Source organism: Bos mutus, chromosome 13 (assembly GCF_027580195.1).
Source record: "Bos mutus isolate GX-2022 chromosome 13, NWIPB_WYAK_1.1, whole genome shotgun sequence".
NCBI classification, from domain to species: Eukaryota; Metazoa; Chordata; class Mammalia; order Artiodactyla; family Bovidae; genus Bos; species Bos mutus.
Window position 1 is genome coordinate 76,179,995 of NC_091629.1, and position 288,358 is coordinate 76,468,352.

The 288,358-nt window shown below is 41.5% G+C and overlaps 2 pseudogenes; both read right to left on the minus strand.

Moving 5' to 3' along the window:
* Window positions 1–34,566: 34,566 nt before the first annotated feature.
* LOC106700582 (large ribosomal subunit protein eL33 pseudogene) lies at window positions 34,567–37,216 on the minus strand (annotated as a pseudogene).
* A 164,599-nt stretch (window positions 37,217–201,815) lies between these two features.
* LOC138990617 (small nucleolar RNA SNORA70) lies at window positions 201,816–201,960 on the minus strand (annotated as a pseudogene).
* Between the last annotated feature and the right edge of the window lie 86,398 nt (window positions 201,961–288,358).

Consider the following 288,358-nt stretch of genomic DNA (forward strand, 5'->3'; position numbering starts at 1 on the left):
TTATTTTCTTTAATGTCTGATGAAGATGCTACTGAGTGTGATAGTTGTTTGGGAAATAATTGTTGAATGAATGACTGAATACCTATGGAAACAAAAGTTATATTTTTTCTGTTTATTTATTTATTTTTGGCTGTACCGTGTAGCTTTCAGGATCTTAGTTCCTTAACCAAGGATGGAACCTGGGCCCTGGCAGTGAAAGTGCCAAGTGCTAACCACTGACCACCAGGGAATTCCCAAAAGTCATGTCTTAATCAGTATAAAATGGAAAGAGAAAACCAAAACAACAGCAACAAACAAGGTGAAATACAGAACCTCAGAGTAGGGTACCAAAAGTGAGTAAGAAGATAGAAAAGGCTTTTAAAGACACTGGTTTTAGAAAATCTAATTAAAATCCTTACTCAAGGGAAGAGAGAAGATCCAACATCCTTGAGAATTTAATACATGATGAAGCAGAGACTGCAAAGGATAGAATTGAGATTTTTTTTTCCTCAGAGTTTAAAGAAAAAAGATAAAGAGATGAAAACAATGTGGTAGAAAATCTTATGTAAAGAGTTAAAAAATAAAAATCTAGCTTCAGAGTTATAAACATATCTGGTGGGATGAAACAAAAGAAAATCAGAAATAAATACAGTAAAGACGAAGTTTAAATGAGAAGAAGTCAATAAATTACCCAAGGATGATGGTTTAAAACTTCACATTCCAAGAAAAACAGTAAAAAAAAAAAAAAAGAAAAAAAAAAAACCCCCAAATAGACACCTGCTAGCTGCATTTTTGAGTGATTAGAACATAAAAATTAAAAACAAAAAATCCAATAAAACAAGGTGAGACACAGAAATTACCTCAAAAGAAAGGAAATGAGTGCCAGTAAAAATGATGGAGAATCTAGAAAGACAAGGTTGGTAAACCAGTAATTTCATGCACAGATTAAGTCACTATTTGTAGGAAGGCACAAGAAAAAAGATAGTAAGCATGCAAGACTTCAGAAATTATATCAATCCTGTATCCTTTCTGAATAATATTAATAATAAACTACCAAAAGCTTACAATACTGCTGAATGAAAAATGATTCAAATTAAAGTGTCATGTTTTACTGTTCAAATATACACTTGCTATGTAAATTTAGCAGTCATAAAATGGTATGCATAAAGTAACAGTTCACTCAATGTATAAATTAAAAACTCTAAGATGAAATGGGCAGAATTACAACTAATGGATAAGACTTTAAACAAGGTGCTTTAGATTTTGTTAAATGAAGAATACAGAAGCAGATGAAGAGGTAAATAACTGCATAAAGAATTTAAATGATATAAAAATAAAATGTGCAAGGAAGGGCTGAAAAATATAATCTGTAAACAAACATAAAAAATGCACCTCTTTTCCAACTTGCTTTGAAACAGTTACAAAAATTGATCATGTATTAAACAACATCAACAACACTTTGCAACTTGTAATTAACAAAAATTATGTTTGTCACATTTTCTAGCACAGATGTTTTACAACTAGAAATTGCCAGTAAAATTTTAAACAGGATAAAAATAAATCAGCCTTTTGAAAAGTTGGGATTTTGTCATAACTTTAGTTGAGCCTTATATATGAGTGTGAGTTTTTACCTTAAATTATGTGGCCTGAAGCTTAAGATTCAGTTCAGTTCAGTCACTTAGTCATGTCCGACTCTTTGCAACCTCATGAACCCCAGCACCCCAGGCCTCCTTGTCCATCACCAACTCCCAGAGTCCACCCAAACCCATGTCTATTGAGTCGGTGATGCCATCCAGCCATCTCATCCTCTGTTGTCCCCTTCTCCTGCCTTCAATCTTTCCCAGCATCAGGGTCTTTTCAAATGAGTCAGCTCTTCGCATCAGGTGGCCAAAGTATTGGAGTTTATGGAGTTATTTCTCCATTGATCTCCAGTAGCATATTGGGCACCTACCGACCTGGGGAGTCCTATCTTTTTGCCTTTCCATACTGTTCATGGGGTTCTCAAGGCAAAGATACTGAAGTGGTTTGCCATTCCCTCCTCCAGTGGACCACATTCTGTCAGACCTCTCCACCATGACCTGTCTGTCTTGGGTGGCCCCATACAGTATGGCTTAGTTTCACTGAGTTAGGAAAGGCTGTGGTCCATGTGATCAGATTGGCTAGTTGTCTGTGATTATAGTTTCAGTCTGTCTGCCCTCTGATCCCCTCTCTCAGTGACTACCGTCTTACTTGGGTTTCACTTACCTTGGACGTGAGGTCTCTCTTCCCAGCTGCTCCAGCAAAGCGCAGCCACTGCTCCTTACCTCAGACGCAGGGTAGTTTGTCTGCCAGCCGCCCCTGACCTCCAGCCCAGGCTAGCTCCTCTCAGCCACGCTCGTGCGCCGTCGCAGCCGCCAAACCTTAAGACCAGATTAGATCAGATCAGTCGCTCAGTCGTGTCTGACGCTTTGCGACCCCATGAATCGCAGCACACCAGGCCTCCCTGTCCATCGCCAACTCCCGGAGTTCACTCAGACTCATGTCCATCGAGTCAGTGATGCCATCCAGCCATCTCATCCTCTGTCGTCCCCGTCTCCTCCTGCCCCTAATCCCTCCCAGCATCAGAGTCTTTTCCAATGAGTCAACTCTTCGCATGAGGTGGCCAAAGTACTGGAGTTTCAGCTTTAGCATCATTTCTTCCAAAGAAATCCCAGGCCTGATCTCCTTCAGAATGGACTGGTTGCATCTCCTTGCAGTCCAAGGGACTCTCAAGAGTCTTCTCCAACACCACAGTTCAAAAGCATCAATTCTTTGGCACTCAGCCTTCTTCACAGTCCAACTCTCACATCCGTACATGACCACAGGAAAAACCATAGCCTTGACTAGACAAACCTTTGTTGGCAAAGTAATGTCTCTGCTTTTGAATATGCTATCTAGGTTGGTCATAACTGTCCTTCCAAGGAGTAAGCATCTTTTAATTTCATGGCTGCAGTCACCATCTGTAGTGATTTTGAAGCCCAGAAAAATAAAGTCTGACACTGTTTCCACTGTTTCCCCATCTATTTCCCATGAAGTGGTGGGACCGGATGCCATGATCTTTGTTTTCTGAATGTTGAGCTTTAAGCCAACTTTTTCACTCTCCACTTTCATTTTCATCAAGAGGTTTTTGAGTTCCTCTTCACTTTCTGCCATAAGGGTGGTGTCATCTGCATATCACTTGAGTACAAATAGAGAATAGATAGTGAAGTGAAAGTTGCTCAGTTGTGTCTGACTCTTTGTGACCCCATAGACTGTATTCTCCAGGCAAGAATACTGGAATGGGTAGCCTTTCCCTTCTCCAGGGGATCTTCCCAACCCAGGGATCAAACCCAGGATTTCCTCAATGCAGGTGGATTCTTTACCCACTGAGCCACAAGGGAAGCCCAGGGAATAGATACATGTATGCATAATTTGATCCAGACCACTTGGACATTCCATTGCCTTAAAAAATGATCCACTCCTTAGGGCAGTTTGTTTGTCCTCCATCAAAGACCACAGTCTAAGGGTGATTATTACAAGTTCTACAGTGATGTTCACTTCTGAACAACACCTATGGTTTTGTTGGTTAGCATAATTGATATCAAAAATGAATTTTCTTTAGTAAGTCTAGCATCAATTGTTTGCTTAATGATCACAATGGATTTTAGAAATGAGTGCATTGTGGGGAAATTGGTTGTTCAGGATTTGGCTTGCTTAGAAAGAACTGAGAGCAATTCAGACCCATATACACAGAAAGTGAAAGTGTTAGTTACTTAGTTGTGTCTGACTTTTTGTGACACCATGGACCATAGCCCACCAGTCTTCTCTGTCCATGGGATTTTCCAGGCAAGAATTTTGGAGTGGATCGCCATTCCTTCTCCTGGGGATCTCCCTCAACCAAGTAATGAACCCAGGTCTTATACATAGCAGGCATGTTCTTTACCATCTGAGCCATCAGGCAAGCCCAAATACAAGCAGAAAATATAGAATCCAGGGTCTCCTGGAGTCCTCTCATTCAGGAATGGTACCCTAGGCTTGGTTTGTAAAAAGATTCATCTTCAGTAGATAACAAAGAGAATTCTTAGTTGTCTGAGTCCATTATGGGCTTAGCAACAACTTGCTGAATCAAGGCAAATTGCAAGTGGTCACACAGGAGATGTCAAAAGGGAACATTGACATTTTAGGAATCAATGAACTCAAATGGATTGGAATGGGTGAATGTAACTCAGATGACCATTATATCTACTACTGTGGGCAAGGATCATTAGAAGAAATGGAGTAGCCGTGGCAGTTAACAAAAGAGTACAAAATGCAGTACTTGGTTGCAATCTCAAAAACAACAGAATGATCTCTGTTCATTTCCAAGGCAAACCATTCAATACCACAATAATCCAAGTCTATGCCCCGACCAATAATGCTGATGAAACTAAAGATGAACAGTTCTACAAGATGCAGACCTAGAAGAACTTCTAGAACTAATGCCCAAAATAGATGTCATTTTCATTATAGGGGAATGGAACACAAAAGTAGGAAATCAAGAGATACCTGGAGTAACAGGCAAATTTGGCCTTGGAGTACAAAGCAAAGCCGATCAAAGGCTAACGGAGATTTTGCCAAGAAAATGAACTAGTCGTAGCAAGCATCCTCTTCCAAAAACACAGGAGAAGACTCTACACATGGACTTCACCAGATGGTCAATACCAAAATCAGATTGATTATATTCTTTGCAGCCAAAAATCAAGAAGCTCTATACCATCAGCAAAAACAAGACTGGGAGCTGACTGTGGCTCAGATCATGAACTGCTTATTGCAAAATTCAGACTTAAATTGAAGAAAGTTTTCCCTACTGCCACTAGACCATTCAGGTATGACCTAAAGCAAATTCCTTATGATTATACAGTGGAAGTGAGAAATATTTTAGGGGATTAGATCTGACAGAGTGCCTGACCTATGGACAGAAGTTCCTGACCCTGTACAGGAGGCAATGATCAAGATCATTCCCAGGAAAAAGAAATGCAAAAAGGTAAAATGGTTGTTTGAGAAGGGCTTACAAATAGCTGAGAAAAGAAGAGCAGCTAAAGGCAAAGGAGAAAAGGAAACATATACACATTTGAATGCAGAGTTCCAAAGAATAGCAAGGAGAGATAAGAAGGCATTCCTCAGTGAATAGAAATAGAGGAAATAGAAATAGAGGAAAACAATAGAATGGGAAAGACTAGAGAGTGCCTCAAGAAAGTTAGAGATATCAAGGGAATGTTTCATGCAAAGACGGGCACAATAAAGGACAGAAATGGTACGGAACTAACAGAAGCAGAAGATATTAAGTAGAGGCAGCAAGAATACACAGAAGAACTATACAAAAAAGTTCTTCATGATCCAGATAACCACGATGGTGTGATCACTCACCTAAAGTCAGACATCCTGGAATGCGAAGCCAAATGGGTCTTAGGAAGCATCACTATAAACAGAGCTAGCGGAGGTGATGGAATTCCATTCAACCTGTTTCAAATCCTGTGAAAGGGCTACGCTCAATATGTCAGCAAATTTGGAAAACTCAGCAGTGAACACAGGACTAGCAAAGGTCTGATTGCATTCCAATCCCAAAGAAAGGTAATGCTGAAAAATGTTCAGATTACTGCACAATGCACTCATATCACATGCTAGCAAAGTAATGCTGAAAATTCTCCAAGCCAGGCTTCAACAGTACATGAACTGTGAACTTCCAGATGTTCAAGCTGGCTTTAGAAAAGGCAGAGGAACCAGAGATCAAATTGCAAACAGAGAATGGCATTGAAACATGTATAACATCATATATGAAATGAGTCGCCAGTCCAGGTTCGATGCACGATTCTGGATGCTTGGGGCTGGTGCACTGGGACAACCCAGAGGGATGGTATGGGGAGGGAGGAGGGAGGAGGGTTCAGGATGGGGAACACATGTATACCTGTGGTGGATTCATATTGATATATGGCAAAACCAATACAATATTGTAAAGTTAAAAAATAAAATAAAATAAATTTTTAAAAATCATTAAAAAAGCAAGAGAATTTCAGAAAAAAACACATCTACTTCTGCTTTATTGACTATGCCAAAGCCTCTGACTATATGGTCACAACAAACTGTGGAAAACTCTTAAAGAGATGAGAATACCAGACCTTACCTGCTTCCTGAGAAATCTGTATGCAGGTCAAGAAGCAACAGTTAGAACCGGACATGGAACAACAGACTGGTTCCAAATTGGGAAAGGAGCACATCAAGGCTGTATATTTAATTTTTAACCTGTTTATTTAACTTATATGCAGAGTACACCATGAGACATGCTGGGCTGGATGAAGCACAAGCTGGAATCAAGATTGCTGGGAGAAATATCAATAACCTCATATATGCAGAAGACACCACCCTTAAGGCAGAAAGCAAAGAACTAAAAAGCCTTTGATGAAAGTAAAAGAGGAGAGTGAAAAAGTTGGCTTAAAACTCAACATTCAGAAAACTAAGATCATGGCCCATCACTTCATGGCAAATGGATGGGGAAACAGTGGAAACAATGACAGACCTTATTTTCTTGGGCTCCAAAATCACTGCAAATGGTGGCTGTATCTATGAAATTAAAAGATGCTTGTTCCTTTGAAGAAAAGCTATGACCAACCTAGACAGCATATTAAAAAGGAGAGACATTACTTTGCCAACAAAGTTCTGTCTAGTCAAGTCTATGCTTTTTCCAGTAATTAGGTATGAATGTGAGAGTTGAACCATAAAGAAAGCTGAGCGCCAAAGAATTGATGCTTTTGAACTGTGGTGTTGGAGAAGACTTTTGAGAGTCCCTTGGACTGCAAGGAGGTCAAACCAGTCAATACTAAAGGAAATCAGTCCTGAATATTCACCTGAAGGACTAATGCTGAAGCTGAAACTCCAATACTTTGGCCACCTGATGTGAAGAATTGGCTCATTGGAAAAGACCCTAATGCTGGGAAAGATTGAAGGTGGAAGGAGAAGGGGATGCCTGAGGATGAGATGGCTGGATGCCCTCACCAACTTGATGGACACGAGTTTGAGCAAGCTCTGGAAGTTGGTGATGGACAGGGAGGCCTGGCATGCTGAAGTCCATGGGGTCGCGAGGAATTGAACATGACCACGCAAATGAACTGAACTGACAACTTGCTGCCTTTGTGTTAGTTAGGTATTTTATGGAAATTACTATTACATCACCAGAAAGTAGACACATAGCTTTTATTGAGCCCAGAGCAGAGTTGTGTGGAGTCTTAAGTCTGCCTGGTAATCAATGTCTGTAGGTGAAGCAGAGCTAACTAGCTCTGAGACTTGGCTTCATTGCAAACTTTTAGCAGATTCTCCATTATAGTGGCTGCTGAAAGTCTCCCTAATGAATAAACTGGCTGAGTTTGACCTCATCAGTTTACACCAGTCTCTAATAGGGCACAGCCTTGTTTCAAATATGCCAAATTAATGGTATATGTTGATATAATATAGGAACTTATAAGTATAGTAGCACAATTTTTCACCTCACTGATTTAGAGTAAAATATTAGCAACAGTAATCAATATACTGCTAGCTATTAATACATAAAATGTGGCTATTAGAGTTAAAAAACTCATTTTCCAATTTTATCTCATAAGTTAAATATAAACTAAATAGCCACATATGGCTTGAGGCCACCATATTGGACATCATAGATAAAGGACACTTATATTAACACTGAAAATTCTATGGGGGTGACACCAGAGTCAAGAATGTGAGAGCATGACTCTCCTGACATATTGGTTCTCTTGATTCCCTTCATCTGCTTGTTTAGTGGCTCATTTGTGTCTGACTCTTTGCCAGGCTTGCCTGTCCATCACCAACTCCCAGAGTTTACTCCAACTCATGTCCATCAAGTCAGTGATGCCATCCAACCACCTCATCCTCTTTCATCCGCTTCTCCTGCCTTCAGTCTTTCCCAGCATCAGAGTGTTTTCTAACGAGAGGCAGCTCTTTGCATCAGGTGGCCAAAGTACTGGAACTTCAGCTTCAGCATCAATCCTTCCAATGAATATTCAGGTTTGATTTCCTTTAGGAGGGACTGGTTCAGTTGACGCATGAAAGGATATGTGACACAAGTAGCAACTTTCTACTCTTGGTTTTCTGCAAGCATCATGAGAACATGTCCACACTGGCCTGTTGAAAAGATTTGAGAGACATATGGAAAAGACCTATGTTTCCCAAGTGAAATCAATCAAGACCAGTGAGTCTCTAGCTGACCCTCCAGCTGGCCACAGGCAGATGAGTAAGTGGGCCCAGTCAAGATCAGCAGAACCACCCAGTTGATTTACAGACTCACAAGAGATAATGAAAGGTTATGGTTTTAAACCCACTAAGTCTTGGAGTGGCTTGTTATAACTGTCCTGAAGAATCAGTTACAATTAATCTCGACTATTGACCTAGCTATTAAATTCAGTTAGATAAAAGGAAATAAAAGTCTGGGGAAGTCTGGACAGATGAAGGATGGTGTTATGGACTGCAAGTTTATTTTCTCCCCTATTTCACCTGCTGAAGTCCAAATATTCAGTTTGAAATTATTTGGAATTGGGGTATTTAGCAGATAATTAGGTTATGAGGCTAGAGCCCCACGAATGGCATAGTTCAGTTCAGTTCGGTTCAGTCACTCAGTCATGTCTGACTCTTTAAGATCCCATGAACTGCAGCACACCAGGCTACCCTGTCCATCACCAGCTCCTGGAGTTTGCTCAAACTCATGTCCAACAAGTCAGAGATGTCATCCGACCATCTCATCCTCTCTTGTCCCCTTCCCCTCCTGCCTTCAATCTTTTCCAGCATCAAGATCTTTTCCAGTGAGTCAGTTCTTTGCATCAGGTGGCCAAAGTATTGGACCTTCAGCATCAGTCCTTCCAATGAATATTCAGGATTGATTTCCTTTAGGATCGACTGGTTTGACCTCTTTGCAGTCCAAGGAACTCTCAAGAGACTTCTCCAACACCACAGTTCAAAATCATCAGTTCTTTGGCGCTCAACTTTATAGTCCAACTCTCACATCCATACATGATAATTGGAAAACCATAGCTTGGACTAGATGAAACTTTGTTGACAAAGTAATGTCTCTGCTTTTTAATATGCTGTCTAGGTTGGTCATAACTTTCTTTCAAGAAGCAAATGTCTCTTCATTTCATGACTGCAGTCACCATCTGCAATGATTTTGGAGCCCCCAAAATAAAGTCTGTCACTGTTTCCATTGTTTCCCGATCTATTTGCCATAAAGTGATGGGACTGGATGCCATGATCTTAGTTTTTTGGATGATGAGATTTAAGTCAACCTTTTCACTCTCCTCTTTACTTTCATCAAGAGTCTCTTTAGTTCTTCTTCATTTTCTGCCATAAGGGTGGTGTCATCTGCATATCTGAAGTTATTGGTATTTCTCCAGGCGACCTTGATTCTGGCTTGTGCTTCATCCAGCCAGGCATTTTGCATGATGTACTCTGCATATAAATTAAATAAACAAGGTGACAATATACAGCCTTGACATACACTTTTCCCTATTTGGAACTAGTCTGTTGTTCCATGTCCAGTTCTAACTGTTGCTTCTTGACCTGAATACAGGAGGCAGGTAAGTTGGTCTGGCATTCCCATCTCTTTAAGAGTTTTCCACAGTTTGCTGTGATCCACACAAAGGTTTTGGCATAATCAATAAAACAAAAGTAGATGCTTTCCTGGACCTCTCATTTTCTCTATGATCCAATGGATGTTGGCAATTTGATCTCTGGTTCCTCTGCCTGTTCTAAATCCAGCTTGAACATCTGGAAGTTCACAACTCATACTATTGAAGTCTAGTTTGGAGAATTTTGAGCATTACCTTGCTAGTGTGTGAGATGAGTGCAATTGTGTTGTAGTCTGAACATTTTTCAGCATTGCCTTTCTTTGGGATTGGAATGAAAACTGCCCTTTTCCAGTCATGTGACCACTGCTGAGTTTTTCAAATTTACATATTGAGCATATTAAGCACAGCACTTTCACACCATCATCTTTTAGGATTTGAAACAGGTCGAATGGAATTCCGTCACCTCCACTAGCTTTGTTCATAGTGATGCTTCCTAAGACCCACTTGGCTTTGCATTCCAGGATGTCTGGCTTTAGGTGAGTGATCACACCATCATGATTATCTGGGTTATGAAGATCTTTTTTGTATAGTTCTTCTGTGTAAACTTGCCACCTCTTCTTAATATCTTCTGCTTCTTTTAGGTCCATACCATTTCTGTCCTTTATCAAGCCCATCTTTGTATGAAATGTGCCCTTAGTATCTCTAATTTTCTTAAAGAGCTCTCTAGTCTTTCCCATCCTGTTATTTTCCTCTATTTCTTTGCATTGATCACCGAGGAAGGCTTTCTTATCTCTCCTTGCTATTCTTTGGAACTCTGCATTCAGAGAGGTATATGTTTCCTTTTCTCCTTTGCCTTTAGCTTCTCTTCTTTTCTCAGCTGTTTATAAGGGCTCCTCAGACAACCATTTTGTGTTTTTACAGTTCTTTTTCTTGGGGATGGTCTTGATCACTGCCTCCTGTACAATATCATGAATCTGTCCGTAGTTCTTCAGACACTCTGTCTGTCACAGAGTGATAGAATCCTTTGAATCGATTTGTCACTTTCACTATATAATTGTAAGATATTTGATTTATGTCATACCTGAATGGTCTAGTGGTTTTACCTACTTTCTTCAATTTAAACCTGAATTTTCAGTAAAGAGTTCATGATCTGAGCCACAGTCAGCTCCCAGTCTTGTTTTTGCTAACTGTATAGAGCCTCTCCATCTTTGGCTGCAAAGAATATAATCAATCTGATTTTGGTATTTACCATCTGATGATGTCCACATTTAGAGTTGTCTCTTTTGTTGCTGGAAGACAGTGTTTGCAATGACCAGTGTGTTCTCTTTGACAAAACTTGGTTAGCCTTTGCCCTGCTTCATTTTGTTCTCCAAGGCCAAACTTGCCTGTTTCTACTGATATCTCTCGACTCCCTACTTTTTCATTCCAATCCCATGATGAAAAGGACATCTTTTTTGGGTGTTCGTTCTAGAAGGTCTTGTAAGTCTTCAGCTTCTTTAGCATTACTGGTTGGGACTTGACTTGGAGTACTTTGATATTGAATAGTTTGCCTTGGAAATGAACAGAGATCATTCTGTCGTTTTGAGATTGCCTCCAAAAACTGCATTTCAGGCTCTTTTGTTGACTGCGATGGCTACTCCATTTCTTCTAAGGTATTCTTGCCCATAGTAGATATAATGGTCATCTGAATTAAATTTGCCCGTTCCAGTCCATTTTAGTTCACCAATTCCTAAAATGTTGATGCTTATTCTTGTCATCTCCTGTTTGACCACTTCCAATTTACCTTGATTCATGGACCTAACATTCCAGGTTCGTATACAATATTGTTCAGACTTTACTTCCATCGCCAGTTACATCCACAACTGAACATTGTTCTCACTTTGGTTCAGTCTCTTCATTCTTCTGGAGCTATTTCTGCACTCTTCTCCAGTAGCATATTGGGCACCTACCGACCTGGGGAGTTCATCTTTCAGTGTCATATTTTTTCCTTTTCATAGTGTTCATGGGGTTCTCAAGGCAAGAATACTGAAGTAGTTTGTCATTCCCTTCTCCAGTGGACCACGTTTTGTCAGAAGGGTGGCCCTACACAGCATGACTCATAGTTTCATTGAGTTAGACAAGGCTGTGCTCCATGTGATCAGTTGATTAGTTTTCTGTGATTATGGTTTTCATTTTTTCTGGCCTCTAATGGATAAGGATAAGAGGCTTACAGAAACTTCCTGATCAGAGAGATTGACTGTGGGGGAAACTGGGTCTTGTTCTGATGGGCAGGTTATGCTCAGTAAATCTTTAATCCAATTTTCTGTTGATGGGTGGGGCTGTGTTCCCTCCCTCTTGTTTGACCTGAGACCAAACTAGTGGAGGTAATAAAGATACTAGCGACCTCCTTCAAAAGATCCCATGCATTGCCACACTCAGTGCTCCTGACCCGGCAGCTGGCCACTGCCAATCCACACCTCTCCCAGAGACTCTTGGACACCAATTTGGGTCAGTTTCTTGTGGGGTCACTGCTCCTTTCTCCTAAGTCCTCATGCATAGAAGGTTTTTTGTGCCCTCCAAGAGTCTGTTTCCCAGTCCTGTGTTAGTTCTGTAATCAAAACCCACTGGCCTCCAAAGTCAAATTCCCTGGAAGTTCTCAGTTCATTGGGAGATCCCCAGGTTGGGAAATCTGTGCTGGGTCCTAGAACTTACTTCAGAGTGTGAGAATTTATTTTCCATAATTATTCTGCAGTTTGTGAGTTGTCTGCTCTGTGGTGTGGTTAATGGTGACCTCTTTCAAGAGGACTTATGCCACATGCTGTGTGACCCAGGCATCCTGAACCCAGAGCCCCTGACCCTGCAGCAGGCCACTGCTGACCTACACCTCCACAGGAGACACTCAAACACTCAAAGACAGGTCTGACTCAGTCTCTGTGGGGTCTCTGGATCCTGGTGCACACAAGGTTTTGTTTAGTCCCTCTGAGTATCTCTGGCAGGTATGGGGTTTGATTCTAAATGCAATATTTTCCCTCCTACTGCTTGCTGGGACTTCTCTTTTGCTCTTGGACATGGGGTATCTTTTTTGGTGGGATCCAGCATTCTCCTGTCGATGGTTGTTCAGCAGCAAGCTGTAATTTTGGAGTTCTTGCAGGAGAAGATGAGCGCATGTCCTTCTTCTCTGCCATCCTGCCAGCTGTGTGAAAGGATGGCACTAGTGCCCTTATATTAATACCTTAAGAGACCTGAGATAGTCAGTCAATCAGTTTGTTTTTGTCTCTCCCACTTCTTCTCCATCAGTGTCCCTCCACCTCCTACCACGTGAAAAAACCAGGAAGAGGCCCTTTTCCAAGAGTCCAACTATGCTGGCACCTTGACTTCAAACTTTTTGCCTCTGGAAATAGGAGAACTGAATGTTGTTCAAGCCATTCAATCTCTGGTACTCTGTTATGGCAGCCAGAACTGACCAGGACTGATGGTGTGACCCTATTCCTCAGGTAGTTATTTTGGCCCTCTCCCTCCTCCTCATGTAGGAGAATGCCTGCAAAGGGGTTTCTTGTTCTTCTCTCCTCAATTATTTTCTCCTCCCACAGAAGCAGGAGTTAATAACCAGATGGACCAAAGTATGAAACTCTTATTGGATTGAGTACTGTAGGCAAGGGGATTCTGTCTACAAAAGGCAGTGTCTGAGGCCCCTCCTCTTTCACTTACTGTTCCACATGAGGAAGTTATTGCTTACTGTCACCATGGTCTAAGCACACAAGGGAAGATTATAGACCTGCTTTCAGGCCCCCATGTGACCAACTGGAAAAGAGTTGTCAGAGTCACTTCATTGTAGCAACATGATTTAGATTCTGAATAGGACATGGGTGACAAAACACTTTGGCTCCAGAACTAAGACCAGCTCAGCTGTAATTTGAATATTGGATTTAACCTGTCTGACACTCGAGTGCCATAAATTAACAACATTGTTCTTTGCTTCTGTTTTGGCTACTGAGCCTTGTGTACATTTTTTGCATGGTCAAGTCCTACCAGTAAAAGAGGAATAAGACAAGGCCAACCCCTTACAGCTTGTTTTAAAACAATCTAAATTGATTTAACTCAATCATGGCTGCCTTCCCTTATTCAATGTGCCCCACTCCTTAAATAAACATCCAACAGGAAAAATTTCATACATTTTTATTAAATTGGCTTATAGAATTGTCAAACAGAGACATGTTGGGGAAAGAAGATGAGAACAAATTGTCTATTCTTGGAGGGTACATACTTAGAAAATTGGTAGTTCAGGTTGAGAAAGTGATTAATATGAAAAAAAATCATTTTAAAGTATTGGTATCATGACAGCAAGATGAACAAAGGCACAGAGGTTGAGAAAAATATCACCTTAAATGAAAAACTTGATATAGAGTTTGTAACTTAAAATAAACTCAGGCTACCTACATTCAAAAGAACAGGCAAGAGGAAATCAATTGAAATCCTACATGAAATGTTGGTGATCCAAAGGGTGCAATATATCAGACCTTCATGGAGGAAATCAAAGAGTTGGGTTTTTGTTCCTCATTCAAATGTGAGAATGTAAATTTGGAGCAAAGGTTTTGAGAGAAAACATTCTGCTTTACAGCTCAAAAGTTATCAGAAAATGATCCTCCTATTGGCCAACCAGACCAGGGGTAGGAGGGGCATGGAGAGATTGAACAAATGCAGAAACAGAATGCCTGTCAGCAGACTTCAACTCAGTTTCAGAGCAATTGCTTCTTTAAATTTCCCTCAAATAAATGAGGGCCAGTCTAAGCAAAATTGTGATTCAGAGTGCATCTCTACTCTTGCCCCCAAATCTCAGAGCTTGCTTTCCAATCATCTTCATTCTGTCTCAATCCACTTATATCACCAATCTAGTCAATTTCAGAGTACTCTATGTTTTGATGCTTAATACTCAGCATAATCTTAAAGTAAAGCTACTAAGTCTTCCTCTAGAGGATGCTAGCATCTCCCCCTACCTTGAGTGCTCCTCATGTGTAACACCCACGACCTGCATCAAGTAAACAGATGCTCCCACAACTGGATTCAACCAGGTACCCTCCACAGCACAGTAGGTGTTAGTCACTTACTTCTATGTTACAGATCACTCATTAAGTTAGTGGCTTAAAACCATGATCATCATCTATTATCTATTATATTCCTGTGGGTGAGGAGTTTGGGATTGACTCAGTCAGACGGTTCTGGCCTCAGGTCTGTCATAAAGCTGCAGTCAGGTGGTGGTGGAGACTAGAATCACCTTTAAGCCTTCTTCATGCACTTGTCTGGTGACAGGGCTGCAGAGACTTAAATAACTGGTGACTTGAGTATCTGGGGTTCCTCAGGCTACAGTTCCTAGCTCCATGTGGCCTTTCCATGTGATTTCCTCAGAATGATGACTTTGATGTAGCTGAATTTTTTACTCATCAGCTCCTAGTCCCAAGGGGCATGTCTCAAGAAAGAACCAGGCAGTAGCTGTGCAATCATTTCTAATTTAGCTTTAGAAGTCATGTAGAGTTATTTCCACCCTACTCTATTGATTGAGGCAGTTGAAGACTTGTTTAGGTTCAGGGAGGCATGGCAGCATCACAGTATAAGAAGAGCTTGTACATGTGTTGGTGTAGCTGTTTCTGGAATATGCAACCTCTCTTGGTAACCCACAGAACTCTTCAATTTGTCCTGTCTGATTAAACATTATAATGAACATAAATGAAGCCAAATGAAAGAGTTTATCAAAGTGAGTAGAGAATGTTAATGCAAGATGCATCAAAATCAATATTCAAAATTATCTCTTGACAGACTTGGACTGCTGCATTGAAAATAACAAGATGAAGCTTATAAAGGGCCATGTGTGAAGTTTAAAAATAATTTCATGAATACACAATAGGGACCTCCTGGGTTGGCAAGAGTTGTGAAGAAAAAGAGCCAGAAATTTTAGTGGATCGTAAGCATGATATGTATAAGAATGGGATGTGATTGCTTAAATAAATGAGAAGCTGAGCTACACTTGAGTTGTATTTATGATATACAGTGTTCATATTATGAAAAGTAAAAGCCCAACATCCCCTGCATTCATTTAACCATTCATTAATTCTATCAGTGTATATTGAATGCCTATTATGTGCAAAGCACTGTCCTAGGTGCTGGCAATACAGCAATGAACAAACACTCACAAAAACCTCCCCTCTTAAAACCTGAATTCAAATGCAAAGGACATATAATGAGCCTGATGAAAATGCTAGAGAAAAAATTAAGAGGATGGAAAGAAGGAAGGAAGGGAAGAATAAAGGAAAGAAAGGAGGCAGGGAAGAAAGAAAGGAAGGAAGAGGTGAAGAAAGAAGGGGAATAAGTGTTGGGAGTGAGAAGGTTACAATTGGATAGTGAAGATAAATCAGGTAGTGAAGTCTTCATTGAGGAGGGCTATTCGAGAAGACATATGAAGGTCAAAAATGAGAAAGCCATGCACATCTTAGGAAGGAAAATTCCAGAAAGAAGAAATATCTGGGGTATAGGCGCTGAGTCAGTGATGTCTGGCAGTGAGAACCCTAGTGTAGCTGGAATTAAGTGAGAACATGGGAGAGTGAAAGTGAAAGTCGCTCAGTCTTTCCAACCCCGTGGACTATACAGCCCATGGAATTCTCCAGGCCAGAATACTGGAGTGGGTAGCCTTTCCCTTCTCCAGAGGATGTTCCCAACCCAGGGACTGAACCCAGGTCTCCTGTATTGCAGGTGGATTCTTCACTAGCTGAGCTTCAAGGGAGGCCCACACTGAAGAGAAAAGAGGTGCAATCAGAGACGTGATAAAGAGCTTCTTCCAGGCCCTCATGGGTCTGGTGGCTTAACCTATGGTAACAGTGAAGGGTCTGAGAGGTGTTCAAACTGAGGACATATTTTGAAGGAAGCGTAATAATATTTTGTTGTTGTTGTTGTTGTTGTTTTAAATCACATATGGTTTATGAAACAGAGGATTCAATAATAATACTAAAAGTATGGGCTTGAGTATTTGTTGAGGTGAAGAAGATTGCAAATGAGTAAGTTTGGAGTCAATTAATGGGAACCTAGCTTTGGGTGTATTTATTTTAAATATCTATGAGACAAAACATTGGATATAGCAGTGGGCCAGAGAGGTTGTTTAAAAGAGTCTATAGTTGAGGACAGAGGTCCAGGCTGATAAAATAAATTTGGTAGGTATTAATAAATATTTATTATTTATTTATTTACTTATTTTTAAGATATTTAAATCCATATCTTTGGTTTAAACAACCAATGGAGAGACTAGAAAAAGTTCCAAGGACTAAGTTCCTATATCCCCCAACCTTTAGAAACTGGGAAGATGAAGAGAACTGGAAAAATAGTGGAAAGCAAAGGAGGAGAAAATCAGGCAAATATGATCCTTGGAAAGCCAAATGGAAAAGGCATTTCAACTAAGAGAGGCATTTATCATCTGCTCAGATTAAAAAAATAAAAGGAGTTAGACTGAACATATGATATTTGTAAATGTAGAAATCATTTGAGACCTTGATGGAAACAGGTTTAATGGTATAATGAGGGCAGAACTTGATGGAGTGAGTTCAAGAGAGAATGCAAGACTGAACAACTGACACCCTTTTGAGGATTTACTGTAAAGAGGATAGAAATGAGTAATGGCTGGACACACAGAACTATTGTTAGGAATGAAAAAAGTAACCATGTACTTCCAAGTATGAAAATTTCAGTAAAGCGAAAATACTATGAAAGGGAAAGAAAAAGAATTTTTGGATTGATTACCTTGACAACTTGAGGAATGGATGGGAGCTAGTGGGCAAATGTAGATATTCTTTTAGCTCAGAGCATAGGGCTTCAGACATCCAAATAGGAGAAAAGTTAAATAAAAAGGCAGGAATGCAGATAGGTGCATGTTAGTGTTAATGGGAAAGCACAGGAGTACTTTTCTGAATGTTTCCATTTTCATTATGACATGGAAAGTATGGCCATCATCGGAGAATAACGACGAGGAGAGAGGTGTAGAAGCTTAGAGATGAGAGGGTACAGAATGGTTTTCTAGAAAGTCGGGAGCATAAATGAATGGGATAAATATAAGCACCACATTGTGGTAAGATACACTTGACGCTAATGAGCATGAATGAATGAGACCCATCTGTATGCTATATATTTTTCTCCAGCCACATTCAGCTATAGGTGAGAAGGTACAGGGGAGGGTGCTCTAGAATGTTATATAAATGGAATCATGTAGCATGAACTCTTTTTTTGTCTGGCTTCTTTCCACAAAATACTCCACAAAATATCTATGAGATTCATCTATGTTGGTGCATGTATCACTTTTGTGGCTTTTCTTTAATTCTGGTCTTTCAGTTCTTAGCAAGAGCTCTAGAGGTCAAGTTCATTGTCAATGTGTAAATTAAACAATTATACAGATACAAGGACAGAAGGACAAGTTAAAGGTGAGAAATTCCAAAGAGGTTGAAACTCAACTAGGGTAAGCCTTGCCATGAGAAAAGAAGGAATCCTTCAAGGTCAACCCCAGCAGAATCTCCAGGGGTAAATCAGAGCACATGCTTCACACCAAAACCACCACCGCCACCAAGAAATCTAATTTTTTTCAAAGCAACCTTCATGAATTGCGCATATGCTAATATTTGAGAACCATTGCTGTGAACTCTAAAGAGAGTGTAGACAAGGGGCTTTTATTAATGGAGTTGCCCACAGGCTGCTTAACAAAAGCTCAGGTTTTGAAATTTGGCTACAGGGATTAAGACCTGGAAGGTCTGGGTTTGATGTAACAGTGAGTTTAAGTCAGCACTTTTTCCACCTCTTCATTGAAAGCTGTCTGCCCTAGGGTAAAAACGTTTTTGCATATGACTTAAGAGAGCATTTTTTAACCTGAAGGATTAAAGAAAAAGATGGGCCAAACAAGAACAGTACTGACTTCTTTTCAATCATAAGGTCAAAGCTGATTATTAAAGCCACTCTCAGGGGTTCCAGGGAGGACAGCCTTCAACAAAGCCACAGGAGCCCTCTGTTAGCCTCTGTGGTCCACTGTGCTTCAACAACAAAGGCCAACAAGTACACCCACAACGGAACCACTAGGCTCTACTGAGCCCTATGACAATAAAAGAGCAGGAGTCTCAAATACTGTCAAAATTCTTTGTGAAACACCAAGGCTGCCCTTCTCTGGGTTCAGTTCAGTTCAGTTCAGTCACTCAGTCATGTCCGACTCTTTGCGACCCCATGAATCACAGCACGCCAGGCCTCCCTGTCCATCACCAACTCCTGGAGTTCACTCAAACTCACGCCCATCGAGTCAGTGATGCTATCCAGCCATCTCATCCTCTGTCATCCCCTTCTTCTCCTGCCCAGCATCAGAGTCTTTTCCAATGAGTCAACTCTTCCCATGAGGTGGCCAAAGTACTGGAGTTTCAGCTTCAGCATCAGTCCTTCCAATGAAGAGCCAGGACTGATCTCCTTTAGGATGGACTGGTTGGATCTCCTTGCAGTCCAAGGGACTCTCAAGAGTCTTCTCCAACACCACAGTTCAAAAGCATCAATTCTTCGGGTCTCAGCTTTCTTCATAGTCCAACTCTCACATCCGTACATGACCACTGGAGAAACCATAACCTTGACTAGACGGATCTTTGTTGACAAAATAATATCTCTGTTTTTCAATATGCTATCTAGGTTGGTCATAACGTTCCTTCCAAGGAGTAAGCGACTTTTTATTTCATGGCTGCAGTCACCATCTACAGTGATTTTGGAGCCCCAAAAAATAAAGTCTGACACTGTTTCCACTATTTCCCCATCTATTTCCCATGAAGTGATGGGACCAGATGCCATGATCTTTGTTTTCTGAATGTTGAGCTTTAAACCAACTTTTTCACTCTCCACTTTCACTTTCGTCAAGAGGCTTTTGAGTTCCTCTTCACTTTCTGCCATAAGGGTGGTGTCATCTGCATATCTGAGGTTATTGATATTTCTCCCGGCAACCTTGATTCCAGCTTGTGCTTCTTCCAGCCCAGCGTTTCTCATGATGTACTCTGCATATAAGTTAAATAATCAGGGTGACAATATACAGCCTTGACATACTCCTTTTCTTATTTGGAACCAGTCTGTTGTTCCATATCCAGTTCTAACTGTTGCTTCCTGACCTGCATATAGGTTTCTGAAGAGGCAGGTCAGGTGGTCTGGTATTCCCATCTCCTTCAGAATTTTCCAGAGTTTATTGTGATCCACACAGTCAAAGGCTTTGGCATAGTCAATAAAGCAGAAATAGCTGTTTTTCTGGAACTCTCTTGCTTTTTCCATGATCCAGTGGATGGTGGAAATTTGATCTCTGGTTCCTCTGGTGGCTCAGATGGTAAAGCGTCTGTCTACAATGTGAGAGGCCTGGGTTCAATCCCTGGGTTGGGAAGATTCCCTGGAGAAGGAAATGGCAACCCACTCCAGTACTCTTGCCTTGAAAATCCCATGGACGGAGGAGCTTGGTGCAGGCTACTATCCATGGGGTCACAAAGAGTTGGGCATGACTGAGTGACTTCACTTTCTTACTTTCTTTCTTTCCTCTGCCGTTTCTAAAACCAGCTTGACTGCATTTATTAGCTAACACAATTTTCATGTACTAAGTTCCAAGCAAATAAAACAGTCAATCTATGTGTTATACTAATCACAGTATTGTGTGGGTTTCTGGTTAGTGCCCCTTAACTTTTTGCACTATGGTCTTTTGAGGTAGGGTTGAACACAGGAAAACAAGACTGTGTTACAGAACTCATAGCATCATAGACCCTCCAAAAATGTCCCACTGGGCAAACAATTTATTAGAACTTTCAATGACACTGACAACTAGCACTGGTAACTGTGGCTCACAAACCTCTTGATATAATGGATTTTATTTGATTTCCCAGCAGAATCCTGTGAGATAGAAAATGCTCTACTCATCTTGAGTCAGGAGATAGATGGGCTCCAAGTTAGACATTTACAACTGGCCTCCTGTTTGTGCTTCATGGGGCACAAAGGAGCAGGCTTCAGGCTGGACACTTATGACTGTTAGCATTGCTCAAGACAAGAGATAGATGGGCTCTAGTTGAAGTATTTACAATCAGCCTTCTGTTTGGCCTCTGAAATGGAAGTAACAACAGAAACAGGGCAAATAGCCCAGTCTTTGTCTCTTGTAAGCACCTTAAGGTAATACTCAAGGCAATAGACAAGGTAATAGCGAAAACAAGGACAAACAGAGGCAAAACCCTGTTTGAGTAAAGGATTAAGGGATCTGCACTACCCCTGCTTGGGGGACAAAGGAGATGCTACACATGTACAGAAAGGCTCTTTGGAGGTTAAAAGTCAGGGGATAATACCAGACCATAATGAGTCTTGTTCCTCATGGAAGTCTTCACGTCAAGATCCATCTTCACTGAGGAGGCATGTGCACTTGGGGAAGGGACACAGGGTAGGTCAAATGTGGAAAGAAATGGGGATAATTGGCTACCAGGAAACAAAGATCCGGGAAAACTGACCTACATAAGTGACTTAACTGCCTCTTTACTGCACTCCTCCTCACTAGGAGGATGCTCACACCCTTTCTGGGTGTGCATCTCTTCCTTGCTTCCATCTTAACTAAACAAACCATTTCTCTGTGTTTTCTCCCACTTGCTGTTATGTTATGTCTCTAATAATAAACTTTGTACCTGCATTTACAGTTTCTGCCTCCATGATAAGTGTGTTTTTCACTGGGGGCAAAGGTCCAGGGAAAAAATAGTCTCTAGCCTCTAATCTTGCCTGGTGTGGTGGCTGGGATTCCTGGTTTTCATCCAGGCTACCCCAGTTCAATTCCTGGGCAGGGAATTAAGATCTTGTTTCATGCCATGGCTCACTGCTGTCTCACCAAGATCAATTTCACTGATGAAGAAACCAAGTTTAAGCACTCACTTTGCCTGAAGCTTTTCAGTAAGTAGGCACAGGGTTCATTATGCAAATTAATGATTTCTGGCACCAAATAACATGTGGCTTTATTCTTTATTTTTCTCTGATAAAATGCTTCTGATAAGAATAAATCAGGAAAAAGTCAAATTCCTAGAAGCAGAGAGTACAGAAGTGGTTCCCAAGGTAAGAGGGTTGGAAGATTTGGAAGAGGTTGATAAAATGGTACAAACTTTTAACTATAAGATAAAAATAAGGTTCAAGGACTTAATATAAAACATGGTGACTATAGTGGATAACATTGAGTAGCAAAATTGAAATTTTCTAAGAGTAGAATTTAAATATTCTCACCAAAAATGAATGAATGAATAAATAAATAAGGAAGGAAATAAGGAGATGGATGTGTTGATTAACCAGATAGGGGGGATTCTTTCACAATGTATACATTATATCAAAGCTCCACAATGTATACATTATATATCTTACAATTTTGTATGCAAATTTACCTCAATAAAGCTGAAAAAATATTAAGGTAAAGGAGGAAAGGGAAATATCAATTTCTAAAAAGAATACATTTCAAAGCATCAGAGAACATTTTGCTTTGTTCTCATGTTAATATCAAAATTGTATTTGCAGTGTCCACAGTCCATAGACACAGTCAGTGCCAACATCGTGCCCTGGAATGAACATTAGGAATCCAGATATCTAATCGTGCTCTACCAAAAATCTATGTGTGGTTTAAAATCACTCTTACCTCTCCCAGCCACTAGTAGACATCATTAAATAAGCCTCTTGCCCATATACCATCTTTAAGGATCTCCTTCAGCTATAGTAATGATAAATGGAACATTGTCTGCCATCAGTTCAGTTCAGTTCAGTCGCTCAGTCTTGTCTGACTCTTTGCAACCCCATTAATTGCAGCATGCCAGGCCTCCCTGTCCATCACCAACTCCCAGAATTCACTCAAACTCACATCCATCGCGTCGGTGATGCCATCCAGCCATCTCATCCTCTGTCATCCCCTTTTCCTCCTGCCCTCAATCCCTCCCAGCATCAGGGTCTTTTCCAATGAGTCAACTCTTTGCATGAGGTGGCCAAAGTACTGGAGTTTCAGCTTTAGCATCAGTCCTTCCAATGAACACCCAGGACTGATCTCCTTTAGAATGGACTGGTTGGATCTCCTTGCAGTCCAAAGGACTCTCAAGAGTCTTCTCCAATACCACAGTTCAAAAGCATCAATTCTTCGGCGCTCAGCTTTCGTCACAGTCCAACTCTCACATTGTCTGCCATAGCAGTAAGCAAAGGACATCAGAGTCATCAGCAGTTGCATCCACCACTGATGCTGAACTGGTGAGCCCTGAGGAAACTCAGGATGTGAAAATATAAGATACTGGTCCTAGGTGGCTGAGATGCATTATCAGAGGAATGTTTTCAGTGAGCCCAGACTCTTCCATCTTCCCATCCATAGAAAGTGCTAAATTTCTTAACAAGACATACCTGGTTTTCCTTTAATTAATAATAGTATTTTGACATTTGGACTACCTTTGTTGCAAACACCTTGGCTTCCCCCTCACCTCTGCAGAGCAGTTCTCTCGGGGTTACTTGAGATGCTTCCAGGCTTGAAGTCCTAAAAATTCCTGAAGAATAAAACATAGCTCTCAATTGTTAGGTTCTGAATAATTTTTTAGTTGACAGTTGGATTTCTTTAGGGTGGAAAGAACAATTACAAGCAGAAATATGACTGTGCTGTAGACAATATTTCCAGTGCCTTGTACCTATCATTTCAGCCTACCTGGTTTTACCCTGATTTTACCTGATTTTACCCTACCTGCCTTATCCCTACAACTAGGGGTAAGACACAGGCAGTGAACAATAGCATCTCAGAGATGAAAGGTGGGCAGACCACAGGACCCCAAATCTCAGGGTGTTAATATTCCTGGGGGCAGCTTTTAACCATAGGTTGGAAGGAGCCATTGGTTAATTATTCCCAAGTCTCCATCCTCCTGTGGCACCAGTCAAGGGCACTCTCCACACAGTTCACCAGAATCTCATCAGGACTGGCCCCATCTCCCAGCATAGTACAGTTCATTAGCAGACCTTGGTTGACTTTCTCCCACCCCCATCTCAATTTCCCAGCTACCCTGCTTGCACTTCCTACCATGCTCACCTCCAAATAAACCACTTGCACTGGTGTCCTTGTCTCAGGCTCTGCTCTTAAAGAACCCAAAGCAAGGTTTAGGCTTTAGAGAGGTGTCACTGTCTGAATACAGAAGTGGGTGGTACACAACAGATTAGCAATTTGTGTACATGCAGTTAAACCCTTCCGGTTGTTTCCTTAATGTAATTTACTGTGACACCTTCTAGGTAGTTCTTTATGTGTACTTTCAAAGTTTAGATAGAGAGATGAGGCTCTGATATATTTATTGTGTGATATGGCCATTTCTATTGGAGAAGGAAATGGCAACCCACTCCAGTGTTCTTGCCTGGAGAATCCCAGGGACGGGGGAGCCTGGTGGGCTGCCATCTATGGGGTCGCACAGAGTCAGACATGACTGAAGCAACTTAGCAGCAGCATGGCCATTTCTATATAGCGGAATCCCCATAAAGCCATTTTTTAAATACAGACTATTGGATACATCCCCTTTGCACTTGCTACAATTATAATTCGTTGATTAACATCCCAAATCATATCCTTGCTTAACTAATTGATTTGAGGGTGAGGTGTTAAGGTGAAAATCTCCACCAAACTTCTTATTAGGTGATTTGACCACAATAGTGTCCTACCTTATGAGTCAGGACAATTTTGGTTGTCAATTTTAGAAACCTTCCTTGGAAGTTCAAAGGTGATCAACTATCCTGCTTTGGGGAGGATACTGGAAGAAACACAAACTGGAATAAAGATTGCCGGGAGAAATATCAATAACCTCAGATATGCAGATGACACCACCCTTATGGCAGAAAGTGAAGAGGAACTCAAAAGCCTCTTGATGAAAGTGAAAGTGGAGAGTGAAAAAGTTGGCTTAAAGCTCAACATTCAGAAAACGAAGATCATGGCATCCGGTCCCACCACTTCATGGGAAATAGATGGGGAAACAGTGGAAACAGTGTCAGACTTATTTTTCTGGGCCCCAAAATCACTACAGATGGTGACTGCAGCCATGAAATTAAAAGATGCTTACTCCTTGGAAGGAAAGTTATGACTAACCTAGATAGCATATTGAAAAGCAGAGACATTACTTTGCCAACAAAGGTTCATCTAGTCAAGGCTATGGTTTTTCCTGTGGTCAAGTATGGATGTGAGAGTTGGACTGTGAAGAAGGCTGAGCACCGAAGAATTGATGCTTTTGAACTGTGGTGTTGGAGAAGACTCTTGAGAGTCCCTTGGACTGCAAGGAGATCCAACCAGTCCATTCTCAAGGAGATCAGCCCTGGGATTTCTTCGGAAGGACTGATGCTAAAGCTGAAACTCCAGTACTTTGGCCACCTCATGGGAAGAGTTGACTCATTGGAAAAGACTCTGATGCTAGGAGGGATTGTGGGCAAGAGGAGAAGGGGATGACAGAGGATGAGATGGCTGGATGGCATCACTGACTCGATGGATGTGAGTCTGAGTGAACTCCGGGAGTTGGTGATGGACAGGGAGGCCTGGCGTGCTGTGATTCATGGGGTCGCAAAGAGTCAGACATGACTGAGCAACTGATTTGATCTGATCTGATCTGATCCTGATTTTAGCCCTGAAAATCTTACTTCCTTGGAAACACCTAAGTCATAGAACTGTTGGTTACAGAACCAAGTTCCCCCCATCTTTCTCCTTACCATTTAACCACCATTCTGTTTAGCCCTTCTTGATTGCTTTCATTGTTCAGTCAACTTTTTGTGATCTTATGAACTGCAGCATGCCAGGCTTCCCTGTCCTTCACCATCTACCAGTTTGCTTAAATTCATGTCCATTGAGTTAGCAATGCCATTTTTGGTAGTACACTCCATCCTCTCAGGGGATTCATTATTGCCCATATTTACAGGAACCACTTGATTGGAATCCAGGGAAAGAAGAATTATCCAGATGAGGGGGGGACGATACTGAGTTTTCCAAAAGAACTGGTATAGATCAGGGTGGGGGAAGAGGGAGGAGACTTGAATGGAGACAAATATATGCAAAATATGATGTATTCTCTACTTTTTAAGAAATATTTCTCTTTCACTCCAGAGACCTTATCATCAATACAGGCAGATCTCAGAGGTACTGTGGGTTCAGTTCCAGACCGCAATAAAGTGAATCTCACAATAAAATAAGTCAGAAACATTTTTCAGTTTCTCAGTGCATGTAAAAGTTATGTCTACACTCTACTTTAGCCTACTAAGTGCACAATAGCATGATACCTAAGATAGCTACGTGCATGCCTTAATTTAAAAAAATATTGTCAAAAAATGCTAACTATCATCTCACCTTTTGGTGAGTCACTGTAGTATACCAAAGTTCACTGATCATGGATTATTGCAGCAGATATAATAATAATGGAAATGTTTGAAATATTGCAAGAATTACCAAAACATGACACAAAATGAGCAAACTCTGTTGGGAAATGGCACTAGTAAAGTTGCTGGACTTGTTGCCATGAAACCAATTTATAAAAACTACAGTATCTGTGAAATATACTAAAGTGCAATAAAACAGGGTAAACCTATATTATTTATGTTCCTTTTGCTCCTCTTTTTTTCCTCTATCTCCTACATGAGTCTTTCTTCCTCATTTTATATTCTGGTTCCAACCCTCTCATTTTCTTAGCACCCCTAGGGATTCACACTTCCCTCCATCTTCACACTTCCCTCCACCATCTGCACCACCAGGTCCAAGTAAAAATATGCTGCAAAAAATATGTTATTCTGAGAAAGAAATGTATAGATGCATTATAAGCTAAACATAAAAATGTGTAATAGAAATTTTAAATGTATACCTTCTTCCTTTTGGCTCATTGTTCTGGTTAAAGCTATTTTCTCTAGAATTTTTAAATGCTCTTCTCTTAATTCATATAAAGCTTTTTGCTTACAAAAGTTGTGGCCAGAAGGCAGGCATTTTGAATAGAAAGCAGACATTTTAAATAGGGCCCTGTTTAGTGTCTAAAGTAGTAACTCACCACAGGCTTAAAATCCTACCAGATATATTACTAAATGTGCTGAGTAGCCAACTATTGAACTTGAGATTTAATTTCCATGTTTAAGGTGTAAGTGGCAAAGCACAGAAACTCTGAAGGACCAACTTGACTAAAAACACTCTCCTCATCTTGACCAAACCCTACAAGGGCTTCTTCTAGACTCTAATTCAGAAGCCTTTCCTTTTTTGGAGCACCAACTTTAGGAACTTGTAATTGCTTTCTCTGCTTTTTGGTATGTAAATCTTTTCTTAAATAGCCCCTTACCAGTTTTCCAAGCCAGAAATGTATTTCTCAAGGATCCGGAAACCACCCCCCCTTTTTTTTTTTTTTTGCATTGAAGCATAATTTACAACGTTAGTTGTACAGCAAAGTGAATCAGTTATATAGACAGATACAGATATATAGATATTCTTTACCATTATAGTTTATTATAAGATATTTATTGCAAGGAAATATGGTTTCCTGTCCTGTACAATAGAATCTTATTGTTTATCTACTTTATATATAGAAGTTTATGTATGTTAATCCCAAACTCCAATTTATCCCTCTCCCATTTCCCCTTTGGTAACTATAAGATCATTTTCTATCTCTATGAGTCTGCTTCTGTTTTGTAAATAAGTCCACTTGTATCATGGTTTATTAGGTTCCACAAGCAAGTAATATCATGTGGTATTTGTCTTTTTCTTTTTGACTTACTTCACTTAATACGATAATCTTTAGGTCCATCCATGTTGCTACAAATAGCATTATTTCATTCTCTTTTATGGCTGCGTATACATTGATTGTATATACACCGCATCTTTATCCATTCACCTGTCGATGTACATTTAGGTTGCTTCCATGTCTTAGCTATTATAAACAGTGCTGCTACAAACACTGGGGTGTGTGTGTCTTCAAATTATAGTGTTCTCCAGATATACGACCAAGAGTGGGATTGCTAGATGCTATGATAGCTCTATTTTTAGTTTTTTAAGGAACCTCCAAAGTGGCTGCACCAATTTACATTCCTAGCAGTGGAGTAGGAGGAAGGGGACATCTCCTTTAATCACCGAGAAGAGAGCACCTCTGTCTCCCAGTCTCTGTGGGAAGAGTAGATCCCTGACTTCTCAAGTTGTAAAATGACCTCTATCATGAAAACATAACAAAGATTACTTTTATTTCAGATAAAGCCCAGTTAGTAACCATGGTGAGCTATGATCTTCTCACCTCAGCTCTTAAAAACCTTACTCTCTTTTGCATCATCAGAGCTGAATTCAGAGTCGGCTCTGGCTTTTCTCCTATTGCAATTGCCTTGAATAAAGTCTTTCTTATCTATTTAACTTTCTCCAGGGACATCTTTGCTCTGACTGTCTACAGACATGCCGTCAATTAATAAATAAACTGTAATCGCTATCAAGAACAATATGAGGCAAAATGGTGTATTAAGGAAAGTCTTTTTCCAGGACACCTCATCCTCCCACTCCTATCTGCTCAGGTTTACATAAAGAAACATACTCACTGCACCACATTTCTAAAATCGACCTGGAAACAGAGACTAACATTTATACGGAGGAAGCTTAACATATACCAAGCCCTGCTCTAAACATCTTCCATAAATTAACTTACTGAATCCTCAAACAACCTTGTGATGTAAGCAAAATTTTTATCTCAATTTTTTACTTGAGGAAGCTGAGGTTCTGAAAGGTTAAATGTCATTTAACCAAAATCACGCAGTCAGGAAATTTCAGAGACGGGAATAGAATCTAAGCAGTTATACATGCTGAGTCCTGGGTTCACACCTTTGAGTGAATACACCAATTACAGATATCGCTGGCCTGAAGAGTCCCAAGTCCTCACATGTGCTCCTAGCCATAGCCTTTGGTAATGCCCTCCCATGCTGCCTCTGCACTTGACCATGTGACTTGCATTGTCCCATGATTACAATCAGCATCTTTATGAAATACCTGTGCATTTTGGTGTTCTCTCCTATGTCCCTTAGGGCTTCCTAGGTAGCTTAGTGGTAAAGAATCCACCTACCAATGCAGGAGAAACAGGAGGCATGGGTTCAATCCCTGGGTTGGAAAGATCACCTGGAGGAGGAAATGGGAACCTGCTCTACTATCCTTGCCTTGAAAACTCCATGGACAGAGGAGCCTGGCTGGCTATAGTCCATAGGGCCACAAAGAGCTGGACGGACTGAGCACTCACACACACACATACACAAAAACATTTCTATCACTTGCTACCAATATGGGAGTAATCTCAGGCTACCATACTGGAAAATTCTAGAAACAAACATCAGAGACAATTTGCCCTAGCTGAGGTCATCCAACTAACCTATCAGCTGAATGCAGATGCATGAGAGAATCTAACCAAGATCAGCTAAAGGCCTGAAACATAGCAGCAAAACTCTCCTGTAAAAAATAATAAGCAGTTGTTACATTTCAGGTTTGTTTACTACACAGATCAAATCAGTCGCTCAGTCGTGTCCAACTCTTTGCAACCCTATGAATCGCAGCAAGCCAGGCCTCCCTGTCCATCACCAACTCCCGGAGTTCACTCAGACTCATGTCCATTGAGTCAGTGATGCCATCCAGCCATCTCATCCTCGGTCGTCCCCTTCTCCTTCTGACCCCAATCCCTCCCAGCATCAGAGTCTTTTACAATGAGTCAACTCTTCCCATGAGGTGGCCAAAGTACTGGAGTTTCAGCTTTAGCATCATTCCTTCCAAAGAAATCCCAGGGCTGATCTCCTTCAGAATGGACTGGTTGGATCTTCTTGCAGTCCAAGGGACTCTCAAGAGTCTTCTCCAACACCACAGTTCAAAAGCATCAATTCTTCAGTGATCAGCATTCTTCACAGTCCAACTCTCACATCCACACATGACCACAGGAAAAACCATAGCCTTGACTAGATGAACCTTTGTTGGCAAAGTAATGTCTCTGCTTTTGAATATGCTATCTAGGTTGGTCATAACTTTCCTTCCAAGGAGTAAGCATCTTTTAATTTCATGGCTGCAGTCACCATCTGTAGTGATTTTGGAGCCCAGAAAAATAAAATCTGACACTGTTTCCACTGTTTCCCCATCTATTTCCCATGAAGTGATGGGACCGGATGCCATGATCTTCGTTTTCTGAATGTTGAGCTTTAAGCCAACTTTTTCACTCTCCACTTTCACTTTCATCAAGAGGCTTTTGAGTTCCTCTTCACTTTCTGCCATAAGGGTGGTGTCATCGGCATATCTGAGGTTATTGATATTTCTCCTGGCAGTCTTGATTCCAGCTTGTGTTTCTTCCAGTCCAGCGTTTCTCATGATGTACTCTGCATATAAGTTAAATAAACAGGGTGACAATATAGAGCCTTGACATACTCCTTTTCCTATTTGGAACCAGTCTGTTGTTCCATGTCCAGTTCTAACTGTTGCTTCCTGACCTGCATACAAATTTCTCAAGAGGCAGATCAGGTGGTCTGGTAATCCCATCTCTTTCAGAATTTTCCAGTTTATTGTGAACCACATAGTCAGAGGCTTTGGCATAGTCAATAAAGCAGAAATAGATGTTTTTCTGGAACTCTCTTGCTTTTTCTATGATCCAGTGGATGTTGGCAATTTGATCTCTGGTCCCTCTGCCTTTTCTAAAACCAGCTTGAACATCAGGAAGTTCATGGATCACATATTGCTGAAGCCTGGATTGGAGAATTTTGAGCATTACCTTACTAGCGTGTGAGATGAGTGCAATTGTGCGGTAGTTTGAGCATTCTTTGGCATTGCCTTTCGTTGGAATTGGAATGCAAACTGACTTTTTCCGGTCCTGTGGCCACTGCTGAGTTTTCCAAATTTGCTGACATATTGAGTGCAGCACTTTCACAGCATCATCTTTCAGGATTTGGAACAGCTCAACTGGAATTCTATCACCTCCACTAGCTTTGTTCGTAATGATGCTTTCTAAGGCCCACTTGACTTCACATTCCAGGATGTCTGGCTCTAGGTCAGTGATCACACTATCGTGATTATCTGGGTCGTGAAGATCCTTTTTGTACAGTTCTTCTGTGTATTCTTGCCATCTCTTCTTAATATCTTCTGCTTCTGTTAGGTCCATACAATTTCTGTCCTTTATCGAGCCCATCTTTACATGAAATGTTCCTTTGGTATCTCTAATTTTCTTGACGAGATCTCTAGTCTTTCCCATTCTGTTGTTTTCCTCTATTTCTTTGCATTGATTGCTGAAGAAGGCTTTCTTATCTCTTCTTGCTATTCTTTGGAACTCTGCATTCAGATGTTTATATCTTTCCTTTTCTCCTTTGCTTTTCGCTTCTCTTCTTTTCACAGCTATTTGTAAGGCCTCCCCAGACAGCCATTTTGCTTTTTTGCATTTCTTTTCCATGGGGATGGTCTTGATCCTTGTCTCCTGTACAATGTCATGAACCTCATTCCATAGCTCATCAGGCACTCTATCTATCAGATCTAGGCCCTTAAATCTGTTTCTCACTTCCCACTGTATAATCATAAGGGATTTGATTTAGGTCATACCTGAATGGTCTAGTGGTTTTCCCTACTTTCTTCAATTTAAGTCTGAATTTGGCAATAAGGAGTTCATGGTCTGAGCTACAGTCAGCTCCTGGTCTTGTTTTTGCCGACTGTATGGAGCTTCTCCATCTTTGGCTGCAAAGAATATAATCAATCTGATTTCAGTGTTGACCATCTGGTGATGTCCATGTATAGAGTCTTCTCTTGTGTTGTTGGAAGAGGGTGTTTGTTATGATCAGTGCATTTTCTTGGCAAAACTCTATTAGTCTTTGCCCTGCTTCATTCCGTATTTCAAGGCTAAATTTGTCTGTTACTCCAGGTGTTTCTTGACTTCCTACTTTTTCATTCCAGTCCCCTATAATGAAAAGGACATCTTTTTTGGGTGTTAGTTCTAAAGGGTCTTGTAGGTCTTCATAGAACCGTTCAACTTCAGCTTCTTCAGCGTTACTGGTTGGGGCATAGACTTGGATTACTGTGATATTGAATGGTTTGCCTTGGAAATGAACAGAGATCAGCTAAAGGCCTGAACCATAGCAGCAAAACTCTCCTGTAAAAAATAATAAGCAGTTGTTACATTTCAGGTTTGTTTTCTGCACAACAACAGCTAATTTATTTAACTGTTTGCTTAAAATTCCAAGTCTTCAAAACTTTGGTGTCAACGTCTTGCCAGAGTCCTAAGTTTTATCTCAAGAGTATTCCATATCATGTTGGGTCACTCTAAGGAATGAGTTCTATGGAGCACCAGCACTCTACTATCTTATCAAAATCTTGATGAACCCTTCAAGTTTTTGGAGCCCTGTCATCTCTTCTATGAAGATTCTCAAGATCAATATCACCAGAAGAGTTGTATTACTGTTCCTAACTCCTATGGCATCTATGTTTTTGATCTGTCCTCATTTATTCAAGTTTTCCCCCTCCTGCTATGATGCAAAAGAGTACTTTAGAGCAGGGCAATATTTTGTCTATCTTTGGATTACCTACTAGCAGCCTGGTGCCTTGGCTCAAAACTGCTTGATGTAGCAGAAACTAATGCAGCATTGTAAAGCAACTATGTTGCTGCTGTTGTTCAGCTGCTCAGTCTTGACCAACTCTTCACAACCCCATGGACTACAGCATGCCAGGCTTCTCTGTCCTTCACTATCTCCAAGAGTTTGCTCAAATTCATGTCCATTGACTTGGTGATGTTATCTAATTGTCTCATCCTCTGCTGCCCTCTTCTCCTTTTGCCTTCAATCTTTCCCAGCATCAGGGTCTTTTCCAAAGCAACTATACTCCAATAAAAAAGAAAAGAACATTGCAGAGTATTTTAAATAAATGTGGACCTTTAATGAATTTTAATAGTATAAAAAAACTGCTTGATAAAGTTTGGTCAATGATTTTATGTATTGGTTGGGACAGACTCATTGCTAAAGCAAATAATCCCCAAATTTCACCCAGGGACTAAAATATTTATTCCTTGCCCATGTTACAATCCAATGAGGGGTGATTAGTGGTTGAGTTGAGAAGGAGGAATTGTTTCATACAGTCATCCAGTGATCCAGGATCCTTCCATTTTGTCCATTGATCTCTATTTCTTCTGAGTCCTCATTACTTGACCAGCCGATACAAAAAGAGAACACAGATGGCTACCTGAGTGTTTGTCTATGAGGCAGCCTGGAAGTGATGCTTCCAGGCACATCACATCACAACCCAGGACTGAGTCACATGCTACATCCAACCACAAGGGAGGTTAGAAAATCTAAAGTCTCAATGATGGAGAATCCTTTGTCTTACTGGTCCAAATTGGTGTTTGAATATCATGCCTCTCCAAAACTGCAGATGTGGACTAGCAAGTGGACTCAAGTTTGAGTCAAGGGAAAAATACTCTGTTTGGGCTCTGCCCCTAATTTTGTGGGCATGGTGATTTCCTTGGTTGTGATTTCCTTGGTTATGCTTTCTTCATCTTCAAATCATCATCGGGTTGGATTGTATTTACGCATCTTATGAATTTCTGTCCTGATCTATAATTCTATGGGCCTCTCATCTCTGCCTTGGTTGCTCTCACAACTTCATAGACTATTTTTGGTCTGAAGATTTTACTGTTTTTCAATTCAAGAATTTCAGGGTCTCTGAGTCAGTGTCACTCTAAAGTCATTTGAGTGACAATTTTAATTCTAAAAAATGTCATTCTGATGACAATTAGGGCATTACCACCTATAACAGACACCGTTTTGCTCTGGTCATGTTCTCTACCCCCATTCTACAGCTTCTGCTTGTCTTGCAGACTGGGTTTTAGAGGTCAACCATTGGGCTATTGGAATTGCTTCACCAGTCTTCACACAGAACTAGCAGTCTCTGTTAGATCATATCCCTGGCATAGCCGATGACCTACTGGGGGAGTAAGAATCTTAGATTGTTTGCCTGTGAGCATAACTTTTTTTTTTTTTTTTTCTGACAAGCCAATTTATTGTCTCTACAATGAACAGAAATAAAACTTACAAATAACTGGATTAACTCTGTGTCACTACAATAATCATTTTTAACCACATTACACACTCAATACAATGAGACCATCTATTTGCATGTAGCACTTTCTAATCATCTTTTTAAAGTTGGATTTTTTTTTTTTACTTTTTTTATCCTGATAACCAAAGGACTGTATTTTCATAAAGTACCGTTTTAAAAAATAAACTACAGCAAAGGCAAAACAAACCCTAAAAACCTAACAGCTCTGTGTTTCTCTCCAAATAACTGACGAACACATTTAAACAAGTGGAGGTCTTTTAAAGGAGGCCACCGGACTAAGCTGGGTTATAGAAAAGCTACAAGTGTGACAGCATCCATGGCTGCAATGCCAGAACAGGGACGTGGACGTAGCTTCCCTAGAGTCTGCACCTGGTAAGCACTGCTCAGAGGAGCTACGAGGCTCTCCCAGTCTTACTGAGGTCATGCAGGCTAGGGCTGCTGGGTGAAGGGAGAATCAGCACACCTTTCCAGCCTGGGAGGTTATGTATACTTACCTGATTCCATCATTATGAATACACCTACAGCCACGTATGTAGGCTACCAATTTGTAACTGCACCACAGTGAGGTACTCGGCAATCTTTGGTGCTGTGCCATGATAGCACATTTGCTAGCTGACTTTCGATGCTGCTACAATGAAAAGTATTTAACTTATAGGACGTAAGGGATATTGGAGTATTCAGCAAAGTAAGTAACACTGATCATTGTGAAATTAAACAAAATATAGAAACATTTATACCTACTACTAGGTACTACTATGTACTATGTAGTACTATGTACTACATAACTTCTTTTGAGATGTAATTTCGGCTCCAGAGCTCTCCAATGGGATTAGGCTGAGACTGGGATTTTACCTGAAAGTGAGTTTGTTTGTTTGTTTAACCAAGAAAAAATCCACACTTTCATTTATTTACTTTTCAGTTAGTTTAAATCCTTGAACGGTACCGCATCACACAGATTCTATGCCCAGTGGCTCTAACAGGACAATTGCTTTGGAATTTGGCCTGAACCATGCCACTGTTTCCATGAGCCTGAGTTATCTTTCCCCAGATGACTCTGGTTTTGTAAGATTTTCCACCAGTAGTTACTGTGTTCTTCTTTGCTTTGTGCACACAAGCACATCTCTTGCTTAAGTAGCATTCAGTTTCATCTCGAGCACACACACCTTCAGTTTTCAGAAGAGCTGAGTGCTCCCTCTGGTTCCATAGACCCTGCTCATAGCTAGCAAAAATCACCTTGGATCACAGCCTTCTATGTTTCCTTTTAGAAACCCATCAGGCCTCCACAGGGTCCAAGATGGCTGAAAGACTAAAATGAGCTGTTGATTGACCTCTTTCCCTTCTCTGTCTTCCTTCATCCACCTAACTTCTCTTAAGGGTGTTTCCTTAATAAATCACTTGCATCTGGATCCCTGTCTCAGGATTTGCTTTTGTGGAATTTGTCCTAAGATGCCATCTTCTGTAATAATTTTGATGTCTTATCAAGCATCTCAACACGTTAGGCTCACTAGCATCATGCTGACTTTCCCATCCTTCCCAGTTTCCCCAGTGTTTCATCCTGAGCTAACTGTTATTTGTTCATGTTGCTGTTCTTCCATCTATTAATATGTTCTTCTCATTGCCCCATCCACCCATCCTTTACGACTCATCTAAAATATGACCAGTGCTGGAGAACATCCACAAGTTTTCTTCCTTCCTTCCAACTCCAGGAAGAGTTTCTCACTTCCTCTGTAAAAATAAAAACAGCTCAAACATAGTTCTTTAAAAATACACAATAAAGTGATTAGAAGCCTGACCTCAGCAGATGAAATGATGGGCAAGTTTAAATAACTTCCCAAGGCTCCAGCTTATTTACCGATGAGGAAGATACGATCCTATTTTCTTTACAAATGAATATAAGGTGCTTGGCAGAGTATGTGAAACATTGTATGTGCTAAATTTATCATCTATGAGAGAATTATATTTGTTTCTCTGAAAACCTAATTGGATTTCAAAGTTGTAAATACTGAATCTTGTTTATCTCTGTATAACTGATAGACAGTGTCTGGCATGGTAGATACCCAATAAATAGTTGATGAATAAATAAATGGTATGCAGGCACTGAGTACTGAGGCCAGTTCCTCCTATTTTTCTGTCTTAGAATATAGCTCTTCTACACACATACAACCAAGAAACAAACTCTGGAAATCTGCTTCAAAATTCAAACAGGAGAATGTAACAGTAAACATTCTGGTACTTGTGATATTTTCATTCTCTCTTTATCTTGTATTCTCTCTCTATCTTACTTTCACTCTCAAACAGTGGAAGTTTTCCCTTTTTTATTTGAAAAAAAAAAATGGCCCAATATATACGAATACAGGACTTTTCAAGCTAATATTTATTAGTACGTGTATGTTCTCTCTCTTTCATTTGCTCTCTTCTTCTCTCTCTCTTCCTCCTTCCCTCTCTCTTCCCATTCCTCCCTCTGTGTTTCAGAAATCTAGAAATGAGATGTGACTTAGTAGTCTACTTTCTCCCTTTTTATTTTTGATGACTTTTGAAAACCTGTGACCCTAAAAACCTTAACTGCTCAAAATGAGATTCTTCATTTTCAAAAGATGCTAGAAAAAGCATTATTTTAATACATGGACTTCATCAAAATGACTCTTCCCTGAGACTTTGTAGAGATTTCAGAAGAGAGCTTTCCATTTAGTGAGTTATTCTAAAGTTCTTGGAAGTGAATTGAAAGTTGCTCAGCCGTGTCTAATTCTGCAACCCCATGAACTATACAGTCCATGGAATTCTCAGGCCAGAATACTGGAGTGGGTAGCCTTTCCCTTCTCCAGGAGATCTTTCCAAGCCAGGGATCATATCCAGGTCTCCCACATTGTAGGTGGATTTTTTACCAGCTGAGACACAAGGGAACCCCAAGAATACTGGAGTGGGTAGCCTATCTCTTCTCTAGTGGATCTTCCCAACCCAGGAATTGAACCAGGGTCTCCTGCATTGCAGGCAGATTCTTTACCAACTGAGCTATCAGGCAAGCTTGGAAGCTTTCTTTAAAAAGTTTTTAGATTCTCAAAGAGTTTGGGGACAGTTTCTAGTACTGAAAATTACTAGAAGATGATTGTAGTATATAAGGAGATTAACTCATGAAATCATAGCCCTGTTTGTCCCTACGTAACGTGTAGAATTAGTCAGTAATATCTGTAATGATATAGATGATGATGGCAGATATAGGCTACATTTTCCTGTAGCAGTCACTGTAGCTGAAGATGATTTTTCTCTTTCTAACCCCTGTGGTGTTTCATGTTTGTCATTAACCACACATTCATTTGCACCCTGATGTAGAGTTCCATTTGTACCTTTGTTCCTTTATAAGATCATAAGGTTTCACCAAAGTCTAACACTGAATCTTGGGTACACTAGGAGTTTTTAAACATTGGCTGAATGAATGAAAATGACTGGGACTTGCCTTGTAAACTTATTGATAAATCAGTGAAACACTCTGGGCAGCACATCTTTCATCATTATAAGATAACATATAGATTCATTTGACTCACACAAGCATACCGATCATATTAATGACCAAGAGCATTGAGCGTCCCTTCTCTAAATATATGCAATTTTGTCTTCCAAAGAATTTAAAAATTTTAAACCTGTAACCAATTTTCTTCACATATTCACATCCCCATGAAATCAGACAATGGAAAGAAGAGAAAGCACAGGGCACGCCACACAAAACGCATCTAAACCCAGCTCCTATCTACAGCTCTCTCCCGGCTGATGGAACAAAACCAGCTTTGACTGTAATACTCTACACAAGTGAATGAAACTTCACCCTTCAGTCAGGTCCTTAGGGGAATATACTCATTTCCTTTCTTCTCATTTCCTAATTAGAATCTCTTGTCCAGTCACTCTGCTACCAGAATTCCGTGTCTGACTCAGTATGAGGTGTCTAGTTACGCTTTTTGCATCTACATATTAATTTCCTCTGGGCATCTGGCTGATATTACAGAGAACATTCCCTGCTAGTCCATTCCCCTGTTGAGCCTGAAATCAATTTTATGACAATCCCAAACCACTCTTCCATCTATGGTTCCTTGATTCTATTCACTTGGGTAGCAGTAAAATTAATCTTAAGGTAAAGATACTTTACTAGATTGAAGATTCTTCTTTTCAGTGGTTTGAATATGTCAGTGAAAGAAACTTAGAGTAATTTAAGATTCTGTAGGATTCGGTAAACATCTTATTTTCACACAGTGAATAGTTTCCTCCGTGTATAAAGATTAGTTTTATAAATTTTTCAGTAGAAGATACCTAAGTTTTACCAATTCATTCTAAAATTCGGGAACTAGAATGGCCAAGATGGTGCAGGAAGAAGACCCTGGGCTCACTTTCTCGAGTGGGCATATCAAGAGAAAAACTACAGGGCAACTGTTGATGAGAAAACTAGCAGAAAATGCCCACACCTGAAGACATGAAGAACTACAATGAGACAGATAGGAGGTACAGAGATGGGATATAATCAAGACCCACACCCTCCAAAGAGTGACCACAAACAAAAGGATAATTACAAGTCAGAGGTTCTGACTTGGAATGGGTTTGAGCTGCACATTAGGCTCCCCAGCTTGGGGTTTCTGCACTGGGAAGATGAGTCCCCAGAATGTTTGGCTCTGAAGGTCAGTGAGATTTCCTTTTGGGAGAGCCAGAGGGCCAGAGGAAATAGACTCCACTCTTAAAGAGTGTACACAAAGTCTCACCTCCCCCTGGACCTAGGGCAGAAGCAGTCATTTGAAAGGAGCCTGGTCAGACCCACCTGCTGGCATTCCCCTAGCCCTCCTTGGAAGTCATGCAGCTCTGGAGGGAAGGTCCTGACTGGAGGCAGGTTCCCACTCAAGACTCAACATCTATGTCTCTGTATGGTGTTTTTCTTTGTTTTTTTTTTTTTTCTGATGTAGAAGCCATTTCGGCTAATGGATCAAACGTCAGTGAACCAAGAATAGGAAGAGGCAGACAAACTTTCCTTTTTCTTCCCCTCTCCAGGGAACAGTTATAAAGTATATTTTATAAAGTCTCCCAGAGCACCTCAACAGGGTTAAATCCCAGTTGCACAAGGAAGCAGGTCAGCAATCAATGTTCCCATTACTGACTTTCTTCTTTCCTCTCTCACTTCTCTGCTTCATTGAGAATCTGAGATCACACATAAAATAAGGTGCCTCCACTTAAAATGCTTGTTTTAGTGTTTGTTTTAGGTCACTCTTTAAATCAAGACACTTTTTAAGGGAATACTGTCTTAATATAATAGAATATATATTTAATGATCATTTTTTTTACTAGTTTTTACTAAATTATATTTTGAAGCATAAAGCTACCAAACTTTCCTCACTGTACAGTCTCAAAAAATGCAATAGACCATGCCCCTCAAAGAACCATTTTATAAATACTTACTTTTAAATGATAATTTTTCAAAGATGGAAGCACTGGTTAAACATAGATCCATCCCCCTTCTAGAAGCATGAGGGGATTTTTCTCATGCTTCTGAGAATCTGAGATTATGGGAATCTGGTAGGGCTCCTGGAAATAAAACTCATAAGTGTTCTGCACCCGTCTTCCCCACTCACCATGACTGGGTTCCCCTGGAGTTTTTAACTCTTAGGCTTGTCCCCACTAAACCAATTCATCAATTATAGTTGTGGGTTTTCTGTCCCAGCTGTGGTTCTTACAAAGACTTTTGCTTATAACTTAATTATCTGGTAAGTTGTGATCCACTGGATTTGCCTGTCCATCTCCAATTTTGGGGGCAGTGGTTTATCCTTGTGACCTCAATTTTCTGACAGAGCTGAGAAGAATTGTTGATTTTCAGTTTGTTCAGCTTTTTATTTATTGTTATAGTGGAGTGATCACTTCCAAGCTCTATGCATGCTGGGCCAGATACCAAAAGTGCACTTACTTTTTTTTTTTTCCTTAATGAGTTGTGTTTCTTTTATGAGTTTGATGAGCTCCTCCTTTCTCTCCCTCGCCTCTTTATTTCTCTTTTTCCACTCTAAATTTTCTTAGCCAAAGCTGTCTTTACTGTTCTGATTAAAAGTGGCTTCTTTCACTGATGTTTTCTTCCCTGTGATTATGGTTATTAACCTTCTCTACCCCAAGTCCATTGGGCCTAAAACTCATTATTGCATCTTAAATGTTCTCTTTACCCTACTTATAAAGAAAGCTGTCACAGTGACTCAGTCATTAGGAATTCTTTCTTTATACAGTGACATACCACATAATCATTTCAAACACTTACAGGGCATATGTGACAATTACAGGATGCAAAAAGCAATGAGTGAATTGTGATGGCCACTTAAGGCGTTTTTGAAGACTTTTCTCTGCTCATCAGAAGAAGAAATAAAACCCAAGCAGAGGTGCCATGTTATCTGCAATTTGTAGCCTTGTACTGGATAGCATGTACAAGGGACTTCCCAGGTGGCTCTAGTGGTAAAGAATCTGCCTGAAAATAGAGGAGACAAAAGAGACGCAGGTTCAATCCCTAGGTTGGGAAAATCCCACATAGGAAATGCAACCCATTCTAGTACTCTTGCCTGGAAAATTCCATGGACAGAAGAGCCTGATGGGCAACAGTCCATGGGGTTGTAAAGAGCCAGACATGACTGAGCAACTGAACTCACACACACACTGGTTACCATAAGTACTTTGAATTCCTAAGGAACAGTCTGACTGATTGGGTATCTCAATTTCCCTTACTTTGGCTTTCATATCAATATATAAATAGATAAAATGTATTTTCATCTTGCCCCGTCCTAGACATTTTTACAGACTTGTCAGCTTTGAGCAATCAAATTACAGTAAATTCAGGGTTATCCCACTAGGCCAGAGAATAATCTTGTCTAGTTAATCATGTTACTTTATTAATTGAGACACACAGGTTTTCAAATAATTAAGAAATATATCTCACACAGGTTCTGTGTTAAATGCAATCTAATTTTCTTTGATGATTAAGAGGGCATTTTTACCCTTATGCCACTTAATCATCATCATTAGGAAAATCATTTGCCAGTTAAGCAGGATTTCCAGTCAATAATATGCAGATTAAACAGTTTTTAGAACCTAATACACCAAGCTCCATTCTTTCAGAAGTTTTTCATATTCTCTACAATTTAAATCAAAGATCACATTTCTAAAGTTATATGTCTTCCTCCCATGATCTCCCTAGATGACACAGATTTCTTCAAAGTTGTGTTTTCTTCTGTAAACGAAGGGCCAGGAATAATGTCTGACACATATTAAAAGCTCAATAAGTATGTGTGGATCACAATAAACTGTGGAAAATTCTGAAAGAGATGGGAATACCAGACCACCTGATCTGCCTCTTCAGAAACCTGTATGCAGGTCAGGAAGCAACAGTGAGAACTGGACATGGAACAACAGACTGGTTCCAAATAGGAAAGGGAGTACGTCAAGGCTGTATATTGTCACCCTGCTTATTTAACTTATATGCAGAGTACATCATGAGAAATGCTGGACTGCAAGAAACACAAGCTGGAATCAAGATTGCCGGGAGAAATATCAATAACCTCAGATATGCAGATGACACCACCCTTATGGCAGAAAGTGAAGAGGAACTCAAAAGCCTCTTGATGAAAGTGAAAGTGGAGAGTGAAAAAGTTGGCTTAAAGCTCAACATTCAGAAAACGAAGACCGTGGCATCCGGTCCCATCACTTCATGGGAAATAGATGGGGAAACAGTGGAAACAGTGTCACACTTTATTTTCCTGGGCTCCAAAATCACTGCAGATGGTGACTGCAGCCATGAAATTAAAAGATGCTTACTCCTTGGAAGGAAAGTTATGACCAACCTAGATAGCATATTCAAAAGCAGAGACATTACTTTGCCAACAAAGGTTCGTCTAGTCAAGGCTATGGTTTTTCCTGTGGTCATGTATGGATGTGAGAGTTGGACTGTGAAGAAGGCTGAGCGCCAAAGAATTGATGCTTTTGAACTCTGGTGTTGGAGAAGACTCTTGAGAGTCCCTTGGACTGCAAGGAGATCCAACCAGTCCATTCTCAAGGAGATCAGCCCTGGGATTTCTTTGGAAGGACTGATGCTAAAGCTGAAACTCCAGTACTTTGGCCACCTCATGGGAAGAGTTGACTCATTGGAAAAGACTCTGATGCTGGGAGGGATTGGAGCAAGAGGAGAAGGGGACGACAGAGGATGAGATGGCTGGATGGCATCATGGACTTGATGGACATGAGTCTGAGTGAACTCCAGGAGTTGGTGATGGACGGGGAGGCCTGGCGTGCTGCAATTCATAGGGTCTCAAAGAGTCAGACACGACTGAGCGACTGATCTGATCTGATCTGATGTGAAGTATGTGTTGAATGGAGGAATGAATGATTATGTTCATAAAATGTGTTTTGAGGCATCCTCCTTACTCAAAGGAGAACCATTAACTCTACCTGAGGCTTTCAGTTTTGCATGCTGCCATTCCTACTGGACTATCCAGAGGATTCTTAGAAAACAACCATTGCTTAATTTCTTCAGACCGTTTAGGGAACAAACCTCAGAAATGGTATAGAATTACCGCATTGTCTCTCTATAAAGGCTTCTCATGTCAATTTATGAATACCATCTCAATATCAAATATTATCTCATAGAAGTAGTTCTTTCTGCTGACCAATGCCACTAACGGTAGCCCTTGCAGAAGCAATGTTGATCATGTGATGTCTCCCACCTGCCCTCAGTAGGCCCTTCCACTCAGTAGTCAGAGCCACCTCAGAGAAGCCTGAATTGCATTGCTTAAATATTTATTTACCCACTGTACTGGGTCTTAGTTGTGGCATGCGGTGTCTTTAGTTGCAGCGTGTGAGATCAAATTCTGGCTCCCTGTACTGATGGCACCCAAGTCTTATCTACTGGACCACCAGGAAAGTCCCTGAAATCCATGTAAAGCCTGTTTGTTCTTTCACTAAGAGGATTTAGATTCCAAGCCTCAAGTAGGTAAGAACAATGGCTTATATTCTTCCTTAGGTGGGTTTCTGAGAGTAGATTTGAGACAAATGAAGGTAAGCAGATTCACAAAGAGCTCTGAAGCCAGAGATTTTAGATCTGAGGCCTGGGGGCCTAAGAGTCAGGAGAGGATGAAAGAAAACAAAACAAATGCAGCCTTAATCTACCCATCTGGGGGTAATTTGAATATACAATAGCTTTTACACAGAGTTGAAAGTTTGTTCTTTAAACCTTTGGTTACCACCTGCTTCCAAACTGTCTTACAAAATGGAAGATGCTTTTTCCAAAGGAAAAGATGCTTTTGTTTTTCAAAATTTACATTTTCACTTGGAAAAAGTAGAAAGACTAAGAAAAATTTCTATTAAATTCATGAATGTACTACATAACTAATACTTTGCATCTCTTAACTTTTTTGTCTTGGATTCCTCTTCATTCTTATCTATTGACCACAGTCTGCACATATTAAGCAAGACACAGTGTACCTCTGGTATTTCCATAAGTGCCTCTATTTTCTCTTCTTCCTCAAACTTTGCACCCTAACTTTCATCACATTTGTTTTAAACATGATGATTATATCCAATCTAGTTTCAAATAGCTGTGACCATTTCAGCCTGTGAGTCTCAAATAGTAACAACTCACTAAGTCACACATAATTTTTTCCTCTTGCACTGAATATTCATTCCCTATGTCCATGGTTTCTTAGAATTTTACCTTAAAAATATAACAGTCAATTTTATGCATTAATTTTGATTTTTTTAAGTACTGTCCATTGCTTCACTCTTGCAGCAAAATAAAGTTTAAATGCAAGGCCCAGGTAGGGGATAGCAATGCCTGAAGTTTCAAATAAGCAAAATCAGAAGTGAAAGAGAGAACATTACAACCTATGCTACAGAAATAAAAAGAACTATAAGAAAATACTCTTAACTCTTAAAACTCAATACACAAGAGGTTTCACAAATAAGTGAAACACATAGGATCTTTAGAAGAGTCAAGTTATTCAGAATATCATAATGATGGATACATGTCATTACACATTTGTCTAAACTCATGCTGCTACTGCTGCTAAGTTGCTTCAGTCGTGTCTGATTCTGTGAGACCCCATAGATGGAGCCCACCAGGCTCCCCTGTCCCTGGGATTCTCCAGGCAAGAATACTGGAGTGGGTTGCCATTTCCCTCTCCAATGCATGAAAGTCGAAAGTGAACGTGAAGTCGCTCAGTCATGTCTGATTCCTAGCGACCCCATGGACTGCAGCCTACCAGGCCCCTCCATCCTCCTAAACTCATGAGTAAGCTGCAATACAAACTACAGACTTTGGGTGATTATGATGTGTCATGTAGGTTCATTCTTGGTAACAAATGTACCACTCTGGAGGGGAATATTGATAATGAAGCACAATATGCACATGTAGGGGCTGGAGGTATTTGGGAAAACTCTATTCCTTCTCAGTTTTGCTGAGAACCTTAAATTGCTCTAAATAAAGTAAAGAATTAAGCCAATTCTCCAAAACTCTTCAAAAAAATAAAAAGAAGAGGATGGAACACTTCCAGCTAATTGCATGAGGGCACAGCCAGACAAAGATACTATGAAAAAGGAAACTACAGACCAATATTCTTGATTAATATTTGTGACAATTCCTTAAAGATTACTCTCAAGTCAAATTCAACAGCATGAAAATAATTATACACCATGACCCAGTGCGATCTATTCATAGAATGCAAAGATGGTTCAACATAAAAAAATCAACACAATACACATTTACAGAATGAAAGACAAAAGCCACATGATCATCTTATGTGATGTGGAAAAAAATTTGACAAAATTCAATGCTCTTTCATGATTAAAAAAAAAAGAAAACAAGAAACTAGGAATAGAAGGAAACTATCTTACTTGTCTCCTGAGAAACATCTATGTGGATCAAGAAGCAACAGTTAGAATCCTGTATGGAACAGATGATCAGTTCAGGATTGAGAAAGGAGTACAACAGGGCTGTCTTTTGTTAACCTGTTTATTTAACCTATATGCTGAGCATATCATGAGAAATGCCAGGCTGGATGAGTTACAAGCTGGAATCAAGGTAGGCAGGAGAAATATTAACAACCTCAGATATGTGGATGATACTACTCTATGGCATAAAGCAAAGAGGAACTAAAGAACCACTTGATGAAGTTGAAAGAGGAGAGTGAAAAATTTGGCTTAAAACTAAATATTATAAAAACTAAGATCATGGCATCTGGCCCCATTCAGTTCAGTTCAGTTCAGTTCAGTCACTCAGTCATGTCTGACTCTTTGCGACCCCATGAATTGCAGTATGCCAGGCCTCCCTGTCCATCACCAATTCCCAGAGTTCACTCAAACTCATGTCCATCAAGTCGGTGATGCCATCCAGCCATCTCATCCTCTGTCTTCCCCTTCTCCTCCTGCCCCCAATCCCTCCCAGCATCAGAGTCTTTTCCAATGAGTCAACTCTTCGCATGAGGTGGCCAAAGTACTGGAGTTTCAGCTTTAGCATCATTCCTTCCAAAGAACACCCAGGACTGATCTCCTTTAGAATGGACTGGTTGGATCTCCTTGCAGTCCAAGGGACTCTCAATAGTCTTCTCCAATACCACAGTTCAAAGCATCAATTCTTCAGCACTCAGCTTTCTTCACGGTCCAACTTCTCGCATCCATACATGACCACTGAAAAAACCATGGATAAAAGGTGGAAATAGTGACGGATTTCTTCTTCCTGGGCTTTAAAATCGCTGCAGATGGTGACTGCAGCCATGAAATCAGAAGAAAATCTCTTCTTGGCAGGAAGGCTATGACAAACTTAGACAGTATGTTGAAAGGCAGAGACATTACTCTGCCAACAAAGATTCATATAGTCCAGGCTATGGGCTTGCTAGTGGTCAGGTACAGTTGTGAGACCTGGACTATAAAGAAGATGGAGTGCAGAAAAGACCCTGATGCTGGGAAAGATGGACAAGAGGGCACCAGGGGATGAGATGGCTGGATGGCATCATCGGTGAGATGGACATGAATTTGGGCAAACGTCAGGAGATGGTGAGGGACAGGTAGGCCTGGTGTGCTGCAATCCATGGGGTTGCAAAGAGTTGGACATGACTGGGAGACTGAACAAAAATAACCTCAACATAATAAAGGGACATTTAGGAAAAGTCCACAGATAAACACCACACTTAACACGAAAGACTGAAAGCCTTTCCCCTAAGATCAGGAACAAGGCAAGGAAGGCTGCTTCTGTCACTTCTTTTCAACATGTTATTAGAAGTTCTAGCCAGAGAAATTTGATTTAGGTCATACCTGAATAGTCTAGTTGTTTTCCTTACTTTCTTCAATTTAAGTCTGAATTTGGCAATAAGGAGTTCATGATCTGAGCCACAGTCAGCTCCCGGTCTTGTTTTTGCTGACTGTATAGAGCTTCTTCACCTTTGGCTGCAAAGAATATAATCAATCTGATTTTGGGGTTGACCATCTGGTGATGTCCATTTGTAGAGTCTTCTCCTGTGTTGTTGGAAGAGGGTGTTTGCTATGACCAGTGTGTTTTCTTGGCAAAACTCTATTAGCATTTGCCCTGCTTCATTCCATATTCCAAGGCCAAATCTCCCTGTTACTCCAGGTGTTTCTTGACTTCCTACTTTTGCATTCCAATCCCCTATAATGAAAAGGACATCTTTTTGGGGTGTTAGTTCTAAAAGGTCTTATAGGTCTTCAAACCATTCAACTTCAGCTTTTTCAGGGTTACTGGTTGGGACATAGACTTGGATTACTGTGTTTGCCTTGGAAACAAATAGAGATCATTCTGTCATTTTTGAGATTGTATCCAAGTACTGCATTTTGGACTCTTTTGTTGACCATGATGGCTACTCCATTTCTTCTAAGGGATTCCTGCCCACAGTAGTAGACATAATGGTCATCTGAGTTAAATTCACCTATTCCAGTCCATTTTAGTTTGCTGATTCCTAGAATGTCAACGTTCACTCTTGCCATCTCCTGTTTGACCACTTCCAATTTCCCTTGATTCATGGACCTAACATTGCAGGTTCCTATGCAATATTGCTCTTTACAGCATTGGATCTTGCTTCTATCACAAGTCACATCACATCTGGGTATTGTTTTTGCTTTGGTTCCATCCCTTCATTCTTTTTGGAGTTATTTCTCCACTGATCTCCAGTAGCATATTGGGCACCTACCGACCAGGGGAGTTCCTCTTTCAGTATACTACCATTTTGCCTTTTCATACTGTTCATGGGATCTGGTCCAATCACTTCATGGGAAATAGATGGGAAACAGTGGAAACAATGTCCGACTTTATTTTTCTGGGCTCCAAAATCACTGCAGATGATGACTGCAGCCATGAAATTAAAAGACGCTTACTCCTTGGAAGGAAAGTTATGACCAACCTAGATAGGATTTTCAAAAGCAGAGACATTACTTTGCCAACAAAGGTCTGTCTAGTCAAGGCTATGGTTTTTCCAGTGGTCATGTATAGATGTGAGAGTTGGACTGCCAAAGAATTGATGCTTTTGAACTGTGGTGTTGGAGAAGATTCTTGAGTCCCTTGGACTGCAAGGAGATCCAATCAGTCCATTCTAAAGGAGATCAGTCCTGGGTGTTCTTTGGAAGGAATGATGCTGAAGCTGAAAGTCCAGTACTTTGGCCACCTCATGGGAAGAGTTGACTCATTGGAAAAGACTTTGATGCTGGGAGGGATTGGGGGCAGGAGGAGAAGGGGAAGACAGAGGATGAGATGGCTGGATGGCATCACCAACTCGATGGACATGAGTTTGAGTGAACTCCGGGAGTTGGTGATGGACAGGGAGGCCTGGCATGCTGCAATTCATGGGGTCTCCAAGAGTCAGACATGACTGAGCAACTGAACTGAACTGAGCCAGAGAAATTACACAAGAAAAAGAAATAAAAGATAACCGATCAAAAAGAAAGAATTAAAATTTCTCTGTTCATAGACAACATGATCAGAAGAAAATTCTCAATATTCAATATAAAGAAAAAAAAGAGAGAGAACTGTTAGAACTAATCATCAAATTCAGCAAAGATGCAGGAAACCAGAATGAAAAATTATTACCAAAATATCAGTGTGTCCTACACATAAACAATCTGAAAAGGAAATTAAGTCAACAACTCCATTTACAATAGATTCAGATGCTATTATAAAAGACATGGGAATAAAACTGACCAAGGAAAACTATACTTAAAACTATGAAATATGGCTTAAAGAAATTCCAGAAGGCACAGATATGGAAATACATCTTGTGTTCATGGATTAAAAGACTCCATATTGTTAACATGTCTGTGCTACCCAATGGGACCTACAGACTCAGAGCAATCCCTGTTAAAAGCCCAATAGTAACTTTTGCACACTTTGAAAACCTTATTTTAAAACTTACATGAAATCTCAGAAGACACCAAATAGTCAAAACAATTTTGAAAAAGCAAAATATAGTTGAGGAACTCACTTTTCCTGATTTCAAAACATCAAAATGTTTCAGTAATCAAAATTGTGCTGTTAGTTTCTCAGTCAAGTCTGACTCTTTGTGACTGCATGAACTGCAGCACACCAGGCTTCCCTGTCCTTCACCATCTCCTGGAGCTTGCTCAAAATCATATCCTTTGAGTTGGTGATGCCATCCAACCATCTCATCCTCTGTCATCCCCTTCTCCTCCTGCCTTCAATCTTTCCCAGCATAAGAGTCTTTTTCAGTGAGTCATTTCTTTGCATCAGGTGGTCAAAGTATTGGAGTTTCAGCTTCAGCATCAGTCCTTCTAATGAATATTCAGGATTGATTTCCATTAGGATGGACTGGTTTGATCACCCTGAAGTCCAGGGAACTCTCAAAGGTCTTCTCCAACATCACAATTCAAGACCATCAATTCTTCAATATGCAGCCTTCTTTATGGTACAACCCTCAAATTCATACATGACTACAGGAAAAACCATTATTTGACTATATGGATCATTGTTGGCAAAGTAATGCCTCTGCTTTTAATGCACTGTCTAGGATTGTCACAGTTTTTCTTCCAAGGGGTGAGTGTCTTTATTTCATGGCTGTGGGCACCATCAGCAGTGATTTTGTAGCCCAAGAAAATAAAGTTTGTCACTATGTCCAATGCTTTCCCAGCTATTTGCCATGAAGTGATGGGACTGGATGCCATGATCTTAGTCTTTTGAATGTTGAGTTTTAAGCCAGCCTTTTCACTCTCCTCTTTCACTTTCATCAAGAAGCTCTTTAGTTCCTCTTTGCTTTCTGCCATAAGGGTGGTGTCATATGCATATCTGAGGTTACTGATATTTCTCCCAGCAATCTTGATTCCAGCTTGTGCTTGCATCAGCCAGGCACTTTACGTGATGTACTCTGCATATAAGTTGAATAAGCAGGGTGACAATATACAGCCTTGACATACTCCTTTTCCAATTTGGAACCAGTCTGTTGTTCCATGTCTGCTTCTCACTGTTGTTTCTTGACCTGCATACAGATATCTCAGGAGGCAGGTAAGGTGGTCTGGTATTCCCATCTCTTGAAGAATTTTCCAGTTTGTTGTGATCTACACGGTCAAAGGATTTGGTGTAATAAATGAGGCAGAATTAAATGTTTTTCTGAAATTCTCTTGCTTTTTCGATGATCCAACAGATGTTGGCAATTTGATCTCTGGTTCCTTTGCCTGTTCTAAATCCAGCTTGAACATCTGGATGTTCACAGTTCATGTATTTTGGAAGCCTGGCTTGGAGAATTTTCAGCACTACTTTGCTAGTGTGTGAGATGAGTGTAATTGTGCAGTAGTTTGAACATTCTTTGGCATTGCCTTTCTTCGGGACTGGAATGAAAACTGACCTTTTCCAGTCCTATGGCCACTGCTGAGTTTTCCAAATTTGCTGGCATATTGAGTGCAGCACTTTCACAGCATCATCTTTTAGGATTTGAAATAGGTCAACTGGAATTCCATCACCTCCACTAGCTTTGTTCATAGTGATGCTTTCTGCTGCTGCTGCTGCTTCTGCTGCTGCTGCTGCTAAGTCACTTCAGTCATGTCTGACTCTGTGCAACCCCATAGACGGCAGCCCACCAGGCTCCCCCATCCCTGGGATTGTCCAGGCAAGAGCACTGGAGTGGGTTGCCATTTCCTTCTCCAATGCATGAAAGTGAAAAGTGAAAATGAAGTTGCTCAGTCGTGTCTGACTCTTAGCGACCCCAAGGACTGCAGCCCACCAGGCTCCTCCATCCATGGGATTCTCCAGGCAAGAGTACTGGAGTGGGGTGCCATTGCCTTCTCCGGTGATGCTTCCTAAGGCTCACTTAACTTCACATTCTAGGATGTCTGGCTCTAGGTGAGTGATCACACCATCATGATTATCTTGGTCATGAAAATAATTTTTGTGCAGTTCTTCTGTGTATTCTTGTCACTTTGTCTTAATGTCTTCTGCTTCTGTTAGGTCCATACCATTTCTGTCCTTTATTTTGCCTATCTTTGCATGAAATGTTCTCTTGGTATCTATAATTTTCTTGAAGAGATCTCTAGTCTCTCCCATTCTATTGTTTTCCTCCGTTTCTTTGCATTGATCACTTAGGAAGGCTTTCTTATCTCTCCTTGCTATTCTTTGGAATTCTGCATTCAGATGGATATATCTTTCCTTTTCTCCTTTGGCTTTTGCTTGTCTTCTTTTCTCAGCTATTTATAAGTGGTATTAGCATAAATATAGAAAAACTGACCAATGAGAGCATGAAGATGAAAACACCCTCGTGTATATAGTCAAATGGAGAAAGAATAGTCTCTCAAATAGTGTTGGGAAAACAGAATGTCCACATGCAAAAATAAATTAAGTTGAAACTTTATCTTTCAATGTGTACAAAAATTACTTCAAAGTGAATGAAAAGCCTAAATATATGACACAAGGCTATTAAGCTCCCGGGGGTGGGGGGCAGTGCGGGAAGCATGGAAAAGTTTCTTGACACTCAAGTTAGTGAGGATTTCTTGCATATGACACCACCATAATAACAGGCTTACAAAAGCAAAAGCAGAAAGATGGGATTATATTAAACTTAAAAACTTTTATGCATTGAAATTGTGTATAAATAGAGTAAAAAGTAAACCTACAGAAGGGGAGAAAATATTTCCAAATTACGTTATCTGATAAGGGGTTAACATACAGAGTATATAAAGAACTCTTACAATTCGACAAGGAAAAAAATTAAATAACCTGATTACAAAATGGGCAAATAAATAGACATTTCTCCAAATATGATATGTAAGTGGTCATAGTCAATAAGCATATGAAAACATGCTCAATATCATTAAGCATCTAGGAAATGTAAATCAAACTATAATGTGACACCACCTCATAACCATTTGGATTACTATTATTGAAAACAAAAGCCAATAATAACAATTGTTGACAAGAATATGAGAAATCAGAATCCTTGTGTACTATTTGTAGAATTGTAAAATGGTGTGATCTCTATAGAAAACAGTAAATATTCCTCAAAAATAAAAAATAGAAATACCTTGTAATCTAGCAATCTTACTTTAGGCTATATATCCAAAAGATTTGAAAATAAAGTCTCAAAGAGATATTTGAACACTCCTGACCTTAGCAGCATGATTTACAATAGCCAAGGGGAAGAAGCAACACAAATGTCCATCAATGGATGAATAGAAAAAGTACATTTGGCATACAATGAATGAAAAAGTACATTTTGTATACAATGGATTTTTATTCAGTCTTATGAAAAGAAGGAAACCCTGTTACATACTCAATATGAATGAACTGAGAACATTTCACTAAGTGAAATAAGTTAGCCACCCAAGTACAAATACTACATGATTCCACTAGAATGAGATATATAAAGTAATCAAATGCATAGAAACAAGGAAGCAGAATTTTTTTTTAACCAAAAATGATAAAAGTGGAATTGTTCACAAGTTCCACGTTTTCAAGATAAAAAACTTCTGGAGAGCTGTTTCATAGCACTATTAAAAAATTAGTGCCAAAGAACTCATTAGCAAGCCATTCAATATCACAGTAACACAAGTCTAAGCCCCAACCAGCAATGCTAGAGAAGCTGAAGTTGAATGGTTCTATGAAGAACTTCTAGAACAAAACCCAAAAAAGATGTCCTTTTCATCATAGGGGACTGGGATGAAAAGTAGGAAATCAAGAGATACCTGGAGTAGCAGGCAAGTTTGGGCTTGGAGTGGCATACAAAATGAGATGGTCAATATCAAAATCAGAATGATTATATTCTTTGCAGCCAAAGATGGAAAACCTCTATACAGTCAGCAAAAACAAGACCAGAGGCTGACTGTGGCTCAGATCATGAACTCCCTATTGAAAAATTCAGATTTAAATTGAAGAAAGTAGGGAAAACCACTAGACCATTCAGTTATGACCTAAATCAAATCTCTTATATTTATACAGCAGAAGTGACAAATTGATTCAAGGGATTACATCTGATAGAGTGCCTGAAGAACTATGAACAGAGGTTCGTGACATTGTACAGGAGGCAGAGATCAAGACCATTCCCAAGAAAAAGAAATGCAAAAAAGGCAAAATGACTACCTGAGAAGGCCTTACAAATAGCTGTGAAAAGAAGAGAAGCTAAAGGCAAAGGAGAAAAGGAAAGATAGACCCATTTGAATGCAGAGTTCCGAAGAATAGCAAGGAGAGGTAAGAAAGCCTATCTCAATGATCAGTGCAAAGAAACAGAGGAAAAGAATAGAATGGGAAAAACTAGAGATATCTTCAAGAAAATTATAGATACCAAGAGAACATTTCATGCAAACATGGGCACAATAAAGGACAGAAACAGTATGGACTTAACAGAAGCAGAAGATATTACGATGAGGTGGCAAGAATGCACAGAAGAACTATACAAAAAAGATCTTCATGACCAAGATAATCATGATGGTGTGATCACTCACTAGAGCCAGACATCCAGGAATGCAAAGTTAAGTGGTCCTTAGGAAGCATCACTAGGAACAAAGCTAGTGGAGGTGATGGAATTCCAGTTGACCTATTTCAAATCCTAAAAGATGATGCTGTGAAAGTGCTGTACTCAATATGCCAGCAAATTTGGAAAACCCAGCAGTGGCCATAGGACTGGAAAAAGTCAGTTTTCATTCCAATCCCAAAGAAAGGCAATGCCAAAGAATGCTCAAACTACTACACAATTACACTCATCTCACACACTAGCAAAGTAGTGCTGAAGATTCTCCAAGCTAGACTTTCACAATACATGAACTGTGAACGTCCAGATGTTCAAGCTGGATTTACAGCAGGCAAAGGAACCAGAAATCAAATTGCCAACATTTGTTGGATCATCAAAAAAGCAAGAGAATTGCAGCAAAACATCTAATTCTGCCTCACTGATTATGCCAAAGCCTTTGACTATGTGGATCACAGCAGACTCTGGACAGTTCCTCAAGAGATGGGAATACCAAACCACCTTACCTGCCTCCTGAGATATCTGTATGCAGGTCAAGAAACAACAGTTAGAAGCAGACATGGAACAACAGACTGGTTCCAAATTGGAAAAGGAGTATATCAAGGCTGTATATTGTCACCCTGCTTATTCAACTTATATGCAGAGTACATCACACAAAATGCCTGGCTGAATGGAGCACAAGCTGGAGTCAAGATTGCTGGGAGAAATATCAATAACCTCAGATATGCAGATGACACCACCCTTATGGCAGAAAGTGAAGAGGAACTAAAGAGCCTCTTGATGAAAATGAAAGAGGAGAGTGAAAAAGTTGGCTTAAAACTCAACATTCAGAAAACTAAGATCATGGCATCCAGTCTCATCACTTCGTGGCAAATAGATGGGGAAACAAGGGAAATAGTGAGAGACTTTATTTACTTGGGCTCCAAAACCACTGCCAATGGTGACTGCAGCCATGAAAGTTAGATGCTTGCTCCTTGGAAGAAAATTTTTGACCAACCAAGACAGCATATTAAAATGCAGAGACATTAGTTTGTTGACAAAGGTCTGTTGACTTTGTCTAGTCAAAGCTATGGTTTTTCCAGTAGTCATGGATGGGTGTGAGAGTTGGACCATAACGAAAGCTGAGCACTGAAGAATTGGTGTTTTTAAACTGTGTTGTTGGAGAAGACTGTTGAGAGTCCCTTGGACTTCACAGAGATCAAGCCAGTCAATCCAAAGGAAATCAGTCCTGAATATTTATTGGAAGGACTGATGCCAAAGCTGAAACTCCAATACTTTGGCCACCTGATGCGAATAACTGACTCACTGGAAAAGACTCTGATGCTGGGAAAGATTGAAGGCAGAAGGAGAAGAGGATAACAGAGGATGAGATGGTTGTATGGCATTACTGACTCGATAGACATGAGTTAGAGCAAGCCCCAGGAGTTGGTGATGGACAGGGAAGCCTGATGTGCTGCAGTCCATGGGGTTGCTAAGAATCAGACATGACTGAGCAACTGAACTGAACTGACCTGAACTCTCGATTTAAAAATGACTAAGATGGTAAATCTGGTCCCATCACTTCATGGGAAATAGATGGGGAAACAGTGGAAACAGTGCCAGACTTTATTTTGGGGGGGCTTCAAAATCACTGCAGATGGTGACTGCAGCCATGAAATTAAAAGACACTTACTCCTTGGAAGGAAAGTTATGACCAACCTAGATAGCATATTCAAAAGCAGAGACATTACTTTGCCAACAAATGTTCGTCTAGTCAAGGCTATGGTTTTCCCAGTAGTCATGTATGGATGTGAGAGTTGGACTGTGAAGAAAGCTGAGTGCCAAAGAATTGATGCTTTTGAACTGTGGTGTTGGAGAAGACTTTTTTTTTTTTTTTTTTGATGATGTCCTGGTGTAGTTTAATATGAAATCAATACTTTTTTTTTTTACATTTTTTATTATTATTATTTTTATTCAATTTTAATTAAAAAAATATTATACATGTGTTCCCCATCCTGAACCCTCCTCCTCCCCCTCCCCATACCATCCCTCTGGGTCGTCCCAGTGCACCAGCCCCAAGCATCCAGCATCGTGCATTGAACCTGGACTGGCATCTCGTTTCATACATGACATTTCACATGTTTCAATGCCATTCTCCCAAATCTTCCCACCCTCTCCCTCTCCCACAGAGTCCATAAGCCTGTTCTGTACATCAGTGTCTCTTTTGCTGTCTCGTATACAGGGTTATCGTTACCATCTTTCTAAATTCCATATATATGCGTTAGTATACTGTATTGGTGTTTGTCCTTCTGGCTTACTTCACTCTGTATAATAGGCTCCAGTTTCATCCACCTCATTAGAACTGATTCAAATGTATTCTTTTTAATGGCTGAGTAATACTCCATTGTGTATATGTACCACAGCTTTCTTATCCATTCATCTGCTGATGGACATCTAGGTTGCTTCCATGTCCTGGCTATTATAAACAGTGCTGCGATGAACATTGGGGTACACGTGTCTCTTTCCCTTCTGGTTTCCTCAGTTTGTATGCCCAGCAGTGGGATTGCTGGATCATAAGGCAGTTCTATTTCCAGTTTTTTAAGGAATCTCCACACTGTTCTCCATAGTGGCTGTACTAGTTTGCATTCCCACCAACAGTGTAAGAGGGTTCCCTTTTCTCCACACCCTCTCCAGCATTTATTATTTGTAGACTTTTGGATCGCAGCCATTCTGACTGGTGTGAAATGGTACCTCATAGTGGTTTTGATTTGCATTTCTCTGATAATGAGTGATGTTGAGCATCTTTTCATGTGTTTGTTAGCCATCTGTATGTCTTCTTTGGAGAAATGTCTATTTAGATCTTTGGCCCATTTTTTGATTGGGTCATTTATTTTTCTAGAGTTGAGCTGTAGGAGTTGCTTGTATATTTTTGAGATTAGTTGTTTGTCGGTTGCTTCATTTGCTATTATTTTCTCCCATTCTGAAGGCTGTCTTTTCACCTTGCTAATAGTTTCCTTTGATGTACAGAAGCTTTTAAGTTTAATTAGGTCCCATTTGTTTATTTTTGCTTTTATTTCCAATATTCTGGGAGGTGGGTCATAGAGGATCCTGCTGTGATGTATGTCAGAGAGTGTTTTGCCTATCTTCTCCTCTAGGAGTTTTATAGTTTCTGGTCTTGCATTGAGATCTTTAATCCATTTTGAGTTTATTTTTGTATATGGTGTTAGAAAGTGTTCTAGTTTCATTCTTTTACAAGTGGTTGACCAGATTTCCCAGCACCACTTGTTAAAGAGATTGTCTTTAATCCATTGTATATTCTTGCCTCCTTTGTCAAAGATAAGGTGTCCATATGTGCGTGGATTTATCTCTGGGCTTTCTATTTTGTTCCATTGATCTATATTTCTGTCATTGTGCCAGTACCATACTGTCTTGATAACTGTGGCTTTGTAGTAGAGCCTGAAGTCAGGTAGGTTGATTCCTCCAGTTCCATTTTTCTTTCTCAAGATCGCTTTGGCTATTCGAGGTTTTTTGTATTTCCATACAAATTGTGAAATTATTTGTTCTAGCTCTGTGAAGAATACTGTTGGTAGCTTGATAGGGATTGCATTGAATCTATAAATTGCTTTGGGTAGTATACTCATTTTCACTATATTGATTCTTTCAATCCATGAACATGGTATATTTCTCCATCTATTAGTGTCCTCTTTGATTTCTTTCACCAGTGTTTTATAGTTTTTATATATAGGTCTTTAGTTTCTTTAGGTAGATATATTCCTAAGTATTTTATTCTTTCCGTTGCAATGGTGAATGGAATTGTTTCCTTAATTTTCTTTCTGTTTTCTCATTATTAGTGTATAGGAATGCAAGGGATTTCTGTGTGTTGATTTTATATCCTGCAACTTTACTATAATCATTGATTAGTTCTAGTAATTTTCTGGTGGAGTCTTTAGGGTTTTTCTATGTAGAGGATCATGTCATCTGCAAATAGTGAGAGTTTTACTTCTTCTTTTCCAATTTGGATTCCTTTTATTTCTTTTTCTGCTCTGATTGCTGTGGCCAAAACTTCCAAAACTATGTTGAATAGTAATGGTGAAAGTGGGCACCCTTGTCTTGTTCCTGACTTTAGAGGAAATGCTTTCAATTTTTCACCATTGAGGATAATGTTTGCTGTGGGTTTGTCATATATAGCTTTTATTATGTTGAGGTATGTTCCTTCTATTCCTGCTTTCTGGAGAGTTTTTATCATAAATGGGTGTTGAATTTTGTCAAAGGCTTTCTCTGCATCTATTGAGATAATCATATGGTTTTTGTTTTCAATTTGTTAATGTGGTGTATTACATTGATTGATTTGCGGATATTGAAGAATCCTTGCATCCCTGGGATAAAGCCCACTTGGTCATGGTGTATGATCTTTTTAATGTGTTGTTGGATTCTGATTGCTAGAATTTTGTTTAGGATTTTTGCATCTATGTTCATCAGTGATATTGGCCTGTAGTTTTCTTTTTTTGTGGGATCTTTGTCAGGTTTTGGTATTAGGGTGATGGTGGCCTCATAGAATGAGTTTGGAAGTTTACCTTCCTCTGCAATTTTCTGGAAGAGTTTGAGCAGGTGATAGCTGCTCTTCTCTAAATTTTTGGTAGAATTCAGCTGTGAAGCCGTCTGGACCTGGGCTTTTGTTTGCTGGAAGATTTTTGATTACAGTTTCAATTTCCGTGCTTGTGATGGGTCTGTTAAGGTTTTCTGTTTCTTCCTGGTCGAGTTTTGGAAAGTTGTACTTTTCTAAGAATTTGTCCATTTCTTCCTCGTTGTCCATTTTATTGGCATATAATTGTTGATAATAGTCTCCTATGATCCTTTGTATTTCTGTGTTGTCTGTTGTGATCTCTCCATTTTCGTTTCTAATTTTATTGATTTGATTTTTCTCCCTTTGTTTCTTGATGAGTCTGGCTAATGGTTTATCAATTTTATTTATCCTTTCAAAGAACCAGCTTTTGGCTTTGTTGATTTTTGCTATGGTCTCTTTTGTTTCTTTTGCATTTATTTCTGCTCTAATTTTTAAGATTTCTTTCCTTCTACTAACCCTGAGGTTCTTCATTTCTTCCTTTTCTAGTTGCTTTAGGTGTAGAGTTAGGTTATTTATTTGACTTTTTTTCTTGTTTCTTGAGGTGTGCCTGTATTGCTATGAACTTTCCCCTTAGGACTGCTTTTACTGTGTCCCACAGGTTTTGGGTTGTTGTGTTTTCATTTTCATTCGTTTCTATGCAAATTTTGATTTCTTTTTGATTTCTTCTGTGATTTGTTGGTTATTCAGCAGGGTGTTGTTCATCCTCCATATGTTGGAATTTTTAATAGTTTTTCTCCTGTAATTGAGATCTAATCTTACTGCATTGTGGTCAGAAAAGATGCTTGGAATGATTTCTATTTTTTTGAATTTACCAAGGCTAGCTTTATGGCCCAGGATGTGATCTATCCTGGAGAAGGTTCCATGTGCGCTTGAGAAAAAGGTGAAGTTCATTGTTTTGGGATGAAATGTCCTATAGATATCAATTAGGTCTAACTGGTCTATTGTATTGTTTAAAGTTTGTGTTTCCTTGTTAATTTTCTGTTTAGTTGATCTATCCATAGGTGTGAGTGCGGTATTAAAGTCTCCCACTATTATTGTGTTATTGTTAATTTCTCCTTTCATACTTGTTAGCATTTGTCTTACATACTGTGGTGCTCCCGTGTTGGGTGCATATATATTTATAATTGTTATATCTTCTTCTTGGATTGATCCTTTGATCATTATGTAGTGACCTTCTTTGTCTCTTTTCACAGCCTGTTTTAAAGTCTATTTTATCTGATATGAGTATTGCTACTCCTGCTTTCTTTTGGTCTCTATTTGCATGGAAAATCTTTTTCCAGCCCTTCACTTTCAGTCTGTATGTGTCCCCTGTTTTGAGGTGGGTCTCCTGTAGACAACATATGTAGGGGTCTTGTTTTTGTATCCATTCAGCCAGTCTTTGTCTTTTGGTTGGGGCATTCAACCCATTTACGTTTAAGGTAATTACTGATAAGTATGATCCCATTGCCATTTACTTTATTGTTTGGGGTTCGAATTTATACACCATTTTTGTGTTTCCTGTCTAGAGAGTATCCTTTAGTATTTGTTGGAGAGCTGGTTTGGTGGTGCAGAATTCTCTCAGCTTTTGCTTGTCTGAGAAGCTTTTGATTTCTCCTTCATACTTGAATGAAATCCTTGCTGGGTACAATAATCTGGGCTGTAGGTTATTTTCTTTCATCATTTTAAGTATGTCTTGCCATTCCCTCCTGGCTTGCAGAGTTTCTATTGAAAGATCAGCTGTTATCCTTATGGGAATTCCCTTGTGTGTTATTTGTTGTTTTTCCCTTGCTGCTTTTAATATTTGTTCTTTGTGTTTGATCTTTGTTAATTTGATTAATATGTGTCTTGGGGTGTTTTGCCTTGGGTTTATCCTGTTTGGGATTCTCTGGGTTTCTTGGACTTGGGTGATTATTTCCTTCCCCAGTTTAGGGAAGTTTTCAACTATTATCTCCTCAAGTATTTTCTCATGGTCTTTCTTTTTGTCTTCTTCTTCTGGAACCCCTATGATTCGAATGTTGTAGCGTTTAATATTGTCCTGGAGGTCTCTGAGATTGTCCTCATTTCTTTTAATTCGTTTTTCTTTTTTGCTCTCTGATTCATTTATTTCTACCATTCTATCTTCTAATTCACTAATCCTATCTTCTGCCTCTGTTATTCTACTATTTGTTGCCTCCAGAGTGTTTTTAATTTCATTTATTGCATTATTCATTATATATTGACTCTTTTTTATTTCTTCTAGGTCCTTGTTAAACCTTTCTTGCATCTTCTCAATCCTTGTCTCCAGGCTATTTATCTGTGATTCCATTTTAATTTCAAGATTTTGGATCAATTTCACTATCATTATTCGGAATTCTTTATCAGGTAGATTCCCTATCTCTTCCTCTTTTGTTTGGTTTGGTGGGCATTTATCCTGTTCCTTTATCTGCTGAATATTCCTCTGTCTCTTCATCTTGTTTAAATTGCTGAGTTTGGGGTGTCCTTTCTGTATTCTGGCAGTTTGTGGAGTTCTCTTTATTGTGGCTTTTCCTCGCTGTGTGTGGGTTTGTACAGGTGGCTTGTCAAGGTTTCCTGGTTAGGGAAGCTTGTGTCGGTGTTCTGATGGGTGGAGCTGTATTTCTTCTCTTTGTTCAGTCGCGCTGTGGGGAGGGAGGGAGGGATGCTGCAAACAAATAACACTGGCGTGCGCTCGCAGTGCCTCAGCCACACTGGGTCTGCCCCCGCTCACGGCGCGTGTAGCCTCCCTGCCCACACTGCTCGGGCTCTAGGTTGTTCCGCCGGGAACAATCCGAGGCTGGCCCTGGGCTGCATGTACCTCCCAGGTCCAAGCCGCTCAGGTTCAGGCACTCGGGTAGTCCTCAGAGGCGCAGACTCAGTTGGGCCTGAGTTTTGTGCTCTTCCCAGGTCCAAGCAGCTCAAGTGATGAGGTGTTTGGCGAGCGCCAATGCTGCAACTTATCACCTCCCTGCCACTCGGTTATCTGGGTGTAAAACCGGCGCACCTTCTCAGGCAGATGTTAACCGTCCAGACCCCCAAAAAGCTTTAGTTAGCCAAGAAGCCTGTTTACAGTTTTATAGATAATGTCTCTCTGGGGCTGCGATTGCCCCCTTCCGGCTCTGGCTGCCTGTCACCGGAGGGGGAAGGTCTGCAGCCGGCTATCTCTGTTCAGTCCTTTGTTCCGTGCGCAGGCCTGGCGGTGTCTTAGGTTGGGGCTGGCTTTTCGCGTGGTAGATATCCCACAGTCTGGTTTGCTAGCCCAAAGTATTTCGCTCAGATAGTGCTCAGGGTATTCAGGCCAGATTCTTACTCTAAGCGATGCAGCCTGCGCTGCGCCTCCCTGCCCAGCCCCCGCTTGCTAATGGCGCATGCAGGCGTCTGCGCTGCTTCTCCGCTGGGGGAGTTACCGTAGGACTCGCAATCTTCGAGTTTTAATTGTTTATTTATTTTTTCTTCCTGTTATATTGCCCTCTGTGTTTCCAAAGCTCGGCACAGATTCGGCAGTGAGAAGGTTTCCTGGTGTTTGGAAACTTCTCTCTTTTTAAGACTCCCTTCCCGGGACGGAACTCCGTCCCTCCCTCTTTTGTCTCTTTTTTTGTCTTTTATATTTTTTCCTACCTCCTTTCGAAGAGTTGGATTGCTTTTCTGGGTGCCTGATGTCCTCTGCCGGCATTCAGAAGTTGTTTTGTGGAATGTACTCGACGTTTAAATGCTCTTTTGATGAATTTGTGGGGGAGAAAGTGTTCTCCCTGTCCTACTCCTCCGCCATCTTGGCTCCTCCCTGGAGAATACTCTTGAGAATCCCCTGGACTGCAAGGAGATCCAACCAGTCCATTCTAAAGGAGATCAGTCCTGGGTGTTCTTTGGAAGGAATGATTCTGAAGCTGAAACTCCAGTACTTTGGCCACCTCATGAGAAGAGTTGACTCATTGGAAAAGACTCTGATCCTGGGAGGGATTGAGGGTCGGAGGAAAAGGGGAGGACAGAGGATGAGATGGCTGGATGGCATCACCGACTCAATGGACATGAGTTTGGGTAAACCCCAGGAGATGGTGATGGACAGGGAGGCCTGGTGTGCTGTGATTTATGGGGTTGCAAAGAATCGGTCACGACTGAGTGACTGAACTGAACTGAACTGAAGATGGTAAAATTTACATTGTATTTTTTTACCACAATAAAAATATTACATTTCTTTATTACTGACCTTTTACTGGCATCTTCTTAAATTTTGCACCTTATATGAGGGCCTTATCCTAGTCCCAGCTCTTTACTCCCCTACTAACCAAAGGCTCTAACAGAAGTGGTGGGAAGGAAACTGAAATAAAAATATTCTGGTGGGGCATGTGTGCATGCCTAGTCATGTCTGACTCTTTGCAGCCCCATGGGCTGTAGCCTGCCAGGCTCCTCTGTCCATGAGATTCTCCTGGCAGGAATACTTAGTGGGTTTCCATTTCCTTCTCCAAGGGATCTTCTCAACCCAGGATCCAACCTGTGTCTCCTGTAACTCCTGCCTTAGGCGGCAAATTCTTTTACCACTGAACCACCTGGATAGCTTATATTCTGGGGTCAAATTTCTCCAAATTCCTTTCATTTCTCTATATATCAATAAATATGTATACCTGGTCCTTGATAAGAAAAATACCAGGAAAGATATAAACTCCATCAAATACCTCAAAGATCCTGATATCACCTCCTGCTCCCAAAACCATTTAAACAGTAGTGGAATGCTATTATTATTCATTCAGCACCACACACAGTCTCCCCAAATGACCAGAGACCTCAGATGGTCTGAATAAACATCCAAAGTGGCTTGTGAAATGACTAGTAATGCAATTCATAGAAATGGTAGCTTACAGCCCAGATATGATAGATATTTGAACACACAATTCTGAAACAGCTAATTTCTCTATAAGAAGCATATTCTCTAAAAAAAAAAAAAAAAAAAAAAAAAAAAACAATCAGAATGCAGAAGAATGAGGAAGATAATTAGTATTTAATAAGACTTGTTCCACTTCAGTGAAAAGAAGTAAAGTAGGTTAATCTTCTATTTTATTCCATAAGCCTGCCATTTTTAAAGTCTTTATTGTATTCCAAAATGCACTCAGAAAAGTCCATCAACAAGATATTTTGAAATATTTGTTCAAACACATTCAGTAGGTATTTGAACACTGTCTCTTATGAACACCAAGGATACAGCTGTGGGGGAAAAAACAACAAAAAACTCCAATTTCTTGAATAAGAAAACACACTATAAATCTTACTTTCTCTCCTGATTTTCACACATTGAAGAGAGATTTGGGAAACTTGAAAAGGGAATGAAATCTTGCATTTCTAAATCAAATGTCCCCAAATTATTTACTGCAGACCTCAATTTTACTGTGGTCAGCCCCCACCAAACTTCATTCTTTGTGGCCTTCAGCCACCTTTACTATGTCAAGCTCTCTAGCAGCAAACAGTGACCTAGATGTAGTTTTTTTTGCTTGGGGTTTTTGTTGCTGTTTGTTTTTGGAGGGTTATAAGGCTTTTAAAATTTTTATTTTATATTGGTGTATAGTTCAATCTGGTTTTAGAAAAGGCAGAGGAACCAGAGATCAAATTGCCAACATCTGCTGGATCATGGAAAAAGCAAGAGAGTTCCAGAAAAGCATCTATTTCTGCTTTATTGACTATGCCAAAGCCTTTGACTGTGTGGATCACAATAAACTGTGGAAAATTCTGAAAGAGATGGAAATACCAGACCACCTGGTCTGCCTCTTGAGAAATTTGTATGCAGCTCAGGAAGCAACAGTTAGAACTGGACATGGAACAACAGACTGGTTCCAAATAGGAAAAGGAGTTCATCAAGGCTGTATATTGTCACCCTGTTTATTTAACTTATATGCAGAGTACACCATGAGAAATGCTGGACTGGAAGAAACACAAGCTGGAATCAAGATTGCCGGAAGAAATATCAATAACCTCAGATATGCAGATGACACCACCCTTATGGCAGAAAGTGAAGAGGAACTCAAAAGCCTCTTGATGAAAGTGAAAGTGGAGAGTGAAAAAGTTGGCTTAAAGCTCAACATTCAGAAAACGAAGATCATGGCATCTGGTCCCATCACTTCGTGGGAAATAGATGGGGAAACAGTGGAAACAGTGTCAGACTTTATTTTTCTGGGCACCAAAATCACTGCAGATAGTGACTGCAGCCATGAAATTAAAAGATGCTTACTCCTTGGAAGGAAAGTTATGACCAACCTAGATAGCATATTCAAAAGCAGAGACATTACTTTGCCAACAAAGTTTTGTCTAGTCAAGGCTATGGTTTTCCCAGTAGTCATGTATGGATGTGAGAGTTGGACTGTGAAGGAGGCTGAGCGCCAAAGAATTGATGCTTTTGAACTGTGGTGTTGGAGAAGACTCTTGAGAGTCCCTTGGACTGCAAGGAGATCCAACCAGTCCATTCTCAAGGAGATCAGCCCTGGGATTTCTTTGGAAGGAATGATGCTAAAGCTGAAACTCCAGTACTTTGGCCACCTCATGGGAAGAGTTGACTCATTGGAAAAGACTCTGATGCTGGGAGGGATTGGGGGCAAGAGGAGAAGGGGAAGACAGAGGATGAGATGGCTGGATGGCATCACTGACTCGATGGACATGAGTTTGAGTGAAGTCCGGGAATTGGTGATGGACAGGGAGGCCTGGCGTGCTGCAATTCATGGGGTTGCAAAGAGTCGGACATGACTGAGCAACTGATCTGAACTGAAAAGTGCAGGAGGATTCTCTTTTCTCCATATCCTCTCCAGCACTTGTTTGTAGACATTCTGATGATCATCATTCTGACTGGTGTGAGGTGATATCTCATTCTAGTTTTGACTGTATTCACCTAGGAGTGCTAGTGTTTAGTTGCTCAGTCATGTCTGACTCTTTGCAACCCTGTGGCCTGTAGCCTGCCAGGCTACTCTGTTCATGGGATTGCCCAGGCAAAAATACTGGAATGGGTTGGCATTCCCTTCTCCAGGGGATCTTTCTGACCCAGGAACTGAACCTAGGTCTCTTGCATTGTAGGCAGATTCTTTACCAGCTGAGCCACCAAGGAAGACCCTACCTAGGAGTAACTCTACAAATGATTTGTTGACATAGTGCTTCCAAGAGAAACTAGGAGGAACCAGAGAGAGCAGGAAGTGAGATGGAGCAGGGAAAAGAAGCTGTTAAGAATGTGGTCTCAGCTGAAGTCTAGACACAGCATGAGCCTATGGGGAGCTCCGGAGTGTGAATTTTGCCTTTCACAGCAGTGTGGTCTGACTCAAAGCAAGGGGGTAGACTTGAAAATTCCAACATCATTCAGCCATCAGCCACGATTCCCACTGACTTATGGTGGGTGGGCTCTGGAGACTAGGGGAGAAGCACTAGATATCTTCACAGTTGAGGCTCTCATCAGCTAAGGACCACTGGAGGATGGATGCCCAAGTCCAGGAAAGGAGATCTAGGCATGCCGATAACAGCAACTACTCTGGCATAAAAAGTCCACGTTTTTCAGGGAAACAGCCACAATGTGACAGTTTGGAAAGCTAAAGGATGAAAATATTCCTTCGATGCCGGGAGCCGGCATATTGCATATTGAGTGCATATTGCATATTGAGTGCAGCACTTTTCAGGATCTGGAATAGCTCAACTGGAATTCTATCACTGCCGGTAGCCAGCGTGAGGAACTCCACCCATGACAAAGGTCATGAGGAAGGAGGCTTGGCATACGCAAAGGCGGGATCAAGCCTCAGGAGTCTCCCTGGAAATTCTCGAGCAATCTACCCCCAAAACCAGAGTCTGCCTACTTTCTGCTTTGTGCTTTCACCTACACCTCTGACTTTATGGGGGGCTGTCCCCCACTACCTCTCTGAAAAAAGTTAGCTTACAGCTCCAGTTAATAATTCCTGGGTGTGACAGTGTTTAACCTACAAACTCCTTTGGAAATCCTCTAGCCTGCCTGAATAGGTTTTCCGGCCACATGTGATTGTTCAGAGCCTCCCAACTGTGAGAGGCAGGAGATGTTCTAAACTGTCTAAACACAGATTCTTTTGAGTAGTTAAAAGATTGATTAGAAATTGTATTGGTGAAGGGATTTTCACTTGTTGGGCCAATGTTTGCTGCTAAGTTTCCATATCCCTTACCTGCTGTGTCCCTGGCAGTGTATTGATTAATATAATTGGTGTAAGTAGTAGCTTTAATGTTTGTAACCTGGGACCCTTGAGTTAATTCTTTTTCTTGTTATAGCCCACCACACCTTTGCGCTGTAGGAATGCAACTTTATCTAATGCTTTTGGAGGGTGGCTCCTGACCAATCACCTTTAGAGAAAAATAAGTTTTCTGAAGAAAAGGTCTTAAAATGTTAACAGGCTTCTGGGCCAGAAGATGATGCAAATCACCTAAGCTTTTGCATATGATAAGTTTGCAGGAAGAAAGCCTGGCTTGCTGCCTGACTCTACCCCTTCCCCCATTATCCTCTATGCATAACTTAAGGTATAAAAACTACTTTGGAAAATAAAGTGCGGGCCTTGTTCACCGAAACTTGGTCTCCCCATGTCGTTCTTTCTCTTACCTTCTGGCTGAATTATTCAGCCTCTTTTCTACACTGAATTTCCTCACTGAGCTATCCTTATCTCAGCCTCTTTTCTCCACTGAATTTTCCTACTGAGCTATCCTCATTCTATTACTCTTTATATCCTTAATTAACGTTTAATTAAGCAATTGTTTCCTGATCTTCGCCTACGCCGTCTCTCCTTCGAATACCCTGGTTCAGCCGGGGCTGGTCCCCGGCACTTCTCCTAGAGGAATGTTCTGAAGTGTTTCTTAGTGATGCCCAAGGCCTTCTCCAGCCAACCATGTTTTCTTTGATATGTGGCCTGTCCACATCCATTCTCATATCCCAAGAAATCTTGAGCACAATTATTCAGTGGGTAGTAGAGAAAGCTCTCCAGGAATTGTGTTAGACCCAACTTTAGAGATCTGATCCAACAGATTTCAGACATTGGCATCCAAGAACTCTCACCAGAAATCCTGTGGAAATTCAATGTAAAGATCCCATGAAAGGGGACTTTCCTTGGTTTGAGGGTGGAGGATGGAAGTCAACCCCTCACAGATTTTGGTAGCTCCCATTTTGCCCTGGTGGCTCGGTGGTAAAGAATTCACCTGCCAGTGCAGGAGACGCAGGTTTGAACCCTGGGTCAGGAAGATCCCCTGGAGAAGGAAATGGCACCCCACTCCAGTATTCTTGCTTAGGAAATCTCATGGAGATAGGAACCTGGCGGGCTACATTCCATGGGGCTGCAAAGAGTTAGACACAATTGAGCAATTAAACAATAACATCACTGGGCTACAAGGAATGCATTTTCCCTTCAACTATTAGTGTGTGCCTTTCTCTCCAACTATTACTTTCTACGACAGATTCCCTAGAAACAAAGTCTCATGTTGGGGTTCGTGCAAGTGATGTATTGATGGAGTGGTCTCAGGAGAAACCTGTAAGTGAGGGGGAGAAGAATAGGGTGAGGGAGGAACTAGACGCCACATGGGTTCTGAGAAAACAAACAAGAACAATGAATGATCTAGCCCAACTTTGCCACTGTGTAGCAGCATTCCTGAGAGGTCCAGACACTTGCCCACAGCCCCACAGCTCCCCAGTCATGGACCAGGTCTTGAAGGTGGGTGCATGGCTGCGTGTGTGCTAAGTCATTTCAGTTGTGTCTGACTCTTTGCAACCTATGGACTGTAGTCTGCCCTGCTCCTCAGTCCACGGGATTCTCCAGGCAAGAATACTGGAGTGGGTTGCCATGCCCTCCTCCAGGGGATCTTCCTGACCCAGGGATCGAAGTCAGGTATCTTAGGTCTCCTGCATTGGCAGGTGGGTTCTTTACCACTGTCACCACCTTGAAGGTGGGCAAGGTCATACCTATTCCAGAGCTATTCTCCTGGTGTCTGTTTTGGAATAGGCACCTTAGAAGCTGATCCTGAAAAGAGTATTTTGCAAGTGTATTATTGAGAGGACGATCTGGGGAAAAAAAGCTTCTGAGAAAGTGAGGGAAATGGAACAGAGGGAGAAGCCGAGCAAGGACATGGTCTCCTCTGGTGTCTGGCTTAAGGTTGAGTCCTTGGGGAAGCTTGAAGGGAACCAGAGTTATGTCGTAAAAGAGTCTAGGGGCCAGAATTTTGTCCCGCAGTATCAATCCGTTGTGGGCTTGGGGCTGTAAGGAAGGCACAGCTTCCCCGGCATTTGCTGAGAGCACTGCCTGCAGACCAAGGGCAGAGCTCTGAATAGGAAGCAGCTGTGAGTCATTAGCTTTCCACTTTCGCAGCAGCTGGTGCAGGGGCTGAACAGCGGGGCACCGGGCAAGCACCAGTAACCTTCCACAAATCCTCACGGGCTGCCTTGCGGTTTCAGTGACTGAATGCGACTATCTATCTATAGACGTGCTGAGAGCCTAACCCCCCGAGGAGCCGCTTGAAAAGGCACGATCGCAGCTCCCGCCCACAGTTTCCACGCGGTCTTCTGGGTTTTTGGTTTTGTTTTTTTTTTGTTTTGTTTTTATCCCCCAGAGTGTTAAGTTTTATCAAACATTTTGTTTTTTAAATATGCTTCTACTTAAGTCATTCCTAAAGGAGCCAACTTTGGAATCCAAAAGGAAGTTGCCAAAAATATAGATAAACCTCTATGTTCATGGAGGCGATTGGAGGCTTCTGATCGGCTGCTCCTTTGCAGGCTCAGTGGTGATCTGCGCTGGGAGAGCCCCCCACCCGGCAAAGCCCTGCCCTCAACAGCCCAATCCTTCCTCCTCCAGCTTGGAGGCATCATTCCCTGGCTGTGTTACTTGGAGCATCATTCCCTGGGTGTGTTACTATGGCTACCCTCTTCTGAATAGTCCATGTGGGTTTTAAATAGCTTTCCAATCAGCTCTGGGTTTTTTGCATTTTGTTGTGTTTTTCAGCCGCCACCAGTCTTTTTTTTTTTTGGCTCTTATTACTATGAAATCTAATTGCTAGATTTTTTTTCTCCCGTGAGGTTTTGAAGGATCTTGTTTTGGTTTTGTTTTTAAGAGGAGAGGAAGCAGAGAAGGTATTTGCAGAAGGCAGTTTAGTAGAAAGATGTCAATCAGAGACCAGAGCTGGCGGCATCCTTAAAGACCTAAATGGTACATTTTCAGACTATAGTCTGGGGAGGCCCTGCATTCCTCAGCTTTGGGCTGGTTTTTCGGACCACCAAAACTAAGAGAATGCTGGGCTCAAGCGCACACTCACCATCACAGAAGTCACAGTTGCTCCAATTTTTCTGGTTTTATATGCTGTTTCATATTCCATAAAGGGATTTGAGCAGCTAGACAAAAAAAAAAAAACACGTAATCTCAAAAATCAGGATTGAGCCTGGAACACGCATGGCAAGGCACAATCGACTTTCGTTGAGGTACCATTTCCACACGTATCACTGAGGTTTCCCTCTGGTTGCAGGAGTCCCCTCTGCTACGCAGGCTCATGGCCATGGAGGCATAAATGCCCCAGCTCCCTCACCTCACAAGTGGGCATCATATACGGTCCTCCTGCCTTTTGGGCTCCCCAGGCAGGATTAAGCCCCATGTGTCTACAGCTGATACAGCTTGGTACTGCACCTCCTATTAGCTACTTTCTCTCCCCTACTTCACATCCTTCCAATGTTTCCTGGGCTCCCTTCCTAGGTTAACCACCTGCACTCCAATTCTTATCTCTGGATCAGCTTCTAGGCCAACCCAAATCAAGACATTGCCCAATGACATTGAATGCACTGATCAGAATTGAATATTCAAAGGAAAAAATGTTACAATTTTTTCTATATTTTATATTCTTTTCATCTCTTTAAAGATAAAATTAAACTGAATTCCTTTTCATGACTGAATGATGAAGGGATGACTTCCTACTAAGGGCATAGGCAATTCCAGACAATGTATTAAAAGCAACAATCCTGTGCTAGAAGCTCCTCCAGGTAACAAGCAAGTAAATTGTTGTTCAAAGAATTTAGGCAAGAAACTCAAGGGATGTCAGCAAAGCTTGGATTCAAAACCTATTTTGTTCCCCCAATTCAGTATCAGTACGACATAGCCATTGATTTTTTTTTAATTAATCTGTGATCTTCAGTTGATTCTCTTCTTATAGAGAAGAGAAAGTGAAAGTGAAAGTTGCTCAGTCATATCCAACTCTTTGAGACCCTGTGGACTGTAGCCTGCCAGGCTCCTCCGTTCATGGAATTCTCAAGGCAAGCATACTGGAGAGGGTAGCCTTTCCCTTCTCCAGGAAATCTTCCCAACCCAGGGATGGAACCCAGGTCTCCTGCATTGCAGGCAGATTCTTCACCAGCTGAGCTACCAGAGAAACCCCTCTTACAGAGTAGAGATCCTCAATAAAATATACAGTCTCTATATATATTCAAGTTACTTACAAGAAAAATAACCCTGTTTTAAATTACATCAAACACATATGGCTTAATGTACAGTTTACATATTATGACTTTGTATTACAAATACATTACCAAATATATTAATATGACATTTTGTCAGTAGTATCTAGTTTAGCTCTTTAGTTCTATAAACTGAAAGATCAGACTAATTCTCTAACTTTCTGAATAAAGAGATAAAGGTGGACTAGAAAGGGTTAATTTTTTTTCCCAAAAAGTTTTGTCCTCATATTAAATTTCCTTTTGTTCTCAAAATTTCCTTTTTGTTCTCATAAAAAATTTCCCTTTCTTTTTAACAATGGATCCTCCTTGTCTCAGTATCATATTCCTCTGCTTAAATCACATGTGGAATGACAAGGTCTCTCTACCCTCTGTGATACAGGTTTATCCCCAGCAGGATCTCTTCCTGGCACCAACTACCAATCTTTGAAATGTATGGAAGAGAGGCTGGGGGCTTACGAGGAGAAACGGCAAGGCCAAGCCAGGACCCTACGAATGCTGACCACTTGAAAGAGAATAGCAATGTTCCAGTTACTGCCTCTACCCGTTTTCATAAAGAAGTGACCCTCGGAGAATTTGCAAGACTGTTTTCACTGACAGTCCCAATTAATGGCTTTCCTGTATCCACCTCATTCCTCTGTAACTATGCCCACTGACGGTGACTCTGCTCTACCATGAGTTCACACTGGCCAGTAAAATTCATCAGAAGTGATGCTGCGCAGTTCCATGCACAGGCCGTGGGAGCTAGTGTATACTTGCTACTAGAACCCTGCCTGTGGCATGAGAACATGCTCTTTCCATGAGAGGCCACACGGAAGAGAACGAGGGTGCCCAAACCAACACCCATCCACTTCTGGAGCCAGAGCTAACTAGCTGAGCAGAAAACAAACACAGAATCATAAAGGAGCCTGCTGAGACCTAAAGAGTCTCTCAGCCAATCCCAGTCCAAATGTCCATTCTACACAGTCAAGAACTAAATGAATACTTGTCTTAATGCACTAAGTTATGGGATCATTTGTAATACAGCAATAGCTAGCCAGTTTTCTTATTCTGAAAGAAACTTGGGAAAACATATTTAATGTCCAATGGGTTTATGATGCCTATGGGACCAAGTTATAGCACCTTAGCTTTACACAGGAGGAATTTCCATCTCATCTTCTAATTGTCTTTTAGAGTCTCACACCCACATCTGTATATAAGCGATAAACCTGTCCCTGTGAACTTTTCTCTGTTCTCTGAAAAAGTTCCCCTACATTTTCCCATGGGATAATAATAACAATATAACAGCAACATTTATTTAAAGTATGTTATAAACTAGCAATTGTTTTAAGAATTCTACAATTACTGTTTTATTTAATTTTCACCATGCTTTTAAGAGAAAATCCTATCATTATTCCAAGTTTAAGAATAAGGAACCTGAGGCAGAAAGAATTTACATTCTGATAGTTTGCCCATGGTCACACAGCAGTGGAGCAGGGATTCAGTCCTAGAATGCCTGCCTCCAGAGGCCCAGGGCTTGCTTAAATCTTACCGTCCCCTACTCTGTGTGTGGGACGCTTGGCCTCTCTAGCTCTCCTAACAGAGTCTCCTTTACATGGAACTGACTGTGTTCTAGGCAGCATTCAAAGACCTTTACACACTGGAGTATAATCCTCTTAACAGCTCCTATCTGTTTTATTGTCCATCATTATCTCCATTTTACAGAAGAAACTAAGTCACACACAGGTCTGGTTACTCACTCAGTGACACATAGCATGTTAGGGACAGAACCGTGATTCAAGCAGAGGTCATCTGGCCCCAGAATTCAAATTCCATAACATCATATAATATTGCTCTCATGTCTCCTGCTCGCATCAGCGACAGCCTTCTGGTATCCCCGGGGAGAGCTAGTCTTTCCTTCCATCATTATCCCATGCCTTCTTCTGCAGACCACTGTTCAAACTTGTATTTATGCCAAAACAAAACTTTCTGACTGCCCATCTTCCTGTAGAGCAAAAAGAATTTGCTCTACAAAATTAGGGGCCAAATTAGGAGTCATAAAAATTATAAGTTTCCCTTTGGGAAGAGAATCCTCCCATCAGTCTTGTCTGATGGGGAGCCATTGATCACACATTAACATGTTTAAAGATAAGGAGCTATAGTGGACACTGGGCAGTTGCTCAGGGGCCCTTCCTGGGTTGGTGCACCCATGCCCCAGCTTTGGGAGTGTTGGCCTGACTCAGTTCACAGCTGTCCTTCTCTCTACAGGTTTTCCCTCATTCAGTATGAGCCTGCCACCCTAGACCTGCCTGGGAGGGTCCACCAGTCAGTGGCTGACTAATAGAGAGGCTCTAGAAACTGATGAGATTTACACTGTAGAGCTCTTTGTGGAACCAAGTTTAAGTTAGCATCTGGCTGAGTCTGCATCTTTTTGGCTCTTTCCTCTTCCCTATTTTGCTTCCCTCAGTGCTTTATACATTTCTCTTGAGAGTCCTCATTCAGTGAAACGCAAGAGAATCCCCAACTTTGGCTTTGCTTCTAGGAAATGCAACCTAAGACCAGAGCCTTATAATGTAAGAAGCAATTTCACTGTGGATAAAAGTTATATTTATTCAGGGAAAGTGGTATGTATTTATTTTTTATTTTTTCATGGCAATGTGGTTGTTACTGACACCTATGGCTGAAAAAATATTTCCAAGAAAAATTAAGTTTGTAACTGCTTTAAGGTAAGTTAGGGTAATAACAGCTGCTGTAACAAACATATCTCAAAAGGCATTGAGTCAAATGAAGTGGAATCTTTCAGCTGGACTTCCAGGTTATCGGACCGCTTGACTACACACAGTCTTAAAGACTTGGGCTCCTTCTCATGCTTTCCCACCATGCCCTACTTAGGGTGGCATTCTTTTCTGCACCCTGAAGGCCATGGTACAGAAGGCAACTTGCAGCAAAGAACAAGGAGTATGAAGGAAGCATATGAGCCCATTGAAAGGCTCTATTCAGAAGTGATGTCACTTCTGTCTACACTCCATTGTTGAGAAGCAATTCACCACACCCAGCTCTACAGGAGGGTAGGCACACAATGTAGGTGGTCAGCCAGGTACCATTATAGTCTCACATTAAAAAAAAAAATGATGACAATAGATTTTGGTGAAGAGTCAGTGATACCCACCGTAGTCCATACTAATAGTTTTGCATTGCCTCACTATCTTTTCCAACATTCAGTATAAAGAAAACGAGGACATTGAATGTGACAACTTCTTAAGTTAACTGCAAAGTCTGTCTTTTTGTAACTTCAAAGTTTGTAAAGCCTGTTTTAGAACATTTCTGGTCCTCATAAATGGGCCCATTACAGGAAATAGTGTTAACTCATAAATTGTGCCTGATGTTAATCAAACTGTAAATGAAGTCACTAGTTTGTTTCATTGCGTCTTCTATATCAGAGCTGATTGATAGAATTTTCTGTGATGATACAAATGTCCTCTATTTGTGCTAGCCAATACAGTAGTCACTAGACACATGTGACTTACTGAATATTTATAATAAAGCTAAGATGACTGACAAAGTGAGCCTTAAATATTATTTAATTTTAATTCATTTAAATTTGAAGAACTACACATGGCAAATCGCTATCATATTGGACAGAGCAGCTCTATACAGTACATCAAAATTCTGAGGAGAGAGAAAGCAGTTCAGTTTGCTCATCTTGAAGCCCCTGCTTTTACCAAATTTGTATTGATGGTTCCTCTAACACCTTCTGATCCAAACAGAAGGCAAAGCTTTGTTTCTGTAAAGTCAATTACCCTTGCCGCTATCTTTCCAGCACCAGGCAGGGCTTCTGGCACAATGCAGGCTTTTAATAAATATTCATTGAGTAAATAAATGAATTAATGGTATGGGCTCTTCCCAGCTGGGCTAGGCCTGCCATATATACTATGCTTTGACCTAGGCCCTAGTTCAGAGCATTTCGCAATGCAAGTAACCAAGAGTGAAACAATAATTCATAGAAATTGTGCATCATTGTGATTTAGTTTTTTAGATGGGCACAATTACTGGACCAACTATATCATGGCTATAGAGTCCTCTGGTTAGATATTAGCAATGGCACAAAGAACTTATACTCTAAATTCTTCACATCCCAGATATTTTTCATCTCTCCCATACATGAAACACAACATTATTGAGTTGACAGCTGTAAGCAACTTTACTAGAATGGCGATGTAGTCAAGTACCACAAGTCATAAGCACATTTGCCATCTGGATTCAAGATGAACATAATTTCTCCATGTCTGGGTTAATCAGAATTTAAACTCAGTCAACTGATGGACCAGACATGAAGAGCCATCATTTCATAAATGTGGGCCAAGTCAGTTGCAGAGCTATTAGCACATGTATATTTTACATTTGGCTCACTTCTCTCGAGTAGAGCCTCCTGAGCTCTGCATGATTTTTACATGCTTGCTGAATATCATGAAATAAGTCATCTTTGCAAAGATGGTCTGATTTAGAAAGAAATTCCTAGTTATGGAAAGGGAGCTAGAGGCAGGTTTTTTCCTTCCCCAAACTGATAGGGCTTTACACAAAAGTATACACTCACAGACGTGATTAAAAACAAGCTTCCTAGTCACATCCCATTTCCCCTAAATCCAGCATTGAAGAAAGGGAGAGCCCTTAACCAAAGCATGAAATAAAAGGATATAGATTTTCATCACAATGGACAAAGCATAAAATGGAGAAAAAGATGAGAAGGATCAAGGAAAGAGGCGAGAAGGATTTGAATTGACATTTCTCCAAAGAAGATATAAGTAGTCAATAAAAATGTTCAGCATCATTAGCCTTTAAGAAACTGCAAATTAAAACCCTAGTGAGATTCTACTTTGTATCAACTGGAATGACTTTAAGAAAAGAAACCTGACAATACCAAGTTCTGGGAAGAAGGCAGAGGCAACTAGATCCCTTATACATTTGCTGATGGGAGCTTGAAGTGGAACAGACACTTTGGAAAGGGTTTGGTGAAACATATACTTGCTAGATGAACCAGAAATCCCACTCCTAGTTATGCACCCAAGAGTAATGGAAACAAGTCCACAAAAAAATCTGTGCAAGGATATTTAAGAGTTTTATTCATGATACAAACCTGAAATTAACCCAATCCCTTTGGGAACAGACACAAAACTGTGATAATAAAAGTCAGAAAAAAATGAAATACTGATACATGTATTAACATAGATGAATTTCAAAAACACCAAGCTAAGCAAAGAAATCCAGAGTCTAAAGGCTTCCCAGGTTGCTCAGTGGTAAAAAATCCCCCTGCAATACAGTAGATACAGGTTTGATTCCTAGCTTGGGAAGTCCCCTGAAAAAGGAAAGGGCAACCCATTCAGTATTCTTGCCTGCGAAATCCCATGGAAAGAGGAGCCTGGTGGGCCACAGTCCATGGGGTTGCAAAAGAGTCAGACATGATCTACTGACTAAACAGCAACAACAAAGGCTACACACTAATAACAAAAAAGATGCGTATGATCCAGCAATCCCATTACTGGATATAAATTCCAAGACAATCATAATTCAAAAAGACATGTGTACTCCAGTGTTCGTTGTCTCACTATTTATGATAGCCAATCATAACCTACCTCCATCAAGGAAGCAACCTAAATGTCTATCGGCAAATGAATGGATAGAGAAGATGTGGTACATACATATAATGGGATATTGGACATAAGACGAAACAAAACTGGGTCATTTGTAGAGATGTAGATGGACCTATATACAAAAAATATCATCATGACCCAGATAACCATGATGGTGTGATCACTCACCTAGAGCCAGACATCCTGGAATGTGAAGTCAAATGGGCCTCTGGAAGCATTACCACAAAGAGGTGATGGAATTACAGTTGAGCTATTTCAAATCCTAAAAGATAATGCTACTAAAGTGCTGCACTCAATATGTCAGCAAATTTGGAAAACTCAGCAGTGGCAACAGGACTGGAAAAGTTCAGTTTTTATTCCAATCCCAAAGAAAGGCAATGCCAAAGAATGTTCAAACTACTGCATAATTGTACTCATCTCACATGCTGCAAAGTAATGCTCAAAATTCTCCAAGCCAGGCTTCAACAGTATGTAAACTGTGAACATTCATATATTCAAGTTGGCTTTAGAAAAGGCATAGGAACAGGAGATCAAATTGCCAGCATACACTGGATACTCATAAAAGCAAGAGAGTTCCAGAAAAACATCTACTTCAGCTCTTTTGACTATGCCAAATGTTTTGACTGTGTGGATCACAACAAACTGTGGAAAATTCTTAACGAAATGGGAATACCAGACCACCTGACCTGCCTCCTGAGAAATCTGTATGCTGGTCAAGAAGCAACCATTAGAACTGGACATGGAACAACAGACTGGTTACAATTAGGAAAAGGAGTATGTCAAGGCTGTATATTGTCACCCTGCTTATTTAACTTATATCAGACTATATCATGAGAAAAACTGGGCTGGAAGAACCACAAGCTGGAATCAAGATTTCCAGGAGAAATATCAGTAACTTCAGATATGCAGAGCAATATCAATAACTGCAGATATGCAGAAATATCAATAACCTCATATATGCAATAACCTTAGATACACCATCCTTATGGCTGAAAGCGAAGAACTAAAGAGCCTCTTGAAAAAAGTGAAAGAGGAAAGTGAAAATATTGGCTTAAAACTCAACATTCAGAAAACTAAGATCATGGCATCTGGTCCCATCACTTCATAGCAAATAAATGGGGAAACAATGGAAACAGTGACAGACTTCATTTTGGGGGGCTCCAAAATCACTGCAGATCGTGACTTCAGCCATGAAATTAAATGATGCTTGCTCCTTGGAAGAAAATTTATGACCAACCTACACAACATATTAAAAAGCAGAGACATTACTTTGCCAACAAAGGTCCGTCTAGTCAAAGCTATGGTTTTTCCAGTAGTCATGTATGGATGTGCAAGTTGGACTGTAAAGAAAGCTGCTGCTGAAGAATTGATGCTTTTGAACTGTGGTGTTGGAGAAGACTCTTGAGAGTCCCTTGGACTGCAAGGAGATCCAACCAGTCCATCCTAAAGGAAATCAGTCCTGAATGTTCATTGGAAGGACTGATGCTAAAGCTGAAACTCCAACACTTTGGCCACCTGATGCGAAGAACTGACTCATAAGAAAAGACCCCAATGCTGGGAAAGATTGAAGGCAGTAGGAGAAGAGGATGACAGAGGATGACATGGTTGAATGGCATCACCAACTCAATGGACATGAGTTTGAGTAAGCTCCTGGAGTTGGTGATGGACAGGGAGGCCTGGCGTGCTGTGATTCCTGGGGTCACAAAGAGTCGGACACAACTGAGCAACTGAACTGAACTGACCTGACTGCGACTGAACTGAACTAACTGAGATGAACCTAGAGTCTGTCATATAGAGTTAAGTAAGTCAGAAAACAAATATTGTATATTAATATATACATATGGAATCTAAAAAATAGCAGGGATGAACCCATATTTGCAGGGCAGGAATAGAGACACATGTAGAGAACACAAGTGAGGACACGGGTTGGGAGGGGGAGGGGGGGATGAGTGGGGAGATCGGGATTGATACGTATCAATCTACTTTGATACTACCATGTGTGAAATAGACAGCAAGTGGGAAGCTGCTGTGTAACACAGGGAGCTCAGCTCAGGGCTCTGTGATCACGGAGAAGGGTGGGGTGGAAGGGCCAGGGGAAGGCCCAGGGGTGAGGGGATATATGTATACATACAGCTGATTCACTTTGCTGTATAGGAGAAACTAACACGACATCATGAAGGAGTTATAATTTAATGAAAAAAAAAAAAGAAGCCGCAGCAGACTCAAAGATAGGGGGAACAAACTGTTGGTTACCAGTGGGGAGAGTTAACGGGTGGTGGCACGGGGGGCGACATGCGGCTAGGGCACTAAGAGATTCCAACTCTTAGGTACAAAATAGGCTACGAGGATATATTGTACAACACAGGGAATATAGCCAATGCTGCTGCCGCTGCTACTAAGTCGCTTCAGTCGTGTTCGATTCTGTGCAACCCCATAGATTGCAGCCCACCAGGCTCCTCTGTCTCTGGGATTCTCCAGGCGAGAATATTGGAGTGGGTTGCCATTTCCTCCTCCAATGCATGCGTGCATGCTAAGTCACTTCAGTCGTGTCCGACCCTGTACAGTCCTATGAACAGAGCACACCAGGCTCCTCTGTCCATGGGATTCTCTAGGCAAGAATACTGGAGTGGGTTGCCATTTCCTTCTCCCAATATAGCCAATATTTTAACATAATTTTAAGCAGTGTATAACCTTTAAAATTGTGAATCACTATATTGTACAACACCTGTATTTTATACATAAACTATACTTCAATATGGAGAAGGCAATGGTACCCCATTCCAGAGCTCGTGCCTGGAGAATCTCATGGACGGAGGAGCCTGGTGGGCTGCAGTCCATGGGGTTGCTGGGAGTTGAACACAACTGAGTGACTTGACTTTCACTTTTCACTTTCATGCATTGGAGAAGGAAATGGCAACCGAGTCTAGTGTTCTTGCTTGGAGAATCCCAGGGACGGTGGAGCCTGGTGGGCTGCTGTCTATGGGGTTGCACAGAGTCAGACACGACTGGAGCGACTTAGCAGCGGCAGCAGCAGACTTCAATATAAAAGACTGCACACTGCATGATTCTACTTATATGACATTCTGGAAAAGGCAAAATTATAAGGACAGAAATTACAGCAATGATGGGGAGTGGTGTTGATTGTAAAGAGGTATGAGACTTTTAGGGTGATGGTGTAGGAAATATTCTTTATGTGATTATGGTGGTCATATCACTACTTATATGTCAAAATTCTAATAACTATATTCCTATATAATGTGAATTTTACTACATGTAAATTACGCCTCAATATTCCTAAAAAAAGAAATGTGCCCCAGGAACTCAGTACCAATTGTTCTTATATCAGTTCATTAACTATTCATATTTTCAGCTTTTTTTCTCTTCTGGCACATAGCGAAAAAAATGGGGGTGGGGGAGAGGAGTGCTCTCAGATGGGCTCTTCTTTAAATCTCATCTCAACAAAAATAAGCCAAAATAAATGACACACTGGCGATCTGGCGGCACAAAGAAGAGACAAGGCGGACAAAATAAAATAACATGATTTCATTTGTTGAGATGTATGAAGTCATTTATTTATAATGATTACAGCCACACAAACAGCCATGCCGGGGTGTATAGACACACCTTCTGCTGGGTGCCCCCAGTTCCCTGTCTGAGAATGCAGACTTGGTGGACTTGGAGGCACACAAAAAGCTTGAAGGAACACAGGCCTTCAGGACAGACTCAGCCAGCCCTAAAACACATTGCTTGGTAGATTATCAAAATCGAGCCTGATTTCCACTTGGAACTATAACTCTAGATGCAGTTAATATATAACAAAACTTGGATTGTTTACAGCTTATATGCCTCTCAGAAATTGTCAATATTTCTTAGTGTTTCCAATTACTGGGGGCAGTCGGGGGGGTGTCGGATAAAGCTAGGAAGACCATTGGTGTTTTCCAGCATACACTATTTTCTTCCGATCTCATCAGCCTATAATAGAGACTTATGGACTCTGTTTATGATAATAGTAAACAAATTATCTTTAAATCAAGGATCAGCCGTTCGTGTTTAACAGAGAACATCTGCTGTGAACCTTAGAGGAAGCAGCCCTGATCGAGAGTTGGACACACACTCCCTGCTCTTCCTGACACTGCTGGGGGCTGCCAGGCCGCTCCTGCAGTTTGGATGCCAATCAACACCCTGAGGCTGAATTAGGATGGAGGAGGGGAAGAGGGTCTTAGCAGGCAGTTTACTGGCATTGAATGTAAGAATCCACCACTTCATACTCTTGAATCAGTTACCATCTTTCACTTTAGAATATATTAACAACCTGTGATAAGACAAGAAAAGCAAGTTGGGGGTAAGAGCTATTTAATTGTAAGCTAACTGTTCAATAAGCATGTCAGATCACCTCAAACCTCTAACAAGCAATTTCTTGCAATCTGCTGGCCTCATATCTAACATCCTTCCATCTGAAAGATCTGAAAACTCTACAATACAGATCTTTTTGCTCTCCCCATTATTAAGGAAGAGATTAAGGAGGAGATCAAAACCAAATAAAGATTGGTTTTGAAAAAAATATATACTGTTGACATAAGATTTGTGTTATTTCTTTTCATACTTGGGTTATTTAATTGTTTCCACGATATATTTATTCATACCCAAAATACAAAGTTAGTGTGACTTGTGATCAGATGAATGTCTAGTCCATTCATCCATTTAACTCATATTGGCTGGCACCTCCCATGCTGACGGGAGAGATGACAGTCAACAAGACAGGAAAATTCTAGGGCCCTCGTGGAACTTAATATTCTATGGGAAAATAGGAAAACAAGAGTAAATAGAGGAGATAATTACAGAGGGTGATGACTAAATGAAAGAAATAGGTGACTGAAGGGACTTCTCTGGCAGTCCAGTGGTTAAGACTTTGCCTTCCAGTGCAGGGGATTCCAATTCCATCCTTGGTTGGGGAGCTAAGATCCCACACTGCAGGGCAAGGTAAAAACAAAGCAAAACATAAAACAGAAGCAACATTGTAACAAATTCAATAAAGACTTGGGGAAAAAAAAAGTAATGATGTAGAAAAGATCATTGCACAAGACAGAAGAAGAATTGGGGCGGGGCGGCCTCTCCACCTCTCAGTGAAGGATGTCTGATGCTCTGGCAGGATGTGATTTTATAGCTGAAAGGAAGTTGATTGTAGACTACTGATTCTACATAAAATGACACTTTTAAATACAAAAAAAAAAAAAAGCAGATTCTAATAGAAAAGCCAAACTAGACCACAGTAAATAGGTTTGGATGAACACTGATACCTAGAGCCCACTGCATATATTGAATAGAATTAGGGGTCATCAGGATTTTAGCTGTGGATCTTTGAGAAACCTAACTCACCCCCCACCCCCACACCCTCAACTTCTTTCAATTTTCTCTGCCAGCTCTGAGATAACTGGTGTTAGAGCCGAGCTCACTATGGATCTGGAGGAGCCTTCAGGACACAGGCTGTTAGCCTTGTATAATCACCTCCATTCTGGAATTCTCCAGGTAGTCCCCAGAGGCCCAAAGAAACAACCTCTTGCATGACTGCACTTGCTGATATTGGTGTAGTACCACCTGAGACGCAAAGCCTGTGCGTGGACGATCCCACACTTAGTTCCTGCAATAGTGCTATGTAGGTATTGTTCTTTCCACCTTAGTAAAGAGGAGTCAGGCCTTAGGAGACCATGGGACCTGTCCAAGTTCATGTAGCTTGTTCTATTAATAAATGACAGACCTTTGCCTTAGGTCCACACAGAATGACTGACTGCACTGGTTTGCTCAGGATTGAAGTGGTTCCCAGGTAATGGGACTTTGAAAGGTAAAACCAGGACATATCCACCAAACCACTTGGTTAAACTTAATACCAGATCCTGGCTTCCCAGGTGGCTCAGAGATAAAGAATCCTCCACCTGCCAATGCAGCAGATGCAGGTTTAATCCCTGGGTCGGGGAGATCTTTGGAGAAGGAAATGGCAACCCATTCCAGTATTCTTGCCTGGGAAATCCCATGGACAGAGGAGCCTGGCGGGCTGCCGTCCATTGGGTCCCAAAAGAGTAAGACACAACTGAACAACTAAACAACAATACCAGGCCCACATTTGTGTAATGGCCAGCACGCTCAGCATCAGATGAAAGCCAGAGCAGGACTTTGAGGATTTGTTCTTTGTCGGGGCCCTAAGGCAAGTCATCCTCATTAACCTGTGCCCCGAAGATGTAATGAATCACTCTTGTCATCCCAGCAGCCTCCGGGAAGTGTGGCTATTCTATTATAGCAACTCACAGCTGGGTGGCCAGGCTTTGAAATGTAAACCTAGGAGAGATCAACACGCCCCTTAGACTATCAGAGAATTTCCAAGCACTCCTGTACCACCCACTCCACAGCAACGTCTAGCCTCTTCTTATCTAATGGGAGCATTGGTTGGAGGAGAGGAAGGGAGTTATTTTAGAAGTTTTGCATACAACTCAAGAGTGTGTTTGGCAATGCCACTCTCATGCTGGGTTAATCACTGCTGTGGGTGTCTTGAGAATGACAGTGAGCAATTTTATGAAAACTTTACAGTCAGTAACAACACTCCCATGGCGTGGCAGGAAGGGGAGGAAGAGAAAGTCAAAGCAATCCTCACTATCACTTGAGCTTGAAGGAAATGACAAATATCAAACCGAAAGAAAGAAAGAAATTTCCTTTTGCAACAACTGACTGGAAGTAGGCAAAGAAGTTTGCAAAGAAGTTAGGAAAACAACCAGAAAAGGTGTTCCAGGCGAAAAATCATGTAAGTTTTAAGTTGAGAATAACTTTTAAAATATTCAAGAAAAAAGTCTGGTTATTTTAATAAGAGGATATGTATTGAGTGCTTACAACTTCTCTCAGCATTTTACTCTGTTGAATTACTTACAATAACTTTATTAAATCATCACAATACCCATATGTTGAAGGTACTTTATTCCCCAGACAGCTGAGGAAACCCTACCTAGAATTATTAGAACACCAGAGCTATCAGGATGTGAATCCACAGCATCACACGACACCGCTTTTCCTTGGTGCCAAGGAAAAAATTTCTGTCCACCAAGACTGATACCAGAGTCTCCAGATGTTCAGAAGTATAAATGGCATCTGAGCAGAATGATGCTATGTTGCTAAGAGAAGATGTAAAGAACGGTTCTTTGACAGGAGAGTAAAGGGTGGTTTAGCTTCCTCGAAGTTTAGTGGTGGTGAAATTCAATCAAGGAGGGGACCTTCTAAATGCTACTGCTTGTATGGAATTAACATATTCTGCCTGAGGAGTTTAGATAGTTTTGCTTAGTCCTTAGAATATGTATACATGATTCCAGGATAAATAAAGTCAGCCACACATTCTCTCTACCTTTATAAGCACATCCAAATGTATAAACCAGTTAAAGGAAAAGATGGAAAATGACAATAATGACACAAACACAACTTATAAGCAGATGACACCAAGTGGGAGAGGAGCTTCTCCTGACTGCAGTGACAGGGGATTGGATGAGGGGCTTTATTCTTAGACTGCAGGATTCTTCCTCTACACTCAGAACAAATTCAAAACAGGCCCTGAGAAACCACAGAAAGACAGATTCTTCCTCCTTCCAGCAGACATCCTAGGTGAAGGAGCTACTCCCCTCAGAAAGACGGCCAGCCAAGTCCCAGAAGCTAAGAAATCATTTCCTGAGCCATCCTGGGGTCTTCCTTCCACTTCTGGCCCCAAGAGTTTCTCTCTCTCTCTTTTTTTTTTTTTGCATGCTTCTGAGACTACAGTTCCCAGCATGCACTGAACAGGAGGCTGAGCGGGAGATTTAAAGATGAGTGTGTCTTGAACTGTTTATTTACAGGAGGATCACTTCATGGGAAATAGATGGGGAAACAGTGGAAACAGTGGCAGACTTTATTTTTGGGGGCTCCAAAATCACTGCAGATGGTGACTGCAACCATGAAATTAAGATGCTTACTCCTTGGAAGAAAAGTTATGACCAACCTAGATAGCATATTCAAAAGCAGAAACATCACTTTGCCAACAAAGGTCCGTCTAGTCAAGGCTCTGGTTTTTCCAGTGGTCATGTATGGATGTGAGAGTTGGACTGCGAAGAAAGCTGAGCGCCGAAGAATAGATGCTTTTGAACTGTGGTGTTGGAGAAGACTCTTGAGAGTCCTTTGGACTGCAAGGAGATCCAACCAGTCCATTCTGAAGGAGATCAGCCCTGGGATTTCTTTGGAAGGAATGATGCTAAAGCTGAAACTCCAGTACTTTGGCCACCTCATGCAAAAGAGTTGACTCATTAGAAAAGACCCTGATGCTGGGAGGGATTGGGGCAGGAGGAGAAGGGGACGACAGAGGATGAGGTGGCTGGATGGCATCACTGACTCGATGGACGTGAGTCTGAGTGAACTCTGGGAGTTGGTGATGGACAGGGAGGCCTGGTGTGGTGCGATTCATGGGGTCGCAAAGAGTTGGACACGACTGAGAGACTGAACTGAACTGAACTGAAGCTTTGGAAGGCAGGATGGCAAGGTGAGGCCCTTCAGGATAAGCCAGGCTGGGCATGGGTATAGGGGAAAGTAATTAGGAGATAGAGAAGTGTCTGAGTCAATCTCTGACTGTATTTTACGGAAGGGGAGGGTAGGCCATGAAGAAGGTAATCACTCTTCTAATTAGTAAACATTTGAACTCTTCATTTAAGGATAATTAATCTGAAACTATTTTTTTTAACTTTAACGTAAAAGATTAAATGTTTCAGAAAGGTATATATCTAAATAAAATCTACAATCCATAATAATTTAGAATATATATGTGTGTATATACACTGCTGTTGTTTAGTCACTAAGTCATGTCTGACTCTTTGCAGCCCCATGGACTGTAGCCCTCCAGGCTCCTCTGTCCATGGGATATTCTCTACCCAGGTATCAAATCTGTGTCTCCTGTATTGGCAGATGGGTTCTTTACTGCTGAATCACTAGGGAAGCCATATATATATATGAGTTAGTGAAAAATCTGACCATACCCAATATCATACCCAAGACCACTATATATATATATATATATATTCACTTCTTTTCAAGAAGAAAGCTAGTATCAATAAATAAGAACTAAGAAAATAAGTACAAAAGGAGCTCAAAAGAGATCTAAGAAAGACTGACTGAAATAAAATTTAAAAGTAAATGAAAATGGAAAATTCAATTCACACAATTAAAATGGAAAGCAATAAAGAACATTATGGTCACTATGAAAATTCAAAGGATCAAATTAAAAAGCCTGTCTCAGAATGAAGAGAAAAAGCAAATAAAGATAGACATAGGAAAGAAAAAATGAATACATTTAGAGAAAACAAATTCAAGTAGATAATTATATAGATCTTCCTAGGACAGAAAACAGAGCATCAGACCAAATGAAATAATCTCAGCTAAAAAGGAAGATTTTTTTTCTTTTTTTCTGACATAAAGCAAGCTTGAAAACTTCAAACATGTAGAAAGATCTCTTTGAATTCTAGAGAAATTCAAAAGAAACTATATCTAGACCAACCCCAAAGGCTTATTTTCTAGAATAAACAGGTGGGGAAAACCTGGAACACTCAGGCAGGGCAAAATCAACAAATAAAATCAAGCAGGTTGGTGTTACTCATCTCAACAATGTTGCCTGTTATCAGATTAGTAAAACAGCATCTGTATGTTTGCAAGGGCAAAGCTTTTAGGTTTTGTATTCCATACTCCACAAAATTGTATCACTAAAGCAGGATATTTTCAGGGAGAAATTCTCAGTTCTGTATAACACAGAAAATATAATAGGTATGAATCCTTCCTCAAAAATATTACTAAAAAAACTCATGATTCAAGCTCCAGGTTACAAGTTGTAATAAATGTTGCTACTACTACAAAGTCACTTCAGTCGTGTCCGACTCTGTGTGACCCCATAGACGGCAGCCCACTAGGCTCCCCTGTCTCTGGGATTCTCCAGGCAAGAACACTGGAGTGGGTTGCCATTTCCTTCCCCAATGCATGAAAGTGAAAAGTGAAAGTGAAGTCGCTCAGTCGTGTCCAACTCTTAGTGACCCCACAGACTGCAGCCCACCAGGCTCCTCTGTCCATGGGATTTTCCAGGCAAGAGTACTGGAGTGGGGTGCCATTGCCTTCTCCAAATAAATGTTGAAATAATTTAAATATATTATTTAAATGAAATTGTAAATAATGTTTCAAAATTGAAACAATTTCTGAAGATGAAGGCTTTTTTGGTCAAAAGTGAAGTGAAGTGAAAGTCGCTCAGTCATGTCTGACTCTCTGTATAGTCCATGGAATTCTCCGGGCCAGAATACTGGAGTGGGTAGCCTTTCCTTTCTCCAGGGGATCTTCCCAACCCAGGGATTGAACCCAGGTCTCCCACATTGCAGGTGGATTCTTTACCAGCTGATCCACAAGGGAAGCCCAAGAATACTGGAGTGGGTAGCCTATCCCTTCTCCTGTGGATCTTCCTGACCCAGGAATTGAACTGAGGTCTCCTGCTTTGCAGGCAGATTCTTTACCACTTGAAATCGGTAATTATTTAGTAATAGTCTCCAACATTTTTTAAAAAGATAGGTGGAGGAAAGAAAGTTAAAAGATGTGTCATATTCTTCTTTTTTCCACATATAGATGAAAAGAGCCAGCCTTCAGAAGAGATTTTATAAGGTTAAAGTTATCCACATGTGTAATTTAAAACAAATGTCTATATTTAAAATAAGCACTAGATGAAAGTATAAATAAAATATAGCCAAAAGACAATCACAAGAAAAAAGGCAAGTTCAACAATAGCTACAAAATTTGGGCTAAGTATTAGTTTTCCTTAGCAATATAAAGAGGTTAATTTTCCCTTCTGAAAAGGGACCATTTTTAGAGTTAATGAAAAATCTGACCATACCCAATATCATAAAAACTATTTATATAAACAAAACACAATAGAAAATTGAAATCAGATTCAAAAGGAAAAGTATAAACTACATTGCTTTACCATTATTCAGTAAAGCTAGAAATTGTTAAAGAAAGTAAGAAGAAAAGCTCAATTCTTTGACATTTAATAATCCTCTATGTACTTCTCATGATGATTCATTCAAGGAGATGACATTTGGATTATAGAAAACATGAGAGTATTTCAGATGCAAATATATGAAATACTGCAACTTGCACTCAGTTGTGCCGTCGATCCTTTACTGGTTTTGATGTTAAAGAAGAAAGTAAAATAAGGGAAATACTTAATAAAAATGAAAGTATGATAAAAAGCAGAAGGAAAGAAATAACAGAACAAAAAAGGGCAGTTAACAGATTTGAAAATAAAAAGGAGAATTAATAGATACATTTGAGAGCTAGATTATGTGTGTGTGTGCGAATGTTGGTTCAAAACTGGCCATGGAACTTGAAGGGCAAGGAGAGCCTCAAGGAAGAGGCAGAGGACCACAGATGCTCAGGGGCAGGGTTAATATGCAGCGGAACTCACACACCTGGCGAGGTTTGTCTTGGGCATCCATCGCAAGATGAGTGACTCTTGGCACCTGATTGCAGCATCTTAGAAGTTCATACAGAGGCCTTAATGGGGTTAAGTCATCTATTCTGTTCAGATGGTCCCCAAAACACATGTTCTGTCAAGGATGGATCCTCAAACATGGCTCCCAGGGTGGGACTACTGGGCAGGATGTACATTCCAAGGACAGGCGAGGGGCCAAGTACCTCTGATTAACGGTCGCAGGCGGGAGAAGGTGATGACTCCTCAATGACCTCCTCCAGGAGTGGAAAATATAAGGCTTATAAATTTGAGGTACAACATGGTCCCTAAATTTATACATTTCTAGTTATGAATCTTGGGTCTATCACTTACATAGCTGTGTGACAGACAAGTTGCTTAACTGCCCTGATCCTCAGACTCTTCATCTCAAAAATGGAAATAATGATAGTATCTCTTTCACAGGAAGATAAATTATGTGACATTCAATTAGCATTTTTGTGCCTGGCAGATTGTAAGTACTCAATATACAGTAGTTATTCTATCTAATACTTTAAAAATATGAGAAATATACAAGTAAATACAATCTGACATAAAAAGAGCATTGTACAGTAGCGTGATAGCAAGATCTATGAGATAATATAGTATAATGAGTATGATAATAAAAAGAAACTTCTTCAAATATGTTAAAATTTTCTGGAAAGAAATATAAATTTCCAGGATTGACTATAAACTTGGTCATATATTTATAAATTAAGGAAACATAAATTTTCATGTAATCTGTATTGGAAAAAGGCCATACATATCTTTCCTTTTTAATGAACAAGCATAAGTAACCTTTATATCAAAACCTTACATAGACAACACTTTGAGCCAACATATTTCAAAAGGACGTGTCCTATTTGCCTTAGAGCTTTGGAATACTAATAAGTTTAACCTTAAAGAGCTTTTGAGAATCCTATCTTAAGTACCCACACCCCTATACACACACACACTCCAACCAGGGGTAGGAAATTCTGTCCTCCCACAGCACCCCGACATCCCTTGTTGTAACATTTATCAAAATGTATCATACTTACCTACGCACTTGTCTATCAGTTCAGTTCAGTTCAGTTCAGTCGCTCAGTCGTGTCCAACTCTTTGCGACCCCATGAATTGCAGCACACCAGGCCTCCCTGTCCATCACCAACTCCCGGAGTTCACTCAGACTCACGTCCATCGAGTCAGTGATGCCATCCAGCCATCTCATCCTCTGGCGTCCCCCTTCTCCTCCTGCCCCCAATCCCTCCCAGCATCAGAGTCTTTTCAATGAGTCAACTCTTCCCATGAGGTGGCCAAAGTACTGGAGTTTCAGCTTTAGCATCATTCCTTCCAAAGAACACCCAGGGCTGATCTCCTTCAGAATGGACTGGTTGGATCTCCTTGCAGTCCAAGGGACTGTCAAGAGTCTTCTCCAACACCACAGTTCAAAAGCATCAATTCTTTGGCGCTCAGCCTCCTTCACAGTCCAACTCTCACATCCATACATGACCACAGGGAAAACCACAGCCTTGACTAGACAGACTTTTGTTGGCAAAGTAATGTCTCTGCTTTTGAATATCCTATCTAGGTTGGTCATAACTTTCCTTCCAAGGAGTAAGCATCTTTTAATTTCATGACTGCATCCTCTACCAAATTGTTTCCACATTACTTAGTGCAAGGACCATGCCTGTCTTTTCTGTCATTATAGTCCCAACTCTGTTAATACTTGTTTGAACAAAACTGTCACAGACGGAAAATATCTCCCAACAGTTTTGGAAAACACCAAGTTACAAAAAACAGTCAGAATTCTGGTCTACAAAATTGTTCATTTTGGATCTCTAGCAGAGATCCAAATTATAATTACCTGACCATAGAAATATTCTTTTCAAAAAAGATCCACTCAGTACTTGTTGCCACATGACACTAAATGAGGAAATACTCATCAATGAATTTCACTCATGAACATTGCAAACATTCTGAATAAAATATTAGCTAAGTTTATTATTATATTTTAAAAACTCTTTCCTTAATAAACTAGAGTTTATTCCAAGAATATGAGGACTGTTGTTGTTGTGCTCAATCACGTCTGAGTCTTTACGATCCCATGGACTGTAACCCACTAGACTCCTCCGTCCATGGAATTTTCCAGACAAGAATACATGAGTGGGTAGCCATTTCCTCCTCCAGGGTGGGATCTTCCCCACCCAAGGATCGAACCCATGTCTCTTGTGTCTACTACATTGGCAAGCAGATTCTTCATCACCATGTCACCTGGGAAGCCCCTCAAATATGAGGATGACTTGTTAATAAGAAATTTATTCATGAAATATAGCAATAGGTCAAAGAAGTTAAAAAATGTATATTATCAGCTTAATATATGAGCTGAAAACTTGGCTTAAAATTCAACATTCACAAAACTAAGACCATGGCATCAGGTCCCATCACTTCATGGGAAATAAGTGGGGAAACAATGGAAACAGTGAGAGACTTTATTTTGGGGGGCTCCAAAATCACTGCAGATGGTGACTGTAGCCATGAAATTAAATGATGCTTGCTCCTTGGAAGAAAAGCTATAACAACCTAGACAGCATATTGAAAAGCAGAGACAAAGGTCCGCAAAGGTCCATCTAGTCAAAGCTATGGTAATTCCACTAGTCATGTATGGATGTGAGAGTTGGACCATAAAGAAAGCTGAGTGCTGAAGAATTGATGCTTTTGAACTGTGGTGTTGAAGAAGACTCTTGAGAGTCCCTTGGACTGCAAGGAGATCAAACCAGTCAATCCTAAAGCAAATCAGTCCTGAATATTCATTGGAAGTACTGATGCTAAAGCTGAAACTCCAACACTTTGGCCATCTGATGTGAAGAACTGACTCATTGGAAAAGACCCTGATGCTGGGAAAGATTGAAGGCAGGAGGAGAAGAGGGTGACAGAGGATGAGATAGTTGGATGGCATTACTGACTTGATGGATATGAGTTTGAGCAAGCACCAGGAGTTGGTGATAGACAGGGAGGCCTGGTGTACTGCAGTCCATTGGATCACAAAGAGTCAGACACAACTGAGTGACTGAACTGAACTGAACATATTAATCCTCCTTCAGGCTGGAAACCTTTATGAATTATTGGTTAAAAAAAAAAAAAATTCTTGATATAGGCAAATATCTATCTTCTAACCAACAATCATAGACCACTCAAGCCTGTCCATCCTGGTCTCCTAAATTTCCTCCTTCTCAAATTAAAGCAAATTCCTTAACTCAGACCATGTGACAAGCAGGAGTTCACCCTGAAGTTTCATGCAGAGTGGGTAGTAATCATGAAGGGCTTTACTTTATATGTCAAAATTATGTTTAAAAGTCATAAACAAAATTAAAAACCAAATAATCTAGGAAATGTTTACAAACATATAAAAAAAGAGAGAGTATCCTTAATATACTAAAAGTACTTATACATCAATAAGAAAAACAAACTATAGGAAAGTGAGCAGAAGATATGAACAAAAATATAAAGATAAAATAATTTATCTCTTTATATTTTTTATATTTATTTATTACATATATAATATATATTTTATGTATCTGCTTACTTTTTATTCTACTCTGACTTATATTTTTAATCTACAGTCACAAGAATATTTAAGAACCCTATCCACTCCTATGTATCATTCCAGTCCCAGTCTTTCCTCACCTAAATAAATGTTATATACTCCACAAAATTAACTGTCAAAATGCAAAACACAAAGTTCTTTTTTATTTTTATTTTTTGGCCATGCTGCATGGCTTATGGGATCCTAGTTTTCCCAGCAGGGATCAAACCTGGGCCCTTGGTAGTGAAAGCACACTTTTTTAACCACAGGACCTCCAGAAAATTCCCTAAAAGTAAAATTCTGATTATTTCCTTAAATATCAGTGACTAAGGACTCTCAAATATATTATCCAAATTGACAATAAATATAATTTTATCCAAGGCAGTTTTTACTTTGAAGGAAAACATCTTGTAAGCATGTGGACTCACAAGAGTATCTGAACCCCTATGGAATCAGCCAAGTATTTCATTCGAAATGCCAGGCTGGATGAACCACAAGCTGGAATCAAGATTGCCTGGAGAAATATGAACAACCTTAGATATACAGATGATACCACTCTGATGGCAGAAAGTGAAGAGGAATTCAAGAGCCTTTTGATGAGGGTGAAAGAGGACAGTGAAAAAGCTGGCTTAAAAGTCAACATTCAAAAAACTAAGATCCTGCCAACCGGTCACATCACTTCAGAGCAAATAGAAGGGGAAAAGGTGGAAACAGTGACAGATTTTATTTTCTTGGGCTTCAAAATCACTGTGAATGATGACTACTGTCATGAAATTTAAAGACACTTGCACCTTGGAAGGAAAGTTGTGACAAACCAGGACAGTGTATTAAAAAGCAGAGACATCACTTTGCTGACAAAGGTCCATATAGTCAATGCTATGGTTTTTCCAATAATCATGTATGGATGTGAGAGTTGGACTGTAAAGAAGGCTGAGCACTGAAGAACTGATGTTTTCGAATTGTGGTGTTGGAGAAGACTCTTGAGAGTCCCTTGGACAGCAAAGAGATCAAACCCATTAGCCCTAAAGGAAATCAATCCTGAATACTCACTGGAAGGACTGATGCTGAAGCTGAAGCTCCATTACTTTGGCCACTGACATGAAGAGCCAATGTATTGGGAAAGACCCTGATGCTGGGAAAGATTGAGGACAAAAGAAGAAGGGGGTGATAGAGGATGAAATGGTTAGATAGTGTCACCAACTCAACAACATGAAGTTGAGCGAACTCCGGGAGACAGTGGAGGACAGGGGAGATTGTGTGTGCTATAGTCCGTGGAGAGGCAAAGAGTCAGACATAAATCAGCAACTGGACAACAGCAACAGAGGAACCAGCCCACCTGAGCTGACAATTCATCCCCTCATCACATTTGTGTTAAGCCTCCAGTGGTACAGTATTGCCACAGGTCACAGGTGCCCAAAGATGAAAAAGACCAAGTTCTCACTCCGAAAGGTCTCACAGGCCAGAGAAAACAAGCAAGAAAACAGGGTCAACGTCCACTGAGCTAAGGGTTGCTCAGAATTACTTGGCCCCATTCACAGAATGTTCAAGAAACAAAAAGAGATGTACTTGATTCAGCCTAAGTCTTCCTGGAGGACGGTACACCCAAGCTACAACTTACAGGCTGAGCAAGGGTCCCTCAGAAAGAGGGAAAAGGGACAGAGCATGCCTGGTAGAACTGATGATATAAATAAAGATGGGAAGAGAAGAAGTAGGGTTTATATGTGATGTATATTTCTAGATGAGGAGTGGTAAAAGATGAGACAGCAAATGATGTGTAAGGCAGGCCATGGGAGTCCTTTGGTAAGTTTCCTGGAATTTGACATGCAATAAACTATAAGCTCATTGAGAGTAGGAAGTATTGCATCTTCCTTATAGTCTTAACACATCACCCTCTCTGAATTGCCAGCTGGAAAATTGCATACTCATCGCTTAGAATCCAGTGATCAGCCTCTTCTATGTCCTTGCATTTCCAAATCAGCCAGAAGGTAAATGTCAAGCCTGTCACAGAACCCTTGTCTCAAGCCGCAAATTTATGTTTCTAGGACAACACTTCTTGATAGCTCAGAACGCACAAACTTCATTTCTCTGGGGTGTTTCTCACTCCTCTAGTCACTTACCTATAACTTCACGGATGTGTTTTGCTAGGATATGAAGCAGATATAACCAGAGGGAGAATGTGTTTGAACTCCAGGTTCAATTCAGTTCCAGACCAAGGCTCCAGCGTGTGCATTATTTATCAATAGCATTTAAGTGCTTGCAGTGAGCCAGCCCTGATTTGGCTCTATAAATAAACTATGTCACGCTTTATTCCTGTCCTCTGAGTCCTTACACCCTTAAGAGGAAAATGGGGAGCATGTATACAGTTTACATCAGGATAATTATGAGTAAGTGATGCTTAAGCTAATCAGCCAACTGTGACAATAAGCCATTTAAACCTGCGGGGAAAGAGTGCTGTGGAAATCTTAAGCCCTTTTTGCATGCTTTTTTTTTCTTCTTCTTTTCTTTTTTAAAGCTTTTGCTTCTACCTGTTCTGCTTCCACCCACCTGAGAAAAGGCTGGTCTCTGAGTAAGGAAGTCTTTGATGATTGAGCAGAAGACCTCTTGCTGTGCTAACATCTGATGAAGGATCACTGAATCTCAAAAATGAAAAGGAGCTCAGTGGTGCTGCTGGTCTCCATTTATGTCCCTTACAAAACAGGTTTATTTTTAGTGGTAAGAGAGAACCAGGAAAGAAAACATGTTGGCCCTTGGACCTACTCGTCATCTGGAGATTCTCAGTAATATTTGTTGAGATGGAAGCAAGAGATGGAGTAAAGGGATTGCATTACATTAAGTGGCCAAGTGCAGTGGGGCAGCCTGAACATCACAGAAAAGCCCAGGATCAGGTGTGGTTCCAACAAAGAAAGTAAGGAAAGGGATTCCATACTTGGCAGGGATGTAAGAATTTGGCAGAGACGGTGCCAATGGAGAAGGAATAAAAGAGGACGCATGTTGAAAAGAAAATCTGTATTACATGAGGAGGAAGGACCACGGATAGAGTTTGGAGATGAGCTAGTGCCTGAGAATCCTCCTCACTCAGAGAATGATGCTGGCAGGAGAAACGAATGTGGAGTTGCAGGAGTCCCTGAAATAAATAGCCATTTGAGATAAACAGCCAAAATGAGGCCACAGAGGAGGTATAAACATTACTCGGTGAGAGAAAGGAAGCTGTGAGGATGAGTACAAAAATGAATGCCAGATGCAAAATCAAAGGCTCTGAAGATGCAGGGAAGATCCCAAGGTAACAAATGTGCATTGAGTTGCTTTTGATAGACTGAAAATACCAAGGGACAATGATCAGACCACAGCGAAAAATAGAACTCTGACCCACAACCCACAGCAACCAGCCCAGAAAGCCAAACCACAACCACTACAGCTGTCAGCCCCACACATCCAGGATCTCATCAATAACTGACAGCTTTCCTGATTTTTGCCCCTAATCTTTCCCACTTCCAAGGTGGGAGCAAGTGGAGAGAGCCAAGTATGTCCCCAAATCCTATCCCGTGGGACGATTCTCAGTGGCTTAGCTCTGGCTTCCCCACGCCGACAGCCTCCATCAGGGTCAGTTGATGCTTTCCTGGTTTTCCTTTTCCCACTATCAAGCTTCCCACTCTTCTGCCTGCCTTTGAATCACTTGCATTTGGCAGAGCCTGACAGAAAGTGAAGAGGAACTAAAAAGCCTCTTGATGAAGGTGAAAGAGGAGAGTGAAAAAGATGGCTTAAAACTCAACATTCAGAAAACGAAGATCATGGCATCTGGTCCCATCACTTCATGGGAAATAGATGGGGAAACAGTGGAAACAGTGTCAGACTGTATTTTTCTGGGTGCCAAAATCACTGCAGATGGTGACTGCAGCCATGAAATTAAAAGGCGCTTACTACTTGGAAGAAAAGTTATGACCAACCTAGATAGCATATTGAAAAGCAGAGACATTACTTTGCCAACAAAGTTTCTTCTAGTCAAGGCTATGGTTTTTCCTGTGGTCATGTATGGATGTGAGAGTTGGACTGTGAAGAAAGCTGAGTGCCAAAGAATTGATGCTTTTGAAGTGTGGTGTTGGAGAAGACTCTTGAGAGTCCCTTGGACTGCAAGAAGATCCAACCAGTCCATTCTGAAGGAGATCAGTCCTGGGATTTCTTTGGAAGGAATGATACTGAAGCTGAAACTCCAGTACTTTGGCCACCTCATGTGAAGAGTTGACTCATTGGAAAAGACTCTGATGCTGGGAGGGATTGGGGGCAGGAGAAGAAGGGGACGCCAGAGGATGAGATGGCTGGATGGCATCATTGACTCGATGGACGTGAGTCTGAGTGAACTCTGGGAGTTGGTGATGGACAGGGAGGCCTGGCGTGCTGCGATTCATGGGGTCACAAAGAGTCGGACATGACTGAGCAACTGAACTGAACTGAACTGACTCCGTCGCTCTAACAAGCTCTGGATTAACAGCCTTTGCTTATTCTCATTTGGATGCTCTTTGTCTGTTTCTATACCTCTATGTACCCAGCCCTGTTCTGGGTTCTAGGAATCATGGTGAACACAGCAAGAAGAGATCTCTGCCTTTATGAGACTGTGAGATACACATTCTTTTGGGACAGACAGACAGGAAGCAAAGAGAAAAATTAAGTTAGCATTGTGGTGATAAATTATTTCAAAGGAAACAAGGCAGGATGATGTAATGTGGGTGGAGAATGTTATCCTGAAGAGTGAAGAAAGCCCTCCTTGAGGAGGTGACATTTCAACCAAAAACTAAGGGGTGAAGAAGACCCAGCCTTGTGAATTTCTGGGGAAAGAGACTCCAGACAGTGAGAACAGCAAACACAGACCGCACTGGGGCAGACCACCCTTGGTTTTATTTGGAAAACACAGAGTAGCAGAGCTGTGATGAGTGAGAGGGAGGTGGGGTCTGAATACACAGGGTTGAGGCTGGAGGGACGGCCTCGGGAGGTTTCAGGCAGGAACACATAATATCCTAAGACAAGTGTAAATGTACAAGCAGAGACAGTTTTCAATGTTCCTTTCCAGTCAATTACCACTATCAAATCAGGGCAGTTCATCCTAAAGATTTCAAGTGTTCACAGTGATAACTGAAGTGCTGCTGGGATAATAGTGCTTCAGTGTAATTAAGCACCTCTGCCCTTCCATCATGAAGATGCAACAAGCATCCAGCTCTTCTCTGCGATCCTATGCACAGCTGACAATGGACAATCCATCAATATCTTCTTCCTGCCACACTAGGACTGTGTGATGAGGATGCTGAGAGCTTTAATAAACCCGCTTAGATAATTTCTTTATGAGACAGGGAATTAGTAGAGCTGAGCATGAAATAGTTTAGGGTCTGTCAACAAAGAGGGCATCATTGTTTTTATGACTTCTCCCATGGTCCCTGGGTGGAGAACTCTCATTAGCTAGAATATTGATAACATAGGTGGCTGCATCGATCTGCTCTGTAAATAGCAGCTGTCTCTTTGCTCAGACCTGCTATCATCATGCCTGCTCCATTACAGCAAACGGGACCCTTGGAAGGCTAAGCTCACTCATTTCTCCCAATTGCTAGAGTCGCAGGCCTCACACTAACTCCCAAGTCCCCAAAGAAAAACAGAAGTGTCATAGAGGGATGATGCTTGTAATTTCTGCCGCCGTTTAATTTATAATACAGAGCAGTTCAGGTACTGGTGCAATCTTGCTCCTTGTTTTCTACAACTTTCTCCAAAGAGCTGTGTGTATCAATGCAGCAAAACATGGGTCATCTGATCAGCCTCGCCATGCTGGTGACCATACTGTCAGCAAGGACATCTGCATTAGCATCAGTCATCACTGGAGAAGACCTCTGAGAGATTTCCCAGTGTGTTTCTGTGTAAACCTCCAACCAGCAAGTAAAAAGAGATAAAAAGGGAAATGCGGCTAGCTGGTGGGCTGGAAAGCAGCTCGCATTTCATGAAACGTTTGCTGTTTGTCCCGGGCACACAGCTAGACTACTTCCCCAGGCCTCCTGGCCCACAGGTGCAGCCACATGCTGGAGTCTTAGCCAACTGAAAGAGTGGGAGTGATGCTTATCACTTCCAGCCCCATCAACCCCACCACCACCACCTCCATCCTTTCTTTATCTTCCCTTGACTTGATGCCAATGAAAACACATTCTTAGAATCTACACTGGAAGTAGAATAATCTCAAGGTGGGAAGGGTCTAAGTCTCTGAAGAGCCTTTGAGGGAGACCTGCCTACCAGTGAGGAGCATCTATTGTAGACTTAGAACAATAGGAAATACACCTGTATTCCTTTAAATTGCTAAGATATTGGAATTTGTCTGTTTCAGCTTTTGTTTTGTTTTGTTTCGGCTTCTAGCATTAGCCAACCTAATAGAGTAGATGCCTCAATACTAGAACCAGATTCTCAGAGAATTCACATCAAAGTGTGTTTGTGATATATTCATCACCTTAGGGTTTCTACCATGACCTACCAAGTGAGCAAAAAGTAACATTTTTAACAGCTTTATTGAGGTTTAACTTACATATCCTACTCATTGTAAGTATAGTTCAATGGGTTTTAGTACTTTTATACAATTATGTAAGAACACTTCTCTCAACCCCCAAATTCCCTCATTCCTATATGCAATCAATCCATGCTGTCAGCCCTGGGCAAACACAAGTATTCATGTAGTATTTCTGGCATCTCTCATTTGGCATAATGAGTTTGCAGTTCGCCTGTGCTGTTACCTGTGACATTACTGTGCTCCTTTTTGACAGCTGCACGGCACTCAGTGGTGTGCATGTCCTGGATGGTGTTTCTCCGTTCACCACGTTATGGACATTTGAATTGTTTTCAGTTTGGTATCATCATTTCTGATGCTGCCATATAGAAGTCTTTGCTTGTACATGTTTTCCTTTCTCTTAGGTAGATGCTAGGAGCTGAATTGCTGGGTTGTATTAATTACCATTTTATACTTGATGAAAGCCCTCTCTGACTTCCTTTGAGTCTGTTCCTTGGCATTCCTAACTTTGTTTATAACTGAAATGCTATATTTATCAGGTTGAATTCATGAATTTTTGCTTTTATTCACATCTCTCTCTGCTAAGTAGACTATGTGCTACTTAGAGGTCAAGACCATGTTTTTTTATGATATACTAATGCCTAGAATAGTGAGGAGTACTCAGGACATGTTTATGGAAATACTAAGTAGCCAGAGAGCTTGAGGTGAATGAGTTACTGTAGAGTCAGAGGGGCTGGATTCTGTGATGTCAAGTTGGCTACTGCTGGCAGCCACGTTTCCAAGAATTCCACCTCTGCTTGCCCCCAGTTAGGGTTAGCCAAAGAAGGACTTGCCTGAGACTTGGAAGGAGGAAATGAAACAGAAGTCCTTATTCGCTAAATGCCAGGATGGCACGATACAGCCATGGCAGAGGCAGACAATCTGGTTGCTCTGGCTCATCACTTCAGACACTGGTCAAGCTCTCCTCCTCACTGCAGCCCAGGCCCCCTGCCAGGTGCTTGGCTGTGGAGGTGAGGTCTACACAGGAGCAACCGCTGCCATAGCCTTCTACAGGCCCCTTCTTTCAGGGTCTATGCCCTGAATGTTGGCTACAGAATGTCTCTTCTGGTTCTAATGGCATCCACACCAGAGCTGCAGTCAGACGTGCTAATAGCTGATGCTTGGATTCTCTGGTTCCTCTTCCGGATTGCACTGACCCAGTCTTGCTGCATTTTTTGGCACCAGATCTACTTCCCATAATAAAGCCCTCATTTCATAATACTCATGGGAGCTCTGTTTTCCTGGTGAAACCCTGTCTGCTAGGGTCCTCCAAGCATGGACCATATATAAACCTTCATTCTTCGGAGAACCCAGGGGTGTGGCCTGGAGCCTCTGAAAAGCTTCCTAGTCTGCTCTAAGCAGGAAAGCCCTCCCTGTCCTATGTGACATTTATTTTAAAAGGTCTCTCTATGCACAAAGCATTACCCATGAGATCTGGGAAGAGTTTTGTTTCCAGCATTAAAATGTCACTGAAGATTTTTAAGTGATATTTTCTTTTTCTTTGGTTGGAATTTAAATTTATCCTTATAACATTCTAATTGCTGGTAGAACTCCCAGGTAACTGATATCCCTTAAATTTCTGTTATAGGTGTTAATTGCTATCATGAATCTTGGGGAAGACAAAGAGAATTTAAAAGTAAACAGAGGGGAAGAGACAGATCTAGAGTAAATTGAGAGACAAAGAGAAATCTAGGAAGCAATTAGGGGCAATGCCATCTTATTTTCTTCTTTTTTGCTTTGTTTCCATCATTGCAACTCAATTGTTTACTTTGAAAAAAATTACCTTACTGGATACAATTAACATTTTCTATCCTTTACCCTTTTCAAGGAGCAGAGCTACGGCTTTCAATACTCCTGCCTCATAGTGGATTATCTTCTGATATCTTGTCAATGGTAATTGGAAGGTATTGCAGATCAGAGGCAGAAGGAATGTCACCACTAATGGTCTTTATGGCCAGTTATTACAGAGGGATGTTCCCCTGCAAAGGAGGCACTTGTCTGGCCATGATCTGTGACAAAAGCAAGGCTCTAGGAGTCATGAGATAATTGGTGATGCTGTCCCTACTTAGGGGTGCTAATGAGTCCAATTTCTGAGAGCTTAACTATGAATTGGATGCAGCTTTTTGTTGAATTTTGCTTTAACTGAGAGAGACAGACTTTCTTCAACCTGCAGAGGCTCCCTTGGGCTCCTTCTTGCATTACACCTTTCCAGGGTCAGTATGGGACCCGTTTTCCTAGAAACAGGATGAAGGGGAATCTACTGTTTTTAGAAGCTTGGCCAAAGATGCCATACTCAGCCAAGATGGTCACAGCAGAAGAAATGGGTTAACTTAGGTAAAAGAAAAGACTAAGACCCGACCTCAGGTCCTTGAGATGCACATGTGAAGAAATCCATTCCTCACAGACCAGTTAGGTGGAAGGTGATGGTAGCAAATCTCCACCAATGAATCTGTTTTTCAGAAAAAGAGATTCATTCTCTGTTGGAGAGCCAAGCTCAAAAACAGGGTGTAGGTGTTAGGTGATTGTGGAGAGGGGAAGAGGGGTTGAACACACCCTGTGTCTGTCCTTCTGAAATATATCCTGATAGGAGCTCACAGATGCCAATGCTGTTCTGAGCAGGGACTCAGAACAGCAACTCTGATGAGGCCAGGTGGCTAAGTCAGAAGTCCTATTGCCTGAGTTCCCAGGCTTAGAAGTTCAGTGACTGTGGGAAAGCTAAATAAGTGTTTCATGTCTCCATTTCCTCTTCTGTAAAGTGGTTATAACAGCATCTACATCACAGAGTTCAAAACATGAAGTGAGCTATTGTATGTAAAGTACTTTAATAAGTGGTTGGACCAAGAGTTGCTATGCCATTTCCTCATAAAACCTGCATGTGAGGATGTCTTTACAGAGACTCTGTTCCTGCCCTCCCCACCTTCCATAATCACAATTCCACCTTGGTTTGGAGCTCCACCAACACACAGATACAGGTACACACACACACACACACACACACACACACACACGAACTTCGTTGCCATCACGGCCACTTAGTCTATTAAAGACATGTTCCTTGTCAATGAGCCACCTAATGGGAGCCTCTGGCCTACTTCTGTCTCTAAGGTGCATACTTCACAGTGGTTTGGGATTCCTCTGGATTCTCCTCCACCAGCAGACTGATGGGAACACCAGCCTCAGGAACTTAATTCCACTGTCATAGTGGTTGCAAAATAACAACCTGTTCTTCCCACCTCACTACCATGTGATTAATTCTGGATGAACCAAGGACCCATTACCCAAATCACAGCTCTCTCTTCCACCTCAACATATTCATTAAGCCAGTTAGTTATGCTGGACTGGAACAATTTGGGGCTACCCGAGATATGCAGGGAGCTTGTTAATACTGATAACATTTCCCCAGTTTTACTCACAATGAGTATTGGCTTCTACCATCAAAGCTGAAGTCTTCCCACTTAGATGTCAACATGTTTTTTCCTAAATCAGTTGGCTTTCTTTTTATCTCTCAAGAAAAGAAAAATTTTCTAGACCACACTTCCCACTATTTCCTTAAAAATCTACTACATTTCTGGCTCACAATATCTCTGAGATTTTCCACAAGTTTCCAACTAGATTCCATTTCAATAACTTCCTCAGTAGCTATAGGTTTATGTAGCATGCAGTTTATGAAATATGTTGGCCTCTGGTGAGTCTTTATCTCATCACTGTGACTTTAAAGATTGGTATTTCATCATATGAATGTCGATGAATTAATTTATGCATTCGCTCATCCCCTGTGTGGTTTCATAAAAACAACTTGAAGTAATGAGAAAAAGAGCATATGAGATTCGATAAAATACTGAACAGTACCCCCAAATGTCTCTGGTTCTGCAAAAATACTTAAACTGTGTTACAGAATCAGTCATGAGTTTCCCAGCAGCAAAGTCAAGAAGGAAACACACTCACTGCTAAGTAGCATGAGACCATCTGTGAACTCTGGCCCCAGAGTTTTCAGAGACATGCACAGGTTTACCTGTCACTAACGTGTCACACCCATCATGAGACCTTGACAAATACTGGTATGGCAGCTCTGCTCCATTTCACTAAATCCACAAATTCCATCATACACATGCCTCTCTCACTGCCAACCAGCAGGGCTGTGTCAACATCTGCATTTCAGACCAAAAGTTCTGCTGCTGGATTTTAGAACAACAGTCTGGACCCTAATCAGTCCCTGACGAACCCCAGGAGACTACATTTTCTCTATTTTAATTTATATCACACAATATGCCATTACTCTTCATTGATCCTCACATTCTGCTTGTCCCTTTTGTTTTCTAGGAAGCAGAATTCATTTTTTCTATGCAGGCAAACTGCCCAGCCTTCAGGTGGTTTAGGAGTTCTGTGTGGGCATCACGGTCACATTATTGAAAGTTCCAGATGAATGGTTGCACATACAAATGCATTAAAACACTGGATAGATTCCTCATTAAAATGAGAAAAATTGTTGCAATGGTGTCAGAGACATTATTCCTTTTATTTTCTTGTGTTTTATTAAAATCAAATTAGTAGCCAATATGACATGTATAACCAACTAATAAGTTTGAGCATGTATTAATAACGTTTAGATTTGAAATCAAACTAAACTTCAATTAAGTCAGTATTGCAAATGTAATAATTTATACAGTTATTTCTTTGCAGAGTGGTAATGAGGTATACATGACAGGCAGTACACAAATGATTATAACTTGCATTGTAACATAATCACAGTAAGAATTTTTTTTGTTTTGGATAAACTAGAATGAAACAAAATGAAACTGGAGAGTTGTGTAGCTGTTCTTTTAAATGTCCTTGAGCCTAAAGTAAGGAGTCCCAAGCTTAATATTCTCATAAAGGGCCTTGATAAGTAGGTATTGTAGAAGATAAAGCTCACAACTTTTTCTTCTTTCTTAAGGAATATTTTCTATACAAGTTAATAAAAATTTTCCAAATTACAAAATTTCCACCTGGAAAGATGTAATCAAATATTTTTTAACCCTGGAACTAAGACGTAAATTGCTTACAAATCCTGTTCTGTACCCAGGTTATTTACACATGAACATGTAAAATTTTAAGCTGGTAACATTATAAATAATATGCATGTTAGATAATGTACTAGATAATGGAGAACAGATGTAAAATTTGTCAGTCAGTCAGTCAGTTCAGTCACTCAGTCATGTGTGACTCTTTGCGACCCCATGGACTGCAGCATGCCAGGCATCCCTATCCATCACCAACTCCCGGAGCATGATCAAACTCATGTCCATTGAATCGGTGATGCCATCTAACCATCTCATCCTCTGTCGTCCCCTTCTCCTGCCCTCAATCTTTCCCAGCATCAGGGTCTTTTCAAATGAGTCAGTGCTTCACATTAGGTGGCCGAAGTATTGGAGTTTCAGCTTCAACATTAGTCCTTCCAATGAATATTCAGGACTGATTTCCTTTAGGATAGACTGGTTGGATCTCCTTGCAGTCCAAGGGACTCTCAAAAGTCTTCTCCAAAACCACAGTTCAAAAGCATCAATTTTTCAGTGTCCAGTTTTCCTTATAGTCCAACTCTCACATCCATACATGACCACTGGAAAAATCAAAGCTTTGACTAGATGGACTTTTGTTGGCAAAGTAATGTCTCTGCTTTTTAATAGGCTGTCTAGGTTGGTCATAACTTTCTAACAAGGAGTAAGAGTCTTTTAATTTCATGGCTGCAATCACCATCTGCAGTGATTTTGGAGCCCCCCAAAATAAAGTCTGTCACTGTTTCCACTGTTTCCCATCTATTTGTCATGAAGTGATGGGACCAGATGCCATGATCTTAGTTTTCTGAATGTTGATCTTTTTAAGCCAACTTTTTCACTCTCCTCTTTCACTTTCATCAAGAGGCTCTTTAGTTCTTCTTCGCTTTCTGCCATAAGGATGGTGTCATCTGCATATCTGAGGTTATTGATATTTCTCCCGGCAATCTTGATTCCAGCTTGTGCTTCCTCCAGCCCAGCGTTTCTCATGATGTACTCTGCATATAAGTTAAATAAGCAGGGTGACAATATACAGCCTTGACATACTCCTTTCCCAATTTGGAACCAGTTATAATGCTGCTGCTGCTGCTGCTGCTGCTAAGTCGCTTCAGTCGTGTCCAACTATGTGCGACCCCATAGATGGCAGCCCACCAGGCTACCCCGTCCCTGGGATTCTCTGGGCAAGAACACTGGAGCGGGTTGTCATTTCCTTCTCCAATGCATGAAAATGAAAAGTGAAAGTGAAGTCGCTCAGCCGTGTCCGACTCTTAGCGACCCCTTGGACTGCAGCCTACCAGGCTCCTCCGTCCATGGGATTTTCCAGCCAAGAGTACTTGAGTGGGGTGCCATTGCCTTCTCCAGGTTATAATGTTAGTGCTGTTTATTAATATATTACTTGTAGTACCTACAGTTCTCTAAAGCAGAGGTAGGAATACTGTCCCCTGCATGCTTTCAGTTAGTTGGAATCCTCCAGACATGAGCGAAAATGCTATGCAGTGTTTCAAGAAGAAGCTTTATGGGTCTGTGCATGGTTTTCCAAGCTCCTTCCGTTCTGCCATGACAACCAGTAATTTACCAGCTATTCTGTCAGCCTGAGTCCCTAGGTAAGAATGACAAGGATAAGAGTCTCCAGTCAACCCATGATGTACATATACTGTACAGCATACATTCTGGGGCTACGTAGTGTCATTATGGGGCTCTGTATTATAGCAGCAAACTTAACCTACCCTGACTAACTGGGTTATTCTAGCAGCTAAATTAAGATAGGCTATTTGTTTATGTAACAAAAATAAGTAATTCAACATCTCAAGTGCTTAAATCAAGTAGGATTTACTTGTCACTCATGCTCCATGCCCCTCATGGGTTGTCTGAGGAATCTGCTCCACATAGTCAGAGACTCAGACGATAACCCTACACTGTGATGCAGAAGGGATGTGAGACATGGCAAGTTGTTCACTGCCTCTTAAAACATCTGCCTGGAAGATGTGCAATCACCTTTACTCACAAGTGCAAGTCACCTGACCATACCCACCTTCAGATACACAGGGAAATTCAATCCATTTAATATGCCCCAAAGGAAATTAAAAAAAAATTGTCTGTGATATTCCTTAAAGATCACAAAGCAAATATGATGCCCATTTTCCAGATGAGATGGCCAGCTGAGACAGGCTTAGTAACTGGCTTAAACTCAGAGTTAGGAAATGAAAGAGAAAAAAAGTGTCTGAACACTAGCAGCCTGAATTCCAGGTCCCAGACCTTTAAAAGCTATAAAATCACAGTAATACTCTGCTAGTAATAATAATAGTATACATTTGGAGGTGGGACAGAATAGTGTTGCAGAGTATTGGCAGCAGGGAGTATTATTGTTAACCAACAGCAATAGTAATTAAAACAGCAGCCAATTAGCTGAAGAATGTACATTTATTGTTATTTGGAAACTCTCATCTGTGCATCTAGAAAATCAAATTATATCAAGTGAGTTGAAAAAAGGTTCCAGTATAGGCCCTTCATTAATTATTCCTTACAATTTTGTGGGAAGCTGGGGAAGCCACATGACTCCACTCTGCCCTCGTGCCTGGCACTAATAAAGGAAATGAGGCCCATGGACAGGGATGTTCACAGAGCAGAACTATCATGAATCAGGTCAGCTCTTAGCTATGAAGCATGCGGACCTCCTTATTTGAAGGCTCTTCTGCATCTTTACAGAGCGTTGTCGCCTAATATTAATTAATTTTAAATGGGCTGTTGGCTGAGAACATCAAAGTCAGGAACTCCAGACTTCCATCACCCTTCTGGTCAAGACTTAGAAGACAGCCTTCAATACTTTTGTCCTGTTTAATCTCTGAAAATGTCAGTGCTTCTGCACTGGATTAATCCCTCTTTATTAGATGCTGGCTTACTGGAAATAAATTTTAATAAGAATCATAAGAATCATGCCTGCCAAATTAATTTTACCCTCAACTCCCAGAGAGTCAACAATACGAAAAGGATTTGCTAAAGAAAGGTCATTTTGGAAACAAGGAAGAGACAACTTGCTGTGAAACTTGGTGAATAAGAGGTCTCCCATGACTGAGAAAACAGGGGCCTGCGAAGGGGGAGGCGACCAGGTGGGATCCCGCTGCATCAGCAGCTGACTCAGCAAATACCTCACCCTGGGTCAATGGCAAGAAACTGATGCAGAATCAAGCTTATGAATGAGATAAAAAGTGCAGAGTCTGAGAAGACACCAGTACCCCAAGGCCACAGGCCTCCATGGAGAATTCTTTGGTTGGTTACATCTTTACTGTTCTGCTGGTCATACCGTCACCCATGGAATCAGCATTTACCCTCATGCATTTGTGTTAAAGAAGCAATATTAAGCAAAATACAAATTAACTATGAGATGTAGATACATCATACAGATACACATATATCCATATATACTGCATTTGAAGTATTAGTAGATTATAAAGTATCATTTTAAAGTATCATCATTTACTAACTGATATCTGTTAGGTTAATATCAAAGATATAGCATGACTAGTTTTGGTAATGACTGTATCTAAAACTGTACTTTGAAATATAATTTCAAATAATTCAATATAGACACCACCAAATATGAATCTGTGTGATCCATATTTTGGGTAACAAGTTTAATGGTTTATGTTTACAATTTTTGTGTTATGCCTCAAAATCAGTAAATATGAGAGGAGGTTTCTGACATATTTAGGCAAATTTCTTTCTAAAATATACTATGGAAGTACAGTCAGTCTTTATTTCTAAATAATATGTCATATATCATCTTGAATATAATAATCATTGCTATATTCTTCCTTTTTAGAATTTGTTCCTGAAGGTCCATGGACAGTTCCCCTGCTATATTAGAAAGAGTTAATATGAGCCTTTGCCACAGATCTGGCAAAGACAATCTCAATAGGATTTTAGGTGTCTCTCAACCTTTTCTTAATCAGTCTTTCTTTCTCCTTCCCTCTAAACATCATTCTCACCTGGACAAGAATTAAACCATGTATGATTAAAAGTGAAAACACATAGACCTGATAATGGCCCATGCCACTCTGATGACTGGAGGGTTCCTCTGAGGAAGAAACAGGGGGCTCAGGACCCTGCAAATTCCTGTGCTCCTTACTAACAGTAGTACATGCTCACTTGATATGCATTCTTAATCTCTCAGCTAAATTTAAAATAACAATTAAATAATTATCACCGTATCAATAATTTGGGGGGAAAATTGATTAAGAAGGTCATCAGTTCCATTGAGCCCCCAGAATACCATAGAGTTGGGCAATATTGATCAGCCCTATGACAGAAACAGCCTAGCTGCCTAACTACTGTGTTTTCTTATCTCTCTCTTACTGATATATACAGATCAAGAAGCAAAGTTAGAACCAGATATGGAACCACAGACTGGTTCCAAATTGGGAAAGGTGTACATCAAGGCTGTATATTGTCACTCTGCTTATTTAACTTCTATGAAGAGTACATCATGAGAAATGCTGGACTGGAAGAAGCACAAGCTGGAATCAAGATTGTTGGGAGAAATATAAATAACCTCAGATACGCAAGTGATACCACCCTCATGGCAGAATGCAAAGAGGAACTAAAGAGCCTCTTAATGAAAGTGAAAGAGGAGAATGAAAAAGTTGGCCTAAATCTCAACATTCAAAAAACAAGGATCTATTTAGTTCTTTGGCCCATTTTTTGATTGGGTCATTTATTTTCCTGGAATTGAGCTGTAGGAGTTGCTTGTATATTTTTGAGATTAGTTGTTTGTCAGTTGCTTCATTTGCTATTATTTTCTCCCATTCTGAAGGCTGTCTTTTCACCTTGCTTATAGTTTCCTTTGTTGTGCAGAAGCTTTTAAGTTTAATTAGGTCCCATTTGTTTATTTTTGCTTTTATTTCCAATATTCTGGGAGGTGGGCCATAGAGGATCCTGCTATGATGTATGTCGGAGAGTGTTTTGCCTATGTTCTCCTCTAGGAGTTTTATAGTTTCTGGTCTTACATTTAGATCTTTAATCCATTTTGAGTTTATTTTTGTGTATGGTGTTAGAAAGTGTTCTAGTTTCATTCTTTTACAAGTGGTTGACCAGTTTTTCCAGCACCACTTGTTAAAGAGATTGTCTTTAATCCATTGTATATTCTTGTTTCCTTTGTTAAAGATAAGGTGTCCATATGTGAGTGGATTTATCTCTGGGCTTTCTATTTTGTTCCATTGATCTATATTTCTGTCTTTGTGCCAGTACCATACTGTCTTGATGACTTTGGCTTTGCAGTAGAGCCTGAAGTCAGGCAGGTCGAGTCCTCCAGTTCCATTTTTCTTTCTCAAGATTGCTTTGGCTATTCGAGGTTTTTTGTATTTCCATACAAATTGTGAAATTATTTGTTCTAGCTCTGTGAAGAATACCGTTGGTAGCTTGATAGGGATTGCGTTGAATCTATCAATTGCTTTGGGTAGTATACTCGTTTTCACTATATTGATTCTTCCAATCCATGAACATTTCTCCAAAGAAGACATACAGATGGCTAACAAACACATGAAAAGATGCTCAACATCACTCAATATCAGAGAAATGCAAATCAAAACCACTATGAGGTACCATTTCATGCCAGTCAGAATGGCTGCTATCCAAAAACCTACAAGCAATAAAGGCTGGAGAGGGTGTGGAGAAAAGGGGACCCTCTTACACTGTTGGTGGGAATGCAAACTAGTACAGCCACTATGGAGAACAGTGTGGAGATTCCTTAAAAAACTGGAAATAGAACTGCCTTATGATTCAGCAATCCCACTGCTGGGCATACACACTGAGGAAACCAGAAGGGAAAGAGACACGTGTACCCCAATGTTCATCGCAGCACTGTTTATAATAGCCAGGACATGGAAGCAACCTAGATGTCCATCAGCAGATGAATGGATAAGAAAGCTGTGGTACATATACACAATGGATTATTACTCAGCCATTAAAAAGAATACATTTGAATCAGTTCTAATGAGGTGGATGAAACTGGAGTCTATTATACAGAGTGAAGTAAGCCAGAAAGAAAAACACCAGTACAGTATACTAACGCATATATATGGAATTTAGAAAGATGGTAAGAATAGCCCTGTATACGAGACAGCAAAAGAGACACTGATGTATAGAACAGTCTTTTGTACTCTGTGGGAGAGGGAGAGGGTGGGATGATTTGGGAGAATGGCATTGAAATGTGTATAATATCATATATGAAACGAGTCGCCAGTCCAGGTACTATGCAGGATACTGGATGCTTGGGGCTGGTGCACTGGGACGACCCAGAGGGATGGTATGGGGAGGGAGGAGGGAGGAGGGTTCAGGATGGAGAACACATGTATACCTGTGGTGGATTCATTTTGATATATGGCAAAACCAATACAATATTGTAAAGTTAAAAAATAAAATTAAATTAAATTAAAAAAATAAAGAAATAAGATACAGAGTTTTGAGATAAAAATATCTTATGTCAATACTTACATGTTGTGATCCATAAATTAACAAAATAAACGATATTCATTAAAATGTGAAAAAATTCAAATAAATAGATACAATTGTGAATCATGCAAAAACACAAAAAAACAAAAAACAAAGATCATGGCATCTGGTCCCATCACTTCATGGCAAATAGATGGGAAACAGTGGGAACAGTGACAACTTTATTTTCTTGGGCTCCAAAATCGCTGCAGATGGTGACTGCAGCCATGGAATGAAAAGACACTTGCTCCTTGAAAGAAAAGCTATGACAATCTTGAATTCAATTCAGCCGTTCAGTTGTGTCTGACTCAGTGACCAATAGAGCTTGCTCCTGAGCTTGCTCCAACTCATGTCCATGGAGATATGCCATCCAAGCATCTCATCCTCTATCATCCCCTTCTCCTCCTGCCCTCAATCTTTCCCAGCATCAGGGTCTTTCCAAATGAGTCAGTACTTTGCATCAGCTGGCCAAAGTATTGGAGTTTCAGCTTCAGCATCAGTCCTTCCAATAAATATTCAGGACTGATTTCCTTTAGGATTGATTGGTTTGATCACCTTGTAGTCCAACGGACTCTCGAGAGTCTTCTCCAACACCACAGTTCAAATGCATCAGTTTTTCAGTACTCAGCTTTCTTTATGGTCCAACTATCACATCCGTTACATGACTACTGGACAAACCAAAGCTTTGACTAGACGGACATTTACCAGCAAAGCAATGGCTCTGCTTTTTAATATGCTTTCTAGGCTGGGCAAAAATGTTCTTCCGAGGAGCAAGCATCTTTTCATTTCATGGCTGCAGTCACCATTTGCAGTGATTTTGGAGCCTAAGAAAATAAAGTCTCTCACTGTTACCATCATTTCCCCATTTATTTACCATGAAGTGATGAGACTGGATGTCATAATCTTCATTTTTTGAATGTTGAGTTTAAGCCAGCTTTTCACTCTCTTCTTTCACTTTCATCAAGAGGCTTTTAGATCATCTTAACTTTCTGTCATAAGGGTGGTGTCATCTGTGTATCTGAGGTTATTGATATTTCTCCCAGCAATCTTGATTCCAGCCTGTGCTTCATCCAGCCCAGCGTTTCTCATGATGTACTCTGCATATAAGTTAAATAAGCAGGGTGACAATATACAGCCCTGATGTACTCCTTTCCCAATTTGGAACCAGTCTGTTGTTCCATGTCCAGTTCTAACTGTTACTTCTTGACCTGCATCCAGTATTCTCAGGAGGTAGGTAAGGTGGTCTGGTATTCCTATTGCTTTAAGAATGTTCTATACTTTGTTGGGATCCACACAGTCAAAGGCTTTGGCATAGTCAATAAAGTAGAAGTAGTAGATCTGTTTTTCTGGAATTCTTTTGCTTTCTCTATGATCCAGTGGATATTGGCAATTTGATCTCTGATTGAACATTCTTTGGCACCAATTTTATTTGGTATTGAAATGAAAACTGACCTTTTCCAGTCCTGTGGCCACTGCTGAGTTTTCCAAATTTGCTGGCATATTGAGTGCAACACTTTCACAGCATCATCTTTCAGGATTTGAAATAGTTCACCTGGAATTCCATCACCTCCACTAGCTTTGTTCATAGTGATGCTTCCTACGGCCCACTTGGCTTCACATTCCAGGATGTCTGGCTCTAGGTCAGTGATCACACCATCATCATTATCTGGGTCATCAAGATCTTTTTTGCATAGTTCTTCTGTGTATTCTTGCCGCCTCTTCTTAATACCTTCTACTTCTGCTAGGTCCATACTGTTTCTGTCTTTATTGTACCCATCTTTGCATGAAATGTTTCCTTGGTATCTCTAATTTTCTTGAAGGGATCTCTAGTCTTTCCCATTCTATTGTTTTCCTCTATTTCTTTGCGTTGATCACTGAGGAAGGCTTTCTTATCTCTCCTTGCTTATTCTTTGGAACTCTGCATTCAGATGGATATATGTTTCCTTTTCTCCTCTACCTTTCATTTCTCCTTTTTACAGCTATTTGTAAGGCCTCCTCACACAACCATTTTGCCCTTTTGAATTTCTTTTTCTTGGGGATGGTCTTGATCACTGCCTCCAGTACAATGTCATGAACCTCCATCCATAGTTCTTCAGGCACTCTGTCCATCAAATCTAATCCCTTGAATCAATTTGTCACTTCCACTGTATAATTGTAAGGGATTTGATTTAGGTCATACCTGAATGGTCTATTGGTTTTCCCTACTTTCTTCAGTTTAAGTCTAAATTTTGCAATAAAGAGTTTATGATCTGCGCCACAGTCAGCTCCTGGTCTTGTTTTTGCTGACTGTATAGAGCTTCTCTATCTTGGGCGGCAAAGGATATAATCAATCTGATTTTGGTATTGACCATCTGGTGACGTCCATGGGTGGAGTCATATCGTGTGTTGTTGAAAGAGGGTGTTTGCTATGACCAGTGCATTCTCTTGGCCAAACTCTGTCAGCCTTTGCCCTTCTTCATTTTGTACTCCAAAGTCAAACTTGCCTGTTACTCCAGATATCTCTTGACTTCCTACTTTTTGCATTCCTGTCCCCTATGATGAAAAGGACATTTGTGTGTGTGTGTGTGTGTTAGTTCTAGAAGGTCTTTCAGTTCTTCATAGAACTGTGCAATTTCAGCTTCTTTGGCATTAGTGGTTGGGGAATAGACTTGGATAACTGTGATATTGAATGGTTTGCTCTGGAAACAAATAGAGATCATTCTGGGTTTTTTGAGATTGTGCTCAAGTACCACCTTTTGGACTCTTGTTGACTATGAGGGCTACTCTATTTGTTCTAAGGGGTTCTTGCCCACAGTAGTAGATATAATGGTCATCTGAAATAAATTCGCCCATTTTGGTCCATTTTAACTCACTGAGTCCTAAAATGATGATCATTCTTGCCATCTCCTGTTTGACCACTTCCAATTTGCCTTAATTCATGGACCTAACATTCCTAATATTGTTCTTTATAGCATCAGACTTTACTTCCATCACCAGTCACATCCACAACCCGGCACTGTTTTTGCTTTTGTTATGTCTCTTCATTCTTTCTGGAGCTATTTACCCACTCTTCTCCAGTAATGTATTTGGCACCTATCATCTGGGGGAGTTCCTCTTTCAGTATCATATCTTTTTGCCTTTTCCTACTGTTCATGGGGTCCTCAAGGCAAGAATACTGAAGTGGTTTACCATTCCCTTCTCCAGAGACCACGTTTTGTCAGAACTCTCCACCACGACCCATCCATCTTAGGTGGCCCTACACTGCATGGCTCATAGTTTCATTGAGTTAGACAACTGTGGTCCATGTGATCAGTTTGGTGAGTTTTCTGTGATTGTGGTTTTGATTCTGTCTGTCCTCTGATGGATAAGGAAAAGAGGATTGTGGAAGCTCCCTGATGGGAAGGACTGACTGTGGGGGAATCTGAGTATTATTCTGATGGGCAGGGCCATGCTCAGTAAATCTTTAATCCAATTTTCTATTGACAGGTGGAATTGTGTTCCCTCCCTGCTGTTTGGCCCAAGGCTAAACTATGGTAGAGGTAAAGGCACCGCCTTCAAAAGGGCTTGTGCCAGCACTGCTGTATTCAGTACCCATGACCCCATGGCAGGCCATCTGGGTCCGTCTCTTGTGGGTCACTCCTCCTTCTTCGTGGCTTCTGATGTGCACAAGATTTTGTTTGTGCCTCCAAGATACTGTTTCCTCAGTCCCAAGGAAGTTCTGTAATCAAATCCTACTGGCCTCCAGAGTCAAATTCCCTGGGGGTTCTCAGTCCCTTTGCTGGATCCCCAGGTTGGGAAAACTGTTGTAGGTCCTAGAATTTTCACAAGAACTTCTTTGGTATAATTGTTCTCCAGTTTGTGGGTTGTCTGCTTGGTGGATTGTCTGCTCTACGGTGGGGATGATGGCGACCTCCTCCAAAAGGGCTTATGTCACATGCTGGGCCTCCCAGGTCTGCTGCAGCCAGAATTCCTGTCCCTGCAGCAGGCCACTGCTGAGCCGTGCCACCACAGGAGACACTCAAACACTCAAAGGCAGGTTTTACTCAATGTCTGTGGGATCTCTGGATCCTGGTGCACACAAGGTTTTGTTTGAGCCCTCTGAGCATCTCTGGTGGGTATGGGATTTTGATTCTAATGCAATTTCACCCCTCCTACCGTCTTGGGGCTTCTCCTTTGCCCGTGGATGTGGGTTATCTATTTTTGGTGTGAGCCAACGTTCTCCTGTTGATGGTTGTTCAGCAGCAAGTTGCAATTTTGGAGTTCTCAGAGAAGATGAGTGCGTGTCCTTCTACTCTGCCGTCTTGGTAAGCAATGGGTGGGGGTGTGATGACAACACTAGACAGCACATTAAAAAGCAGAGACTTACTTTGTCAACGAAGGTCTGTTTAGTCAAAGCTATGGCTTTTCCAGTGGTCATGTATGGATGTGAGAGTTGGACTATAAAGAAAGCTGAGCACCGAAGAACTGATACTTTTGAACTGTGGTGTTGGAGAAGACTCTTGAGAGTCCCTTGGACTGCAAGGAGATCAAACCAGTCCATCCTAAAGGAAATCAGTCCTGAATATTCATTGAAAGGACTGATGATGAAGCTGAAGCTCCAATACTTTGGCCACCTGCTGTAAAGAACTGACTCATTTAAAAAGACCCTGATGCTGGGAAAGATTGAGGGCAGGAGGAGAAGGGGATGACAGAGGATGAGATGGTTGGATGGCATCACTGACTTGATGGACATGAGTTTGAGCAGGCTCTGGGAATTGGTGATGTACAGGGATGCCTGGTGTGCTGCAGTTCATGGGATCAGAAAGAGTCAGACACAACTGAGCAACTGAACTGAACCTACTAATATATAGCCCTAATTTTATTTAGGGCATCAGTTAGTTTTTGAGATATTATAATCCATCCTAAAATGTAGTGACTTTGAGCAGCCACCATTCCTGATTCTGAGTCAGCATCATGGCTTTGGTTCAGCAGGTGGTTCTTTAGGTCCTGGCATAATGTTGCCCTAGGTTCACTAAGTCCAGGTTAAAAATGAACAAACAAATAGCAATATCACTCCCCCCCAAAAAAAAGCTACTTTATATTTCCCAACCTTCTTTACTTTGAAGAAGGGTCAGATAACAGTTCTGGTCAAGAGAGAGAAGTGAAAGTCACAAGCTGTGGCTTCTAAGAAAGCTACTAAATGGTGTAGAGACTTCACCAGCTTACATATTTTGCCTTCAATCTCTCACTTCTTTCTGGAATATGGAAGCAACACAGGTGTGGAGCACTCATCCTGAAACCTTAAGCAAACAATGATGAGCATGGAAGACACATCTTATGAGCACTGCAAGGACAGGAAAAAGTAGATAAAAAAGCCTACTTCCTTATCACTTTGAACATCAGAAAAATATAATCCCCCACTTGTCAAACCCATTCTTGGTCATTTCTGTCACTTAATGATGAATGTACACCCTCACTTATACTAAAAATACTTTTTGTCATGCCCTGGTATGGGAAACTCAATGCATTTACTATGGCATGGCCATATAACAAAGAGAGAGGAAAAAACTAAAAAACACATTTCCAGGTAGGTTTCCTGGGTCACCATAGACATCTGAAGGAAGAGAGAGCATTAAACAGAACAAGGAAGAGAGGCTGGGAGAAAGACTAGCCCACCTGGATCCACCTTAGAATAAGTGGATGACTCTTTACCCTAGGCAAAAATTATGATGCCAGAAGTTAGGCTTCCAGGTAAGAATGTGTCCAATATGCTACTGGGAAAGAGTGGAGGAAAATTACTAATAGTTTCAGAAATAATAAAGTGGCTGGGGCAAAGCAGAAATGATGCTCAGTTGTGGATGTGACTGGCAGCAAAAGTAAAGTTCAGTTCATCTCAGTTCAGTTCAGTTGATCAGTCGTGTCCGACTCTTCGCAACCCCGTGGACCACAGTACACCAGGCCTCCCTGTCCATCACCAACTCCCGGTGTTTACCCAAATTCATGTCCGTTAAGTCAGTGATGCCATCCAACCATCTTATCCTCTGTCATCCCCTTCTCCTCCTGCCCTCAATCTTTCCCAGCATCTCGTTCTTTTCAAAAAAGTCAACTCTTCACATCAGGTGGCCAACGTATTGGAGCTTCAGCTTCAGCATCAGTCCTTCCAATGAACACCCAGGACTGATCTCCTTTAGGATGGACTGGTTAGATCTCCTTGCAGGCCAAGGGACTCTCAAGAGTCTTCCTCAACATCATAATTCAAAAGAATCAATTCTTCAGTGTTCAGCTTTCTTTATAGTCCAACTCTCACATCCATTAATGACTACTGGAAAAACCATAGCCTTGACTAGACAGACGTTTGTTGGCAAAGTAATGTCTCTGCTTTTTAATATGCTGTCTAGGTTGGTCATAACTAAATTTCCTTCTAAGGAGTGAGCGTCTGTTAATTTCATGGCTGCAGTCACAAAATCTGAAGTGACTATAGAGCCCCAAAAAATAAAGTCTGTCACTGTTTCCCCATCTATTTGCCATGAAGTGATAAGACCAGATTCCATGATCTTAGTTTTCTGACTGTTGATTTTTAAGACAACTTTTTCACTCTCCTCTTTCACTTTCATCAAGAAGCTCTTTAGTTCTTCTTCACTTTCTGCCATAAGGGTGATGTCATCTGCATATCTGAGGTTATTGATATTTCTCCCAGCAATCTTGATTCCAGCTTATGCTTCATCCACCCCAGCATTTCTCATGATATACTATGCATAGAAGTTTAAATAAGCAGGGTGACAATATACAGCTGTGATGTAATCCTTTCCCTATTTGGAACCAGTCTGTTGTTCCATGTCCAGTTCTAATTTTTGCTTCCTGACTGGCATACAGGTTTCTCAAGAGGTAGGTCAGGTGGTCTGGTATTCCCATCTCTTTCAGAATTTTCCACAGTTTATTGTGATCCACATGGTCAAAGGCTTTGGCACAGTCAATAAAGCAGAAATAGATGTTTTTCTGGAACTCTTTTGCTTTTTGATGATCTAGCAGATGTTGGTAATTTGATCTGTGGTTCCTCTGCCTTTTCTAAGATCAACTTGAACATCTGGAAGTTAACAGTTCACATATTGCTTAAGCCTGGCTTAGAGAATTTTGAGCATTATTTTACTAGCATGTGAGATGAGTGCAATTGTGTGGTAGTTTGAGCATTCTTTAGCATTGCAGGGATTGAAATGAAAACTGACCTTTTCCAGTCCTGTGGCCACTGCTGGGTTTTCCAGATTTGCTGGCATATTGAGTGCAGCACTTTCACAGCATCATCTTTCAGGATTTGAAATAGCTCAACTGGAATTCCATCACCTCCACTAGCTTTGTTCATAGTGATGCTTCCAAAGGCCCACTTGACTTCACATTCCAGGATGTCTGGCTCTAGGTGAGTGATCACACCATTGTGATTATCTGGGTCATAAAGATCTTTTTTGTACAGTTCTTCTGTGAATTCTTGCCACCTCTTCTTAATACCTTCTGCTTCTGTTAGGTCCATACCATTTCTGTCCTTTATTGAGCCCATCTTTGCATGAAATGTTATCTTGGTATCTCTAATTTTCTTGAAGAGATCTCTAGTCTTTCCCATTCTATTGTTTTCCTCTATTTCTTTGCATTGATCAAGAAGGCTTTCTTATCTCGCCTTGCTGTTCTTTGGAGCTCTGCATTCGAATGGGTATATTTTCCTTTTCTCCTTTGCTTTTAACTTCTCTTCTTCTCACAGCTATTTGTAAGGCCTCCTCAGACCTCCATTTTGTTTTTTTGCATTTCTTTTTCTTGGGGATGGTCTCGATCCCTGTGTCCTATACAATGTCATGAACCTCTATCCATAGTTTTTCAGTCACTCTATCAGATCTAGTCCCTTAAATCTATTTCTAACTTCCACTGTATAATCATAAGGGATTTGATTTAGGTCATACCTGAATGGTCTATAGGTTTTCCCTACTTTTTTCAATTTATCTCTAAATTTGGCAATAAGGAGTTCATGATTTGAGCTCCAGTCAACTCCTGGTCTTGTTTTTGCTGACTGTATAGACCTTTTCCATCTTTGGCTGCAAAGAATGCAATCAATCTGATTTCGATGTTGGCAATTTGGTGATGTCCATGTGTAGAGTCTTCTCTTGTGTTGTTGGAAGAGAGTGTTTGCTATGACCATTGTGTTCTCTTGGCAAAACTCCATTAGCCTTTGCCCTGCTTCATTCTGTACTCCAAGGTCAGTATGATGCTATAAAGAACAATATCACATAATTGTTAGGTCAATGATTCAAGGTACCTTGGACATGGTCAAGCAGGAGATAACAAGACTGAACATCAATATGTTCGGAATCACTTAATTAAAATGGACAAGAACATGCAAATTTAATTCAGACAACCATTACATCTACTACTGTGGGTGAGAATCCCTTAGAAGAAATAAAGTAGCCCTCATAAACAAGAGAATCCAAAATACAGTACTTTGTTGCAATCTCAAAAACGACAGAATGATCTCTGTTCATTTCCAAGGCAAACCATTCAATATCATTATAATGCAAGTCAATGCCCCACCACTGATGCTGAAGTTGAGTGGTTCTATGAAGACCTACAAGACCTTCTAGAACTAACACCAAAAAACATGTCCTTTTCATCATAAGTGATTGGAACACAAAAGTAAGAAGTCAAGATATACCCAGAGTAACAGGCAAGTTTGGCCTTGGAGTACAAAGCAAAGCAGGGCAAGGGCTAACAGTTTTGTCAAGACAACCTGCTGGTTATAACAAACACCACTTTATAACAGTGCAAGAGATGATTCTACACGTAGGCACCACCAGATGGTCAATACCAAAATCAAATTGGTTATGATCTTTGCAGCCAAAGGAGAGGCTCTATATAATCAGTCAAATTAAGACTTGGAGCTGACTATTGCTCAGATCATGAGCTCCTTATTGCAAAATTTAGGGTTAAATTGAAGAAAGTAGGAAAAACCATTAGGCTATTCAGGTATGACCCAAATCACATCCTTATACAATAGAGATGACAAATAAATTCAAGGGATTAGATCTCATTTACAGAGAGCATGAAACAACTGTGGAAAGAGGTTCATAACACTATACAGGAGGCAGTGACCAAAACCATTATAAAGAAAAAAGAAATGCAGGAAAACAAGTGCTAGCCTGAAGAGGCTTTACAAATAGCTGAGAAAAGAAGAGAAGTGAAAGGCAAAGGACAAAGGGAAAGATATACCCAACTAAATGCAGAGTTTCAGAGAACAAGACGGAGAGAGGAGAAGGCTTTCTTAAACAAACAATGTGAAGAAACAGAGGAAAGCAAGAGAATGGGAAAGACTAGAGATCTCTTCAATAAATTGGAGGTACCAAGGGAATATTTCATGCAAGGAGAGACATGATAAAGGACTGAAATGATAAGGACCTAACAGAAGCTGAAGAGATTAAGAAGCAGTGGCAAGGATATCCAGAAGAAATATATAAGAAAGGTCTTAATGACTGGGATAATCACAATGATGTGGTCACTCCCATAGAGCCAGACATCCTGGAGTTGAAGTCAAGTGGGCCTTAGGAAGCATCACTATGAACAACTCTGGAGGATGTGATATAATTCCAGCTGAGTTATTTCAAATCCCAAAGAAAGATACTGTTAAAGTGCTACTCTAAATATGCCAGCAAATTTGGAAAACCCAACAGTGTCCACAGGACTGGAAAAGGTCAGTTTTCATTACAATCCCAAAGAGGGGCAATGCCAAAGAATGGTCAAACTGCCATACAATCATGCTCATTTTGCATGCTAGCAAGGTTATGCTCAAAAATCCTTCAAGCTAGGCTTCAACACGAACCAAGAACTTCCAGATGTACAAATTGGGTTTTGATGAGGCAGAGGAACCAGAGATCAAATTGCCAACATTCACTGCGTCAAGAAGCAAGCAAGGGGGTTTCAGAAAAATTTCTACTTCTGTTTCATTGACTATGCTAAAGCCTTTGATTTTGTGGATCACTATAAACTGTGGCAAATTCTTGGGTTTGGGAATACCAGACCACCTTACCTGTCTCTGAGAAACTTATATACATGTCAAGAACGAAGAGTTAGAACCGGACATGAAACAACAGATTGGCTCTGAATTGGCGAATGAGTACCTCAAGGCTGTATATTGTTACCATGATTATTTAGCTTATATACAAAGTACACCATGCAAAATGCTGAACTGAATGAATCACAAGCTGGCATCAAGATTTCCAGGAGAAATATCAGCAACCTTATATATGTAAATGATATTATGTTAATGGTAGAATGTGAAGAGGAACTAAACAGCCACTTGATGAGGGTGAAAGAGGAGAGTGAAAAGTTGTCTGAATCTCAGTATCAAAAAAATTAAGGTCATGGCATCTGGTCCCATTTTTTGATGGCAAATAGAAGGGGAAAAATTTGAAGCAGTGATAAATTTTATTTTCTTGGGCTTCAAAATCACTGCAGGCAGTGATTGCAGCCATGAAATTAAAAGACACTTGCTCCTTGAATAAAAAGCTATGACGAAACTAGAAAGTATATTAAGAAGCAGAGACATCACTTTGGGAACAAAGGGCCAACAAGTCAAAGCTCTGATTTTTCCAGTAGTCATATGTGGAGAGTCAGACCATACAGAAGACTAAGTACTGAAGAACTGATGCTTTCAAATTGTGGTTCTGGAGAAGACTCTTGAGAGTCTGTTAGACTGCAAGGAGATCAAACCAGTCAGTCCTAAAGGAAATCAGCCTTGAATATTCATTGGAAGGACTGATGCTGAAGCTGAAGCTCCAATATTTTGGCCACCTGATTCGAAGAGCCAACTCACTGGAAAAGACTCTGATGCATGGAAACTATTGATTAAGTCAGTATGAGAAGGAGGTGACACATTTCTAACAATAAGAGATGGTTAGGTTGTATTACCAACTCAACAGACATGAATTCGAGCAAACTCCAGAAGACAGTGGAGGACAGAGGAGCCTGACATGCTACCATCCACAGGATTGCAAAAAAAGTGCAATGTGACTAAGTGACTGAGAAACAAGCCTACTCTAGAGCACAGGCCAGCATGGGACAGACACCATTTCCAAAAGCTGTATACCTATAGCAATATTTGGTGTCATGGAGACAAAGATTTTAAAATGTACACAGAACAGAAATTAAAATGAGAAATCCTGCAGACAGATTTTCCCTAGGAATATAGAGAAAATCCATAATATTGGAGAACTGACAGCATTTATGTGTTTGGGTCTTTGGAAATTCATTAATTCATTCAATAAATATTAATCAAATTCCTTGATAACTGGCTCATAATGATTCTTTTCTAAATTTAAGGAATGCTCCCTTACTTCACAGGATACTGAAGGGCTGTCAAATACAGAAACTTTGAAGGAGACAGAAGTATCATCTTTCCTTTTCCCTCCCCTTCTCTCCTTCCCTCTTGTATCCACCCTTTCTCTTCTCTCACTTTCCCTTTCCTTCCATTCCTTTCCCTTTCTTTCAGGAAAATAAGTTAGGGAGAAGACTTTCATTAAAATTCCTTTTCCTTCTTTAGGTCTGTGGTTCTCAAACAATGGAACAAGTAATACAAATGTTATACCAGGAAGCTTTAGATGGTAAACAGACATGGCATTATTAATAGTGTCGAGATACATGGCAAGAAGGTTTTTTATTTCCCATTTTCTTTCTTTATTTCTTTGCCTTCAACTTTTAAAAGTTTTAATAAATAGTAATGAAAGGGCTATAAAAATAATAATACAAAAGTAGCCCCCTACCTTCACAAGTCTCCTCAGAGACTACAACTATCTCTTCATTTTGTTGTTGTTGTTGTTGTTTTGTTTAGTTGCAAGTTTTGTCTAATTCTTGCAGTCCCATGAGCTGTAGCCCACCAAACCCCTCTGTCCATGGGGTTTCCCAGGCAAGGCTACTGGAATGGGCTGCCATTTCCTCCTCCAAGGGATCTTCTCAACTCAGGGATCGAACTCGTGTCTCCTGATTGGCAGGCATATTCTTTACCACTAAGCCACCGGGGAAGTCCTTTTTTCTTTTTAATTATTTTTAATAGTACTGAATTTCATGTTATAATAAAAAGTACTCTTTTGGTTCGATTTATAGTTATCTTTGGACACTTTATAATTGATAAAATTGTTAGATGAATTTTTAAAGATATGTCTACAGATTCTCTAATACTCTTTGCTTGGGTTAATCTTCCTCCTCTGGAATATGGGCTAGAATTTGTAACTCATTTCTGACAAATGGAATAAACCAGAAGTGACAGTGCTCGGCTTTGGAGATCAGGCCACAGAAAGGTCCTGTGGCCTCCATCATGACCTTTCTCTCTCTTCTCTGGCTCTGTCTGTCTGTCTGTCTCTCAGATCACTGGCACTAAGAGAAGATGGCCACCATGGTGTCCTGCTGCTGCTGCTAAGTCACTTCAGTCATGTCCGACTCGGTGTGACCCCATAGATGGCAGCCCACCAGGCTCCCCCATCCCTGGTGTCCTACATGGTGAGGAAAAAAGGCTTCCTGACAGCCGCCATGTGACTGAGCTTGAAGTGGCTCCTTCAGCCCAGCCAGATCTGCAGATGACTGCAAACCCAGCCAGCATCTGGTCTATAACCTCATGAGAGACCGGGAGCCAGAGCCATCTAGCTAAGCTGCTCACAAAGTCTTGATCCATGGGATGTGTGGGGAGATTGAATATTGGGTTGGCCAGAAAGTTTGTTCAAGATTTTCCATAAGATGTTATGGCAAAACCCAAATGAACTTTTTGGCCAACCCAATATATATTGTTTCAAGATGCAAAATTTGGGGGTAATTTGTTATTGCAGCAATAGATAACAAAGTACTTTAAAACCATTTTCCCCATACTCCTAATACAGTTACCTGACATTTACAGTTAATCAATGACATCTTTTTATTTCATTATTCCTAATTAGATATAATTCACTAAGACAATTATTGTATTATAAATAAATATCCTTCCTTTTATTATTTTTGTTTTTCCTGGAATTAATAATTGCTATTATTCTACCAGACATAGTTACCTATGTATTCGTCTCCTTACTTTTCCAAATATTTCATCAGATCTACCATATACCTTCCAGAAGTTTCATTTGTTCCAAGTGGCATATCAGAATAGATCATCTAACAATCACTTATTTTTGCCTCCACAGAGTCTTCTCCCAGAGTTATTGTCTTCTTGCTCCAAAACAGATACCCTTTCTCTAGGCCTGTCATCCTGGGTCACGTCTTTCCTTCATTCCAAGCTTTTATTCACTGCTTTTGTGTGTCACAGTACCTTCTTCTCGGATCTTATCTCCCTTGTCTAGGTGTCATTACTTCTTTTACAAGAGAACATTATGTAATAACCTCTAAAGTATGGTTGCATGGGTGAAAATTATGTGGATTTAGATGGGGTCACAGAGTCAGACACCACTGAAGCGACTTAGCAGCAGCAGCAGATGTATAAAAATATTGAATTTATCTAAGATTCTAAATTAGAGTCCCTTGGACTGCAAGGAGATCCAACCAGTCCATCTTAAAGGAAATCAGTCCTGAATATTCCTTGGAAGGACTGATGCTGAAGCTGAAACTCTAATACTTTGGCCACCTGATGCAAAGAAATGACTCATTGGAAAAGACTCTGATGCTGGGAAAGATTGAGGGCAAGGAGGAGAAGAGGTCAACAGAGGATAAGATGGTTGGATGGCATCACCAATTTAATGGACATAAGCTTGAGCAAACTCCAGGAGATGGTGATGGACAGGGAGGCCTGGTGTGCTGCAATCCAAGGGGTCACAAAGAATCGGACATGACTGAGTAACTGAACTGAACTGAGCTGATTAATTAGGAGAATACATTTCATGTGTAGATTTCTCTTAATTATTGAAATTTGTTTCTTCCAGATTTCACTTATTTTTTTTTACAGTTTAGTTTTCCTCAGTCAGAAATCATATCCAATATACAAAGATGTGAATAGACAATATACATTTAATGTATTGTAAAAAGATTTTTATTTCATAAGAAATGTTAATATGAGCCTATTTCAGCCTTAAAACTTCTATTCTCACTCCTAAATGCCCACAATACTTCTTTATGTATTTATTTTAGTATTCATTCACCTGCCAGTCTCCATTAAAATGTGATTATTAATCTTCAGTTGATGCTATTTCATCAAGTCTGATTTACAAGTGAAAATTAATGGTTTAGCAATTGTTATGACTACCTTTATACCTGATCAAGATGTCTGAACTGGAAGTTCTTTGCTGGGGAAGATGGAACCCTGTTCCAGATTAATGTAACTTAAAACAAGCCAACCCAACTTTGTGCACCTCAGTGTCCTTATGTCAACAATGACATGTTTCATAGATGATCTGGAAAATGAGGAACTTCTCAAGTATAATGTCCAAATGGGAATGGTAGACTTTACTTTAAGTCCCAACTTTCCCTTCTCTGATCTTAGAGGTTATCATTATTCAGAAAATATTGAGGATGAGAACTCAGGTTTTCTAGTACGCTGCCCTTGAGGCTCATAATTCTCATGCTCCCTGTAAATCACTTATTTTCCTCACTTATGAGACATTTTGGCTTCCTTCCTTATACATTAAGGGCAGTATCTACTTGCCACTGTGGTGTGAAACATAAGTTACCATGGAAACAAAGCAAAAAATATAAACTATCATGTCAGTGTAAATAGCTAAGTAAGTCAGTCATCATTGCTATTAGCTATTTCTGTTCTACATGCTATAAGAGGAGAATTCAGAACTGCCCAAGTTACGTTGATGGCCCCAACACCAAGTCCCTGCGGGAACAACCAGAATGCTGGTCCTGCCCCACTGTCTCTCCTTCCTCTGTCACACACACTCTGTTTCTCTCACTGACTCCCCACTGGCCTGTACCTCAAGCCCCGAACCTCCCAGACAAAAGCATGGTTGTTTTCAGAGGCCGATAGGGGCCTAAATCCCCTGGCTCACCTTTAACTAACTTCATCTGTCTGCCTTCATCTCCTGTGACTTACTCTCCCTTTCATTCCCAGCCACATCGGAATCCTTTGCACTGGCTGTTCCATCTTCCTGGAAGGCGCTTTCCCAAGGTACCTCCTTCAGGTCTTCAGGGAAAACTCACCATCACCATGGGCCTGTCCCGGCCATGCCGCACAAGGCTTTAGTCCTCTGTCTTTAGTCTGGACATGCCCCTTCCTGCATTCTTTTCCTTCTTTAGCACTGGGCTGCCATTGACGGGGTCGCACAGAGTCGGACATGACTGCAACGACTTAGCAGCAGCAGCATGCTACATGTTTTATTTTATATGGTATGTATATTATTCTCACCAAAATATAAGCTCCAGAAAATGAGGGTTTCTATATGTTTTATTAACACTATATATTCTAGGGATTCTGGTGAATGTTTTCTGTAATGGTTCAAATAGTAAATATTTTAGACTTGGTGGGCCATATGGTCTGTTACAACTAATCAATTCTGCCTTTGTGGTATAAAAATAGTCATACAATATGTAAATGAATAAATGATATGGCTGGATTCCAACAAATATTATGAACACCAAAATTTAAATTTTATATAACTTTCAAGTGTCATGTATATTGTTCTTCTTTTGATTTCTTTTTCTACTATTTAAAAGTATTAAAACCATTCTTAGCTAGTAAGCCTTCCAGAAGCTGACAGCAAGCCAGATTTGGCCCATGGTTCAGAGTATGCAGACCACTGCTTTCAAAGAATTCTCAATGTTGTTCAGTTCAGTTCAGCCACTCTGTCGTGTCCAGCTCTTTGAGACCCCATGGACTGCAGCATGCCAGGCTTCCCTGTCCATCACCAACTCCTGGAGCTTACTCAAACTCATGTTTATTGAGTTGGTGATGCCATCTAACCATCTCATCCTCTGTCGTCCCCTTCTCCTCCTGCCTTCAATCTTTCCCAGCATCAGGATCTTTTCAAATGAGTAAATACTTCGCTTCAGGCAGCCAATGTATTGGAGATTCAGCTTCAGCATCAGTCCTTCCAATGAATATTCAGGACTGACTTCATTTAGGATGGACTGGTTGGATCTCCTTGCAGTCCAAGGGACTCTCAAGAGTCTTCTCAAACACCACAGTTCAAAAGGATCAGCATGTTGTAGGTATAAAGTAAATAAGTTGAGTGAGTGAGTTGCATACTCAGTCACTCAGTCGTGTTGGACACTTAGTGACCCCATAGCTATAATCCATTAAGTGCCTCAGTCCATGGGATTATCTAGGGAAGAATACTAGAGTGAGTTGCCATTACCTACTCCAGGGGATCTTCCTGACCCAGGGATTGAACCTGCATCTCTTGTGTCTCCTGCACTGGTAGGCAGGTTCTTACCAGCTGAGCCACTGAGGGAGCTGCACTGAATATAAAGATAGGAGCAATGTTAACAAATGAATATTTAATAACAAAAACAAATAATGAACTATATTAGATGAGAACTTAAATCAAATAATCTAAGAAATACTTATAATAATATATTTCTTTACTTTATCATGTGCACTATTGCACTCATCTCACACGCTACCAAAGTAATGCTCTAAATTCTCCAAGCCAGGCTTCAATAGTACGTGAACCATGAATATCAAGATGTTCAAGTTGGATTTAGGAAAGACAGAGGAACCAGAGATCAAATAGCCAACATCTGCTGGATCACTGAAAAAGCAAGAGACTTCCAGAAAAAAATCTACATTTGTTTTATTGACTATGCCAAAACCTTTGACTGTGTGGATTACAACAAACTGTGGAAAATTCTTAAAGAGATCGAATACCAGACCACCTGATCTGCCTCCTGAGAAATACGTATGCAGATCAAGAAGCAACAGTTAGAACTTGACATGGAACAACAGACTAGTTCCAAATTGGGAAAGGAGTACGTCAAGGCTGTATACTGTCACCCAGCTTATTTAACTTATGTGCAGAGTATATCATAAGAAACGCTGGGCTGGATGAAGCACAAGCTGGAATCAAGATTGCCAGGAGAAATATCAATAACCACAGATATGCAGATGACACCACCCTTATGGCAGAAAGTGAAGAAGAACTAAAGAGCCTTTTGATAAAAGTGAAAGAGGAGAGTGGAAAAGTTGGCTAATACCTCAACATTCAGAAAACTAAGATCATGGCATCTGGTCCCATCACTTCATGGCAAGTGGATGGGGGGAACGGTGGAAACAGTGGCTGACTTTATTTTGGGGGGCTCCAAGAATCACTGCAGATGGTGATTGTAGCCATGAAATTAAAATATGCTTACTCCTTGGAAGGAAAGTTATGAACAACCTAAACAGAATATTAAAAAGCAGAGACATCACTTTGTCAACAAAGGACCATCTAGTCAAAGCTATGATTTTTCCAGTAGTCATGTATGGATGTGAGAGTTGGACTATAAAGAAAGCTGAGTGCTGAAGAATTGATGCTTTTGAACTGTGGTGTTGGAGAAGACTCTTGAGAGTCCCTTGGACTGCAAGGAGATCCAACCAGTCCATCCTAAAAGACATCAGTCCTGAATATTCATTGGAAGGATTGATGTTGAAGCTGAAACTCCAATACTTTGGCCACCTAATGCAAAATACTGACTCATTTGAAAAGACTGCTATGCTGGGAAAGATTGAGGGCAGGAGGAGAAGGGGACAACAGACGATGAGATGGCTGGATGGCATCACCAACTCAATGGACATGGGTTTGGATAAACTCCAGGAGTTGGTGATGGACAGGGAGGCCAGGCATGCTGCAGTTCTTGGGGTTGTAAAGAGTTGGACTTGACTGAGTGACTGAACTGAACTGAAGATACACAGATGACACCACCCTTATGGCAGAAAGTGAAGACGAACTAAAGAGCCTCCTAAAGAAAGTAAAAGAGGAGAGTGAAATTTTTGGCTTAAATCTCAACATTCAGAAAACTAAGATCATGGTATCTGGTCCCATCACTTCATGGCACATAGATGGGGAAACAGTGTAAACAGTGACAGACTTTATTTTGGGGGCTCTAACATCACTGCAGATGGTGACTGCAGCCATGAAATAAAAAGACCCTTGCTCCTTGGAAGAAAAGCTATGACCAACCTAGATAGCATATTAAAAAGCAGAGACATTGTGTTACAAAAAAGGTCTGTCTAGTCAAAACTGTGGTTTTTCCAGTAACCATGTATGGATTTGAGAGTTGGACTATAAAGAAAGCTGAGCTCAGAAGAATAAATGCTTTTGAACTGTGGTGTTGGAGAAGACTCTTGAGAATTACTTGGGCAGCAAGGAGACCCAACCAGTCCATCCTGAAGGAAATCAGTCCTGAATATTCCTTGGAAGGACTGATGCTGAAGCTGAAACTCCAATACTTTGGCCACCTGATGTGAAGAACTGACTCATTTGAAAAGACCCTGATGCTGGGAAAGTTTGAAGGTAGGAGGAGAAGGGGATGACAGAGGATGAGATGGTTGGATGGCATCACCGACTCGATAGACATGAATTTGAGTAGGCTCCGGGAGTTGGTGATGGACAGGGATGCCTGGCGTGCTGCAGTCCATGGGGTCACAGAGTCAGACACGACTGCATGACTGAACTCACTGACTGACTCTATCATTATTAATCTGACAGATGAAACTGTATCGATGTTTGATGAAAATATACCAGTGAGTCTATCAATAAAAGAAACTGAATAGAGATTACAGGCATTTGCTGAAATCACATGCTACACCTGGAAAGCAAAAGTTTTCAAGTATTCATAGAATGTCTATGAAGTTCTGTCATTTTTTTTCTTCAAACGGGTGCACGTTTGTTGTCATTCTTCACACTGAAGTGGGGTCTATGTCCACTCAGTTTGAATCTTGGTGGCCTTGTGACTGCTCTAACTACTAAATAGAAGTGATGCTGTGTGAGTTCTGAGACTAGCCCATTAAGGCCCTGCAGTTTCCCCCATCATCCAGATGCTCACTCTTTAAATGCTTCCGTTTGGAAACCACATCTCAGAATCCAGTCACCATGTTGTGAAGAAGCACAGGCCATTGGAGAAGTGATGTGTAAGTGCTCAAGTTGACGGTCCCACCGGAGCTGAGTCTTCAGTTTATCCCAACCTGAGTTCCAGCAGCCCCCGGGGGATGACAACCCTTCCCACTGTCCCAGACACAGATTCCCTGGCTAAGGCCCCAGACATCAGGAAGCATAGACAAGCCATTCTCACTGTGCTCTGACTGAATGCCTGGCCACAGAAATCCACACACAGCATAAAATGGTAGCTATTGACTGACTCCTTATTGTGGGTGGTTTTTTATTTAGCTATAGTTCCTAGAAAATTAATCTTGATATCAGACCAAAAAGAAAATTACAATATAATTCAATAAAATCAAAGAAAAAAATTTAGGTAACTCATAATAGCGCCTTGAAAGCTAATTCAGTGAAGAACACGAGACTAGGTATGATGGTTTCCTTAAATATAAATAAATTGAAGTTTCAGAGAGTACCAATGAGCACAATAATGGAATACAGAGAAGAAAAGGAAATTCTGAAAAAGCCTCTGGCTCAGAACCACACATTTTGTTTGATTATTTCCGTGACCAACCATTGTGAAATTCTGCAACTTTTACCAGTATTTCCATTATTTCTTCCTTTAAAGTGCCATAGACAGACTGAATTCATCTTTTCTCAGCTTCTCGGCTTCATTAATTGAATAACTTCTCTATGATTTCAAGCCTTTTAGTCTTCAAAACAGCTTTCCATCTGATTCCAGAGTCTTTTATTTTAAGCATAAGTACATAGGCTGCATCATATCAGTTCCCTCTTCCAAAAACTTTAACTAGATCCTTTGTGTATAAATAAGTCTAAAACCTTTAACATGGCAATCAAGGTCTTCAAAGGCTACCCTCAAAACACTTATCCAATCTCATTCCCTGTTAAGACACCCACCTCCTATTCACATAGTATGTTTGCTGTTGATAATGTGGGTGTTAGTTGAGTACATCATTCACTCACATTACCTTAGCCAAAGATGTTCATAATAGAGAGGAAAAGAGTGAAGAATCTGGAAATTTATAGTTCTAGAAAGGATTATTTTGGAGGTAATTCACAGAATTAAAATCAAATGATCTTATTTTTTTTAAAAAGGACTTGATTGGACATGTGTATGAAAAGTTGAGGCATATTTGGCTTTAGGTAGGGTGTTGTCTAGGGATTCATGCAATGTCCATGTCCCCTGTCTCTCTCCACCTTTCCAGCTCTTGGTACAGCCTTCCTCTGTGTGGGCTTCATACCCAGGTAATCTCTCTGCAAGTACTGATTCCTAGAAGTTCTGGGATTACATCTCAACATCTTCACTTGGCAACACCAGCAGTAAGCCTCTTTTTTCCCTAATAGTTACAACAGAGGCCTGGAGTTGGCTTCTATTGGCCTAGGTTGAGTTGCAATTCCATCCCTACAACTAGGCAGGAGGAATTCACTGCTTCATCAGAATGAGAAAAATGGATCTAGTGGTAGAGTCAACAAAACTGGAACATGCAGAATAGATGGGGACAAGGATAGTTACCCCAATACAATGTCACATCAGGGAGAGAGATGAATGCAAGACCCACATGGACAACATCAACTATTGTACAACTTATCAAAACTTGTTGAAATAACATACTTTGGAGTGTAGAAAAGAAACTATTTTAAGAAGCATCCTCAGGAGCTGTCTTTGAACACTTACTCATGAAACATAAGAGGGAATAACAACTTGGTCTTTGCAGCTGTGGAGGGTTAATGGGCTCAGGGCTTGTGAGTGGCAGTGATGAGAGAGAACTTTGTTTTTGTTTTTCCAAAAAATAGGACAAGCTGACCATCAATAGAGTGTGTGAATGGAGCAGAATCCAGGAGAATTAGCAGAGTTAGCAGAAACATTTAGCTTTATCAAAGGCTGTAGGGTCTTGAGTAGGGTTTCAGCTGGCACTTGCATAGCTAGCTGGATATGTCTAGAATGCAGTGGGCACATTCAGTTGTCCCAGGAAATTTACCTTAATGTATTCACATATCAATTTCCAGGGTTTTGAGATAAGCAGAAAGCACATCCATGTCAATCCTTGTCTAGAACAGTCACTAGTATAGGCCAATCAGTAGCATAGGCCTACGGTGCAATTGTTAAATACGGGATTCAGACATGACTTAGACTTCAGTCCTCACTATACATTTAACTTTGCACAAATAATCTACTGAATAATTCTGAAACTGCTTTTCTTCACCTGTATGAGAACCAATAATATATCCATACCCTTGGCAATGCTTAAAGACCAAGAAAGGATGCTTAATCTAATACAGGATTAAAGTGGCCATTCGTATTATTATTAGGCATTCTGGGTTTTTCTGATAATTTGGATAGGAAACTGGTTTTTTCTTACTTGACTTTGAAAACTTTACAATGTAGGAAGGGAAAAAAATCAGCAAACAAATTAGGTGTTAACCTAAATACATAATAATATCAATTTGAACTCAATCTGGTAACTTATTATAATTTAAAATCAATCTTATTTTACTCTAGAAATAGTAATTTGATTTAAATTCTCTCTCTCACCACCCACTCCCTACCCCCTCCCCATAAACTATTTTTATTATCAATTTGTCTGATGAGTTGCTCATGCAAAACAAAAGTTTCTCTCATTTCTTGTCATAGTGTCTGCTTAAGAAATGACTCTGTGCAGAGTTTAGAGCAAAAAAAAAAAAAAAGTTACTAGAATATTAAAGCAACACAGTTGATTAAAATATCACACCTTGCCTGTTTCTTTGGCAAGCTCAGTGAAGAAGCAAAGATGAAATATTAGCATGTGTTTTTCACATGAATATGCTGGGGAAAAAAAGAACTTAAAAAACATTTAAATTTTTTTCCCTTACATTTGATATTTTTAAAATCTTCAAAATGTATCTTGATGTTTCTCCTAAATAATAGCTTGAACAACCCAGTATAGACTACTTCATAAATAGGGTTCAGAAAAGTATAACATTATCTTGACAAAGGAAGGAAAACCAAATACTTCTCCTAGTGTTCAGGAAGTCTGTCCTGAGTTGAAAGATTTGAGTTTTACATATCTAGCTTTTGAAGAAATATGGACTCAAAATTAAAGATTCTTCCAACATCTCTTAAATATTAAAACCTCTCAAATTCATTTTTATTTGGTGGAGAACTTTTGGTTTAGGTAGTTTATCCACGTGAGGTCAAGTCATATATTTTTTTAAAACATAACAGTTTCATTGAAATATCATTCATATACCATACAATTCACAAAATTAAACAATTCAGTGGATTTAAATATATTCACAGAGTTGTGCAACCATCACCACAATCTACTGTTGGAATACCTTCATCATCCCCCAAAGAAACCTCATTCCCTCCTCCCACCAGCCCCTGGAAATCCACTAATCTATTTTCTGTCTCTGTGGATTTGCCTTTTCTGGACATTGCATGTAAATGAAATTATATAAAACATGATCTTCTGTGGCTGGCTTCTTTCACTTAATATGTCTTCAAGGTTCATTCATATTATGTGAAGACACACAGATGGCCAACAGGCAAATGAAAAAAGTGCTCAACTTCACTAATCATCAGAGAAATGCAAATCAAAACCACAATGAGATTTCACCTCACACCTGTCAAAACGGCTACTGTCAAAAAATCTCTATATAATAAATGTTGACAAGGATGTGCAGGAAAGGGAATCCTATTACACTGTTAGATTATAAATTGGTTCAGCCACTATGAAAAATAGTACAGAGGTTTCTCAAAAAATTAAAACCAAACTACCACATGATCCAACAATTCTACTGCTGGGTATATATCCAAAGAAAACAAAAGCACTAATTCAAAAAGACACACATGCTCCAATGTTCATGAGCGTGTGCTAAGTCACTTCAGTCATGTCCAATTCTTTGTGACCTCTACAGACTATAACCCCCCAGACTCCTCTGTCCTTGGGATTCCCCAGGCAAGAATACTGGAGTGGGTTGCTATGCACCACCAAACCAGCTCTTCAACAAATGCTAAAGGATCTTCTCTAGACAGGAAAATCCAGGGATCAAACCCCTGCGTTTCTTACATCTCCTGCATTGGCAAGCAGGTTCTTTAACACCATTGCCACCTACACACACACACACACACACACACGTAATGAAATATTTCTCAACCGTAAAAAAGAATGAATTTCTGCCATTTGCAACAATGTGCATAGACTTCGAGGGTATTTTGCTCAGTGAATTGTCAGACAGAGAAAGATAAATACTGGATAGAGTCAATTACATGTAGAATCTAAAAAATGAAACAAATGAATATAACAAAACAGAAACAGACTCACAGGTATAGAGAACAAAGTAGCCGTTCCCAGAGAGGAGGGTGAAGAGGGGCAGAACAAGATAAGAACGGGGGATTATGAGCTACAAAGTATTAAGTGTAAAATAAATAAGCTACTAGGACATATCATAGAGCACAGGGAATATGGTCAATATTTTCTAATAACTTCAAATGGAATATAATCTATACAAATATTGAATCATTATATTGTACACCTGAAACTAACATAATACTGTAAATCAACTATACTTCAAAAGAAATGAAAACAAAGAAGTTTTAAACTTTAATGAAGTCTCATTCATCTTTCTTTTATTTTGACACTTGTACTTCTGGTATCATATCTGAGAAGACTTTGCCTAATCCAAAATCTCAAAGATTTTACTACTATATTTTCTTCCAAGAGTTTAATAGTTTTAGCTCTTACATTTAGGTCTGTAATCCATTTTTTAATTAAATTTTTGTGTATGGTGTAAAAAGCGGCTCCAAGCTCATTCTATTGCATGTGATATCTAGTTGTCTAGGCTTCATTTACATGAACAGACTATTACTTTGCCAATGAATGGTCTTGGCACCATCATGCAATGTTTAATCCTTGAACTAGTTGTGTCAAATCTAAATAACCTAATCAAGTTGTTTGGAAGTGTGGTAAAGCTTGATTGTTAAATTTTCCTTATGAGTTTTTTTTTTTTTTTTTTTCTAATTTGATAGACTTTTAAAAAAGCAAAGATAATCCTTCAATCCTGAACTTCAACTGGACTTCTGAATTATTTCCCAAAGAAACCTAATTTTCACTATCTCTGAAAGTTTTTGCAAATGTCTATTGAGTTTCTTGAATAGTGCTGAGCAAATCTTTGTCTCTATTAGCTGGAGAGCTGAAAATCCTAACTAATGCTCCCTCATGAATTTTATAGTTGACAAAATATGACAAAACCTTCCTAGTTCAGTCTTCAATCTCCGTTTAATAACCCAGTTCTTTTTGTTCTGGTGGTATCTCAAGGCAGGTTTGATGTACAGAGCATTGCAAAGCATTACCTGGGTAAATATATGTGAATATAGACACAAGTATTTTAGCAAGAATGTTTTTAGTACAAGACGTGGAACAATGAAGAGAGTCACGAGAAATTTTGTGAACTGAAAAACTCATTATGTATTAAAAGACATATTTATTAAATATGCACTATTAATTAAATATTTTCTATTCATATATCAATGATTTTATCCACTTTGATCTTGTTAGTATTCACAAGTTTCCTATGAGATGTTAGGCAAAATGCTCCTACTTATAGACTGTGTTATTCTTTGGCCTTTATTACATAACTAAAGTCCAAAACATAAAACAATGACCACTTGTTTAGCTCACAATTCTATGATTTGGCTGGACAGTGCATCTGACCTTGGATTGTTTAACTGGTCTTGGTCAGGCTCACTCGGGAATCTACGGCCAGTAAGCAGGTCAGCTGGTGGCTAGATCTTCCTGTAAAGCTTCACTTGTATCCTAGATGTTGAGCATCTCTTGGGGACCACATGCTTCTCATCACTCAGCAGTCTGCTCAGATTTCCTCATATAGAAGTCTCAGATTCTGGGCTTGCCTGGTGGCTCAGTGGTAAAGAACCCACCTGCCAATGCAGGAGACACAAGTTCAGTTCCTGATCCAGGAAGACTCCACGTGTCTCAGAATAAATAAGACCGTGCACCACCACTACTGAGCCTGTGCTCTGGAGCCAGGGAACCATGACTACTGAGCCTCCGTGGCCGAGAGCCCGTGCCCAGCAAGAGAAGTCACCCCAGTGAGAAGCCCATGCACCACGGCTAGAAAGTAGCTCCCAACTGCCGCAACTAGAGAAAAGTTCACGCAACAACAAAGACCCAGCGCAGCCCAAAATAAAGAAAATTAAATACATATATGTATATAAAAAAACACTCAGGTTCCAAGAGTAGCAAGTGTAAACCCCAATTTACAAGTATTTTTCAAGCCTCTTGAATCATATTTGCTACTATTCCACTAGCCCCAGCAAGTCACAGGGCCTGCTAAATTCCAGGCAATGAGAAAAATCAACCTCTAAGAGAAAAGAGCTGCAAAGCATGAGGCTAACTTGGCAATCTAAACAGAAAGCAAAACGAGGTTATTTCACAGGGGCACCAAAATAAGGTCTTTAACATGGGACTTCTAATGGTGAGTTTTGTGTATGGGCTACTACTTAAGCTTTTCTGCTACTTGGTAATTTAACAATGATTATTGTCTTAATTGAGAATTTGTTATATTTTAGTTATTATTTTTATGGATGTGATGCAAAGAAAGAAAGAAAGCATAAGAATAAAAGAGGCACAAAATGAAAAGGAAGATACTCCCTAACATTCTTCTCATTCCTCACTCTTCAAAAGCAACAATTTTTGTTTATTCTACCTTTAGGCCTCTGCATGTAATACTAAGTAAAATGATTGTGCCTTGGTGTCTGGGTTTATCAACACTAAACAGTGTCTGTTCTGTTTTTATAGTGACACAAGAAATATTTATTTTCTCTATATCTCCTCCATCTACATTCTCTTTCTCCTTCTATGCTTGCTAATTACATTAAAAAAAAATTTAAATCACATGCTAAGCTCTCTATTTTAGACACATCAGCTTTAAGCTGTAGCTCTCAATTTCTCACCATAGAAGATGGGGCATTAACATTCTTTGCACTCGGTTCTCACAGATCCCACCATAGCTACCACTTGTCAGAATCCGCCAAGCATTATCTCACATTGACAATACTATGAAGTAATTATACTGTGATCTCTATTCATAATAAGGTTTTGCATCCATAGTTTGGTTCTGAAAATCATGACCCAGTGTTAAAAAATATGATGATTATGCACAAATCAGTGATGTGATTGAATTCACGAAGAAGTAATCCTATGCCCCTTAACCTGAATCAGTTGAAGGGAAATGTTTCAATCAAAGTCTGAAGTATCCTATTACACTCCATCATCTGTTCAATATAAAGACACATCATTTTGCTTCGAATTTGTAACATAATTTTCTTCTACAACTTTATAAGTCTCTTGGAATTTTGTTGCATTTCTTTTTTCTTGTCAGAAAGAATTTGTGTTTTATCACATTACTTAAAACGTCCACTTGCCTTATTGTGCTACTTATAGGATGATATAAAATGCTTCTAGGTCAAAAGCACAGCTGTCTTATTATTTCTTTTTATTGTTCTCCTGAGTTAGCTCTATTGTTTCCTAAGGCCTTTGAATTTCTCCTGGATTCTTTTAGAAGTGGTGTATAAGAGGTGAATTTAATGAATCCTTACATGAATGAATATATCTTTTATTTCCTAGAATTCTGGTCTTCTGTTTTTTTGCCTCAAAATTTTGAAGACATAATTACACCATCTTTTAAGATTCAAGGCTGCTGATGTGAGAATTTTAATGCCAATCCAATTCTTTAGTATGTAATTCAGTTCTTGTTTATTTAAAAAATTTTAATTAGGTATAATAAGCATATAGAAAAGAAGACAAATTACAGCTTGATGAATTATCTCAAAAATGATCCCATAAGTAAAATCACAACAGAAGCCCCTTCATGCTCCTTTCTCAATTACCACCCTCTCCTTCTCATGAGGCATCATCATCCTGATTTCTTAGTCTTGCTGTTTTAGAAATTTACACTCATAGAAACAAAATACTACATATTCTTTCATGGCTGACTCCCATCCCTCAAAATTAGGTTTGTGAGATTTATCCACATTGTTGCTTGTTAGAGTGGCTTATTTATTTCTGTTTCTGAATAGTATTTAATTTTACTGTTGTTGTTCAGTCGCTCAGTCATGTCTGACACTTTGAGACCCCATGGACTGTAGCACACCAGGTTTCCCTGCCCTTCACCATCTACCAGAGCTTGCTCAAACTCACGTTCATTGAGTCGGTGATGCCATCCAACCATCTCATCCTCTGCTGTCCTTTCTCCTGCCTTCAGTCCTTCCCAGCATCAGGGTCTTTTCCAACGACTCACCTTTTTGCGTCAGGTAGCCAAAGTATTGGAGCTTCAGCTTCAGCATCAGTCTTTCCAATGAATATTCAGGGTTGATCTCCTTTAGGATGGACTTGTTGGATTTCCTGTTGTCCAAGAGATTCTCAAGCATCTTCTCCAATACCACAGTTCAAAAGCATCATCAATCAGCCATATGTGTACATATGTCCCCTCCCTCTTGAACCTTCCTCCTTGGTTTTTCAAATGTTGAGTTTTAAGCCAGCTTTTTTTTTTTTTTTTTATTTTATTTTATTTTTAAACTTTACATAATTGTATTAGTTTTGCCAAATATCAAAATGAATCCACCACAGGTATACATGTTTTCCCCATCCTGAACCCTCCTCCCTCCTCCCTCCTCCCTCCCCATACCATCCCTCTGGGTCGTCCCAGTGCACCAGCCCCAAGCATCCAGTATCGTGCATCGAACCTGGACTGGCATCTCGTTTCATACATGATATTTTACATGTTTCAATGCTATTCTCCCAAATCTCCCCACCCTCTCCCTCTCCCACAGAGTCCATAAGACTGTTCTATACATCAGTGTCTCTTTTGCTGTCTCGTACACAGGGTTATTGTTACCATCTTTCTAAATTCCATATATATGCGTTAGTATACTGTATTGGTGTTTTTCCTTCTGGCTTACTTCACTCTGTATAATAGGTTCCAGTTTCATCCACCTCATTAGAACTGATTCAAATGTATTCTTTTTAATTAAGCCAGCTTTTTCACTCTCCACTTTCACTAAGCCAGCTTTTTCACTCTCCACTTTCACTTTTATCAGGAGGCTCTTTAGTTCTTCCTCACTTTCGGCCATAAGGGTGGTGTCATCTGCATGTCTGAGGTTATTGATATTTCTCCTGGCAATCTTGATCGCAGCTTGTGCTTCATCCAGCCTGGTGTTTCACACAATGTACTCTGCATATGTTAAATAAGCAGGGTGACAATATACAGCCTTGATGTATTCCTTTCCCAATTTTGAACCAGTCCATTGTTCCATGTCCAGTTCTAACTATTGCTTCTTGCCTGCATACAGGTTTCTTAGGAGGCAGGTAAGGTAGTCTGATAATCCCATCTTTTGAAGAATTTTCCAGTTTGTTGTGATCCACACAGTCAAAGGCTTTGGCACAGTCAATAAAGCAGAAATAGATGTTTTTCTGGAACTCTCTTCCTTTTTTGATGATCCAGCGGATGTTGGCAATTTGATCTCTGGTTCCTCTGCCTTTCTAAATCCAGCTTGTACATCTTGGAATTTCTCAGTTCATATACTGTTGAAGCTTAGCTTGAAGGATTTTGAGTATTACCTTGCTAGCATGTAGAACGAGTGCAATTGTGTTATAGTTTGAACATTCTTTGGCATTGCCTTTTTTTGGGATTGGAATGAAAACTGACTGTTTCCAGTTCCATGACTACTGTTGAGTTTTCCAAATTTGCCAGCATATTGAGTGCAGCACTTTCACAGCATCATCTTTTAGGATTTGAAATAGTTCAGCTGGAATTCCATCACCTCCATTAGCTTTGTTTGTAGTGATCCTTCCTAAGGCCCACTTAACTTCACACTCCAGGATGTCTGGCTCTAGGTGAGTGATCACACCATCATGGCTATGTGGGTCATTAAGATCTTTTTTGTATAGTTCTGTGCATTTTTGCCACCTCTTCTTAATTTAATTTTATGAATATTCAAAAATGTATCCTTATAATATTTAAACACATTTGGGCTTTTTCCCAGTCTTTGGCTATCAAAAATAAATTTATTACCAACTTTTTTTGGTACACATATATTCATATCTCTAGTGTTTCTATTTTATTGCATCTAGAGCATAGAATGTGATCACATTGTTTTAGAAGATATTATCAACCATTTTCAAAGTGGTTGCACCAATATCTCTCCTATCAGCAACATAGGAAAATTCTAGTTCCTCTAAACCTTCAACTCTTTGTATTGCAGTCTATTTAATTGTGGTTATTCTGACTATTGTGTAATGGTATTTTGTTTTTCAAATTTTAATTGAGTATCTTTTTAATACCTGGACTGGCTGCTCGTCATATGGCTGATCAAGTCTTTTGGTCATTTTCCCTGTTGGGTTGATACCTTTTTATTTTGTAGGAGCTCTTGGCATATCTGAATAGAACACCCCACTTGGTCAAATGTGTAGCAATTATCTTCTCTCATTCTTTGGCTTGCCTTTTATATTCTTTTAATGATGCTTGGAAAGATTGAGGGCAAGAGGAGAAGGGGATGGCAGGGGATGAGATGGTTGGATGGCATCACCGATTCAATGGATATGAGTTTGAGCAAACTCTAGGAGATGGTGAAGGACAGGGAAGCCTAGTGTGCTGCAGTCCACGGGGTCACAAAGAGTCAGACACAATTTAGCACTTGAACAACAAAATGATACATTTTAATGAATAGAAATAATTGATTTCATCAATTCATTGCTAGTGCTTTTTGTATGCTCTTTAAGTTCCTTTCACTTAGGTCAAGAAGATATTTTGTTTGCGGTCTTGAAGTTTTGCTCTTTAGCCATTAACATTCTGATCTATAGTCACCTGGAATTGATTTTTATGAAAGCAGGAGTCAAGATTCAAGTTTCCTATACTGATATCCAATTAGCCCTGTACTATTTATTCAAAGGAAAGATGGCCTTTGCCTCTGGGTTAAAAGCTTCCTTTGTCATAATCGAGAAACCATTAGTCTGTTTCTGGAGTCTGATTTCTTCCATATCAATGAGCCCTGGCACCATGCTACCCATTCTTAATTTATGGTAGCTTTAAACTGATATGGCAGGGATATTTAGTAGTATAGGTCTTCGAACTCAGTAATTTTACACATTGTTTTTGTTATTCTTGACCCTTCACATTTCCATATATATTTTAGAATCAGTCTGCCAATTTCTACAAAATAGCCTTCTATGGTTTTGATTGAAATTTTATTGAATATATGTATTTGAGAAGAATTGATCCCTTAACAATATTAATTCTTCCTGTACATAAAAATAGTATCATTATACATTCTTGTTGTTGTTCAGTCACTAAGTCCTGTCTGACTCTTTGTGATCCCATGGACTGTAAACCCACCAGGCTCCCCTGTCCTTCACTTTCTTCCAAAGTTTGTTCAAATTTGTGTCCACGGAGTGGGTGATATTATCTAATCATCTCATCCTCTGGCATCCCCTTCACCTCCTTCTCTCAATCTTTTCCAGCATCAGGGTCTTGTCCAATGAGTTGGCTCTTCACATCAGGTGGACAAAGTATTAGAACCTCAGCTTCAGCATCAGTCCTTCCAATGAGTATTCAGGGTTGATTTACTTTAGGATTGACTGGTTTGATCTCCTTGCAGTCCAAAGGACTCTCAAGAGTCTTCTCCATCACAATTCAAAAGCATTAATTCTTTGGGGCTCAGCCTTCCTTATGGTCCAACTCTCACATCCATACATGACTATTGGAAAAATGATAGCTTTGACTATATGGACCTTTGCTGGAAAAGTGATGTCTCTGCTTTTTAATATGCAGTCTAGGTTTGCCAAAGCTTTCCTTCCAAGGAGCAAGGGTCTTCTAGCAATAATGTCATAATTTTCTATTCAGAGGTCCTATACATTTTTAATTAGACTTAATCTATGCATTTGATATTTTTGATGCTATAGTAAATAGTATTATGTATTTTAGTTTTATATTCCGAATATTTGCTACTGCTTTACATGACACAATGATTTTAATGGTCACCTTAAATCCACTAATCAAATTAAATGCTATTGCTGAAGATTCTTTCACATTTTCTATGTAAACAAAATAATCAAGTCATGTTGCCTCCAAATAATGACAATTTTATTTCTTACTTTCTCAATTTTAATAATAGTTTTATGTTTTTGCCTTATTGCAGGAGATAGAACCTCTTGTTAAGAAAATGAGAAAAATATATGGTGATATCAAACATTCTTGTCTCAATTCTGACCTTTTATTTTTCTCCTAGACACTCAGATTTAAATTAAGAGATCTTCTCATTCCTAGTTTACTAAGGATTTTAAAATCATAAATAATAAAATGAATGAATTTCATAAACTGCTTTTTCTGCTTCTATTGAAATGATTAATTTTTCTCTTAGATCCTGTTAATGAGATACAAAACTTCTATTTTTTAATATTTAACTAGCTTTGCATTCCCCAAATAAACTTAACTTAATCATGATTCATTTTATGTATTGGTATATATTGTTTGCTGAGTTTTAAAGGTCTCTACCTATTTTCACTTAAGACATTGACTTGCTATTTTTATTTTCTTAGAATATAATTGACAGGTTTTGTTCTCAAAGTTACACTGACTTAATAAATGAGTTGCAAAATTTTTCTTTCATTACTTTTGGAAGAGTCTATAAAATATGTATTATTTCTTTCTGATATATTGGCAGACATATTCTGAAGAAGATGTATTTTCCTGATATTTTTTCCCCTTTTCTTTAACTACTTTACTAACAGATTTGATTTATTCAATTCTGAGTTCAATTTATACTGTTTCTCTCTTGTATGGGTGCAACAGCACCTCAATTACCTCTGAGGATCTTAAGAGTTTGCATCTCCCTACATTTTTTAATGTATTCCCTTGAGTCTATTTTTGCTTATCTTGTTCTTTCTCTTTTGCATTGTCAGTTTTCTTCAAATACTTAGAAATATTTGGTTATCGAGGGATTTTTTGTCTTTTAAGTTTCATTATTTATTTATTTATTTTTAATCATCATTTAAAAAAAATTATTTGTGCTGGATCTTTGTCACGGCATGTGGGCTTTCTCTAGTTGTGGAGAGCTGGAGCCGCCCTTCAGCTCCTCTTTGCTGAGGGGCATGAGGGTGGCTCCTCCTGTTGCAGTGACAGGCTCCAGAGAGGGCAGGCCCAGCAGATGCAGCTCACCGCTTTAGTTGTTCTGCAGCAGCAGAAGAACCAGCTGTCCTGGTTCTTCCCAGACCAGGGGTGGAACCTGTCCCACGCACTGGCAGGCAGATATTCTTAACTGCCTGAACCACGAGGGAAGTCCTATCCTGTGACTTACTGTTCACGGACTAGGTTAATAGCATCACAGCTGTGCTCAGCCCTCACCTACATCACAGGAGAAGATTCGCTGTAAATCTGTGTGTATAATCAGAGGGTGTCATCTGGCAGCTTCTCCTTCACTCCCTGGTAAGGGAGCACTCAAGAGGCCATGCCTGTCTTCCAAATGGTGTAGTGAAACAGGCCCTCATTTAGAGAGCTAACCCCTGTTCTGGATGCTGAAGCTTTGCTCCACAGATGTTTTAAGTTTCTGTCTCTTTAGAGAGCATTTCTCTGGATTAACCTGGGAATGAGTTCTGCAACTGCCCTCCAGGGATAATGAAGGAGTTTACAGGCCTTTAGTGAGGAAGTCAGCTCCCACTATTTTGTCCCTGCTCTCAGCTCTGCTCTCCGTATCATCTGATGTCACCAGTCACTGAATGAAGAACCCATACTCAACTTCTGAGCTCATTCAAATGACCTGTTGGAATGATTACAACTACCTTCTGCCTTCGGAAGTTTGGCAGCATCTTCATTCTGCTGATGCTCCCTTCCCTATCATTTCAGTGTCTTACTTTTTGTTTTGCTTTGTTTTTAAAATTTATTTTATGCTTATTTTTAGGAAGAGACAAGATTAAAAGGTTTAGTGAGGCAGGATTCTTGAATTTAAATATTATTAATAATTTTAAATTTTAAATATCAATTATTACTTATTAATATTATATCAGGTTTCATGCAACTAGGGAATTTTAAGGTGTTAGTAGAACATTTTCAAGATTATTCTTATAACACTTGAGAGATACAAACACACATGTAGTATGGAGAAAGGAAGTGAAAACAAGAGAGAAAAGGTATAAAATTTAGACCAATATCCAGGCAGCTGCTTAGGTGGGGTTTTTTTTATTTTTTATTTTTTAAATTTTATTTTATTTTTAAACTTTACAATATTGTATTGGTTCTGCCATATATCAAAATGAAAAAGAATTACAAAAGCGCTGGAAGAAGCTTTCAAATTTACATATACTATAAATCTCTGAATAAATTAGAAATTAGCAAACACTCTCAAATTCCTTGTATGCTTAAAATACTATTTTATTTCCATTTTACTCATACATATCAAATAGATTATGCATACTTTGTGTGAGATATATGACCTAAGAATGTCCTAATTTATCAATAGAACTACTCATTCTACTAACATGATAACTTTGTGCTCATACTATTTTTAAGGTATGAATATTATTGGTCTTGAAAATAAAAATATACATCAACTTCCCTTTCTCAGCCTGTTCCCCCCATGCAAACCACATTTCCCTACAGCTAGATAACCTACAGGGAACTGGAAAAGTTAAAAATAAAACAAGGAGGCAACACTGGCCCAGGGTTGATGAGTCAGTGATTCAATTGTCAGTCTCCACCTGTATCGGAAACCACTTTGGTAAATTATAAGGCATAAAGTATTCCCATGTTATGCCTCTTTTTAATCAAAATTTATTTCCTCAACCTAAAATGCATCAGTTCCAAGGTGTGATGGTTATTGTCCATTTTGCCTATGCAGTTCTGTCTCCCATTCTCTGCCCTGATTGGTAACCCTAGGAGGTCTTTCCCTCTGGACAACTGCTCCCACCCACTTGGCAGCTGGCTTTCCCTTGAGCTGGGCCACTAGGAAGTACTGGCAGGAGATGAGAGGACGGCAGATGATAAAGGTCAGAGGACTTCTCCCTCCCCCTTTCCTGCTCTTATACCTGGTCTCCTCCATTTACAGCTTCTCTCCAGTTCTCCATGGACTCCAGGACACCTAGTCCCCCGTAGGTGGTAATGACCTCCCACTGCTGGTGCTCTCGTTTGCATCTCTATCCCTCCATTGTTCCCTGAGTCCTACTTACATTTCTGCAATTAATCTTCCCACTAGTGGCCCTTTGGTTGAACTATTTCGATGAGTTGTTACTGGGAGGGACCTTGACAGATACAATAGATTTCAGAAAGGGTGTAGCTTAAATCTTATAGGCAGTGCTTTTCTTAGATGGTATTTCTACTGTGAGTCCTTCTACTCCACAGTTGGACAGTCTATTGATGTCCCTTGATTGGTGAGATTTTCTGATGACTCAGTTCAGTTCAGTCTCTCAGTCGTGTCCAACTCCATGCGACCCCATGGACTGCAGCACTTCAGGCTTCCCTGTCCATCACCAACATTGCTCAAACTCATGTCCATTGAGTCAGTGATGCCAAGTCTTTCTGATGACTAGAAGATATATTTATTTTAAAATTACTGTGGCTAAAGGTCACTTTTACACTGCCCTTAAAATATGATAGATTTAGTCCAGTAGTTTTCACTTTCAGCTGAGTAGTTGTTTAATAACAATGATGGTAAGCAAAATTCTAAGATGGTCCTAAGATTTTCAATCCTAGTTTACATACTCTGCATAATCTCTAGGACTGTGAGTTTGATGGCTTTCATTTTTATGATTACTTTTTATAACCACAGTTGACTTTAAGGAAGGGAGATAATCTATTAGTTATGCTACAGTGCCAGGCATGTGGCAATATAAAGGTATCAAATCAGTATGCTATACACCTTGAACTTCCACAATGTTATATATACCATATTTCAATTTAAAAAATGAAAAGGAAAAAAAAACACAGAAGAAGGAAGAAAGCAAGATTATCCGGATGCTGCTACTAAGTCGCTTCAGTCGTGTCCGACTCTGTGCAACCCCATAGTGTCTGACTCTGTGCGACCCCAGAGACGGAAGCCCACCAGGCTCCCCTGTCCCTGGGATTTTCCAGGCAAGAACACTGGAGTGGGTTGCCATTTCGTACTCCAATGCATGAAAGTGAAGTCACTCAGTCGTGTCTGACTGTTAGCGACTCCATGGACTGTAGCCCACCAGGCTCCTCCGTCCATGGAATTCTCCAGGCAAGAGTACTGGATTTGGGGTGCCATTGCCTTCTCTGATTATCCGGATAGACTTCTGCTAATCACTCAAGCTCTTTAAAAGCAAAGAATCAAGATCTGCAGAACAAACTCCAGCCCCAGCCAACAAATTGACTTCAGCTTGATGAGATTCTAAGCTGAGAATCCAGCAATCATACACCCAAACTTCTAACCTACAGAAACTGTGATATAATGAATTGGCTATTTTAAGCTGCTCAATTAATCTGGTAATTAAGCATGTAATGTGTTAATTGTAACAGAAAACTAATACACCAATGCCCCAACCTCCAAGAATCTGGGTTTTTTGGTTAGAGTCTGGGTTCTGGGTTGGGATCTAGCAACCTCCCATCTTAGGTGATGCTAATATTCACTCAGGAATAAAAATCACTGCCTTTTCTCCCTTAATTGGATTGGGACCAGCTGAAAAACAGTCCTGGAATAATTTTCTTCTTTCCTGTTTATCCATTCAACACATAGTTATTGAATGTTTACTGGGTACCAGGTGCTTGGCCTTGAGGATTTATTTAATGTAAACAAAATCAGATATAGTCACTTCCCTTATGGAGCTAACAGTCAAAAGCGGGAGATAACACATCTTTTAAACACCATATGTTTTCCTGCTCATAAAGCAAGGTTCATTTTCACAAAAATTATCTGGCAGGAAATAGACACTTGTTTAAGTCTTGGATCCTTGGGCTGCCTCTCATATTTCAAGGTGCCTTCTCAATGGTTTTAGTTTGAACCACAAAGTCCTGTTTGGGAAAGATAAATGTGCCAGAAATGACCTGGACCAGCACTAGGTTGGTATGCTTACAGAGGTCATTTGATTAATTCAGAAAAATAAAGCAGAAGAATTTAACTCAGACCCAGTGATCAATCTTGTTCATCATGAAGACACCAGGAGTATTTTAAAAAGAGGAAAAAGAAGGAATTCCCTGGTGGTCTAATAGTTAGGACTCAAGAGTTTCTATTGCTGAGGGTGCGGATTCAATCCCTGGTGGGGGAACTAAAATCCTGCAAGCTGTGTGGCATAGCCAAAAAAATAATAAATAAGTAAAAATATGGAGAAGAAATACATTAAACAAATAAATATTACAAAGTAATGTATGCAGTTGGCCAAAAAGTTTGTTAGGGTTTTTCAGTAAGCTGGTACTGAAAACATTGAAGTAAACGTTTTCCATACCAGCCAACCCATCGTTGGCCAACCCAATAACCTAACTACCATGAAAAGAGTTTCCAGGGGGGAGGTGGAGGCACCAAGAGGGATATGACTTAGGGCTGGGGCAGGAAAATGCCAGGAAGTGTGTCTCTGAAGAAGGATCATTAAACAAGGAAGGCAAAGAGGAGCAGGTGTTACACAGGCTGGGAGACAGGCTGAGAGAATGCTGGGAAAGGGGTTCTCAGGCTGGGGCGCTCTTTGGAATCCCCTGGGGAACATCAGAAGTCACTGATGCCTGGATCCCACCATGAGATCCTAATTTAATGGGTCTGAGATGTGGTCTGGGCACCTCCAAGGTCATCCCAATGTACATCCAAGCAGACAAACACAGCACATGCGAAGACCCTGTGGTAGCAGGAGCCACGACAGATCTCAGAAGCTGAAAGAAGGCTCAGCTGAAGGAAGTTGCAGCCCCCCAGAGACTCCCAACAACTGCAGATGCTTTGTGATGCAAACTTGCCCTCTCCCAGTTACTACCGCCCAAACTACTTCCAAACATTTTACCTTGTGCTGCAAAGTACTCAAGGGACTCAATAGATGAAGGAAGAGAGAATTCGCCAAAATTCAAAGGATCATCCCAGGTTAAAATAAAGGAGCTTATGATTCATTTTCACACCCCCCACTCCCACCATGCCCTGAGCCATGGCCCAGGTGGAATTATGCTTCTAATTTCCGACAATGATGGCAGAGGAGGAAGAGCATTTTCCTAATAGAGAGGAGGAAGGCAACATTTAACAGCTCTGGCATTTGCTTCCTGGTTTGCCCAACTGCGCAGGCAACCCTATATCCCAGACAGTGTATGAAGAGTTCATCATTACTGACAGGAGAGCAAGCTGTCCCCTGATTGGCATTTTGGTTTCAGCTGCATAATTTGCATACTGCTACTGCTAAGTCGCTTCAGTCGAGTCCGACTCTGTGCGACCCCATAGACGGCAGCCCACCAGGCTCCCCCGTCCCTGGGATTCTCCAGGCAAGAACACTGGAGTGGGTTGCCATAGAGCATAGGAAATGAAGTTGATTGATTTGGGATAATGCTCCAAAATCTCTTTTGGCATCAAAAGACCTGATTGCTCTCAAATTGCCAAATCAAATAGGTTTACATAATTTACCTCCGCTAGTCTCCTCTCTGGCTCAGCTTTGGCCAAGTTACCTGGCTGGTATTTCTCTTAAACCCAGCATATTCCTGCCTCGGGGCCTTTGCACTCTCTGTTCCCTCTGTATAATCAATATTATACCATTTTTTATTTTTTCTGTTTCTCTCCCCAACTCCAACCCATCTTGTAAGTCTCAGGAGATTAGTAGCTTTATTGGTTTGTTACTAATTTATCCTTAAGATCTAGAATGGTGGCTGGGACATACTAATATAGGAATATCAATAGTAACATACGAGAACAAAGAAAGTGTTTTAACAAAATGCACCCTCTTCTGAAGACACTGAGACTGCAAGATACAAATGGACACAAAAATGAAAACTACAACATATTTCATAGCTATTTTCTGGACTTGGTGATTAAATTTTACAGAATTTCAAAGTTCATTAAAAATTGCTCTTTAATAAATGTGACCACTAGAATAAAACTTAAATTAGTTCTCTATGGCATTCCATTATATTCCACAGGCATTTTGTTTCATAAAGGTAAATAAAAATATGACTTGAAGCTGACCAGTTCATCCTTCTGTTAGAAATCTCTGTGGAATAGACAATAATATGTTTGTTATATATCAAAAGAGAGCTCTATAATTTTTTAAATCAAAAAGCAATAAACAAGGTAGAAAGATGTTCAAAATGTGGAAAATAAAAAGTGTGAATAAATATATTTTTCAGTTCTCAACTTTGTGTGGTATTATACTAAGATGACTAGTGTGAAACAAATATATTTCAGGGAAATAAGAGTTGAAATTCCTGCTTTATCTTTCCCATTTCCCATCAAAATCTCATGGAAAACTCATGGAAACATTTTTCAGTGAGATTAGAGTAATTATATGCCCTTGCTTAGATGCAATTAATTAAGTATTTAAAAAGAAGTTGTGGCCATGTTTTTCAAAGTTGGCTGTGCACTAGAATCAACTGGAGGGCTGGTTAAAAGAGATACCAAGCTTCCCAGGTGTCTTGATTCAGCAGGTCTCGGCAGGGCCTGAGAATTTTCATTTCTCTCAAGCTCCAAGATGATGCCCGTGTTCCTGGCTCACGGACCATTCTTGGAGTACACCTGGACAAGTTGGTTCTGAGGGTTCCGTTTTCCCCTCCCATCCCTGGCCTATCTCAGGACCATTCCATGACATGACTGAGCTATGGATATGCACACAGTCGCACATGAAAAGTTTTTATGGCCACTGTTGTGTGGGTGACAATACCTCTACAGATATTTTCTTACACTCAGTTTATCTGTAAATGGACCCTCTCTTGGTGTTGACTAACAGAGGCTGGTCTGCTTTGACGATTTGCTTGAATACTGAACAGAAGCCTCCTTGATCCAGTTCAGTTGTGACCCTTGTTTACATCACCAACCCTGCTCTCATGTCATCCCAAGAAAACATCAGTTTATTTACATTGGTCCATTTAGTAACTAATAAATAGGCTTTTTTCTTAGATGGGTAATAAGAGTTTTCATGTTGTCCTAGATAAAACTCTCTGGATGTTTCATGTATACAGAATATTTCCCTTAGAATTTTTTAATATTGTGAATTATTTCAAAATTAAGAAGAGTAAACCAGACCTATAGTTCTACTACCAATTTCTTAAAGACATAATACAGGAACAAAGGAATCCAGCCCTTTCCTCCCTCTCTTTCTGCTTCTCTTCCTATCTTCCACCTTCCCAGAGAGAACCACATAAGTTAGTATTTTACTGCATGTGTTTTCATAAACAATCACTTTCATGCTGTATTTCTGTTATTTTAATTTTCCTAAATAATATTATTCTCCCCATATTCTTCCTTGATTTGCCTTCTTTTACTTAATATTTGGTTTTGAAGAGTCATGTCTTGTGCAAGCTATAGATCTAATGTACTCATTTTCACTCCATCTTGGTATCTGGTGTATGACTATCAAATTTTTAACTCTTGGTGAATATGTAGGTCCTTTATAATTTCTTTTTATAATTACAAGTGATATCACAATCAGTACACCTGTATATGTCACCTTGAATACATAGATCAGAGATTTAATGAATGGAATTGTTGGGTCTTAGGATATGTGAGTCTTCCATGCAACATAAGGAGTCAGACAGATTGGAAAAATGACCCTATTTAACGGCATCCCCCCATCCATACACTTTTTCCTAGAATAGTGTAACCCTACTGAGTTTGGCCATTGGAGAAGGCAATGGCACCCCACTCCAGTGCTGTTGCCTGGAAAATCCCATGGATGGAGGAGCCTGGTGGGCCACAGTCCATGGGGTCGCTAAGAGTCGAACAAGACTCAGCGACTTCACTTTCACTTTTCACTTTCTTGCATTGGAGAAGGAAATGGCAAGCCACTCCAGTGTTCTTGCCTGGAGAATCCCAGGGAGCCTCGTGGGCTGCCGTCTATGGGGTCGCACAGAGTCGGACACAACTGAAGCGACTTAGCACCAGCAGCAGCAGAGCTTGGCCATGTAATTTGCTTTGGCCAATTGGATAATAGTGAATGCGATACAAACATAGGCTTGAAAAGTGATTGTGCATTTCTACTTGTATCCTTGCATGATTAAACTTGCTCATTCTGTCTTCTCTGAGACATCTAGGAGAATGTGCCTAGCCTGCTAGAGAGTTAGAACAGACAGACATATATGAGACATGTGGAGCAGAGACCCCAGACATATCAACAGCCATCCTAGATCAGGCTCCAGCCAGCCCAAAACCAACCATGTGACTTGGTGAGACTTATTAGACTTTTCTAGCTGACCTACTACTGACCACAGATGTCTGTGAGAGCCCATCAAAACAGTAAATGGTTCTTGTTTCAAAATACTCAAGTCTTGGGGTATTTGTTACATATTATTATTTGTTACACACAGTCATTTGTTTCATTGTAGTGAGAGATAACTGGTACACTTGATATTGCTAAATATTTCCCCTGGATATCACTAAATATTTCTCCAAAGTAGTTGAACCAATTTATACTCACACCAGCAAAGGTTTCCCACATCCCCCCAAACACTTGATATTATCAGACTTACTGTCTTCACCAATAAGATGGTTGTGAAACTATACCTTACTATATAACACCATGTATGTGTGTTAGTCACAGTCTTCTCTGATTCTTTGCAACCCCATGGACTGCAGCCCTCCTGGCTCCTCTGTCATACCATAGAATAAACTATATTTTTAATGTTATCCCCATAATTACTAGTGAACATAAGCATATCTTCACATCCTTTTTGGTCATGCATCCCCTTATATTTTGTACTTTTCTTTACCTAAGCATAAATTGACAAGTTAAAATTGCTCTAAGATCTTTAAAAATTAGATTTCTTGATAAAAGAATGGGACTATGATCAATGGGAATCACTCTCCCAAAGATCTAATGGTTCATATTAATTACTGACTAGTAGTAATAGGAATTGTGTGTGTGTTGTATGTGTGTGTGTATGTGTAAGACAGATGCCATTATGATATCTAAGAACTGAGTAACATTGCTGCTGCTGCTAAGTCGCTTCAGTTGTGTCCGACTCTGTGCGACCCCATAGACGGCAGCCCACCAGTCCCTGGGATTCTCCAGGCAAGAACACTGGAGTGGCTTGCCATTTCCTTCTCCAATGCATGAAAGTGAAAAATGAAAATGAAGTCACTCAGTCCTGTCCGACTCTTAGCGACCCCATGGACTGCAGCCTACCAGGCTCCTCCATACATGGGATTTTCCAGGCAAGAGTACTGGAGTGGGGTGCTATTGCCTTCTCCGGAGTAACATTGCTAGATTTGCCATAAACATGCCAGCAATAATATTCCGTTTTTTACTGAAGGCAGACAATTGCAGGCTGATTCTGTTTATTCCAACATTCTTATTTGTAATTGCAAGAATTAAAGTAATATGCCCAGCTAGTGTACAAAAGAGTCAAATCTTCTGCCTCAAGGACAAGAGGCCTTTTCACTGTGAAGAGACACCTTCATCTGCTCTTTAATTGGCTAATCATAATAATGCTGTATAAAGAATCATCCAGATACACACTGATCACTTAGCTAAACATCATCATTTTCTGTTTTGCACTTGCTGTATTAAAGGAAATATTTTAAAATTATATGTACATCATTGCTTTGGGGGTATAAATATTTTTAATCGTATTTTCCAGATATCCCAGGGACCCTTTTCTTCATGAACATTACCCTGAAATTTCTTCAGAGCCTCTGAAAGTATTTAGACATTTTGTTCCCTCACTGGAACCGTAAAGCATTGTCCCTTCATTTCCTTTCTATGACACATATCTTGTACAGTGCCTGACATTTATTGGATGGTAAAAAAAAAAAAAAAAGGCAATAAAAGTCCTAATAGCATTAGAAGTAATAGTACCAGAAGGTGGATGAAGAAAAACATAATATCACTTGTAATCTCATTTTACAACCTTTCTTTCTCCTAGAACAATAGCCATCATTTCTATTTTCTGTCACCTATACCTCCTAAGGAAAGGCCTTGGTGTGTCTTCATTTTTCTGTTAGAACAACACACATGTATTTTAGGATATCCCTTTGTTCTGAAAGCTTCACATTTCCTACCCTACTGCTGGCTAAGAACTCAGGAAGTTTGTTGTGTTGTGAAATGGAGAGGTTGTGCATTTCAATGAGGCAAACATTGTTCAGTGGGAGCCAAAAATAACAAGGAAATGCCAGGAGGAAGAGCAGGACACAGATCATGGCAAATAGCTCAAGACAAATAGCAAACTCTTCAATTTGTGGTAGGCAGTTTTCTAAGAGCTGTGCATGAAATAGCTCATTTAATCTTCACCAAAATAAATAATCAAAATAAGAACCATGATTATTTCCATTTTACAGACAGGGAAATGAAAACTGTATTAAGAAACTGGCCAAGTTCACAAAGGGCAGGACCCATGGGGACCTAGTCACAGTCTCTCCCTTCATAGCACTTTCTAATCCTTTAGTCCACAGAGTTGACCAGACGTCCCTAAGACTTCAAGGACTCTTGTCCATGGGGTTGTCCTGGGGGTTCCAGGAGGGTGATGTGATGAATAAACCATTTTGCTGGCAGTCAGAACAGCAGAATTTCTTTTGTGGGACTGCATGAATTTGGGCCACTAAAACAGTGCTGAATTGCTAAATCTGGGTGAATCTCACTCACATCAGACATCGTACAAGATCAGGGCTCCTGGCTGCCAGTGATCAATGGCTACCCTTCGGCTTGGTCAGTGCTCATCTCTTGGCAGGGGGCCTCTGGGGGCTGAAGCACCTGAGGTAATGGGGGTGGCAGAGCCATCCTCTACCCAGTGAGCGCTCTGCAGCTGGTCCCCAGGATGGACGCTTGCTCCTCCCTCAGACTCTTGTTCTGTTGAGTAAAAGGTTGACTACACCTATCTTCTCCATAGGGTTTGCTGATCACTGGGTCTCCACTGTAACGGACCTTCACTCCATGTGGTGGAGTGATGCTTTCTGAATAAGCCTTAAGTCATGCCTCACGAGGGATGGACCACACTATGTCCTCCACCTCGGGGCCCCTCACCAGGCCTTCCTGCTGGTATTGTTGAATGGAGAGTAGGAGATCACATTCTAGAAATACAGTGACCATAGCCTCAAGAGTTTAAAAGAAGAAATGGTTGGAAGATATGCTGTTCTATTTTTCATCTATAATATGCCCAATCATAAATTCAACAATATCAGAAAACAATCATCATGTATATGTCCCTGCAAATTCTAAGCAGGACTTACAGTTGAGGTGGTCCTTGATGAAGCATGGCAATGACCTTCGAAAGACTCCAGTACTTACGGTGGCGTGATGGATGATGGGCCATGATGATGGACAGATGATAAATCACCTTCAGGGAATAAGTGGTATTAGAGATCTGCAGAGTTAAAAAGTGTCTATATTGTTTCCAAATGCTATTATCCAAACAGATTATGAAAAATCCGGTTCTTCATGGTGCTCTGAGTAATAACAGAGTTTTCACCTTTTTTTTTTCTTTTGTACTGATAAATACAAAATTAGCCCAGAATAGTGCATCTAACAATAAGAACATGAAGAGATAATTCCTGGACCTGAACAGAAGGAGATGATACCTAAACGATGCAGAGTCTTCCAAAGCATTGATTGGACAACAACCAAACACATAGGCACCTCTTCTCCACCTTGTACTCTAAATCTTCATCAATATATCACTATAAATCTTCATCAGTATATCACTATACATGTCAGATAGACCTATTCATTTTCTAAAATCTTTTAAAATCAAACTGTCTATATAGATAGGGATCCTGTAAAAATTATCAGGAGTCCCACATACCCTCAACACATCTCTTAACCGTTATTTTAGTGGCCAAACAAAAGCACACAGTTTAGCCATGGGAAGCCCACAGTGGAGAGAGGCCTGCAGTCAAAGGCAGAAGGAACGGACACATGCAGGGATGCAGTCTCGTACTTCTTATACACCCCGAGTCTATTTGCTTTCTTCCTGATTACCCAGCATCTTCAGACGTTTACCTCTCCAAGTTGCTGCCCTTGTCTTTTTGCACTTCCTCACTGTGCGGTGGGTGTAGGTTGTTCTCACAGTACCAAACCTCTGGGGTGCTTGTTTCAGAAGTCCTCCCCCTCCCTTCACTCTCCTCCCCTTCTCCCCTACCCCTGACTCTCCTCTCATATCTATTTCTAATTTCAATAAATATTTATTAGGTGCCTACATGTGCCAACACTGGAGTGATGAGACCAGCCACAGCTGCAACTCCTGCCTACCACAGAAGAAAGGCATTTAAAAGGTAATTACAATTCTCCCTGGGATTACATTAGCCCTCTATTATTAGCTCCTACCAGAAGTCATAGCTCTAGTTTGACACTTTACATGAAGTGCCTTGAAACTTAAGTGAAAGCATAACCCATATGTTTACACCGCTAATTTCAAGGTTCAGATTGATTCCTGTCCTTATTCTGTACCAAGAGCCACATTTCCTCATTCTCATTCTCTCCATAGTAAGGAACCCACACATGTTAAAAAAAAAAAAAAAAAAAGAGTAAATTTAATAATGAATCTGAACATAGTATCACATTCATTTCAATCTTATGGAAAAGCTGGTTAAACCTCCCAAAGGATCCCTGTCTGTGTCACAACATCATCTTCCTTGTGACGGATTTCACATTTCTTTTATATCACAGGGTAATGACTAAATTGCTGCTCCGGGAAATGGTATTTGGCTAAAGGGAAAAATATTGGTGCAGGGGGAGAGATTTGTGCTGTATGAATGCCTAGGCCAATTTCTGATCTGAAGAAAAGAATACAAATTATGTAATGAATCAATATATCCCCCACACCACAGGAGGAAAAATGGGTGGGTGGGCTATTCCCAGATGAGATATACTGTAGAGTAGAATATGGTACCCACTCATGGCCATTTTCTATTATATGCATGCCATGCAATTTTTTTTAAAGAAAGAGGAAAAGGGAAAAGTGCCTTTTATGCCAAACATTTATCAGATAATGACATATAATGAAATGCACATATCTTTTGGGAGAAAAAGAGAAGCTATTATATTCCTTTGAGTGACATAATGTATCAAAGAACTAAAAGGCTCCCTTCAACACCATAATTTTCTTTAAAAACTTTCTGGAAGCATTTCACCACTGTAACATATCCCCATTAAGACTAATATTATCTATAATAATTTGGAAGACTATAGATTGAACTTTAATACAATCCTTCATATCTAGTCCCTTGCATACTTATCAGAGAACAACAACGAATTCTGCAAGCCAGAACACTCACTGCCAGAACCTCATAATAGCTCCACGTTTCTCTACAGACACTTCACAACCGGTGATTCTTTTCATCCATCCATTCCTATTCAGCAAATATATATGAAACACCTACTCTGTGCCAAACCCTCTTCTAGGATTGAAGAGAAAATAGTAACAAGAAGGATGAAATCTCAGGCTTGATGGAACTTCTACTGGGCAGAGAGATAAAACTTGGAAACAAATTTATGGAGCAAGAAGTACACCAAAGAAAATAAAGCAGGGGCGAGGGAGGGGTAGTGATGGCTGGAGATGGGACCTACATTAGACATGATGGTCATGGAAGGCCTCTTGGAAAGGGAGCTGAGACATGGAGGATGCAGGAGGCAGCCAAGTGGAGTCGTGGAGAAGGAGTGTCTGATGGAAGACATGGAAGACCAGGTTGCTAGGAAAGTTTGAGACCCTATCCCACTCCCATGCCTTTATTTTGGAAAGTCATGAGAGAACCTGTCCTACTTCCATGCCTTTTATTTGTATCTGTAGCACACACCAGCCTCTGGTACCCTTCCCTTCTACCACCTTGGACCTGCAGCTTCTCTCAGAGGTCTTCTCTTGGGCTCCTGAAGCCAATTTAGGCACAAAAAATCAGAATTCTATGTCTCCTGAGACAAACTGAAGACAGTGACTGATTAAGAGGTGTGAAAGCCCAGCTCTGTGATCCTGAGCGCGGAGGTCTCTGCAGTGTAATTTCTGCACTTCTGAGATTCCTGCAGGACCAGAGGAGGCAAAACTTTGCCTGGAGTCACACCTTGCTTGGCTCCTTCCTCTTCCCTGGACTTGCCTCTTCTCTACACTCCCTGGTTTCTCCTGGGAGCACGTGTTCAATGACTCACCTTCACTTAAAACCTTACTGTCTGGTCTGTTTCCGGGGAAGCAGCCCTAAGTCATCCTCCAAGCTATCATGAGCTCCTGAACCTACATCATACGTCATGGCACATGTGTTTCTGAGTGCTAGTTGTGGGAAAAAACACTGAGGATGATGATGATGGTAATAATGATGATGAGGAAGAAGAGGAGGATGGCTTCTGGTCCCGGCTCTCCCACCATGTAATCATGTGACCCTAAGCAAAGTCACAGCCCTGGGCTTCAGTTCCTTATCTATAAAATGGAGAGACTGAACTCATGGTGACCTCTGGGGAACTTTTCCTACTACAAAATAATATGTTACATACATGTGTTGGTAGGAATGATGTACTGACACACAATCACATACACTGCACACACCTAGAGAGATAATGGCATTATACCAAATGGGACGTGGAGGGATTAGTGAGTGACTGGGCCAGGAAGCAGTGTCTGCTCACTTCTGTGAGCAGTGATGAAGAACAGCTGGTTAAGCCCAAGGGGGTGATCAAGGCAGGTTTGTTGAGTCAGGAGGGTTTTGGTGCAACCATGGTGGCTGTACCTTGGACTTGAGTAATACTGGAAGACAGGCAACCCAATCAAGGAAGGGAAAGATGAAGGATCCAGAGAAGAACACACTTAAATGTCTTCTGGATGGGAGAAGCAGAGGCGAGAGGAACCATAAATAAAACAGCCAAACGATAATCCCTACTGAGTCACTGGGCGGGGACATGCCCCATAATTCCTGCTACACCTGGCTAGAAAGTATCTTTCAAAGCTAACAAAAAGGGAAAGACTGAGAACAAGCAGAAAACATCTCAACCTGACACTATGCAAAAGAAATAACTCTTTGTATAATAAGTTATTCAGAACTTCTTATTGATTATTACCATAACAACCATTTTGTTGTTGTTGTTTTTCAGTCATCCAATTGTGTCTGACTCTTTGAGACCTCATGGACTGCAGCATGCCAGGCCTCCCTGTCCCTTACCGTCTCCCTGGAGTTTGCCAAGTTCATGTCCATTGAATTAGTGATGCTGTCCAGCCATCTCGTCCTCTGATGTCCTCTTCTCCTTCTGCCTCAATCTTTCCCAGCATCAGGGACTTTTCCAATCAGTCATCTGTTCACATCAGATGACCAAAATACTGGAGCTTCAGCATCAGTCCTTCCAGTGAATATTCAGAGTTGATCTCCCTTAAGATTGACTGGTTTGATCTTCTTGCTGTCAAAGGGACTTTCAGGAGTCTTCTCCAGCACCACAGTTCAAAGGCATAAATTCGTTGCGTTCCGTCTCCTTTACAGTCCAGCTCTCATGGGACCATATGTGACCACTGGGAAGACCATACCCTTGACTATATGGACCTTTGTCATCTGCTTTTCAGCACACTGACTAGGTTTGTCATTGCTTTCCTGCCAAGAAACAATCATCTTCTGATTTCATGGCTGCAGTCACAGTCCGTAGTGATTTTGGAGCCCAAGAAGAGGAAATCTGTCAGTACTTTCACCTTTTCCCCTTCTATTTGCCATGAAGTGATGGGGCCAGAGACCATGATTTTAGTCTTTTTTAATATTTAGTCTTAAGCCGGCTCTTTCACGCTCCTCATTCACCTTCATCAAGAGGCTCTTTAGTTCCTCTTCACTTTCTGCCATTAGAGTGGTATTATCTGCATGTCTGAGGTTGTTGATTCTTTCCTGCCTATCTTGATTCCAGTTTATAACTCACCCAGCCCAGCATTTCTCCTGATGTGCACAGTGTATAGGCTAAACAAACGGGGTGACAGCAGACAGCCCTGTCCTACTCCTTTCTTGATTTTGAACCTATCAGTTGTTTACGGGCTTCTACCCGCATACAGATTTCTCAGGAGACAGGTAAAATGATCTGGTATCCCCATCTCTCTAAGAGCTTTCCACAGTTGGTCATAATCCACACACTCAAAGGCTTTAGCATAGTCAATGAAATAGAGATAGATGTTTTACTGAAATTCCCTTGCTTTCTCAGCAATCCAGTGAATGTTAGCAATTTGATCTCTAGTTCCTTTTTCCTTTCTAAACTCAGCTTGGACATCTGGAAGTTCTTATTTCACATAATGCTGAAGTCTAGCATGCAAGATTTTAAGCATGACCTTACTAGCATGGGAGAGGAGTGCAACTGTCCAATGGTCAGCACATTCTCTAGTACTACCCTTCTTGGGATCTGGGATGAAGACTGGCATTTTCCAGTCCTGTGGCCACTGCTGGGTCATCCAGATTTTCTGACATAATGAATGCAAAACCTTGATGGCATCATCCTTTAGGGATTTGAATAGTTCTGCAGGAATTTCATCATATCCACGAGCTTTATTAACAGCAGTGCGTCTTAAGGCCCACTTGACTTTGCACTCCAGAATGTCTGGCTCTGGGTGACTAACCACACCATCATAGTAATCTGGTTCATTAAGATCTTTTTTATACAGTTCTGTGTATTCTTTCCATCTCTTCTTGATCTCTTCAGCTTCTGCTCTGTCTCTATCATTTTTATCCTTTATCGTGCCCATCTTTGGGCAGAATGTTCCGTTGGTGTTTCCAACTTTCCTGACAGGATCTCCAGTCTTTCTCCTTTTGTTGTTTTCTTCTATTATTAAGCAACGTTCATTGAAGAAGGTCTTCTTGTCTCTTCTAACTATTCTTTGGAACTCATACACAGCATGGCTCATAGCTTCATTGAATTATGCAAATCCCTTCTCCATGACAAGACAGTGATCCTTGAGTAGGTAACAACTATTACAGTTAGAAAAAATAGATCTAAAATTAGCTGTGTGGTATCAGTGACATTACTGAGTTTTAGCTTTCCAGCTCTGTAAAATGGGGAAACTATCTGCATTTCAAACGGACAGAGTCGGGTTACAGAGCTGAATAGTTGGCAGGGGTTGGGAAGGGTGTGAGGAAAGGGGAAGCAAAGTATGTAATGAATGGCTCAGAATTAGCCCTATTTAAGCACTAGCTCCCCACCCTTTGCTAGCTATGTAACCTCAGGCTAGTCACCCAACCTTCAGTTTGGTTTCCTCTACTTGAATATGAGACAACAATTGTGCGTACTTCAAAATGATCAGAAAAGGCAATGGCAACCCACTCCAGTACTCTTGCCTGGAAAATCCCATGGATGGAGGAGCCTGGTAGGCTGCAATCTGTGGGGTCACGAAGAATGGGACACAACTGAGCGACTTCGCTTTCACTTTTCACTTTCATGCATTGGAGAAGGAAATGGCAACCCATTCCAGTGTTCTTGCCTGGAGAATCCCAGGGACAGGGGAGCCTGGTGGGCTGCCATCTATGGGGTCGCACAGAGTCGGACATGACTGAAGTGACCTAGCAGCAGCAGCAGCAGCAGCACAAAATGATTACATGTGAGGCATCTCTGCCCAATTCGTAATGTATGTGCTCAGTACAGACCATTCCCTTTGGCCACATCTGCCAACCAAACTTTTTCTGAAATACATAAAAGATGTCAGCAAGCACCTCTTCTGGCACAGACAGCTCCTTCCCATGGCAATGGCTTCTCCCTTCCCATCTCATGACTGCTTCTGTTCTCACTACAAACATGGTGACCGTTGCCTCTGTGATAAACTACCAACTATGGACTTGGTTTTCCGGTTTATTTTTTGCCTTGTTCTTCGGAGCACAGACTCCAGCACTTACTCCCTGTTCAACACATACTGGCTGTGGATGCGAGACCCCCCACCACACACACTGTGCTGGGCTGCAGCCTTAGGACCCCAGAGCCTGACACACCACTCTGAAGAGGGCACAGCCTTGCCCTGACTTCAGTTAAAGCAAAAAGCATGACATACTTAACTCTCCTGTGCTTCCTGCATCCTTTTTCATATATTTGATCTTGTAAGGGGAAAAAAAAGAAAATCACATCTTTACATCCCCAGGCATTTTGTGTCCTTATCTAAAATTAGCACAGTTTCTGCTCTGCTATTTTAGGAAATGCAGGACAACCACCACTCTTCAGACCTATTGGCTTAACCAGCTTTATGCAACAGGGGCGGTGGAGTATGTGTGTGTGTGTGTTCAGTCCCTGAGTCACGTCCAACTCTATGCAACCCATGGACTGCACCATGCCAGGCTCCTCTGTCCTCACTGTCTCCTGGAGTTTGCTCAAATTCATTTCCATCGAATTGGTGAGGCTATCTAACCATCTCATCCTCTGCCATCCCCTTCTCTTTTGCCTTCAGTCTTCCCCAGCATCAGGGTCTTTTCCAATGAGGTTCAGCCAAAACCTGAAGCTGCCAGGCTGCTCATTCTCTTCCATTTACCCACATAGTTAGCAAGTATGTGATTATTGGGTGCAGAGGTGAGTAGAAAGGATTCATGAGATAAGAAAATGAAGCTGTGACTAAGAGGGAGAAGATGATGTCTGAGACCAGAGTCCCCAGAAGTGTCCCCAGAAGAGTGTGAGATGGGGATTCTTGGTAAGAGAGACAGAGTGCTCAGGGGGACCTGGTCAGGAAGGAATAGATGCAGGAGAGACCAGGGGAAGAAGGCAAGGAAAGAAGTGTTTTACATGAAGCCTACTCTCAGCTTGACCCCATGGGGAGTTCTGACATGTGTGTGGCACCCAGATCAGTCTGTCACTGGCTGAAAGCTGCCTCAAGAGACAAATCTATCCATGAAACGGAGTCACGAACATGGAGAATAGACCGGTGCTTGCCAACAGAAAGTGGCTTAAGTGAGAGATGTAGTGGGAAGGAGGTTAGCAGATGTGAGCTTTTCTATACAGGATGGACAGACAACAGGGCTCCACTGTATAGCCCGGAGAACTAGATTTAATATCCTATGGCTTATTCCATAAGCCATAATGGAAAAAAATACAAAACAGAATACAAATAACATAAATGTAAACCATAATGGAAAAGAAGAGACAAATAACTGAATCATTTTGCTGTACAGCAGAAATTAACACATTGTAAATCAATTATACTGCCAATAAAAGTATTACAACTGAAAATAAAAAAAGAGAAGAGCATAACCTTCAGACATTTCTAACTGGTGCAGCTCCTGGAAACTGAAGGCAATTCTCTCAGAAAAAGGGGGTGTCTGGGAGCCAATTATAGCCAACACCCCCTGCAGCCAGGAGAAGCGGCCTCATACAGGTCATGGATGGCAAAAGTAACAAAAACATCAGCGCAGTTTTTTAAAAGCCAAAGAATCTCTAAGTTCAAGGGTGAGATCTTCTACATGTATTAAAATGTCCATCACCAATATTGGTCCTTATGTGAGACAGATACTCAGTGATTAAACTAAATAGCAATGTGTTGGGGATGGAGTGAACTGGGAGAAGACCTATCTCTTAATCTCAGAGTGGGGACATCACAGTTAATAGGACATTTGGTGTTCAGTCAGTCATGTCTGACTCTTTGTGATCCCATGGACATAGAGCTTTTTATTTTAGGAAAAATGAAAAATTACACCTAATCAAATATGAAGATTCTGTCTTATCTTACTTTTTCTCGTCTCTGGCAGTAGATAAATTGTGTGGAAAAGGAAGAAAATTATTGCAGCTGGCATTAAAAACAGGGGATTTCTAATTTCAACTTGGTCACCTACTGATTTGTGTCTCTTGTAGACGAGTCTCAGATGAACAGAATCTCAGTAAATTTCCAAAACAGAAATTGTATTTCTAACCTAACCTAACCCCTGGTGTTCTTGTGAGGTTCAAATGAGTAATAATGCACCAGAAAACAAAGCTGTGTCTTTTGAATGCAACGGACAAACCCCAAGTGCACAGGCCTGGGGGAAGGAGTCGACTGTGTGCCGACACTATCAGAAAGCTATGACGGACCGGGGTGGTCTGGCCACACCGGCTGGCACCACTCACGTCAGACCATGGGACTCCCCATCTCTGCCTCTCATCTCCCTTCCCCTCCCGATGTCAACTCTATCCTCATGAACTGGACTGTCTTTCCCAATGACAGCAAACAGCCTTGACGTTTACCACCGGAGACAGAGGAGTCTACCTCCCTTGGTTCTTTGTTGTTGTTGCTCAGTTGAATGTGACTCTTTGAAACCCCATGATCTGTACTATGCCAGGCTTCCCTGTCCTTCACTATCTCCCAGAGTTTGCTCAACTCATGTCCATTGAGTCAGTAATGCCATCCAACCATCTCATCCTCTGGCACCCTCTTCTCCTCCTACCTTCAATCTTTCCCAGCATCAGGGTCTTTTCCAATGAGTTGGCTCTTCACATCAGGTGGCCAAAGTATTGGAGCTTCAGCTTCAGCATCAGTCCTTCCAATAAATATTCAGAGTTGATTTCCTTTAGGATTGACTCCTTGATCTCCTTGCAGTCCAAGGGACTCTCAAGAGTATTCTCCAACACCACAATTCAAAGGCATCAATTCTCTGGCACTCAGCCTGCTTTATGGTCCAACTCTCACATCCATACATGACTACTGGAAAAACCATAGCTTTGAATATATGGACCTTTGTCAGTAAAGTGATGTCTTGGCTTTTTAATATGCTGTCCCTTGGTTCTTGCTGCTAGGACTGTTTTGATTACACACACTCTAAACCCTGTGCAAGAGATAGCAGTGAGGGCAGTGTTTGGCAGCCATTCTGCAATGTTCACTTGAAATTGAGAAAGAAATAGTTTCCCAAAGGGAGGACTGGTCCCAAAAGAAAGCAGAACTTTACGGAGACCAAAGAGGAATATTCACTGAGATGCCAGGTGTGGTGTCAGAACATAGGTGCTCAAGTGTCTTTTTTAATGGATTGTGTCCTTGGGCACATTAATAAATCTATCAGAACACCTTCTTCAAGGACCAAATGGCAACACTGCGATATATTTCACCAGGATGGTCGAGGATTAAAATAGGCAATTTATGACTAAAGATGCTTTGTAAGATGTAATGTGCCTTCAAAAATTATAGTAAAGTATTATTATGAATTATTGTGTATTAAATACAGAGCACTTCCAAGGCACACTTGTATATATGCTTTTTAGATCAGCTTTTAAAATAATTTTTTTAAAGAAAGTGTTTAATCCCTGTCATCTCAAAGTTTGCAGCTTTTTCCAACACTCCGTGAAAACATAAAGACAGACAATCCTAGGAAACAGCCTTGACTAAAGGTGGCGCTACCTTTAATCCCTCGTCTCTGTAGGGATTGACACTGGGAACCATTCAAAGAAGTGTCAATTCTAGTTTTCTCCTTTCATTCTGAGAAATTGAAAGTGAGCCCAGCATAAAGCATTTGCAGCTGTGTTAGGAAAATGAGCTAGTCACGCCTCGGCAATTTATGACCAATTTTCCATTAATAAGAGAGAATAAAGTGTGGCTCAATCATTTTACAATCCAAACACTTGTTCTTAAGAATGGGAGAGACAGAGTACAATAGTTTTGTTCTGTCGCTGAAAGAGCATTAACTCAATATTGTGTATCTTTGAAGAAAAACATTTAGATGGCATTAAGTGGTGGGAAGGTAAGTTTTGCAGGAAAATACTTATCATTAGACATGCATTAGAGGGAGAAGGCAATGGCAACCCGCTCCAGTACTCTTGCCTGGAAAATCCCATGGTCAGAGGAGCCTGGTAGGCTACAGTCCATGGGGTTGCGAAGAGTTGGACACGACTGAGCGACTTCACTTTCACTTTTCACTTTCATGCCTTGGAGAAGGAAATGGCAACCCATTCCAGTGTTCTTGCCTGGAGAATCCCAGGGATGGGGGAGCCTGGTGGGCTGCCATCTCTGGGGTCGCACAGAGTCGGACACGACTGAAGCAACTTAGCAGCAGCAGCACATGCATTAGAAAGGCTGGCCAGAGTCCACAGGTGAGAAAGGGGCATGAGGCTAGGACCGGAGTAGAGGTAAGAGGGAAAATAGGGAGGAGAAGAGAGTTAGAAGCGGGCTGGGGAGTTTCAGGACAGAAGTCCGAGACCAGGTCTCGGCTAAGTGGTGAATTCCTATAGTCAGGAGCCCAGAAGAACCACAGGTAAACTGAAGTCTAGGGGAGGCGCAGCTAAGAATCAGGATGGAAAACTGAAACCAGGACACACATGATGCTAAAAGCCCAGGATGGCCAGTTTGTAAAGTTCAAGGCAAATGAAGAAGTAAAGAGATAAGACCAGGGTCCGGGGACTGAGATAAATCCCATCCAACTGTTGTTCCAGCCAGAAACTTGTAACAGATCCCCCAAGACAAGTCCTCATCAGGCTAACAAGGAAGTCAAAGCTGATTGGAAGAAGCACCATGTGTGCAGAAAACAAGGGCAGAAATTACTTCACAGTCTGAGGCGGGAGAGACCAAGTTAGATTTCCCAGCCACATGGCTGCTTTTTGCGTGGCTTCCATTGAATCCACTCACCTGACAGGGCCTCTGCGTCCTCCCCATGCAGCATCCTGAGCCATGCTTGTCATAGGTTTTATTCTCTCCAAAGAGGACCTAGAGTCAAGAATGTGGGTCCCAGTTGTTTATTCGGGAGGTGAAGCAAAGGAGACCCATGAGGGATAAGGAAGGGAAGCCGGAAGGGGAAGGAGTTAATTAAGAGGCTATTAGTGAGCAGGTGAGTTCCGTGGGCCCCTAGTGACTGAGGAAAATCTCACCAAAGCATGAAAAGGTGGCATGCTTCTCCATCAACTCCCATCCTCATGAATTTCTTCCATGATGTGCAGCACCCTGGCACTTCCACTTCCAGACTCTCCTTAGCTAAAGAGACACCACAAGAGATGGAGAAGATGCCAAAGCTGTAGGTGACATCCAAGTGGACCGAGGAGTCCAGGGCAGGGCAGGGCAGAGCCCAGGACCCACCACACAGCCCTAAGCATCTGTGAGCCCTCACTCAAAGGCTTCTCTCTAGTGAATTCCAACTTGATAACTTGGCACTGCTTACCAAGAATCATTTGGGTTTATTCCCAAACATGTTGGAGTTATCATTGTTATCGTTATTATATAAGCAAATGAGGCTTACGTAAATTAAATATATACAACCCATGAAATATGAGTGTATAAGGAAAGAGATGAGTCAGTGAAAAATAAATCAAATTCCTCAGAACTGCTTGATGAACACGAGCCTGTAAAAGTTCATGCAAACCGTTGGATTACTGTGGCCAAGAGAACTGTGAAGGACTTGGGGGGAAATTATAACAATTGAGAAAGATTATTCAATCAGATTTCTTTGCAAGCCACTTTATTTCTTGCTCTGATGTAAAGAAACTGGAGTTGTAAACCTTAGGGGATGCATTAAGGGTGTAATTTATTAAGAGAGACCACATATAGTGCCAATTAAGAGAAAACCCCTTAGCTTTACATCAAAGATTGGCAAATGAATGTCAGTTTATATGTTTTATGTTAAAATAAAAATGTTTAAGGCACGTATGAATCATTTTTTATGACTTCTTGCTTTTTGTGATTTTGTTTTCGGTGAATCAAGCAACTACTAGCCTCGCCTAGCACGTGTTGCAGGACACACACCTCAAATCCAACCCCAGTAAAATGCTCTGAGACTACGGCTCCACTTCTTCCACAAAGGCAGCTTCTGGGCATGTTTAAAGGGTCCCTCACTCCACTAAAGTGCAATGTACCAGGAACAAGCACTTCCTCAGTGGCGCAGAAATTGGGCTTAAGTTTCCAAAAGGCTAAGATCTCACTCTGGGACCTGTTTCGCATGCGCTCAGTCCCTCAGCTGTGTCCGACTCTGTGACTCAATGGACTGCAGCCGCCCCCCCCCCCCAAGCTCCTTTGTCCGTGGAATTTTCCAGGGAAGAACACTGGAGTGGATTGGCATTTCCTACTCTAGGGGATCTTCCCGACCCAGGGAATGAACCTGCATTTCTTGCATCTCCTGCATTGTCAGGAGGGTTCTTTACCACTGTGCCACCTGGGATCGCAAAGGTAAAGAAGAGAAAGACTAACGAAATCAAGTGAAAGCTGAAGAAGAAGAGTCTTTGAGCTTAGCCACTGTGCCTCAGTCAGCCTTGTAGTTACAAGGGGCACAGCAGCATCATTTCAAGGATTAAAAGGGGAACACCAAACAAACCTTTAATTTGCAGAATAAGAAAGGCATCACATTCTTAAAAAACATAAGATGCAGATGTGTAAACTCAAGACACAGCCTGGAATTCTGTCTTCTGATTATTTAACACTAAAATCAGTTCGGTTTCTATCACTTCGAGCCAAGAAAGTCTTGACTGATGTTGACCTGAAACAAATAGACAGCCAGATATTTCCCTGGTGGAGATGGGTCTATTGGGATTCAGCAAAGAATTGCAATTTAGGGTCTGCAATGACAGCCAGTCACAGTACAAGTCCCTCCACGGCAAGAGAAGGAGCACTCTTTCATAGAGAGAAAAAGAAAGGTGAGGATACAGAACACAAGGTCCATGGCTTCTCACTGGCTGAGTTCTTGCCAGGAGAGGAGTCTTTCTTCTTCTGATTGGGCTCTGCTATTGTCACAGGACATGAGAGCTCCCCCTTCTGGTCTCCTGACTCTATTTAATTGAGGTCTCTGTTGTTTTACACTCAGTTCAGTTCAGTTCAGTTCCTCAGTCATGTTTGAATCTTTGTGACCTCGTGGACTGCAGCACGCCAGGCCTCCCTGTCCATCACCAACTCCCAGAGTTTACTCAGACTCATGTCCATTGAGTTGGTGATGCCATCCCCTTCTCCTCCTGCCTTCAGTCTTTCTCAGCATCAGGGTCTTTTCCAATAAGTGGTTCTTCACATCAGGTGGCCAAAGTATTGCAGTTTCAGCTTCAGCATCAGTCCTTCCAATGACTATCCAGGACTGATTTTCTTTAGGAGGGACTGGTTGGATCTCCTTGCAGTCCAAGGGACTCTCAAGAGTCTTCTCCAACATCACACTTCAAAAGCATCAATTCTTCAGTGCTCAGCTTTCTTTATAGTCCAACTCTCACATCCGTTCATGACTACTGGAAAAACCATAGCTTTGACTAGATGGACCTTTGTTGGCAAAGTAATGTCTCTGCTTTTTAATATGCCATCTAGGTTGGTCATAGCTTTTCTTCCAAGGAGCAAGCATCTTTGAATTTCGTGGCTGTAGTCACCATCTGCAGTGATTTTGGAGCCCAAGAAAATAAACTCTGTCACTGTTTCCCTTGTTTCCCCATCTATTTGCCATGAAGTGATGGGACCAGATGCCATGATCTTAGTTTTCTGAATATTGAGTTTTAAGCCAATTTTTTCACTCTCCTCTTTCACTTTCATCAAGAGGCTCTTTAGTTCGTCTTCGCTTTCTGCCATAAGGGTGATGTCATCAGCGTATCTGAGGTTATTGATATTTCTGTCAGCAATCTTGATTCCAGCTGTGGTTCATCCAGCCTGGCATTTCTCATGCTTAGAAGTTTCTCATGCTTCTAAGTACTCTGCTTAGAAGTTAAATAAACAGGGTGACAATATACAGCCTTGACACTAAGAAGTTCCTAACAACAGCATCCCCTGTGTAATTTAATCCTTCTCTGTACTCACTCTGTCATTCCCTGGGATATTGTTGGGTGTCTGTATGGAAGATACCATTCTTGGAACCATAAAAGAACACAATTATTAAAGTTTTTTTTTTTCCTCCAATTCCAACACTTGTTGATAATATCATCCAGGAGAAAGTCTCTCAGTGGCCATGATGGAGAATCCCAGCACTTGCTTGTCCCTCCCTTCACCTAACTTGACAGCCTGATCTAGCCTACTCCAAGGAGTCTGAGAAGGAATTACATATGCATGCCCCAAAGATGGATTATCAATGTTTGTTTATGAAGATGGAGAGATCATTGCCAGGGTTATATATATTACCTGAGAACATTCTTTGGGAACACAAAGGATTTTCAGGGGAAAGATATTTTGCTAAAATAATTCCTATTAGTGAGGTTGAGTATCATCTTTCTAGAAACGGTTTCACAATAAGATACCAAAAGTCCTGCTGGAAACAAGATCCCCTTCCTAATGGGAAAATTTGGGCAAAAGGTAGAAAATGGGTTTGTTACTTTGCACCAGGGAATTTGCTGGTAACAGAACCAAGAGAACAAGAGTCAAAACAACTTTCCATTAACATCAGAATTTGATACAAGCTCCCAGATAGTGCACTAGGAAGTGCCAGCACCCTCTCTTAGGGATTAAAATGTCCATTTGGTCCTAATCCGCCCCTGCATTTTTAGCAGACACAAGGAAAAGGGCTCCCTTTTCTTCTTCTCATCCTGTTTCCAAGAGCAGCTTGTAGAGTCTTTATCTGGGGCTATTTTTTCAATTCTATCAAAAAATACAATATGAAAGAACCCCTTTCTATAGAACTCCCTTTCAAGTCTATTCAGAGTTTAGGTTAGTTGGAAACATCTTTGAAAAATGTGCTGCATGGTAACAAAATTACGAAATATTTCCTTGCTATTAAAAATAAATATTGTCTAAGTAAGTATGAGTCCTTTACTTGCCATCTGAATGGAAACATGTTGGAATAAATCATTGCTCAATGTCCACCCCAGTGACATTAATCCCTGGAAATAAAAACAAAATGAAAATGTCTGAAGGTGTTCAGTCTGACCTAGTAACAATGTAGTAGAAACCTGTTCACTTTACCCAATCTATGCAATGGTGGACAACAACACAGTTTAAATTATATGAGTAAAATCCAGGGTTGCCATTAGTCAGATCCAATCAACTATAACCTGCTTGTCTAACAAGTAGAAAATTGTAACCTGCCTTTGTTCTTGAAAAACTGCTATCCCAGGTCATGTAGCCTAGACAATAAATGACAAGACCCCTTCACTGCCCCTATAAATAGCACCTCTGATATATGAACATTATGATGTTCGCCCAATTTGCTTTTAAGGAACTTGGAGTCAGCTAGTCATCTAGTTCAAATTGGTCACTGACCCTTCAGCTGAGCATGTCTGACTGTCTGATGGGCGACCTTCTGACATCAGTGGGCTCAAAATTCTACCCTTGGATCATGCTAATACAGCCTTGTTTTGAACAGACATTCTACAAAGAAGCAGGAAGCCCAGTTGCCCCCATGCAGAGCACCCATCACCTCGCCTTTCCGTGCCTCCAAACACCTTCCCTGCATCTCTGACCATCCTCTCTACTCTTTGCCCATAAGCATCCCAACCCCTCATCCCAACCCTTCTGGGAGGGGGATTTGAGACCCGTCCTCCCATCTCTTCACTTGATTGCCTTGAATAAACCTTTTCTCTGCTGCCAACCTCAGTGTCTGAGCATTTGTCTTGCTGTGTGCCAGGCAAAACAAACTTGGTTGAGTGGCTTCCCAGGTGGCTCAATGGCAAAGAATTTACCAGCTAATGCAGGAGACGTAGGAGACGTGGGTTTGATCCCTGGGTTGGAAAGGTCCCCTGCAAGGGGAAATAGCAGCCCATTCCAGTCATCTTGCCTGGGAAAATCCCATGGACAGGGGAGCCTGGCAGGCTACAGTTCATAGAGTTTCAAAGAGTCAGACATGACTGATGAACACACACACACAAATAGAGGGTATTGAGAATTGCACATGTGTGTGTGTGTGTGTGTGCACGCTTGTGTGTCTCGGCATGTCTTACATACTAAACAAACCAGGAGTTTTCTGATGAGAACAGGAGGAAAGAATTTATTTACAGCATAAACAACAAGAATTGATCATACTAGGCATATTTACCAATGAAAGGATGTAAAGGAAGGTAAGGTCAAGGGTTTTACTCCAGTGAAGTAGGAAGGTTAGGGCCATTAAATCCAGGGCCATTAAAGTCAGTAGACCTCCTGAGGGAGCTGGAAAATGAAAAGCAAGCCCACAGCACAGACCCTGACTTCCCCCTGCAAAGTGCTGAAGAGAGCAGCGTTTAAGCCGAGAGGCAGGTGGGTGGTTTCCCTCACACAGGCCATTGGCTGTTTCTTGCTGTTCTTGAGGCTGTTGATTACCTAATGAACCCTTCCCTATGCTTCACGGCTCTCCAACTAGGAGAGGGGTACTCACTTGCTCTAGTAGTTATTTGAAACTGAGAAGTCCTCTATAGCCCTCAAATTAAAAAAAAAAAAAAAAAATCTCTCAGAGTCACAGATTTAACCAAAGTACAAATACTGCAGTGCTGGCCATATGTGAAGCATCCTAGGAGGCAATAGAAAGGGATAAAATATAGGCAGTATATGCCTAATCCCAATGAATTTATGGCCTATCATAGTCAAGCTAAGGAGAAAAAAAAGAAAACTTCTGTGGCTAGGTGATAGTTGAAACTATCAATGTACGGCTGTCTCTCACTTTATCGTCCTTCCTCTCTCCCACTCAAGTATTCATCCAAAGATATTGGGTTGACTATAACACCTAGAGATACTCATTTATGGTTTTCTCCACTTTAGATTGCCCCATTCCCTTCTCTCATTCAGGTTCTTCCAGAGTAAGATGGAGGAGAGAAGGCCAGTTCCAAGGGCATGTTACCAAGTTCATGGGCTCCATCCTGCCAGGGACATTTTCCTGGTGGAGAGGCATGAGAGGAGCATTCACCTACAAACTTTATTGGCTGTGTGTGTGTGTGTGTGTGTGTGTGTGTGTGTGTGTGTGTTGATGGGGGGCTGTCTTACATAAGGAATCCACACATATTGTCTGAATGACATCCTGGCTTTTGTCCCCACAGACCTAAATCCAATGACAGGAATGAGATAAAAAAAAAAAAAAAAAAAGAGGTGCAGAGAGAGCCAAGCCAGTACCAGGGGCTTGGGGGGCTGAAACCTTCATAGATTTGGGGAAGTGTCTATGAGACCATCAGGGAGGTAGAGGATATTCTAGCTAGATGCTTCTCCAGCAGCATCAAAGCAAGAGCTTCAGAAAAGTTGGGTTTTGGAAGAAACTGGGAGAAGAATTGGGGGACTAGCCTAAAACTGAGTCCACGTTCCGGCCCTGAGGGGCAGACAACCTCAGCTCGATGGGCACACATCCTTGCGTGGCTTTCTCATCTTCTCCCTTCCCTGCTCCCCAGCGCCCCCTTCTGTTGGGGGTCGCGTGGCAACCGAGTGTTCTTGCCTAGAGAATCCTATGGACAGAGGAGCATGGTGGGCTATAGGGTCGTACAGAGTTGGACACGGCTGAAGAGACTTAGCACACATTCCATTAATGAGAGCAGATCTCATTAACCAAATGAGTGGGCCCACCTCCACTCGCACTCTACCTTGAGCTCTGTTTAGGAAGGTGGACCGTGACCAGGACAACGGGCACATGTGAGCAGAACTTGAGAAGCCTCACGTCTGTTTCAAAGACTTTTATTGCCATTTAGACTCCTTCACCACAAGTCATCCTCTGCTTCTGCTCCAGTTAGTGCCCAGAGACTCTGCTCAATCTGGAAAGACCCCCTCCGGAGTGTTGAACTCAACTGCCTCCTCTCATTTACCTTCTTCAAGTGCTTTACAATATTGGGAAATGATGACTTGCTCACTCCTTGAAGCGTGGGTCTACTTGGCTTTTGAGGGGCTGAGTATACCATGTTCTTTCCTGCCTTTCTGAAACTGCCTCCTCTGACTCGTTTCCTGCTCCCATTAGCCTCAAGAATATTCTTGAACCTAACATTTCTCTGACCATCTCCATTTACTTAAGTGTCTTGAAACCCACCACTGAGTCTTTCTGAGTGGTTTTTAAATTTGAATCTCCCTGAGAACCCTGAGATTTCCTCTGAATTCCAACCCTGTGTTCATACCCATCTGAGGAAAATTACATCCTGAATGTTATATATAAGGTCGGTATATCCGTACTTAGACCAAAAATTCATTCCAAACTGCAAATGCAATGATTAATAACAACAAAAGATGATGGATATAAGAGAAAAAAGAAAGAAAGAAATGACACATCCAAAAGTTTAATCTTAAGGAAATACAACATAAAAGACAGGGAGATAGAAAGAATCGTAAGCAGAATGTTCCAGCCCAGTAAACCAGAGAATGGTGATATTTTTGGAGAGGGTTAGGGAAGCTGAGAAAAAGTAATAATAATCAGTTTTAGGATTAAAGGGAAAGTGAAGAATTCTGTTTGGATCATATTAGTTTTCCATGTTGAGTACTTTTTCTGCTCAGTTTTAAATATATCCACAGACCTAGGGTCCTTTCCTATTTTTATCACTAATCTTGGCCACAAGATTAATGGCCTTTGATTAGGACTTTCTTCAGTCTCATGGGGACTTCTTGAGGAAAATGTCAAAAACTTCCAACAAAGTATTTCTTTTAATTCTCTCTTGAAGCCGAACTTGTTACTTTTATGAACAAAAATGGGAAAAATATGTATTTATTATAATGTGTAAATAGAATAAAAAATAACAATAATAAATACTATATAACATGTAAAAATAACCACTCAAACTCCCATCTGGAATCTTAAGGCAATCAAAGGCAAATGCACTCCTCACTTCTCGAAAGTGACTTAAAAGTTTTTACTCCTTGAGATACACTGGAAAATATCATTCTTTAAAGCTTTCAAACAGACAGTGTAAGTCCTGAGACTGGAGTAGGTGTAAAAATTCATAGAAGACACCAATGGCATAGAATTTGGTGGATTTTATTTTATATTTAAATCCTTCAACCTCCTACTCTGCTTTAAGGCCTGACAGCAACCACCTTCCTAAAAGCCTATTGTACTTGTCACCCACCTTTGCGCCATTAAGAAACCTGCTAATTGCTGTCTTGGTAACAAAGGGAAATACCACCACTGTGCTACTAAAAAAAAAAAACAAAAAACAAAAAAAAACCCTGTGTGAACTACTTGCCCTCCAACACGATTTAATTGACTTTGTCTTTCTTCCAAGAGGAAAGAGAGATACACCATCATGGTGAGATCTGCTCTCATTAATGGAATGTGTGCTAAGTCTCTTCAGCCATGTCCAACTCTGTACGACCCTATAGCCCACCATGCTCCTCTGTCCATAGGATTCTCTAGGCAAGAATACTCGGTTGCCACGCCTTCCTCTAGGGGATCTTCCTGACCCAGGGATCAAACCCATGTCTCTTATGTCTCCTGCATTGGCAGGCAGGTTCTTTACCACTAGCGCCACCTGGGAAGCCCCATTAATGGAGACATATCACTAACTTAAGATGCAAGTTGAAGGCTGGTAAATATCCATCTTGCAGCTCACCAGCCGGCAGCATACACAGAAACTAGCGTGTAAGCTTCTCTATTCCTCCTCTCTCTCAGCTTTCCCCTCCTGGGACCCCATAAAGGACTTGGGAGCAGGTAAAAAGCTGCACATTATTTCTGTACCTTTATCCCAGCTGCACTTTGGAAAACAGATTTGCAGGCTCTGAACCAACAGGCAGTAAGTCACTCAGCCCATTTTCTTAGGATTACACTGCAATGTTACTGTTCACTTCCCAATAACTCTATAACCACGGACGGTAACAAAATACAGAGAATTTTCTTCTCTGTGCTTCTGAAAGCGGCCTCCACATGAATATCTCTTCCTCAGCCATTTTCTAATCCAAATTTTTCCATCAGAGCTAAGAATTTCTGTGACAGGGAATTTGGTACATTTCCATACGGCCAGGATCAGCCGTATCCACAAAGATTCTAGGCAGCTTGACTAATTGCTTCTTAGGATACATCTATGATAATTAGAAGGATTCTTAGGTCCAAAAGTGGTCATATTAATAGAGCTCTAGATTATAAAAGAAAGCTGAGGGACCAAATATTGAATGGGGAGTGTTAGGCATCTCTCTGTTTTGTGCTGTTGGAAGAGTTAGGTGATAAAAATTTCATCCGCTCACCCAATGTTTATGGTGTGCCAACTTTGTATGGAGCCCCTGCTATGCTACATGGGGATAGAGCTGTGAACATGATCCCTAATGTTACTGCTTTCCTGGAAATCCTACACTAGGCAGGAAGTGAGATTAAAATTATGCAATTTAGCAAATGCATTCACAGAGAAAGCCCAGGTAATGGTGCTATGAGGAAGATCAAAGTGGTATCATGATAGACAGTGATTTGAGGAGTGGACAAGGCTACTTAAGAGGAGACGGCCTGCAAGACATCTCTGAGGAAATGACATTCAAGCTGATGTGGTAGTCTTGAAATGCAGCCTCCAAATTCTTGCATATTCTTCCCATATCAAGAGGGGAAGTCTATGTCCCTGCCCATTGCCCCTTGAATCCAGGCTCTCTGCTGACAAACAGCACAGAGCAAAAGCGACCCCATGCCACTTCCAGGGCTGAGGTCTTAAGGAAACTGCCAGCTTCTCCTTCCTGTCTCGGTGGGGGATGCTCGCTCTGGGGACAAGACCATGCAGCGCACTGTGAGCCTTCTGCCTTAGAGACGCAGATCCACATTGTGATCTCCTCCCACAGGTCACTTCCAAAAGTAGACAACACATCTGTCATTGATCTAAACCCCTTTCTAACTCAAAATCCCACTTAGCAGGACACTGTAGAAATGTAGTTACTGAGATATCATCCTGTTTAGGTCAAAATATTTATGGTCATATAAGTGCATTATTCTTTGCATAGAAAAGGACACCATAAACCTGAAATCAATGGGATGTAAACATTGAGTGGCAGGCAAGTGAGGTCACCATAAGAAATACCTTGGGGTCAGACAGCATGTGAGCAGCCTTCAGATGGCATCTTGATGGCATCTGTGCCTTTTCCTACAATTCATCTATGCTCCTCCCTGGGATAAGGCAAGAAGTCAAACCCAGCTGCCTCTCCTTGGAATGTCGGAAGTTCAGTGCTCCCTCAGGATTTTAAATGGTGACTCCAGATTCCTTTTCAGCTATTCTAAGATGAGCCGATAAAGTCATATTACTTCATGAGCAATGAAGGATTTAGGGTTGATTTTTCTTCTGGCTACAGCTAATTTTGGTGAAATGACATCATGAAAATATAGATGGAGAATAGCAATATTAATTCATCAGACATTATTTATTAGTGATGAGCTATGTAACAAATACAAGTCATAAATTTAAGAAAAGGCACTGTCATTAATCACTCACTATTTACAATGGGGACCCACAGAACTTCATCTGAACAATCTCTTCTCACAATCTGCTTATTACAAGTTCAGCTGTGGCTGCCTTTTCAATCTTGTGACAAATCCTCTTTCCTTCTTTCCTTCCTAATTGCTAATCCTCCTTTACAATTCTAAGGAAAGTAACTCTTCTCTCTAACGGTTGCTATGGCTTCCCAGCCTAAAGCAAATTCTCTCTTCTTTTTTGGTGAGAGTAACCTGATTTTTTTTTTTTTTTCCAGGCAGCAAAGTGCCCAGCCGCCAGAGGACAAATCATAATTGGCCTAAGCCAATCAAAGAAACCATTCTGTTTCGCCTGCCATTTGTCTAGAAATAGGTATAGTTGGCCCTCAATATCCGTTGGTTCCACATCCATGGATTTAAGCAACCTCAAATGAAAATTATCAGGAAAAAGAATATTCCAGAAATTTCCCAAAAGCAAACCTTGAATGTGCCACCTGCCAGGAACTATTTAAATAGTATTTACATGTTATTAGGTATTATAAGTTGGAGAAGGCAACGGCACCCCACTCCAGTACTCTTGCCTGGAAAATCCCATGGACGGAGGAGCCTGGTAGGCTGCAGTCCATGGGGTCACTAAGAGTCGGACACGACTGAGCGACTTCACTTTCACTTTTCACTTTCATGCATTGGAGAAGGAAATGGCAACCCACCCAGTGTTCTTGCCTGGAGAATCCCAGGGACAGGGGAGCCTGGTGGGCTGTCATCTCTGGGGTTGCACAGAGTCGGACATGACTGAAGCGACTTAGCAGCAGCAGCAGGTATTATAAGTAATCTAGAGATGATTGAAAGTATATGGGAGGATAAGCCTACACAATATGCAAATACTACCCCATTTTTTACATAAGGGACTTGAGCATCTGGAGACTTTGGTATCTGAGGGAGGTCCTGGAGACAATATCCTGCATATACTGAGGGATGACTGGATAAGCTGTCCCATTATCTGAAAGTAGAATTTCCAATGAAACCTTTCACAAGTCAAAATAGCATGAAGTGAAGAAGCAATTACCTTAGAACATATCTTGCTGATGGATGCAAAAAATAAATCGAGATAAAGCACAGGTGCTCACAGACTCTGTTCAAAGCTATGGCAGCTTGATGCTGAGATGCTGGGTATAGTTCCTGGGGAAAGAGCTTGGTGGTGCCTTCCAGGTAGCTCAGCTGGTAAAGAATCTACCTTCAATGCAAGAGACCCTGGTTCAATTCCTAGGTTGGGAATTCTGTTGGAGAAGGGACAGGCTACCCACTCCAGTATTCATGGATTTATCTGGTGGCTCAGATGGTAAAGAATCTGCCTGTAATGCCAGAGACCTGGGTTAGATCCCTGGGTTGGGAACATCCCTGGAAGAAGGCATAGCAACCCATTCCAGTATTCTTGCCTGGAGAAGCCCCATAGACAGAGCCCATAGGATCACAAAGAGTCAGACATGACTAAGTGACTAAGTACACTCTCACTGCTTGGGAGACCTCTATACCAGCCCATTGCAAAACAAACTGCCTGAAAGCAAATAATGGCCATTTGGAAAGACATTTTAGGGCCCTGGGTACCTGAAGAATAATCTAGAAAAAAGCCTTTGTCTCAGGAACACTGAAAGAATGAGGCCCTCCTAAACTCCTGGCTTAGAGCAGGAGCCCCTCCTGGCTGGATCTGAGGTGGTACTTAGGAGCGGCCGGTTAAGGGATGATGTTAACCTAAATATGACAGGGAGATGGTCTGGAATCCCAAGGCCCAATGAAGATACTAGTCCCCAAGCACCAAAAATAATTCTTTCATTTTTCCCTTTATTTTATTTGTAAGATCAGAACTTCAGTGATTTTCAGCAAATGAAAAGTAGTTGCTCTTAGATGGAAATACACAGAAATGGATTTATTGTGAAGCCAATGGAACTGAAGCTCCAAGCCCCTCACTTGCACAGGTTCGGAGAAAAAAGCTTTGGCAATACATTCACAGGATGACAATGCTCCATCTCATGAGTAAGAGGGCAGACACCACTGCATACTGAAGCTAACACAATAATTTATTTTTTTGTAATATGTGTAGAGGTAAGATATTATAAAAAATTTTGACTTTAAAAGGACCCACAGAAACAAAAATGGTGTAGCCATTGCAGAAAACATTTTGGCACTTCCTTAAGTTAAACAGAATTACCATGTGATGCAGTAATTCCCGAGAGAATGGAAAATTGGGACCCTAACAGATACTTATATACCAGTGTCCATAGCAGGCTATTCACAATAGTCAAAAGGTAGAAACAACCCAAGCGTCCATCAATAAATGGATGGATAAGCAAAATGAGGTCTATACATACAATGGAATGGTATTCAGCCTTTATAATGAATGACATTCAGATACAAGCTTCCACATGGATGAACCTTGAAAACATTATGCTAAGTCAAATAATACAGACTAAAAAGGGAAAATATTACATGACTGTACTCATACGAGTTACCTAAGATAAGCAAATTCAGAGATAGAAAGTAGACAAAAGGTGGCCAAGGGCTGGGGAAGGGAGGCTGAGGAATTACAGCTTAACGGTTACAGAGCTTCTACTTGAGGTGATGAAAAAGTTCTGGAAATAGATAGTGTATTAGTCACAGTTCTCCAGAGAAACAGAACAGATATAGAGAGATCTATAAGAGGAGACTTATTATAGGAATTGGCTCACACCGTCTGAAGGCCAAGTCCTACAATCTGCCGACTGCAAGCTGCTAGTACAATTCAGCCCAAGTCTCAAGGCCTGAGACACAGGAGTCCCTGGACCTCAGCCTTTTAGTTGTGGGTGCTGCCATGGTACATACTTGGAGAAGGGTGGTCCAGCAGTGGGGGATCACCTGGGGGCTTGTGAGCAGCGTAGAACCCCGGGCCCCAGTCAGACTCACAGACTCACAGTCTCTGCAGGATTGAAGCCTGCCCTCTGGGTTTGAATGGCCCTCCCAGTCCCCAAGCACACAAAAACACCAGTCTAGAACTTGAGCTTCACATGTGTATATTAGAAAAAGCTTCATTTCCCCCTTGTCTGCCATGAAAGACTGCGGGAAGGGAAGACATTTTTTTGATCAATCAGATCAGCATCACTGAATACAAAGGCCAGGAACATTTCAGGGACCCTGGGGATTCTCTGCATTCATATCAGATGAGTGAGCTTATGCATGCAATGGGGTAGGGCTCAGGAGGACAAGGTCTTCCAAACCCTCATAGTGAAGGAGGAAACAGAACAGGCTCCATCTTGAAAGCAGGACTCCATCTTCGACTGGACTGTGGACTTTGAGCTATATGCCCAGTATCTATGGAAACGACATACCAACTGGAAAACCAGACCCCTGGAAGGAAGAGCCCCAGGGGCTCATACCTAGATGCTCCGTTGCCTAAAAGAATGCCCTAATTATCTGTGTAACTGAATAGAATCATGCATTCTATTATGCTTATTGGGGTGTGACCACAGACCTATTGATAATTGTCCACTGTTAACTACCTAGGCTTAAGGCATATGAATCACGAGTTAACTTTGATTGTATCTTTCTTTTCCTTTGCTCAGAGTAGTTTCAGGGATTTTGGGAGGTGGGTTTGGGCACGTACACTTAGGGTACATAAGGTTTTCACAAAAACTGGTTGGGGTCCTTAGCTAAGAGGAGACTCTGCCTTGGCCCACTGGTATAATAAACTGCACTCCACTATCTGCATTGTCCTTCTGAATGAGTTTGTTTCTGGGAACACGTGGCTACAACAGTAGCCTGGAAACTGTGCTCCTTGGTCCCACAAAATGAGATGAACAAAGGGACTAGTGACCCGGGAACCAGGAGCCCTCACTCAGCAGAGCAGGAGAAGAATTATCCTGGGGATACACAGGACATGTAGGAAGGGTCCTCTATTTTCTTTTTTAGTGACTTTTCTATGATCGCAAAAGCAATACTTTATTGTCATAGAATATTTAGGAAATACAAAAAGACATGAAGAAAATAATCAAAATTCCCATTCTCCAGGTCAGGTCACTTGAACCACTTGATATTTTGGTGTATCTTCTATATCCTATCTAGCTATATACCCATGCTCACTACTATATACCCATGCTCACTACTATATATGTAAGAAACATTTTTTAAATGTAAATATACATTTATATACATATTCATACATGTTATATGTAAAAATGTAAATATGCCTATGCATTTATGGCATATATTATATATGAACATATACAGATACTATGTATGATACTCATACATATAATAAATACATATATTAAAAATAAAATCCCTTATAATTATACAGTAGAGATGATGAATAGATTCAAGGGATTAGATCTAGTATACAGAGTGCCTGAACTTTGGATGAAGGTTCGTGACATTGTTCACAAGGGAGTGACCAAAATCACCTCCAAGAAAAATAAATGCAAGAAGTCAAAGTGGTTGTCTAAGGGGCCTTACAAACAGCTGAGAAAAGAAGAGAAGGTAAAGGTGAAGAGAATGGGAAAGATATACCCATGTGAATGCAGAGTTCCAGAGAATAGCAAGGAGAGATAAGAAGGCATTCTTCAATGAACAATGCAAAAAGATAGAGGAAACCAATAGAATGGAAAAGACTAGAGATCTCTTCAAGAAAATTGGAGATATCAAGGAAACATTTCATGCAAGAATGGGCACAATAAAGGACAGAAACGGTAAGGACCTAACAGAAGCAGAAGAAATTAAGAAGAGGTGGCAAGAATACACGGAAGAACTATACAAAAAAGGTCTTAATGACCCAGATAACCATGATGGTGTGGTCACTCACCTAGAGCCAGACATCCTGGAGTGTGAAGTCAAGGATGGGCCTTAGGAAGCATCACTATGAACAAAGCTAGTAGAGGTGATGGAATTCCAGCTGAGCTATTTCAAGGCCTAAAGACGATGCTGTAAATTATGTTAGCAAAGTTCAAAAATTCAGCAGTGGCCACAAGACTGGAAAAGGTCAGTTTTCATTCCAATCACAAAGAAGTGCATTGCCAAAGTATGTTCAAACTACCCTACAATTGAGCTCATTCTGCATGCTGGTAAAGTTATGCTCAAAATCCTTCAAGCTAGGAGTCAGCACAACACGAATCAAGAACTTCTAGTTGTACAAGCTGGGTTTCAAAGAGGTAGAGGAACCAGAGACGAAATTACCAACATTCATTGGCATCTTAGAGAAAGCAAGTGAATTCCAGAAAAACATCTACTTCTGCTTCATTGACTATGCTTTGACTGTGTCGATCACAACAAACTGTGGAAAATTCTTAAAGAGATGGGAATACCAGACCACCTTACCTGTTTCATAAGAAACCTGTATGTGAGTCAAGAAGCAACAGTTAGAACCAGACAAAGAACCATGGACTGGTTCCAAATTGGGAAAGGAGTACATCAAGGTTGTATATTGTCACCTTGCATATTTAACTTACATGCAGAGTACATCATGCAAAATGCCAGGCTGAGTGAGTCCCAAGCTGGAATCAAGATTGCCAGGAGAAAGAGCAATAACCTCAGATATGCAGATAATACTACTCTAATGGTCAAAAGTAAAGAGGAACAAAGGAGCCCTTTGATGGGGGTGAAAGAGGAGAGTGAAAAAGCTTAAAACTCAAAATTCACAAAACTAAGATCATGGTCTGGTCCCATCACTCCACTGCAAATCAAAGAGGAAAAAGTGGAAGCAGTGACAAATTTTCTTTCCTTGGACTTCAAAATCACTGCAGACGGTGACTACAGCCATGAAAATAAAAGACACTTGCTCCGTGGAAGAAAAGCTATGACAAACCTAGATAGCATATTAAAAAGCAGAGATATCACTTTGCCAACAAAGGTTTGTATTGTCAAAGCTATGGTTTTTCCAGTAGTCATGTATGGATGTGAGAGTTGGACTATAAAGAGAGCTGAGAGCTGAAGAATTGACACTTTTGAATTGTGGTGCTAGAGAACACTCTGCAAGGAGATCAAAACAGTCAATCCTAAAGGAAATCAACCCTGAATATTTATCGCAAAGACTGATGCTGAAGCTGAAGCTCCAATACTTTGGCCACGTGATACAAAAGTCGACTCATTGGAAAAGACCCTGATGCTGGGAAAGATTGAAGGCAAAAGGAGAAGAGGATGCCAGAGACTGAGATGGTTGGATGGCATCACCAACTCAAAGAACATGAATTTGTGCAAACTCCAGGAGACAAAGAAGGATAGGGAAGCCTGACATGCTGTAGTCCATGGGGTTGCAAAGAGTTGAACATGACTTTGTGACTGAACAATAGCAAAAATATTTTAAAACTTTTAAAATATTAATATATAAGTATGTATATACTTATATATGTAATTGGCATGTGTATAAATACATATATAAATATATATAATATATAAGTATATAATATAAATAGATAATATAAGTTTTTTCTAAATAAAAATCAGATCAGATCAGTCACTCAGTCGTGTCCGACTCTTTGCGACCCCACGAATCGCAGCATGCCAGGCCTCCCTGTCCATCACCAGCTCCCGGAGTTTACTGAGACTCACGTTCATCAAGTCAGTGATGCCATCCAGCCATGTCATCCTCTGTCGTCCCCTTCTCCTCCTGCCCCCAATCCCTCCCAGCATCAGGGTCTTTTCCAATGAGTCAACTCTTCGCATGAGGTGGCCAAAGTACTGGAGTTTCAGCTTTAGCATCATTCCTTCCAAAGAAATCCCAGGGCTGATCTCCTTCAGAATGGACTGGTTGGATCTCCTTGCAGTCCAAGGGACTCTCAAGAGTCTTCTCCAACACCACAGTTCAAAAGCATCAATTCTTCGGTCCTCAGCCTTCTTCACAGTCCAACTCTCACATCCATACATGACCCAGGAAAAACCATAGCCTTGACTAGACGAACCTTTGTTGGCAAAGTAATGTCACACACAATTTTGTACCCTACATTTTTATACTTAGCGTTGTATTGCATTTTGCTCATTTATACAGGACAGTTACACAGTGCCAATTTTAGATTCTCCAGGTGTCCTTCACTGACTTTGCCTCCCTTTCCCCCCACCTGCCAATAGCCACCATCCAACTAGAGGCTCTAAAACTGCAGATTACATAAAGACTATGTGGCAAGTGAGGAGGTAAACATCACCTCTCCCTTCCCATGGGAACCAGTGAACCAGGCAATTACTGGGGGAACCAGCCCCCTTCCCAAGGTGCTGGGCCACCACCCTCCATGAGGATGCCCGCTCCACCCCACACACACACTCAGCACCAAATCAGGGGACACAACCGTCCCAGCCCTGCAGATAATCCCCTGTAAGTTCAGCCGCCCCAACTCTTCAGGACCACAGAGAGCCTACAAATTCAAAGCCAATGGAAATTATGTTTTAAGTTCTGTGTGTTAGCGGGTGGGAGTTCAGATCATCTTTGTGCTAATGAGGGTTGATCCACTGCAGAGTCCTAAACAGTGCCCCAAATCACGTCATAAAGCCACACATGGGCAGACCCACAGTATGGTCAAACTACCTACAAACCTAAACCCTCCCTTACCCTTTATCTTTATCAAGAAGTCTATCCAGGCAGAGTCTAAAACATTTTAAACAAAATGATGCAGGCTCTCATTTAAATAGTTTCAAAAGATATGATTTCAAAGAGCTCATTTCCATGTTTATTCTATTGATTCAATTTAAAACAAACTGCAACATGGAGCTCATAATAAGCCCAAACAGTTGAAGGATCATTTTCATTTTTGGAATAATAAGTCTTCCTTTTTTCCCCTCTACTGCTGCAATTAGGAGAGAAAAGAAAATTGGATTTTAATTAATCAGCAAGCACTCCTCTCTGCCAATCACTGGGAATTTCGAGGCAGTAGAAACTACAGTGTGGGGAGGTTACATGGCTCCAAAAATAGCTGGAAAAAAACATATGACTCCTTGGCCTGGTAAGGTTTTTTTTTTTTTACCCAGAATTCAAAGGCAGTTTAACGTAACATTGGAAAACTCACGCACGCGCCAGCCAGGGTTTCTCTGAGCAGGAATGTTTTGCTATGGATGGAAGCTAGATGCAGCATCCATGTCCCCTCCTGAGACCTCGGAGGGCAGTGAGCTGCTCTCCCCATCAGAAGAGCTCAAACCAGCAGACTGACTACCCACAGACACCCGCTTCTGCCACCAGGAGCCAGCTCGATATGTGGTGCACCTGTCTTCTTTCCTTTCCCAGCTGCCCGACCATCTCTTTTGTCTCAGGTACTGGCATTATAAGCCTTATTAATTATAGATCAATCTCTAATTTGAAGGTATGAGCCAAGACTGTAGGGGGTCTCATTAACATAAGATTCAAGGCTGACTCAGAGCCTAATTGTATAGTAACAACAACAAAAAAAAATCAGGCTGGATTTAGGTTTGAACAAAGCCATTTCTCAGCAATGAACACATTTGTAAAGTATTTTAAGATACACATGCCATTCTGGCAGTCTTTCTGTTACTCTGATTTAATGTTTTCCTCACTGATGGTTACATGTTCATAAGTGTGCTTATAGGGAAACGTGTGTCAAGACCCAGCAGGCAGGAGCTGTTTATGGACTGTTCAAAACAATGTCTACAGAAAAGTGATAACTAAACTTGGAGGACTGCTCTGAGCCAGAAAGATAGAGTCAAGTTCAAACACACTTATGAAGTACTAAATGAGCTTCGCTTATTAATGATTACTGATATAAGCCAAACAGAGACTATTCAATAAATATCTTTTTTCCCTGATCTATAACTTATGAAGGGGATGTGTCCTGTCAAGCCTCTACTAACAGCTGCTAAATGTTGGTCCGAAGATGTCTGCAGACCCAGAGAACTAGATTTAATTACTTCTTTAAGTTCCTTATTTTCAAATATAATTATATTCTGAGGTTCTGATATCAGAACTTCAACATATGAATTAGCAAAGTCAATTTATCCCATAATAGTAGATATGGGGTAAAGTTTGAAGTTCTGCGTTTCTAACAAGCTCCCAGGGATGGCCACACTATTGATCCACAGGCCATCCTTTGGATGATCCTGGTCTAGGAGACTGCAGCTGCCACCCCTGTAACTGCTTTTCCAAATCATTGTTACTAAGAGAAGAGGGTTTATTCCTCAGATGTGTTGAAGCAGAATAACTTTCTATGGTTCTAGAGAAGATATTCTCCAACTTTAAAGTACATCAGAGTCACCTGGGCTATATACAAAAAAATATAAGTTCCTAATCCCACCACCAAAGATTCCAATTAAGTAAGTCTGTCTTGGACTTTTCTGAAGGTGCAGGGGATAAGAATCTGCCTGCCAATACAGGGGACACAGGTTCAATCTCTGGGCCAGGAAGACTTCACATACTGTGAAGCGACTAAGCCTATGTGCCACAGCTACTGAACGCGTGCTTTATAGCTGATGAGCCGCAACTACTGAGCCTGAACACTGCAACTACTGAAGCCCACAAGCCTAGCACCTGTGTTCCTCAGCAAGAGAAGACACTCCTCTCTGGAACCAGAGAAAGCCCGAGCAAAGCAACAAAGACACAGCACAGGCAAAAAATTAACTAATTAATGTTTTAAAAGTAAGTCTGTATTTTACCAAGTGTTGAAGGCCACTCAAATACATACTGTCCTCCAGACCACACTTTGAGAAGTGTTGGAACGTCAACATTTTAGGAGTCAGCAAACTAAAATGGACTGGAATGGGAGAATTTAACTCAGATGACCATTATATCTACTACTGTGGGCCAGAATCCCTTAGAAGAAATGGAGTAGCCGTTATAGTCAACAAAACAGTCACAAATGCAGTACTTGGATGCAATCTCAAAAACGACAGAATGATCTTTGTTCAGTACCAAGGCAAATCATTCAATATCACGGTAATCCAAGTCTATGCCCCAACAGGTAATGCTGAATGAGCTGAAGTTAAACGGTTCTGTGAAGACCTGCAAGACCTTCTAGAACTAACATCCCAATAAGATGTCCTTTCCATTATAGGGGACTGGAATGCAAAAGTAGAAAGTCAAGAAACATTTGGAGTAACAGGCAATTTTGGCCTTGGAGTATAGAATGAAGCAGGGCAAAGGCTAATCGAGGTTTGCCAAGAGAACACACTGGTCATAGCAAACACCCTCTTCAAACAACACAAGAGAAGACTCTACACATGGACATCACCAGATGGTCAACACTGAAATCAGATTGATTATATTCTCTGCAGCCAAAGATAGAGATATAATCAGCAAAAACAAGACTGGGATCTGACTGTGGCTCAAATCATGAACTCTTTATTGCCAAATTCTGACTTAAATTGAAGAAAGCAGGGAAAACCACTAGACCATTCATTCAGGTATGACCTAAATCAAATCCCTAATGATTATACAATGGAAGAAATAGATTTAAGGGACTAGATCTGATAGACAGAGTGCCTGATGAACTATGGATGGAGGTTCATGACATTGCACAGAAGACAGGGATCAAGACCATCCCCAAGAAAAAGAAATGCAAAAAAGCAAAATGGCTGCCTGCGGAGGCCTTACAAATAGGTGTGAAAAGAAGAGAAGCAAAAAGCAAAGGAGAAAAAGAAAGACATACCCATCTGAATGCAGAGTCCAAAGAATAGCAAGGAGAGACAAGAAAGCCTTCCTCAATGATCAGTGCAAAGAAATAGAGGAAAACAACAGAATGGGAAAGTCTAGAGACCTTTTCAAGAAAATTAGAGATACCATGGGCACATTTCATGGAAAGATGTGCTCAATAAAGGACAGAAATGGTATGGACCTAACAGAAGCAAAAGGTATTAAGAAGAGGTGGCAAGAATACACAGAAAACTGTACCAAAAAGATCTTCATGACCCAGATGATCACAATGATGTGGTCACTCACCTAGAGCCAGACATCCTGGAATGTGAAGTCAAGTGGACCCTAGGAAGCATCACTTCAAACAAAGCTAGTGGAGTTGACGGAATTCCAGTTAAGCTATTTCAAATCCTAAAAGATGATGCTGTGAAAGTGCTGCACTCAATATGCCAGCAAATTTAGAAAACTCAGCAGTGGCGACAGGACTGGAAAAGGTCAGTTTTCATTCCAATCCCTAAGAAAGGCAATGCCAAAGAATGTTCAAACTACTGCACAATTGCTCTCATCTCACATGCTAGTAAAGGAATGGTCAAAATTCTCCAAGCCAGGCTTCAATAATATGTGAGCTGTGAACTTCCAGATGTCCAAGCTGGTTTTAAAAATGGCAGAGGAACCAGAGATCAAATTGCCAACATCTGCTGGATCATTGAAAAAGCAAGAGAGTTCCAGGAAAACATCTATTTATGCTTTATTGACTATGCCAAAGCCTTTGACTGTGTGGATCACAACAAACTCTGGAAAATTCTTCAAGAGAGGGGAATATCAGACCACCTGACCTGCCTCTTGAGAAATCTGTATGCAGGTCAGGAGGCAACAGTTAGAACTGGACATAGAACAACAGACTGCTTCCAAATAGGAAAAAGGAGTACGTCAAGGCTGTATATTGTCACCCTGCTTATTTAACTTATACGCAGAGTACATCATGAGAAACACTGGGCTGGATGAAGCACAAGCTGGAATTAAAATTTCCAGGAGAAATATCAATAACCTCAGACATGCAGATGACATCACCCTTATGGAAGAAAGTGAAGAGGAACTAAAGAGCCTCTTAATGAAATTCAAAGAGGAGAGTGAAAAAGTTGGCATAAAGCTCAAGCATTCAGATAGCAAAGATCATGGCATCTGGTCCTATCACTTCATGGCAAATAGATGGAGAAACAGTGGAAACAGTGGCAGACTTTATTTTTGTGGGCTCCAAAATCACTGCAGATGGTGAATGTTCAGTTCAGTTCAGTCAGTCAGTTGTGTCGGAACCTTTGCAGTCCCATGAACCGCAGCACACTAGGCCTCCCTGTCCATCACCAACTGCTGGAGTCTACCCAGACCCATGTCCATTGAGCTGGTGATGCCATCCAACCATCTCATCCTCTGTTTTCCCCTTCTCCTCTTGCCCTCAATCTTTCCCAGCATCAGGGTCTTTTCCAATGAGTCAGCTCTTCGCATCAGGTGGTCCAAGTACTGGAGTTTCAGCTTCAAAACAGTCCTTTCAATGAACACCCAGGGCTGATCTGCTTTAGAATGGACTGGTTGGATCTTCTTGCAGTCCAAGGGACTCTCAAGAGTCTTTTCCAACACCACAGTTCAAAAGCATCAATTCTTGAGTGCTCAGCTTTCTTTATAGTCCAACTCTCACATCCATACTTGACTACTGGGAAAAACATAGCCTTGACTAGATGGACCTTTGTGGACAAAGAAATGTCTCTGCTTTTTAATATGCTGTTTAGGTTGGTCATAACTTTCCTTCCAAGGAGTAAGCATCTTTTAATTTCATGGCTTCAATCACCATCTGCAGTGATTTTGGAGCCCACAAAAATAAAGTCTGCCACTGTTTCCACTGTTTCCCCATCTATTTCCCATGAAGCGATGGGACCAGATGCCATGATCTTGGTTTTCTGAATGTTGATCTTTAAGCCAACTTTCTCACTCTCCTCTTTCACTTTCTTCAAAAGGCTCTTTAGTTCTTCACTTTCTGCCATAAGGGTGGTGTCATCTGCATATCTGAGGTTATTGATATTTCTCCCGGCAATCTTGATTCCAGCTTGTGCTTCCTCCAGCCCAGCGTTTCTCATGATGTACTCTGCATATAAGTGACAATATACAGCCTTGACATACTCCTTTTTCCTATTTGGAACCAGCCTGTTGTTCCCTGCCCAGTTCTAACTGTTGCTTCCTGACCTGCATACAGGTTTCTCAAGAGGCAGGTCAGGTGGTCTGGTATTCCCATCTCTTTCAGAATTTACCAGTTTATTGTGATACACACAGTCAAAGGCTTTGGCATAGTCAATAAAGCAGATATAGATGTTTTTCTGAAATTCTCTTGCTTTTTTGATGATCCAGCAGATGTTGACAATTTGATCTCTGGTTCCTCTGCCTTTTCTAAAACCAGCTTGAACATCTGGAAGTTCATGGTTCATGTATTGCTGAAGCCTGGCTTGGAGAATTTTGAGCATTACTTTCATAGTGAAAGTATGCACAATGCATAGTGAAACTATTGCACAATTGAGATGACTTCAATTGTGCAGTAGTTTGAGCATTCTTTGACATTGCCTTTCTTTGGGATTGGAATGAAAATTGACCTTTTCCAGTCCTGTGGCCACTGCTGAGTTTTCCAAATTTGCTGGTATATTGAGTGCAGCACTTTCACAGCATCATCTTTTAGTATTTGAAATAGCTCAACTGGAATTCCATCATCTCCACTAGCTTTGTTCGTAGTGATGACTATAGCCATGAAATTAAAAGACATTTGCTCCTTGGAAGAAAAGTTATGACCAATCTAGAAAGCATATTAAAAAGCAGAGACATTACTTTGCAAACAAAGATCCATTAAGTTAAGTCTATGGTTTTTCCAGTAGTCATGTTTGGATGTGAGAGTTGGACTATAAGGAAAGCTGAGTGCCGAAGAATTGATGCTTTTAAACTGTGCTGTTCAAGAAAACTCTTGAGAGTCCATTGGACTGCAAGGAGATCCAACCAGTGCATCTTAAAGGAAATCAGTCCTGAATATTAATTGGAATGACTGATGTTGAAGCCTAAACTCCAATATTTTGGCCACCTTATGCAAAGAGCTGACTCATTGGAAAAGACCCAGATGCTTATAAAGATTGAAGGCAGGACGAAAAGGGGACAACAGAGGATGAGATGGTTGGATGGCATCACTGACTCAATGGACATGAGTTTGAGTAAAGTCCGGGAGTTGGTGATGGACAGGGAGGCCTGGCATGCTGAAGTCCATGGGGTCACAAAGAGTCGGACATGACTGAGAGTCTGAACTGATCTGCCAAATTCAACCAGCTTACTTGGTGAGTTCTTCAAGCTAGGGACTGTGTCTACATCATATCTCAAAATTTAATATGCATGTGCTTCACCTAGAGAAACTACAAAAAAGTAAATTTAGATTCTGTAGGTCTGGGATGGAGTTAGAGATGCTGTGTTTCTGACCAGCTCCCAGGTAATGCCAATGCTGCTAGTCTGTGAAGCACACTTTGGGTGGCAGTGACAAGGTTCCACATCTCACATGATGTTTGGGGCAAGGACTGATCCCCCTGTCTCACTGTAGGAACTCTGGATAATTCACGCACTGACCATTTATCCTTCATACATCTTCGCACCTTAATGCAGCACATAATACAATAAACCTTCCATTATCTGGTCTTCTCCAAATTGATTCCTCCTGGAGTTCATAAAATTCTTAATTCAATTGTCCTGAGGACTCTCCTTGAGTAATAGGAATTAGAATGTTGGGTTGCAGGATAAGAATTCTAAGTAACTTTGACAAATTGGAGAATTGTTGCACTATAAATGAACAGGATCAAGTCCAACAGGGAGAGGTGTTAGACAGTGCCCTTAGGCATGAAAAATAAAGGATACACCATGAGAAGACCTGTAAAGTACATGTGAAGTGAAAATTCAGAATCTCATCATTCAAGGTGAAAAATTACACTAAAAATAAGCATCCAGGCCAGGAACTGCAGAGGAGCAAGACTGCAAATGCCTCTCTTAAAATACACAGCCCCGAGTGAAGAAGAGATATATTACTAGGCATTAAAATTACTCAACATGTGACTAAGTTTTAAATATTAGACTTGTGATAATTATGTTGGCATGGCTCCTAAACTGATTTTGACATTGTTTTCTATCCTGGTTATACCTACTGTATACTTAATTCCTTTAATAGTTATGAAAATCAATAAATCAGTCCTGGCACATTAGAACCACCTGGGTCATATTAAAAACTATCGATATCCAAGACCATTTGTATTAATTTCCTCAGGCTGCTGTTACAAAGTACCAGAAACTGGTTGTCTGAGAATAACAGAAATTTATTGTCTTATGGCCCCAGGGACTAGAAGTCTGAAAGTTATGTGCTCCCTTTGAAACCTGTAGGAGAAGGACCCCTTCTTGCCTCTTGCACCTGGCAGTCCCAGATGTTCCTTGTGGCCACATAACTCCAATCTAATCAAGTCAGATACAATTTAGCAACTCAACAATAACAAATCCTACCTAGTGCTCTCTTTACATCTTTTCACATAATCCCTCCTGCATGTCTTCCTTGTATTCAAATTTCCGCTTTTTATAAAGACACTAGTCATCTTAGATTAGGGTCCACCCTGAAGATCTTCGCTTAACTTGATTACCTCTTTAAGGATGCCATTTCCAAATTAGGTCACATTAAGAGGTACTGCGGAGAAGGCAATGGCACCCCACTCCAGTACTCTTGCCTGGAAAATCCCATGGATGGAGGAGCCTGGTGGGCTGCAGTCCATGGAGTCGCTAAGAGTCGGACACGACTGAGCGACTTCCCTTTCACTTTTCACTTTCATGCATCGGAGAAGGAAATGGCAACCCACTCCAGTGTTCTTGCCTGGAGAATCCCAGGGACGGCGGAGCCTGGTGGGCTGCCGTCTATGGGGTCACACAGAGTCGGACACGACTGAAGTGAATTAGTAGTAGTTAGAGGTACTGAGCATTAGCATTTCAACATACCTATTTGAGGAGACACAACTGAAGCCCTGGGCCATCCCAGGCCAATTACATCAAAGTCTCTGGAGTGAGGCCCAGCACCAGTGTGTTGTAAGTGCCTCCAGGTGAGTCTACAGCTGGGATTGGGAATGACTGCCCTGAGGGAAGGTTTGCAAGGGCCTCCATTGTCATGGGACCTGCTAATACTAATGGTGATGAGTATTCAAGGAGACTTTGTTTGTTGCCTAAAGCATGAAAGCTGAAGGAATAGGAGATAAAGCTGTACTGGTTCTCAATCTTGAACATACATAATATAACCTAGGAGCTTTAAAAACACTGACTCCTGGATACTTTCAGACATTCTGATGTAAACTCTCTGAATGAGACTTGGGCATAGAGGATTTTAAAAGTGCCCACAGGTCATTATCCTACTGTGCAATCAAGATGAAGACCACTGTCTACAAAGAAAGATCTGTTACGAAGTGGCCAAGATGGTCCTCAAGACTGGAAGTATTGGGACAAGAGCCCCAGGCTCGTGATCACACACTTTGCTATTTCCTCTCACCTTCTTACCTTTTATTTATTTACTTATTTTGAGAATAGAGGTAATTTTATTTATATATTTAAAATTTTATTTCTTTTAACACAAAACATTTTGTATTGAGGTATAGCCAATTGACAATGTTGTGAGTCCCTTCACTGTTCAACTGAAACTTCTTACCTTTTAAAACAGATTATTTTCCAACATCAAGCTGAGGGATCTTTCCATTCCTCATATAAATGCAAGCAAGTCTTTCTCATTGTCGACTTCAAAAATATTCACAACCTACAAGTTGAGAGTTATGCTTTATTTGGCGGGAATTTTTAGAACTTCAAGCCTGGGCGGTAGCATCTCACAAAATCCTGAGAAAACTGCTCCAAGGAGGCAGGGGGGCAGGGACAGATTATACAGAAGTTTACAGCAAAAGGCAGGTAATCCAAACCTCAAAAGATTAAAGGAAAATCAGATATGTCAAGTTGAGGTATTTAGCGCTTTTCTATACATGGGAAGATGCAAGAGTCTGGGTTCATGGAAATCATTCCTTTGATATACACCTCAGCTAAAGTCATGCACACTCATCTCACCTGAACTTTACTATATAATCTTCAAGATCTTTGCCCCTTCCCTTCCTCTCCTGTGATCCTCCTTTGCCTTCCATGGAGTCATTCTTTCCAATTTCCTATGAGGGCTCCTCCTTTTCACCTGCCAGTTAATTAAATATTTGTGTCCATTTTAGACCTAGTTTTGTCTTATTTTGGGTTAGTTTGAAGTATACAAAATGATGCTCTTCGCAACCACAAGTGGATAAATACAGGTCAATCATACAGTTTAAGTTAATACCCTATGCCAGTGACATGTTAACCATACCACCCCTGGCTTTAGCTCTTTCCTGTGTATATGGTTGCTACTCAGACCAGTTGCCAAAGTATTGCAATATTTCCTGCCAATTGGTTCATTGCCCACTGCCCTCCCACTACCCTGACTGCCCTGCCTCCTTTCCTGGGACTCCTGATACCTCCCAAAGATCTAATAACTAAAAGGAAAATGCTTGGCCTAACAGGGAACCCTGAGATTCTGCTTCAAGGCTATGGCAACAATCTGTCCTGATAGGATGGTGTCCATGTTATACTGATTGTGGAATATTTTCATGTACCCCTATGTATTCATGATTTCCAAATGTATCCATCCATTGTTAAGAAATTATCTTGTCTTAGCCTCAGACCCATATTGCCACCTGACTCTCCCAACTTTAACATCAAATGGACACATCAGAGCCAACACGTTCACAATGGAACATCAAACCTCCCCTTCAAGACAGACTTTAACGTTGGTTACCGCAATAAATTAAATCTCCAGGCACCCATGCCCTAGTGTAGACTCCTCTCACACTGACCCTGGGTTTGGCCATGGACTTGCCTTGGTCAGTGGGATGCTATCAGACATGGCGGAAGCAGCAGCTTAAGAAGTGCTTGTCCTCTTAGAACACTCCAGGGGGCACCTGCCAAGCTCTAAAGAAGCTCAGACTAGACTTCTGTGTAATGAGGGCAGGTAGCAGAAGAGGCCATGGGGGCATTGAGGCCCCTGATGTTACTGAGAATTCCCACTGTATCCTGTCCAAATGTGTCACCTACAGAATCCTGAGATGTAAAATATCTGTTATTTTAAGCTTCTGCATTCTTAGACAGGGTTCTCCAGACAAACAGAACCAACAACAGGATGTATGTATATATATATAAAGTAATTTTTTCCTTACTTATTAGTTTACTGTAAAAAATAAGCTCATGCAATTATGGAAACTGAAAAGTCCCAAGATTTACAAAGTGAGTCAGCCAGCTGCAGACCCAGGAAAGGTGATGGGTAGTTCCGGTCTGAGTCCAATGGCCAGAAAACCAGGAGTTCTGACAGTGCAGTTCTAGTCCAAGGGACAGGAAACTCAAGACTCAGAAAGATCGATGTTTCCATGTCAGTCTGAAGGTAAGAAGATGCCCAATCCCAGTTTCAAGGTGGTTAGACAGTAGGAATTCCCTCTAACTCAGGGAAAGGCAGACTTTTTGTTCTACCCAGGCTTTAATTGATTGGATGAAGCCCACACACATGAGGGAGGCAGTTTACTTTACTCAGGCTACCAACAAAATGTTAGTTTATCCAAAAACACCCTCACAGAAACACTCAGAAAAGCATTTGACTGAATATCTAGACATCCCCTGACTCAGTTCAGTTCAATTCAGTTACTCAGTCATGTTCAGCTTGTTGCAAACCCATGGACTTGCAGCACACCAGGACTCCCTGTCCATTTCCACTCTCAGAGTTTACTCAAACTCATGTCCATTGAGTTGGTGATGCCATCCAACCATCTCATCCTCTGTCGTTCCCTTCTCCTGCCTTCAATCTTTCCCAGTATCTGGGTCTTTTCCAGTGAGTCACTCTACACATCAGGTGGCCAAAGGATTGGAGTTTCAGCTTCAACATCAGTCATTCCAATTAATATTCAGGACTGATTTCCTTTAGAATGGACTGGTTGGATCTCCTTGCAGTCCAAGGGACTCTCAAGAGTCTTCTCCAACACCACAGTTCAAAAGCATCAATTATTCAGTGCTCAGCTTTCCTTATAGTCCAACTCTCACATCCATACATGACTACTGGAAAAACAATAACTGACTAGACACAGCCTTATTGGCAAAGTAATGTCTCTGCTTTTTAATATGCTGTCTAGGTTGGTCATAACTTTTCTTCCAAGGAGAAAGAGTCTTTTTATTTCATGGCTGCCGTGATTTTGGAGCCCCCAAAAATAAAGTCTGTCACTGTTTCCACTGTTTCCCCATCTATTTGCCAGAAGTGATATGACTAGATGCCATGATCTCAGTTATCTGAATGTCAAGTTTTAAGCCAACTTTTTCACTCTCCTCTTTCACTTTCATCAAGAGACTCTTTAGTTCTTCTTCACTTTCTGCCATAAGGGTGCTGTCTTCTGCATACCTGAGGTTATTGATGTTTCTCCCAGAAATATTGATTTCAGCTTATGTTTCATCCAGCCCAGTGATTCTCATGATGTACTCTGAAATTAAGTTAAATAAGGAGGGTGCGTTCCCAATTTGGAACTAGTCTGTTGTTTCATGTCCAGTTCTAACTGTTGCTTCCTGACTTGCCTACATATTTCTCAAGTGGCAGGTCAGGTGGTCTGGTATTCCCATCTCTTTCACAGTTTGTTGTGGTCCACATATTCAAAGGCTTTAGCCTAGTCAAAGCAGAATTAGACATTTACCTGGAAGTCTCTTGATTTTTCAATGATCCAACAGATGTTGACAATTTGATCTCTGGTTCTTCTGCCTTTTCTAAATCCAGCTTGAACATCTGGAAGTTCATGGTTCACATACTGTTAAAGCCTGGCTTGGAGAATTTTGAGCATTACATTACTAGCTTGTGAGATGAGTGCAATTGTGCAGTAGTTTGAGCATCCTTTGGCATTGCCTTTCTTTAGGATCGGAATGAAAACTGACCTTTTCCAGGCCTGTGGACACTGCTGAGTTTTTGAAATTTGCTGGCATATTGAGTGCAGCACTTTCACAGCATCATCTTTTAGGATTTGAAATAGCTCAACTGGAATTCCATCAACTCCACTAGCTTTGTTAGTAATGATGCTTCCTAAGGCCCCCTTGACTTAGCATTCCAGGGTGTCTGGCTCTAGGTAAGTGATCACATCATCATGATTATCTGTGTCATGAAGATTTTTTTGTATAGTTCTGTGTATTCTTGCTACCTCTTCTTAACACCTTCAGCTTCTGTTAGGTCCATACTGTTTCTGTCCTTTATTGTACCCATCTTCACATGAAATGTTCCTTTGGTTTCTCTAATTTTCTTCAAGAGATCTCTAGACTTTCCCATTCTATTGTTTTCCTCTATTTCTTTGCATTGATCACTGAGGAAGGCTTTCTTATCTCTCCTTGCTATTCTTTGGAACTCTGCATTCAGATGGTTATATCTTTCCTTTTCTCCTTTGCCTTTCAGTTCTCTTCTATTCACAGCAATTTGTAAGGCCTCTTCAGGCAACCGTTTTGCCTTTTTGCATTTCTTTTCCTTGGGGATCGTCTTGATCCCTGCCTCTGTACAATGTCACAAACCTCCATTCATAGTTCTTCAGGCACTCTGTCTGTTAGATCTAATCCCTTGAATATATTTGTCACCTCCACGGTATAATTGTAAGGGATTTGATTTAGGTTATACCTGAATGGTCTAGTGGTTTTGCCCACTTTCCTCAATTTAAGTCTGAATTCAGCAATAAGGAGTTCATGATCTGTGCCCCAGTCAGATCCCGGTCTTGTTTTTGCTGACTGTGTAGAACTTCTCCATTGTTGGTGGCAGAGAATATAATCAATCTGATTTCAGTGTTGACCACCTGGTGATGTCCATGTTTAGAGTCTTCTCTTGTGTTGTTGGAAGAGGATCTTTGCTATAAGCAGTGCATTCTCTTGGCAAACCTCAATTAGCCTTTGCCCTGCTTCATTCCATACTCCAAGGCCAAATTTGCCTGCTACTCCAGGTGTTTCTTGAGTCCCCACTTTTGCATTCCAGTCCCCTATAATGAAAAAGACATCTTTTTGGGGGTGTTAGTTCTAGAAGGTCTTGTAGGTCTTCATAGAACCATTCAACTTCAGCTTCTTCAGCATTACTGGTCAGGGCATAGACTTAGATTACTGTGATATTGAATGGTTTGCCTTGGAAACGAATAGACTCACTCAAGTTGGTACATAAAATTAACTATCACAACTTCTAATCTTTGAGTGGTTTATTGGGCCTCAATAGATAACAGAAAAGCTGGTATTCCTTCCATGATACAATACAGGACTGATCTATATAATATAGACTCAAATCTACCCCTTATACAATATGACACACTTTGAGAAATGACATTACCATTAAGGGAATGAATCCAAAAGCTAGGCTTATTTTAGAATAATATTTTCCCTCATTTACACTTGATGATTAGTATGTGATCCTTCTACCTCCTTATCAGTTTCATAAGGCTCTTTAACCTCACCGCCATGGCCCTTGGTGGCACAGAAGTGGCACACACATGGGACTACGCTGTCTCTGCTCCATTCAAGGGCAAATCCATCAAGCCTCAGTGTTCAGCTCACCCAGGAAAGCGGCCACATAATTCTCCTCAACATTCCACTGCAGGCATGTGAATCGGTCACGTGGTGTGCAGCTTGTTTGCTCCCCCGTTCTAGACCCTCCTGATTTATCACCTGTATTAAAGCAAAAGCCATTCTGCAGGTTACACTAACCTCTCCTCCCACTACCCAAATCAATTTATCTTCTGCCTTTTAAAAAGATTACCAAATTCGTCTTCCTAACATGCATTTGAAGTTGTCCGGGTTGCCAACTGTGCTCACCCAGGGCTCCCAGGTTTTCGGGTGTGTTAGATTGTTTGCAAAGATGGCTCCAGTTCTCTGCACTTTCCAAATCCATGTCCCATGTGACATGATGTTTCATCTCCTCCCATCAAGAAATAAAATCTGTTTCTCCATCTGTGAATCTTAGGGGCCTGGTGACTTCCTAGGAACAGGAGAGGTGATATGGTGGAGATTCTCAGCCTTGGCCTCATGAGGTTTTGTGCATGTGCCCTCCCTTGGAACCCTGCCACTGGCCTGGGAATGAACCTGGGCTAGCCTGCTGTGGAGGAAATAACATGGAATGGAGCCACATCCTCCAGCTAAGCAACCCCAGACACATCAAAGGGCATAGCCAAGTCAGCTAAGCCACCTGACTACTCACAGCTGAGCAGAAGTAGATCATTATAGCAGTAGCCCCCAATCATTTTGGGACCAGGGACCAGGTTTAATGGAAGAAAAGTTTTCCACAGACCAGGGGTAGGGGGATGGTTTCAGGATGATTCAAACACATTATATTTATTGTGCACTTTATTTCTATTTATTACATCAGCTCTACCTTAGATCATCAGCCATTGAATCCTGGAGGTTGGGGACCCCTGTTATAGAACAAGCCATAGCCACTCATGTGACCCAAAGACTGGTGAGGTTTTGTGGATGGTTCTTATACAGCATCTCATGGCCATAGGTCATTGATTCAAGATTTGCCTGACTCTTTGCGACCCCATGGACTGCAGCCCACCAGGCTCCTGTGTCCATGAGATTTTCCAGGCAAGGATACTGGAGTGGGTTGACATTTCCTTCTCCAGCAAGTCCATCACACCCCTATTTTCATTATAAAAGAAAAAATACAGTAAGAGAACTCATCCAACTTCACCAAGGAACCAAATAAAAGAGCCAGAAAACCTGTTGGTGGCTATTGAAGGAAAAGCTTTATTAACAAGTCTTCAAGAACACAAGGGGGCACCTGCCAAGCCAATGATGCTGGTGCTAGCACTTGCATCATGAGTTGGAGACAAAGCCTGCATCAGCACCACAGTGTCCTCAGAATCTTCAAAGGCTATGTGGCAGCATCAGAGGCCTCGGCAGCTGACATCCCTGCAGGGAACTGAAGCAGGTGAAATGGCAGACACCCCGTGGTAGCTCAGAGGACTGTGATTGTGAGAACATTGCAGACGAGGCTGGGAGACTGTCAGCAATGAAAGCAGGCACCTTGAAAGGTCCTGCCAAAGAAAGAATGCCTTGAGATGATGTTTTTGACTCTATCTTACTCCACCACCTGGTGTGGACTTGAAAATAATGATTTATAAAATCTGAAATTGTTCGATAATTCTCCTTTATTCTCTCTCAAAAAAACAAAACAAAACAAAACAAAAAAAACAGCTGGTTAACCCTGAAGGACAAGTTCCTTCACCTCTCGCCTCATATGGATGCAAGACAATGCACACACAAACTGTTCACCTGCATCCTCTCTGCCTCCCCTTACTCTCCCACATCTCTTAGATCATTCATTCCCTGCCATGACAGCTGGAAAAGTGAATTCCTTCCTGAAAGATCATCTCATAAGCCTCATAGTTCCCCTCCCTCTGGGACACAGGATTTTATGCAGAGAGAAGAAACTAAAGTTCTTTGCTTCAAGCTACAGTATAAGCAGGGGTATGGTGTTCCCTTCCCTTTACCAGAAGCAAAAATTAAACTTGTTGCTGCAAAAAGAAAAAATGGCCATAAATTCATTTGACTTCTCAGGTGGTGCTAGTGGTAAAGAACCCACCTGCCAATTCAGGAGACATAAAAGATTGAGGTTCGATCCTTGGGTCAGGAAGACCCCCTGGAAGAGACCATGGCAACCCACTCCAGTATTCTTGCCTGGAGAATCCCATGGACAGAGGAGCCAGGAAGTCTCTAGTTTATAAGGTCACAAAGAGCCGGACATGACTAAAGTGACTTAGCGTGCACACACACACACACACACACACACACGCACAAATTCATTGCAGATCCTACCATTAAAAAAGAAGTCTATTTTTCCCCTCCTTGAAGCTGGGCTTGGTCATGTGACTTGCTTTGGCCAACAGGACATAAGCAAATGCCATGCAAAGAAATAGCAGGTTGAAGGCGCCCAAGCCAGCCTGTCAGAGAAGCCATGTTGGGGAAAACCAAAGCACCCGACCTTCAGTCCACCACCCTCCAGACACATGAGTGAGGGCATCCTTACCCACCCAGTTGACAGGGTCAGTTGCCACATGAGCAAAACTTAGGCAAGAGAGGCTGAAGGATGGCCCAGTCTAGTCCAGTTCAAATTGCCAACCCACAAATTTGTGAGCAGATAAATGACTGTTGGCATAAGCCACTAAGTTTTGGAATAGCTTATTTATGCAGCAAACCCTAATGGACACATCACTAAAAACAAGGTATCGGATGTCAGAGGTGAATGATGCAGTGGGGAGCCATTACATCTCCTCATATAAGGTGAGCTTCCCAAACCACAGCAAATCGTAATGGGGATAGGATGGAAGGATTTACTTCTGTCTCTGTCATCAGAATCTTATTTTAAAAGCCCAAGGGGAAAGGAAGATAAAACAAACAACAATAAAAAATACAAAGTGAAATCAAAATAATAGCTCCTCTCAAATCTTAGAAAATGAAACAGGTGTATTTTTCTGCAGAGTAGTTCTGCTTATGTAAACGATGTGGCTGCCCATCGTTTTTTTCCCTCCTCTTTGGTTTAATAAAAAAATTCAGAATCAAGTTTAGGTCCTACTTCTAAGAAATGACTAGGACTTCCCAGAATTCAATGTACTGGTCATTTACTTATTCGGGTGTGGGGCTTATTTTCCACATATTGTACAAACTTTTACTTCTATTCCACCTCATTTTCACCTTTTTCCAGAATATATTTGCCTTTGAAATACTCCAAATGCCTTTTGAATGAAGACTTGACATAGGTAACATTTACTTATTGAATTATTTCTATTTTGAATCAGAGGCACATCTTAAATTAAGGTGACCACAACATCCAGTCTTTGTTTTCTCTTTCTACTTTTTCCCACATGGTGATGGAACGAGTCATGGGAAGGGAGGAGGAAGTGGGAAATAGAGGTGGTAAAACATTTTGCAATTTTCCAAGTGCTAGATGTAATCTAAGAGATGTGCATTTTCCATCGAAATAGTTTTCTCCATAACAGTGCACACTCTTATTAGAGCTGTAATTTTGCTGACAGAGCCCAGAGTTGCTTCACTCAGCATTCTGCACTTAGAAGAATACACACACACACACACACCCCACATTCATCACTATGCTTTGATTTGCCCAGTCTCTTATTTATTTATTTTTCTGAGATCCATAGCCTTCCTTGTGGCTATCAACATTTCCAAATGATTCTGGGACTGACCGCACTTGCATGAAGTTATTTGAATTTTGATCTGTATCTTTAATTAGGCACATTGCTTTGAATGCATTCATTTGAGTAGTGTAGTCAAACAGCTATTGTTTTGTTTTTTGTTTTTCTGTAATGTGAGTAAAAAAATTAATAGGATTTAGGGATTAGCTTGAATGTCTTCTTTTATGTGACCTAGATAATATAGTGTCTTATTATGACTGCATTCCTGACAATAAAGTATACAGTGTTTTCGAATGAGTTAAAACAATAGCTATATAAATACAAAACATATTACTCATATCTATTGTGCATCTAGCCGTCCATTATTAATATTAATCATCTTTGCTTTCTTCCACGGAGCTTAAAGTCCCATGTATTTTACAATCAAAACTGTCAAGAATTATAATACTACTCTATGTGATCTCTATAAAACAAGATATAAATGCCAATCAAAGAGGCCATTGGTTGCTTCATTTATATTCAAAGTGCTCTGCCCATAAATTACATTAATAGTTTGTATTCTCCTTACCTTGTCTCAGAAGGAGCTCAAGGCATGTTTGACCCTTTCATTCTTATAACCTTTGCTTGGGGAGAAAGCCACCCTGGCAGGCCCTGGGCTCCCCTTTGCCTCATACACACCCAACAAGGAAAACAGGGCCCTGTCTGCCTCTTTCCTGTACATTTCCAGATTCAAGATCCTGATTTAAGAGGGAGCAATGTGTGACTCAGGGGACACATCTAGGTCACCACCACAATCCTCTCCACCAAATCAGAGCTCTTTGGGGCCATATTTATTGCTTCTCTTTTCTTTGGCAGAGAAGAAAAATTTATAAACACAATATCCATTGAAATGTCATCATCAACCCATCTCAGAGTGGACTCCTTTTGAACTCCTGGAATAATATATTAGATGATGGAGTCCAGGGTATTCCAGCTTAATACCAACTTGTATTCTTTAGTGAATGCTATTTGAGCAAAATTGAATTCAAGAATATATTCAACTTAGAGCATCCTTTCAGTTCAGTTCAGTTCAGTTCAGTAGCTCAGTTGGGTCCAACTCTTTGTGACCCCATGAACTGCAGCATGCCAGGCCTCCCTGTCCATCACCAACTCCTGGAGTCCACCCAAACCCTTGTCCATTGAGTCAGTGATGCCATCCAACCATCTCATCCTCTGTCATCCCCTTCTCTTCCTGCCCTCAATCTTTCCCAGCATCAGGGTCTTTTCCAATGAGTCATCTCTTCACATCATGAGGCCAAAGTATTGGAGTTTCAGCTTCAACATCAGTCCTTCCAATGAACACCCAGGACTGATTTCCTTTAGGATGGACTGGTTGAATCTCCTTGCAGTCCAAGGGACTCTCAAGAGTCTTCTTCAACACCACAGTTCAAAAGCATCAATTCTTCGGCGCTTAATTTTCTTTATAGTCCAATTCTCACATCCATACATGACCACTGGAAAAGCCATAGCCTTAACTAGATGGACCTTTGTTGGCAAAGTAATGTCTCTGCTTTTTAATGTCTCTGCTGTCTAGTTTGGTTATAACTTTCCTTCCAAGGAGTAAGCATCTTTTAATTTCATGGCTGCAGTCACCATCTGCAGAGATTTTGGAGCCCAGAAAAATAAAATCAGCCACTGTTTCCGCTATTTCCCCATTTATTTGCCATGAAGTGATGAGACCAGATGCCATGATCTTAGTTTTCTGAATGCTGAGCTTTAAGCCAACTTTTTCACTCTCCTCTTTCACTTTCATCAAGAGGCTCTTTAGTTCCTCTTCACTTTCTGCCATAAGAGTGGTGTCATCTGCATATCTGAGGTTATTGATATTTCTCCTGGCATCCTTTACTAATCCATTTTGAGATGTTAATACTCTAGGTACCTCCAGAGAATGTGCTAACAAGCACAAGGCAGTGAAACAAGAGAGGTCATTCCTCAAAGACAGCAAAAGTGCCCAACTGACTGCCTGATAATACATGAAGTACGTGTCTTCCTGCTTTCTTCCCATTTCTTAAGACATCTATTATCTGAATTGTGAACACTGAACCACGCTGGGGGAAAGCCACCTTCCACCAACCTATAGGTCAATCCCTTCAGATGACAAATGACAGAGGGAAGATCAGGCTGGCACTCAGAGGTTCACTGTCAGAGCCCTGTCCTAGGCATCCCCCACCATTTCTCCTCTTTCTCTTCTGATAACTCCCTGGCTCTAATTGGAGGCAGGAGCAGCACTGTTAGTACAGGATTTAATATCAATACTGGCTGGCACTGTTCTTTTGTAGATGAGGAGAGATTCCTGGCACTGTCCTCAAGACCAAAGAAAATGAGAATAATCACTACTGCCTTGTCTTATGTTTTATGAGGGTAGTTGTTCACTAATTTACTCAAACAAACATTTATTGAGCCCATACTATGTACCAGGCACTCTTCCAGTTTGGGAAAAAGAGCAATGAACAAAACAGACAGAAACCCCTCCCTTAGTGGAAGTTTAAAATGTAAGGAGAAGAACAGTACAAAAACCAAATAATAAGTAAAACCGCTGCTGCTACTGCTGCTAAGTCGCTACAGTCGTGTCCGACTCTGTGCAACCCCTTAGATGGCAGCCCACCAGGCTCCGCCGCCCCTGGGATTCTCCAGGCAAGAACACTGGAGTGGGTTGCCATTTCCTTCTCCAATAAGTAAAACATACAGTACGTAAATGGTGTTGTGTTCTATCGAGAAAAAGAAAGCAGGGGATGGATTAGGACATGGGTTTTCATTGGCACAGGACACTCAGGGAAGACGATGCAGTGGAGAAAATATTTGGGTCAAGCACCCAAGTTATTGATAAAGTGAGGAATGTGCTTATCCAGGGGAAGAGCAGTATATTAATAAACAGAAAGCAAACGTCAAGTGCTGAGACAGAACACATCTGGTGTGGTGCAGGAACAGCCCAGGTTTGGTGGGCCTCAGTAGGGAGAGGCCAACACCAAGGCTCTCACAAGCGCAGGGCCATCTATTTGCCATGAAGAAGGGGCCATGATTAAGGATGTATTTGACCCCACAGTCATCCGGGATGAACCACTCTGCCACCATATTTTCACATTCTTTCACGTTAAACTCAGTAATCCCCCACTTCTTTGAGATGTGGATCTTCTGGTGGCCAGGTAACTTGAAGTTGACCCTGCAGAGGGACTCAATCATGTGCTCCTTGTTCTGCAGCTTCGTGCAGATGGATGTTACTAACCAACCACTGTGTACCCTGGGGCTTTCCAAAGGCACTGCACAAACCTGTCTCCAGTCTAGAATGGAGACAGCATGCCAGTTGCAGGCCAGTCATGAATGTCCACTGGAAAGAACCATCTCCAGGGTTCCTTAGCGCAACCTGCAGAGGCAAAATATACCACCAAGGAGGCTGCTGTTTGCAGCCATTGCACACAGCATCCCCACAGCCCAGGTTTGATATTCCAAAGATGGCCACCATGATAGTCCCTTCCTGCAAGACCTTCCAGAGCCTTGACATTTCTGTCCTCTGTTAAGAGTCTGTGTCTCCTTCCCTTGAACCCGAATGAGCTTTTGTGATTGCCCTGACTTGTAGCTTATGGCTTGTCTGATAGAAGTGATGCTAGGTGACTTCCAGGCTTGGGCATAAAAGGCAGAACAGCTTCTGCTGAGCTCTCTTTCTTGGATGCTGGAAACAGTTCCAGCCACCATGGTGTGAGGAAGCCCAGCCACCGGAAGCTGAGCGTCTAGTGGACAGCACAGCCCAGGCGAGGAGCAGAAGCAGATGCTCCAGACCCAGGGCCGAGCCCCTCACCTGACACTGGGAACAGCAGCGCTGAACCTTCTCCAAGGACCCCAGAGCAAACTGCAGGGCTGTGAGAAGGCTGAATGATTGTTGTCATTTTCAATATTTTGTTTTGGGGTAGTCAGGGGGCTGGATGGCCAAAACAAGTGAAGTAGGCAGTGGGTTAGGATACAGTTAAGGGACAGAATGGGTCAGTCTTTGGGGCCTTTTACACACTAAGGCTAATGCTTTGCCTTTCACTCTAACGGGAAAGCCACCAGGCTGATACACAGATGCTGGTCACTGTCTCTGTCCTCGATGTCATCAAGAAGACAATGTCCAGTGGGTACACGGCTCCTTCCTTTGGACAGAGAGTCTTTCCAAGAGAAGGAGCCTTCCTTTTGCAGGCCATATTTTGCACTCACAGTGACAAACTCACTCAGAGATGGATCTGACCTTCCCATTTCCAGTCACAAAATTGCAATAGTTGCCTCTATGGTAAGCACCAACCCTCTGTGTCACTGAGAGACTTCAACCTCAAAACCCATATAGGTTTTAGCCAACTTAGACCCATAGGTGCCCAAATGGGCTGAGACAAAGAGTGCTTCCCACTGTGGCTTCTGGAGGTTGTTCTCCCTCTGGCTCAATAAGCCTCTCCATCAGCTGACTTTGGGGGACTGCAGCGTGGCCCACCTGGCATGGAGACATTTGCTTCATCATGTGGGAGGGCAGGTAAGTGCAGTGCCAGCAACAGAGTATTTTTCAATGCTGAAAGGCTCAGAAAGAAGAGCACTGAAAGAAACCATCCTTCTTTTAAAAACCTGAAGTACAATTGATTTACAATATTGTGTTAGTTTCATAAAAGAATCCATCCTTGCTGACATCTTCGACAGGTTAATGCACCCATGTGAGGTGCAATATGTGCTGTCTTTGGGGCTGATTTTATAAGCTTGCTCAGTTTGGTAAGTTTGTAAATTTGACCAGCCTCCCCCAAATGGGGCAGGTGAAACCCAGCGATGATGGCAGCCACAATGAGTCTGGAGGCAGTGTGCCTACCACTCCTGAGTCACACAGGGGCTAGGATCCTGGCTGGCCCAGCCTGGGGCAATGCTGAGGATTCTTCATTAAGGTCCAGAATGAGCCAAAATAAACTCTCTTCTACTGAGTTGTTGAGTTTGAGGCAACTGCTAAGAGTGACCAGTTTCCACAAATTACGTTCTGTTCCTGGGCAGATTCAAAGGGAACATTTGGGTAGGTGGATGAGCAACAAGATCCAACAAAAACACCCTTAAGATTAGGCTAGTCAGGAAGAAATAACTTCTGTTCTTGTCATTTTATTTTGTGTTAACCAGTTCACCCAATGGTAGTTTGTGAGATGCTGAATAGTATTCTGGATAAATGTCTTAGAGAGTTGCCTTGAGAACCTTAATATTCTCACCCACACTGGCATGAAGGAAGGTTGTACTGCCACCGAAAGACATGCCAGACACTTAGAAGAATGATGACACACATTTCAGCTTGGGATTTGTTCCCATAGATTCGAGGTCATATCATTTCATCAGAGGGATGTTAAGCCTTTCTTAAGACAACCAGTCAAAGAAAGTGAGAACTAGAGGGTCCCTTCCAGATGTTCTACTCACTTCACAGGTGAGAATCCTGAGTCTCAGAACAGATAAATGCCTTAGTTAAGGTCCTTAGCTGTTTGGAGGTCAATAGCCGTACAGTTTAAGTCTTAGGGTTTGGGTCCTTTAACATTACTGTGGTTGCTGATAGCAGAAGCCAGTTACTCCAACATCATGCAGCATCAGCACCTGATATACAAAAGGCAACACATAATGGCACCCTCCCCACATAAGGCTGTGAGATCGTTGATGGCAGAGTTAGGTTTTGTTTATGCTCAACTCCCCAGTGCCTTCCCACAATAGGGGATCATTTGTAATAGATAAGTGGACAGACATTGGATTCCTGACACACTAAAAATGTTAATTTTTTGTTGTTTCTTATTGCTGGAAAACCAATTTATTAAATATTTATTGACTGCCCATTCTTTCTCATTCATTCAGTAGATGTGGCTGAGCATCTTCTATGTGCTCAGTGAGTGGATACAGGAGTGAGCAAAGCAGATGGAACCCCTGGTCTTGTGGAGTTGACACACCTATGACTGTGTCCAGCAATAGCTGAGCAGCCAAAATGGTCAACCTGCCTTGACACACCAAATTCACAGTCAATCAGATGGGCCAGCTTAGATACTTTAAAAAGCTAGACAGCTGTTCAAGACAGAATGGTGTCAGTGGGTTCAGATAATAAGTTTTATGGCTGTTCAAAGAATAGAAGGATTGATGCAGCCAAAACAGTTTTAGGAGACCCCCCAAGGACAGTTTAGAGTAGTTTCTTGAGAATATGGTAGGATTCAAAAAATAGGGAGAAGAGAAAGCAGATGGCATGCCAAGGAGGTGAAGGAAGAGACAAGAACAACATGAGTGTGATTAATGGGCCAAGGATGATTCTAGTCCAGCCAGATTCTAGATCAGAGAAAGTGAAACTAAGTGCAAAATGTTGGGCCAGATGGTGAAGGCACCAGTCATAGAAAAACCCAAGGAGAAAACAATTTCTTTAATATGCACTTTGAAAACTGGCTGGGGAGTGAATGACAGGTGTTCTGCAGGTATATAATCCACTTCACTGTGTTTCTATCCTGCTTGAAGGTATACAGGAGATTACCCTTCCATTATCTTTCCATCCTCTTCAGAGCAACACCTCTTCAGGTAAGTGAAAAGGGAAAGTGAAGTCGCTCAGTCGTGTCCGACTCTCTGCAACCCCGTGGACTGTAGCCCACCAGGCTCCTCCGCCCATGGGATTCTCCAGGCAAGAATACTGGAGTGGGTTGCCATTTCCTTCTCCAGAGGATCTTCCTGACCCAGGGATCGAACACAGGTCTCCCACATTGCAGGCAGACGTTTTAACCTCTAAGTCACCAGGGAAGCCCTCTTCGGGTAAGAAAACCTGCAAAACTACAGTAATTAGAATGGATTGTCAAAACATAAGAGATCAAATGTCCACTTTCTTAGAACATACCCCAGATGTTCATACTTCATAATTAATACTCCACAGCTAATACTTTAGAAAATAGATTTCAAGTATGTGCTTTCACTTGTCCATCTATTTGTGGATCTACTGTCTGCAATTCGAGTCCAGAGCACAAATATAATAGAAGTGAATTAGACATTTAAAAGTAGAGATAGGTACATATTTTATGTAAATATATGTATACCATAGCTATAGGCCAAACTTCAAATACTATAATGAAGAGGTGTAGAATGAGGTGGGGGTGGGGGGGTGGGGGGGAAATGGACAGATCTGTGATTAAATATCAAACTCTTAAATTAACCACTTTGACAAATCAGTTGTCCTCCCATAAAGTTATGGGTTCCATCTAATTAACAGATCCAGGGCACTCTTGGCCTCCATTATTGGCTTCCTTACAAGGAAGCATACATGGCCCTCGAACCTTCAGGTCTCTCCCTGCTCTGACTCCAGGCCAGCTCTGTGACTTGTGTTGGCCAACAGAATGTGTTAGCGTGAAGCCCTGTTAGTTCTGAGCCTAGAACTTGAGGGATTTGTGTATTTCTGCTCTGTTTCTTGGATCTCTGGCAAGCCACGATCTGAACATACCAGAGGGGGAGAGACCCCATGGAGCAGAGCTCAATTGTCCAGCCTTGGCTCCCTTAGATCAGTCAGCAGCCAGCAGACCCTCAGCCATGTGAGAACCTGGCCAAGATTATCAGAACCACCTCAAGACACAGCTGGCCCCCAGATGCATGAGTAAGCTCAGCCTATATCAGAAATACCATCCAGCTGATCCTCAGACGCAGAAGGTCTAGTAACAAAAGTCTTGTTTTAGTCCATTGAGCTTGAAGTGGACTGTTGAGTAGTAATAACTCTCTGATAAAGACTAGTTCCTGGCTGTACATAAGAGCCTCCCAAGAGTTTTAAAATATACCAATCACTTCTCTTTATGCTGAAATTCTGTTTAATCCACCTAGATATTCTTTTATTTTGTTCTATTTAAGTTTCTCGGGTTTCTAACACGCAGCCAGAGTCAAAACAACTTGGCTAGAAATTTGCTTCCTCTGACTTCTCCAAATATTAAAAATCTACGTGAGTGGTTCTTTCTTGTCGTGGGCCTGGATGATACTAAAGTGTGTTTGCTCTTGCACATGGTATCACTGAGAACAAGGCAAATCTGTCTACCTACATGCAGATGGTCCTCTACATGTCCATCAGTCTGTACAGGCAAGAAAACAGTGATTTTTGTCCAGTATCCAGGACTATCACTTATGGGATGGTTGAGAGAATTCATCCCCCAGAGGCAGCCCCTATCTTCCCTCTGGAAGCTGGTTTAAACAGATATAAACATTTTTGCTATTGTACCTAATATTTAGATCAGGCTGTGAATCTGGCAAAATGAGGTTCAAAGGGAGGGTAACAACTGTAGATCACTGGGGAATATGGGAGGGACTGTTAGACGGTTTTTATGTCCTAATTAAGAATGCATCAGAGAGTTGCTTTGTGACATTATGTGACCAACTGGGAGGAGGGAGCTTGATAGCATTTTATTTGAGTAAGATGGCATCATCGACTCAGTGGACATGAGTTTCTCAGAGCAAACTCTGGGAGATAGTGAAGGACAGGGGACTCAGGTGTGCTGCAGTCCATGGGGTTGCAGAGTCGGACGACACTGAGTGACTGAACAACAACAAGATCCATGTGGCAGATCCCTTGGTGCCTCTCTTCCCTGGGTGGGTGTGCCCTTCCCCAGCTGTGGCACTGCTGGCTGCCAGTGACTCACACCTGCCCCCTTTGGCAGAGAATGGCCTGCACCAGCCAGAAGCCACCTGCCCGGAAATACCTGAGAGGTTGCGCCCGCTCCCTTCTGACCCTGGGGCAACCCACAGCTGGCTAATGACACAGGATCCAGAAGATTCTTCAGGCAGAACAACCCTCGTGGGCCGTTTACTTTCTGGAACTCCCCTGGGGTCAGCTGAGGTTTGGTCTTCATGAAAAGCCTGTATCGATAACTTCTCTTGCCCTATCCTTCCTTTCTCCCATTGTTCTTTCTCCCTCAACAAGTCACCTGTCCCATAATCCTTGTCTCAGCTCAGCTTCTAGGGATCCCAACCAAAGAACATCTTATTGTTGAGTGGCTCAGTCATGTCAGACTCTTTGTGACCCCATGGACTGCAGTACGCCAGGCTTCCTGGCCCTTCACTGTCTCCCTGAGTTTGCTCAAACCCATGTCCATTGTGTCGGTGATGCCATCCAACCATTTCATCCCCTGTCATCCCCTTCTCCTCCTGCCTTGAATCTTTCCCAGCATCAGGGGCTTTCCCAGTGAGTCAACTCTTCGCATCAAGTGGCAAAATATTGGAGCTTCAGCTTCAGCATCAGTCCTTCCAATGAATATTCAGTTTGATTTCCTTTAGGGTTGACTGGTTTGATCTCCTTGTAATCGAAGGGACTCTCAAGAGTCTTCTCCAATGCCACAGTTCAAAAATACATCTGCTTCCCTGAAAAGTCTCTAGCTGCCCATCAGAAGGGCTATCAATATCCATCTAGCCCTTTTCCCTCCCACTGGCTCCAAGTATCTATACTTTAAATATCAGCTTCTCAAGTCACATATCTCACTCTGAACACTAGCTTCTCAAGTCACAGGGATGGTGCTGCATGGCCATTATCTTCAGCACCTTAAAAGGTCTCTTTTTCTACTAACCCTTCTCTGACTTCATGCATCCCAGGAAACCTCCACCTTGAGCAGAACTCTGGTGAAACATCTCTGCCTTATTGTTCCACATTTTTCTAGAAAACACTCAAGGTTAAAATGGAGCTCTATTTCCTCCAGGAAAACTACTCCCCAATTCCAGCCCACATGGATCTCTTTTTCATCTTTTTATTCACTTAAAGTCTGTGCAGGCCATTTCGCTCCTGAAACAACTCTCTATGTACTGGCTTTAAGCGCAAAATATGCCTTCCTCATTTGTTTTATTCATTCGTCTTGTCTTTCCAGCAAAACGGAAGGTCCTCACTTACAGGGAATGTATCTTTCTTATAACTTCATATGCCATAGTACCTTGTTTTGCAGATATATATTAACTGATTAGCTAAAAAATGAAAAATCTACAATTACACTTATGTTCCATAGAGCAAGGTGTGCATCTAACTTTACTACCAGAGCATAGAGAAGGTTAACTACATAGTTGGGAGCTGCCATTTCAGAATATCACATCTTTAAGAATTATGTTCTGTACAATAAGAGCCCAATAGTCGGAAATGCCAAAATGCCAATTTCCTAGTTAATTGTAAGGATAGATACATTTTTTTCCTCCCCTGCAAAAGTTGCCGCTGTTTCACATAATGACTTAAACTGTAGTGGAAATGAGGCTGGACAAATCAATTTTTAGCCCTTAGCAAGTTAAGTTTGTCAATACAGAATGTAAACAGCAATAGAGATTGGTAGTTAACACTATCATTTTAATCTAATATTGTAATAACTCTCCTTTCTCTTTCCCAATTAAATTCAAAATCTTTTTTAATTAAGACGATTTATACCGCTACAGTAAAGGCTATTTTTAGACCATGTACTCTAAGCCTTCATTATGCAAAATGATTTAAAATTTCAATTGAAATTTTGCAAGTAACAAAATATACAAATGGAGCCCACATATCAAATGGGAGCTTTAGATTCTTCCCCCAGTTTTCATGCTATACATTTTAAATCATGGCAATACATTTCAGTGAGCATCTTAACCTTAAACTTAAGTGCATTTATTAGAAATGAAGACATGTTACATGAATGAAAGGGTAAAAATGTAACTGAGTTGTACTCATCTGAAGGTCAGTCTTCCACCTGAAATCTCAGCTATTTGGAAACCAGAAGATACAGTGAGCAGCCCAAAGTCAGTTTACAAAAAGATAGAGATTGAGAGAGAGGAAAGGAGGAAAGCAGGGGAAGGAAGGATAGAGGCAGGGAAGAAGGAAGGGAGGAAAGATAAAATGAAGTAAAAAAAGAGAGGCAGGAAAGAGGGGAAAATAAGTAAAGATGGAATCACTCTGGGTTGTTGAAACAACTGTGATAAAGTACGAATGCTGAAAGTCATGGTTTAACAGCTGGGTCCTCAGTTCACCCTGAGCCTACTGACATATATTGCATAGGGTTGTTCCACCCTTGGTTATCTAATTTACCAGCCTCTGCAGATTAAAATCAGCACTTTGTTAAGGGAAGAGAGCTGCAGGAGGCTAGCTACCTATAAAGTCATAACCATAAGCCAGAGAAAAGAGAAAAACACAGCAGGATACAGAAAGTGCTGTTTGTTATGGCAGTTGTGAATCATCAAGAAAAGACAAGTTTAGTTCTGGATTTTTGTGTTGAAAGGCACAGAAATGAGTAATATGTTTTTTGCAAGACTTTCAACAAACGTTTCAAAAATCTGTCATGCCCTAAAGCTGTGAAAATCTGAAATATTCATGAATGTTTAGAGCTACCTTGAATCTATGGGTCAAGTTTCCAGTTCAGGTACTCTGACCTAGGTTTCTCCTAAACTGAAAAAGTGTTCCCCAAATAGACTTTCTATTAGAACTAAGGAAGTTTACTTGGGGACTTCCGTGGCAGTCCAGTGGTGAAGACTTCACCTTTCAATGCAGGTGGTGCGAGTTTCATCCCTGGTGGGGGAGCCAGGATCCCACATGCCTCAGGACCAAAAAAAAAAACACAAAAACATAAAACAGAAGCAATATTGTAACAAATTCAGTAAAGACTAAAAATAGTCCACATCAGAAAATCTTTTTTTTTAATTTTTTTTTTTTTGCTTGGAAGATAGGATGACTAAAATTATTAAGAGTAACACATTACTCAAGGTGGAAGGGGCAGCAAAAGATACAATATAAGGAAAACTAAGGTCACCAAAAGAAGGAAATAGCAACCTACTCCAGTACTCTTGCCTGGAAAATTTCATGGATGGAGGAGCCTGGTAGGCTACAGCCCATGGGGTTGCAAAGAGTCAGACACAACTGAGGGACTTCACTTTCACTTTTCACTTTTTCAAGGTCACCAAGAAAGATATGGTTGCATCTTCGGTCAGTCAGTGTGGGTGATGTGAGGACCTCAGAAGCAGTTGGGTTGAACTGAGAAAAATAGAAAAAGAAATAGATTCTTACCCCAACTTACCCCAACAACTATCTGTCTAAATTGAATTAGTTTGTCTTAGGTCTCCCTAATCCAAATGATCATAGTCTCTAAAATAATAGAACCCTGCTCTCTATCCATCCATGACCCATCAACTGTGGAAATGCCATGCCACAGGTGGAAAAGAAGGAAACAGAGGCTACAACCTGAACGAAAAGCACTTTTAAAGACACAAAGGCATTGGAGTGCTTGGTAAGGCTGTAGCTAAATGGGGGAGTACAAGCAGGGCAGGTAAGAGTTCCAGGTGTGTGTGCCGTGGCATGGCTATGAGGGTCACTAAGCAGATAGGTTTTGCTGGACTTGGTACCCGATGGAACAGAAGCCAAAGGGTGAGAGATGAGAGCAAGTGGCCACTGAGCCTCCAGCTTGGCTGCCTGGGATAAAAGCACTGTTAGTAGACACAGGAAGGGAAGAAGATCGGGTGGCAGTGCTGAAAGCAGTCTACATAGAAGACTCTGGTAGCTGTATTCAGGAGAACCCTCCAGAAGGGAGTTTGAAAAATCAGTGTCAAGATCGTGGGAAAGGCCTCGAACTGGGTATCATTGCCTAGATGTGATCAACTGAGTTCCAATGCAGGGTGACTTCAAGAATGGTCAACAGACCAGTGGCAGCATCTGGAAGAATATAAAAAATGTAATTTTTCTCTTTTTTATTGAACTATAGTTGATTTTACAGAGTTGTGTTAGTTTTAGGTATATAGCAAAGTAATTCAGTTATATATTCATGTGTAAATATACATACATATATATATATACACACACACATATACACACATACACACACATATATATGTCTCCTTTTTCAGATTACTTTCCATTATGGGTTACAAGATATTGAGTATAGTTCCCTGTGCTTTACAGTAGGTCCTTGCTGTTTACTTATTTTATCTTACATATACTGGTGTAAATATGTTAACCCCAAATTCATAATTCATCTCCCCCCTCCCCAAGAAATGCACTTTCTTAAGCTGTACCTCAGATCCACTGAGTCAGAATCTCTGAGATGTGTTTTAGCAAACTCTGCAGATGATTTTATATGCACTAAAGTTTGAAAAGCACTGGATGAGAAGAGTGGATGAGATCATGGAAGGAGAAAGTATATACATGAAAGGAAAGAAAGTTTGCACACTGGACAATTCCTTTAAGGGGCTGAAAAGCAGGGAAAAAAACAAACAAAAGACCATGCTTCCCCCAATAAAAACACCATAGAAGGACTTTCAAAGGAACATGAGAAAAATTATGGTGCATTTCAATGTGAAAATCAAGAAAAGATAAAATGATGTGTGCACTTATTTTCAGCCCTCTGATAAACTGTTAAACTCTGAATGATGGGACCAGTTAGGGGTATGGTAACATCTAGAGTCAGTGGCTCCTAGAATAATCTATTTATTGTTGACAAATCAAGCCTTTCCTATACTAAATAGGGCTGTGGTCACTTATGGATAAAATACACTCACTGATGGTTTTTATAGCACTACGAATGGTGATACTCTAGCAGAATAGATCTTTCAGCTGCATTTGGCTTTTCTGCCAAGAACATGTGCCTTTAATCCCACGCTCAAATCATTCATCTAAGAAGCTGTAGCGCAGTAAACACAGGAAATTTGCAGTGGGTCCCTGAAGGAAGAAACAAAAGAGCTCACTGATCTTGCTCACCTGTAATTTATCAATTTTATGATTTCTCACACAAATATTGAATTAGAGCATTTTAATAACTTTCTTTGAGCAAACGAATTTCTCTCCAACGTTGACTCATAACAGGCACAGAACAAGTTCTCTGTGGTCCCTGATGCTGAAAGAAAATTACTTCCAGCAATTATAGCTCAGTTAATGATAGCATTTAGCGGATACACCATCATCCGAGCAATGACAAAGCCATACAGAAAGTACTTGTTTCACAGAGCTCTGGGCTAGACTCAGCTCCTAATTCTGGAGTGAAGGTGCCTGGCTTTTGTACAAGTCTGTGGCTGGCATCCTTGAGGCCAACAATTGGCTTCCCTAAACTGATGTGGTTACAGGACATGTTAGTAGGGTGGGCAGCCAAGCCGAGTTTATTTTTACTTCACTACAGACATTTTTCATTTCCATTCAATGGCTGAAGAGGTCTTTGTTCACTGACTGAATCATTTCTAGCAGACCCTGTGCTCACTGGCTTCATGTCATAATTAGACATACTGTGGTTGGTAAAAGCCTCGTTTAAGTAGATAGCATGCTGATGCTAATAATGTACACAAAAAAAGAGAGAGATACTAATAGACAAATTCAAATTCAACACTCACTGTGTGACCTTGGCTAAGTCATTTATCTAAAGAAGCCTCAGTTTCTTGATCTGAAAAATGGGAATAAAAATTCCATTTCCAAACAAGAGGGTTTTACGGATTAAATGAGATGTTGTATATATAATGTTTAGTATTCAATAAAGGATAGACTCGTATTATCTAGTACAGAGTCCATATGTTACTATGCAAATGGCATAATTGGAAATATGGCCCTGGATTTTGTCTCTTCCACTTATGGGTCAGGATTTCTTGGTTAAGTTTCTTGACTTTCTGGTTTCCCTTCTATTCACTGGCAAAATGAAGGGGATGAGTTGTAATATTTTTAAATTCTTTATATCTCACAAATTTTATACACCCAGGCCCTGGTGGATCAGATTGTAAAGAATCTGCCTGCAAAGCAAGAGACCAGGGTTCAACCCCTGGGTTGGAAAGATCCCCTGGAGAAGGAAATGGCAGCCCACTCCAGTATTCTTGCCTGGAAAATCCCATGGATGGAGAAGCCTGGAGGGTGACAGTCCATGGGGTCGCAAAGAGTCGGACACGACAGAGACTAACACTTTCACTTTCAGGCACCTTTACCAATTACCCTGAGACATTCCTACATTCAAAATTAATAATAAAATGGGCTCTAATGTACAAATCACATACAAGAGATTTTATAGATACGCCTCCATTTCTCCGAATTTCCAAAGTAAGCTATTTGAGCGAAATAATACATTCAAACAGAAAAATGACAAATTAAAAATTTCACAAAATGTAACCATGCTATCACCATCCAAATCAAGAACTAGAACTTGACCTGTACCCCAGAGCCTCAGACCACTATATTCTGTGGAAGAATAGCTATGAACTACATACAAGGAACAGTATGTAGCCTAACAGAGGTTAGGCTTCTAATGAAAACAATAACAATGCCAACCACCATCAAAATTAAGTTTAAAAAAGAGCCAGGTGGATATATAAAGCATTTGGGATGAGAATAATTAAAACCTGAATCAAGATAAGTAATCTCAACATTAAAATCTAACACTAACTTCTAGCATCTTAATTATGGCCATACAAACTGGGTCAGTGGAAAAAATCCAAATGTAATATACTATTCAGAAGAAGCCAGATTTCTTTAGATGATCATTCCCAGCCCTGGTTTCTGAGGTCTCTCCCCTGAGCCTTCTGGGGCTCTAGCCAACTGCTTGAATTTTTACAGTTTGCTTCTCAGATTTTCAGTGCTTTTCCCTGGCTGTTGGTGGAGAGAGTTTCAATACAGGCAGACCTGTGTACATTTGGAAATGGCAGTCAGCATGCTTAAATGTAGCTTCCCTCTGGCCACACCATTAAATATACCTATCTGCTGAGTTCCAGAGAATAATTCTCTATGCATGCACACTTTTCCATCTAGCATATACTAGCTTTAAACATCAATAGGCTCCATTAAAGTCACAATAATATTCTCCCAAGCTTGACATCTAAAGCCATGTATAAGAGAAATTATTTCATAGGAAGTGCAAACTCGCTTGCTTTTTACTTTTGCTTTAGCTTAAATATTTTTTTTTAAAGAGAGAGAAACTTTTAGATGTTATTGACAATTTGAAAAAGATTATGGGTTCTCTGAGAATTGTCATTTCTTTGAATTTTGGACAGAAAAGATGAAATACTTTGGATTTTATTTATTGTGCTCAATCACATTGGTCCCGCTGCCAGAGCTATAATAACTCAGGGAACTCAGAACAGAGGAAGAGAGGAAGGAAGAGGAGAAAGGGGAGTGACAGGAGGAAGAATTCAAATAGGGATGTTCGCAGGGGCCAGCGCAGGGCTTCATGGGCCCAGGGAGTGCTCTGGCGCCATCATTTGAATTATTATCCAATATATTTTCATTCCCAGTGACTCTCACACCCCCTCCTGCCAACTTCCCTCCCACTGATGCTGAGGCTTTCATTGCTTGGGGTGGAGCAGAGTCCAGGGAAGAATAAAGAACTCAATCCTCAGGTTCAGATGCCAAAGTTGGCTCAGAAAGCCCATTTCAGAAAGAAAAAAAGATTAGTTATTAAAACCAAAGCTTTCATTTGCAAACCCACAGAAGTTATGTGTGTGTGTGTGTGTGTGTATAAGCTTGGCAGGCTCAAGGAGAAAAAGGAGTATTTTTACTTTTGTTTGTTTTGCTAAGCAAAAGCTAGGAGGATTCAGAATCGGGTGTGAGTGACTTGGGGCATTTCCTGGACAAAGGAGCCTTCCTGGGCTGGGGGCGGGTGGAGGACCCAGAGGCAGCCTGTCGGCAGAGGAGAGGTGCCTGGGTTCCCATTTGCCTAGGATGAGGCTTTCCTAGGGGGCCCCACAATTTGTAGGGCAGCCTCAGGGATGACAGGCAAGCCCTGTTCAGGCAGAAAGATCAAGAGTTCCCACCTCAATCTACGTCCACTCCCCCTATATATGGCACAAGGAGGTCCAGAAAGTTCTGAGAGTGGAATAGGACCCCAGCCCCCAACGAAGCGCACAAGGCAGACGCTTCCCCGGAAGAAGTGCCCAGGACGGACAGGAGCAGTGGCCCCAGGGCCGGGGCTGTGGGGCGGAGGTGGGGACAGACGGTGGGCACTCGAGGAGAAGCACGGACTGCATCCCTTCTTCTCATTCCGGATGCGCAGCCGCCTCGAAACGAAGAGAGGAAGGAGCCCTGTAGAGGCAGGCAACAGTCTTGCTGAGAAAGGAGTGCCCTCAAGAGTCGGAATCACCTTCCTATTGGCCTCACCGATGTTACATGTGAACCCTGAGGGCCAGAGTCATCTTAGACGCGGGTGAGGGCGCGCTGGGGAGCGAGCTGACTTCAATTACAGATAAAAGGTTGTTCTTACGCGTTTCTGCCCCCAGTGTGTCCACCTCACAGGAACTTCAGGAACCTCTTCCGTTCCAGGGGAGACTGTTGCCTCTTCGTATCTCTGCCTTCCTGGCACAGGCTCCCCTGTGAGGTAAGAAGGTTCCATGTTGGTAACTAAGCAGTGGGTAGGCTAATCCGCCCTTCAGGAGGGGGCAGGGGGCTGTCCCGACATCAACAGGAGAGCATCCTCACAGCCTGGAAACCAGCAGGCCTGTCACCCACCGCCCTCCTGCCGACAGCTAAAGATGTTGAGGAAGGCCCGCTGGTGACGCACCTGCACCCCAGTATCCTGTAGTGTCTCCCTGAATTCTACTCTCCACTGCACCTCTGGAGGCTGAATGGGGAAGAAATGACGTCTCCCTCCGCCTGGTTGGTCCACCCTTGCACCTTTTCTCAGCAAAGCTTGAGCCCAGGGAAATGACGTAGGAGAAGTTTTGCTCTGAAGCCACCTCTACAGTCTGTGGAGAAGCTCCCAGTCAAGTGTTCTTTGGCTAGCTTTTCAAAGAGTCCTTCCCAAAGTGTAGCCAAGACCAACAGCATCACGTAGAAGCTGGTTAGGATGCAAATTTTTGAGGCCCCACCTACTGACGAGAAAACTCTGGGGTAGGAATCTGTTTGAACAACTGCCCACTCCCACACCCAGCCTATGCAAGTTAACTCTGAAATGCACTGTCTTCAGAGACTTAAGTGGTCCCTTTGTGTTGAACTACACTAAAGAGTGAAGGTACTTCCTGATACAAACCTGAAGGTCCTCTGGAGTGCCAGCCTCGAACAGTATCTCAGGAAGCCATCATCAGTCCTCCAGCAGGAATATCAGTTCATTAACAGAAATTGAACTTCTGAAAGTGAAAGAGGAGAGTGAAAACATTGGCTTAAAACTCAACATTCAGAAAACGAAGATGGCATCTGGTCCCATCACTTCATGGCAAACAGATGGGGAAACAGTGGAAACAGTGACAGACTTCATTTTGGGGGGCTCCAAAATCACTGCAGATGGTGACTGCAGCCATGAAATTAAAAGACACTTGCTCTTTGGAAGAAACGTTATGACCAACCTAGACAGCATATTAAAAAGCAGAGACATTATTTTGCCAACAAAGGTCCGTCTAGTCAAAGTGATGGTTTTACCAGTAGTCATGTATGGATGTAAGAGTTGGACTATAAAGAAAGCTGAGTGCCGAAGAATTAATGCTTTTGAACTGTGGTGTTGGAGAAGACTCCTTGGACAGCAAGGAGATCCAATCAGTTCATCCTAAAGGAAATCAGTCCTGAATATTCATTGGAAGGACTGATGGTGACGCTGAAACTCCAATCCTTTGGCCACCTGATGCGAATAATTGACTCATTTGATAAGACCCTGATCCTGGGAAAGATTGAAGATGGGAGGAGAAAGGGACGACAGAGGATGAGATGGTTGGATGGCATCACTGACTCAATGGACATGAGTTTGAGTAAGCTCCAGGAGTTGGTGATGGACAGGAAGCCTGGAGTACTGCAGTACATGGGGTCGCAAAGAGTCAGACACGACTGAGTGACTGAACTGAACCATGCTTGTAACTCTAAATTCTCTGTGTATGGCCCCAAACCTCACTGCTATGGCTTTATAATATGAAGACATAAAGGAGGCAAAATTTGTGAGCCATTTCGATGCAGCCCACTGCCTAATTGTTTAATTCAAATAAGAGGTAACCTACCAGGGCTCAGGAACATTATCCAGCTGCCCCTGCTTTATTGCAAAAAATATTCCTGTCCACAAGGTAATCTTATCTTGAAGTTCCTCTTGTTTCTTGGGCCAGCTGTGGCCCGGACTAAATATTAGAATAACTTGAGAATCTATTGCAAAAGAACTAGTATGCCAAAAGATCCTTATTTAACTCATCTGGGGTGAGTCCTGGGGTCAGTATTTTTCTAAATTTTCCCAGTGATTCTAATATGTAGCTTGAGCTGCACCTAGGGTCTTGGCTAAACCAACAGACCCAGAAATGTCAAGTCTCCCTGGTTGAAACTTGGTGGATTGTTTAAAGGTATAAAGGAGGAGGAAAGGCAGATGGATGTGTCAGGCACATTACAAATATTAGCTCATTGGACTTTACAAATAACACTGAGAAGGTGTTGTCAGTAGACTCTTAACCAATGATGGAAACTAAGCAAGTGTGGAGCCAGGATTTAAAAGTCTTAGTTGAAAACCTGTAACTTATTTGCTAAATGCAGAAACTAAGTGATACAAATGAATATATATATATATATACACATACACATACACACACACACATGCAGCGGAATATCGTGAGCTAAATCAAGATGTTTAGCTTGAGATATCACAGTACACAGATTCCATATTGGTTCATACTGTAATCAACACACAAAATACCAGACTGAAGGGGATTCCTGGGGCTCTTCTTACCAGCTTTACAAGATGTACATTTTCTCTCCAAACTGTCTTCTCAGGTGTTGCTCTGGGGGGTGCCTAACCAGTGATGTACGTATAGACTTGCAGTACCACTTGTAGGCTTGCAGTACCACTGTATAGCAATCTTGTTGTGAAACAAAACTTGAGTGGTAGGGTAGAGCATTTCTCTACGCAGCTGGGTGATGTGACACCCATGTCAACTTCTTCAACCCTGGGTGTCTCCCTGGGACAATGAAAAGGCAGTATTGTTCTCAGAAAAAACATACACTCTCCCTCAAACCTGCTTGGTGTCCCACACCAACTCCTCTACTTATTATAGGACTCTGGACAGACACTTAACCTCCCCATACCTCAGATAAAGTGAAAGTGTTAGTTGTTCAGTTGTGTCCGACTCTGTGGCCCCATGGACTGTAGTTCACCAGGTTCCTCTGTCCATAGAATTCTCCAGGCAAGGATGCTGGGGTAAGTGGTCATTTCCTTTTCCTGGGGTCTTCCCAACTCAGGGATTGAACCAGGGTCTCCTTCATTGCATCCAGATTCTTTACCATCTGAGCCACCAGGGAAGTTCCACGGCTCAGATAACCAATCTGTAAGATGGAGGAAAGCACCTTGAGATGCCACCTCCTTGCCTGGCTGTTGTCAAGACTGTAATGATGTACATGAAGCATGGAACACAATGCTGATGGTATAACTTATTATTGTTTCATGACTTAAAACGGCCTTCTGCCCTCTTCCTCCTTTACTAACATTGAAACCTACATCCATCAACATGGACACTTCCTGATAACCCCTCTTCCATGCAAAGCTCCAGGAGCCATGGTTCCACTAGTATACCATGGAACATGTCACTGAAACAGCCCAATAAACTGAAGTGAGCAAAGTTGTCACAGAGCTGCCTTAGTCACTTTGAATAGGAGCTCCCCGAGGACAGGGACTATCTTGGCACCCATTAAATTCTCAGCATCTAGCCCAATGTCTGCTCAAAAAAGATTCTCAATGAATATTTGTACAACCAATGAACAAAGCATAAATATTCAGGCATGGCCAATCTAGAATGGTTGGTGTTTTCCTCAAACCCCCAAAATCTCACAATTGGGTCTCTGGCTGGAATAGAGGTATCACTGCTCTTCATTTTCTCTGCAGCTCCTTATCCCTCCTGGACTCATCAATTTGGACCCCTGTATGGATGTTTCCTACTCATAACTAAGATAAGGCAAACTCCCAGATCCTATAACCCACCATGTTCAGTTCAGTCTCTCAGTCATGTCTGAATCTTTGCCACCCCATGGACTGCAGCATGCCAGGCTTCCCTGTCCATCACCAACCCCCAGAGCTTGCTCAAACTCAGGGCCATTGAGTCAGTGATGACATCCACACCTCTCATCCTCTGTTGTCCCCTTCTCCTCCTGCCTTCAATCTTTACCAACATCAGGGTCTTTTCCAATGAGTCAGGTCTTCACATCAGATGGTCAAAGTATTGGAGCTTCAACTTCAATATCAGTTCTTCCAATAAATATTCAGGACTAATCTTCTTTAGGACTGACTGGTTTGATCTCCTTGCAGTCCAAGGGACTCTCAAGAGTCTTCTGCAACACCACAGTTCAAAAGCATCAATTCTTCAGCCCTCAGCTCTTTATGGTCCAACTCTCACATTCATACATGGACTAGATGGACCTTTGTCAGTAAAGTAATGTCTCTATGTTTTTAATATGCTGTCTAGGTTTGTTATAAATTTTCTTCCAAGGAACAAATGTCTTTTAATTTCATGGCTGCAGTCACCATCTGCAGTGATTTTGGAGCCCAAGAAAATAAAGTCTCTCACTGTTTCTATTTTTTCCCCATCATTTGCCATGAAGTCATGGGACTAGATGCCATGATCTTCGTGTTTTGAATGTTGAGTTTTAAGCCAACTCTTTCACCCTCCTCTTTAACTTTCATGAAGAGGCTCTTTAGTTCCTTCTCGCTTTCTGCCATAAGTGTGGTGTCATCTATGTATCTGAGGTTATTGATATTTCTCCTGGCAATCTTGATTCCAGCTTGTACTTCATACAGTCTGGCGTTTCACATGATGTACTCTGCATATAAGTTAAATAAGCAGGGTGACAATATATAGCCTTGATGTACTCCTTTCCCAATTTGGAACTAGTCTGTTGTTCCATGTTCAGTTCTAACTGCTGCTTCTTGACCTGCATACAGATTTTTCAGGAGGCAGGTAACATGGTCTGGTATTCCTATCTCTTTAAGAATTCTTCACAGTTTGTTGTGATCCACACAGTCAAAGGCTTTAGTGTAGTCAATGAAGCAGTATTAGATTTTTTTCTGGAATTCTCTTGCTTTTTCTATGATCCAACACATGTTGGCAATTTGATCTCTGGTTCCTCTGCCTTTTCTAAATCCAGCTTGAACATCTGGAAGTTCATGGTTCATGTATTGTTGAAGCCTGGCTTGGAGAATTTTGAGCATTACTTTGCTAGCATGTGAGATGAGTGCAATTGTGCAGGAGTTTGAACAATCTTTGGCATTGCTTTTCTTTGGGATTGGAATAAAAACTGACCTTTTCCAGTCCTGTGGCCACTGCTCAGTTTTCCAAATTTGCTGGCATATTGAATGCAGCACTTTCACAGCATCATCTTTCAGGATTTGAAATAGTTCAGTTGAAATTCCACCACGTCCACTAGCTTTGTTTGTAGTGATGCTTCCTAAGGCCCACTTGACTTTGCATTCCAGGATGTCTGACTCTAGGTAAGTAACCACACCATCGTGGTTTTCTGGGTCATGAAGATCTTTTTTGTATAGTTCTTCTGTGTATTCTTGCCACCTCTTCTTAATATCTTCTGCTTCTTTTAGGTCCATACAATTTCTGTCATTTATTGTGCCCATCTTTGCATGAAATGTTCCCTTGGTATCTCTAATTTTCTTGAAGATATGTCTAGTCTTTCCCACTCTACTGTTTCCCTCAATTTCTTTGCATTGATCACTGAGGAAGGCTTTCTTATCTCTCCTTGCTATTCTTTGAAACTCTGCATTCAGATGGATTTATCTTCATTTTCTCCTTTACCTTTCTCTTCTCTTCTTTTCTCAGCTATTTGTAAGGCCTCTTCAGACAACCATTTTGCCTTTTTGCATTTTTTCTTGGGGATGGTTCTGATCACAGCCTCCTGTAAGATGTTACAAACCTCTGTCCATAGTTCCTTAGGCACTCTATCTGTCAGATCTAATCCCTTGCATCTATTTGTCACTTCCACTGTATAATCATAAGGGATTTGATTTAGGTCATGCCTGAATGGTCTAGTGGGTTTTCCCTACTTTCTTCAATTTAAGTCTGAATTTGGCAGTAAAGAGTTGATGATCTGAGCCACAGTTAGCTCCTGGTCTTGTTTTTGCTGACTCTATTGAGCTTCTTCATCTTCAGCTACAAAGAATATAACCCCCTAATCTCCCCTGCAAATACCTTGGGCAAGGGAATTCTCACACAATGCAATGGAAGAACATCTGAGAGAGGGATTAGAAATAGTGAAGACTTTTTCACCTCAATAAAAAGAGCTGCAAGGAAGAAACACTATTTTTCTTCAGTTGGATATGGTCATGGCTACATGTGATACCTAGAACAGTAGCAGCCATCTTGCAACCATGAGGAGAGAGAGCTAATGAACCAATCTAATATGATGAAAGTGGGAAGCAGAAAGAGAGATCCTTGATGCAACCACTGAGCCACTGTTCCAACCCTTGAACCCCCTTTTGTTATGCTTGTTGCTATGTGAAATAATAAACATTGTTCAAATTACTTTTAGGTGGCTCTTATGTTACTTGTAGCTGAACTGTCCTATCTGACACACCAGGAAATAAGATGTGAGAAGCTAATTACCAAGAAGATCATGTTGCAATTAGCAAAAGAAAGGAACTAATAGTAGAAGGAAGTAACATATTAACCCATCATGAGCAACACACTCTATTAATAGCATTATATGAAATATACCACTTAATCCTCACCAAAACCTTATGAGAATGTTATGGATAGCCTATTTCATAAAGGAAAACTCAAAAGAGGTTAAGTAATTAAGGTCAAGTGGAAAGTGACAGTTTTGGAATTTCAACCCAAATTGTCATGACTCCAGTGACAGGAAGGGTCTGCCATGCCATATGCATAAAGAATTAGTATCCATTAGCTCATTCTTTTGTATGACTGTGTTCCTCAGATCTTTCCCTGTGAAATTATTTTGATAGGGAAAGTGTAAGGCATCAGGCTAGGCAATGTTGCTGTCAGCAAGATACGGAGGGTGTGGAGTAAAGGGATGAGAGTAGATACAGAAAGCTACCTGGGACGACTTCAAATTGTACACAGAGCAGACCCAGATGAGCACTGCTCTCTGGCTGAAAAAAAAAATACACATATGTACATACACATTTCAGTATTTTGCACGGGCTTCCCAGGTGGCAGGCTGTCTTTATTAAATGTAAATGACTTAATATATTTATGGCATCATTAAGGAAAATGTTCACAAATGAATTAAATCTGTTTTCAGCTGGATAACAGTATATCTATTTGCTTTTGTTAGACTTTGGAAATGTCAATACACTGTCATTGTATTTCTAATGATGGAAGATTCATCTCAGCTCACAGTGTACACATCTCGTCATTCACCACACACTTATATTCTGGTAAATGAACTTGTTCGTTATACATGGTAATCTTTTTGCTGCATGAGGTTTCCATTTTTGAAAGCCATGTAATCACTTCATTGTGGTGTTGGCAATTGTCATTATATAATATATATAATTTCAAAAGGATGCAATTTAAGGATTTTGATCTTGCAGCATAAATATATGCATGACACGTATTACAAATAAACTTACTCCAGATGGTTGTTTGAAACAGATAAATCAAATTTCCCAGTAGTCACAAACTAAAATTTCAACCAAATATAGTTTTTCCGCTGATTAAAATGGTTAAACATTCAAGTCACTCCAAACATAATAAATATGGCAAAGTTAGGTAGGTTGTGATGCAGCAAAATTAGATTTTCTGGCTATTTTAAGAGTTCTTTGGGGACTACTCAAAATGAGGATCCACTCACCTGAAAAAGTCCAGATTTTAAGTTCAGTTCTGCCATATTTCAAAAGACGTACAAGGTCAGTATGCTTGGGTTTCAAGGGAGAAGAAGTGAATGTAGCACATTTAATCCACCAGGATGAATTTGGCAATATCTTGTCCTTGCATAGCACATTCAAGCTGTATTTACAAGCCTTTCAAACTAAGGTAAAAACAGAACTCTACAGAAAATGTTAACTAGAAAAAACATATTGGCGCAGTAAAACAAATAACCCTCAAAGGCAGAGAACAGCGCGTGGATGGTCTCCCCCAGCAGGTAGCCCGGCCTTGCATTGTTACAATAGCCCCAGCCCCTGGGCATTAACAAAATGCTTAGCTCTCTCTGCTGTTGCTAGTGACCTTCCTGCTTTCAGCAGCTAGTAAAATTAAACCTCTTCCAAATAATTCTCATGTGCGCAGACTGTAAAGTACATGTAAATTAAAGTAATACATTACCCCAAACTTCAGCTTCTTTAGACAGCTGCCTGCTAGCCCCACCTTTACAAGTATTCTTCTCTTGCTCTGTGGGTGAACCCCTAGTTGGGGTTCACAGAAACCCATCACCCCATCATACAACTGACTTGTCTGGCCACACGGTTTGTGCGCAGTCTTGAGTTCCCTCAATGCCCATGTCCATTGACATGGTTCAAGGCTCAATACGCTTGTATAAAATCTTTCTGATCAATGAGAAAGAATGACAAAAATACCAATGGATTAAAAAAACTTAATATTCATAAAAAGAGAGAAAGAAGTGGGTACCCATAAACATAAGAAGAAAAAAATATATATTTCATCAGTGATTAAATAAATGCAAATAAAAATAAATAGTTGTGATTTTTAAGACGTGTGAGATGGACTGAGGTTTTTTTTGTTTTAATACTGTTCCACTTTGGAAATGATGAAGAGAAATGCATGATGTCTTCAACTATGGCTGCTTATGGTAGTGTGAATTGGTAACACAATTGAAAATGAGGCACTCACCAACTGAGCCAAGAGCTCCCCTTCCACAACTAATCCTCTACAGCTAACTCATGATGGAGTTACACACTGCCATGAACACCCACCCTAAGTCATAGGGCCCCATTAGTTCAAAAAACCTGGCTAAATTTTAATCATTAATCAATTAGTCCAAATCAGAAATACTGGGGACATTAAAAATTCTCAGTTTACCAGTAACTTTAGTCAATGCCAAATTACACCATCTGGTACTTAATATATTCATTAATCCTCATATAGGATTCTAGTACAAGAGCATATTCAATCAATTTTTCACATCATACCTAATAGGTATTGTAATGGCATGAATATTCTGCATAGGAGGGGTTTATTCCCCCACTGATGCCTTACAAATGTTTGCCCATGACTTTCATTCGTGCCTAACAAGGTCACTTTTCATCTCCAATACACGAGGAAAGAAGACTAGAATCCTCTGACTTTCTGTGCAGATAGCTAAAGCAAATTCACAGTGTACCCATCACTAAGGTAAGATATAAATACTCATTAGATAATCCCCACTAACAAGTCCAGAAGTAAATATGATCAGTATATCACATCCAAAACACCTGCAGAGGTCCACCAACCTCAGCCCAGGTCCGCTAAGGAAACACCATCGTTTGCAATATATTATTCCCTTTCACTGGCATCTCTGTCTAGGTGAGTCCTTTAAATTGAATAGAAGCAGGATGTGTGAGTTGCTTGGTTACAGGAAATCAGACTGCACAGAGCCCCACCTGACGTCTGGCTGGGACTCATCACCACCTTTTAGGAAACTTGTCATTTTTCAAGAAAAGGGAGCTGCGATTGCCGGGCAGCCATGACTGTTATCTGCACTGCAGGTCGCTGGCTGAACTGAGTTTCTGCTAATTAAATTCACTGTGGGAGATGCCTAACATGTGTCTCCATGGGAAATGGATCTGAAAATCTGGATGATGCCCCTAATTGCTTCGGGTAACAAGGTTATGAGACGTGGGTATCATAGTGAGAGAAAGCAGAGTGCAGAGAAATGGGGCTCCTCTCACGGACCATATGGGCTTCTTCAACCTACAGCTGGAAAAGCTAAAATCCAGCTCAGCTGTGATCAGGGCCTTCCTGAACAGGGCCTGTCACTTTGCACTTTCCAATTATTTACCTGGAAATGCAGCAAGCAGACAATTGTGAAGCAGCTCTATGAGAAAGGAGCAGATGCTGTTTGCCAGCCGTGTGCTGGGATCAGCTCTGGCCGGGTCAACGGCAGGGCTACTGAAAGTGGCATCCTGATCAGTAGCATCAACATCACCTGGGAGCTCATTAGGGAGCAAACTCTCAGTCCTCCTGAATCAGAACACTGGAGGGTGAAGCGCCAGAATCTAAGCCTTAGCAAGTTTCCCAAACTACCATCCGTCAAGCCCTGGTCCCAGACCCACTAGACTGTGAGTCAGTCGAGGAACGTGGCCATCCTCCAGCCTCTGTCCCACACTGTGCTCACCCTTGGGGAGCTCACTCAGCCTCTGTGATGCCAGTTTCCTCGCTGTTCTAATTGTCAATGGCAGTGTGACTCACCACTCCAAAACCTAGAGGCTCAAAGCAACAATGATTCTGTGAGTTGGCTGGAAAGTGAAAGTGCCAGTCTCTCATTTGTGCCCGACTCTTTGTGACCCCATCGACGGCAGTCCGCCAGCCTCCTCTGTCCATGAAATTCTCCAGGCAAGAATACTGGAGTGGATAGTCCTTCCCTTCTCTAGGGGATCTTCCCTACCCAGGGATCAAACCCACATCTCCTGCATTGCAGGTGGATTCTTTACCATCGGAGCTACCAGGGAAGCCCATGAGTTGGCCGGACTTTTCACCTGGGGTCTCTTGTGCTGTTGGTGTTTAGTGGCGGGTGGGTGGAAGTCATCTGTGTGGCTGGGGCTGCTTGGCTCATGAGCCTGGCATGTAAACCAGGCTGGCTAAGGGCTGGCTGGGCACTTCTCTCTCCATATGGCCTCCCTGCCTGGCTAGCCTGGGCTTCCTCACAGCATGGGCACCTCAGGGGCTTTGCCCACGTACCTGGTGGAGGCTTCCCCCAGACTGTGTGTTCTAAGAAAACCAAAGCAGAAGCTGCCAGGTTTAGCCCTGCCGCTGGCTCAGTGTGACATCTGCCACTTTCTCTGGGCCAAAACCAGGTCAGTGGGCCAGCCCAGACTCAAGGAGAGAGAGGCTCTTACATAAGAGTGGGGTTAGGATTCTATAAGATCTGAAAGCGGGGCATCTTTAAAGAAGACTTGAAGCTCTCACCTATTAAATGAAGGAGGTGGCCCACATCCCTAAAGATCTTTGTGGTTTTTACAGCCCACAATGCTCTATACACGTACTTCTCAGCTTCCATTGCATCTATCTCAAGGAGGCCCATTTCTCCAAAATATCACTGCCATTCATTTAGCACTAAGCACATGCAGTCTTGCAGTATGATTTACCTTATAGATGTAGTTACTCTGACTTCTCAACTTGATTATAAGATCTTGAAGGCCTTTATACCTCCTCAGAACTCCATTACCCAGTGTAGTGACCTATCCATCATATTAGCTTTCAATGAAGATGTGATAATGATGATGGTGGTGGTGGTGGTGATGCTGATAGAATCACTGCTGCTAAATGATCCTGTCCACTTGAATGAGTGCAAAGCAACTATTTCCACAGTTGAAAAATAATGCCACATGCCTTTTGTAATTTTTTACAGGTCTTTTTAAGGTAGACGTAGAGCTGTGAATATTATTTCTATTAAGCTATAGCTTATTTTAAATGCATATTCTTTTTCCAATTTTCCAGGGCAGAAAGAACAATGTTCTGTGGTTATGAAAGCACATCATTTCCCTCTTAGCCATAAAGGAAGGCCACATTTCTTAGTCCCCTAGAACTTCAGAAGGGCCAAGAAACTGAGTTATGGTTTGTAATCCTAATCAGCCACACCCCAGAAAAGGAGACAGAGATAGTTCCTGTGGGGACTATCCTGCCCTCTGGCCTCTGCCTGCTGCTAGCAATCTTGAAGCTACAAGGTGGTACAGTCACAAGATAGAAACAGTTTGGTCCCTAATTCACTGCCTAGAGCAAAGCCCCTCAACCAAGAATGTCCTCATTTCATTAAGCATGAACAACACTTAAACTTTTATTGGGTCAAGTCATTGGATTTGAGAGGTATTTGTTACAGCTATGCTGACAAATACATCTAGTTCATTCCCAGAATCAACCCTGTGAGATTTTGTCCTATATCAATACTTGTAATTGAGGTTGACCATGTCTATCAACAAACACATTTCTACAACACCATTTTTAATGGGAACCTATTCACACACTTGTTTAAATAATTGCTATTTTGTCCTATCAAATTCACAGTGTTGTACATTTAGAGAAATTTAACTACAAGAATAAAGCTGACTTTTTCGATCTATGTATGCAACTTACTCTCCACCATCTCCCCAACAAGATCTCACAAGCAAGCTGTGTGTATTTGACTCTCTGCATTTGTTACTCTTGCCCATTCCATCCTTCACCTCATGTGATCATTTATTCAAAAACTCTTTATGGGCACCTGCTACATGCCAGACATTACGTATCTCCCAAGGATGCCAAGACAAACAGAACGTGGGGGAGACAATCACAGGGACACAGAGAGCTCTAGAAGAGGGGGTGGACAACATTCGTCAAGAACATAAAAGCTGGTTCTCTAATTACAGTGAAAGGACAGGGGCATCTTTACAAAGGTGGTGACTATACGGCAAGTGCAGAGAAAAAGAGGGCGAGCTGGGCAGTCAGGCAAGAAAAGGAAGTTTATTAGAGGGAAAAGAGAGGGTGACTGGCCCTTATGGAGAACCAGCGCCCTCCCTTTCTGATGGAGTCCTTCTTATTCCCCACCAATGAAAAACTCTCTGAAGGGATGGTCATGTCACTGGAGATCTGGAATCTGGTGGTCTTACAGTTGAGAATTACCTTCAGGATGCCATTTGGGCAGTTTGCTCAGTCTCACAGATCACTGTGATTTTATTCTTCATTTGCAAGGCGGACATCTTATCAGTGAGACCCCATGTGGGCCCTAACAGTGGCATCCCTACTGAGTTTTAACAGGTGAGTAGCAGTTTCCAGGTAAAGAAGGAGAAAAAGAGCAGATCAGACATAGGGAACAGTCAAAGGCCCAAAGATGGGGACCACTGTGCTTTGCAGTGTGATCTCTATAGCTGGTCTAAAGACCGACTGACACCACTCCAGAGGTGACTGGACAGTCAACCCAAGTTCAGGAATGATTTTGAGCAAGGCAGCATTAACCTATTCATGAGAGTGATTTTGTGTTCACATCTGATTGTTTTACAAGATACAGTGTAACCCTAAGATGTATGTGGGGCACCTGGCCCAGGTGAGATGATTCTGACATATTTCCAACTAAGAGGAAAAACTAGTCGTGAATCCTCCTGAAGGTCTACCTTGAGATCCCCCTTATCCATACACAACTGTCTTCTGCTGAGCTGCCCCTTGGTGAGGACCGTGTAGCCCACAAATGAATTTCCATCCATCTTGGAGAAGATGGCTAATCTCTCTGTCTTGAGTGCTGAGTGTGCTTGACTTTGCTTTATAGCCTCAATTTACCAAAAAGAGTACAGGTGCGTGATCTTGCTGCCCATCTAAGCCAAAAAAATAATTTGCCAATTCACCAATCGTGCAGAGAACACACTGTGCTTAGGAAACTGATAGCTTACAGTGAACGGTGCTGGATTCTTGATCTCTGAAGAAGATAGAGTTTCAGGACCAGGGACCAGCCTTGATTGCTCAAGAGCTTTTGTGTAGCAGAGTTTTATTAAAGTGAAAACGGACAGAGAAAGCTTCTGACTCAGACATCAGGAGGGGGACAGAGAGTGCCCCCCTTGCTAGTGTTAGCAAGGCAGTTAGATACTTTTTAAATTAGTCACTACAATAAGTCAAAAGAAAGTCTCAAGGTTGTAAAGATCTTACTAGACCCACTGTCATAATTTACATTTTAAGACAACAGGATTAGCCAGAAGGTTTTCAGGAAGGAGAAACCCATCCTCAAACTGGATACATTGTTGTTATATAATCCTTAGTACAGAGTTTAAAATGAGTTGTTTGTTATGTGATCATCAATTCCAGGCTTAAACAAAGAAACGTTTTATGTGACTAAGACTAAGGAATGTAGAGAAAAAAAGATGTTTGTCCTTTCCTCCTCCTTGAGAATTCTAGACCCCTATCTCGCTTCAAAAGCCCCAGACCTTCCTTGGGGACCCTGGACTTCTTATCAATCTGCCTAGGAGTTGACTCTTTCAAAACTACAGTTAGTTTGATATAGCTGGGAATACACTGGTATTTGTGAAAGACAATGCAAGAAAAGGAATTCAGTGGCCAGACCATGAATAGTGTTATATACGGTGCTAAGGAATTTGAATATAATCTTGTCAGGCAAAAAGGAATTCAAGATACAGGTCTAACAAGATTTTAAAAATAGCGGGGGGGTGGAGATTTCCCCAATGGCTCAGTGGTAAAGAATCCATGAGCATTTCAGGAGACACAGATTTGATTTTTGAGTGCTGGGTCAGGAAGAGCCCCTGGAGAGGCAATGGCAACCCACTCCAGTATTCTTTCCTGAAAAATCCCCATGGGCAGAGGAGCCTAGCAGGCTACAGTACCTGGGATCACAAAGAGTCGGACATGACTGAGTACATGATAAAAAGAGATTCGGAAAAACAAATCTTTCTGACATTAAAGGCAAATGTTATAAGGTAACCCATCTAGAACTCTTGCAAAAATCTGCACAGATACTTGACTAAAGGCAGGGGTATAACGTTCTAAGATATTGAGTGAATAGAAGAAATTTTTGATTATTTTAAGTTTAGAGAGGGGGGAGTCTGGGTTGAACTCAGAGTTTATTGTCATGATGCGTCACATTAGCCAAAATTAGGATTAAAACCTGGAAAAAAGGAAAAAGGTGGGAATGAGGAAGGTGATGAGTTTAAGTTCAATATGTTAAGTATGAGCATCCTCTAGGACTTAAAAGGTGAAAATTGTTGCCAGTTGTAAATGTGGGCTAGAATTCAAAACTCACATCTTGGTAGGAGAAATGCATTTGGGAATCATCTGCATACAAAGATGATAATCAAAAACTCTGAGCGTTGATTGAACTGAGAGCTACCAAGCATGATGAAAAGTCATCCAAGCACAGAATCCTGAGGAAAAGGAGTATTAACGGATCAGTCAGTGGGAACTTCCCTGAGGTCCAGTGGTCCAGCCAATGCAGGGGACATGGGCTTGGTCCCAGGTCTAGGAAGGTCCTACACGCCATGGAGCAACTAAGCAGGAGTGCCTCAGCCACTGAAGCCCGTGTGCCCTAAGTCCGTGCTTCAAGACAAGAGAAGTCACAGCAATGAGAAGCAGGCGAAATGCAACAGAGAGAAACTGCCCACGTGTGGCAACAAAGACCAGCACAGCCAAGAATAAGTAAATAAAACACATTTGTTTACAGTATCTATGGAGAGAGAAGACATTTAGCAGAGACGAGGGATGTGCAGTTGAAGAAGGAAAATATACTTACACCAGGACCCTTTTTGGAACTCCAAATCCTCCCCACCCTTCAAGGTCTGGCTGAAGGGCTGAATCCTCCTAAATGTGAAGCATTCACCGACCCCCCTCACTCACAGGGAGGTCTCCCTCCCCACGTGTCAAGCCTAGCCTGGCAGTGTTAGCTCCCACACCAGCTCTTGCAGGAGAGGGACATGTCTCATGTCTCATTCAGTAGTAAACAACAAATAAATCAACTCAAAACGGTTTAAAGAAAGTGAAGAATCGGCTAAGAGCAGACTCTGCCTTGAGGTACAGCAATCCAAGGGCTCAAAGTGTGCCTCTCTCTCCGTCTCCTGACTCCGATTTTCCCTGAGGGAGCTTCATTCTCAGTCCACAGATGGACACGTGCGGTTTCAGACTTGGCAATTCTTTCTTCAGCAGCCCCGGTGGGAAAAGAGGTTCTTATTCATGGTCATTCTCAGCTCCGGTTGGTTTTCATCAGACCACATGCCAATCTTTCGCCAATCACAGGGGCAGGGGGAGGTTCAGTTCCAATAGGCCAGGCAGGCCCACTTGACAAGGGAGGGAGGGCAGAATCACTTACACCTGGGGAGGAGCTGACCTGAACCAAGTTACACAAAACACAAACAAAGAAGGGTTACAGGAAAAAACGGAAAAGGATGATCAGTAAGCAAATGAGAATTCTGTGTATAGAGTTTGCTGCATGCAATGTCATTCAACAAGTAAGTCTTGACTGATTGGTCACAAACCAAAATTGTTCACCTGGTCTCATCATTGAAAGACAGGAAATTGTGTGATTATCAAAAGAAGTGATTTTTTTTTTTAAATGTGTTCTCTTGTGTTAAGGAGGAATCAGGAAGAAAAAGAAGCAGTTGTAACTACTGGCATCCTGACCAATGGAGTTAAAAATCAGAGTAGGCAAGAAAGAGGCAGAGGCTGAACTGCTAAAAGGGAGGAAGACACATGTCTCTTTAGGAGGCTGTGGGCATCTGAGGCCAGTGCTGAAACTTGGTTTGAAAGCTGCCCAAGCTCTGAGGCCTTTAGGTAGTGAGATTAACAAGCTTAGCTGTATAAATCAAACCTACATTATTAGAAAAGTTTGACATTTGCTAAATTACCTATGAAAACTTACCCTGGTTGTTAAGAAGAACCCAAAAAAAGTATATTCATTTCCAAGCTAAATGTCAAGCTCCCTTAAAGATCTAACACCTACAGATGAGGGAAGGGGCAGGGGAGGAAATGCCATCAAATTAAGGGCAATAAACTTTCCAGACATCTTCATCTCCATAACTGCTCAGAGATGTCTCCTGGCATTTCTTACTGGGTAATTCTGTCTTTGTATTATGTCTGTCTATGGGCAACTCATTTTTTAAAGGTATGCTCACAGAGCAGCATTTAAAAGCTAAATTCAAACCCTGGAAGACAGACGTTACAAAAGTGACTCAGAGTTATTTTATTTACAGACATCACCCAGAGGTATACTAGCAGGGAAAGCCACCAAAGCAATGATTCCAAAATACTAAACCAGCAGTTCTAGATCTGTGAGACTTGGGCAAATAGCCCAAACAACTTTTTACAAAACTAGAATGAAGAAGCCCCCACCCCATATGCTTCAATGAATCAATTATTCATTACCAAACTGTAACATTTATCAGGAGGAATATGGGACAAGCAAACATACTTGAAATACATCACTGAATTACTTCAGGCAATATTTCCAAGTCTTACGATAATCTGTAAGAAAATTTGCCTGCTAAAGTACGTCAAATAAAAGTACATCAGTTTTACATAAGAATGATTATTCATGGACATTTATAAATAACAGCTATACTGTTTATCTACAGTCACAAAATGCATACATGTGTAATGATATACATGTACATACACATACAGGAGTCTGTTTTATGCAAATATATGAAAAGGTGCCTCAAAATACAACCAATTTTGGCACCAACCTTAGACTTACCTGAGAGCCTCCATTTATTCCCTAATGTATCAGCTAAGGTAGTGAGAACTGTGGGTTGGCTAGGGAGGGAGTGGAGGTTTTGATCGCTCAGAAAAGCTGCAGGAAAGGGAAGAGGAGACCAGGTGCCTCTGAGAAGTGACTTAGGACCTCCAGATACACTTAACTACATTATGTGTTAGATCCTTAATGGTTCTTGGGCATTGTTTAAAATTTTATCTTTGAAATATTCATAACTTATATTCTGGATAGAATAGAACCACACACATCTATACCCACAAACATATCTACATCTCCTTTACAATTTTACTCCTCCTTCTTGGAAACCATATTGTCCAAGAAGAGAATATGGCTGCCTTCTATGGAGAGAAGGTGTGGCACAGAGCTATTTGCAGAAAGACTCAGGAAAAGGGTAGCATAGGAACCCCAGAGGGAAGACCTCACCCATCTTGGGGGCATCCAGAGTGATTGTGGGAGGAATTCACACGATTCCACTGCCTCTACTTGGATTCACCTGACCATCCAGGTTGTCTTTATTAAGGTGGCAATTCTTAACAGCAGAGTGGGAGTGCCTTCCACCCCCTCCCAACCAAAGGACTTTGGTTGAAGGAGAGAAAGAGAATGACACTGGGGTTCAGGGCAAGGTCTCCTGTCCACGTGGTGATGTGGCTGCAGAGGCTTCCGGTGGGAACACATGGACTTCCCACCCCCGTGCTCCATCTGCCCACACTCGGTCATATCTTTGCTACCTTCCTGGCATCTGAAGGGTCTAGGAGTCTGAATGCCATTAGGTAAACGATCATCCCAGCCCCCCAAAACAAAATGTTCTCTGATTAAGAACCAAGACTCTGTGAGAATCTTGATTGAGCCATTGCAGTTAACAAAAGGCCAAAGAAACTTGGAAAAGAGCTCACCTTCTTCCCTTTCCTAATCATTGTCTCTCTGGCTTTTACCTCCTAAGCTATTTCCACTGGGGGGATTACAAAAATAGCTGGATGGTCATTGAATGTGATGACCTATTCTCTGGTGATATTGTGTAGAGGGCTAGAAAGGGCTGGGGAAAGAAATCCACTTTACTTTTCTACTTTTATGATTGATGAAACACTGACCCACTCCCTTCAGTTAGAGCACCGTGAGTCAGAGAAATACAGTCACAATAAAGTGCCTATGTCATTTCGAAAGTAGACCACGCTGCAGTTCACGAATGATGGCCAATTAAAATAAGTTATTCCTGTCTGGCAGGGCCGTGTGAAATGAACTATCACCCTCGAAGAATTAGAGCCCGGGTTTGGAAGACTTCCTATTGACTAACCTGCAGTATAATTTATAATTATTTCTGTTTACACACGAGGTGGGGCAGAGATGCCAAGAGGAAAACTGGCCTGGAGCTCACCTGAATGTGAGTAAGAGCAAAGAAAAGAGCACTGCTCCTTAATGTTTTGATCCATAAATATTTTTTAGTCACCACACTGCCAGGCATCTACATGGATACAGACATAGGAGGGACTCTCAGGGGAGAGCTCGCAACCAAAACACCCCACACGATGGCTTGCTGGTGAGTCCCATCACCTGCACCCAGCAGGTGGGGAACTGGGATCCTGGGGAACTGGGCTCCATCACGATGCATTTCCTGTGTTTTTGAACTTAAATAATTTTATTATTTCATAATGACATGACTCTTTTTTACAGTTCCTCTTCTCTATTTTGAAGATGATGGTCTTCTTTTTTAATCTTAACTTTTCTAAACCTTCTAAGATCTAACAGAAAACAGACCTAAAGACTTTTCATTAATGATAAGAACCACGTCATCCTCAATCATGCCAACTGTTGTAAATAATGGGGGGAAAGAAATTCCAACAGGCCTACTGGTGACTCTTTCTATTACCTTTGTTTCTCCTGCTCCCTTTCTGTGTCCATATATCTCGGTATCTCTGTTTCACGCTCTCTCTCGATATCTCTGTGTATCTCTGGGTGTAAGTGTTTCTCTGATGCCTCCTTTTGTGTACTCAACCTCAAATTCTCTTTTAAAGGCGACACACACACACACGCACGCATGCACATACCACCTAAGATTTGGAGGCACAAACTTCCACACCAGTGCTCCTTTTCTGTCTGCACCCTTAAACATGGCCCTGAAATGGGAGTTTTCCAGAGTCAGTTGAATCAAGGAAAGTGGCTTCTATACCTTTCAGATCTACGTAGCTAAGACCTTTCACGACTACCTCCAAACCAGTCCCAGATCACTGCCCTCTGTCTGCCCAGCAGGAAAGTAAAGCCCATGGGCCTGAAGATGGACCATTTCATATCAAACCATCCTTGCAGCAAATTCTTTATTATTATTATTGTAAGAACACTTAACAAGAGATCTATCCTCTTAACAAAATTTGATGTGCACAATAGAGTATTGTGAACTATTGACACATAGAACTTATTCATCTTTTATCATTGAAACTTTATATCATTTGAACAGCAACTTCTCATTCCCCATGCCAGTCCCTAGCAACCACTGTGTTACTCTCTGATTCTATGCCTTTGACTATTTTAGACTCCTACTATAAGTGAGATCATATGGTATTTGTTTTTATGTGTTTGGCTTCTCTCATTTAACACAACGTTCTCCAGGTTCATCCACGTTTTTGCATATAGCAGTATTTCCCTTTTCCAGGCTGAATAATATTCCACTGTAGGTATACACCACGCTTCCTTGACCCATTCATCTGCTGATGGACATTTAGGTTGTCTCCACATCTTGGCTGGTAGAAATTAAGTTTCAGTGAACATGGAGGTGCTGATTTCAATTCTTCTGGATAAATACCTAGAATTGCAACCCATTAGATTAGAACTCATGTCTACTTCCAAAAACCTCCTTGCTTATGCCTGTAACCAGAAGGGATATAATGTCCCTGCTCTACTAGTAGTATCACTGTCTTATTCCCTGAACCTCCCCCCAACACATATCCTAATTTATTGTTCAGTTCCTGCAGAACCTCATCCATTTACTCATTCATCCTCCCAGTAAATATATACTGAGCATCAACTATGGGCTGGACTGTGGGCTAAGCTTGGTGGTGGTGTCAGGGAGTAAAACAGTAAAAGCATCCATTCTCCTTGAAGTTATCATCTAACTCAGGAACTCAAGTTCTACCTCCAGCCCAGACCACAGATGCTGGGGATCCCCGCCCTCCTCCCAGCCTCTGGTCCTACCTGGCTTTGACTCAGTTCACTGCTTCCTCTGACAGGAACCTTTATGACCCCTGTGACCAGCCTATCCTTCAAGTCTGTCCAGTTCTCAGACCCTTGCCCACCTGACCTGGACCAGCTCTCCTTCGAAAGGACACTGACTCATAACAGAGGCAGACGGTTACATTTTCCCAGCATAAAGGACACTGCTTTCTCTTAGAAAACATAATTTTGGTTCCTGAATCTGATTATAAATGAGGAAACTCCATCACCATGGATGCACTGTGGCTCCCTGTGCAGAGTGGGGAGCTCTGTAGCAGATTTTCTTCGCATGTCATAACAGGGACAAAAGGGCTCCAAGCTCAGCAGTGAAAAGAGATGCTGCCCTTAATGCCCAAAGTCTCATAAGTAATCTGATTCCATTAAAAACTGGGTGGGAGTCTCAGAGTCCCAGCTCCCTGCTAGGCCTCCTGAGTAACATTTCTTCTCATTCTGCCAAGATGGCAGCACTTATCTTATTGAGGTCCAGATGGTGTGCCTGTGTGTGTTTAACCATTTGAAAACTGAAATCTTTACTTGTCCGATGTCATTTTATGTCCCTAATACAGGTCATTAGGAGCCTTGGGATTCACACCATTTCTTGCACCCTCTGATGTGACATCTTTCCCGTGAGCCCTTCTATAGACTCCTTATAGAGCAATAGCAAAGGATTTCCAGCTCCCCTGGGAAGCTTATGATGAAATCATATTTATAAATCTGCTCACTCTTTCCACCACTCTGCTTTTACCAGAATTTTTGTAAGTGTGCTCTCTTAATCTTACAGTTAATAAATTAAATGAAGAAGAAACAAAGGAAAAATGCTGGATCTCAGAGCACATCTCAGAGGCTTACGGGTGTGATAGTTGTAGAAGGGAACTTGAGCCAGCCACCACCGGAGTCTGGGGTCTGGCTGCAGCATCTCTGGGAATGTTCAAGGCATCAGAAGGGGCTCTACCCACCCCAGAGGTCTTTAATCCCTGGGCAGTGGCTTCCAGCAAAACAAGAGAACATTAAGTGTCAGTTACTAAGTCTGTGGTTAATGTTTCATACAGTCCAACTCAAGGCAAATAAATATTTCAGCAAAAAGAACAGGCCTATGATATATGTGAATGTCACTGATTTAAGAAAGCCACTAAATTCACTGCAATTACAGAGAAGTGCGAGGAAAGGACATAAGAGAAGAGGTTGATTCATTCCCTCCTTGGCTCTTCCAAAAGCTCTGCTCACCTCTCCATTCTTGCCTCTTGCACTTCTCCACACCTCCCCTCTACTGTTTTCCTTGATTTCCTTAACTATCATTACTCTTATTTTCCTTACACAGTCTCCTGAAACAGAAATAAGAGTAATGTGAGTATGAATCTGTGCATCCCTCTTTCCAGGGGAAAACCTGAGCACTGAACAATAAACATTCATTTCTCCCCAGCTCTTTCAGATGCCCTTTCACCACCACCCCCACTCCCACCACTGGAGGGTTTCAGATGCTTCTGGGAATGCAGAAAGCCTTAGCTTATTTAAGCAGAGACAGTCAGGGCACTGTGACTAGAAATTGGTAGTAAATTCCACAGTTAGGGAGCAGAGCTGCTGAAAGCTCTTATTCAAAGGGACCCAAGATGATACTGTGAACAGATTAAATTGCCTGCTGCTTCCACTCTCACCAGGTGACTGGGGACATATGGTGACAAAAGATTGAGCAAATATATTCAGTCCAGTTCCTGGTTAAAAAAAACAAACAAAAAAATAGTTAACTAAACTTAGAATCCAATATCAAATTTTTTTAAACTGCAATTCCCATCAGTGGAGGAGGGAGAGTCTTTCTCTTTTTTTCTTTTTAGCCTTGCCACATGGCATGCAGGCTCTTAGTTCTTGGAACAGGGTTTGAACCCATGCTCCCTGCAGTGAAAGAGCAGAGCCTTAACCACTGGACCACCAGGTAAGTCTCAGGGCATCTTGACATCTAATACTTTCTCAGAACATGGAGATCTGTTCTTGGGTAACCTGCCATGATCCTGAAAGCAGAAAGTCATAGCCCTGTAGCCTCCAAATAACTAAAGCGTGGATTAATCTCTCAAAATCTCCACCAAGAGGCTACCTTCTCAACTGGCAGTGTTTTATAAACGATCAAAAGTTTGAGTAAGAGGGCCAAGAGAAATACATCTATTCAAGGACCAGATGACAATGGGACACCAGAGGTGCTCTACTTGAAGATGCTCTCCAGCCACTTTAATCATGTTGAATTGCCAACGAGGATATGGGCCAAGAAACAAAATTCCCACATCATCAAATTAGGTGATCTTTATGCAGGAAATTCACAGGCTAAAAGGGAGCCTAAATGAAATTCGACCATTTAATTAAGGAATTACGTCACCTTTGCCTGGATAGCAGCAGAAAACTCCAGTATTACCCTCACCCAGCACAACTGCCCAAGGAAATCTGCCAAAACGCAATGTCACATGGATTTGTCAAGGTCACACAATGCCTTAGTCGGAATACAGCTGCACAGATTCGTTGGACCAGCGCAAGGCTATAAGTTGGTCAATTCATAGTAATGGATGAAAATTTAACAGTATTGGAGCCTCCAGGCACTGAAGGACACCTCCTTCCATCAGCCTGCTGCTGCTGCTTCTGCTAAGTCACTACAGTCGTGTCTGACTCTGTGTGATCCCATAGACGGCAGCCCACCAGGCTCCCCGTCCCTGGGATTCTCCAGGCAACAACACTGGAGTGGCTTGCCATTTCCTTCTCCAATGCATGAAAGTGAAAACTGAAAGTGAAGTTGCTCAGTCGTGCTCGACTCTTAGCCACCCCATGAACTGCAGCCTACCAGGATCCTCCATCCATGGGATTTTCCAGGCAAGTGTACTGGAGTGGGGTGCCATCAGCCTACAGACATCAAATTCCTAAGGTCACAGAGGCTGGTTCCCTTTCTGTTACAATCTACTCTGCCCCATAGAATGTCTTTCCAGCCCAGCATGAAAAGCGGTTTCTCCAGAAGACTCCTACTCTCACCCTATCAAGAAGCTTATGTGCTTAACTCTGATAAATTGCTGCAGAGAAAACAGGGGGGGGGGGCACCACAGCAGATTAAATAATGAACAATGTCTAGTTTTAAAATCCTATCACCCTTGTCTCTAAAGCAATCCTGACTCCATCCTTAGTTGCTCCTCCAAAAGATTCTTTGACTTCACATTCCCCTTTGCTATTTACAAGGTCTTTGACCAGCACCCCTTCACATACATCTTTTGTGGGCCATCGTAGCAGTCATCACTTTTTCTGGCTCATGCAGAACCCAGTCTCAAGAGTGCCTCTTCCAGGGAAAAGGCTGAATATGCAATTGAGACATCACAATAAGGATTCATTGATGTCCTGGGCTCCTGTCTTGCCCAAGGGTGTAATCCTACTGGGGTGAAGTCACAGGCTGAATATACTCCTTAAAATGCCTCTGGGTGACATCCTCACGTGCCAAAAAAGCAAGATATACCTCGGGTTACTGAACAACATGTTGGTCAGAGACAGAAATGGCTGGGATACTATATATAGGTAAAATTCACTCTAAATTTTAGGAGTGCTTTTATTATTACATTTCATCATGGAACCTTAAGGGAAAAGTCCTAAATCATAAAAATGATGTGAATTTACACATAGACCGTTTCTATGATCCAGCAATTTCACTCTGAGGTTTTATTCAATAGGAATGAAAACATATGTCCACAAAAGTCTTGTATAGGAATATTTATAGCAGCCTTACTCATACTAGCCAAAAATTGGAAATAATCCAAATATCCATCAACAAGAGATTTGAGAAAGACCTTATTGTATATTCATACAATAGAACTCTATTCAGCAATAAAAAGAAACAAACTTGATTTACACAACTACAAAGATGAATTTCAAAAACCAAACACAAGATGAAAGAAACTAGATACCAAAAAGCGCATCCATATGATTCTGCTGCTGCTGCTGCTAAGTCACTTGAGCCGTGTCCGACTCTGTGCGACCCCATGGGCAGCAGCCCACCAGGCTCCTCTGTCCATGGGATTCTCCAGGCAAGAATACTGGAGTGGGTTGCCATTTCCTTCTCCTATATGATTCTAGTTAACATGAAATTCAAGAACAAGCAAAACTGTCCTATACTGATAGGAAGCTTCAAGTGTGATTGAAGGTGGGGGAGCTGACTGCAAACAGTTACAAGGAAGTTTCTGGGGTGATGAAAATGTTCAGTATCTTGATTGGGGTGTATGTTACACGAGTATACGCACTCACTGATCCATGTGCTTAATAGCCATGCATTTCACTCTGTGGAAATTATGCCTCAATTATCAAAAAGATTTAATTAAAAATATAATATTGGCATATCTGGAAAACATAACAGAAATGGAATATATACTCAATATAAATGTCTACCTTGTTAAACACTAAATTCATCACTAACTCAGTGACCTTGATTGCCCCTGTCACCTCTAATTAAACTCACATCCCAACACCTTGGCAGTGGATACTATAATCAGGAGCCAGGCCAACTTTGGTGATACCTCAGGCCCCTCCCAGCTAGCACACAGGCAGAAAACACAACCAATCAAATCAACTGCTGGGAAGAGGAAGGGTGGGGCTTTGTTTTTGGACCTACTAAATAGCTCCATAGCATGGAGTGTATTTGATACATTCCCCAAATCCACCATCTAAAATCTGAAAGCAAGAAAGAGCTGGAGTTGGCAGAATTTAAAAATCATTAAATACTATCAGCATAGTTTTCTGCTTGAGATGAGCCTGAAACCTTGATTGAAATTTCTCCAATAAATCAAATGGAGCAAGGTGATTTTGTAATTACCCATAAATAACATTTCCGCCCTTACATCTTAGACAGAAAACTAGGATTTAAGACCTCCTGGCAATAAGACAAGCCTCAAATGGCATTGTGACAAGTATGTGCCAGCCTTAATAATATAAGAGTAAGTCTAGATTTGAAGAAAATCATCAAATTTTAAAAAAAGAGAAAGAAAAGTATGTCACTGTAAGGGAATATTCTGACACAAAGTAAAACTAGATTGATTTTAATGTGTCCATTCTTGGGTCTAGCCCCTAGAAAGGTAAGAAGCACAAAGGAAGAGAGAAAAATCTAGAGAAGCACATACCCAAGGGAGTTTGTCTGACCGCCTGGCCAGATTCTGTGAGCAGGATAACTATGGTGGTTTTCAGTCCCAATGCAAATGCACTGAAAATTTTAATGTATATGTCTCTGTCAGCTCTAATTGCTCATCAGTTTAAAAAATGAATGTTTGTGGGAGCCTCATTGCCTGTTAATGAGATTGTAGGGACTTAAATGTCACAATAGGAGTGAACTGCATGGATCTTTAGCTTCTAGGTCAGGACCCAGCCACTCCCAATACAGGTAATAGCAAAAAAAGATTTAGAATCTTAATTTAAAAATATAATTTTCCTTTATATTAGAGCAGAAAACTCAAATGCCCATTAGTGAATGAATTTACTGTTTGCACTTTTCCTAAGAATACAGACTAAATTATCTTTATAAGGCCAAGTTAGAAGCCCTAACCTATTTATGAAATAAAGTTATTGAAAATTAAGATGTGAACTCTCTTTCTAGGTCATTGGTGGGTTAGTGCTCAAGTAAAGGTGGCTAGCTGCATGCAGCTGCCAGCTGAAGGTTTGCTCTCTGCTCCCCCCACAGGGGTGGTCACAAGAGCTGGGGAGTCAATTCCAATCGGCCGAAGCTGGCTTCAGCCCATGAGCGGATGAGGGGAGGGAACTGATGGGTCCCCTGCTTCTGGCGGTGTAGTCAGGACAACTCTTGGACTGGGTTCTACACTGCCCCTAGAGGCCCCCAGTGGTATTGAGGTACTATTGCCCTGGGCGTAATCTTTCAGTTCAATTCAGTTCAGTCGCTCAGTCGTATGGACTCTTTGCGACCCCATGAATTGCAGCACGCCAGGCCGCCCTGTCCATCACCAACTCCCGGAGTTCATTCAAACTCACGTCCATTGAGTCGGTGATGCCATCCAGCCATCTCATCCTCTGTCATCCCCTTCTCCTCCTGCCCCCAATCCCTCCCAGCATCAGAGTCTTTTCCAATGAGTCAACTCTTCGCATGAGGTGGCCAAAGTACTGGAGTTTAAGCTTTAGCATCATTCCTTCCAAGGAAATCCCAGGGCTGATATCCTTCAGAATGGACTGGTTGGATCTCCTTGCAGTCCAAGGGACTCTCAAGAGCCTTCTCCAACACCACACTTTAAAAGCATCAATTCTTTGGTGCTCAGCTTTCTTCACAGTCCAACTCACATCCATACATGACCACTGGAAAAACCATAGCCTTGACTAGATGGACCTTTGTTGGCAAAGTAATGTCTCTGCTTTTGAATATGCTATCTAGGTTGGTCATAACTTTCCTTCCAAGGAATAAGCGTCTTTTAATTTCATGGCTGCAGTCACCATCTGCAGTGATTTTAGAGCCCCCCAAAATAAAGTCTGACACTGTTCCACTGTTTCCCCATCTATTTCCCATGAAGTGATGGGACTGGATGCCATGATCTTCGTTTTGTGAATGTTGAGCTTGAAGCCAACTTTTTCACTCTCCTCTTTCACTTTCATCAAGAGGCTTTTTAGTTCCTCTTCACTTTCTGCCATAAGGGTGGTATCATCTGCATATATGAGGTTATTCATGTTTCTCCTGGAAATCTTGATTCAAGCTTGTGCTTCATCCAGCCCAGTGTTTCTCATGATGTATTCTGCATATAAGTTAAATAAGCAGGATGACAATACACAGCCTGGATGTACTCCTTTTTCCTATTTGGAACCAGTCTGTTGTTCTATATCCAGTTCTAACTGTTGCTTCCTGACCTGCATACGGATTTCTCAAAAGGCAGATCAGGTATTCCCATCTCTTGAAGAATTTTCCAGAGTTTATTGTGATCCACATAGTCAAAGGCTTTGGCATAGTCAATAAAGCAGAAATAAATGTTTTTCTGGAACTCTCTTGCTTTTTCGATGATCCAGCGGATATTGGCAATTTGATCTCTGGTTCCTCTGCTTTTTCTAAATCCAGCTTGAACATCTGGAAGTTCACAGTTCATGCATTGCTGAAGCCTGGCTTGGAGAATTTTGAGCATTACTTTACTAGCGTGTGAGATGAGTGCAATTGTGCAGTAGTTTGAGCATTCTTTGGCATTGCCTTTCTTAGGGATTGGAATGAAAACTGACCTTTTCCAGTCCTGTGGCCACTGCTGAGTTTTCCAAATTTGCTGGCATATTGAGTGCAGCACTTTCACAGCATCATCTTTCAGGATTTGAAATAGCTACACTGGAATTCCATCACTTCTACTAGCTTTGTTCGTAGTGATGCTTTCTAAGGCCCACTTGACTTGACATTCCAGGATGTCTGGCTCTAGGTGAGTGATCATACCATCATGATTATCTTGGTCATGAAGGTCTTTTTTGTACAGTTCTTCTGTGTATTCTTGCCACCTCTTCTCTTTAACACATGTCATTAACACACACCATGTTTCTTTCCATTCCCTGTCTCAACTTCACTACCCTGTGAGTACCTCCTGCACAACCCACATGACTTGCACCCCAACCCTAGCCTCAGGTGTCCACAGAAAGGGAGACGTCTCTACTGGCAATCTGGTTACAGTGGGGGATGGTCTGGTTGTCTGATATTAAGTTCAGAAAGATTAGGGAGACTGTTTTCCCTCTACTATGTGTACAAAGAAAAATGTCCCCACAGTGGTAACCCTACTTAGGAACAGGTGTATGGCATGCCAGTATGAGGTGAGTTATTTGTCCCATCTCTCTTGGGATATAGTCTCCCATTTCTGTCCCCATTAGCCTGCCTATCAGGCCTCTGTGCCCATTTGATCATCCATCAGCATAGTCAGTGGATTCCTACCTAAGGCCTTTCATTAGTATTTGGAACTCTTTGTGATGTCTATGGAATTCAGACCGAAAAGAATCACAGTAGGGTGTTGGACGTGGATAATGCAGTTCTAGTCTCCTTCATAGAGGAAAAGAGTAACCATTCAAGGCCCCAAGAGATAGAGGCAATAGACCATTTGGGGGAGCCCAAAAAGCTGAAACTCCAGTACTTTGGCCACCTCATGCGAAGAGTTGACTCATTGGAAAAGACTCTGATGCTGGGAGGGATTGGGGGCAGGAGGAGAAGGGGACGACAGAGGATGAGATGGCTGGATGGCATCACTGACTTGATGGACGTGAGTCTCAGTGAACTCCGGGAGTTGGTGATGGACAAGGAGGCCTGGCGTGCTACGATTCATGGGGTTGCAAAGAGTCTGACATGACTGAGCGACTAATCTGATCTGATCTGATCTGATCCTCACAGTCTTTGGGTGTGGGCGGAGGACACTGGGCTGGGAGTTTGGAGATGTTGGTGTTATCCCGCCTAATCTATGTGACATGGAAGGTCAATTGGATCATTACTTGGCGTTGGTTCCTTCTTCTCTGAGATGAGAGTGAGTAGACTAAAGAATTCCTCAACTCTTTAACTCCATTCTCTAATTTTCAGTCCTATCCAACTCTTTGCAACTCCATGACTGTAGCCTGCCAGGCTACTTTGTCTATGGAATTTTCCAGGCAAGAATACTGTACTGGGTTGCCATTCCCTTCTCCAGGGGATTTTCCGGACCCAGGGATCGATCTGAGGTCTCCTGCACTGCAGGCAGATTCTTTACTATCTGAGCCACCAGGGAAGCCCCTATTCTCTAAGAGTGATGGTAATTTATTATTCAAGTGCATGTGTGATTAGTCACTCAGTCATGTCCAACTCTTTGCAACCCCATGGACTGTAGCCTGCCAGGCTTCTCTGTTCATGGGATTCTCCGGGCAAGAATACTGGAGTGGGTAGCCATTCTCTTCTCCAGGGCCTCTTCCCAACCCAGGGATCAAATCCAGGTCTCCTGTGGATTCTTTACCATCTGAGCCAAAAGTGATGGCACTTGTTAAAAACAAAAAACAAAAAACAGGAAGTTGTGGTTTAGTCACTATGTCGTGTCCATCTCTTCTAATCCCATGGACCATAGCCTGCCAGGCTATGCTAGCCATGGCATTTCCCAGGCAAACATACTGGAGTGGATTGTCATTTCCTTCTCCAGGGGATCTTCCTGACCCAGGGATCGAACCAAGGTCTCCTGTATTGCAGGCAGATTCTTTACCCACTGAACCACCAGGGAAGTGGGAAGTGATAATCTCCTAGATTTGAATGTGTCCTAACTGATGATGGATATCGGTTTGCAAAAATGTGATTTTTGTAATTCAAAGGCCTCTTAACCTAACTAAACACTTTAGAAATTCCCACAATAGTCTTACTGACGTAACTCAAAAAAATACCTCTTTCAGCAAGAAAAATCCAGAAACTAGGAACATAAATGTAAAGCAAAAAACAAAACAGTTCAAGACTTTAGAAAAGACTGGAGGTTAAATGATAAATTTAGAAATACTTATTTTGAAAGAAAGTGTTTTCTCTTCATCATGTCAGTTGAGAATAGATGTAACTAATAATTTTTGTTTGGGGTAGATCCTTATTCTCTGCCCCCAACTCCCCTCCCTCATTCTCTAATGTGGACACACACATTCTCAGATCTCTTAATTGTTAGTAAATTGACTTCAAGTTAGCTATAAAAATACACGATAGCCTTTACAAATTTGATATACTTGGGACTTATTTTTATATGGTAATGAAATAGGGATCTAGTTTTATCTTCATCTGTAGATACCCAATCATTAAATAAAGCATCTTTTCCTAGTGACTTGAAATATCCCACCTTTGCCCTATGTATCACTCCCCTTTGTATGTGGTTCTACTTCTTGACCATTCTGTCCACTGGTCTGTTTGCTTCTTCTCACAGCCATAGGTTTTGATTTGAATGGATGTGGTAGCTTGGAAAATGACTTTCCAAAAGATAGCCATGACTTAATCCCTGAAACTGGTAAATTCTACCTGTTTTGGGGAAAGGGGTCTTTACTAGTGTAATTCAGCTAAGAATTCTGAGAGGAGGAAATCACCTTGGATCGTCAGGATGAACCCTATGTGCCATCACTGATGTTCTTAGAAGGCAAAAGAGGAGGCCACGTGACCGCGGAGACAGAGACAGGGGAGGCGCTGTCAGAAGCGGGCATGCCCCCGCCACCAGACACGGAGAGAGACGAGGGACAGCTTCCCCTGGAGCTGCCTCGGGGCAGGGTCCCTGGAACCCTGGGACTTCAGACTCAGAGCTCTGACAGGAGACATGTCTGCCGTTTGAAGCTACCAAGTGTGCAGTAATGTGTTCTGGCACCAGTAAGACACTAACAGAGTAACTGTATATTTAAATGGTATAGTTAAATATACATAAATATTTTAATTATTACTCTTTTTCAAAAATTTCTTGGCTTTTTAAAAATCATTTTGTTTTCCAATGGAATTTTAATTATTCTGACCAGATTCAATTCAGATTGAAATTTCATTAAATTTATACATTAAAGGAGAATGAATCAGTATTTTTATGAAGTGCATCCTCCTACCCAGGAGTATGATTGTTTTCTCATTTATTTTTGAAAGATTTCATAGTTTTATTCATTTCTAACGTGTATTTTCTCATTTATTCCTGAATATATTTTTTCATTATTACAAATAATAATTTCTAAGTTGATATTTCAATATGGAGAAAGGCTATTTGTTGATTTTGTACTTTTATCCAATCCCTCTCCCACCCAACTTTCATGTTCTCTTAATGAATTTAATAGTTGTTTCAGTGGAGTCTCTTGAATTTTGTAAGGACACAATAATTAATTATTTTATTTACCAGTTTTATTACATCAATTCGGAGAAGGCAATGGCACCCCACTCCAGTACTCTTGCCTGGAAAAATCCCATGGACGGAGGAGCCTGGTGGGCTCCAGTCCATGGGGTCGCTAAGAGTCCAGCACGACTGAGTGACTTCACTTTCACTTTTCACTTTCATGCACTGGAGAAGGAAAAGGCAACCCACTCCAGTATTCTTGCCTGGAGAATCCCAGAAGAGTGGAGCCTAGTGGGCTGCCATCTATGGGGTCCCGCAGAGTCGGACACGACTGAAACGACTTAGCAGCAGCAGCATTACATCAATTAGCACTTGCTAAACAGTGTTCAGTTGTAATAGTAATAGAAGTTATCCGTAACTTTTCTATATTTTAATGGGATTCATTTCAGGGTTTTACTATCTTTTTTTCACTTTTTTTGGCTAGACTGCGCAGCTTGTAGGTTATTAATTCCTGGACCAGGAATTGAACCTGGGTCCCCTGCAGTGCAAGTGCTGAGTCCTAACCACCAGACTGCCAGGAAATTTACAACCGTTCATCTTCATGTTTTTTATTAAGTATATCTTTATCCTGCTTCCTTCTATTTAAATTTTACCTAGAATTTTTAAGGAGAATGGATGCTGGATTTATAAAGTACTTCAGTTTCTTTTGGTATAATCATATGGCTTTTCCTCTCTTTAATTTACTGAGGTAAGGAAGTAGGTTGATATATTTCAAAATTTGAAATTTCCTTAAATTCTTTGAATAAGATTTCTTTGACTGCCACATTTGAGTGTGGCATTGTTATTCTATTTGACTGAAATTTTTGGCTGACACTTTAGAAAATTGACTCAGAGCTTTATTTTTTATATAAGCCTTATCAGATTTTGTATTGAGTTTATATAATTTTATTCTTCCAATTTTATTTTATTTTTAAACTTTACATAATTGTATTAGTTTTGCCAAATATATAATTTTAATAAAACAAATGTATAACTTTCTGTCATTTACATGCCATCTCCAATCACTTCAATTGCCGAGAAATTCCTATATTTTTAAAAGTTAAAGTTGACTATGAAACTATCTGGGCTTAGTGATTTTTTTAAATGGTAGATATGTAATTATTTTAATATCAACTTACTGGTTATTGCCTAACCAGATATTTTAATTCTTGTTGAGCCCATTTTACTTGATTATACTTATCAAGGTAATAAAATTTTTATACTATATCTATAGATATGATTTTCTAATAAAAACTTAAGTCCCTCATGGGTCTGCAGTTTTTCTTCTTCATGCAACACACTGAACATTTCTGCTTTTTTTCACTAGTCATGCGTGTCACTCAATCTCATTCATCTCTTCAGTGAAATTGCTTTTGTTTGATGTTTCCTTCCTATTGTGCTTTTTCTATTCTATCCCTTTTTTTTTTTTTGAGGGTTTACAATTGCATCTTTCCTTTTTTTTTTTTTTGGTTTATCATATTTGTCCTAATATCTTCATTTGAAAAATGAAGTTCACTTTTTATAGTCTTTTATAAATAATAAAACAATAAAGATATTTTTGCATAATATATTCTTAGCTACATCCCATAATTTTTTGTACTAAGTGTTCTTTTTATTTCACTCTCTCCCTAGTGTTTTAAATACTGTGTGAATTTAGCTGAATTTTCTCATGGATATAATAATTATTTAGAAGAATACTTTGAGCTTTCATGTAGTTAACGTCCTTTCTGGCCTTTTTATTGCTGATTTCTAGCTTAACTGAGTCTAATCTGAGAATGTGGTCTATAAAAATCTTGCCTTGGATTATTTTAATAAGATTTTCAATGTGGCTAAGTACATGATCAATACTATTAGTTGCTCCATCAAAACAGGGAAGAATGTATACTTTCTGTTTCTAGTTTACAAAGAGAAAGGCCTTATCCATTTGGTAGCATGTTTCTAGTTAGTTGAGTTTAATGATTCTATTCTTCAGTAAATTGTTTATTTGCTATTTATTTGCTATTTGGAATTCAGAAAGCTACTTATCAATTATCAACAGCTGTATTAGTACTTTTCCAAAGTTTCCTTAAACTTATAATGTGTTTTGTTTCCATTTTATTTTTTGATTTGTATATGGCAGATGAGATATTTAATGCAGACAATTTTACAACTATTATATCTTCTTTGTTGAATAAAACTTTCACCATCATTTATTCTTCTTTTACCTGTTTGATGTTTTGCTCTTGTATGCCGTTTTACCTGGTGTTAATAGTCTCAACTTTGCTTCATTTTGATTTTATTCCCTGGTATATATTTGATAAACTCTTTATGATGCATGTTTTATCATCAGTTCAATCTGATCATCTACTCTGAAAGAAGAATTCAGCTGATTTATGCTTATTTTAATAACTGATGTATGGTTTGTGTCCAGACTATTTTGTTTGCTCTCTGTTACGCTGTTTTCCTTTTCCCTGGTGATTATAAATATGGAAAGGCAGGAGCCATTACTGGTCTTGCCTTTCTGTACTTTGCACATTCCTATCTTGAGATCCATGTTGCGAATAAATTCTAATTTGTTCAACTGTGTCCTTGAATACTTTCCTCAAGGTTCAGAAAGTTTTATTCTCTAGATATACTCTCTGAGACTTTGGAACTCTGAAAATGGATGCTGTTTCCAGCCGTGACATATGATATTACGGCTGGGTATAGGGTTAGAGAACCCTCCAAATTGCTCATTAACGAAAAGTGCAGTGCTGACCTATCCAAGTGCACTTGCTAATCCTTTCACACATGAGGTCCAGTAGCAGCCCAGCCCACTGGTGCTTCTTTTCTAGGCTTACAAGTGTCACAAGTTCAGAGAATCCCTCTAAGACTCACAAGTCCCAGATAAGTAGGTGCATCCTTCTGCAAGGCCCTCATGGATGAGACTCCCTGGGTAGCAGTAAAACCTGTAGACTTCAGTCTAGGCCTCCGGAAGAAGCCAGCCAGTTCTGTGTGGGTTTCTTAGCTTCTGCTGCTCTGGCTCCCCTGTAAAGCTCAGAAGCAATGTGCCCTCAGGGATTTTCCTCTGACTCTCAGCCTATTTTATTTTTACAAAAAGGAAGCAGAAGGGGTGGAAGTACGGAGAGGCATTCTGGCACATGGCCCCAGGATACCATATTGCCTATGTACTGGGTTGGCCAAAAAGTCTGTTTGGATTTTGCTGTAAGATGATGTTACAGAAAAACCCAAACAAACTTTTTGTCCAACCCAATGCTTCATATTTCTATGACTTGTACACATTTTCTTATTTTATCTTCCCAACAACCTGCAATAGAGAGAGGGGGTGGACTGCGACCCCAATTTACAGAGGAGAGCACAGAGGCTCAGGAAGCGGTCTCCTTCTCCAAGGTCACATGGCTAGTGAGTTACCAGGACAAGACAGAACAAGGGTTCAAGTGTTCTGACATCTGCTCCAGTAATTTTCTTACTCTAAGAGTTTTTCAGAAGTGCAGTTTGCTTTTGCTTGGTTCCAAAATACATTAAATAGAATATACCACCTGACATGGGGGTGGGGGAAATTGCTCTTCTGTTACCTTAGCAGCAAAAAAGCTAAAAGAATTCTTAGGTGTTCAATAGTTGTTCCTCTTTTTAGTCCACTGTATGTTTTTTCTTCATATTCTACGTTCCTACTCAGACAGGTGTTCAGTTATGGGTGCAAACCAGTGACGGGTTTGAGAGTCCACATGATTCTCTTTGAATCATAGCTGATTTCTGGATCAAAAAGGATTATGGACAATTATCTCCTGGCGCCAGTGGTAAAGAACCTGCCTATCAATGCAGGAGATGCAAGAGATGCAGGTTCTATCCCTGGACCAGGAAGATCCCCTGGAGAAGGAATGGCTCCCCATTCCAGTATTCTTGCCTGGAAAATTCCATGGACAGAGGAACCTTGCAGGCTACAGTCCATGGGGTTGCAAAGAGTTGGACACAACTGAGCATGCACCATTTTTGTCACTCACAGTTATCATTCACAAGATTTGTCTCAAAACTTACTCTTTTTTAAGAATCACAAGGAAGGGAACACTGCAGCACAGTGAGAGAGAGCTGGCCTTACTTCACAATCTAAGCTTTCAGCACAAACATTGTAAGGATGTTGAGGAGTAGGTACACACTCATTAAATTCTCCTTATGCCAGAGGACTTCTAATATTTTATAAAATCCAAATTCCTGATACTTATGTAGAAAAGTTGAAGAAAAGTGGGTCTGAATCAGTGCCAGTGCGCTAAGTTGCTTGAGTCATGTCCAGCTCTTTGTAACCCTATAGACCGTAGCCCACCAGCCTCCCCTGTCCATGGGATTCTCCAGGAAAGAATACTGGAGTGGGTTGCCATGCCCTTCTCCAGGGAATCTTCCCCATTCAAGGACTGACCTTGCCTCTCCTGCAGCTCCTGCCCTTCAGGCTTCCTTACCACTGAGCCACCAGGGAAGATCTCCAATCAGTGGTTTAGAGCTTCTCAAACTTACCTGTGTATCAGGATTCCCTGGGGGGCTTACTGACACACAGAATTTCTGGACCCCATTCCCAGAGATTAAACACCTCTGGAGCCGCTTGAGGTTCTGCACTTTGGGTGAAAATCCCAAGTGGTGGTGATGCTGCCACTAGACTGACCATCCTGTGAGGACCACTGGCCAGCCTGGAGTGGAGGATGAATGACTGAAGTTCATCTTCCAAGGCCCTTGTTCTTTCATAGCCCTGTTCTGTCCCATCTCTAAGCCCTGAAATATTTCTAGTGTTTCCAAGCCCTTAACAATTCCTGGCTGAAGTCAGAATTGCTAAAGGTAACTCCATTTTTTCAGAGTGATTTCTTTTAATAGGGTTTAGGAATTCCAAAAACCTCATAAATTAACACAAGACTCTAGAGAAACATTGGCATACATAGTTGTTTGCAAACATTGGTTACTCATGCTCAGGGTGACCCAAATTGCTTGGTGAAGGTAACTACACAGCTCAAACTGAGTCCTGTTTATTTCAGGAGGCCTCAGTATACTTGGGGAAAGCAAGCAGTGTGTGTGTGTGTGTGTGTCTGTGTGTGTGTGTGTCCGTCATGTCTGACTTTTTGCAACCCCATGGACAGTGGCCTGCCTGACTCCTCTGTCCATGGAATTGTCCAGGCAAGAATACTGGAGTGGCTTGCCATTTCCTTCTCCAGGGAATCTTCTCAACCCAGGGATTGCATCCGTGTTTCTTGTGCCTCCTGCATTGGCATGGGGATTCTTTACCACTGAGCCACCTGGGAAGCCCAGAAAGGCAGATGGAGAGGGGATAATTTTTTTTTTTCTTAAAGCTGGATCTTCTTGGAAGCACCCTTTTAGGTGCTGTCAGCTATAGAGTTGATCATGCATGTTTCATAAAAGTAGAAAATAAACTATTTCGGGGTGGAGATAGGGGTAAGGGTTGGAGAGGAAAATAGGAAAGTACAAATATAAGAAAGAACACTCAATGCATTGCCCACAAAATGCAACAAAAAAATCCAAACAGACTCTAGGAAGCATCTGTGAAAACCTCAGCAGGAGATCTCTTTTTTCCTATAGAGTGAAGGGGCTGAAAGAGTTGAGATACATGGCATCATTGAGAGGCATGGGAGTAACAAAATAACCAAAATCACAACAACCTAGAGGGAGTCAAACATTGGCTTGATCCTTTAGCAGGCAGGGATATCAAGTCTTAAAATGCAAAGCTCTGTAAAAGTCAGCTGCATCATTTACATTCAATGACCCAGAGAAAAGCTACAGAGCTGCCAACATCCCTTGGGATACACCTGAATTTGATCTTGACAGTCAAGAACTCCCAGAAAGAGGTCAAGGGTCAGAGGTCATTCTGGAGATATGTGGCCCCATTTGTTCATAATCAGAACTCCTCTGTGAGTCTCTTTCTGTTTTGTAAGTTTACTTGTATCATTTCTTTTTAGATTTCAGCCATTATGTAAAATCTAATTCTAGAAACTAAATAATACATAATAATAGAAACAAAAGTAATAAATACTCAAAACTCATCCCTTTGATTCTTTAAGGGCATTTTCCAATCTCTTCCTTCTTGAGGTTATTGGCAGCAATGGGATCTGTGTGGTGGATCTTAGCATTTGGCTCCTGACATCAGGCTGGTAGCTTGAAATCAGTCATGGTGGGAGTATTTATACCAGGATATTCAGCAAATGCTACAAATCAAGGCCTTTCCTCCCAGAGAGCCAGTTATTAAACACTGGCCAGCACAGCACTGGGATAAAGTTTTTCTCCCAGATAATTGCAAGCAGTGTAATTTTAACCACAGGCCCAACGCAAACACAGGCCTGGACACAGCTGGGAAGAACCTTGCAGAGCAGACAGATTCAGCCAAGACAGCTTGAGGATGACAACAAGGCCAGGGGGGTTGGACGTCACTTGGAGCAAACTCCTCAACCGTGCTGGCCAGACAGCCCGCAGGCCCTATGATTGATCCCTTTCAGGGAAGGGATTCAGTCCTCAGAGCTTTCTCAGCCTCCCAAAGACATACAACCCAGAACAGCCAGCAGCAGCCCCTCAGCACTGGCCACTGGGATAGAAAGAAGTCCAGATGATCATTAAGGGAAATAAACCAGCATTAAATTTCTGTTAGATTTCTGAAAAACCCTGTCTCCTCACAACCTCACCACTGTAGTCAGCATCTGGAGAAACTGGCCTCCTGAGGTGAGGTGGGAGGCAACTGAGAGGGCTTATCTCTCCTAGCTTCTGTTAGGAGTTCCTCAGCCCTTGGATGCACCTGGTCTCACCTGTGAGTCCGTCTTGACCAACACAGGCAGAAAATCACATCCTTCAACTGGTCTAATCACAAGCTCTCTCAGGGACTTACTCGGCTGCATCTCCACCTGATCCCTGACGTGTTTACTCTGACTTGACATCAAGTGCTCCTGATTCCCTTGGTTTTCACTCTGTTGCTGCATCTCTGTTGGGTCTGGAGCATCGAGCAGTGGCCTGCCATGTATGGCCCTGATGATGTATCATTCTCAGCTTCCAGCTGGTCCTCCATCCAACTGCACAGACATAACACCTGGAGATTTGCAGCAGCATGGCCCGCTCAGCAGATGCAAACCCCTTGGGTTCTGAGGCCACCCAACCTGTCCCCATTTGGACAAGATAAATTGGACCTTGGGTCACCCTTCTGGAAGAAGAGAGGCAGCTCCTTGCAGGGCCCTTCTAGGCCAGGGTGATAGAGCTGGCTCCAGAGGGACCATCTGCATATTTATCTTGGAGGGAACCTCCATGTTAAACTTAATTTCTGAGACTAAGTGAAGTTTATTTCTAAGCATAAAAACTGGACTCCCAGAACAAAGAAGGCTATATTTATTTTATCTCAGTTATGAGAGTTGGCAATTTTGGTTGGTCTGGAACTTATTTTTTTTGAAGACCTGGTCTCTTTGTGTCTTTGTTTACTTCTCTGCAGTCACATTTATTAAGGTGTAAATTATATACAATAAAACTTACCTTTCTGGCATACAGTTCTATGAGTATTAACAAATACATACAACCCTGTAACTACCACTGCAATCAAGACATTGAGCAGCTTCATCAGAGCAAACATGTCCCCATGCCCCTTTGTAATCAAGCCCTATACTACTCACAAGAAACCATCGATCCAGTTTCTATCCCTATGGTTCTGCCTTTTCCAGAATATAATATAAATGGAATCATATAGTATCTTTCCTTCTTAGTCTGATGTCTTTCACTTGGAATAATGCATGTAAGAGTGAAATTTTCCATTTCACTTTTTCATAGTCTAGCTAACAATTCCAGGGCACTATGTCAAGGCTGTTCTAAGGTATGTTCAGGAAACAATGGAGATGAGCACAAGCATTGCCAACAGGTCACAGAAGTCTTCTCAGAGGAAGAAAGCTGCGACTCAGGTCAACAAAGTCAAACACAGCCTCCTAAGGTAAAGAATGAACATACAGACAAAGGAATCAATTCCCAAGGATGAGGAGACATTAAAGCAGAGCTTCCAGACTTCCCTGGTGGTCCAGTGGTTAAGACTTTGCTCTCCAGTACAGGGAGTGCAGGTTCGATCCCTGGTCAGGAAGCTAAGATCCCACATGCCTGTGGCCAAAACACCAAAAAACATAAAACAGAAGCAATATCGTAACAAATTCAATAAGGACTTTTAAAATGATCCACATCAAAAAAAAAAAATCTTTGATAAGACGAGCAAAAATACAAAGAGCTTCCTCCCTAAAAAGAGAAGCTATTGAACAGCAAAGGGTCCCATACTTTAGTCTAGAGACCAGGGAAAACATTAGCCTCCAGCTCTAAGACACAAGTGATAAGGATGCATGCCTCTAATCAGCCAGGACTCCAACTTCGTTCCCACAAGCATCCCCCCATTTGCTAGGACAGTGACAAAGCAGCAGAAACTTTTCGAATTGGAAATCCATCAGCTGAACAAACAAATTCTACAGCAAACCTCACCCTGAATTAAGCGTTTGAAGAAATAAGACAGGGGACCAGAGAAGAGCTGAGTTCCAGCTCTGAAATTTTCCCGGACATGTAAATGTGAGAAAATCCATGTATCTTGTAAGGGGATTGTATATCCATTAGCTTTCCCATGGCAATGTTAACAGGACAAAATTGAAAAAAAGAATCTGCAGAGTTTTGGCCAAGTGTCTCAGGGTATCAGATCAGCTCCGTGGCCAACCAACGGCTTTATCCTGGGCAAGTGTCTTGACTCTTCTGGTCCTTTACTTATTTCTGTTACAAAAAAAGAGAGGAAAGGAATGAAGTTGGATCAAACCATTTCATAAATTCCTCCCAGCTCTTCTGTTTTCTAATTGTGTAAATGACGTCAAAAACATTGGGCTTAAGGAAACTTGCTGCAGTCTCAGAAACGGGGCTGGAATAAAGGCGCCATTCACGGCCCCAGAGGTCAGGGAACACAATGAGGCCTTTTGTGGAGTGGTGGGTGGAAGGGTGGAGAGAGAGTCTGGGAGTTCTGGAGTCTGGTGTTCTCTCTGTCCACTGATCAAGGAGTCACTAAAACTATGGTAGCAATAGTGAAAGTAGAAAAGAAAAGCGAAAATAGACCACCCATGACATCCAGTAATCCTGTAATTCTACGAGGTACAACAGAAGGAGCTCCAGAGGCCACTGTCCTGACCGATGACTTTAGTCGAGGGCAAACTCCAGTCCGCATTCTCAGCGGCTCGGATATTGTTGTAGTCGGCTGTCGTGGTCTTGGACTACTGGAAACACTATCATAAATGAGGCTGGAACCACGGGTCTTGGGCTCCAGAAGAAACAGGACTGCTCCCAAAGGGAAGATCATTTCCCAATTCCCTCCTTTTATCACTGCATCTCTGCAAGCCTTCCCCCTCCAGCCCCCTGCCCTGTGCCTGTCCCCACCCTATAGTTACAGCACAATCCCAGGAGGACCCCTCTCTCCCTGCGGGTGGTACAGGGCCTCTTCCCAGCTCCCTTTGCATAGAGGTGGTGCCCTGATGCATCGGGAAGTCCAGCAGGATGACGGCCGTGGTCCTAGCCTGAGCCCTGGATTCCCAGAATGCCAGGGCCACAGCGACCCAGAAAACACTATGCTCACTGGTGTTCAACCTGTTTTTAAAGTAGAGCAAAGCCCTTCTCATGTAAACCTTGCAAGGAAAATCAAAGTGAAAAATTGATAAAAGCAGCAGAAATGGGGCCTTGTGAGGGTGGGGTGATTCCTAATATGCTCAGCCCCTTACCTTCAACACACATACATGTGTGCTTGACGGCACACATACACACACACAGAGAGACTCAAGCGAAATAATATTTTTATTTTAATAAAATAATTATATTTTTTATTTCAAGGGAAATAATTTTTTTTTTAAAGTCTTCTCCCAATCCAGAAATCCTCCCCACAAAGTCAGTTATTACCAGGTAAGCATTAAACCAGATCGTGAAGCACATCACAGGCCACCTGCTGAGTAAGAGACACGGAGGCAGGAAGCAGTCGCCTCAGCCCAACACAACCCATGAAACATGTTTTCAAGATAAACAATAACGAGCCCTCCGGGTGGAGGACTTGACAGGACTACTGCTCACACATAGTTCACCCTAACTTTACTTGGGGATGGGGGTGACCACCTGTGTGTTGCTGTGAATGTGTGTGCTCATTCGTGTCCGATTCTTTGCAACCCCTTGGACTGTAGCCCGCCAGGCTCCTCCGTCCATGGGATTTCCCAGGCAAGAATACTGGAGTGGGGTGCCATTTCCTTCTCTTGGAGACCTTCCCGACCCAGGGATTGAACCTGGGTCTCTTGCATCTCCTGCATTGGCAGGTGGACTCTTTACCAGTGAGCCACCAGGGAAGCGCCTGTGTGTTGCTAATTACCCAGAAAACAGGACTCTGTTTTGCACCTTGAAGGGACTTAGGCTCCTGCCCTTCCCCAGAGACCAGGAGGTAGGGTGCTGTCTCCCTTGAGTTTTACCATCAAAGATTTTGCTCTTGGGCCCTCAAAGAAGCCTTTCCTGGTTCTAAAGCTAGCAAAGACTTACTTCATTTATAAAGTAAACATTCTATCATTTTCTAAGGTAAATGTTCTGACAGGGGGAGAAAAGTGCCCCCCGGCCGTCTTATTTTCACCAGGGGGAATTAGGCCTCTTAGGTTTAATTCGTGTTTGTCCTTAACGATGCATGCACAGAGACACAGACTCACACACAGCACTTATTTGAATCATCAGTGATCCTGACTCAACTGCCAGGTTCCTGCTGTGCGGAGACAAGCCAGGTTCACTCTGGGTGAGGACTTTCTCAGCAGTATTGGGGCCAAGTTACAAGGCTAGCTGGTTTGTTTGCTGCCTCCCTGCCTCTGCTCTCAAGCAGGGACCCCCATCCTGGCTACACTCGAGAACAACACGATGGTGGGGCCCCATCCTGGATCAATCAAATCGCGATCCCAGAAGATGAGGCTGCACTCTTTCTTCTGTCCTTACCTGGCCACTCTTTCTTATTATTACTCAACTAAAGAAGAAGCTTCCCTCGGCCTTCATCTCCCTAGCCCAGCCCTGCACATCTGGGCAATCCTCATCTCCAAGATGAAGTCAGTGGCACTTGGCAACAGAGATGAGGTTTTCTTATTGAGGGTGAAGAGGTAAAACTGTCTGTCTTAGTGGTTCTCAATCTTTGGTGTATGTTGGAATCACCTGGAGGACTTGTTAAAAACATATTGCTGGACCCACTTGGAGTTTCTGAGTTTGCAGGCCAGAGATTCTGCATTTCTCATTAAGTTTCAGGGTGCTGCTGCTGCTGCTGCTGGTTTAAACAAGACATTTTCAGAAGCACTTGGCTGTCTCACTCCTTTCTCCTTCTCTTTCCTCTTTATGGAACAAGCACAGAAAGAAGATGCCAGGGTGCCTGCCCTCTGTTCTCTCTGCACCTCCGTTACCACCCGAGCTTGCCCACAGTTTGGGGTAACTCTTGAAAGATGTTTCACAAGGCTATTTTTCAGGTAGTTTTCAAAAGAAAATAAAATCTACATCAACAGACTTGGTGGCTTTGAGAGAGTTCCCCTGCCTGCTCACCACTCCATCTGAGAAAGCTCTTTGTAGACTGCACAGGGAGAGAGGGTTGTTGGTGGGAGTTGGCTGCAGACAGCATTCTTGTTTTCATTTTGCTGTTGTTTTCCGCTCCACCCCCAGATGTTTCTCACCACCCTGAGCTGACTCTTTTTCTTGCCTGCAGGAAACTGGGGTCTATCACCAAATAGCAAAGAACAAGAGAACTTTAGAAATGTAAAATTATGGCCCAATCCCCAGTGTTGCAGTGCCATAGAAGACAGTAAATAAATAAGAGCCAGTCCGAAAATACCAAGGAATTTGAATTGACTGGAAGAATCAGAGCTGTGCTTTAGCTAAAACTGGAGGAAGCTGGGAAAAAACAATATACAGCAAGTCAAGAAAAAGTTCACTTTACAAAACAAACAAAAGAAAGGCAAAGGTGAACAGGAGAGGGGAAAGTGGAGAGATGCAAGAAAACTGAAAAATGGAGAATAAAGATTGGAATACATCTGGTTCTGATTCAAACCAAATGTAGGTAAGATGTCTCAGATCATTTTAAGTCCAATGTCTTTGCCAAAGCCTCTACCCAACTCAATACTAACATTCTCATGATGGCCTCTGGCCCTCAGCTACTTCTCTTGAATGAGTTTCAAGTTCATGATAAGGTTGCTGGCTTGAGCAAATAAAAATACAGGGCACACAGATAAATTTACATTTCAGATATTTCAAATATTCCATGGTGTACACTTATACTAAAAAGGTTTTCATTCTTTATCTGAAATTTAAAATCTAATCAGGCACCCTGAGTCTGTAACCTACATCATCACACCAGTCTTAATGCGTGGTGTAATGAGTTTCTATATGAACTCAGGCATTGGGTGCTGCTCTTATTCCTTATTTGCCAAAAACCAAGCCAACCACCTGTCGCCTTTACTACAGTTCCCAGATGATAGAAGGGTTAATATCACAGCAGCACATATAACTTAACACTGAACGTGGGGTCTAGCATTTGCCCAAAGTTCCTCTGCCATTACCACAATTTGGATTTCACTTGCCTCCACTTTCTTTGTCTGCCATCACTTCTTTTTCTTACTCTTCTTACATTTGAACTCCAATTCACTTCAAATGCCAAATATTTCTAAACCTTGTATTTTTTTTATTCTTCCTGGCCTTCATCTGGGTCTCATTTTGCACCCCCAAATTGTATCTCAAAGTATCATCTAGAAGTTTTTAAAACATACAGATGTCGGGGGTCAATCCCACTCTAAAGCCAATTATATTAGAATATTAGGTATTTAAATGGAGAAGGAAATGGCAACCCACTCCAGTGTTCTTACCTGGAGAATCCCGGGGACAGGGGGAGCCTGGTGGGCTGCCATCTATGGGGTCGCACAGAGTCGGACACGATTGAAGTGACTTAGCAGGTATTTAAAACCCCCAATGAATTCCTGGCTTCCCAGGGGGTGCCAGTAGTAAAGAATCCACCTGCCAATGCAGAAGACACAAGAGACTTGGGTTTGATCCCTGGATGGGGAAGATCCCCTGGGGGAGGAAATGGCAACCCAGTCCAGTGTTCTTGCCTGGAAAATTCCATGGACATAGGAGCCTGGTGGGTTGCAGCCCATGATGTCACAAATAGTCAGACATAACTGAGCACACATGCATGCAGTGAACCCTAGGGCTTCTCGGGCAGCTCAGTGGTAAAAAATCCACCTGCCAATGCAGGAGACTCAGGTTCAATCTCTGAGTTGGGAAAATACCCTGGAGAAGGAAATAACAACTCACTCCAGTATTCTTGCCTGGAAAATTCCATGGACAGAGAGCCTGGCTACAGTCCAAGTTGCAAAAGAGTCAGACACGACTTAGCAACTGAACAACAACAGTGAATTCTAACGTGCAGCCAAGGCTGAGAAATATTCACTTAGATCAGTGTTTCTCTAACATTAATTTACCCAAGAATTAGGGAAGGTCTCACCAAATTGCAGGTTCCAGTTCAGTAGATGGGCATCCAGCTAGAAGCAGTGCATTTCCAACAACACCCTGGGTGATGCTGAAGCCGCCCGTCAGAGGACATTATCAGTCACAAAATCTCAGAAGGAATCAAGTGACAGGTGTTCAGATCCACCTTTGAAGGCAGGGTTCATCACTGACAGATGGAGCAGATTCTAGACACAGTGACTAGAATGCCAGCTCCCAGGGTGGGCAGTTGGATATACATGGCATCATGAAGGTAGAACAGCATTTCTTGGTCCCATTAGCTTCCTCAGCATCTAAGACTTGAACTGAGATGTTTAGATCCAAGTACTTCCTTAAAAAATTAGACCCAACATTTATGTCTCTTCACTTGTTTCAAAGTACTTACCAGAGCCACAGCTTGGTGGCCTCACCCTCTTTGGAAAACATACAAGAGAGGTACGAGTCCCTGTTAGACATGTAACTGAAGGTCGGGTCTGGCTGCTTGCCGCTCCAAAGCCAGAAGAGTCAGGTTGGTGGAAAGGAAAGTTTGTTTTATTTTGGATGCTAGCAACTGGAGGAGAGCGGGGGGACTCCTGTCCAAAGGCTGACTCCTTTCCCCTGACAACCAGTGGGCAAGTTTTTACAGGCTAGGGGAAGGGGCTACATGTAGAAACAGTACAGGCAGCTCTGACAGTCAGCTTGAAATTGGTCATTGGTGGTCTGAACAGCGGCATCTTGATTGTTTTAGGTACGGTTAATCTTCAGTTCCAGGGTCATTTTGTTCACATTTCCTTGAGGCCAGTTCTCAGAATTACAGCAGTTTATGTCATGGCTACAGTCTGGTCATCATGTAGTTAACCTCTCCACCTGGGTGGGGGTTTCAGTATCTACAAGACAGCTCACAGGACATGGCTCAATATATTATCTCTAGCACTTGAGGAGGAACTAATGATCCCTGACTTTGCCTACTGTCCAAACTATTGTTTTGTCCTATTTGAGTGCTTTCCTTTGTTTTTGCATTTTCTCTCTTCTCTGATTAAACTTATTCTTTGGCTAAAGTTTTTCCACAGACAAAAGGCAGGGAGAGGACATGGGGTGGGGTGGGCTGGGGGAAGGACCATAAGGCATAAGGTCTTGCTCCATTTCAGATGGATGTAAAAAAGGAGGCCCAATGATAACAGATCCAGGATCATTATTAAAGATGTTTCTATTAAAGCCAGATGTAGCCTCTAATTTATATCATGATTGATGATGAACCAGTGCTCCTCAAATACTCCTGTGCACACAAATCCCTCAAGTCTTGAGAAAATGCCAACTGATTTAGCAGGTCCGGGTGGAGTCAAGGGTGGGTGGAGATCAGCCTCCAGGTGATGTGATGTCCGTGGACCTCACTGTGCGTGTCAAGGAACTCATCGTCAGGCCAGTGGACTCTGCTCTGACATCGAGCGGACTCAGCTTTCTCAGCGTGGCCTTCTTCTCGTTATTCTCCTGTGAGCTTAAGCATTTAGCCAACCTAGTGGCTGAAAGATGGACTGAGAGTTCTGTTCTCTGGCACTGTTTATCTCCATTAAAAAGTCAGACACAGTGCTTTGGAAAAAATGTGTTTTTTCCTCAATGTTCCCTAAGTTATCTTCTAAAAAATAAAGTGATATGTAGTCTCAGCATTTCAGCCTTCAGAATGTTATCTCAGTGCTTCCTATGGGACTTGATCTGCATCACTTGTGCGCAAAGGAAAAGATTTACAAATTCAGTATTGATCCACATCTTTTACTATACTATCACCACTTGAACACAGGTCTCTGAAAAACTCACAATTTCTACTTGGCAAGCATAACCAATCTATGTTTCTTCTTAAAATTCACTCTCACCTTTAAAATAAGTGTATTCTCTTGGCTTGTGCCAGGAAGAAAGAAATGGCCAACTTTCTAAGTTAAGAATTCAGGCAGCTCTTGACGTTAAAATCAAGATGTCAAAAAGGAAGGCTGTGTTTATTTGGCAAAAGATACCAGTTGACAGTGTCCTTAAAAATCATCGTCTTACAGTTCCCAAAAGAACTAATAGAAAAGTTTCTCAAAGGTCTCCAAAGCTCTCTTCACTCTTGTTTTAGGAGGGAGAGAGAAAAGATGAGACATCATCTCTTCCATACACACCATGTACTCAAACACCCACACTCACTGTTGTCTTTGACTAGGGAAAGGTACCACATTTTTCAGCAATTGACAGAGAATAATGGTGCCTCCATTCCCCTCATACAAACCACTGCCTTCCTGTTTGTGAAAGATTTATGGCATTAATAGCCCCAGTTTTGCACTTCTCCCTGTGACTTTGGTAGTGACCTCATGCACTGACTCTGGGCTTGGCCACCTGACTTGTCTTGGCCAATGGGAGAGCTGCAAACCAGACGCAGGCAGACACTTGTAAAAGCACAGTATCTGCCTTCCCTCTTCCCTCAGCACACGCCTCCACTGTTCTGTGGGAGTGTTACGAGACACATACAGGAGAGTAGAGTGATACTGAGGCAGACCTACCCCAGCCCTCCCCCAGCTAAGCATGAGAGAGAGCCCAGGGAGATCAGCCGAACCCAACCCGCATCAGCAGAGCAGCCTGGCTAACTCCTAGACTCAGAAGTAACGCATGACTTTTTTCAAACCACTGTGTCTTGTGGGGCTAGTTCCACAGAAACATACACTAAAAACACATTTGACATCATCCTCTGAGAGTGGGAGAGCCACATTCTTTTCCGAGTCTGACAAGACTTTTGACTCCTTCCATAAAGGGGTCATAAATCTAAACACCTATAGATGACAAGTAGGAAATTTTAAAATGTGAAACTATTCAATCAAAAGACAGTACAGTAGTCATCTCAGATAAATGAAAACATACAATATATCAAAAAACATTCATACACGGTGCTGCTTATGTCTTTAAAAACTATTTAAGCCAATTAAAAATGTATCAGTTAGCTGAGTATGGCCCACGGGCCCCCGCAGCTGAAGTCTAATTTCTAGAAACTCTAGAAAACAGGCATGTTTCATCTCAGAAACATCTCAGAAAATACCTTAGCCAGATTACTACAAGTGGTTGAAGATCAGTCCAGGACTTGAACCAGCCCTCTTTCCACCACCCCACAAGGTGGTGATTTTATTAGCATTTTATTGCTAACTTCAGTAACTAGTCCAAGATCACATTCCTGGTTAGTGGACAATCTAGGATTCAAAACCAGACCTGTCTAGTGAGCATACTTACTATTCTGTCCCTCTGTACATTAACTGTGAATGTTTCAAATGTCCCATACCAGAAGTCAGTGAACCATGGCCCAATCCAGCCACCTGTTTTTGTAAATCAAGTTTTACTGGAATACAGCCAATTATTTTCCATGGCTGCTTTCCCACTGGGCTTCCCAGGTGGCTCAGTGGTAAAGAATCCACCTGCCAATGCAGCAGACACAAAAGACACCAGTTCAATCCCTGGGGCAGGAAGATTCCCCTGGAGGAGGAAATGGCAACCCACTCCAGTATTCTTGCCTGGAAAATCCCATGGACAGAAGAGCCTGGTGGGCTACAGTCCATGGGGTCGCAAAGAGTCAGACACGACTGAGCAACTGAGCACACACCCATGTTTTCCCACTGCCACGCAGAGTTGGTCATTGTGACAGAGACCAACAAAACTGAAGGTGTTGCCTCTCTGGCCCTTCATGAAGAAGTCTGTCAATCCCTGGCCTGGAGGCCTCACATCCTCTCTTCAAAACCACAAGGGCTCCCAGATAGCTGGGGTCTCTGGCTTGCCCACTGACGGAAGCTCTAATCCAGGCTCACTATGATTCTAGGGACATGACTGGTTCAAGGACCAAAGTGGTCAAGGCTGGAATGAGAAGACAGTGAAAGAGCATTTCAGCCTAACATTCCTCCCAAAGTTCCATAATTGCAAAGTTCGCAGCAGGACGCAACCCATTCCCTAACAACCAAATAAATAGCAGCTATAGATAGCATCAGCATAAACATACCTGCCTACTCCTTGGCCCTTGAAGCTTTTTGTTTTGTATTTCATTCAAATATGGGAAGAAACCATCAGCAGGACTCCTCAAAGTTTCCTGTGTCTTTAATCAAATAAATCATGAGGAAAATCTGTCAGTCTTAGCAAATAGTCAAGCCCCCATTTTGTTTTTGTTTTGTTTTGTTTTTTACTAAAAAAGGAGACAAAATTGTGATTTGAGCCTATATTGGAGAGAAAGGAGGGGAAGACTTTTAAATAAAATGGTAAAGTGCTTTCACTTTTAAATAAAATGGTAAAGAGTTTTCACTCCATTCCGTGTAAGGTAAAGAGCCAAGTCCAACTGGGTACTCACTCTGGACAGAAACAGATTCCAGCTGATAATTCTATTTCCATTTTTTTAAAGTGAAGTATAGCTGATTTTGGAGAAGACAATGGCACCCCACTCCAGTACTCTTGCCTGGAAAATCCTATGGATGGAGGAGCCTGGTGGGCTCCAGTCCATGGGGTCGCTAAGAGTCAGACACAACTGAGCGACTTCACTTTCACTTTTCACTTTCATGCATTGGAGAAGGAAATGGCAACCCACTCCAGTGTTCTTGCCTGGAGAATCCCAGGGACGGGGGAGCCTGGTGGGCTGCTGTCTATGGGGTCGCACAGAGTCGGACATGACTGAAGTGACTTAGCAGCATAGCTGATTTACCATGTTTCAGGTGTACAGCAAGGTGATTCAGTTATATATATGCATATACATATATATATATATATGAAAGTTAAAGTTGTTCAGTCATGTCCAGCTCTTTGCGACCCCATGGACTGTAGCATACCAAGCTCCTCTGACCATGGAATTCTCCAGGCAAGAATACTGAAGTGGGTTGCCATGCCCTTCTCCAGAGATCTTCCTGGTCCAGAGAATGAACCCATGTCTCCCGGACTGCAGGCAGACTCTTTACTGTTTGATCTACTTGGGAATCAACCACAAACATGTTGCTGATGTTCACTCAGTTGTGTCTGACTCTTTACGATCCATGGACTGCAGGACTCGAGGCTTCCCTGTCCTTCACTATCTCCTAGAGTTTGCTCAAACTCATGCCCATTGAGTCAATGATACCATCCAACCATCTCATCCTCTGTCATCCCCTTCTCCTCTTGCCCTCAATCTTTCCTAGCATCAGGGTCTTTTCCAATGACTTGGCTCTTCGAATCAGGTGGCCAAAGTATTGGAGCTTCAGCATCAGTCCTTCCAGTGAATATTCACGTTTGTTTTCCTTTAGAACTGACTGATTTGGTCTTCTATACGTATATTCTTTTCAGATTATTTTGCATTCTAAGTTATTACAAGATATTGACTACAGTTTCCTGTGCCACAGAGTGGGTCCTTGTTGACTATCTATTATATACAGTAGTGTGTATCTGTTAATCCCAAGCTCCTAATTCATCCCTCCCCGCCCTTCCTCTTTGGTAACCAGAAGTTTGCTCTCTCTGTGTGTGAGTCTGTTTCTGTTTATCATATTAGAGAACTGGAAGACTGTGTACCAGTCCCCAAACTCACCTCCACCCTAACTGGCAAAATTCCTACAAGGGTGTAGATTCTATTTCCTCCTTTAAGAGAGCATGTCCCAACCAGGGTGGATAATGAATTTGTTCTGGAAGGGAGAAGTGGCCTATATTCTGTGAGTAAATCTCCTATTTTCACTCCCCACCTCTCTTGTCCTCTAGGCCCCAGATGGCCCAAAGCTTTGTCAACCAGAGTCTAACATTTTGCTGCCTTGAGGATTACCTGGGTAAAACTTTAAAATACATCTCCCTGAAAGTGAAAGTGTTAGTTGCTCAGTTGTATCAAATTCTTTGCAATCTCATGGACTGTAGCCCACCAGGATCCCACCAGAATTCCTTGTCCAAGGAATCTCTGGAGTGGGTAGCCATTCCCTTCTCCATGGGATCTTCCTGACCCACGGATGGAACCCGGGTCTCCTGCATTGCAGGCAGACTCTTTACTGTCTGAGCCACCAGAGAAGCCCACATCTCCCTGGGCCCCACCTCAAACTTGTGTAATCAGAACTTGTAATGAGTGAGTTGTGAGGCTTGGTATTTTTCAAATGTCTTGCAGGTCATCGGAGGCCATAGCCTGGTTTTAGACTCAGTCCTCTCAAAATGGTTCCTCCAGCTCACAAATGACTTTAATGAAAACCTACCTACTCTTTCCTCCTTAAAAATAAACAAGAGGTTGCAGTGAGAGGCAGCTTCTCCCCTGAGTAAATAAATAGAAAAGCTTTGAGATTCCACTTAATGCAAATACTCTATGGTTCTTATTCATTATTATTAACTTCTGCTGCTAAGTTGCTTCAGTCGTGTCCGACTCTGTGTGACCCCATAGATGGCAGCCCACCAGGCTCCCCTGTCCCTGGGATTCTCCAGGCAAGAACACTGGAGTGGGTTGCCATTGCCTTCTCCAATGCAGGAAAGTGAAAAGTGAAAGTGAAGTCGCTGAGTCCTGTCAGACTCTTAGTGACCCCATGGACTGTGGCCCACCATACTCCTCCATCCATGGGATTTTCCAGGCAAGAGTACTGGAGTGGGGTGCTATTGCCTTCTCCATTAACTGCTAGACTTTAGAAAATCATGTAGCACTTTCTTGGGCTTTCTCCCTCAGCTGTTAATTGGCAAGGTTAGCTTAGGTGGCTTGAAATGTTTCTGACTATATCTCTCTCATATACCCAGTCATGGAATAAACTCTGGACTATTTGTTTTTATTTATATCCCAAGTCTTACTCACAGACCTGCCACTTTCAAAAGACTCTCCGTGAAGATGGCTGAATCATCTCTTCCACTCTCATACCTATAGCTCAGCTGGGACCTAATGCAAGAAGGAAAAAAGTAAAAGAGCAAACAGATGGAGACAAGGTCGGAGGTAGAAGAATTTTCGCTCTAATTCAAATCAATTCCTCAAGGTCCTCTGTCCCCTGGGGTCAGTAACTCAATGGTACATATTTACATGTGTATGGCATGCAAAAGGTAGTCAGAGAAGACTCGTAGGTAATACATGTTTGACTACAACTAATGAGAAATTACATTCAAATATGTCACAGAATAACTAAAACCCCAGAAAGGTCTCTGTTTAGGCCAATGAGCAAAGAAAGCTGCATCAGGATAGAGGTCAGCTGGTCTCCACTGATGCAGAGTGTGAGAGCCAGACAGACCACAATGAGGAGGAAGTCTTCCCCAAATAAGGGAGGAATCAAAAGGCTCCTTGTGATTGGCGGCAGAAGGGGATTGAAAAATCACTATGGGATGGGTGATTACCACTAGAGTATGGTATGGAATATGCCATCTGCATTTGTAGTTTACTCTTGGAATGTGGGTCTCAAATGGGTCCAGTAAGATGTGTTGAAGAGTCAAGCAGGCATTGAGTTATGCTGGGGTTAAGCCAAACCAGAAATTTCCTTTATCTACTACAAAACTGACAATAAAGAAGACCATACTCTGTTGATTGCTTTATGACTTGCCTTTGCACCTCACAACAACATCTTCTTTTATCAAAATATATTAATATTTAACATGCTTTTAATGATGACAATATATGCCATTATAGGAGTGTGTTCTCATTTCCACCTACCCTGTTATTGATACCTAGGTTGCTTCCATTTCTCTGACATTAAAGACAGAGCTTCACTGCAAAGCATCAAATACTGCACAGTCTCTCATCTGTTCTCTTAAAAGCATTTCTAGAAATGAAAGTAAACCAAGAATGATAAGCATCCTCAAAACTATATTTACTGCCAATATTGCTGTCTAGAAAAGGATGCCCATTTGGTACTTTCACCCTCAAAGGCATGTGCAACACCATTCATGTGTGAGATCACTGGCAAGGATAAGCAAAGAATTGTGGGGCCCTGATTCTTCTCTAATGGGGAATAGCTGACCACTGGGAAGCCTGATTTTGTTTTAGGTACAGTTGGGTGCTCTCATAGTCAAGGATTCCCCAGAAGCAGACCCTGAGACAAGGATTCAATTAAAAGTGCTTATTTGGGAATTGATCCCAGGAAATTACTATGTGTCGGAGAGGAAGGAAAATGCAAGATAGGATATGAAAGACAGTGAATAAAGGATATTGTATCAAGCAAATGGGGCTTTCCTGGTAGCTCAGCTGGTAAAGAATCCACCTGCAATGCAGGAGACCCCAGCTCAATTCCTGGGTCAGGAAGATCCACTGGAGATGGGGTAGGATACCCTCTCCAGTATTCTTAGGTGTCCATAGTGGCTCAGAGGGTAAAGAATCCACCTGCAACGCAGGAGACCTGGGTTTGATCCCTGCGTTGGAAAGATCCCCTGGAGGAGGGCATGGCAACCCACTCCAGTATTCTTGCCTGGAAAATCCTCATGGACAGAGAAGCCTGGTGGGCTAGAGTCCATGGGGTTGCAAAAAGTCTGACACAACTGAGTGACTAAACACAGGACAGGACAGCATCAAGCAAGTGACCAGTGTGAGCAGCTGAGACTGATCTTGCTGGATAAGTTGGGAAAGAATGTAGAGTGAGTCACCTTCCTGAAGAGAGAAGTAGCTCCAGTATCTGTGCACCAGCTCCCACCAGCGATTGCTTGAGGCTGCTCTGGGAGGAATTGATTCTCCAGCACTTCCTACCTACTGGAAGCATAGCCAGACAAAGCCAGCCAATTCTGCCATGATATGAGCTGTAGGGCTGCATGCAAATGGATAAATAATATACTGCTCTGCAGTTTGTAGCCAGTCTGCCCTGTTATCTTCCAGCCCACACACAGCAATGGCAAAGTCTTACAAAGCTACCCTAAATGAATAGCCTATGGTGCAGCCTCATGAATGAGAATGCATGGTGACCTCTATTGAAGTACAATGTACATGAAGTAAAATGCACCCATTTGGAATTTCAGCTTCTAGGTGCAATGGAGTGACAAGGACTGAATCCACCCCCCATTAACTTTAAATAACTAAAAATCTAGACAAAACATATGAAACTATGGTTTTCAGAGATTGTTTTCAGAGATTCTACAACAAACAGAGCAGGGCAATGGTCCCAAAGAGAAGGAAAGCAAACAAAGTGAAGCTATGATTACCCCAGCTTACCATCTAGAGAGAGTTTTCAGGCTTCCCTTTTCATCACCGTGCAGTATCTGGTTGCATGAAGATGTCATTATTAGTTTATCTATTCAACAGTTGGTGAACATTCAGGTTGTTTCCAGTTTTGAGTAAATATGAATAAAGCCGTTCTAAACATTCATATAAAGCTTTTTGTTAAAGAGCTTCACTTTTTTGAGTAAATACCTATGAATGGAATGGTTGGGTCATATGATAAATGCACATTTAACAATATAAGAAACTGTCAAACTGTTTCCTAAAGTAGTTGCTTCACTTTACCTTCCCACCAGCAGGCATGAGAGTTCCGGTTGCTCCACATCATTGCCAACACTTAATACTGTCAAGTCTTTTTTGCTTTCTGATTTTAGACATTCTAATTAGTATGCTGTTGTTGTTCAGTCGCTAAGTCACATTTGACTCTATGCAACCCCATGGACTGCAGCACACCAGACTTCATTGTCCTTCACTGTCTCCCAGAGTTTGCTCAAACTCATGTCCACTGGATCCATGATGCCATCCAATCATCTCATCCTCTGTCATGCCCTTCTCCTTTTGCCTTCAGTCTTTCCTAGCATTAAGGTCTTTTCCAATGAGTCGGCTCTTAGCATCAGGTAGTCAACGTATTAGAGCTTCAGCTTTAGCATCAGTCCTTCCAATGAATATTCAGGGGTGATTTCCTTTAGGACTGACTGATTTATACTAGTATTTCATTATGGATTTAATTTGTATTTTATTGTGATTAATGTTGTTGAACATCTTTTCATGTGATTACAGGCTATCCATATATATTCTTTTGTGAAGTGTCTATTCAAGTCTTTTACTCATTTAAAAGTTAGATTTTTTTTAAATTATTGAGCTGTAAGAGTTCTTTATATATTCTAGATTCAAGTCTTTTGTTACCTATGGTCAGCAAATTTTTCTCCAGCTTGTGGCTTGCCTTTTAGTTTCCTTTATGGTGTCTTTCAAAAACTAGGGTCTTGTGCTTTTTTTTTTTTTTTTTTTTAATGCTGACAATCTCATTTTACTCTCAAAACAGTTACTTAGATGAGTCTGGTATTGTTTTAACATTTTAGAGATAAGGACTCTTATAGGTTCACTGTTGTGTTCAAAGTCACACAGCTTTTCAGAGCAATGTCAGTATGAGACCTTCAGTTCTCAGATTCTAAGTCTATACAGAATTTGATGTGTTGACTCAGGAGCAGTTCAAGGTTTACCTTCTTGTTTGCATCTAAAAGAGACCTACTTTATGGGATGACCTAGTCCCTGGCAGATGGAGGATTTCAAGGCTCTCGTGTGAATCTGTATTCCAGCTGCAGCTGTGTGTTCCCACCCACGAAGGGAAACATGGAGAAAGAACAGGAGCTACCAGCAATTTTAAATTCCTTCAAGCTGAAAGCTATTTATTAAACCTGACAGATGATGGCAGAGCAAGATCCTGCTCCCTCTTATCCCCTCTGACCTCCCATCAACTTCCGTTCCTGTCTTGGTCTTTTAAAAAAGTGCTTTTTAATGATATCCATAATTCATGAAAAGAAACGATAAAATCAAAACATATTACCACTGGCTTATAAACGCCTGTGCTATTAATTATTAACAGCCCAGGAAGAAAGTCAGGATGGATCCCAAAAGTGAGAGAGATAAAGGCAAAAGTGGGGAAAAAAAAAAAAAGTTGATTGGAAACCTTTGTACCCAAAGGTGTCCAATTTGGACCATGCATATTAATTGGGGATTTAATCCTTTTCTCAAGGAGCAAGCAGAAGTTTAGTGAACACAGGGCCTTAGGATCACCTAATAAAAAGCTCTCATGTCACATAGGGGAAAATCCTTAAGCCCAAAGCAAGGCCTCCCTTATGTTTCAAGAGTCGTGGAAGGAGCTAGCAGTGAGACATGTTTCCTTTAACTGACAGTCCTGTTCTGTATTCTATTCTGCCTCTTTCATTGCCACACTTGACATCAAGGGAGGATAAGTGTTTTCCAAAATAAAGGGACTCATTTTCTGCAAAGCCTAAGAATCAGTCCCCACTTTCACTGTTTCAAACTCATGGCCACTTTTCCAATTCAAATAGAACCACTCTCTCCTCCCCTGGAGACAGGAAGCAAGAACCAGCCTGCCTGGGCAAAACCAATCTAATGGTGATTTACCTAAAGAACATCAATATTCTTAATCCCTCCTAGCACCTGGAATTCTCTTATGGGAATATATTCTTTAGGATGAAGTGAAGTGATGTCAATTTCCCTATAAATGGGAATTCATGATGTCAATTCCCCTATAAAAACTACTCCTCCCCCGAGTAGTGAAGACTTCTGCCGTGTCCTGCCCACTGTCTGCCGCGATAGTAAGGTGTTGCTCCAGGACCCTTCCTGTAAGATCCCATTGTCCAATAAACTATAGATATATCTGCCCCTGTCTCCAGGCTCTTTCTCTGGTCTTGAGCCTGGGCAACTGCAAGGCTTGCAGGGTGCAGCCCAACTAAGGGATGACCATTAGATGCTAGAATTCTGCTTAGAGATGTTTCAATTGAATAAGGAATTCAGAACGTTGACTACCCAGACTGGGTACACCTCTCAGCTTTTTCTTCTTTGCCCAAAGGCAAAATTAACTCCAGGACTTTCCAACAGGACCTCAGCTCTAAGAGGCAGAAGACTGCAGTGTCAGCACTTTCTGGCAGCCTTTCAACCAGGCTTTTACTTCTAGCCATGCTATGAAACCCTCTTCTATTTTTATTTTTAAAGTCAAAATGTATGAGATTTTTTTGTCTTCGCTGTCTCTATTTTGATTTTGAAAGGTACACAAATATGTAACAGCACCTTTTTCTTATTCCTAACATGCATAGTTTGTATTTTAAGAGAAGACAATCAAACTAAACAATAATGATAAAGACACACAGGTATGTCCATTTGGGACCAGACACACCACCTCCCTGGAAACTCCCACTCACCCTGGTTTCTATGGAAGGTCTGGCATCAATGAGAAAGGTACTTAACACTCTGCTTGTGGGGCAGGGGTAGGGGAGCAAGGGCCAAGTTATGTGCTGATGTGCAGGGGCTTGATTCTTAGTGATTTCTCCAGCAACTCCAAGATGGATTGTGTCTTCTATTTTTGGATTCACACTGGGAAGCCAATTAAATTAAAGGGCTATTCATTTCACTATATTTGTCTCCAGGCTGCTCAAACAGAAATGCAAGTGGCTTCTATTGAGTGAGTTTTCTGCCTCAACGAGAACAAGATTGTAACACCAAACCCCGCGTACTTCAGAGTCCCACGTGCCTTAAGGGGGAGAAACACAAATCCCAACCCTGGATGCTACCTGAAAGCTCCTGTGAATGCAAATAGATATTATCCTAAATGAAGGCGTACTTAGCGTCTATGGCCACTCATGGGTCCTTAGAACAGTTGTCAGAAATGAGTCTGCTTACTGATATGGACATAACTGGGAGAAAGGAAGAAGAAATTCTTTTTTTCCAACTTCACTCAGGAGAGTGAAGAAATGACAGAAGGTAAATACATTGCTCTGTATGATAATAAATAATAAACACAAAATAAATAGTAAGTACATAAACATCGCTTCTCTGATGTTCCTTCCTTACACAGCAGCAGGTAGCCTTGCATCAGAGAGAGTTGCCAGCAAGCCCATGGCTCCCAGCTCCCACAAAATGGAAACAGTAAACTGTCTCAAAATTTCAAACCAAAGGTCCAGAAATGAGTTGTGCTGGCATGATTGGCCTGACTTACAATGAGCAGCTGACAATGACCAGATCAGAGGCTGAAGAGTAGCTGACTCAACACATCAGGGCCCACGGTGAAGCCGTGAGGGAAGATGGACTGAACTGGGTCATTAAAGGCTCTTGAGAAAGGATGGGTGGGGAGTGGTGACTGAAGAGCTGACCCAACCTGTTCACTCCATGTGTGTATGGCCAGGAAGGACCTTTAAAAAATAGGTTAACTGGTGGCTTGTCCACAAAAAGAACTGGAAGCAACTAGAATTTGCAATGTTTTTCCTTAGAGAAACATGTAGCATGTGGGACATGCCCTCCAGTAGTCCTTGCTCAAAAGTAATTTCCATATTGAACAGATGACCTTCCTTAGGAAAAAAGTAAGACTTTCCAACTAGCCTATAGTCCATAAAATAACAGTCTGCAACCTGCCATTTGTAGATCATTTCAGGGCCTGGCCAGCCCAAATTGAAACTTGCCCATCACCAACGGCAGATGAAATGTGAGGTTCCTCTAATAGCAGGGCTACCAGGGCTTCTGCGATGGAGTGGACGTGGGTTATGACGGTTGTCGTGGCCTTCATTATTTACAGAGACCTATCTGGCAGGATGTAATAAGCGGAACAAAATTTGAGACAACAAAAATGTCTAGTGTTTATGAAAGCCCAAACTATTTCCCAGGAAAAGAAGTCATTTAGAGCAAATTGAAAGCACTTGACTTCATCTTCACTTTTATGAAAAAAAAAAAAAAATCCCCAACTGAGGACAATTCAACTCAGTCTTTGAAATTCATATCCATCTAAAAATGATTGAAAGGAAGGAAGGAAGAGGGGAAAAGCAAACAAAAATGGGAGGGAGAAAGGGATCAAAGGCTGGTACCGAGCCCAGAATGTGAACATTTGGCCATCTTGGTAACATGCCTCTCAAGTCTTGAAACCCACTCTTTTTTTTTTCTCATATAATAAAACAAAAGTAAGTTTGAGGCCTAATCTTCTATCAGGTAAATTCTCCTCTGAAAAGTCTTTGGCAAGTGCCCCAGCTAATAAATTTGATCAAAATGAACGGGCAGTGTTTGATTCTTATATTCCTACTGTCCACAAACAAAAGCAAAGATAACGAAAAATGCAAGCCAACATGCATCAGAACGTTCACAGCAGGTCTATTCCTAAGAACCAAAAACTGGAAACAACCCAAATGTTCATCAGGAAATAGACTGGATAAATACATCGAGACATATGTACACAATGCAATAGTAGCAATGAGAATAAACGAACTACAACTACAGGCAACAATAGGAGACAGTCTCACAAGGATGATGTTTAACAAAAGAAACCAGATGGAGTGGAATATTTATCATAATACTTGAATTACATTAAAGTTCAAAAGCAGACAGCCAATTTATGGTGATGAAAGCCAGATTAGTGGTTACCACTGGGGAAAGGGGACATGTGGGCACCCCTGGAATGTCAGTCATGTTCTATTTCTTGATTTGAATGACAGATACACTTTGTGAAAATTCATCAGCTACAAAAGTATTGCCGGTGCTTTTTTCTGCGTGTATATTTTACTTCGCTAAATACTTTCCTTAAAAGTGTGTATGATATGAGTAAACTTTGGGGGATGATGGAAATGTGCTTTGTTTCAACTTCGGTGGTGATTACAAGATCATACTAACCAACCTACACGGTTAAAATTGATGAATTTATTACCTGTAAACTCTAGTTAGTAAAACTTATTTTTTAAAAGATTTTATGAAAAAGAGTTCTACTCTCTACACATCAAAGCAGTTTGAGAACAATTCAGAACAAAAGCAAGTACTTGCTTTTATTCCTGAGCTTTATTTTGTAGGAGAAACAAATCAAAGGCTCAAATGCTGAAGTGTGTAAAAATTATCAGAATTTGTTGTTGTTTAGTCACTCAGTAATGTCTGATTCCTTGTGATCCCATGGATTGTCACTCGCCAGGTTCCTTGTCCATGGAATTCTCCAAGCAAGAATACTGGAGTGCATTGCCGTATCCTTCTCCAGGGAATCTTCCTGACCCAGGGATAAAACTGCCATCTCCTGCATTGGCAGGTGGATTCTTTACCATTGAGCCACCAAGGAAGCATAAATTATTAGAAGTCCTCAAAGGCAGAGATCCTGTTTATACATGAATCCTATTTATACACTTCGTATTAGCCAATTGGAAAACTGAGGCTAGGGATTCTCCTTTCAATTCTAATTTATAATCCTCTAAATTTCTCCCAGTGTCACCAATGTACCTGTTCAGTTCAGTTCAGTCCCTCAGTCATGTCCGACTGTTTGCGACCCCATGGACCGCAGCACACCAGGCCTCCCTGTCCATCACCAACTCCCAGTGTTCACTCAAACTCATACCCATTGAGTCAGTGATGCCATCCAACCATCTCATCCTCTGTTGTCCCCTTCTCCTCCTGCCTTCAATCTTTCCCAGCATCTGGGTCTTTTCAAATGAGTCAGTTCTTTGTATCAGGTGGTCAAAGTATTGGAGTTTCAGCTTTAGCATCAATCCTTCCAATGAATATTCAGGACTGATTTCCTTTAGGATGGACTGGTTGGATCTCCTTGCAGTCCAACGGACTCTCAAGAATCTTTTCCAACACCACAGATCAAAAGCAACAATTCTTCGGTGCTCAGCTTTCTTTAGTGCTCAGCTTTTCTACTGGAAAAACCATAGCTATGACTAGATGGACCTTTGATGGCAAAGTAATGTCTCTGCTTTTTAATATGCTGTCTAGGTTGGTCATAACTTTCCTTCCAAGGAGTAAGCATCTTTTAATTTCATGGCTGCAGTCTCCATATGCAGTGATTTTTGGAGCCCCCAAAATAAAGTCTCTCACTGTTTCCACTGTTTCCCCATCTATTGCCATGAAGAGATGGGACCATCCACGATCTTAGTTTTCTGAATGTTGAGTTTTAAGCCAATTTTTTCACTCGCCTCTTTCACTTTCATCAAGAGACTCTTTAGTTCTTTTTCGCTTTATGCCATAAGGGTGGTGTCATCTTCATATCTGAGGATATTCATATTTCATCTGAAAATATTGATTCCAGCTTGTGTTTCATCTGGCCCAGCATTTCTCATGATGTAGTCTGCATATAAGTTAAATAAGCAGGTGACAATATGCAGCCTTGATGTACTCCTTTTCCTATTTGGAACCAGTCTGCTGTTCATGTCCATTTCTAACTGTTGCTTTCTGACCTGCATACAGGTTTCTCAAGAGGCAGGTCAGGTGGTCTGGTATTCCATCTCTTTCAGAATTTTCAAATTTGTTGTGATCCACACAGTCAAAGGCATTGACATAGTCAATAAAGCAGAAGTAGACGTTTTTCTGGCACTCTCAGATGTTGGCAATTTGATCTCTGGTTCCTCTGCCTTTTCTAAAACCAGCTTGAACATCTGGAAGTTCCCAGTTGAAGCTGTTGAAGCCTAGCCCTGAGAATTCTGAGCATTACTTTACTAGCATGTGAGATAAGTGCAATTGTGTGATAGTTTGAGCATTCTTTGGCATTGCTTTTCTTTGGGATTGGAATGAAAACTGACCTTTTCCAGTCCTGTGGCCACTGCTGAGTTTTCCAAATTTTCTGGTATATTGAACACAGCCTTTTGACAGCATCATCTTTTAGGATTTGAAATAGCTCAACTGGAATTCTATCACCTCCACTAGCTTTGTTCATAGTGATGCTTCCTAAGGCCCACTTGGCTTTGCATTCCAGGATGTCTGGCTCTAGGTGAGTGATCATACCATCATGGTTATCTGGGTCCTGAAGATCTTTTTGGTATAGTTCTTCTGTGTATTCTTGCCACCTGTACTTAATATCTTCTGCTTCTGTTCAGTTCAGTTCAGTTCAGTCACTCAGTCATGTCCGACTCTTTGCGACCCCACGAATCGCAGCACGCCAGGCCTCCCTGTCCATCACCAACTCCCGGAGTTCACTGAGACTCACGTCCATTGAGTCAGTGGTGCCATCCAGCCATCTCATACTCTGTCGCCCCCTTCTCCTCCCGCCCCCAATCCCTCCCAGTATCAGAGTTTTGACCAGTGCATCACCTCTTTGCATGAGGTGGCCAACGTACTGGAGTTTCAGCTTTAGCATCATTCCTTCCAAAGAACACACAGGAGTGATCTCCTTTAGGATGGACTGGTTAGATCTCCTTGCAGTCCAAGGGACTCTCAAGAGTCTTCTCCAACACCACAGTTCAAAAGCATCAATTCTTTGGCGCTTCTGTTAGGTCCACACTATCTCTGTCCTTTATTGTGCCCATCTTTGCATGAAATGTTCCCTTGGTATCTCTAAGTTTCTTGAAGAGATCTCTAGTATTTCCCATTCTATTGTTTTCCTCTATTTCTTTGTATTGATCACTGAGGAAGGCTTTCTTATCTCTCCTTGCTATTCTTTGGAACTCTGCATTCAAATGGGTATATCTTTCCTTTTCTCTTTTTCTTTTCACTTCTCTTCTTTTCACAGTTATTTGTAAGGCCTCCTCAGACAACCATTTTGCCTTTTTGCATTTCTTTGTCTTGGGGATGGTCTTGATCCCTATCTCCTGTACAGTGTCATGAACCTCCATCCATAGTTCTCAGGCACTCTGTCTGTCAGATCTAATCCCTTGAATCTATTTGTCACTTCCATGGTATAATCATAAGGGATTTGCTTTAGGTCATACCTGAATGGTCTATTGGTTTTCCCTACTTTCTTCAATTTAAGTCTGAATTTAGGAATAAGGAGTTCATGGTCTGAGCCACAGTCTGCTCCAGGTTTTGTTTTTGACCGGAAGCTCTGACTGTATAGAGCTTCTCCAACTTTGGCTGCAAAGAATATAATCAGTCTCATTTTGGCATTGACCATCAGGTGATGTCCATGTGTAGAGTCTTCTCTTGTGTTGTTGGAAGAGGGTGTTTGCTATGACCAGTGCGTTCTCTTGGCAAACCTCTATTAGCCTTTGCCCTACTTCATTCTGTACTCCAAAGCCAAATTTGCCTGTTACTCCAGGTGTCTCTTGACACTCTACTTTTGCATTCCAGTCCCCTATAATGAAAAGGACATCTTTTTTGGGTGTTAGTTCTAAAAGGTCTTGTAGGTCTTCATAGACCCATTCAGCTTCAGCTTCTTCAGTGTTAGTGGTCGGGGCATAGACTTGGATTACTGTGATATTGAACGGTTTGCCTTGGAAACGAACAGAGGTCATTCTGTCATTTTTGAGATTGTATAGCAGCACACTGTGGTGACTGTGCCCCAACGATGCTGCCAAACAACCAAGCACAGAACCTTCTTTATTGCTCACCCTTGTGGCTCAGCTCTGCTGATTGTCCAGGGCTTGCTCCTCTGTCTGGGGTCAGGCTAGCCACTATCTAATACAAGTGGCCTCATCTGCAGTGACCAGGACAATGTGACATGGTCGTGATCCTCCCAGGTGGTCCCGGGGATACCCACCTTCTGAGGTCCATGCCCTCGTGGAGTCACTTCCCACAGAACAAAGAGCGTCCTGTATAGAACAGAACCTTCCAAAGCTAACATGGGCATTTCAAGGCTTAGTCACAAAAGGCAATGTGACTTCTGCCTTGCTCATTTGGATCACACAGAAAGTGAAAGCCAGACAGCATGGCATGGAAATAGATAATCAGCCTGGTGGAGTGAATCAGACGGTAAGGAACCAAGGCCTGAACATCCAACACCAACTCGCTGGACACATGGAAGAGCTGTCTAGCCCCAGCCAAGACTCTGGATGGCTATAACCCCTGAGCCAGCACCAATCAGCTAAACCACCTGAATTCCTAATATCTTCCAGAAACTCCAAAAGATAATAAGTGCTTATCATTTTATGCTGCTAATCTTTGGGATAATTTGCTATGCAGTCATAGATCACTAGCATACTGAGCCTACACCACTTAATCCTCATTATTCAATAGGCTAGCCTGGGTACATTCTCATGAGAGCAGAGATGCAGGACAGTCAGTGAAGGAAGGCCTGCCAGCACTTTTCAGGTCTCTACTTGAATCCTGTCTCCAAAGATCCTTTTGGCCAAATTAACTCAAAAGGCTCAGGTCATCTACTGTAATAAGGCATTATAAAGTTACACGGCAAAAAGCATGGTTGGTAGTTTTAAAATGTGTTCACAAAGTCCTTGACACCACCTCATTTATTTATTTATTTATTTTTCCTGCACCTCATGGTATGCAGGATCTTAGTTCCCCAGAAAGAGATCAAATCAGCACCCTCTGCAGTGGGAGTGCGGAGCCTTAACCACAGGATCACTAAGGAAGTTCCAACACTGCCCATTTAAAAGCAGGGACTATTTTCCCTCCTTTTGAATGGGGGTTGGTCTTACTAACTCTGTTAATTGGAAGTGTCTCACGTCTAATAAACAGAATATTGTAGAAGGGATGGCACCTGAGCTAGGTCATAAAAAGGATAGCTTCTGCCTGGCTTTCCCTCCTTCACATTCACAGGTTTCTTGATCTGGACAAACCAGCCGCTTGTCATGAGGACAGTGGAGCAGACCTGTAGGGGAGTATGCATGGAGAGGTATATGCATGTGTGCTAAGTCGCTGCAGTTGTGTTCAACACTTTGCAACCCTATGGACTGCACTCCTCCAGGTTCCTCTGTCCATGGGATTCTCCAGGCAAGAATACTGGAGTGGGTTGCCTTGTTCTCCTCCAGGGGATCTTTCTGACCCAGGGATTGAATCCGTGTCTCTTACGTCTTCTTCACTGGCAGGTGGTTCTTTACCACTGGCACCATCTGGGAAGACCACATGGAGGGGAACTGAAGCCAAATACCAACAACTAGCACCAACTTGACACCACATTGGAAATGAATCCTCTAGCCCCAGCTCACATCTTATGCACAAATGAGATCCTAACCCAAGCTACTATGGAATATTCCTGACCCCAGAAATGACAGAAAGAGGTGTGTTTGTTTGACAGTTATATTTTATTCAGTGGGAATTTTTAGAACTTTAAGCCTGGCAGACAGCATCTTGGTAGCCAGATGCCAGAATCTCTACCATTAATGTCCTAGAAAGCTGGATGTCTTCACAGGTCCCTTCACCTGAAATGGAATCTGTGCCCACTTCATCTTGCTGCTCTCTTCCAGTCAGAAGTCTTGTGCAGGTAAACATTGTTGGTGGAGTTTATTTGCAAAGAAAGATGGGGAAATGAACTGTGAGCTCCCTTCTTGGGAAGGTGCTATTCAAAAGATTGAAAATATCCCAGGAATAGGCAGGGTGTTGAAATGGCACTAAGTAGGAAAATTGGCAAATTCTCACTTTGTGTCCCCAGAAAAAGTCACCATTACATTACTAGAACATAGATAACTAGAGAAACTACTCACATGTCTTTCTGTTTCCTGGAACCCAAGTTGGCAAATGAATTTCATCTCCAGAGCCATTTCTAATCATTTGGTAGTGCCTGATTGAGTTGCTAAGATGAACCCCAGGATCAAGTGAAAAGAGATCTGGGATCGAGTCGTGATGATGCCTTGGGTGCTGTGTATTTCTGTTAAATATTAGGTACCTGCAAAAATAAATGTCCTCAGTCTGTATTTTTTCTCCATGTCTCTAAGGAGGGGAGAAACACCCTGTGACCTTTTATAATTGTTAGATTAAAACTGTTCCCTCTTTTAGTCACCTTTCTGACATGGCACACAGGCCAATGCACACCCTGTTTATATCACTCCAGTACTTGGCAGAACCAAACATACAAAACAGCTCTTCTGCTGAGCACAGCCTCCTGCTGGTCTCCCTTCCCTCTCCCTACCCTCATGTAATTTCCCAAAGGACCCGTCAAGAATCCCCAACCAACTCTTTACCTCCCAGGACTCACTCATTCATCTTAACTTTCTCTCTCCTTTCCCTGAAATTCCGCCAACAGTATAAATAAACTGTGGACAAACAGTTCCTACACTTTAGGCTTGCCATTTTCCTGTTTGGATGGCGTGGTCTTTCTCCATGTGAGTCAACTTGGCTTGGTTTCAGTCACCACTCACAGTCCAACCTTGGGACTGGCCAGAAGTCTACATTAAAGAGGCTTCCCTATCTCAAGACTAAACATCACACCTCTTGTGCAATAGTTTCAGTGGGGCAGATTCTCGCCTCTCCTCAGCCACGTTACAAAGCAGGGCATTTGCCTGGGCCTAGAGCAGTGCTTCTGAGGCTTCAGTGTGCAAACCAATCACCTGGATTGGTTTAAAGAAGATTCTGTTTCAAAGAGTAGGGCCAAGACTCCCCTTTCCCATCAAGGTGACGGCAATGATGCGGATGCTCTGGTCCACAGACCACACTCTGTCTAGCGATGTTCCAGAAGACCCAGTTCTCCTGAGAACTTTCTGCAGAGTTTCTTCTTACCTCTGTCCTCTGGATCACATTCCTTCACCATCCTTCCCCTAAACATGCGTGTTCATTCTTCCTCCACCCCTGATCATAATTACTTTCCTTATTCAGTGAGTCAAGAATCACTGAACACCTACCATAAGTTAGACACCACACTGGGCACTAGGGCAAACAACGTTACTCCTGCTCACGTGGAGAAGACATTAACAAATAAGTATTCAATAATTAGTTGTAATTGTAAGAATGCCAGGAATGAAAACTATAGAATGCTGTGAGAGCAAATAATGCAGAAAAGTCTAACCAGGCTCCTCAGCCCTTGGAGTTTTCACTTTGCATGATCTCCTCTGTTCTTATATAAATTTAGTCTTGTCTACAGTGAAGAAGAGCATCCGAAAGTTCCTCCATGACCTTTCACCTTCCCCCTTGAGCACGGCCACCGGCGTGCATTTGGTGTTGCACGGCTACCCTCACCTTTGGCAGGAAGACACACATGGCATGGAGGTTATGGTTGGCAGGAGAGTCCAAGGCTTCCATAGCTCCAGATTAATCTCGGGCTGCCTCATGACATTCTTGCCCCTTGGCTCCCCTTCTTAACGGCACTGACCATCTGCACAGGCAAGCTGTTCACTCCCAAATTCTAGTCGGCCCTTCCCCTTCTCACAAAAAGACAGGAAATGTAATGCCCTTATTTCTTCCCTCTCATGACCTCTTCTGCTGATCTACTACCTATGACTTGGCTATTGCCAGCAAACTGTGCTCATTAACACCAGATCTTTAATAGTCTTTCCTTAAAAATGTCAAGCTCTGGGTCTACCTGTCGCAGCAGAGATGCTGGCTTCCTTGGACTCAGAAAGCTTCAACTGCAGTAGTTGCCCTTTCCAGCCTCACAGAGGATCAGCTGGGCAGGAAGAAGAAAAGGCTTGGAGATAACAGAGCCACTGTAACTGGGGTAGGATAAGGCCTTCCATGGTGTTTTCCCTATAGTTCATTTCTATATGGTATCATATTCAAGGAAATAATAATCCATTAGCCAAAGGGTATCTACAGAGCAAGTTGAATTTTTTCTGAAATCTCTTGAAAAAGGACTTGTCCATTTTAACTTTAAAGACAACGTAAGGTCTGGATCCTGATATCTCTACTCCTTTTTTTAATATATTCACATCTATAGTAGCTTCTCCAATGTCTTCTTACTATTCCCTCTCTTAAAACTCTCCTGCCTCTCCATCAGAACAGACCCATTGCACTTCCAGGTCCTTCATCACTAACCTTTTCCCTCCCTGGATTTCTTCTGCCAAAGTCTTAAGACGATCGCCCTCCCCTCTCTCCAGCACTGCTCATCTCAGCAGGCCCTACCACTCTGCCCCGTGGCCTGAGTAGACACAGGACCTGGAGGAATATCTAGAGCTCTTCCCCTGAGAATCCTCCCTGGGAGGAAGTGCAGGCAGGTGTGCACCCTCCCGCCTTGTCTGTGCTTGGGTTTTGCTCCTCACTGCCGCATCATTAACCCCAGGAATTAATTCCTTTTATTTCAAGGAAAAGGGGCAGGATAGTTATCAAAATTCTAGTGTTTGCTGATTAAGAAAATGGCGAAGGGCTAATATGAAATCATTAGCTGTTTATTCAGCTGACTAGCACCTGCATTCAATTAAAAACACATCTGAGGGGCTTCCCTGGGGGTCCAGTAGTTAAGAATCCCCTGTGCAACACAGGGGCTGGGTGTCCACCCCTGACTGGGGAACTCAGATCCCACATGCGGCACGGCAGCTAAGCCTGGACGCGACACTTAGAGAGCCCACGTGCCTCAGCCAGAGAGTTTGCGTGCTCTCTAATGCAAAAGCCTGCACGACGCAATGAGGATCCCATGTGCTGCAATTAAGACCTGATCCAGCCAAATAAATAAATAAAATAAAAACTCTTTAAAATTTTCTTAAATGCATATATACGTAGGCTACTCAAATATCTTTATGTGTGTGCACCCTCGCACACACATGTATAGATTCGGATTTCCTGTATTAAATGCCAATCCTGCCAAGATAATGACTCTTCCCATGACCCCTTCCCCACAGTCCCTTGTCCACGGCCCACAGGCTGGAAGCCAGATATTCCTTTCACTTAATTAACTTAGTGAATATTTAATCACACGCTACCAACATTTTAAAACTTCACCTTAACACATTACTTTTCATGAACTCTCCAAAGTGTTCAAAGTTGTGAGCAGATTAAGACTCATCTTGGTCCTAAGCATGTCATAATTTTAGGATTATTGGAGGGATAGAATTAGTCAAGTTTCTTTGACATGTACCCACCTATTTTGCTCCATAGAAAGCCCCACAAATCCTCACACTGGTGTCAGTGCTGAGCCATCCCTCATAGAAAGCCCCACAAATCCTCACACTGGTGTCAGTGCTGAGCCATCCCTTGTGAATGCTAACTGTACACGACACTAATGGAGTATGTGGATGGCACTGGCTTCCTAACGTGCAGCTTTGTGTCATAATCGCTGCTTACCAGCTGGGACATTGATGGAGCATTTTACAGCACAGCCTTCGCTACCCTCATGAAATATTATAATCACATAAAATGTTATGCTGTAGGATTGTAAGGAATATGGAGGCTGCTCTTGGCATCTGTGCCTTAATCACCTCTTTTCATGGCTTTGCTGCCCACTTAGGAGTCCTTGGAAAGCTTCTTGCTGCATGAACAGGGGTGTGGAGTTGAAACAGCCACACCCCGCAGACAACCTCATTTCCAATTCCAGTTCAACAGCTCATGCAAGGCGGTGCCAGGAAGCTCTCTCGACTGTCCTGTGCTCTTATTTAATTGGCGTTTCCTCAGACTCCAGAGCAATCATTTCCATCACTCAGGTATGAGACACTCAGGAAGCCCTGTTACAGATACTTAAACCAACTTAGCCACACACCTCTCAAAACTTGATCCATAGCTACCACTCAACTTGCTCTGAGTCCTACCAAGTAGAACCTTAACACCAGAAAAACAGCCCCAAGTTCTCACCTTAAGCATTAGGGGTGTGGATGTGTCTGGGCCAAATATTGGAATCAGTGACATAATTTTTGTCCTTATCCAGTTCTGCAGTGATTCTGGGCAACAAAAATTCCCTGCTGGCTTCCTAAGTTTTCAAATGAACTGTGATCCCAATGCAGACACAGTGTAGACTTTCCCCCACTGCCTGAAATCAACCACTAGCTGTTTATCCAACTTTCTGGGGAGTGGAAGAGCAATGTGTAGCAGGAGCACAAAAGGGCCTCTTGGTAAACTAGAGAGTCCACTTGGAGTATTATTAACTTCTGCAAAACCTGGAAAATAGGCTCATTCAAAGATGATGGGCTGATGTCCCTGGGTCAGAGACGAGCTCTGCCCCCTGGCTGCCCCTGCCCAGGGGAGCTGGCTTCTGATGCCTTAGGGGGTGCTTTCCCCGGGTCAGGTAGTGAGGGGGCTGGGCGGCCAGCCTGGAGGAGAAGCCACCCACACATTGCTGGTGTGGGTGCTATATCATCCACAGAACCAGCGTCCTTCTGATTACAAGGTGACCGTCCCTTCTTTATGTGGGTGATCCTGATTTTAGCCAAGTCACAAACAGATGTCAGACAACGGGGCTGGAAGGGGAGAAAGCACCACTTCTGTCCTCGTCTGGTAGGCCTAGACCCGCGGGTGTTCTTTCAGATGCTCCAACACTCCAATACTAAATGGCTGGCCCTGCGCCCTTGGGCTCCAGGTTCTGTTGCACGTCCCTATCATCCGGGAGCCTTTTACAGTCACATCCAAAGGCGGGGAGCGGGGAGTGGGGGGTGGAGGAAGCCAGGCATCAGCAGTTTTGAAAGATCCCGAAAGTGTTCCCACATGCACCAGTTTGGGAACCACTGGCAAAGTGGCTGCAAGCACAGATGGCAGCGACGGGGTTGGGTTTGACTCCTGACTCCACACCAGCTGTGTGCCCTCGGACAAACTACTGAAACTTGCTGTGCCTCCATTTTCTCATTTATAAGATGTAGTATTTTAAGAATAGTGCCAGCGTTTACCTCATGGTGTTTCCAAGAGGATTAAATGGTGTGTTATTTGTCAAGTGCTTAGTTCAGCTCCTGGTCCCTGCTAAGAGCTGTAAAAGTTTGTTAAAAAGAAAAACACATGCAAGCTTATTTCTGCCCCAGGGCCTTTGCTCTTGCTTCGGCTGAACCAAACCCTCCCTGAGTGTCATGGCAATAGGCAGCCCCCCTACACTAGTTACACTCCCGGTGCCCTTTTTCATTCTCATGGCTTTAGGTGTGCATTTATTGAATATGTTTAAGTTGGGCTTCCCAGGGGGCGCTAGTGGGGAAGAACCTGTCTGCTAATGCAGGAGACGTAAGAGATGTGGGTTTGATCCCTGGGTTGGGAAGATCCCTAGGAGGAGGTCATGGCAGCCCACTCGAGTATTTGTGCCTAGAGAATCCCATGAACAGAGGAGCCTGGTGGGCTACAGTCCATGGAATCACAGAGTCGGACATGACTGAAGCGGCTTAGCACACACACGCGTGTTTAGTTGTCTCCTCCACTGGAATGTAAACCTAGCAAGAGCAGGATCTGCCCTATCTCTAGAACAGCACCTACGTGAATGAGAGGCTGAAGGAATGTGAACACGGGTGAACCTGATTCCCTGGGAATGGGAAGGGCAGGTGCCGAGGTCCAGGCTTTGGGACAGTCACCCCTCCACAGGCCACCAATTGTTCATGATTCAGACACAACCTTGGGGTTTATTGTGGGTGCGATACCACTCACACGTTAGCATCTCCAATTAAACCTTGTGCAAGAGGAAACTTGCTCATAAACAAGAGAAGTGGCCTCTCCCTGAAAGTCTAGACCTGAGGAGACTGTACCAGATAAATCCCTCATATGAATTCTCTCATGTCATTTCAGCGAATACTTCATCTCTTTTATTAAGTTTACAGCTTATCTATTTTCATTTTTATACATTGCTGTCCCCACCCAAATCAGGGTCCCCAGCTCTCATTCACTAAGTGGGTCTGAGAAAATAATCGTCAAGAGTTTTAACAGGATGAAATACACATGGACCATATCAAAGATAGTGAAAATTCATATCTTAGATGGATAGCATAGTGCAGTTGTTGGTACCAGACCTGTCTCTGAGAACCTCACAAGGATTCGACGTTTCCATTTGTGTTAGTCATTCTATGGCTATGCTTCATTTCATGTTGTTCTGTTGTTCAATTGCTCAGTTGTATCCAACTCTGTGACCCCATGGACTGCAGCATGCCAGCCTCCTCTCTCCTTTACTATCTTGTGACTTGCTTGCTTGCTCAGTCACTCCGTCATATATGACTCTTTTGTGACCCCATGGAGTGTATACCGCCAGCCTGTTCTGTCCGTGGAATTTTCCTGGCAAGAATACTGGCGTGGGTTGCCATTTCCTACTCCAGGGGATCTTTCTGACCCAGGGATTGAAATTCAGTCTCTTGCACCTCCTGCATTGGTAGGCAGTTCTTTACCACTGTGCCACCAGGGAAGCCTTCAGTATCTCCCAGAGTTTGCTCAAATTCATATCCATTGAGTCGGTGACACTATCTCACCTTCTCATCTTCTGCCGCACCCTTCTCCTTTTGCCCTCAATATTTCCCAGCATCAGGGTCTTTTCCAATGAGTTGGCTCTTCACATCAGGTGGCCAAACTACTGGAGCATTAGCTTTAACATCCGTCTATTTCATAGAAGATGACATATTCTAACCAGGAACCTCAAGTAGATCTGACGGTGATTTGAATGAGAAAGCCACCTCACTTTACAGGCACACATGTAGATGCACTGTGAATTCCTGCAGAGGAGAGCTCCCGTTTTAGCTCATTTCAGATGGGAGCCGCCAAGTGGCCCACTATGAAGTTGAGAACCTAGGTCAGCCAAAAGTCCATGGACATGACAAAGATCTCCTGTGTGTGAAGTCTATGAGATTTCACTGGAATTACTGAAATGCTGACGTTTCGGGAATGGGTTTGTAAAATTTGAACTTATGAACTTAATTCATCACAAGGAGAGGCCATGTGGCCCCAAGTCTAGTCTCATCTCAGTGGCTTGCACCACGCTTGGCTGAATGAATCAGAAGAAACCTCACAGAGGGGGCTCCAGACCCAAGTACAGAATCTTCTAGCCCTGCCCTCTTCCACCTCCTCCACGCGTGGTGTCCAGATTTCTGTGAAGTGGTGTTTTGTGATGGCAGATTGCCTAGCAGATATCAGCCAGACAGTATTGCCCTTATCTTCATTAGTGTTCTCTGGAGGTCCGGGGTTCTGTTCCCACCAGGCCACCAGGAGAAGTTGCTATTGATCTAAAAGTTGACTCACAGTCAGGGACTTGGCCTTGCTCTTCCAGCTGCTTTCTGCTCTGTGTACATCTTAAGAACTTTAAATGCAGTGCTAGAATGGGTGTGCTTTGCTCACTAGGCGAAACTATCTCATCTGGTCCTCCTTCCATCCCTCACCTGGCTGCTCCTGGCCACATTCAGTCTCGGGCTTTTAGATCAGTGCTTCTCAAACTTTAATCCACACACACATCACCTGGGGGTGTCTTAAAATGCAGATTCTACTTCTGAAGTTCTGAGGCAATACCAGAGATTACTTTTACAACAGGGGCTGGAAGTTGGGGGCAGGGGTGAGATGCTGCTGACCAAGGACCACAGGGTGAACAGAAAGTACATAAGCCATCAAAGTCTAATCACTGAAACTGACCTTTGACCATGAAGATTCACATTAGAAGGGAGGCTTGGTGCTTTTCCATCCTCAGGAGAATCTGCCATTTATAAGATGAAGAATGCTTTGCCAAAGAAAGGATGATGTTCCTGTGAAATTCTAGTCTAGGGGTGGTCTGAGTTGGGGGCAGGGGACATTCTTCTCAAATCATCTGAAATCCTGATGATCTATGTCACGAGGCCACACTTGCACCCTGAGCAGTGCCTGTGCACGATGCTGGTGCCAGATGCTCCAGGGGGGCGGCTGAAGCAAACACAGAGGGCAGGGAAGAGCCCCAGGGGGACAGGACACAAACTCTATCCTCCTCCACCCGATAAACTCTGGATCTGAGCTG